General features: G+C 39.1%; 2 protein-coding genes and 1 long non-coding RNA gene across 12 annotated transcripts; 2 read left to right on the forward strand and 1 right to left on the reverse strand.

The window, feature by feature from the left end:
• The first annotated feature begins 1,939 nt into the window (after nucleotides 1-1,939).
• On the forward strand, nucleotides 1,940-30,895 carry AASS (aminoadipate-semialdehyde synthase). 3 transcript variants are annotated; one of them, XM_040061676.2, is made up of 24 exons: nucleotides 1,940-1,997; nucleotides 3,784-4,004; nucleotides 5,761-5,937; nucleotides 6,586-6,670; nucleotides 7,403-7,470; nucleotides 7,584-7,730; nucleotides 8,781-8,859; nucleotides 8,957-9,084; nucleotides 9,256-9,404; nucleotides 10,546-10,668; nucleotides 10,811-10,922; nucleotides 11,463-11,522; nucleotides 11,616-11,683; nucleotides 16,029-16,150; nucleotides 18,361-18,490; nucleotides 19,375-19,485; nucleotides 20,771-20,879; nucleotides 21,264-21,404; nucleotides 23,259-23,426; nucleotides 25,567-25,662; nucleotides 27,013-27,128; nucleotides 27,304-27,392; nucleotides 27,720-27,896; nucleotides 28,351-30,895. In XM_040061676.2, exons 2-24 carry the CDS (start codon nucleotides 3,792-3,794, stop codon nucleotides 28,467-28,469), a joined length of 2,787 nt encoding a protein of 928 aa, XP_039917610.1. In that variant the 5' UTR covers nucleotides 1,940-1,997; nucleotides 3,784-3,791; the 3' UTR covers nucleotides 28,470-30,895. The 3 variants fall into 3 exon arrangements, 2 of the variants coding, with proteins under 2 accessions (XP_039917610.1, XP_039917609.1); XM_040061675.2 differs by lacking the exon at nucleotides 1,940-1,997 and having other exon boundaries at nucleotides 3,693-4,004; XR_009207752.1 differs by lacking the exons at nucleotides 27,013-27,128; nucleotides 28,351-30,895 and having other exon boundaries at nucleotides 1,947-1,997; nucleotides 27,720-27,859.
• A 5,035-nt stretch (nucleotides 30,896-35,930) lies between these two features.
• Nucleotides 35,931-176,697, reverse strand: PTPRZ1 (protein tyrosine phosphatase receptor type Z1). Of its 8 annotated transcripts, none has more exons than XM_040061000.2 (31): nucleotides 176,533-176,684; nucleotides 128,560-128,625; nucleotides 94,534-94,713; nucleotides 92,585-92,736; nucleotides 91,073-91,168; nucleotides 90,723-90,789; nucleotides 87,174-87,331; nucleotides 86,470-86,620; nucleotides 81,088-81,272; nucleotides 80,272-80,398; nucleotides 73,895-73,938; nucleotides 67,774-71,245; nucleotides 63,958-64,102; nucleotides 56,808-56,899; nucleotides 53,463-53,548; nucleotides 51,105-51,125; nucleotides 50,846-50,942; nucleotides 49,342-49,424; nucleotides 48,477-48,611; nucleotides 47,065-47,199; nucleotides 45,879-46,042; nucleotides 45,072-45,155; nucleotides 43,456-43,591; nucleotides 42,219-42,365; nucleotides 41,525-41,618; nucleotides 41,203-41,276; nucleotides 40,075-40,203; nucleotides 38,744-38,890; nucleotides 38,215-38,357; nucleotides 37,530-37,665; nucleotides 35,931-36,954 (listed from the first exon to the last, which is right to left on the reverse strand). In XM_040061000.2, exons 1-31 carry the CDS (start codon nucleotides 176,588-176,590, stop codon nucleotides 36,814-36,816), a joined length of 6,945 nt encoding a protein of 2,314 aa, XP_039916934.1. In that variant the 5' UTR covers nucleotides 176,591-176,684; the 3' UTR covers nucleotides 35,931-36,813. The 8 variants fall into 8 exon arrangements, with proteins under 8 accessions (XP_039916934.1, XP_039916929.1, XP_039916930.1 ...); XM_040060995.2 differs by having other exon boundaries at nucleotides 67,684-71,245; XM_040060996.2 differs by having other exon boundaries at nucleotides 67,684-71,245; nucleotides 176,478-176,540.
• On the forward strand, nucleotides 147,284-148,013 carry LOC131378547 (uncharacterized). Its single transcript, XR_009207808.1, has 3 exons — nucleotides 147,284-147,381; nucleotides 147,495-147,707; nucleotides 147,814-148,013. It is a non-coding gene; the product is annotated as an uncharacterized LOC131378547 (long non-coding RNA).
• Nucleotides 176,698-288,358: the final 111,661 nt, after the last annotated feature.

A 288,358-nucleotide genomic window follows, 5' to 3' on the forward strand; every position in this document is an offset into this window, starting at 1 on the left:
GCTTCGTGGAACTTCTTGATCTCTGCAGCATAAAATCAGAATTAAAGGAGAAAAAAGAGTATGAGAGGTAGATTCTCAGTCTGCAATAATGTCTTCAGGACACCAATCCTCTGTTCACTCGAGACCTAGGGAGAAACCCTACCCCAGCAGAAGTTGGTGTGAGTTTTTCATCGACTGCAACAGATTCAAGATTTCTACTTGAAATCTATGAAGTCCACCTCTCTCTATGTGTTCTGGGAGTCTATTGTTACCATAATGGAAGTCAGCACTTCTCCCACAGTGCTGAGTAAAAAGCATTCCAGCTGAGTAAGAATTAGAACTAACAATTAGGGCTTTTCTGACAGATGAAATCACAATCCACACAGACCAGAAGGTATTTATTACAGAAAACAGCTCTAATTCCATATTAGCATGTTTTGTAAAGTCAGAATTCCAAATTTGTTTTATTCCTTTTCAGCCATTCAGTCTTCCCTATATGCAACACAGTACAGCGCAGGTGGGATTCACCTTACCTGGCTTTACATTGTCACAGCATGAGTTCATGCTGGTTGCTTAGGCTGCCTTTTTCTCTGAAGCGTCATGGGCACTTCTGGAGTGCCCATGATGCTTCAAACATAATACAGTTCTCCTGGTCTGTTTTAGATGTAGGAAGAGATTCAAATGGTGCTGATAAAATTCTCAATCTCCATTCAGAGGGATGGCAAATCTGTGGCAGAAATCAACTCTCCAATTGGCATTTTGGCAGTATCTCAGTCATGTCCTTATTTGTTCTGCGCTACCTGCTTGCATGTAGAGTTTTGCTGCTGGGTAAAGCCAGAGTCACCAAGTATATCTCTGTGACTAAAGAATGATGAGCTTTGGTTTGCTGACTGTTTTGACCCACCCTGGAACTTCATTTCCCTAGAAGAACATTCTAAAAGCATCAGTAAACTACAACGTACAAACCTCAAAAATTTCAAATTACACGAAATATACTTTGACCCCATGCAAAGCAGTGTATATAGAGCTTTAGCTAAAAGTGAAGTCTCTTTTATATATGCATGAAGGAATCTCTAAAAGTTATTGCAAATAGAAATATGTTGATAATGAAGTGCTTTGGCGGTAAAAAAATTGTTTTAGCCACTGTTCTGTAAAACCCAGTTCTGCGTTTGCAGAGCTGACCAGAGCTTCAATCCTGCATATATCCAAGAAACGCTCTATAATTAGGAATCAACCTACCCTTCTCATGTACAGGGGTTGATCCTATTGGTGTCTAGATCACATCAAGGGCCTCACGAAAGATGGCAGGAACTTAAAAAAAAATAAATTAACCACTATCACAGTAGTTAGGGAATTCATGGGTGGCCCAGATATGAGACCCTTCAGTTATAAGGAGTAATTCACAGATAGTATCTTCCAATGTAAAAAGTTGAAGGAGGCTTGCCTTGGAAACCCCAGTTTGCTCACGCTTATGCTTTCAACACGTTTTAAAGTCAGTGTTTCAAATTACACTGCAACTTTGAAAATAGCCCTCAACTTTTGAGTAGAGCGCTCTAAGCGTTTGGCTCGTGGCCAAAGCAGAACGCGCAACATAGAAGATGGCACAGGGACACCTATGTTATCTCTGTAACACGTCCACTGGAAAGGCTTGTGGCCTGGTAAAGTTCCAAACTCCCAAAGAATATTCACAGCTGACAGCTCTTGGAAAAGGAAGTCCTCTCCTCTGCGGTCAGAATTAAGTTCACACAAGTGCCCCCTCCTAGCAGGCTCCGCTGGGTTGCCGGGGTGTTTCCTGCTCTGTTCCCATAATCACGATCCCCGGCGCATTTCCTCGAAGCGCCGGCCCTGCGGCGGCGGGGGCGCCGGGCGGGCCCAGGCCGCGCCATTGGCGGGCAGGGAGGTGTATCTGACGGCCGCCTCGCGGTTGGCTGCGGCGCGGGGCGGCGGCGCCGCCGGACATCGGCCGGAGGAGGGGCCGGGGCCGCACGGCCGTGCCTCCCGCCGCCCCGCTGCCCGAGGTAGGTACGGCGCTGCCCGGCGCTCCGGCTGTCAGCGAGCGCTGCCCGGTGCCCGGTGCCCTCCCGCCGCGGCGCTGCCCTCTCACACCGCTTCTCCCCCCTGCTCGCCGCCGCCCCTCTGCCTTTCCCTGCCGCTCTCCAGGGATTTTTTTTTTTTCCCCTCCCGCGCCCTGCTGGCGGGAGGCCGCTCGCTGTGTTGCTTGGCACAGTCTCAGCCCCGGTGATGCTCGGGGTGCTGTCACCCGTTCCAAGTACGGGCGAGGAGGGAACCGGCGCGGTGCGGGCCCGCGGTCACTCGACGTGCTGGGAGGCCGGGGAGGGTTCCCAGCGCCGCGGGCTTGGAAAGCTGAAGTTAGTTTCACTTTTACAACGGGATGTGGATATCGCTGTGGCTGAGCCTGAGCACACACACAGAGGCATGCAGACGGACTGCTGGCCTGCCAGAGGTCACCCGACTGTTTGCTCCCTGCCCGGGCGCTCACGGTCCCAGTGCAGGGCAGTGCACTCCCGCTGGAAGGCGTCGCTTCTCTCCGTGTGCAAGTCCTCTGTGGGACGGAAATTTGCTTCGCTGCAGGCTTGGGTTTTAGTATGCAGCGTTTTAGTACAAACTGCTCTCATCGTTATGTTTTAGTGTGCAAAGATAGTGACATGGTGTGACAAGGCTTCCTGTTTTTTGAGAGGGATCGTTATGCTCTTTGAGAACCCTCTTGGCACACTGAAGAGCAGTGTCACAAAATGCCTTCAGCTTCAAGACAGTAACCTTTGATGTCAGGACGACCACACTCGGAGATGTAGGCTGTGTGCTTCTCTTCATGCCGTCCTCGGTGTGCTGATCCCTGTTTCAGCAAGCCCGGAGTTAAACAGGACCTCTGAAGTCTTTAAGTGTATAGGATTTTACAAGTTCGAGGCGTGAGGACAAACAGGATTTTCCAAATGATTCAGATACAGACATTCATGTGTTATCAGTTAAAATTGTGTTGGAAACAAAGTTCACATTTTTGAAGCCTATCTCTGAGATTCACATATTTTAATTGCATAAGTGTCTGAAGGCCTTAGGCTCCTGGATACTTGATGCTGGACCTGGCAGTGTCCCTGTGGAAATAAGCAGTGGCATGTAGGCTTCACTAGGAGTGAAGATAGAAAATAAAGGGGTTTTCCTCTGCAGTGTGAATGTTCTAGTGAAGCTTTTCCTTTTTGCAGAAAATTCATGTTAGGGCAAAAACCTGGTCACACATATGCTGACTACAACTCAGTAGTTAAGGTCTTGACCTTATCTTCCATTTTTTGCCTGTGTAAGAATTAGTTATGTAGAAATACTTACTGCTGGGCTTTCTCTTTTAATCAACTGCTTGCCATGCAGCCTGTGTCCTGCTTTCTTTCTGTGTATTTGTTACTTGTGACTATTCTTGATGCAGGTTTTGATGGTCTTTGCATGGTTTATGGTGGCAAATGAATATAATTGGAAAATTTAGGTTTTCAGAATTCTTGTTAAGCCTTGTAGTTACAAACTATCGGCATAAAACACATTAAAATCCTCCTTTTACGGTAATCAAAACAATTATTAAAATTGAAAATTTGTCTCTAAGGACACCTCATCAGACCAAGATACAACAAAATTCACTGAAATTGAATTAATATCTCACAAAAGTAGGGTGTAACTAGAGTCTGAAGTATCTGGTTTGTGTTTTACAGCAGATGCTAAAGGAGACCAGAACTTTTGCACAAACAGTGTCTGAATCACACATGTATTTGTATTGTTTTATTAATTTGTCTTTGCTGCCATCAGGCTTTACCATGCTCCGTGCCTTTAGTCACACAAACAGTAGGTGTGTGTTCCACCACTCCAAGTGTTGGCATCATCGTAAATCTGTGCTGGCAATCAGGAGGGAAGATGTCAGTGCGTGGGAAAGAAGAGCACCTCTGGCACCAAAGCATGTTAAGGAGTTGACAAAGATGGGATACAAGGTCTTGGTGCAGCCGTCAAACCGGAGAGCCATCCATGAAAAGGTAAGGTCCCATTTTGAGAGACACAAGCAAAAATCATAGTGTGGTTATTAACCATAGTACAGGAAAAATGATATTCAAAGGTCGTTCATGAGAAAACATAAACCTCCCAGAAGCATGTAAATTTTGTTGCTAAATGAGGACTCGTGTGCTAGTCGAAAGAAAAAAAAAACCCACAAACAAAACAGTAGTTTGTTTAGCCTTTTAAAATAATATTGGCATTGTGGTGGGTTTTTAGAGATGTTTTTATTAATTTGATGTCCTGTCATCACTCTCCCTGGAAGTTCTAAGTTCCTTTGAAGTAGAAGTTTGGGAATTCCTTTAACATTGGTGGTTTTGTCTTCTGTTTGTGAGAGGGCAAGAACTCTAAAAAAACCCTGTATTTTTTTAAAGAACAGGAAAGATGAATCTGGTGAATTCCACTCTTGCTTCAATCCTCATGTGAAATTAGGAGAGAGCTTTTTTTCGTTAATGCTGTGAGCTTCAGACCAGAGAGCTTTTACAGATTTTGTAGCAGCAATAATACTCTGCTATAAGATAACTGAGAAAACAGATGAAAATTGAAACAAAAGTAGGGAATTAGTGATTACTTGAACATACCACTTTTTAATTAAGGCACGTTGCTTTTTTCGTCTGTCTTGGTTTGAAAAGACAGGTATCTGCTAGGGAGAGGTGGGCCTCTCTAGGAATGGGGAATTCAAATCCTTCCCTCCGTGTTATTATAATTTGGAAGATTTAAAAAAAAAAACTTTTCAGTCAGAGCTATGGGGAAAGGAATAACAGTCCTTTACTAGTAAATATAACAGGACAGACAAACAACAACAGCAATTATAATAATAGTAAAACAGAACCAAGAACCCCGCGGGGCAAACGGTGGAAGCTCCGGCGCTGATGGCTGGAAGCGGTGGATTGTCCTCGGCAGGCAGGGGGTGCCCTGGCAGGCGAAGCGAGCAATGCCGGAGAACCCGCAGCGGCTGGACCTGGGCTCACCCAAAATCCAGCAGGGCAGGCGAAAAAAAAACCTCTGAATTCCTGGGCGCTCCAACAGATGATAGAATTCTCAGGACCGAACCCCTCCGTTAACCATGGAATCCAACGCAGCCACCAGTCGCTCCACCATCCTCCTCCCAGAAAACCGAGAGCCAAAAAAACCCCAAACCAACCCCCGCCCCCCCACCAGCTCCCGGGAGCCTTTCCTTCCCCCTAAACTAAGTGATCAACTCCCTTTTGTCTAGGTCACGCACCCTTTAACTATCAATATTTAGTCTCCTAGCAACTTATGGGAGGGAAAATTCCACAGGAAAACTTAACCCCCAACATCGTCAAAGCACAGATCATAATATGTAAACACATTTCCTTAGAAATCACTCTTCAGCTTGGACTTGAGCTTATACAACTTCATAAAATCGCATATCATCAGTCTTTGTATTTTTGAATATTTCATATTCTCTAAACTTATTTCCAAGTGTTTGAACACCTTACAAAGAACTGTTTATCCTTTTAGTAGTCTTTAAATTTAAGATGAAGTACTTTACTAACACATAATTATAATTTGGCCTTGTATAATAGGATAATAGCATGGTAATTCAATTTGATACTTGAAACCTCTTTATCAAAGAATTTTATGAATGTATCACATGCAGTAACTTGTTTCTGCTTGGTAGAATTATTTATTTTTCCTCTGTTCTAGTTGCTAATATGCTGAGCTCTGAATAAGAAAAAACACAGAAAAATTTTCTTTGATTTTTCTCTTTTATAGGAGTATGTCAAAGCAGGTGCCATTATTCAAGAAGATATTTCTGAGGCTTCTCTGATAATAGGTGTGAAGAGACCACCAGAGGACAAATTAATCCCTAAAAAGAACTATGCCTTCTTCTCTCACACTATTAAAGCCCAAGAGGCAAACATGCCCCTTTTGGATGAGATTTTAAGACAGGTAGGTTATGTTGTATTGAAGACCATTGTCAGTAAACACGGGGTGGACACTGAATTTAGTGCTTAAGTGTGATCAAAAGCTTGCTGCCTAGTATGGTTACTTCCAGCACATGTACTTGTAGATGGCTAACGAGGACAGTTTTCAGTATCCTTTCCTGAAACTGAGTATTTCTTGCTCATAGAATCTTATGTTTGCAGTGTTTCTCTCTTCATGTGCATTAGGCAGATAACTTGTGAGCATGGTGTGCTCAAGAGAGGCTCTTTCTCTCTGAGCACGAAGAGTTGTTGGAAAGTTATTAAGCTGGAGTGCATATTGGCCATTGCAGAGGAAGGCAACCAGTTCATGCAGAAATGAGCAGCCTCTTGGCAGACGATGTGAATGGGTCTGCAGCAGCTGGAGTGGCACGTTGGGGAGCTCTGTGCAAAGAGGGCATGGGCAGTGCAAAGACACTTTCCAACTAGAGTTCACCGCAACTGTGATGTTTTTATTTTTATACTTAAATCTTGTTACAATATATTTTTATGTTAACCACCAGACTCTATCACGAAGAATGACAAAGAGGTGTGAAAAGGTAGTTCCTGGGAGAGCAATCTGCCCCAGACTGCACACTCTGAAAATTTTAATACTCAGTTTGCTGTGTATTTTCAGGAAATTCGACTGTTTGACTATGAAAAAATGGTTGATCATAAAGGAATGCGAGTTGTGGCCTTTGGAAAGTGGGCTGGTGTAGCAGGTATAGTGTATAAAGTAAAGGCAGGCTTGCAACAAGTGACTTCCTATAATATTTCTGGTTGTCTGTGTTTCCTGAAAGTTGAGGCTTGCAATGTGTTTTTAACTGCATTTTAAATTCTTACTTTTAACAGCCTTTTTCCCTTCTGGTTTGTGCCTTCTACTTTCATGAGATATGTCAAATAGTCATGTGGATTCCTGACAAATCTAATATTTTATGTTGCTGTCTTGAAGTCCCGTTTGTCTACTGAACTATCTGGAGCAGACTCAAGAGATCAACTGATTAGGCTTTTGATAAAAAAAGGCTGCTGTTAGTCCTGAGAGCTTGAACATCTGTTTGTCACTGTTACGCATTTAATCTGATTTTTGTGTGGCATGGTTCTCCTTTCTTTCTACTGAACTTCAACACTGTTTCTTCAGGAGACTCTTATTTCCTTCTTTGGAATCCAGTGATGTGGATACACCTCATAAGTGGATATCTGTTTATTAAATGGTGCCTTAATGCATAATGGGCCAAGAACAATTTTAAGGTCACGGACTGCTATTAAATTTCTCCTTCTCTGGTTTTATGTAGACTTTCTTTAGAAGGAAAGTATTAATATAAAAACATGGGAAAAGGTATCTGGGATGATTTGAGGTTTCAGTCAGTCTCTGCAGTTTCTTACGGTGCATATTTGTAATTAAGACTGATGGTCCAATTTTCAATTTTTTTTTTTTTTTTTTTTTTTAATAACAGGAATGATCAACATCCTGCATGGATTGGGTTTACGATTTTTAGCTCTGGGTCATCACACTCCCTTCATGGTAAGAATATGCGTGTATGTATTTTTCTTTAGCCAAATTAGATTTTGGCATCCGCTAATTATCTGTATTTGAATATCAAAAATGTCTTGATGGTTCTGTGCCTTTGATTTCAGCACATTGGGATGGCACATAACTACAGGAATAGCAGTCAGGCTGTACAGGCAGTACGGGATGCCGGGTATGAAATTTCACTGGGACTGATGCCAAAGTCAGTGGGGCCCTTAACATTTGTGTTTACGGGCACTGGTAATGTTTCTAAGGTAAGAAGTGTCGTCAAGATGAAATGCTATATAATTGTTAATAGAAATTCTTGGCATTTGATCTCTATCAGGTTAAGTGGGTTGATGGGTTCATTTTGCTTGCTTGGACTTCACATTTTCCTTTGCCAGTAACCATTTTTAAGTACTGTAAACTAAAGTAAACTTAATATGAGATCATGCCTAACCAGGCTGACATGCTAAGTTCTTATCAATGAACATGGATTAAATCTTACTGCTACTCTCTCTTTTCCAACCCATATGATCTCTATCCTACTCTCTCCCCACTGCTGACTCTGTGCTCACAAGGTAAATGAATCACTCCTTTGAAGTATGGGGAAAAGAATTATTTTTTTCCAACAACTGCTGAGTTTTTATGTCTGGATATCCTTGACTTGGCTTACAAGTGCTTGTCTTCAGGGCTATTTTCTGTGATATAGGGAAAGGACTTACCCCTTACCCTTACTTTTGTGTTGGCAACAAAAATTAACAATTAAAAAAAAAAATTAACAATTGTTATAAAATTTAGAATTTAACAAGGCTCCATCTATATAGTGAAATCACTGCCTGCATAAATTTGTTCTTTCTAGCCAAAAAGATGGTGTGTCTGAAAATATTTTAGTTGTGATCACAGCTCATTGGGGAAGTCATCTTGTAGTTCCTGGCATTTAGAACAGCCTGGTTGAGGAGGAGTGGCTTCAGGGATCTTTCCTAAAGAGAAACTGCTTTTCAGAGTGGCAGCAAAACCCTCTTGTGGCTGCTGAGTTGAGGCCTCCCAGCTCAGCCATTAGAAATAAGATCCAGGCACTGGATAGTGGTTTAGGCACTCTGTAGTAGTGGGGAATGATGTAAATTCCTTTCACATAATGCCCAGGCAGCTTAGTTTTGGGGAAGTAGGGGTATGTGTGAAACAATGTGTACATCTCTGGAGATGTTCTCTGTCAGGGCTGTCAAATTGTATGTAGCATTTTATATTTGTTTTCAAGCATCAGATGAGCAGAGTTACATTACATTTATGGTTTAATTATTCTAAATCATATGTCATGATTTCAGGGTGCTCAAGAAATGTTCAGTGCTCTCCCATGTGAATTTGTGGAACCACATGAGTTAAAGGAAGTTTCCAGATCAGGAGGTATGCAGTGACAATAAGTAATTAAAAACACTGAAACCCTTTTTGTCTAAGTATAAGAGCTAATTTTTTTTTTTTTTTTTTTTTTTTTTAATTTCAGACCTCAGGAAAGTCTATGGAACAGTGTTAAGTCGTCACCACCATCTTGTAAGGAAACATGATGGACAATATGATCCAGCAGACTATGATAAACATCCAGAAAATTACATTTCTCGCTTTCACATTGATGTGAGCATCTCTTCTGTTCTTTTATGAAAGGTTTTTCACATAGTGTTTGTACTTCCTACACTTCTGCATATTCATCATTTGCAAGAGCATTAACTTAAAATCCTAGACAAGGTGTTTTCAGCTTCTTAAAGTACTAGGTGAAAACATCAGGCATCTGTGACTTTCTTGCAGGTTGCACCCTACACAACTTGTTTAATTAATGGCATATACTGGGAACAAAATACTCCTCGCTTGCTGAGTCGGCAGGACACTCAGAAGCTGCTGGTGCCAGTTAAATCTACTGCTGGTGCAATGGATGGCTGTCCTGAATTACCACACAGGTAAGACATTAATTTCACTTTTACAATTTTGCAACATGATGATTAACTTGTAATGTTAGACAGTTTCACCACAGTATCTAGTAAATTATTCTGTTTATTTTACATTGTTCCTTTTGCATGTTTTACAGTGCCCCATTGATTTTGCTCTTGTTCTTTTGTGCTTTGTTTTCACTGTTTGGAGTTTTTTAAAACATCACAGTAGAAATGATTAACTGTTTTTCTGCAGAGGTAGTCCTGCCACTGATCTTCATACAGAACCCAATCCAAACAAAAGTGTGATATCTGGGAATGTAACTGCTGCACCAATATTGGTAGAAGTTTCTATGGCAGAGCAGAGTTTTAGGGAAAGTTCTTCTTACCCTGTCATTTTGCCTGTACAATTCAATAACTGTTCCTTAGCACCTCTTATTTCTGCAGCGGGTAGTGGAAATGGTTCACAACCCTGAATAGTTTTAAGGACAGAATGTGGGGTGCATATCAAGGGTTAGTCTCCTTTCAGTGGGGCTAGGAGACACCCTTTCTCTAGTAGCCTTGCCACAGATCTGGGGAAGACATGAAAATGTATCTTGGTGAGGAATCAGGCCTTTGCCTATTCTATTACAGATCTTGACAACTTTCTTTCTCTCACATGACAAAGAGTTGAAGAGTTGACCTTCAGTGGAGCCAGAGGGTGTGCATTAGGCTAATGAATGCTGCACCTGCACCTGTTATCTATGAACTGGCAGGAGGCATCCACTTCTTTAGGCTTCCCTTTAGGATGGGAAGTTATTTTCATGCAGGACTGCACAGGCACAGCTTGAAGGAATTGGTAGATGGAAAATGAATGGGAGGTACTGGCAGCAAATGGCATAGAGAGAAAAGATCATGGGTGAATGGATTCTGCCAGTCCTTCCATGAAATTGGATTCTGTTGATGTGAATGCAAACCTGATAACTACAATAGGGCCAAATTTCCATTATATTTCTGGATACCATTGTTTTTGTTTTGTTGACTTTTAAATTGGTTGAGATGAAGAAGGCCACAAGTCACATAGATCTCACATTTCTTTTGTTTCCTGTTCACTTGTGACCTTTTACACCTGTGTTTCTTAGTAAATTGTATAATGCTCTATTCCACTGTCTTTTTATTTTAATTGTTTTAGACTTCTGGCCATATGTGACATTTCAGCAGATACTGGAGGATCTATAGAATTCATGACTGAGTGTACAACAATTGACAACCCATTTTGTATGTATGATGCTGACCAGCATATTACTCATGACAGGTGGGAGAGCCCTTATTGTTTTCCATTGTAACTTGCAGAATGAAAGATTATATTGAAAAAATCATGCATTTATAACACTTCTGAAAGGTAGTACCTTTCAGTACTAAGAAGTAGTTTATAAGAGCTGTTTTCTCTCTTTCAGTGTTGAAGGCTCAGGGATTCTGATGTGTTCCATTGACAATCTGCCAGCTCAGCTTCCTATAGAAGCAACAGAGTACTTTGGGGATATGCTTTTCCCTTATATTGAAGAGATGGTAAGATCTTATGTGTCCGACAAGAAGGTAAACGGCTCAGGGTTTGGTCTACTTGTTTGTTGCTTTTCTGGTCTCCTGTATACATTCAAAAGGAATCTGCTGTAGAACATAACTGACTTTGTACTTCAAAAAAAGAAAAAAGCTTTTGAATTCTTGAGGCAATCCTTTGAAAAGGAAACATGTGAATGAGACATGAGTGACCTGGGCGTCTTAGGGGTTTGTCAAGAACACTTTCTGTAGGCAGAAAACAGGTTCTGGCAGGTCGTTCATTGCTTCTGGACCCTGGAGTAGATGTAAACGTCTGTTTTTCTTGAGCACTCAACAATCTCTCAGAGTCAGGCTGCTGTTTGAAATTCTATATTTTCCAAAAGTCAAGCGACGCTGATTACAGCCAGGAGTATTTCAAATGTACAAGATATTGGTATTGTTTTATGCATTTAAATGTTGCTTAAAATCTTAATGTTTTACTTTGAGAAATATTTGGTAAAAGAATGACCTTTGAAATTAATAGATATGATTTGAAATTACTTATCTCCACAGCTGTTATCAGAAGGCTCAGAACCTCTTGAAAAACAAAATTACTCACCTGTCGTTCGAGATGTAAGTTTTGCAATTCGGCATTCTTCTTGTCTTCCCCTACTTTGAAACATACAGACACATAAAGCCCTCAAAATCTGTTTCATATGTTTCCAGGCAGTGATTGCATCCAATGGCTCACTGACACCTAAGTATCAATATATCCAGAAACTGAGAGAGAGCAGGTAATATAGGTTCTTAAAATTCATTTGATTCAGGATTTAAAAAGCCACCCTGTGGGCATTCTGTCTCCCCTTTTACATTCATTTATTCTTGTTTCTTGGTGGAATGCGTCTATATTGCACTGTGTCTAAATGTCTTCTAGGTTGATGATCTCATTATTTCTTTGTGCACATTGCCTGAATCATTAACATGTGTTGTTACTAACTTATATTGGAGTTGAGAAAGTGGTCACTTTTCTCTTTCTTGCGTTATGAAAACTGTTTTACCAGAGGCAGAAAACAGTCACATTAGTATTACTCTGTTACTTCTCGTCCTTTTGAAATGGATGTGACATACAGTCATTTGAAAGGAATGGCTGAAAGCAAAAGGCTCTCAAATATTTCTTGAATCTTGTTGCTTCTTGTGTGCCTCAAGTGCTGTGCTGTGTAGCATTGTTCTGTGACTGGATGTATTGAGGAGACTCTGAGACTCTCAGACTTTTTGTTATTTTCATGCACCTACAGCTTCAGCTACCACTTCATCCATACCCTCTCACAGCAGTTATGTGCCAGTTGTACCCTAGAGTGAATTAAGCAAACAAAAGTATAAATAACCTTCACAAGCCTTCCATTCCACCTGTCCCCTTACTATTAACAAATATCTATAGTTTACATATGAAAAATGCTAATTTCTTAGTAAGTGGATTCGTGTTCGTGGTCAGTGACAGTTACACTGTACATCTTATAGAAATTTTAATTGGTCTGACCATAAGCACTGCCTGTACTATGCACTAAAAGCATAGTGTGTTGACTTCTGCACCTCAAACCCCTGCAATTTCCTTTGGGAACTTTGGGACTTCTGGTTATGAACTTGTGCATGATGAACCATAGGTGAATTTTTCACACTAAGTAATGCGCTATATTTGCTACTCAGAGGCTTCATCTCATAGTGATTTTTGTTCTTTGCTCTTTGATATGCCCCTTCAAGAGGCTGTCTCAATAACAATTTTTCTATTCCTCACAAAGTGCAATGATCTGATATTTTTTAGCTTCCTCCATATCACTTACATGGTCTTGTGTGAACTACCATGAGAATCTGAAGACTTCATTTCCAAGGGTTTTTTTGGGTAAATTTTTGATATTTCTGCAGATCTGTGTGCTACATGTGAAGTTCATTTGTTCATTTGTGTTGTTCAGTAGCTGTCAGAAAAACAGGACCTGATAACAATACCCTCCTTTATTTTACAAACTTCAGAGGTGATGCAAATGAAAGAAGGGTTTTACTGCTTAGGGTGTGATGGTTTAGATAGAGATGTGTGCTTGTTCAGACCCTGTAGGAATTCTGTGGCTTGTTTCCACTCTAGAAAAGTATTATGCTATGTCCAGTTCAGTTTTTGAGGGTTCTATTTAGACTAATTGCTAATACTCCATCAAGTCTGTGAACATTTCAGACACAGACTGTATGAGCTGAACTGTCTTGTGTGCCATTAGATTTACCAAACAAACTCATCTACATCTCTGCACCTTTACTTGCTTCTTAACTCCTATTGATTTCTCACCCTCAGCTGCAAAGGAACATCACATTAACAGTGTAGATATTATTTGTAACTGAATTATTTAAACTCATTTATAGAGAATAAACATAATCTGGAGCTGTATAGTATATGTAGATATATATATGTGTATATATATAATGTAGATTCTGTTCTCATACCTGATGGGTCATTTGGCAGCTCATGTTTTTGCCTGTCCTAGAGTAGACATGCTGTGTTTGATTCAAGTGTGACTTCATTCTTGACACTAGAAAAGTTTTTAGTAAATATGACAAGTTGGATTGCAAAATCCAGCTTGCTTTCGTATATCCAGCTTGCCTTCACCAGCACTCCAAGCTACCTTCCACTTCTGTTCTCTAAAGCATGGAGAGGAATTATTCTCTTCCTCTGCCCATAAGAATACAGTTGTGGAAGATGTTCTGATAGAAGGAGGAGGCAAGTCCTTGGGTTTGCACAAAAGGATATGATGGGTTTAGGGGACTTTCTGTGAATAATAATAATCTATATAGTAATAGTAATCTATAGTAATAATTAAGATTTGAGAGTTGATACATTGGTACATGTATCAATTCAGATTAATTATCTGAAAAGAACATATTTTTAAAAAGGCTCTGAAATAGGAGGCTCTGAAAGGAGGATAGAACATCTGAAATTTTGGAGAGTAATTCAAGCTTTGCAGTACTAATACAGTAGGCTGGAATGTGCTTCAGACATGATATAGATGTATTTGGTATTGATTTAACTCTCTTCACTCAGAGTAGTCTTTCAATGGTATTGTTTGAGGCTTTGTGCCCCCAAATGTACTCAGATACTTCCTGCCATGCTTTAGGTTGGGCAATAGTGCTCTATTTGTCTTGCTATTAGGTGTTGCTCTGGCAGGCTTCTACATCTATCATTGTTATGGCTATTTTTGAAATGAAAAAACTCAACCAAAATATTGACTTTTGGCTGCCATGAGAAGCCTGTCCTGGTTTAGGGCAAATTTGGGAGAAAACCCTTGAATGAGGTCCCTCTGGGGAGCAAACCTAAATGGCCTTTCCTTCTAATTGGTCCGGGAAAGAACTTCTTCAGAGAAAAGTGGAAGAAACTATTTTACTTAACAAAAAAAGTGTCTATGAGTACAAAGAATGAACAAGATGAAACAATAAAACCTCTCGTTCTGGAGTGAGATGGCAAATTGAGAAAGTTCTTGCCGTGGGTGTAGCTCGGCTCTCTCTCAGTCTCTCCTCACTCCCAGTCCCTCCGGCGCTGCTGGAAAATGCCGAGGTCCAGGCCCTGGTTGGGCAGGTGCAGCCCCCAGTGCTCCCCTGGGTTTTTTCAGTCCAGAGCAGGTTTAAACAGTCCTAAGAAAAAGAACAAAACAGTCCAGGGAACTTCTCTGCCCTAGGTAGCTAAAACTAACTAAAAGCAAAAAGATCTCTGTCCTGCAGTCTCTCCACGCCTCCACCAAACACCCCGTCTGGAGAAGAATGTGGAGGAGTCTGGCAGTTTTCTCAAAACAAACTCCGCGCTTCTCCTTGCTCCCCCTTTGCTCTCAGAACCAGTCTTAAAGGCACAGAATTCAATATACAGCACAAACAGAGCAGACAGCTGGGGATACAAGCATCACGAGTCACTCTAGGACAAAGCCTCAAAAACATCTGAACCAAATATTATTTAGCAGTCATTTGGTTGGTCCTCTTCTATGGTCAGCAGGTTTCAGCAGAGTGGACATTTGCTTGTCAGCTAAAGGTCTGGATTCTTTCTGAGGCATAATCTGCAATGCTGGTATAAACTCTTAGTGGACAGAGAGGAAACTGAGGATCTTGCTTATATGGTTATGAAGATTCCCATGAGACTGTATCTTTGAAAGTCCTACCCTTTTATTAAAATTTATTTTCAGGGTATGGGATAAGAAGGGCCAAATCTCAATCTCCATTAATTAGATTAAACAGTAAGGCAGAAAAAAGCTTTCTTCAAAGATAAGAAGTGCTTTCAGAATTTTTTCTTTTGCTAAATAACATTTATCTATGTAGTTATATGTTAGACAGTTTCACAATCCTGATTTTACAACTTAATGCAAATCTAAATTAAAAGGAAAACTAATTATAAACAACCAAAATATGTATGCCTGCTATGATTTATGCATTTCTGAGTGGATTATTGTGGCTGACAGGAAGAAATGCAAAATCTGATGTGAATACATTTTATATTGGAAGTCAACAGGAGACCTACTTTCATTTATTTATGAGAGTAGTAGTAGTTAGGTTGAAACTGAAGGTTTGCAAATCTGAGTCCTTGTCTGCAATGATGATTTCTTGGTTGAGTGTTAACTTTTATTTGACTTTTATAGTCCGTCATGTTGCTATGATGGACTAATATGAACCTAGTACAATTTACCCAAGATATGCTTTCACCAGCAGGATTTTGTGTCCTTTAACAGTTTCCTGTGATGTAAAGGGAGCAAGGCAGAGCATAAAATCCCTTTCCGACAGCCCAACATGACATTGGTGGCCCTCAAGTTGTCAGGTTACAGTAATTTGACCATTGGGAAAAATACAACTGTGGAAAGTTTTGATGAACAGCTAGAAGAAATTGGAGAAGCAGTGGGAATATTGATGGATTTTAACATGTTTATGTTAGAAGAAAGACTCTAGAAGTTATAGAGCAGAAGAACGGAAGCAGTACTAGATAGTCCTGGATCAGATAGCCAGGAATGTGACTCTTGGTCTGAACAGAGGTTTTGGTTTGTAGACTTACTAAAACACTTCTGTTAACCTTGTCAGCTTACAGTTTCCTTCTGTGTAATTTTTAATTTTGCCTGTAACACCTTCTAGGGAACAGGCTCAGTCACTGAAGATGAGTAATGAGAAGAGGGTTTTATTGCTCGGATCTGGCTATGTTTCTGGCCCTGTGCTTGAATATCTCACTAGAGATTCCAACACTAACATCACAGTCGGTACGTAATAATTTGTTTTCATTTCAGTATTATGTCTTACTGAAGCATGTGGCAGAACCCTTCTCATAAATAATAAATGGATGTGGTTCTGAGAAGAGATAAAGAAAATCTTTGGTATTATGCACAACAGAAAAGGATTTTGTAGCTTTGTGAGCATTTTCAATTTATAAAATTGATTTGAAAAAGACATAACCGTGTTAAAAGCTAACTGTTTGCATGTGTAATCTAGGGAAATTAGAAGTATTTCTCCTTCTAACCTACTTTGGGCTCAGGATTGGTTTTGTAGATAGTCACTTTGTTGGAGTTTGGCTGTGTTTTCAGCCTAACACAACAAGAGTAAGAAAATGTTTTTATAGACACCTGTATGAGTGAAGTATCTGCTTTTCTTATAACCAGTGTCATGGTGGTAAAACTTCAGACTCTGACTTTCCCATGAGCACCAAATGTCTACTTGTTTATTCCTCTGTTTTGGTTTTATCTGTAGCATATTTCAGGCTGGGCATTTCAGTGATCTTTTTCTGTACCCTTAATGATGACTTTACCCTGATTGTGGGACTTCAGATTTAAAACTCAGGCTCTACTGCCTTATTGCCTGAAAGATACTTTGCTGGGAAGTGGTTTCCCTTAAAAATTTACCATTTTATTGCTGTTGATTCTTGTTGTTATTGCTTTGATTTTTTCTTCCTTTGTGCTATTTTCATACTTGCCTGCTTTTGCTACCTCTCATGGTGATAACCATAGTACTTTTAACCCCTGGGAGAAGATATACTAGGAAGGATAGGAGAAATCTAGGAAAGCTGCACCCTTTTTATGAGCAATGCCTGAGGTGGTGAAGAGGGAAGGATTACAACAACGTTCAGTGCCCATCCCCTTGTCACGACGGAGGTTGCATCCACTCCCTGAAGTGCAGTAGCAGGAAGGGAAACCAGGTGAACTGGAAGATCTGTTTTGCCAGGCACTGAACAAACATAGCCTCTTATCTGGGTAGCTTAAAAACATGCAGTTTCTACAGCACACATACACAAATAGCACAGAAGGAAAAACACATGAAGATATTACTTGTTTAATATTTGACGGCAGGCAAGTAGGTGCAGAAAACACAAAATGCACATCACAGCACCATGCTTGGTTTCCTACTGTTATGCTACAGCACTTTAAATCCAGATTATGAGAACTTTAATTGGGAAAACCTTCATGTAATCAACTTTTTTTGAATTTGTAGGTGATTTTGCCTAGCTCCTTTCCCTCAGCACAATTTGATTTGTAGGGTATAGAGAATCACCTTCTGGTAATGTTTATTTCCCACTGGCTGTGGAAAGGCTATAAGGAAAAAATGCCTTAACTTAGAGGCACAGGTGCTTTTAATTCTCCGTAGGCTTGTGCCCTGCCTACTGCTTTCTTTGACTGTTCCTTTTTCCTGGCTGTGTTCTCTGGTTTGTGCTGGCAGCATGGTGAACTGGGAAAGGAAATTAGTCAGATGTAGAATATACTGGTTGTGTTACTGTGGTTCTCTTTTTCAATTCTGCTTTCCTTATAATGGTAAGTGCTGACGCCTTTTAATTCCCCAGATGCTTGTGCTCCAAGTGCTGTCTTCTTTGGCCACTCCTTTTTTGTTCTCTCTGGCTTACGCTGGCAGCATGGTGAGCTGGGATAGGAAACCAGTCAGAGGTGGCAAATACTGGTGGTGTTATTGTGGATCTCTTTCAGTTCTGCTTTCTTTATAGTGGTAGTTAAGTGAAGGCAGGCAGAGACTGGGTTTATCCCATTTAGTTATAATATGGTATTTGGGATTGGGAGGACTAAGCCATACGTAAGTATTAAAAGTAGTCAGTTTGAATCTTTTACTCACACTTGACCCAACCTAAAGCTTAATGTTTCTATATTTGTCATGCTAAAAATGGTGATTGATGTGAATTTGTTTTTGCTTTAAGCTATTAAGCTGTTCTTGACTGTAAACAGGAATTCTTTTAAAGTGTATTATATTGAAAGAGAGTTTCAAAGTATTTCTTTTTAAACATGTGGAATGAGGGATCAAGTAAGTTTTTCTGAGCATGTTTGTTTACTAAAAGTCTGATTTTTCTTCAACTGTTAGTGAAGGAAAACATGCATGCATCTGTTTCTCTTCAGGAAATATGGCACAATTATACATGGGCATGCTTTGGACTTAGCTTCATCTATAGGTAATGGCTTATGTTTTACTTTTGAAACAGTATCTATCATGAAGGAGCAACTTGAACAGCTAACAAAGAAGTACAGAAATATTACTTCAGTTCATATGGATGTCCTTAAGCAAGAGGAAAAGCTGTCCTCTTTGGTGAAAACCCACGACCTTGTGATCAGGTCAGATTTCTGTGTAAAACATGATAGGCTCAACTCTAAGTCAGCTGCTTTTTTCTCCTATTTGACTGACCTAAATCAACACAGAAACTTTTTTTTTTTTTTTTTTTTTTTTTTTAATGGCCAAGATGTGGGGTCATATTTGTGTATGTAAGTAGTTGTAACTGACTGCTGCCTTCTCATGTAGCGGGGCACCAGAACTTTAAAAGGGGTTTTGACTTCTTCAGGAAGTGTTCACCTGTTAGGTGGACTCCCTTGTCAATGTGAAGGGCCAGTTGCATCCACAAGCTTATGTGTCCCTGGGATCAAATTTTCTTGTTCACAAGAGGAGGCAAAATTCTGACATCCTGGTAATTTCTTCTGAATGTCCCATTAAGAAAGAAGTCATTCCAGATGCTGATAGAGGGAAGGAACTTCATAGTCCTTGACATTTTGTTTCTTTTGCCACGGGTGTCATGAATGTTGTATCCGTTCCATGTAGAGTGTGCTTTTCACAATGTAGTTCACCAAGATCTTTGTAATGCAAGCTTTCTCAAGGATGGTTTTGCAGTTTTGCATCTTCTAAACCTCCAGCATGCTTGTAGAAGATGTCTTTGGAAAGAGGTCAGTGGTTTGTGGTTTACAGCCAAGTATACAAAAGATTCTGTCTCAAGAATGACTCCCCTGTTGTTCAGTGCCCTGTTTGGAGTGCATACAACATGCCGTCCTGATAGGGTAGTGTTTCACTTTCATAGGTATGGAACTGCTCAGGGCAAGGCAGGTATGACTGGTTTTTTTGAGCTGCTTGAGCTCTTTTGTAGGCATTCAAAAACATTTGAGTGTCTTTCAAGTGAAAGGATGAGTAACTGGTTGAATTTTGATGTTGCATGATTCTCCTTCATTTGTAGTTTGCTGCCTTATTCAGCACATCCTTTTGTTGCTAAGAAATGTATTGACAACAAAGTGAACTTGGTAACAGCCAGCTACTTAACACCAGCCATGAAAGAGCTTCAGGAGAGGTAGGTGTGAAAGTAGCATCTCCCTGGTGTTGCTCCCTTCTTTAGCGCGTTATCTGAATATTTTGCAGTCTGTTACACCTGCAACACCTATTGTGAATTACTCCTTTCTGAATTCTTTCTGCTTCTCTTTCTGTGATGGAGGACCAAGTAACTTTCCCAAAACTGCATGTTGCAGAGTGGAGCAATGAGTGCATACCCCAACATGGTTAGACTAATGCTCTAAGTAATGGAATGTATTTTTCTGCCTGCATCATCCTATTTCATGTTATTGTGCCTTTTCCTCTTCCCTCAGTTCTATTAAGATGTTTGAGCTGGGCTGATATTCAAGCTGAGTAGCTGTGCTGTCATGTTCTGTCAGCAAGCTTGTTTATCATCCTTTGCCTTCCCCCAATAAAACCTCATTCTTGGCTTATTCTATCTACAGTAATCTCCTCCTTCATGATCTTCTTTTGAATACTCCCACTGTATAATTTTCAAATAGGTGACAACTCTAACTACTCAAATGTTTCTGTTGTCCTACTTACTATATGCTTGGAAGTTGTTTTGAGCATGGAGCTTCATCTAGGTGCTCCTCTGAGTCACAGTACTGGAAAATCTGCTTTCAAGTGAAGAATTGTACATGCTGTGTCTTTACAAAAGATAAAACTAGAAAAAGCTAGACTGGTAGAGAATCAGTGTTGCAGAAAGTGAGGGATATTTAGGGGCCTCTCCTACCATTCTTATTGAGAATATAGCATGCTCTCAGGGAAAAAAAAATTAAAAAGGGCACTTCTCACTTGTTAAAAGGAAAACTGATTTTAAAAATAAAATAAATCCTCAGTTTGTGGTGATAAGTGAACTCCTCTGGGACTGTAGGCAGCTATTAGGAAAAAATAAAACCAACCAAATACTGCTAATTTTGGAAAGCAGACCTTTTAATCTCTCTTCCTTGTACAAACTCTTTAGGACTATTATGACTAGCTTTGTGCTGCCCTCTAGTCTCTACCTTCCTGCATTATAGCACTGTCCAGGAGATTGTGGGATATGGAGTAGCTGGTAGAAATTTCTTTTTCTACCAGTATCTGTGTGTAGAGAAGTAAGAGCAAGAAAGGTTAGAAGGCTCTTAGATGGTTCTCATTTTTCAGGGTTTAATATCTGCTTTTGTCTCCTTGTTCCCACAAACTGCAGCCAGAGCCCAGAATTTACTTTGTTGGGGAAGGTTCACTGGGCAGATTGGACAGATTTATGGAATAAAAGGCCAGTAATAGTGAATATTCTGATGGCCCTGTATTTCTGTTATTTTTAGTGTAGAAGCTGCTGGTATTACAGTTATCAGTGAAATGGGCTTGGATCCTGGTCTTGATCACATGTTGGCGATGGAATGTATTGACAAGGCGAAAGAAGTTGGTGCTACGGTAAGGTTAGCAAGTAGTGCGTAGTTCTGTCAAGATCACATTAGTAAAGTTATTCTTTTAACACCATGCAGGTTTTGAGCATGTCACTGATGTGTAACAGACTCTGGACATTTTACTTTATCTGATGCTTTGAATTTCGTAGCTACTAATTCACTTAGTGAGACCATCAGCCAAGATTGCCTTGCCCCACTGTATCTTTTGGTTTCCTCTCCTTTACAGGCAGTGCCTGCAGTTTTCCCCTCCTCACTGTAGATCCTTCTTATCTGGCCTATTTGGGGAATAACAGAAACAGAAATTTTAAGAATTGATGGGGATTCTGCAGGGTAGATCACTGTGCATCTTGATCTGTCTTCACTGTTTCTTTCCTGTGGATAAATCTGACAGGTTGTATCGTACACTTCTTTCTGCGGTGGCCTACCAGCTCCAGAGTACTCTGACAATCCTCTGAGATACAAGTTCAGCTGGAGTCCACTGGGAGTGTTGCTGAATACAGTTCAGTCTGCTACGTATTTAAAAGATGGAGAGGTGAAGTAATGGGAAAATTTTCATTTAAAACCAGACAAAACCCACAGTAGGAAGGAAGGAGTTGGGACTTGTAAGATGCTGTGTTTACTTTCAAGCCAATGGCCGTCAGTTGCCTAAGCCAGTTGCATAAATCACTTTGTCCTGTGTTTGGAGCATGATGATACCTAGCTGCTGCCAGCTAAATTCTTACTTACTATGTGGAAACTGATTGCCAGGAAGGAATTTATTCTGAAGACTAAAGCACTGGATTGAGTTGATTTTTCTGTGTTTAACTTCCATTCCTATTATATGTTGCTTTTGCTACTTAATTGCCCTGTCTTTAGCCCTGTGAGACAAAGGTGAGAGTGCTTTTCTATCTAGTTGCGTTCATAAATCAAACAGCTTCGCTTTGTACTTGCATAATGCATAGTAGAACGCTTGATTCCTTTTTCTTTTGGTGCAATGTGTAATACCAATAACCCACTGAGTGGGTTTTGTGAAATGTTTTTTGGTCTATAGAAGCTCTGTTTTGCTTTTTGTGCAGGAGTCATTAGACTTAACCTCACAAATGTGACTGCTTCTGTTTTAAGTAAACATTGTAACTGATTTGTGCAGAGCTATTGCAAGCCGTTATCACATTTCTGCTTCCCAGCACTATCTATTTCCACTGTCACTTGCTCTGAGTAGTTACTGCAATTGTCTAGGAGACTGCCTTGTATAAACACTGTAAAGTTTAGCTAATTACCTAAAACTCCGTAAAACTTAGAAATGTACTTTTGAAATGTAATAATTTATGTTTTATGATATTTTGGTGCTCTACTGTTCTTATGGAACAAAGAAAGGAGAAATTCAGGAGAAAATTGTATGTTGGATCATTATTTAAAAAGCAACGAAGTTTAAGTTTCAGATGAAAAGGTTTCATGGAAAATGTTAAAATATTTCTAATTTAATTCTGATCTGGTTCACCCATTGCTAGGAAAAATTAAATCATGCATATAAATGGGTCATTACGACAGTACTAGATGAGTTTGTCAGTAAAATCTGCAATTTTTCCTCCTTGCCACTAAATACTTATGTCTTTGACCATTGTGTAGAAGTCTTCCACACACCTGTCTTTCAGCATTGCTACAGGCTTTACTGCTTTGATATTTCTTCTATAAGTAAACCTTTGCTCAGAAGTCAGAATATGAGTTTGTATGATGCTGCATAGCAGATTTGGGCTTTAGCTGCTTGAAGGAAAGAGGGTTCAAGGCTGTGGTTGGGAATCATAAGAGAATTAGTAACCCATTTTTTTGTTTTGTTTTTCTTTCCATGGTGCTTTGTAGCTTCAAGTAAAGATATATTTGGGCAGTAATTTTATATCCATATGATATCGCTTCATTTATTTTAATATTAAAAAAAAAAAGGAATAAGCATCCATCATTCTGTTCATATCTGCCTTCTCCCCCATATAAAAAACACCGAACAAAACCTGAACAAGATAATAAATTATTTGATCAAAAAGCAGGGAGCTCATGGGTAGAATCTCCCATCACACTGGTGCAGTTAGGGACATGCTCCAAAATGACATTAATATAAGTGAAATGGGAACCTACCATTTTAACATAAGTGCACCAGGAGTTAACTGTGTGTGTGAGAAGAACATGGCTTGTTTTAGTCCTTTGATTAGTAAGGGCTGACACGTTGCATGCTCTTCCTGCACCAGGTATGATTAAATGGCTTGGGCAACTGCTTTATTTACATTGGGCTTTTGATTGCACTTGGAACTCCAAACATGTTTTTCTTGTTTTTGAGCATGCTTTGTCTTTTCTGTTCTAGAATAAGTTGAATATGACTGCACCAAAGTAATATTTGCTGTTCTTTTGCAAATTTTAGATTATCAATATTCCACCTGGAGGAGCGTTACTGGATTCTGTTACTCCAATGGATTTTTTCCCAGGATTAAACCTTGAAGGTTTTCCTAACAGAGACAGTACAAAATATGCTGAGCCATATGGTATTCAGACAGCTCACACTTTACTGAGAGGCACCTTAAGATACAAAGTAAGTTGTTGGTGTTATTATTAGTAATTATTATTTTCGTCATGAGATAAATGTTGTAATTTGAAGAAAACCGTGTATTTAAATCTCAGCCTTTTATAGGCCTGCACTTGCTATTTTACTTTATTCCCCATTTTCCCATCTGAGAGCCAGCTGAAAGCAGTTATCTAATTTTTTTAATGTAGCTTTACCTGCTGTATTTAACAGGTACTTGTTTCAAAATGGAAAAATAGGGTTTTTTTTGTTTTAGACAGTTGGTCAGTTGTCTTGCATAGTCTGTGTTTCCTCTTTTTATTCTGACTCTGCATCTGGTTTCCAATCAATAGAAGATTATAAATAAAAAGTATATAATTCTGTTTTCCCATGAAAAACATAATGTAAAAATATTACAGAAAATGATGATTTTCTATCAGTATGAGGAAGTTTTTCATTAAGTAACTAGAAGTCTTAAACTTGAGAAGCTTTATAATTTTGGTCAGCTAAGTAAAATGTTAAGAGATAAATGCGTTTCCTTCTAACTGATTAAGTCCTTTCCTTACATTATTAGATGTCCAAAGAGAATCAAAACAAAATAGTTTTTCTTTCAGAATTTATTGTTTTAATTTTTTTTTCAGTCAATATATATTAAGAAACAATAAACCTAAAACCATATTGAAGGTTTGAAAAATTTTTTATGAATGTTGTATCATGTCTGTTAAGGTTTATGCGAGAGTTTAACTTAATGTTATTTGTCCATAGCCTGAGGAAGGTGTATGTCCTTTTTGTCTTAATTCCTCTGCTGCAATACAACAGGATTATTTGAGGGAGGGAGGCTTGCTTAGATAAAGGCATGGAAGAAGATGGAAGGGCGATATGGGGGAAAAAAGGGTTAGAAATTGTAATAGCTCTCTTTTGGTCAGTCTAGATACAATCCCTTTTTCAGAAGGTAAAAATATGTGGGAGGCATCTATCTCATCATGAAATCCTAATATGACAGTATCTATTCTTCCATTCGGTGCCTGGTAAAACTTTTTTCTTTTATATGTGCTAGCATAAGGAACTGCAAAAATGTCAGGGTGACATGCCAAGTGTCAGTGTGCTACAAGAAAGCTGGTCCCGTGGTTAGTGCTATTTTCTTAACCCCCACGGCAGGGCCAGCGCTCTGGGCTGGGGTGATGTTGCTAGGGTTGTAGGGAAGGGTTTGCCATACCTCTGCCTGCGTGGTACTGACATGCCAGCACAGAGTGCTGAGCAGGACAGAAGTTAGTGTTGGCCCTTTGCACGTTCTGCTGTGCTGCAGAGCAGAAACCAATCTGTTCACTGAGAGAGCAAATCATCTCCTAAAAGTGCCTTTTAGACATTAAATTTAGATAGCTAATGGAGTTGGTTTAAAAAGAGGTGTCACACAGAAGGCTTTCACTGCAAGGCCATCTGAGCTGATAACCTAGTGCTTGTGGAAGTGATTGCTAATTTATTTAGTCTTTTTTCAGGGTGCTTTATTTCCTCCATTCTGCTTTTTTAGTGTTTCTAGTCACTTGCATGTAAGTGCTCTCAGGTATCCAGCAGCTGTGTGGGAATGTTCATGGGATACTAAAAAAAGTAAGCTGAAATCAGTTGAGACTTCTTTTATTGTGCAGCCCGATGCAACCTTTGCAGTTCCTTTTAAACCATTCTACTGTCTGTCTGTTCCTGAAGATGAGATATAAGCACACAGGATTCTTATCTTTAAAAGCAGCCTATGTGATGTCCACACAATCCCAGTGGTGTGAAACTGGGTGAGCAGAGTTCTACGTTGTGCTCTGTGTATTCAGTAGTTTGTTTTTGGGCCAGCTGGCTGATATAACCCTGTAGTGATGGGCTGGGATCTCAGCTAGCGCTGACCAGCTGAGCCCTTTGATCTTTGCAGCCAATAGTACTTGCCATGGAAGTACTGATGACAGAATAAGCTATTAAAAAAGGTATTGAAAAGTGGGCAAGGGGTGGAGAGGGACTGGGGAAGGCACTGCTTTGTGGCAGTAACTTCACTGGCATCAGGTTATTGTGGCTGACTTCCCAAAATAATACTTAACTGCCATGGTTATTTCTATGACTGCATTCAAACCCAGGAGAAATACCTCAGTTTCCAGCGATTAATATATTTAATGGTGTTATTCTTTTATTTCAGGGGTACTCCAGAACTATGGGGGGCTTTGTAAAACTAGGATTAATTAACCCTGATCCTAATCCTTTGCTAAGCTCAACTACGTCACCTCTAACCTGGGTGAGTTACTCTGCTTACTCTGCCTCCTTTCCTCTGTATTATTGATGCGTTTCTTGTTCCTAGACTTGGGTGTACTTAGCAATGAGAATCTTGTATTGCATCCTGATCTTTGATTTCTTTTTTTTTCCTGGAAATTAGGAAGACTTTCCTCAGCAGGAATGGAATAAGGTGCTGGAACAGGTTCCCTGATAGATTCTGGAGTGTCTGACATTGGAGGCTTTCAGGCCTCTCAGCTAAACAAAGGCATGGCCATATTTTTATGAATTGTCTTATGTTTTTGGCGAGTCACAGTCTAGTCCTCAGTACTCTGAGTCTGTTGTGTCCATATTGTTACTGGCTCATGATTTTCATTGTGAAAGTATTTTTTAGGGCATCAAAAAGTAAGAGAATGTGCATAAAGGAGTATTTTTTTTCCTGTTGAGATTCTGAATGATCTTTTTTTTTTTTTTTTTTTTTTGGTCTTCTGTTGTGCTGCTTTTCTGTCTTGATTTTGGGTGCCTTAGTTCATCTTTATCTCAGCCAAGACGTCACTGATGTGCTGCTGTTACATTTGACAATCAACATTTTCATTGTCTCTGTGGACAAACAGGGTATTTCGTATTTTCAGTATTGGGTGAAGAGAGCAAAGAAAGTCTTGAGTGTTCTCAGGACCAGGAAAGCCCAAGGTGAAGAGGCCAGTCTTGCTTGTCTCTGACTACCATATAGGATTGGGAAGATGAGTACACTCCAGGAGTTTTTGGGTGGCCATATGGGATTTTTTTTTTAAAATTATTATTTTTATAATTTTGAGATTATTTTTGTCTACTTTCAGTTTTAGGCTTGATATTTTCAAGTTTTCTTTGTAAAAATGGCTGGAATTTCCAGTTCTTCTAGCCTCAGTGAATAAGTATACAGTGTTATGTGATCTGTAAAATTAGCTGTAAACTCATTATTCTCACTGCAAACATTTTTTCACATGTTTTTACGTCTTGCTACCTTCCCTTTATCTACTCTGCCTGGGAAGTAGAAGAGATAGGCTAACCTGAACACGTAGACTCTGCAGTTCTTGCTTATTTCATATCTTGCTCCATTCTTTTTATTATCCACCTTGCTGTGAACGAAGCAAACAATAGTTAGCATCTAGGTGGCACAGAATGGCCTTCAGACATGCACAAGTATCATGAGAGGTCTCTTTGGTAGTACTAATAGGATTAAAGTTCTCAAACTTTCTCACTCTCCCAGTAAACATAAGCTGTCTTCTCAGAAGTCCTGGATTTTAACTGATCTTAGTGGAGTACTTGGTTCTCAAAATCTTGATTGAGATGGAGTAGGAACAGGTGTCAGGCGTTCATGAACCTTTTTTGTTTTCAGAGGCAGCTCATGTGCAAACTGGTTGGAATTAAGTCACCTGCTGAGCACCATGTTCTTAAAGAAGCTGTATTTAGCAAACTGGAGAAAGACAAAAGTCAGCTGGAAGCAGTGGAATGGTAAAATGTTCCAATGATTTTGAAAGTTTAAAAAAAAAAAAGAAATATTTGCAATTCTAGCCATTTTGGTTCATGGTGAGACTGTTAAACTGGTATGACAAACAACTGGAAATTAAAAACTGAGATGAAACTGCTGATAGGCAACAGTGTAAGAATTTCTCATTTCTTCTGCCAGGTTAGGTTTATTGGGAGATGAATTGGTCCCAGCAGCAGATTCCATTGTAGGAGCTCTTGCAAAGCACATGGAGATGAAGCTGCCCTTTGGTATGTGAGAAATTCTTTTTCATGGGATTGAAAACAGAACAAGGCAATATGTTTTATAAGCCTTAACTGGATTCATTTGCTCACCTTCATTAACAAACCTTCATGATCGGTTTTTTAATGTATTGTGATGATCCTTACTTCCCCAGTTTATCCTTTTCTTTCCCCGTTACACTTTTAGCTTGATCTTAGTATTCTGTCCTCCTTAAGAGAACTTCAGTCACTTCCCTGATGTACATGCTGTGTATGTGTAGTGCCTGGCTCTTCAGGAACCTCATCTCAATGTGACTGAAATACAAGTAATGAATAGTTTGTGTGCTTTTCTCTTAGGCACTGGAGAGAGAGATATGATTGTTATGAGAAGTGAAATAGGTCTCAGGCATCCTTCTGGCCATTTTGAAGACAAATTTATTGATCTGGTTGTCTATGGGGATAACAAAGGATATTCTGCAATGGCTAAAACAGTAGGATACCCTGCAGCTATTGCTGCTAAAATGGTTCTAGATGGTAAGTGGTTATTCCAACTTCAGTAACAGTATTTCAATCCTCTGTATCTTTCTGCCTGTAGAAAGTTAATATATTGTATATTTTAAGTATATTTGTGTGTAATTTTTTTTAATTTGTCGGACTCTTCCTGTCTTCTTTACAGGAATTTTTAATCTGCATGTTTGGATGTTCAGATATTCAGTGACAACTTTAATTTGGTGCTTAATCCACAAAGATTTTAAAGTAATTTAATATTAAGTGTTACACTAGTGTAGAGAAAACCTTTAGCATGATAAATTATAATTGATTATGCCACGAGGCTGAATGACTCAGCAGTTCCCTGCACCTCGATCTGCCTGTGTCCAGCACAGCAACCCCCACCTTGCCCACAAAAACCCCACTATGCAGCTACCAAAGCCTTTTCAAATAAACCTGGTAGAGCACTAAGACTGTTTTTTTAATGCCTTTATTTCAGGTGAAATAACCGCCAAAGGCATGGTCATGCCTTTGACAAAGAATGTTTACGGGCCAATACTTGAACGTGTTCGGGCAGAAGGCATTATGTACAGTACTCGCAGCGTTATCAAACAGTAACTGAAAGCAGTGGATTTAATCAAGTTTTGGCTTTTTTTGGTTCCCCCACCTCCCCTTTTAGAATCTCAGTTTGGACCAGTTAAGGGCAGCGCCTGTCCTTTCGTACGCAAAGGTTGCCTTCCATAAAACCTGCCACCAGGCTTGATGTGGAAACTAGAGATATTAATAGATTGTGTATTTTCCTCTTAAAATTGTTAAACTTTCATGTACATGTTTCAGCATCAATCAGATCTTTCCTTATATCTTTTCTAAGATATCTCAGAGGGGGCTTTTTTTTGTTATTAGAGTTTATCTTCCAAGTCTATAGGGTTATTACTGTGACAAATTTAAGCTGAAAGAAAAATGTGTTAGTGGATTATTTTATGGTGGGTAATGAAGTCCACTGATAAAGTTAGATTGTTCATGTGGTAAAAATAGTTTTTCAGAAAAATGGAGATGAACGTGATACTTAAATTTTAAGTCTAATTTTAGGGTTTTTTGTCCCTTTCACTTTAGCAGTATTCATTAATGTTTTCACAATTACAGTATACAAAAAATAGTTTAGAAATTCTGCACTACTAGCAAATAAGATCCTGTTAAATGTTGAAAATGTTCAATTCTTAAATATTTGAAACCTAGATCTTAATATTTTTAATCACTTTATAATGAATGTAAATTTAAATTAATTGGAGGAGGGAGGAAATTTCAAGTAAGCTTCCTCCCATCCCCTTTCTTGTTACGGAGTGGAAGCTGGTTGCAATGTATTGAAATACTTGCTGTTACAGGTTGCCTTGTGCTGTGGAGAGAGTGCATTAACATTTAGCTCTGCAGCTAGGAAGGGCAATCTGAAATGCAACACAGTTACTGTGCTTAGATGACGCTCAAGATTACGTGTTTACTCTTCCCACTTACACTGTGTGCCTCATCCAGGTTAAGTACTGTTACAAAGGGAATGTATTGTGTAGTATATGCAGCTTTGAAATGCACTAGGTTTGGAGGTTTAAATTGCTACTTTTTGAGTTAGCTTCTGTCCTTCTGCTCTCATGGTTTTGAGGCATTCACTTGGGAACCGATGCCTACTGCTCAGTACAGCGTCACTTTAGACTGACGCAGTTTGCCAGCACACCAACTCATTTGCTGCTGAGTGCTGTGCTGTCAGATGTGTCAGCCCTGCTCTAGCTGCAGTTTAGCCACATCAGTCCAGAACTGAACTTTAGCCCAAGAGCAGCTTCTCTGTAACATAGCACCAATTGCCTCCTTTCATTTCAGGGCTGCTTCTCTGGCTTTTGCTTAGGGATTTCTACGCCACCTTACAAGTCTAAGCATGGTTTAGACTTCACCAGTCAGGTCTGTGAAATGTAATGCTGTGGGCAGGTTGTATTTGCACTGGTACCTGTGCACCTGCCCAGAGCATCCCTTTTCTAAAGCTGAATACTGATGCAGGAAGCTGTCTGCTTTCAGCTTTGCTCACAAATGCACTTTGCTGATAACCGCACAGCCTTTTCCTCCCTGAGAACCAGTGTTGTAATCACACTTCCAAGAGGCTGGAATTCCAGGTGCTGTTCTGCAAGGTAGGAAAAGCAGCCATAACAATAATTCAAGTTCTGATCTCTAGGTTTTGCTACTCAGGATTTGGGTTTTCTTTGTGCAGATGCAATTAAATAGCAGCTGCTATAGATTTAGGTGAATGGAGCCAAAGGGAGAATGGAGAATGAAGGGCAGAGTGTTACTGTAAAAGAGAAGGACTTTTATACTGAACCAGTTTTTTGTAATGTAACATCAAATTTGGGTTCTGTTACAGTTCGATGCATATATCACACAAAATCCTGTCTCCACAAAGTTGTTTTGCTTCCCACTGACCTTACAGGCTGTTGCTCTCTTGTCTGGCTGGTAGACGCAGCTGGGGTAGGGAGGGAGCCTGCAATGAATGTTCTGCTCTCTGCTGCTTCTTCCTTCTCCAGGCAGATTAATGGCCTACAACTAAGGGTTAAAGTAATACTTGTATCTGCTGGTCCCTTCCAGTCCTGGAGACCAGGATTTTACTTGAGAATTCTCTGTTCCCTCTCTTAGCCCACAAATACACAACCATGAAGTTGTTCCTCTGTATATATGCATGTCCTGTACTTGCTTTTCTGCCTTGGAAATGCAGTATGGGATGAAAATCAGAATTTTTTACAAGTGTCTAATATTTTTTTGAGCACTAAAGAATGAGCACTGCAGTGTTGTCATCAAGATACACTGCTACTGTTTGTGAAACATTTTTTATTGGAATATATTTCTAATTCCCAGTGCAATGCTGCATTTTGTTTTCTATGTTTAGACTTAAATGAATTTATTGCTTATCTTTTTGTATGAAGATTATACTTCTCAGTTCTCTTTGCATATTACTGAAGAGATAATTGTACCTTATACATGAGATTGCTTGAAAAATAAATCTGAAATACTCTATTTTGTTGTCATGTCATCTTTACAGTCTTAATAATAAGATGTACCTGAATGGCATTTTGGTTTTCACATAGATGGTTATATTGAAAGGATGCCTACATAAGGACTTTTCTGTGTGCATGAAATACCTCTGCATACTTCTTGCTAGACTCACTGGAGAAGATTCTTCAAGGATTGTTTAAACATGCCCATCTATATATTTATATATATATACAGGTATATCAGCATCTATGTAATTTTCAGCTATAATCTCAAGAGATTTTTTTTTTTCCAGCACATTTTGTTCTTGGGCACAAGAACAACTACTGAAGTGGTAAACTACAGAGCAGTAGATGTATGATATGTCCCTGTGCCCCAGGAAGGCACGGAACCTTGGTGTCTCACAGGCTGTATCATGGTCTGTCTCAGCTTGAGGACCTTGCTCAGCTGAGTACATGGCTTATGCCATCACTACCTCTGCTGAAAGGCTCTTAAACTCTTTGTTCACATCAGGCTTCAAGGAACAGATTGTTTCACTGTGTGTCTCTCATCTTTTAATTTTGGAATTTATGCTATTGCCAGATCTTCATGACATGGAAGACCACAGTTCCTTTCTGAGATGAAGGTGCTTGAGCCCCATTACACTCAGACTGGCTTCTTTGCCTCTGTGTTCACCCTCTCTCAGCCCCAGATATTCCTTCAGGTGAGAATTATGTCCCCTGGAGAGACTGGAGTACAAAATTGCCGCTGCTAGAAAGCGGTGTAAGCTCATAGTAAAATAGCTGTTTATGGGAGGGAAAAAATGGGCTCTAGTGGTTGTGATTAGGCTGGAAAACAGAAGATGATGTGGAGAAAGAAGAAATTTAGCTGTGAGTGTCTAGCAGAATTTGTCAAGGCAAATCAGACCATCTCAAGTACATTCCTACTAAACTGCTATGTACAGGTTGTGGCTTTCTAGAAACAAAGAAATTGATTCCACAAGCCATTAAAATTCCATTCCATAAGGGTTGGGGTTTTTTACCCTCACTTGTTCTGGCTTTGAAAGGAAAGTATGCAATTTTAAATGGCAGGAAGTCAGACATGATGTGGCCGAATACTGTGAGAGACACTTCTCTTTCTTTGAACCCTAATCCACCAAAGCACAACCCTGTGAGAAGTGCATGGTCAGACATGGCCCTTGCTGCAGGGAAGTAGTGAAAACTAAGACTGCAGCCTATGATACCTCAGACCTAGGGTAGCAATGGGGCCTTCATTTCTGTTTTTAACCCTAAAAAGACAGTATTTCTCCTCTCCTGCCCAGCTGTGCTTTGTTTATGCTTCAGAATGAGAGAGAAAAGAGTTTTAAGTTGGCTATCTTGTAGTAAACATTTACCACAGAGAATTTCAACCTGTCTGAAATTACTCACATTGTCCTAGGACATGGCAAAGAGCTGTAAATCCAGGTAAAGCACTGTGATAAAACGTTGCTAACAACTTTTGTCAACTGATTTTTGAAGTCCAATGATTTTTTGAAGTATATAGCTGATTTGTTTTTGTACTGATAGTGGTGAGTTTTTGACTTCTGTTCACCACTTACTGCTGATTCTTGTAAAGTTTTTCCATAGGTATTAAATCTCCACATCACAACCACTAAAAAGTTGGTGATTAGTAAATGACTTGTTTTCTTTTTTCTTTTTAAACTCTCAACTCTTTCTGATTTCTTAGGAGGAAGATCACTAACCAAGTTTTCCCTATCACACGTGACTTACAGCTTTGTAAAGAAAGAAACTGTAACCTGATGTTGTTTATTAATATCTTACTTTTTCCAGAGATACATAACATCTTCTCCACACTTGACCCAGTTTGAGAAGACAGGCTATATGTCTTTTGAGTCTGTAGCTTGGATTATAAGAAAAAAAAAATTAATTAGAATATGGCCTTTGTCTGAGAGAGGAACTGACACGCATTTATTAAAATCTGTAATCCATCACAGTTGAAGATTATAGAAGATTTTTTTTATGATTCTTATTTTTTTTTCCTAGATCAGAACCAATATGTGTGAGTAAAGAGATTATCTTAAGCAGTTATGTTTTAAATAACTTGTCAGCATGCTAAGATGATGAATGTGATTACAAACATCTCTGGAAGAAACTTTGAATGACAGCTGATTCCTTGGATTACAATTTTAAAACGTCTGCAAAATATTTAGGTTGAAAGGAGCAGTTATATCAAGATGGGATTTTAGAAAGGAGGATTCTTTTTTTGCTTTTGGTCCATAGATGCTTGAAAAAACATAATAGAATTAATTGGCCTAAAAATTACTTTGTATATACAACTATATGAAACTGTAAATACATTAGGAGAAGATAACTTCATGCTTTTTATTTGATATGTGAAGAAACAATCCAGTTTTCCAGAAGAAAAGGCTGAAAAATTAGCACACAAGATGCTAATGTGGTGAAGTGCAGAATTATAGTATCTGCTAATAAGGTTGTGGAATATGGTTTGCAATTGGCCATAAAATCACAATTAACCTTTCTGTATATACACCCCTAGAGATTAGGATATCAAAAATTTATGAATAGAAAGGGGGAAGTACAAGGAAGCAATAATATTGCTGTCTTTGTTAGCCTAGATGTGCAAATGGAGTCTGTCAGCAAATCTGAGTGCTTTAGAGGAAGTAGTATGGAACCTTCAGGCTGCCTGAAAAATATAATAATCCCTTTTTCAAAGCACAACCATTACATCTTTGTATGCACCAAATTTGTGCCTGAAAAATGTGTACATGTAATTCTTAAAAAAACATGCATCATCTGGGGCAATGCACCCATTATGTACATTTTTAACTCCTGTCAACCCCCAAACTCTGCAATTTAAAATAGTTCTAGATCCTGTTCACCAAAAGCATTTAGCTCCATGAGGGCTACATTGCATGTTTGCTTGCACTTAGGAGTCCTCTCTCAGTCCTGTTCTTCCTGAACTTCAGAATTACAAAATAGGCAACCATGGCAAGAACCACAGGATTGGGAAAAAAAAAAAAAAAAAAAAAAAAAAAAGGTGTAAAACCTGAATAGAGATGTTTTAGCCTAGAAAAGGAGGTTCCCTCTGAATTATTTAATGAACTAATTATAGCTTTGAACTAAAGAGAGGAATACTTTTATCTGCAGGCACATGGCTGTCACTTCTGGCCCAAGGCTGTTACCTGCCACAGATCCTGAGAAACGTGCTGGACAGAGCAAGAATGAGGAGTTAGGAAGTGTGCCATAGAGTCTGGTGGTGCTACACAGGAAGTTCATGGGAAGTTATGTGAGGGAAGGCCAAGCTCTGGTGCAGACCTTTTGGAAAGAAAAGCTTGTGAGGTAAGAAAACCAGGGAACTTGATCACACCATTGTGGCTGAGATGATCCAAGCAGCATCTGAGGTTTCACATTTGGGTATGGGGTAGCAAAGCTAAGACCAATGAAAGTAATTAGAACTTTTTTTTTTACCTGCAAAGAGATAGACAAGGTTGGAGAAACAGAGGCACTAAGGAGAACAGGGACATAATAAGCACAGGAGCAAGGAGAGAAGAAGAGTGAAAAGTGCTTGCATGTGTATGTGCTGACTGCTGGCCAGTACCTTCACCCATTCATACGCTGTGTCTGACCATGGCCTTCTGTCCTGCCTCCTTAAATCCTAGTCCTATTCTCTGTGTCATAAATCCTATTTCTACCATCCTCTGTGTGTGTATCCACATGTGTCTCCCTGTGTGCAGTATGCACTGCACATTCCCTGGCTGGACCTGTACAGGGCATTGGGCTGATGGGAATCATCCTGCACTCAGCTCTGGTGGATGGGGAAAAGGAAACCTCCAGGGTCCTGAGTCAAATGGATTTAACCACTCCATAACCTTTGGGACTGCAATGCTGTGGCTATAAAGAGAAGTGGTCTAAGGTAAAAGAGAATTCAAGCACACTACTGTTTTATAAACCCCTCTAGATTATATGATCTAGATGACCTTCAGTGGTCCCTTCCAACCTTACACTATCCCTGTAATTTGGTGAGACGTTTTGTCTATATGATTATTTTTCTTGTAATAAAAGAGGGTAAGAGCATGAAAACAGCTGCCTCACTGCTAGCTATTTTGACATTCTGTGCAAGTCTTCTCCTTGTCTAGGACCTTCACACTCATTTCATGTATTAATAGTAAGAGGTTTCTTTAAAGTTTTTGCTTTAGATTCCTCTAAATCTAAATTTATTTTGGCTTTGTTGCAGCTCAATGTATCCTCAATTGCACAGTGTTGAGGGGGTCTAAATCTATCTGCTGACACAATGAGCTCCCTTGCACATGCCTACTCTAGGAATCAGTCAACTAAAATCTCCAAGCTCACATCAGGCCTGTCTTTTCCCATGCTTAGTTTTCATCTCAGATAGGGTCCGTTATTTGCTGTGCATTCTACTCCAGAACAATACTTCTGCTCTCAATATTTCTATGTAACAACTGTATATACTGTATAAAGGGAGAAAATAGTTGGTCTTGCTGCCCACACTAGTTTCAACCAAACATTTTACTCTGCTCCAGGCTCCTCCAGCCCCTCGGCAGTGCAACCTTCAGTACAATCAGTATCTTTTCTTGCCAGTTTTGAAGGTTACAGAAAATGATTGAGGCCAATTTGAAACATTTTGCTTTTGTTCTTGCAGAGGCTGCTTGCTTTACTGCTTCCCAAAGTTTGGCTGTAGCCTTGTCAAAGCAGGCAGCAAAGAGCTCAGCAGCTGAATGAATGATCTTAAGCCAAGCCAGTCTTGGAAGGGGGCCAGCTAAGGCAATTGGCACATCTGGGACAGCCCATTAACACATGGGCAACCAGACTGGCAGATGTGGGAGGAGATGCTAAAAAAGGAGCTAATGTGGACACTATAGGTATGGGTAGGAGCAGAGATCAAAAAACATTAAAGTTTTCTATAAATGTCTCCTGAACTCATAGATTCCATAGGAAAAACAGCTGTCTGCAGATCAGCCTTAAGTTCTTGTTCTTGTAAGTAAAAGCTCTCCTGCATGACAGCGCAGACTGTTTATGCGGAAGACGACTATGCACACACTGGAATATTTATATTTATTTTGCAGTACCAGGGTAAAAACAGTTTACAATGCCAAGTACAGTGTTAGTCTCATAAAAAGTTTTCATTTCAAAACAAATGATTTCTAGTTCCCACAAAAAGTTAAAATCACATGCAGCTATATGAAGGTAAATTGCTTAAGATGCACAATTATATATCAGAAGACTTTGTTAAAGTAAAATCATACTGACATCATTTTAACAAGGCAATTACACAGAACTAGAAAACTGACTCTGTAGTAAAATATAAAAATCTACAATTATAAATATAAATTTGGTCCATGGATCACTACAGAAGTAGCAGTATTTACAGTAAGTATCAGATTACTATTCTAAATGTCTAATTGAAGTCTTAAAATGTTGAATGTTATGTAGAACAGTATTTTATTTACATTCTACTATATTAAAAGTTGCATTTCTAGCAAATGTAAATTGTTATAAATACAGCAAATAACCCAAATACTAAACCCATGGCATGTTTGTAATTGAGGATTCCCTAACATCTATAAATATGGTTATTTTAAGTTAAAAGTAAAGCCAGATAAATCAAAAAAAACCCCAAACTAATACTGAAAAAACATACCACAATTCAATTATTAGAAACACTGTAAAAGTCAATCAAGTTAGTCCAGATGTAACAATGTATTACAAGAAATCTTTCAAGAAAAGGCACACATTTTTTATGATCAAAGTTCCACAGTAAAGTCGTATATAACAGATATGACTTGGTATGAGCAACGGTTGGGGTGTGATTATATATATATACTGACTGGACAGATTTTCCCCACCCAAAGTATAAAACTGAAAATACAATGGTAAACTCCAGGTGTGATGCAGTGATATGTATGTTTGATTTGATGTGCTAATTAAACTAAGGATTCTAAACTTTCAGCTGCATTTCCATCAGGTAAAGCTGAGCCATTACTGTCCATAGATGCTGACGGGTTTTCCTCTTGTCTTGTGCTGACAAGGCTGAGAATAGCTTTGTACAGAAACTGGTACTGTTCCTGGAGAAGAAAAGAGGATACACTCAGGATGTTGGCAGAAATAGTTATCCTGTGACACAGTTGCTCAAAATTAATTAATGACTGATGTGTCAGTCTGTTAATGTACTGTGCTCCAGAATTTATTGTGTTACTTAGCAGCTTAATTATTTTCTGACTAATGGCTCCCCCTATACACAATGTAAAGCACAACATTAGGGAACACAGTAAAGGTAGGGGAGAAAGCTGTACTTTAAAAGAAATGTTATATGCTGAATTTGATCCTTGTTAAAGTCAACTGTAATTTTGGGCACAGGATTAGAGTTACTGTTTGTCTGTTGGCTTTTCTCTCGCTCTGTTTTTTTTGTGGTTTTTTTTTTTTTTTTTTTTTTTTTTTTTTTTTTTTTTTTTTTTTTTTTTTTTTTGTCATCCAAATTCTCTCCAGGAAGATTACTTTATCTACATCACTTCTGGAAGACAGTTTTGATTAATTCATGCAGAAACTAAGATGCAAATAGTTCAGTAATGTTGCCCTAAGATCTAAGCACGGCAATAATGTCAAACATAGGGGAAAAAAAGCACATTTTTTTATTACTTACAATATCTGTAAAGATTCCAGGCCTCATCAGATTTATCATCTTTGCTACGTGGTAAACATCCACTGAATTTTCATTTTCCAGTTGATGCATCAGAGTTGTTAATGCACAGAAAGTGCCTGCTGTCACCCCTCCATGCCTTCATAAAGTAAAACAAAACAAAACTCTAGAAACTGGATTAGGTTTTATATCTGGAGAAAATACAATTTCTGGGGCAAACTGGTAAGATGAATTTTTCTCATGTGATATTTACAATATCTGAAACAGGTCTGCCTAGCACTGGCTTAAAAAAACTTTCAAAGCACCTGGCTACAACTTCTTAGAAATTTCTCTACAACCCTCTACTAACCAAATGCTGAAGACATACAACATTTTGTTATTTTTTGCCATTTTTGAACAGCTCTAGAAGGGTATGGTGCCTCATCTAAACAGCTAATTCTTTCAGTAAAAAGCAATGAGCTCTTAACTGACTTCCCCTCCAGTGACCTATCTGATAACCATCTAGAGTATCAAAATTATAAAACTGAAGTGACGTATGAAAAAATAAAAATGTTTCTCTTGTTGATGCAGCTCAGAAGCATCACCACTACTAAATGCAGATTTTGTGCCTTGTTTCAGCAGCTTTCACTCAGTGAAAGGATGGTTCTACAGAAAAACATCAAAACAAACAGAAAAGTGCAGTTCTTACTCATCATGTACAATCATGGGCCCATCACGGTTGGAAGCTTCCTCTTTGATGATGCTGATCAGTTCAAAAGTTTTACTAATGGGACTATCAGGATTTGGCCATTTTGGACACTGAAAATGCCTCACTTCAAGTACATAGTCATCCTAAATGATTAAAAAAAAAACAAAAACAAAAAAACAAACAAACAAACAAAAAAACAAAAAACAAAAACAAACAACAACAAAAAAAAAAAAAACCAAAACCAAAAAACACCATAAATCAATTTTGTAAAAGCTTGATTTTCTTTATTCTTTTCCTTCACCTTGTTCCAGCTCCAGCCTCCAGCTGCAGAACCCCACTGCTATGGAGGTTGGACCATCCTATTCCCCATGTCATCATATTACCTTATAGACATTACTCCCTCCATGGATGTTTCTAGGGCATGGATTTTTTTTTTTTTTAATCAGTCATTTACCTTCAAAAATGAACAAAATGTAGGCATTACCTTTAAAAAATCAAGTCCTGAGTTGTATGTTTATGACAGTGTTACCTGTGTAGCTTCTAGAATGAAGTCTTGGATTATGAGCTTCTCCTCGTTAGACAGACACTTGTGTTCTTCAGCAATCATAGTGACTTTGAAACTCTCACAGTTTATAGGCTCATCTTTGTTTGGCCAGTACACAAATTCATCTTCAGCCTTCAGGAAAAAAAAAAAGAACAAAAACAAAGTCATAAAAGTAATTAATGTTAAGCTCTTAAAATACAAAGTCCAACATAATAAATAATGTGTCACATATATAATAAATCCAGCCATCTAGATTTAAATTGACAACTCATATTTTGGGTGGGATAACAGTGCAAAGTGATGGTTTTCAAACACCAAACACCTCTGTAGTGATCCTGATCAGAAGATAAATGTACCCTTTGGACCTACATAACCTACAGCACCTGCAGTCCTGCATCATGCCACACATCCAGCCTGGCCTTCAGGCTGTGCTCTGCATGGCCCATGGTCATGTGATAAATTTAGCTGGTGTGTTCTAATGTATGTGTGGTCTTGAGATTATCTGAAAGTGCAGAAAAAAATTCTCATGGCAGTATCCTTTTTATCTGACAGCAGAAATTAAGAGGTTTGTTTTTTGTTTTTTTTTTTTAAAGAAAATCCTATAATGGTTTGAATAACCAAAATGGTCAGATGGATCGGGACTCGTCCTTGTCATGTGTCCTGCCTTTCTGTTGTGTGTATTTCAAGGGTGGTGAGGTGGATTACAGTTGTGGATGCAGAGCTCGGAGAGGCCATGGCTGTGTGCTGGGTGGGTACCACCACTGCCAGGTCAAGCTGGCAGGGCTTCAGTGCCCTTCCTGCACAGCCTCCTGCAGGAACTGCTGCCCCATGCCCTGTGTGCCCACCCTGCTGGCAGTGCTCCTGGCCACTTGTGCTCTCCACAGGCTTCTTTTATATGTGAGGAATGTTTGGCCACTGGTGCTCCTGGCACTGCCCAGGTCCCACCAACTGCTGTCATGAGAGAAACAACCTCACACATCTGCTCTTATCTAATAATGGCTAAGAAGCCATATTACATCTCAGAAGTCGTGGAGTAAGAAACCAACCCTGCAAAATGGTTGCTTCTTCTGTTTGTCTCCTTTCATAAATCAGTGCAGGACAAATCAACACATTTTCATTCCAATCACAATCTGCCTAGACAAAGATTTCTAGACTTCTGCTAGATGACTTGGGGATTTTACACTCAGCTTGGTATTATTAGTTTTTAACTGTTTTTTTGCAGAATCCAAGATATTTTCTCATATCCTGCATATTTCAAAATGGTAATACTAATAAAATTTTTACATAAACTAATTACAATCAGCCACACAACTCACCATATTCTGGCTATCAGGAAGCATGACTATTAATTGGGCATTATGGTCCCATATCATTCTCCAGAAATCCTTGATAGTGTGTAGTAAGGGATGCTGAGTAATAATGAATTCATTACTTTGATAATAACCCTGGAAAAAAAACCAAAAAACAAAACACAAAACAAAACAACAAAAAAACCAGATTCAGAAATGCTGCTCAAGTATTAATGCTTAAAGGAGGCTTCTAGTGGACAGAGTGAGAACCTAGAAAATAAATTGCACTCTTGTTCCTTTTTTGGCTTTCTGCAAATATTAGAAAAAATGTAGAATTTCCACTGAAATATTTTCCATGTGAAAAGAATAGATTCAATTATATTGAAACAACTTTTAAGACTTAAAAAAATATGTTATTAAAAAAAGGACAAAGGGATCAGAGGAGACTCAAACAGCCAACTCAGAATAAAAATATATTATCCATAATTCCAGAGGAGCTGACTACCTGAGCAAATAAAAGAATATTTGAAAGGTCTGCAAAAATCCCCATCAGTTTCTTAAATTGTATAGATATCTCAGATCAATCTCTTAACATGAAAGAAATTTCCAATGCAGTAGTGTACCTGAAAGATCATGTACACATGCAACTGCACAGAGCTTTCCCATCTCTATCCTAAATGTTCAGGAGGTATTTACTCCTCCCTCTCAGCTATTGAAGGGGAAAAGAGTTGAAGAAAACCCAGAGAGCAAAAAGAGAACAGAAAGCTGATGAACTATGTACTTTAGGCTATGCCAGTTGCAAAAGTACTGTAAGATGAGCAGGTAGGAAGACAAACCACAGTGCAACTATTAAAAACATACCTGTTAGTTAACATATTTAGATATTTAGTTCATCTCAAAGGATCTTTCCATAAAGCATTTAGCTTTACCAGTTTCTAAAACTAAAAAGTGATTTCTGTTACTACAGATTGTTAAAATGCAATGCACTTAACCAAACTTAAAACCAGTTACCTCCTTGGGGGAGGTAACTTTCAGGCAGAGTGAATAACAGAAGAAAGGAGCTTTCAGAATCAGGATTGTGCCACTCTAAATTAGCCAAATGGAACTCTGAAAACAGCTGTTCATTGTTTTTCACCAATATATTAACTGACTTACCATAATATAGGAAGCATTGATGTAGTCTGTGCCTTCACCAGTTAGTGATGAGATACCCACTCTGGATCTTTCCACTGTAAAAAAAGTTATTAATTCATAACTATGTTGCAATGACTTGTATAATATTATAGCAATTATCTCACATCTCACAGTAATGATAACACTGGCCTCCATCAATTTGGAAAAAGTTCTATCCAGCCATCTATTTCGGTTTTTTATGTGTAACTCTTAATTCACTTCTTCACTGTAAGTACTTTACAGAACATTGCTCCAAACCAATGCAGATGTCTTCAGTCCCTGTTGAGGATTTGAATAAGCTTACCAGGAATGATAGATGAGGTTCGGTTCTTTTCTCTGTTACACTGTTTGAGTGCAGTTGAATAATCACACTGCTGTGTGTTAGACTGGCTCAGTAACTGAAACAATGAAGTTAAAAAAAAGTCAGGTAACTGTAGAGAAGCCATTCCTTCATAAGCTGCATTAAACAGAAGGGTGCATATATTGCAGGTTTGCTGTCTCTTTTAACTTTAGTTATCTAGTTATCTGTCTAAACTACTTAACAAGTCATCAGAATATTTTTTCTTCACTGTTCTTAGCAGTTCAAATTATTCTTGAACCCTAGATCGATAACCATCTCTTTGAAGGTGAAGTCTGTCGTCTAGCCAGTGCTGTACACACACTGTTCTATCAATATAGCTCACGAAGTGTGTCTTTCTAGACGGCGGTTTTACCTTTGAGATCTTCCTGCAAAGGCATGTAGTTAAATTTTCCAAAATCTACTTACTGTCCTGTTTGTCATGATCTCTTCTTTGTGAATTTTTTGTTGGATTCCTTGTTAAAGAGTATGCAAATATTTTTGTCCCAAGTGACTGCCTTAATTTGGTAAGTTTAACCTTAATTTAGCAGTTAAATTTTAGGTAGAGAAAGCTGATGAAAGTTGTGTTGAGATACCTACTTTTAAGTCATTCAGGTTTACAAACCTAAAGATTTTCACATGACTATCTCAGAGAGCTCACCTTGAATTGTTTCTCCAGTCTGGTCTTTCCTGTTGGTCCAGGTATCAAGAGAGCATTAACATAGGCATGAATGTGAGTCTCAAGGACTTCTGTTTCTTTACTGAGTATCGCTTCGACCAATGCATCATGGATGAAAATATACTGTTCCTAGGAAAACACAACCAAACATCTGAACTCATGATTTTCAGATTCCCATGGATACCCCTGGCTAAGCTGCCACTTCTGATGTGGTCAGTATTTTTCACAAGAGGTTTTCTCAAATGTGATCCTCTATAGTGAAGCTGTCCCTCTGCAGTGACAGTACACACTTATGAGCACACTTTGCAATTACACTTGCAATACATATGTACACATATATATGTGGTATTCTCTTGGTTTAGGGCAAAATTGGGAGAAATTTGGGAGAAAACTTTTGAATGGGGTTTTTGGGGGGAGTGAATTTAATTTTTTTTTCTTTTTTTTTCCTTTCTTTTTCTTATGATACAAGCATCATAAAGTCACCCTAGGACAATGATATAATACCAAATCCTCACTGCCTGTGATACCTTACATTAACAGAATAGAGTGAAAAATGCAAGCATAGCCTTGAGTCAAATTTTCAAGCCAGTCTTACCCCTAGTTCCTACTGCTATTCTCTATTTTCTTTCACATCTTTTGGAACAAGCACCCTAGCTGTTGATTAACTTTTTTTCCTATTGAAAGGCACTAGGGAATCTAACCACCTGTTCCTGAAACCTGAAATAGACTTTCAAATGCCCTGCTGTTGCCCTTATTGTTTTCTCTTGGTCTTTCAATATTCTATATATAATCTTCAGTTTAAAGCATCTATATATAATTTTCTGTCTGAAATAGCTTTTTTCCCATATTTTATTGCCTAATATAAACTGTTTGATGAGGTTCAGGAAAGATCTGAATGCTTGACAATGGTGCTTCCTCAAAAAGCTCTGTGATAGAAATACAAGTCCTGCCAAGAAAGCACTACTGTGGGAAGCATGATAAATACAGCCTTCCTTCAGAGTCCTCCTTAATAAACAGACAAGGGCCCAGAGAAAGGTAATTTCTAGTGCACTGCTCTAAGAGTGCCTAGAAGGATGTCTCTATAAAACCCAGGGGAGCAAAAGAGAAAATCCAGTCTGGTGACTGGTTTCTGTCTGTATGGTGGTGTGAGAAAGGCAATTGCATTGTATATCCTCCTGAAAATAGAAATAGTCTCATGCTATTTATATTTTATTCTTACCTCAGTCTGTACCAAGTAGTTCCTTTGGGTACGTATGTGTTTTAAGAATCCAAATATGTTGACTGTTCCTTCATGCTGAATTTGCTGCAGCATGCTGTCTAACACTATGTATGTGCCTGTCCTTCCAACACCAGCACTATAAAACAAAAAGATAGTCTTGAGCCTGAAGTAAAACAAATGGAAAGAACTGTTGCATACACTTAGCTTCTTCAACAAACTGCTGCATAGGGAAGATTTTCCTCTACAAATGAATTTATTATGTGATATACTTTGCTAAAGGTTCAAGGCTGATAGTAATCTTTTTCTTTGTGCAAGAATAGACATAAAGATAATTTTCTTAAATGATTTTTAAACTATTGTCTGAAATAGAGCTAAGGGGTGTCCCACAGGTCTCCAATTTTCAGGCTTCTGATATTCCTTAGGATCGTCTGCCAAGTATATCTAGAAAAGCATTAATGTGTTCAAATTATTCTGTGTTGAAATCCCACTTTAAAATAAACATTGCATTATGCAACCCACTACGATATAGGTGATTTCAAAGATAAACCCCAGGAAATGGCAGAACTGTTGAGAGTATATCTGTAAAAGAAAAAACTCAGTGCTCTTTAAACAAAGTTAGGATGGCAAGCAATGGTAGAAAGTGGAGAAGAAAGGGTTAATAAACTCATTCCTGCTATTAACTCTGATTAATATTGTATAAAATAAGCTGTATCATAAAATTAAAGAAAAACATTTTCTTTTATAAAATATTTGGGTAGGAAGTACACAGTCAGGAGGTCAGATTTTGTTATCTGTAGGAAATCTGTCTATCTGTATTTTGTTATATGTTGGAAATAGTCAGTTGTAATTCCCCTCTAAGATATGAAGGAGCATTATGTATACTGTACATGGAACTTGAGAGCAGCACCATGCTGGGTCTGCATGCTCCCCTATGGGCAGATCCAGCTCAGTCCATACATGCTAATTCAGTCATCTCACTTCTGCCACAGAGGGGGCACAGAGCATAGGTAGAGTGAGCTCAGATTGCTGTAATAAACTGTTTAAATAAATATGTTATGAAACTCAAAAGTCCAGGTTGTTTATACCCTGTTAGACGCAAAGAAGTATAAAGATTACCAGACACCATCTGTACTTGTTATGAAAGACAAAACATGAAAAGTGCCAAATAAAAATAGCTAAAATAAGTTTCATGAATCTCATCATTTGTGTCTTCCTCATAGCCTGTAAATATAAATAAAAGTTACATTTCAAACATGAGAGGATTCCTTTGAAATTCCATAGTGCATTTGGTGAGGTTAGCTAAAAATCATACAAAACTGCCTACAGACAGGGGTGAGTTATACCAATGACTCAAAGGAGAGGTCTGACTGAAGCCACACAACTTCCCACTGTTCACTTTTTAAAAACTCAGTTTAATTGAATCCTAATATATTGTCGGTATCTCAGCAATCTCAAACTTGACATTTTGAATTTTACAAAAATAGGCAGGATGTAAATAGCAGCAGGACAACAAGATATGGAATTTTCATTTTCCAAGCTAAAAACAGATGTCAGTCAGATTAGCTCATCCCACAAATAAAATATCTTCATTTGCAGCATTTGTGAGGTGACTTTACCTGTTAGCTTTCTCAGAGTCAGCTCCAGAAGGACAGAATTCATGAGGAGGTTCTCTTTCCAAATGTTCCATCAAAGGTGAGGTACTACAGTGGAAAACCAGAACCTGCTTATATATTTTACAATAACCCGGTCCTTCATGGGCATTGTGAAGTCATTCCAGGCCCTACAAGCCCTTTTAAACCAATTTTTCCTGAGCTGTCAGTTTTAGTGAGCACTGACAGAACACCTGCCTGCACACTGCGGCACATGCAGACCTCAACCGTTCCCCAGAGCGCTCCTCCATTGCAAATGACTGCTAGAGCCCAGAGAATGTTAAAAACAGCAGAGCTGCAGTTCAGCCAGGAATAGAGTGAGTCTTCTCTTGTGCACAGAGCTCCTCTTAGGATTTGAGAGTATCCCTGCACCAAAGAAAGCATGAGGCAAAAGCATCCTAACAATATATTTGCAGAAATGGAACAAATATCCCCACACGTGTATCTGGTAAGCATTCAAGATAGCAGAACAGAAATATGAAAAAGAAATAGAAGTAAAAGCAGTTTAGCAAACAAACAAACAAACAAAAACATAGTGCAGAGCAGCAGCATCTTGTTTATGGAGATTTACAGATTTACAGAAGTGGCACAATTGATTAGTTGGCCTTATGAAGGAAGAGAAATATCAGATAAGAATATCAGCTAAGAAGTTAATTCTTACTCCATCAAGAATCGTTAAATGCAAGAGTAAAATTTTGCTTAACCCACCACTGAAAAATTCTTTTTTTCTGCAAAAGAAAAGTGGAGTGAACCTTACAGCATTAAAAACCACACCTGCAATGAACCACAACAGGCCCGACAGCGTGGCGCTTCGCATGCGATGCCTTCCGCACGAAGGTGAGAACGGGCAGGGTATATTCTGGAACACCCATGTCAGGCCACTGGGTGTAATGGTACTGAGTCACTATGCGTCCACTAGACCGCCCTTTCTGGGAACCCTGCAACAAAGAAATGATTCCACATGTAAGCAGCCCACATCTTCATTTTATTTCCATACCTGATAGTTGTTGAACTTCTAAAGAACCTCCACAAGTACAATCCCGATTTAATTCAAAGCATGCCACCTGGCTCTGAATATCCCAAAGAGAAGGGGAAGGACCAGTGCTTCTGTCTCACCAGCTTGCCCAATGAGTGGAAAAAAATGACCTGACACTGTCTCAGAAAGCCAGAAAGATAAAGAGCACTGGAGGGTAGCAAATTATAGCCGCTCTCAAGAGCCACCAGCTCTTCCTGCCACTCTGCTCCACTGTTGAGTGAACAGAAAGAGTAGGATTCATCTCACCCAGATTTAGTGATCTACAAGGTAAGTAGCCTTGTGTAGCCTGCTTTTCTAAGCTCCCTTCCTCCATCACAACTCAGAGGCAGGGATGCCTTCAGAAAGCAGGTCATGTCATTCAAATATTGGTTCCTAAAATAGGCAGAATAAATTAATTCATAGAACATGCTGAATGTCATGTATTAATTATGCAGGGAGGGTGAGAAGCTAGATGTCTCAGACGTTTATGTGGCTGGAATAAATTAAGTTTTCAGAATTCTCTTGAAGTGACTAACATCACCCTGCTGAGCTGAGATCATGCCGGTTCTGGTTACAATGAAACAAGAGTCTACTCACCTGTCTTTAAATAGGAAAATGGAGAGCTGATGTGGGTAATTTAACTCATACCACTTTTCTTCAAGTTGCTCTCTTTCTGAAAATGTATCGTCCTGCTACTACTCGGGCAGGAAAAGTCCACATCAGCTCTCCAATGTGATCACTGCTTTTCCCCTGATAATCCTACAGTTTTCTGAGTTTGTTCATCTGGTCAAATTATCTGAGGCTGACAAGAATCTTGGCTGGCTAAGATCTATAGGGTTCAGCTTTACATATACAGCAGAAAAGAGTGGTCAACTGCCTTAAAAATATTCTGAGCATCTCTTAACACTTCCTTTTTCTCACTTGTGTTTTTAGGATGCCACAAACCTTTTTGATCTTGGTGTTTCTAAGAGTAAAGTTCCTCACAGTGTAATAGGCAAGTACATGAACACTCTTCTGAGTAACCAAGAAGTTCCCATATTCTTCACTACCTTCAGCAGGCCAGTACTGGTCACATTTTCTCTGTTAGAAAGAAATTTTCTCTGTTAGAAAACTTCTCTATAAATAATAGAGAGAAAACCCCCAAACCTTAAAATGTCAAACTGAAAGCTGAAATGTTCAAATTTAAGAGCAGAGTAAAGCACAAAACTGTCAGGACTGTCAATATACCCAGCTTATAATAGACATGATCTTCTGTGCAGGAGAGCAAATAAGAATTATTTTGTGCTGTAGAGGGATAGCTGTACAAAGACGTTCTTTATTCAGAAAACTCAAAAAAATAGGTTTAAATCATGCAATCAGAGTGAAAACTGTCTAAAATTGTGGAATTTTCCATTCTATAGATGCTCTAAAAACTAAAGAAAATTATATGATCTATAGGAAAAATAGGAATACATCCAAATGAGTAGAATTGTATGTGGCTCCTATAGCATGGGCAGAGTGCATTTATATCTGGTAGCAAGGGTAAGAGTGAGCCTGTGTATGGCTAGAATATACAAGAGAGAGCTGTTATATGTCCAGCCTTTTGGCTGGATGGTCATATAGCCTTCTCTAAGAGTATTAGAAGAGTGCTTGTTTATAGCATAGTGTTGCAAATGAAGTGGTACTCCCAGTGCAGCCTTCATCTTCAACTGCTGTGACTGTATCATCTGAGAGATGCTTTACAGGTTATATGATAAAAATTGCATTCATTTTAGGCATTGCCGCCAGTGTGTGGCAAGTATGATGCAATGTTTCCTCATGTGAACCCAGGGTACAGGTATACTCCATCACATAATCAGAGAAACACACACCCTGTGATGGGAGTTGACCTCATTTTGTCTCACTGGACAAAATGTGTCTAGTCATGTAGCAAGTGAGTACCACAGGATGTTCACAGGGAGCAGACAGTGAATATCCAGAAAAATTCACTTGAACTATGTTCTTCTCCTTTCCAGGGTCCAAGGCAACCCTGACAAAGTGCATGACAGCAAGCAGATAAGCAGATTAGTAACAGAGCGTGACACAAGGCCCACAGTCTGTCCACTCATATTATATACAAGAAGTCTTTTTGTTTTCAGTATGAGATTTCTTTTGTGATTAGAACATGGTATTTCCAACATTTATTGAATATTTGCTTTAGTTTCATGCTGCAGTTCCTCAACTGTATACTTCTGTTGCCAATTACAAGCCAACTACTTCAAACTATTGCTTTTTGCTCAATAATTGACTAAACCAGTTTTAAAAAAGAAACATATGAGTTTTCTACAGGTAGAGCTACCAACATCAGAGAAATAAAAAATGGACAATGGTTCTCATACCCTTCCTTTCTCAATAAGATTAGTTATCATCACAATAACTTCCACGTTATGTTCCCATATCATTCTCCAGAAATCTTCTGCTGTTGATTTTAGTGGCCCTTGAGCTGCAATGTAGGCTTTTGGCTTGTTGTAGCCCTAAATTGAAATATAAGAAATGATACTTGTCAAATCACTGTCCATGAGCAAAAGAGGTTTGGGAAGTGTACATGGCATTTTATGCATTTATTTTTAAAGACTCTGAAAAGCTTTTAAGTGCTTTTTAATTTTAAACTACCTAAACTGCAGAAACCCTGTAGTATCAGATGACATATGAATACAACTGTTTTGCCAATGCTTATTTCCAACAAATAGGAGACGTATGTTCAGAAGCCTGTATTTAGGCAGAACATTGACATGATAGGGATTATGAGACACATAGAAATGTGTTGCAAAAGAGGTTTAAAAAATGAATGATGATCATTCACATGTAAATAATTATGTAATGATAACTATGGTAATGGTATCTTGGTGAGGCTCTGAGACAAATGGCATCTTTCTCTCATGAGATTACCTCAGATGGGAGAATTAACCACTCAAATGAGATATAATTCTAAAATGACTCAGAAGTGACAGGACATTTTTTCTTTAAAAATGTCCCTTTTTAAGCTGCAAATGCTACAATATCAAGATGGATTCAAGAAAGAATTGGCACTTTATCTTTGCTTTAACTTCGTAGGCTTAACTTAGACCATAAAAGTTTTTTTTTAACAGAATGTGTGATATTGTGATACTTTTTAAGAATTACATCTATTCATCTCCATAGATTTTTTTTTTTACAGAAAAGCCTGACAGATCGATAGGCCAATGGACAGAAAAAGGCACTTACATCGACATAGTTGGCATTAATGTAATCAGTCAGTTTTCCATCCTTTTCAGAAAGCTGTGCTAATTTAACCCTAGTATGATCATCTGCAATAAAACAGGAGAGAAAATAAGCAATTTTTGGTAAGAATTATATCCTTTCTTATAAAAATGTATTTTTACAACATGTAAGGCCAATACAGTAACAATCACATTTACAAACATCCTCTTCCTTAAGTATGAATCAGATTAAAATTTCTATTTTGCAGAAAAATAAAGGAATTAATCCAAAGTTTGATGGGATGCAGAATCTAGTGGCCTAAAGAGCAGCACCTGGGGTCATTTTAGCCCCTATGACAGACTTCCCCTATGGTCTCTAGCTGCTGCTTGTAATGGTGTATAGGTCTTCTGTCAGTCTGGCGTCATGGCTGCCAAATCTGCACAGTGGGATGTGTCAAAATGACAGCAGGCACCAGTGTTGAGGAACTTTAGTTCCAGGTTAAAAGAGTGGACTCTGGAGAGCAATGGGACTTGGAAAATGCTGGTCATCTGAAGAGTCAGCCATCAGGGTGAGCTGAAGTGCTCTGTAGCCTGCACTGACTGTAAGAACTACACTTAAATCACTTACAGAGGACAATTCTTGCTACTTCAGCTGCCCCTAGCTGCCTCTGCACTGCTCTTTAATAAAACAACCCCTGGGCTAGCACCTTTTGCATGATCAGGTACGAACACAGTGGCAGAGGAAAAGCCCTGAGATTTTGTCCCTTCAGAGACATCTTTAGCCAGGGCATTGGCATCTCTTGTTGCTGTTTTACTTTGTCTACTGCCAGACAGTTGACTGTCACTTTTTTTTACTAAGCTTTTATGATGCTGAATGCTGAAGATCTATTTAATTTAGAGTTTTATTCTAATCAGAACAAAGCTGACGTGCTACAGAGAGTTAAAGTATTGAGCCACCAAATGATCAAAAACCCAGAGGCAATAGCTTGAAAGAGAGATTAAGAAAACTGAATAGATGAGTTTTAGAGAAGAAAAATCTGGGAGAGTGAAGCAATGGGAAAACAAGTGTACTGGCTAATGAAGGTGTTGTATTATGTTGTTGCCAGGCATAATACAACATAAAACCAGAACATCTATGTTTATATATGACAGTAAATATATCCAGGTATTTTGAAGCTCATAGAAACAATAAATCACCATTATTCTAAATCAAAGATGGATTAATTTTGACAATCAAAGCTTCTTTGGCTTTCTAATGGCATTATAATGAAATCTCCCAACTCCCTTTCGGTCATCACAGAAGACACAAATATACCTTGCTAGCACATGCTCACCAAAACAGCAGAATGTCAGAGGACTGACTTGAAGAAATGTGAAATCTGATGCTAACTCCTCTCCAAGGAGCACTTTTTTGAACAGTAGCTGGAGGTTTCTGTGTAGAAGTATTTTTGTTCCCGCTAATAACATATAAGTCTGAACTTTTTTACAATTATTTCTCACACATAACAACAAGTGATGCCTTTACTTACAAGCAACAATGTTTATGTATCGATTCTTATTCTTGTTGTCAGGGTGATTAGAGCTGTCTGATGTAATACCAAGATCTACAGTACAGCTCTGGATTTCCTGAAAAAAAAGTATGTCACACTTTAGTAGCTATTAAGATACACAAAATGTCTTTAAATACAGTAAGCAAGCATGAAAAAAACCACAACCTTACACCCAGTTATCTATGATATTTTACAACTACTTCAGTGCTAAAAAAAATGCAGTGAAATAATTCCTTACCTGATAAAACTCTTTCAGTGTCTAATGAGGGAATGAATGCAAAAAAAGTAAAAAAAATCAAATTCCACAGCACAGAACAAATGGATAAGTGTTTATATAAATTACGATTACTATATGGAAAACAGTTATGGTCATGCAATATATCCATAATAACAACAAAACTGAATATTTTGACATAACTCCTAAAGGAAACGAGAGGTCATTTTCTCAATTAAAGTGCTGGCATCTCTTTTCCTATCTTTAATGTTAGACCTTAGGCCAGGGAAACCTTGTACATATGAGCAACATCACAGACTTAGCCAGATTATATATTTAACAGTTCACTGGAATTGTTATGTGTCCTTATAAATGCATTCGTTTCCCTGGAAAATCTTTTGCTCTCTTTGCAGTCAGCTGCAAAAATCTCCACTGAGGCAGGACTGTGCAGTTCAGTCTGGGGAAAGACAGCTACAGCCCTCACTCAGGCTGCCAGCAGTTTCACAGTGAAGCCCACAATTTTATAAAGAGAGACAGGCTTGATGAGATAGGAACAAAGTCTGTAGGACTCACAAAATTAATTAATTTTATTGATTACTTTTGCTGACAGGAAACTCAAGCATTTATAGGGTCCATACTTTTAAACAGCAGATACATTCCCATCACTAAAAGTACTAATGAAGTTTCCCAACACCCTTTATAATTAATTTTAATGTCAATCACCTTAATCTACATATATATATATATATATATATATATATATATATATATATATATATAAATATATATATATAAAAATACTTGTCAGTTTAAAAATTGGATTTTAAATTAGTTATTTTGTAGTAATATAAAAAAAACTTGCTACCCCCCCCCCCCCCCCCCCCCCCCCAAAAATCTGAACCACCCTTGGACTCTTCATATATATGCTAACTCTGTGAATACAATTACTATATTTCGGTTTTTCCCAATCTTCTAAGTTTTCTATCAGTAGGGAAAAGAACAGAGCACTACTGGACTAGTCCATAAAGCCAAAACAGATCTCCAAGAAATGAGGACATTGATTTTTTTTTTTTTTTTTTTTTGTAATATTTAAAACGAGCATGGAATATTTCAGATGGTGCAGCTGTACTTCACAGACATGCAGTATATTTGGTCTTTATATCACTGTCATAATTTAGGAAAAGCAAAATTGTAGGAAAAGATCAATTTAGAATGAACAATCTGATTTCTGTATTGCTGTACTCACTAATGGTGAAAGAACTTGGTAACCATTGTATGTACATACAGTCCTTCAATATCTGCTCTTATTAATAGCTAGTTAAGCTGGAGTCCAGTTCCATCGGTGCATATGAACATGTGTAATATATGACTATGTACTGGACATTCACAAGTATTTACAAATTTGGTCCCACAATCAAACGGATATTCTGAACGTTAAATGAATTGAAGAAGAAATGCTGATGAAGAAGGTTATATGAAGGACATGTAATTTTTGGTCCACTAAATCACAATATATTGGCTGGGGAAACAAAAGCAAAACCTAAAGATGCAAAACTCTGAATTTTTACTTTCATTATTGTTTTTGCAACAGGAATATTACAATCATATTTTAAATTAATATAGATCTGTTAAAATACTTGTTTCCATCCCAACTGACTGATATTATTAGAAATCTCTCGTAAAAATTGCTAATGGCACAGCTATCATTACAGTATTTGGGGTTTTAATGTTTATGTGAATTAAGTTAGAACAGATAAGTTCTAACTTAATTCACATAATTGCAATACACGAGTGTGAAAAACAATGAAGATCATTAGTTACAAATGGTGACAGTAACATTATATGATTAGAACATATGTTTCAACATTTTGAAATACCTCTTATGAACCATATACTTTAGGAAAGGAACTGTAAAACTTTCACTACCACTTATGAAGACTACATTAGCTCCCCTGTTAATCGGAAGTCTTGCCACGTGTACTCTTTATTACTTCCATTATATTTTCTCTGTAAATGGAACAAGCAAATGTAGGTAGCTTCTGCAAAATTCAATTGTCATTAGTAATGGAAAAGCTTTAGATCTATCACTGTATCTGCTAAACCGTATACATTGCACTACCTATGCATAATTTATTCACACAGTTATCCAGTATTTTATCACAATAATAAACATTCCCATTTGTATTCCAGTCCTGTTAGCTTTTAGGAATATCCCTAGGCTTCACGCATAAACTCCATACTGGGCTCAAAGCACTCACGTTTACGTGCCTTCATGAAATGGGTGCCCAAGTCAGAATGTAATGCCCCAGTTTTTGTTTGCAGGCATTCAAACTTAACATTATTTGTACGTGCTAATAAAAAGATGACATCATAGAGCCATACCTCAAATTCTTCTGAAAAACCATTACTTGCATGTAAATCTGCAACATGTTTGGGAAAATGCTTTATTGGAATTGCTCCAACATCATCTTAGGGGTGGGAAAAGACAAAAAATATATTTATGTAGAATAAAAAGCCAGTGACATATAATGAAGTTTATATGTAGGCAATGCATAAAACATCCTGAAATAAAATTCTTGGCATGAACTTTGGATAAACAACTCCCCCAAAGATACAACATTCTTTGATACCATTAATATTTCTAAAACATTTATGTAACACTTGTGCATTTGTAAATTATTATTTGGAAAGAAGATAAAGAAAATGCCTTTTTCTGTCTGTAAGTTTCCTAAATCAAGGTGCTGATTCTGCAAGATGCTGAGTTTGTCTGTCATAGAATGCACAAAATTCCCTGTGAAGTCACGGAGATATGGGAGAATTTTCTCTTTGCCACAAGATGTTCAAAGGGAGACAGCAGAGATCTGAATAATACTGATAAGGTAGGAATGATTAGGCAGAGTTGCAGAGTTGTCTGGGTGCTCCACACTGATTAGTGTTGCACTGGAACTTGGATCCAGTATACGGATAAGCCACATAGTCCCAAGCCTACTAAATCAAAGCAGCATTCTGCCAGTTTTTTCATATTAACTGACAGTTGCATGTTTGCATTGGCATCCAAAAGAAACAGGAATCAATTTTCATCTTTTGCTGCATTAGTGACTACCTGCCATACAGAATTTTCTCCCAGCTCTCCCTGTGATTCTATGATTACCTGTTGATAAAAATCTTATGTCTGATCACGGCAGTACTGACCACAGATTTTCACATCGGGCTTCATACTTCAAGTTTTAAATGAAATATTTATGTTTAAGACTTTTTGGCTACCCACAAGAAAAAATCTAAACTCTCAAGGAATAAATGTGATTAATGTAACATCTCCATTTTGCTTTCGACAAATACAAAAAAAAACCCCACTTGTGTAAAATATTCATGAGGAATCACATCAAAAACCTTTGGGACTTTTAATCTTCTCTTTACTGCAAATATGCTGTGTAAACAAAGTCATCTGCTTGCTAATTACCTGCTAAAGGATGACATTATTTCACTTAGTTTTGGTTCTGAAGAATAATTGTGTTTGGTGTCTTTTTTTGCCTTTCATGGTTTAAAAATACATTTATTTCACAATCTGTAACTTCATCACCATTTCATATGTGAGCAAAATGTCAGAAACATTGAACAAGGACCTAATAATTTTAGCTTTCAGTTACCAAGATTTTGTTGATTTGTACTAAGATCCATCTGGTCTTCCACTTATATGACTTGGATCTGAATACACAAAGTGAATTTATCCAGTTAAACCTAAGAGAAGCTGAACAAATGTTCACACCTTCTTCAACACAATCTTCACACCTTGGAGACGAAACCTGGCATGAAGTGTTTATCCTAATGATATGCAAACACAAAACCAAAGGGAAGGTAAATGACCCAAAGAGTGAGTACAATAATGGAGAAATAGATCTTAGATTTTATTTCCTTGCCCGTGCAAATCTCCCTATTCAATCACTTCTGTACCCAGGAATATATTTTATGTCTGCATGGCAGGTATCACTTCATACTACTTAGAGTTTAATAGTGAATCTGAATCCTATCCTGTAATTCATTACTACTTGAATGCATTTTTGAATTGTGCTGTGAAGAGCCATGGCATTTTGTGTGAATAACTGCAGATCTCCTATCTCTGCCAATGAAAGGAAGGAAGACTTAATATATAATTCTATGGAAGGAGAACTTAATATATAATGAGATCTGTGGAGTGTGCTTTTGGTCACAGCCGTAAGGATTAAACTTAGCAGTTGCAACAAGCAACACACTCTTCCTGCCTTACACTCCTTTCTAGTATTATATTGTAATTAGATGCAATTGTAAAATTACACTGTTGAAACACTTGTGCAATAGAAAACACAACTGTTCACTTGACATCTGTTGCATGCAAAATAAAACTAAACTATTTCCCCAGTGCTTGCAGCTTTTTCCATAAAATATTTTGTGTATCTTCAACAATTTAGAAAAAAAAATCTCTTTGATATTTGTCACCATTTCAGAAGAAAAACCTCCAGCTTTAAAACACGCATTTTAGGCACACAGAATAACTGTAAGTGCAATTATGACAATGGAAAACACTTCCCTCCTGAGGTGAGCTGGTCAGAAAAAATGGTAAGAAAATTATACAGTTGTAGTGCAATATAGTTAATGATGGAGAGTTAAAGCAGATATTTCATATAATGATTGCTTCTTGACATTCATATATAATCATGTTTTCTGAAATCAAGCCATAGCTCTGCTTTTTAACCATTTAGTAAAAGGTTATGCATCTCCTAACAGCAGCAATCCATACAAGATGCATTTGAAGATGTCTACAATTCAGTTACAATGGAAGCCCAGTGTTTGGGATTTATTTAATTAAATGTGTTTACTAGTTATTCACACAAGTGCTGATTTTCTCCCTTTAGTAATTCATGAAAAACTATCTCTTTGTATAATAGCACAGTTTGCAAAAACATTACTTGTGAAACAAGAGAACCTTGTCTCATATGTGAGAATGTGGCTTAGGATCTGCTTCAGAATTTATCTCTTTGGGGTTTAAATAGATGAATGAAATGAATCTATTTCATTCTACACAGACTGAAAAAGCTGGAAGGCTGCACACGCTCCTCTGATGCTCCTTGAGGAAACAAAGGAAACACTTTCTCCAAATAAATGTGCTGGATATAGAATCAGAAGATGCTAAAAATATTCTAAACTTCTGTATTATTTTTGTGAGAGGTTCACATAAATTTACCATAGTAATTATGCTAATAATATATGTAAGTATAAGAACATGCTGTAATAGCAAGTGAAATGCAGACAGATGAGGCACATCCTCATCCTGCTGGTAAAAAGAATAGGACATGTTCTATACACAGGTGACAAAATCAGTTAAAGGCACAAATACAACATAATATTTTTCTGGTGTAATCCTCTAGAGCTATTTAGTGTATCTCAGATGGCTACAGGAGCAGCCATTCTAGGGAGACTACACTTAAAATGGCTACAAAGCACAGAGTATCCTTGAGGAAACTCTGCAAGCTGAAGATATTTCTCTTCTGTGTTACCCACAGCAGAGACTATTTTATTAATAACACAAGTCTGCCAGTACCAAGCGTACCTGTTTACACAGATTTCTACAAGAGGTTACAAATCTTGGGTTTACAGATGTTACAGTATATGAAGAATTCATATTGACTGACACATATAAAGCAGCAGATTCCAACAGTTAACACTGATCCCCAGAACAGTTGCCAGAAATACCTGAGACTGGGAAGATGGGAGCTGGGGGAGCAGAAATCACTCGAGGTGATGTATTATCTTCTAAATAAAAATGAGCAGTCTGGAAACATTTCCTAGAGAGGGAAAAATATACAAAAATATTGAAGGAAAAACAAACAAACAAACAAACCCACTCCAACAAAACCCCACCAAAACATACTCTGAGATGATCTGGAATTCTGTCATTATTGAGTCAGAAAGAAAAATCACGGTTTTGAAAACCAATTTTCATGGAGTACCAAATACTACTGCTAGAATATAAATATTCCTCCAGCACATCACCAAATTATGTATACAACATGAAGATACTACATTACCTCAGCATAATACATAGTTCATGCATCTTTACCTATACCAGAGGCAGAAGATAGAGCACACATCAGACATAGTGACAGCTGAAAGAGAAACTCTGCATCAGGAGCTACTGTAGATGCTGCACAATGCCAAATACAAAAAATGCCACTGTCTTCCTTCACTTATCCAAATTCACTTAAATAATTACTGTTCCCTTTCATGTGATGATGCTAGCCTGAAGATGGAGCGGTGTACAAGATCAGTTCTGGTAGTTCATTGATAGATGCTACTGCAGACACAGAAATGCAATAAAAGACAACATGCCCCGTAACAGCCAAAACGGTGGCTCTAGAACTACTGTGACTGGGGCTAAACAACTTTTCATAATCTAATAGCAACACCTTAGGGGAACTGCTCAGAGTTGACAGACAGAAACAGGGGAATTTCTATTTGCAGGAGATGCCAGCTTTGTTGCAAAAAACATTGAAGCATGAATACAAATGGAACCAACCTTAACAATGACCCACAATGTTATTTGTATCTGCGCTGTAATCCAGATGTGAAGATAATAGGAATAGCATCTGTTAAGAATCCAAGCTATTCAAAGGAGCGAATAACCAACTGCTTCTGTAAGCATTGCAAAGCCTCTATAATTAAAAAATCTCCATACGATTAGACATACTAATAACAACCTTAACTTTGGGTCACTTAATCTCTCTGAAATATTATTCACTGATCATTAAATTTAAAAAGAAATATATGCATCATGAAAATACTAATCTCATTTTATATTTTCAAGATTCTGCTTCTTCAAAACTGTTGGCTACAACTATTATATGATTGTTTGTTACTTTGTGTAATCACTGTTATTTTAAATTCTGTACAGTTCCGGTATCACTGCAGTCATAAAATCCCTCATATAATTGTTATAAACCAAAATAAATTTTGAAGATATTTTGAGAAATAGCTAGGGAATATGTGGATGTTGTCATTATTTCCAGAACCAATAATATAGATACTAAAGACTTTTAATAATAAGTAATAGTTTTAAAATAAGTAAGCTTATTTGAATTAAGCCTCTGGGAAACATGCCCATATTCTTGGAATGTGTCGGGAATTTTCTGTCAGTGTACAATACAGATCTTCTTAAAACACAAGAAAAAGCAGACAGCTACCTAAAAGGGAAAACTGAGTTAGGCAAAATATTATGCAAATAATTCTGGTAATTCACATGACAATTAAATCTGAAGTCCAGCTAGAATTCTCTGAAAGTGTATTTGTGATGTTCGCAGAGAAGCTTTGGCTTTGCATGTGATATTTGGAGCAATACTATCTGTTATGTACTTGGTTTTACTTAGAAATGGCAATATTTGGATGCAGACCAAGAACATGTTCAAGAGGTACCTGGGAACACCCTTCTAAATTTTAGCATCTCTAGCATCAGAGTTAGTGGCTGCTTAGGTAAGAGAGGCTGTCTCCATGTTAGCATAAAACTCAAGAGTTAATATCAGAACTGTGTGTGTAATACCTGTGAGATGCAGGCAAGCCTCCAAGTCTTCAAATCATTGAACACGTTGGAAAGTCTGGCCCTGTCTGCTGGGCACAGCGAATGCTGTATTGTGTTTATTAAAAACTGCACCAACCAAACATGCCAAGCAGTCTGATGCTAAATCTTCAAGCCCAAAAAGTGTTCTTGCTCCAAACATCTACTGCTTGTGAACAACCATCATACGTAAGTTTTATGGACTAACGTTGTCACCTATTTGCTTGAGAAAAGATTGAGCTATGAAGAATTTAGTTAGCATAATGAGTTTCACATGTAAAGCTGTACTTAAAATGTCCTCATATTATGTCATACACTCATTATTCCTCACTGAACCAATGTATTTTTAATCTTTAAAAAGTTAATTGTGGCTGAAAATAACTTACACCCTTAGCACATTTGGGAGACAAATTCATAGCAGTGGACTTAACCTGTAAAAAGACTCATAAATAGACACTCCAACTGCTTCTGCATCAGCACTGAAAGCCTTCACGACTAAACCTAATGTTAATACTCACATCTCATTAATTATCACTTGTTGTTAATGAAGAAAGTGATTACTATTTCAAACTTCCAGACAAAGGTTCCATCACTCAATAACCTGATTATTTAATTTACACCTTTCATCACAGCACTTAGATCTATAACCTAAAACAGTAATTTGTAATTTAGACACTGCATTTGTTCAAACACACACTTCATATATGGGGGCAGTGAATTAATTACAGTGTCCAGCAGCAACAGCACTTCGGTGTGACAGGAGTGATCTGAATGAACACTTCAATGGGAACTGCTGGGGACTACAAGACTAAGCCTCAGACTGTGGGGGACAGAGATTTTCTAGCACTCAGGCCCCTGGACCTTGGCTGAGAATGTGCTCACTTCTGCCCTGGGGGGACTGCTCAGAGCTTGGCTGGGATTGTCGCTGAGGCTGGCAAGGAACACGGCACCCTATGCACACGGGACTGAGCGTGTGTGCAGAGCACTCCTGCCCCAGGGACTCAGGAAAGGAGATGAACTCTGCAAGCCAGAGGCATCTGGGAGAGGACGCGTTTGTGCTTCTGCTGCTCATGCAGAATGGTCTTAGAGGCGTGACTGCTTCTTCCTCTGAGAACTTCAGTGTCTTTTGAGCTCACAGGATTATCTGCCAGTAGGTATTCTCAAACACTTACTAGATTTTTAAAAATCTTCAGGTAATTTAAAAATCTGGTGAAACCAAAGTATCTAGAGGTGGATCCTCAATGGATCCACCAATTATTCAATTTTTAAATTGCTGCAATTCAATTTTATGTGTCCATCAACTGGAATTTTAATTGTCGGACTTTATGACATGGCACTTTGTTGAGAAGTTTTTTCTTTATGGATGGATGAATGTGGCTTCTGTATATTTAAATCTGGTTTAAGTGTCTCTGCATGTGCAAGTTTAACGATCCTCAGAGAGCGTTCTCAACTCTGTTCCCAAAAACTTATCACAGGACTCAAGGTATTAGTTCAAATCACAGCTAAGAAAATGAATGTTCTCTGAGAGGTTTTATAAATTAAATTATATAGGGTGGTAGAGGAAAATTAAAATTCAAATAACTGCTCAGGGCTTTGTCTGTCATCAGGTTGGTAATTTATGAAGTGTTGCTATCACAAAATGACTAACAGGCTGCATGACAGAGAGCTGATACTCAGTATGTCTACAGATGCAAATGGACCTGGAAATGTATTAGCAGTTTGTGGTTCATGTCATAGGAGGTGGTCTTTTACTACAATTCACATATGTTTTTTTAAAAAAAGAATTTTTAATAGTACAGCCCCCACTGATAACTGTTACCATGTTACTATTCTCCAAGCTCTTCTTACAATAAATGTTATAAAAGCTGATCTGCACAAACATGAATAATTAAGCAAAATGGTAAAAATGAATCCATCAGGAAAAGAAAAGAGCAAGTACATTCAGGTACTCCTGCCGCATCTCTGCTGCTAGAACTCAGAAAGTAGACAGATACTGAAAGAAATGGATAGACTCTGGATTTCTCTAAAGAGATTTAAAAAAGTCTATCTGGCTAGCAAGGCCACTAAACAAGGCAAAGAATCTCCTTGTTTATTCCACTGTAATCTTAATCATGCTGAAGAAATGAAAAGAAAATGACATGGCTTGAAAATTGCTTGAATTACAAAAGATACACAAAACCAGAGTAGCTGAAAATTTTGTGTTTTCCTGATGGTAATTATTCAATCTTTAGACAATATAGCCATTAGAAGTTTTAATCCCTGTCAGGGAAATAAATATCTATCAAAAAAAAGATTGAATTTGTGCCTAATGAGATGGTGAAGAGATTGAGGAATTTCCTCAAGTGCTGATTAACAATTTCATTTAAAAAAAACCCCAAAACCAAAACCCAAACAACAGATGGTACAGAATTATTTTTCTGATACAAGTCATTAAAGTGAAGAAATAAATAATTTTGCCTTTCTTTAACCTTGAGAGACTAGAACTTGTGGATCTTGGTAGTCATTTGGTTTTAAATAACACATCTTTTGCACATTCAAATAAGGAGCTAATAATAGAAACAACCCAAAGCACTATTCACTCAAGTGACCAGCTGAGACAGACCAATGTGCTTTTCTGGACTACTATTATAAAATAGATATAGAATAACTTCTTGCAAACCTAAATGTTTTTATGAACTTTAATAAGTGAAAATAAATTGGCCCAAATTAGGGGAGGGAGAAAAAAAAGAGCATTGTAAAAAGAAACTTAGCATCTAAGAGCAATTATTTTAAAAAACCCTAAATCTAACTATTAGAAAAATCTTACAGAGTTTCTGCTAATATTTTCCAGGCCTAATGAAATCTGCATAACAATGAAGTTAATATTCTGATTTTTTTCCCCAGTCTTTAAAAAGAGGTGAGTGTTTTGGCAGCTTTGAAAGAGGGCCATAAAGTCCTACCTACGATGCATAGTTTTATGTTGCATTCCCCTGAAATAAGAAATAGTTACTCGTGTTATCATAATGCCAAGAGAATTTTGAGGATTAACAATAAAAGAGCTCCATATTTTATTTTGTACTACACAAGAAATACAGAAAAGATTAGATTCAAGCAAGAAGATATTATTACTAACGGGATTTTTGCTTTATTTTGAAAGACCTGTTTTACAGAATTGTTCATTCCCAGAAAAAGAATACAAAATGAACACAATGTTATTCAACAAAAACAAGCTTGTAACATGTAGGATTACTAGAACTGCATTGTACAATCTAGGTCTTTAAATGTATGGCCTTCTTTGGCAAATAGAAGAGATTTCAAATACTGCTCAGCATCAGGGATGAAACTCTTTGGAAGCTGAATATGAACAATCATGTTGCATAACATGAATGACAGACATACTCAGTATGCAAATGGTTAACTGGAAATCCTGGATGGAGAATAGAATTATCCAACCAAGCATAAACTAAGAAATGAGTTTTGTAATTAATATGGCAATTAACTACTACTTTGAAAAGCAGAAGTAATCTTTCTCAAGCTTCATTGATCAAGTGTCTTTAATCATGGCAAAGGCTGTCTGACCCAGTAGCACACGTGCCTGGAACAAAGGATGCTTGAACTCAATTTCTCCAGCCTAGTCTGTTCAGGCATGGAATAAATTCTGTTCCCATGTGGGACAAACCCTGATAGGCTGACAGAAAACCAGTGTCAGGAGACTAGAGGAAAAGTTAGTAAGCACAATCCTGACATCCCTGCCTAGAGATTACAGTAGTCAGTATTTGGAAAGGGCCAAAGTTATTGCTTCTCCACCAGTTGTTTTAATTTTAGATTAAGCAGGATTATTTGAAATGAAGGAAGAAGAAACAAGCTCTGGAGGCATCTGAAAGATGTTTGGGCCTGTCTTCCCACTTCTTGTACAGTCCCTGTAAGAGCAAGGTTCTGTTTCTGGCTGCTAATTTATGTGTTAGCAGAGCAGTAGCAGGATCAGGTTCCTGGCAATCACTGAAGTATAAGTTTTTGCAATTTATTTCCCCTTTCCAGCCCACCACAGCATTTCCTCCCTGACAATCTGCACACTTCAGAAAGTGTCAGGGCTGTGCAAGGGTTTTGTGAGCTTAAGCAAGCAGACATGTCCATAGGAAGACTGACTTTAACTAGAACCAGTGGAAGAGCGCCAAAACCTTGAGCATTGCCACATACTGCCATGTGGTTGACAAAGTTCCTGGTACATTTTCGTTCAGGCCAACTTGCAGTATTTCACGCAATGCTTTACACAATCTGGGGTTAGCACAGGGCAGAGGCCATCCCCAGTAAGCAATGTGAATGCAGCACTCTTTTTATCCTCTCTGAGGGAAGTAATTTCAGCTGTATGGAAGAGATCTGTGCCAGGCTAGCTGGTCTGTTTTATTTCACAGTGTGGATACAGATTTTTGCTCTTACTGATATGTTATAATGACTTCTAATAACCATCAATTCTCTTTATCCTATTTTTTTATTTTTTTTTCACTGGGTTATCAATTTATCAAGTCACAGGGAAACATGTCCATGAGGAAACCCGAGCTCAGGTGCACATAAAACACATCTGTAGTTACCCACTAAAACTTTGAAAGACCAGGGGCTAATTTTAGTCTGTCAGAATCACAAAGTAGAATGACATTTAATCACACAACATCCTAAGAGCTACTCAGTAAGTGATCTTCAAACAGTTATACTATTACAGTATCATTAGTACAGACCCCTTTCTGTCTTCCACACAGTATCAGCTACAGCACACTCCTACAGTGCCATATGAATTGCTTATTTAAATAGTCCTGTTGAGGACCATAGAGTCTCATTCTAAACTGATAACTACATTTTTAAATTGTTAAAATATTGGAAAGACAGTAAATAGCCCCATGCCATGATATTTATTTTTCTTCTCTCTCTTGCTTTTCTCAGTGCTCTGGAAGTCACTTGGTTTCTAGGTATCAATCATAAGTTATTGTTTACTAAGGTCTATCAATATGGGAATAAACTATTTGCAGTGGTTAGACCCTCTGGAAAAAAAAAAAACAACAACAAACCAAACCAAAACAACCAACCAAACAAAACCCAAACCAAACAAAAACACACAAACAAACAAACAAACAAACAAAAACCCCCAAACCCCCCACCTTATTTTGTCATCATTTTGTCATCTTTATGATGCTGTGCAATATGAAGATTAGGTAAGAGACAAGATCCAGTCTGCCTCCTGTAAACCAGCTCAATAATGCAAATCAAATTTTTCAAATCATAGCTCTTCTTGAAAAAAAAAAGGTCAACCAAAAAACAACTTACCTCCAGTAAATGAGAATACCCACAAGAATCACTAGACAGATAAAAGTCAGGGCTGACACGACCACAAGTGGTATAACTGTCTTCTTCTCTGATTCCAGACTCTCAGCTAGACCAATACGAGACTCATGGCTAATATTACTTGCCTCTGCAGTCAGAGAAAATTGAAACAGTCCACGTTTGAATTCTGAGAATGCACAGCACAGGTGAACGTGTCTTATAATGAGTCTACTTAATATCACTTACCTCTATTTTTTACTATGTACCGTAGAAAGTTTATACATTTGCAAACCAGCTTTCAGAAGATAAGCAGATAGAGGGTAAAGCAAAGTGTTCAAGCTTATGTGACTCAGCCTTCCAGCAGTGGAGACTTCTCTTTGTAAGAATAGCAGACTGTGGTTAAAATTCAGAAGAGAGCCTATTTTTTAAATTTTTTTTAAAAAAATTTTAATCTATTTTATTAGCTGAAAGCCAAATGAGTTAAGAAATCTGAATACATAATATTGGAATGTGCATTGGAATTGATATTTAACTGTCAGTCATATAATGCAAATCACTTCTCTGGCTAATAGGTTAATATGAAATTGCAGTTTAGCTTTCCGTATCTTTATCCATTGCCCATCCTGCAATCTGCCTTACAGATACACCCTGCTTCCTTTGAATCCAATAGCCTCTCTCAACTATACTGGAGCCAGAATTAAATTTCCCACCTCTGTCTTTACTGGTGATCAAATTATTATTTAGATATTGCTTTGGTTTCATATTTCTGTGAGCCATATAATGTTGGATGACAGAAATATTTGGACATAGGGGTCTATACAAAGATTAAACCAATATATTTTATAATTTTATTAAAGGAGGAAACACAATGGTGGACAACACCAATACTTTATTTTTAGATTTAGTCATATCTCAAGAAGTAAGAATTTTAAAGTTGTGACTTTGATGTAAAATAACTGACTTACTTCAATCTGTGCCGTTTACTGTAACCACTATTTGAGTTAAAATGCAGAAATAATCACTTTTGCACTTTTTAGAATTAAAGTCTTAGAATATTTTCTGCTTTTGCAAACAGTCCTAATTCAATGAATTTTCTGTATAAGAGTGGAATTTTGCTGTACAGAAAACATCTGCACTCCACTGGGATTTCAAGAGACATTAATGAAAACCTTTTACACAAAGAGAGGAAGGAACGGATTTGAAACCGGGGGGGGGGGGGGGGGGGGGGAAAAAAAAAAGACAGCAAATTACATGCTCTAAATAGGATGTGAAAAAACAAATGGCTTCACACAGTACAGATTTCCAGGCAGCTCTATTTGCTTCCATTTTCTTGAGTTTAGAGGCTTTTGGGCCTTTATATGTAAAAAGGTCTAGGCTCTAATTTTGCAGATGTCTTCTTGGTTTTAATTCAAAATACTTTTTACCACCCATATCAATCTCTTCTCTTTAAATTCTGCAGCTCAATGGGCAAAGTAATTGAAGGCACAAAGTTGCTTCTGAAAAACCTCCATGTGTCTCTTGAGTAGGTTAAAATTGATACGTCCTATTGAATTCAGAGAAAAACTGTGTATGCATGAGAAAACACAATACGATCCCTTTGAAACAGTCAGACTTGCTTATCCAACTCTGGACTAATTCACAGCATAAAATCCAATCCTGTCTGTGCGATGACAGGGTTCCTTCAAACTTCATGACCATACTCTATTAGGACTCCTCCCATGGGGAATGAAGCGCAGGCTTCTCCTGTAACAGGGTTTCTTGCCTACTTGGCTATCACTCCAATGATGGCAGCTGAAAGACAGCCTCAGCTATAGGAGATTTCTTTGATTTCTATTAACTGATATGTTTGGACCCTTCACATGTTTCTTTCTAGTTATTTGTCTTAGCTTTTCAACAGAAGTTGAAAGGTTTAGGTAGTCATAGAGGTCTTATGGAGAAAATCCTAGATCAGAACTAGCATAATTATGCATCAACAACTACAAGAACGGGAAAAGTTTAAATGACAATTTTTTTTCTGTAATGGTCACAACAAGAAGATGTTTCACCAATTTCTGCAAAATCCACTGCAATGTATAAGTAAGTTCTCAGGTGAGAGATTAATTTTTGTGTTTGTTTCATTTGTTTATATTTAATTAAGCAAATATGTCTTTGATTAACAGAAGACTGTGTTAGACATGCTGAAACTGAATGTTCTGTTTATTAAAAGCCAGATTTTGGCATCATGTGTTGGAAAAAAAGTAATGCACATGAAATGATACTGTAGTGTCTTTCAATAATATTTAGAAGACAAACTAAGTCAGTTGTACTCTTCCTACCCTAGTAGAGTATAATCAGTTTTGAATTACTATTGGTAAAAATTCAAATGACACCCACTATGTAAACTCTACTATCTTATGGGAACACTCATTCACACAAATAACATAGGTTTTGAAATATTAATGTTATTTTTGCTTATTTTTGAAGTAATGTTATGCATTTTACACAAAGTAGTAACTACTTACCAGTGAACTAAATCACTTATTGATTCAGTTTTGTAACACCTACCTTGTTAGGCCTCTTAGTAATATCAATTTTTTAAATTCTCTTTTAATTTTCATTTTCTATTTTCACATTCTACTAGCCCCAACTATATCCAGTGTCAATTTACCACCTGTTCATGATAGTATTCTGGTGCTCATGAGGAATACAACTTTATGTAATTCAGCTGTGTATTTATTTGTAAGACAGGGCTGAAACCCTCCCATACTTTGTGAATGCCATTCCTTAATGGGTTTACTTGAATGATACTGCCCTCTACAGATGCTGCAAGTACATAACAGAAGTTCAATTTATTTTTTAAAATACCAATTCAACTTTGTTTATTGTTTGCGTTTTTTTCAAAGATCATAGATTATTTTTGACTTGATTCCTTGATTTTCAATTATCTAACACAAGAAAGAATGAAACTTAGGGGGCTGAATATTTCAAATTTTCCACAGTGCATTTTCAAATACAAAGGAAATATGTTATGAATTTTGACTTCTGACTTTATCCTTGGAATCATGGGTTGCAAACACTCTCATAGAATTAAAGAGGAATAAATAAGAAAATAGCATTAAATATAAATGGCTAGATGAGAATCTGGCTCTATTTTCAGTTTACGCAAATCTGGCACAAAAATTCTGCATCTGACTGAAATATGAAACAGACTAAAAATTAATGTTTTTATGAGTTCAGCTGAATAGAATCAAACCAGCATCTTCTTCTATGTTCCATCTCTTAGAAAACACAGAAAATGTGCTGCTGTAGGTTTTAAAGAGAGTATCAGAGGCATGGTTCCCTCTGGTGGTATTTCCATAAGGGCAGCACTTGTCTTTGTACAGAGAACTTAGCGCAGAACCTAAGTATCTCTCAAAGCTTTAAAACTAAAAGCCATAATTAGCACTGAAACAATTCTGGTTTTGGATTTTGCACGACAACTTCTGCTGACAGTATGCATCTATCCAAAAGCAGAGCATCAGTCATCTTACTGGAGAATATTTCAGGTACAGTTTTAAGTAGCCAGAAGTAGCATTCACAAGATAGCCAGCTCAGTATGAGCCCCTGTTCCCCAATGCTTCCTTAATCACACCCATTGGCACTATTATGTTCTCCCTTTATTATCTGTAGCTAAACTTTCTCATTCTCTAAGGCAAAAAAGTATCCCCTCACAGCTTCCCATGGCATTCATTAGACTTATCCATAACTAACCTGCCTCAGAGATGTTGAATACTGATGAGTGATCACTAGCAACAGATGAGGCTGATGATTGTGATGATCCAGGAGATAATTCTGAGTTACCTGCTTCAACTGCCCCTTCAGAGTCTCTCTCATTATGGTCAGGAAAACTGAAATCTGTTGAAGTTTCATTATCATTAAGGCTATCTGAGGTACCTTGGCCAGAACCACTTTCTTCATCACTTGTCAAAACAGCCCAAGACTTAGATTCGGATGTGTTTTGCAGTTGGGCTCTAGAAGTCTGAATGTGGTTCTCCAAAATTTTCAGGTTGTGGTGCTTCTCAGGTATCCCGTTCACTGTCAAAGTTGGTATGGATGTATAATTACGTCTGTCCACGGCGTGGTTTATCTGACTGTCAGATGCAGCAGTAGAAAACTTCTCTTCTTCAGGTTTCTCAGAATGTGAACTTATAATTAGGTTACTCTGATCCTTGTTATTATTTACCTTTGTATTTTCATCCTCTACTAACATGTCCTGATCTTCTCTATGGGAAGTGCATGAGATGCAGTTACTTACAGGGAAGCCATCATCATATTCATCGTAGTCATCCTCAACTACAGAAGACCACAAATCGGTACTGGACATGATACTGGGAGACAACCCAGAGGATTCTCTAGAAGGAACCAGCAACCTATTCAAAGTTACAGGGATCTCACTTTTGGAAGGAACAGCCGTAACTGAAATAAGTATATTTGGTAAAGGAAGAGTGTGATGAACATCAGAACCAGAAACAACTGCAGGCATATGAACAGGATCAAAACCAAGCATGGAACTTGAAGAGACACTGTCAGCCTCATTTCTTTCAAAAACACTTGAAGATAGATGGCTGGCTGTAGGAGTAGCTACATATGATGATGTGTCACCTGTTAGGAAGGGAGTTGTTACAGTGTTCGCTGCCTGGGATGGAAAGGCATTTGTATTTTCTAAACTGGTCAGCTGGAATGAAACATCGCTACTGTACAATGAAGGCATAACCTGAAAATCTTCACTGTTAAATAAACTGGATGAAACATATTTCTCACTTGCATAAGAAAAAGATAAACCTTGAAGTGATGTTGTGGGCTTACTAAAAGTGTTTGGCATCGTATCAGCAACAGAAGGTGCAGATGTAGAATGCAGCTTGTTTTCAGTTGCAGCAGAACCTTGTGCCATTTGATGCAATATTTGGTCAAATGTAGAACTACCTTTTTGAACCCTTGAGCTTTCAGCCAATATTGTTTCACTAGGCACAGCTGCAGCTGTGTTAAGCAGAGTGCCATCGCCAGAAGATTGGAAGGAGGACTGCAGTAATGCTTCATTATTTAATGTAGCCGAGGTCTCATAAAAATACAGCTGAGTCGAGGATAACATTTTGCTATAAGCAGGGACAGAGAGAGCTTGATCTGAGCTTGCACTAAGCATAGGTTTAAGCAAAATGTCATCAAAGGCTGGAGTTGTAACATGCAAAGGCTGAACAGAAAGGTGCTTTTCTGTAAGTTTACTAATATCATGATCAAATATCTTAGTAGTGGGAAAAGCAAGAGAGACTGGAAGGATTCCCTTTGTGCTAGAAACAGGAAGTGGAATTTCTTGCAGAGACATATTCTGCTCAATTACAACATTATTAGAAACAGATGTAGAAAGTTCATGTATCACTTTACTTTCAGCACTGGAAGCGATTTCACTTAAAGAGAAGGAAATTTTCAGTTCTCTCTCATCTCCGTATACATCATCACCTTTTGGAAACATCTTATTAACATCACTAAACCCAGAGGATTCATATGGAATCTCATCAACAAAATCAGAGGAAGAAACGTTAAGTACTGTCAAAGTATCTGTATCAGGCAAAAGGGACTCACTACCAGAGTATGCTTCGGACCAATCCGTGTCACTAGACAGAGAGTGCGTAGGCTGCAGCAAAGTATCAGCTTGTGATATTACAGAAGAAGGTTTATGCACCAGTACATTGCTATAGCTGCTAAATAAGGGTTCTTGATGAAATATGTCAACAGAATCATGCACAAATTCTGCAGAGTCATAGGAAACAGTAAAGCTTTGGAGGGAGCCCATATTACCAGACAAAGCATAAGGAAGTTCAGACTTTGTAGATAGTACATGCATATTTAAATCACTGCTGGATGGTTCAACTTGAGAAAATATGTGAGTTCTATTATGACCAAATATCAGTGTCTCCGAAGCAGCATGAGTGGTCTGATGTGACACCACATCAGCATATTGAGCAAGGCTTGGCTTTATTAATGGATCACCCTCTGCCAACGTCAAAGAAGCATGCAGGGACACCTTATTGCTTGCAACAGCTGGAGTAGCACTTTGTGGAAACATTTGAGAAACTGTATACAAACGGTGAAACATTTTACTACTGGAATAAGCAGAGGAAAATGTAAGCAAAGGTACATCATCAGAGGAAGACAGGGTGGGTTCAAATGACACATCAACACTGGGAAATACAGGTGTAGCATGCAACGTCACATCACTATCTGATGTAGCAGGGGTAGTGTCGAGCATCTGAGAGTCAAACAATAAAGGGGTGACTAGAGGAAACACTTCACTACTGTAGGAAGGTTGAAGAGGTATCTCACCATTATAGACTGGCTGAGTTGTCTGAGAGAGTACCTCACTGGCAGCAGAAGCAGAGCCATATTCTCCAGAGCTTGAAGAGACAGAGTGAGGTGATAATTCAGCAGAGGAGAAAGCAAAGGTAGAATAATGTGGCAATTCTAAATCCACATCTGAAGTATCTTGTGAAACCACTGGGCTGCTTGAATAGGGCACTGTAGTTGGCTTTAATCCCTCTACATAAGCATCCGTGTAACTGGTCTGAGATAATTGCCCGCTAGGTGATGTATCAACAGATGGAGTTGTTGGATCTGTAGCATTACGAAACCATAAATTTCCATCAGTGGAAGAAGTATGTTTTGGAGGTTCATCAGAGCTTGAGGGTGCTATGACTTCTGAAACATATTTAATGGAGCCTTGGGAAAGAACATCATGCACACTTATATCTGGACTTCCTGAAGGAAGGGCATCTTCCTGGGAGGTCTCCTCTGTAACCAGCTGTGATGAAGAAGTGGTAAGAACTGAACTCCAAAAGTCATCAGATTCCTGATGAGGTTTAAAAGGAGACAATAAGAAATCTTCGTCACTGTGGCCAGTGGTGGTTATTCTTGTTGGCTCGGTGCCTGAAGAAAGATATATAAACTCTTCTTCTCTGCCTTTGGTGGAGTCAATGAGTTGAGGAGGAATGCCAGTAATTGTTTGGGATTCCAAGAAAGGATCTTCCTCTTCAGAAATTTCACCAATAGGTGGAGAAGTAGCATAATAAACTGCTTTGAAAACATTATCCTTACCATGCAATTCTTCTCTTGTTAGGTATCTATTTGTTTTAACTTCACTGGGTTTTGTTCCCATTTTTTCTTGACTGTAGCTGGATGTAATAACCTGAAAATCTCTCCTCAATTGGTTCATTGTACTGTCAGTGCTAGGAACAATTGCAGTTTCTTTATCCACCTCTGTTTCCTTTTCATCAACTTCATCCTTTGAAAAAAATATCATAGCCAAAGACAATTAAAAATGTTTATAGACTCTGAACATGAATGAAAACTAGAACTGTAATAATACATTTTCCTGGTTCAATAAATCAAGAGGAGTAAAGCAAAACAACACTTGAGAAGATTGTCGGTCTTAAACAAAAGTATTAACTGCAAGAACAAGTATCCTCTTTTATCTTGAAAAATAATACTCATTTGCAAAGAAACCCAGAAAAATACTGTCCCAACAACTTCTTCAATATTGCATTACTTAAATTGTGTTTGGGAAGCAAAAATCACTCACAGTGTTTATTTACTTTATTTAAAAAGCTCTAACTCTTTCCTAATAAAATGCAATTGTATATGCAATATATAGCCTATATTGTATACAAAGCAATAAAAAAATATTTTTGCTATCAGAATGCCTTAGACATTTGCACTAATATCCTGATGGTAATTAAACTGTAATAATAAAACCAGAATTCATAAAATATATTTATGACCCAATTCTGCTGGATTGTCTGAATTTTCTGGAAAAGATTTCACAATCCTCAGCATGACTGTCAGAGTTTCACAAGTGTTGTGAGTCATATCCCCAAGTCCTTTTATGACCCATTATTTTCTGAATATGAATGATAATAAATACTTTGTGCAAAATCTGAGTTACAGTTTTGCCTTTTAAGAACATATCCAAAAGAAAAAACATTACGTGCCTGAATGCAATCAAGACTTAGGCAGTCGTAAGTCCTACTTCTGCTTGAGGATCTAAGGTCAATTCTTTTTGTCCCCTCCCCAGCTTTCCCTGCACCAAATCAAACCAAGTAAGATTGAAGAACTTGACTCACTCAGCAAGCATTTTTGTTCTGACTTAGACACAGCAGCCCCTGCAGTTCTGTGCTGTGCTGCCATCAGAGTTGCATCAGAACCAAACCTGTCCCAGACCAACTCTGCAATCTAGATTGAGGTACACTTTCAGTTTCTGAAGGGACTTGATTTGACAGGCACCCATAGCCCTAAAAGACAGAGCAGCACAGAGCCTCTAGCAAAATAATGTGGTGGGGTTTTGTTGTTGTTGTTGGCTTGTTGTGGTGTTTTTTTTTTTTTTTTCTTTGTTTTGTTTTGTTTTTCCAAAGATCTGGCTTGGTGATATGGTGGAAATGCCACTGGGTTTTATTCAAAAGCATAATGCTGAGAGAAGACACCCAGCAGACAGGAGATAGGCACAGTTACCAATCTACCAACTCCTCAGTTTCCACTATAGCTTAGGTTGAGTACATCTCCCATTTCTGCACTGAACAGGGCACAGCAGGGAGAATAATGTAAAAAATCAACAGCCTTTGGAAGAATGTGCCCAAGATAGAGAGCTGCTGAGTACATTTTTGACTGAGGCACTCAGCAAACAGCACTTGTGAACTTTTATCCAGTCTCACCTGAGCAAGGGCTTTATCCACTAGGCTAGAGCTGGGCCTCACACTGCAGTCCTTCTTTGAACCAGGAAGCCCTCATGCACTCACACAACATAAGATACCTCAGACATGGCTCTCAGGTTTGGATTTCATTCTGAGGACTAAATACCTAAAATGTAGGGACAGTAGCACCAAGGCTGATTGTCTTCAAACCTGGACTGGACAGGGCCTTGTTTCTAAAGATATACTTTCTGCAAGGCAATGTATGTACTTTAAACTTTCTTCGTTCACGTAAAAATCAGTTGATTTTCACTGGCACTTAACAGATGCAATATAATAATATAGATACACAGCTTACAACAACAGAGAAATCACTCTATTACTGGCTGCTCAGTGTCCAAAAATGCAAGGAAGAGTACATATTTAAGAATAGGCTGTCTGTCTAACTAAAAGGACTTGTCAAGCACTGAGAATATTGTGGTCATAGACTGAAACTATAAATTTAAAATTCTGAGGCATTACTTGATATTACTTGATAAATGTCTCACTGAAGTAACTGTATGTGTTGAAAATTGGTACTAGAGACTGCTAAAAACTTAATCATGGTATTTTTACATCCCTTGCTGCGACACCAGAAACCTGGTTACTGAATATGAAGCCTCCAAAGTTTATCATAAGATCATCAAAAATTTTGTAAAACAGAGCTATACTTTAAAGCCTAAGTTGAGTTCAAGAAGCAAATGACCCTCCAAGAATTTCTGAGTAATGGTTAAACAAACAGCACACTGATAGCAGATACTTGAATCTCCCTCTTCAGCTATCATCCTCCCTTACTTTAATTTACTACGTAAGACCATCACAAGCAAGGACAAATCAAACTTCTCTTCAGCTAAAAAGCCTAACACTGGATGGCAGCTTTGATTCTATGAAATGAACAATTCTGTCAGATGTCACAGAGGGGTGATTGTGAACTGATGTTCCATTTAAAAAATATTTAGTAATATTCTGTGATATCCTTTACTTCAACATGTATCTCCAGCCTCAGAGAAATACTGAGGTGTCTCCAGAGTTATGTAGTGAGAACTATAGCTCAAAGGCTGTATATGCACATACATATATATGTATACATAAATGCAGATTATACACTCAATTGGTGACATAGTTTTGTAAATTTTCACAGAACATAATTTCAATCTAGTTGAAATGTATTTATTTTAAATACTCTCTTAAAAAACAAATTAATGCTATACCTCATATTCTTCAGCTTCACTCAGTTCAGGAATGAGGTCAGCCTCTATAAAACAAAAATACACACCGTATCATCCACAATTTTAAATAGACAGAATTTTGAATTCTGCAAGGACTCAACTGATTAATTAATATGGTTATCGAGACCATGTCTAAGATTTTTTGTAGAATTGTATTTGGAGAAGTGGTTAACCCCCTGGAGTGAGGACCAACGGTAGCAATGTTCACTCATCTAAACAGGAAACATTCGTTCAGCCACAACAGTTTTTTCTGGCTCTATTTTGATGCCAATGGATTTGCACTTTTGGAGGAATCACAGGTTGGCTGGGGAAAGCCAGGTTTACAAGAATGTTTTCAATGAGAAATACAGTTTAATGCAGAAATACAAAAAAGAGAAAACCAGTAAGTCTAGAGATCAACTATTTCTCTAGATTAAATCTGAAAGCTCTGAAGATATTCTTGTAAAATAATCTGTTCTACAATTTTCATATAGAAAATTTCTTATTTGTGCACCCAGGCTTGAACTTAGGTACTAGAGCAACAGCAATGTGATCATAGTGAGTATGCAGCAGGCTGCATGCTTCCAGCAAGGCAGACCAAAGAGACCTACCCTTCCGAGTGCTTACAGCCTTTTTCAAACTCTCACCCTACTTGATTTAATGTAAAGATATGAAGCCAGTTGTATGACATCCCAGAAAAGTCCCTAATAAACAGGTACTGCATGTTTGGGAAGAACCCCTCTAGAGGCTTTTGAGCCATTCCCAATTTTCAAAAATAAAAACTAGTTGAAATAGGTTGAAAAAATTAATTTCCTACAACCCAGCTTAAAATCCACCTCTCTGAATTTAGAGGTAGTCTCTTGCCTTCTTTCTCTCTTTTCGGCCAAAGCCAACTTTATACTTCTGAGGGTGGTCAGCAAGAAACTCTTCAAAGCAGGTTGAAAGAAACATCCACCTCTCTGGTAGGAACTGGCACAGATCTTTTGTGAGGAAATCTAACACCCCTTCCAGAGCACTAATGCACCTTATTGCTCCTTTGGTCCACAAAAAGGCCCATATCCATTCTGAGTCTTTCTAAGGCTTTCTCCTTAGCCATGTTCTAGCACCCTGTCTACACACAAGTGCTAACACATATTCCAAGGGCTGATTTGTACCAGGTGAAAACACCAATCTCTCAGCCTGGAGAGCAATTCTAACAATGTCATCACACAGAGCTCCATTACTGCATTTCTTCCAGAAATCCCAAATGTAGTTTGTTCAATACACTAGGAAAAAGATGCTATCTCTATATTTCTCATTTTTGCAAAGTCAGATGGGGACCTATTATTTTTGGTCTATCCGTTTCTATCTTTCAAAACAAATTGAGATGTGCTATATGCAACGTACACTAGATGAAATTTATCAAACTAATAAGCTCATACATTATTTGTAGGTTATAGAATGCAAACAAATTTTGAGTAAGCAGTGCTGCACGAAATCTTCATAAATTGTCTTTTAGTAACAAACATCTATAAATTACTAAGTATGGAATTGACTTTTCTTTAGCTAGATAGATAAAAAATTATCTTACCTCTGGCTCCTGAGGCCTAGGAGGTTCTGGGGCAGGGTGGGGAGGGGAGCGGAGAGGAGGAAGGGGTGGACGAGATAATGACATTCCCTGGCTTCTCAATGATACAAATCAAATATTGACATTAGTCTGAATGCCTTTCCATAACAGACCCACACCATGTACTGGGTATTCAACAGACTTCTCTGAAACATGTTTTTGGTACAGAGGAATTCTATCCATTCTTTTTTGCGGTCAATATTCTTGAGCTGAGCTTTAACAAGATTCAGTCAGAAAAACAAACTGTACTGATTGTCCTAGAGTAGGACACATGCTCTCAAATTCCACCAGCAGGAAACTAAAGTTTCTTGCTGTTTTCTCAAGGGAGAGTCATTAACATACATATATACATATATACATATATATACATATATATATACATACATTTATACATATATATACACATATACATATATATATAAAAAACACCTGTTTATTAACAAAACCAGTAAATCTCCAAGAACTTTATAAAGAATATTTAAATTTAGATGGTCACAGAAAATTTATTTGTCAGAAGTATTAGAGACACACACTTACAGAGGTTCTGTTAATCCTGATGCTGAACTTTTGATTCGACAAGAGATTACAGAAATATAGTAACATCCCCCATCCAAGGTGAAGAGCCACACCCTCCAAAAAACAACCCTTTGATGTAGGTTGATTAACAAGCTTTTTTATTTTTTCTGGACTCATGTATTGATTATTCTATAGTATACATTTTAAAATAAAAGAGTAGGTGTATTTTCATTGTCCATTTTAATAACAGATGAAGAAACAATAGAACAAATACAGAAAAGGTAACTATTTCCCTACATTTTTTCAATGGAAATATTTAAAATATCTCTTTAAACAATGTGATTTATACTCATAGAATGATGCGTACAACATAAACTCTTTTAATTTCTGTACTGACATAAATAGCACGGCAAGGACAAAAGTAAAGCTTGGGTTTTTTGATTAAATTAGTTTTCAGATTTCTACTTTTATCAGTACAAAATTAGAAAAAAACATCCCCTAAATCAGACATTTAATATATGCTTAGTGCTTTTTAGGACAAGAATCACAAAGACGAGTTACAAAGAAGTTGCATAGTTAGACCCCTCACAAAGTGTTGCTGACAGCATGAGCTGCCAAGCAGGAGACAGCATTTGAGAGCTATGTCCCAGCATGCTGGGGTTTCTTTGACAAACACCAACTGAAGTCTACACAAAGGAATAGGAGTGGGGAACTATATTCTTATTTTTCCTTTCCTGTGTCACCAAAAGCATGTAAGTACCACCAGTATTAGCTACAGAGCAAACTACTACACAACTTTCAGTTCTATACAGATGTTATCTAGAGAGTCAAAGCACACATTTACATAGTTATTCAAAATCGAATTCTAATAACAAATGAAAAATTTGTAAATAAAGGTTGCATTTTCATCAAAGCTGATTAAAATACTCTGTTCAAGATTCCCTAAATTTTCAATGGAAATTCTGTAGCTACATCAAGTAGTGCATATTTTGGCTTTTACTAAGTGGAGACTAACTAAGTGGAAAAAATTTTAACCTGCACACACACTGTATTACAAGGTGAAGGGCTGCAATCTGAAGAGTTCAGGGAAAACCCGAAGAGCAGAGGTCTCCACTAAGATGGCTTGCCCAATGTCATGACATTACAGCTCCTGAGGCTTCCACAAACTGAAGCAGAGACTGGCCCCAAAGAGGTCCTTCATCATACAAAACATTGCTGAGAACAAGTCTTGGATCTGTGGATCACCAGAGCCTGCAGAGCCCTCACTAAACATATGGGAGGCACCAGACTGGGTGGGGAGAAGGCATGAGAAACACTCTCTTGCATGTATCTTAGAAAGGAAAGTCTAAAACAACAAATTTGAGCTTTTTGAATACCAGATGTCATTAGAAGTGGCCACTCCAAGGATAGAATTCCTCCTGGAAAAGGGCCCATCTAATGGGTCTGCACAACTCATGCCTTGCTTTAGCTCTTAACAGGAAGACTATTTGATCTGGAGGTGACTGTAGTGAATTTCATCTTAATTAAACTGGATTACTCAGAGTAATTCTTGAAAATGAAAGATTTAATTTATGCTTTATGTGTGTCAACTTTATTTCATGTCTTCATGGTGAAGATAACTTTTCTTTCATAAATTCCCAAGCAGGAGCTCCAAGAAATCCCCTTTTGCCTCAAGATCTATAAAGCAGATCACAAAACCAATTTGATATTATAGTTGTAATCAGTAAGCTGCTCTGAAGAAATCTTTCTTATTAGATATCTACATTCTCATATGTCTGTGGTCTAATATTAAGTATATTATAATTAAATATGAAAATATTTGAAGTATTTGCAACAGTTAATTCATGTGTAAATAATTAGTAAAAGTTATTATGCAAATAAACATTAATATCAGAAGTTAATGTAAGGTTTTTTTCATATTTTAAAATTGTATGCAGAGCAGACACAGCATGTAAGCAACGTATGTATAGAGCAAAATGTACACTCCTAAAAATCATACTAATTACATGAGAGGAATTTTTCCCTGGATTTTCTTTATTCAACACTTTCAGAGGTACCACTGTGGAAGTGCCAAAATAAAAGAACCAGATTAGATTTAATAACTTTGTGTTCATTTTAGATAGGAAGCATGTCAATGAACGTTTTGTTGGTTTGTTATTTTTTTTTTTTTTTAAACAGGCAAATTTTCATTTCTGTATTTAATTTTTATTTTTTATTTAAGAGCTTTGCTATCTTTTTACTTATATTGTTTAAAATTTAAAATATCAAAGTAGAAATTAATGATTTGTCTCTCAAAAAAGGCTTGAGAGTATCAAACCTTCGGTCTGATACATAACATTTATTATAACAAATATAACGCAGTCTGAAATATAACATTTACTGTACCAAATTCTCTTGTCTGAGCATACAAATATCAGAGAAATTTCTGCTGATAATGGAAGGTGAAGTGAATTTAGTATGTATTTCCCTCACTCCTCCTTCTACCGGAACGAACGCAAAGTCCCTGTCTTGTGTGACTTCAGCAGAAGTGCAGCGGGGGTGCCGCGCAGGGTGGCTGGAGCTGCACGGCCACAGGCTGCCCACTGCCGCACCGTCCTCCTGCTGAGCTGGTGCCACAGGCACACGGACAGTGCTCGCCCAGCCCCAGGGCTCCCGTCTCCCTCCTGCCTCTGCAGCCACGTCTCCTGCCAAAAGGAGTGCTGGAACACAGCAGGGTGGTGTGCAACTCATCCTTCCAGCAGGGATACAGCAGTAGCAGGAGGAGGGCGGTCTATCCTCTGGGTATCACCTGGATATCCTCTAGTACTGGACTTTGCTTTGCAATATATGTTTTCAGAAGTTTTGCAGCTGTGATGGCAGCGCTGTACCGACTTGATTTGTTGAACTGTTGTTAAATGATAACACTACACCGCTTATTTTCCATTCCATGTAAGGAATGGATGTGGGGTATAAAGAAGAACACTTATCTGAGAAAATCTTCAAACACAAACCCAGCAAATTCTGTAAAGTAAGTGGAAGAATATACTATCTAAGAGATGTATTAAAGGTAGACAGAAGAGTGAAATGTCAGGCAGAATGTCAGAACCTTGTTGTGGACTTTTTAGAAAACTGAAGAGAAATAGGGAAATTCTGGTAGATACGAACATAAGACCCTAAAATACATTATTCTTAATACATTGTGTTTGAAAGACGAGTTAAATCTTTATTAAAAATGTGTATGCACTATACCTGATGCTGTGTCCTCTGCCTACAGACAAACCCACATTATTACAAACCTATTTACCCTTATTAGTCCAGAATTCAGGTGGTAGAGACTGTTGAGAATCATATTCTCTCTCACTTGAAATGAAAAACTGGCCTGTTTTCCCAAGTTCACCACACAACACTAATGATCTTGCTGTAGCTAAACAGACATACATAAGCATAAAACTGAATTTACAGGATACATCAACAAAGAACAAAATCCAGGTCCTTAGATAAAAAACAAATAGCTCCTAACATGATCGAAAAGCACTTGATTTTTTTCTATGATTAATTACGGTGTTCTAAACTAAAAACACAGCTGTCACTCACTTCCATAAGAACTGAATCTGACTAAACTTACACCGAATTCAAGGCATTATTAAGGACAAGATGAAGTTTCATGCTATGGTTTCAAGTTATTTCATATTTACCAGCAGGCAGAGAAGCAAATCTGGCTGTGAAATCATTAAGATTTGTTTGTTAGGCATTTTGATTTTTTTGCGAGGCAGCATTAAGAAGCAAGGGAATTCCATCATCACAAGTCTTTTGAAATCAAACTCCAAGTATTCATAAGAAATCAAATTTCAAAACCATTAATATAGACTTACAAATCATATATTTGGGTTGTATTGCTTGATTCCTTAATACTTTGGCTGTGGGGATTAATTTTGAGAGGATGCTTGAACCATTGAGAAATAATACCAAATATGGTTTTATTTCCCTACGTAGCTAAAAGATACACTTGTGAGATTTGAAATCAAGTAGGTGCTTTTCAGAATATTCTTAGAATTAAAAAAAAATAACATGCAGTTTTTTTATAGGTAATGCTTACAAGGAATTATGTCATGTAAAATATCATTAGCAAGGGACATGCTGAAGGTTAACTGCAGCTATTTTGAAATTTCATTTTGGCATAATTTGGAAGTCACGCATTTTAACTGGTTTGCAAACGAACTACTTCTTCAAATACAGATTTTCAGCTAAAAGGGATCACTAAACTCAAAACACCACTTACCTGTGTCTTCTAAAGGCATATCAACAATGACTTGGTCACTGTATTTTCCATACAGACCATTAGAGCAAACAGCAACTATCTGAAGAACATAACTTGTATTGGGCAGCAGATTATTGAGAATAGCCCCCTAAAAGAAAAAGCACATTTAATCATTTAATTGCAAATAAGTATCAAGTATTTGAAAATGTTAATTTTTTTTAATAAACACTTTTCTTTTGAACCATAAAGTTCCTTTCTTCTAATATTATAATGTGTGCTTTTTATATTTTATTATCACAAATGGTTTTCAGTCAAATTTTAAAAAAACTTGAGACTTTTTACATGTAGGATATCAAACCAAATAACTGTTCAGCACTGAACACAAGTTTAGGTAACATTATTTTTGATGAGTCTTTAAAGAGGGTAGAGGAACAGATCTCTTTAGTAAAATATCATGAAGCTGTAATCAGTAACTTAGTATTATAGCAGTTGAATTGAATCTCATTAGTTGCTTGTGTAGGTCATCCTTTCACATCCATGAGCAACGAAGTACAGATTATTATTAATTGACAATGGGTTTTATGGCTAAGGAGCTTTGTGTTGACATGGTCATGGCAAGTATAGGCAAATCAAAGCAGCAATCTGTAGAGTTTTTCCCTGTTCTAGACAAGAGAAGCTTTTTCTTTTGTTTTAAATTGTCTTTGTGGCTTTAAAGCCAAAAGATGAGATAATTTATCTTAAATCAGCTCCCAGCTACAGTTTAATCTATTGCAATAATTAACAGTGAGTTGTTTCACCACCATCCCTTTTTATGAAACTTGAAGAGTTTACAGTTACCAAGTCCTGATACCCATCTGTCAGAAACTCGTGCTTAGTCTGGTCTTCTCCATCCAGCTGTTGATAAAGGACAGCAAATCTCTCAATTGTGGTGTCGTATACAACACGAGGTCTTTCCCATGTAACAAGAAGACTAGTATAATTCTTTGGATCAGATTGAACATTTTCAGGTTCTGAGCTGCAAACTGGAAGAAAGAAAAGAGGAAAGAATACGGTCTCTATTAAATAGTACAAGTAACTCTGCTAAAATCTTGATACACCTCCTGAGAATACTGATGAAAATCTGTTTGTGTGCCTCAGTTTTAGCTTTCTACTAAAATATTTGAAACATCATGCCATTATAAACAGAACCAGTATTTTAACACTAGATTTTCCAAAAGCAAGTAAAGTTGAGGACTCAGTCTCCTCTCCCTGCCTCTTATACCATATCTTGTAAAATATTAGTATCCAGTTCCTAAGAAAAAAAAATATAAATGATAAAACATAAAGAGTCTTATATCTGTCCTGGGAATAAAAAAAATCTCAACAAGTCTGTCTTTATGGCTCTCAAAGTAGCACTAGAAAAGCTGCATACTCTGACACTAGCTATAATTGACCAATCCACAGTAGATTGTTTTTAATAGTTAAAGGTAAACCTGTCACCTGAATTTCCCCTCAAGGCGGTTTGAATCTTTTTATAGTACTTAAGAGAGAAAAGACAAATAAGAAGAATCTAAGTATTACATTAGCAGTAGTCATTTCATGTTATTATATTTTAAAGCTTGTTATTTTTAGCTTGACTTTTGCAAAAGCAAATTACACAGTCATTCCCTGTTTGGAATAAATGAGGAAACATTTTTTACATCTCATAATGTGCTTAGAGCAATATATGAGCACCTGGAAAAAGCAAGCAAAAAACCTATTCAGGTAACTAAGAAAACAAGAACAAATCCTTTGGAGTTCTCTAAAAAGAGGCAAGCATCAAGCCGCCTCAGCGTTTTGGGGGACAATGCTGCATTTTGAAAGACAAGTCCTTCAGCTTTGCATTTTGCCACATGAACACAAGGGGACACTCAAGCCTCGTCAAAATATTTGTCAAAAGAATTTCTCCCGTTCCCCCGGGAAAGCGGGCAGCTCTGAGCAGCTTCTGTCTGAGCTAGTCAATGGAAAATAAGCAGCCAGGCTTTTTTTCAAATTTTTGTGTTTGCGTGTGTATGCTAATAGTAGAGGCAGTGTTAGTCTGTGTAATTTAGGCAAATTCCATTGCCAGGTTTTAAATCTACTGTGTTATATAACTGATACACCATTTTATTAATTACACTTAATTATTTTAATTGATGCAAAAGAAGAGCAAATTAAAAAAAAAATCTTATATTGTGTCTATTCCATTCCATTCCTAAAATTTGTCATTCCTCCCCATTTCCACCAGATGGCAAGGAGAAATTAGACCAGCAAAGACGATTCCCTTCTCAATTCTGAATGTTAAGACAGGTGATTTAAACAGATTGCATTCTTTTTCAATGAATCCAAAGACTCCTCAGCCATTTATTTTCAAAGGTGTTTAAAATTCTTGTCAAAATTATTTTTTATAAGGTACAAGGTTGGTGCTTCCAGTGCTATTTCTTTGTTTTCTTCTATTAGTTCTATAAATAGTTCTATTTTTTCCCAAGGAAGAAGTCTTCCTTTTTGTTCTCCTCCTTTTGGTATTCGTCTCAGCAATGACTATATTATCACATGACAATCATCTACATATTATTTCACCTCCATTTCTTCCTAAAATGTTTTCTCTTGCCCTTCTTCTGATGTCACTTCATAAATTACCCTGTTGATACCCTTTCTTTCCTATCAGTCAGAAACACAGAAGTACTTTATGCTGCCCTTTCCCATTTTCCTTCTCCAGAGACTAGAAAAAGAAAGGAGACCACATGATAACTTACCTAATTAAGTACTTCTGCTGTGATATCGACTTTTAGAAAATCTGAGCAAAGAGACTGCAAGAAAGGGAGTTCTTGAGTCTGTTACTAGTCTGAAGCCACAAATATTAAACTGGATTACAAGTCACAAGCAGCAAAATACAAAATAGCAAAAAATTCACAGGAAGTCAGAGGCATACTCAACCCTGTGCTAGACTTGAATCCAAGTCTCTGATTTCTCCCAGGTTCTGGTTTTGCATATCACATCATGTCATGGTAATGCGTCTATCTTTTCTTATTCTTCTGTGGAATAAAATGCTACCTATGTAACTTAGGAAATTTTCCTCTAAACTTAATTGCATCATGGGGAACCACTGGGGTACGTCAGCCAAACCATTACCAAAAACTGCCTGGGCTATGCTTTTGACCAGACAACCTTTAGAAGCTGCCCAAATTTGGTTTTATTTCCTGCACATTTGTTGCTTTCTTCTACTTTTAGTTAAATCTATGCTTGAGATTATCTTTTTAATTCAGCTTTTCAATTGTTGAAGCCATCAAATCAATTCATTTACATTCAGCTATTCAGGGGCTTTGTAGATCCCTGACAGTGTCTGGCAAAAGGCAAACTTTTTTTATATTCCAGATCTACACTCTCTCTGTAATGGAGGTGGAGCAGCACAGCAGATGTGTGCTGGGTCAACCTTGGCTGGCCACCAGGTGCCCCACCAAGCACTTCCCCACTCCCTCTCCTCAGCAGGGCAGGGGAAGAAAGTAAGATGAAAAAGGGTCAAGATGGGTCAAGACAAAGTCAGAGATAGCTCGCCAACCACCATCATGGGCAAAACAGACTTTGGGAAGTCTATCACAAATAAAAATAGATTAGGATAGTGAGAAACAAAAGCAAAACTACAAAATCTCCCCACCCTTTCCCTCTTCTCAGGCTCACCTTCATTCCTGATTCTTAAACCTCCCCACTCCCAGTGGCACAAGGGAATATGGAATGGGAATTGTGGTCAGCTTATAACACTTTGCCACTCCTTCCTCATGCTGTTCCTCTGCTCCAGTGTGGGGTCCCATCCTGTGGGACAGTCTCTCATGAATTTTTCCAGCCTCTGTACAGTCTTTTGGGAACAGACTGCTACACTGTGGGTCCTCACTAGGCTCAGAGACTTGACAGATAATCTGCTCCTGCATGGGTTCCTCTCCACAAGCCACAGCCAGGAGACCGCTCCGGCACAGCGTCTCCACAGTCTGCCACAGGAGACACTGCCTCACCATAATTTTCATCATGGGCTGCATGGAATCTCTGCTGCGCTACTGGAGCGACTCCTCCCCTTCTTCCTTCTCTCACCTGGGTGTGAGAGAGCTGTTTCTCACGTTTCCCTCACTCTCACTGCTGTGCAGCTTTGTTTTCCCAGAGGCGCTGCCGCAGCGGCTCCCAGTGCCCTGAGACGGGTGGGTTGGAGGCAGCTGGAACTGTCTGTGTCTGACTGGGGCCAGCCTCGGGCTCTCCTCACAGAGGCCCCCCTGTACCCACCGCTGCCAGCGCCTGGGCACCTGCACCCCACACAGCGTGTCAGTGAAAGCGTCCCACACAGGTCTGGCAATCTGGGAATTCGCAAGGAATCACGTAGACTGAGGAACGTGAAAGGGGAACGCACGAGTCCTGACTCCGTGTCTCACAAGAGAATGCAACCAAGACAGCTGCTGAACTTTGCGTGGTTGTATTTCTCGTGGGAAAACAGGCTGACTAATACTTTTTATCAATATATATTGTCAGTCTTGAATTTTAAGAACCCATTGTTTTTTATACCTAACTAAATCCAGGAAGATTTAAGAGTTAGGTTTCAGACCTTATTCCCAGGGCCTTACCAGAAGGGTGGAGTGGATGGAAAATCGCCCAATGTGCCCAGCAGCCGCTACAATGGTTCTCAGGTTTACAGGAATATATAATGATTTTTATTATAAATGGATTTGCATGCCAGCTGAGGTTGGTGGAGATTAAGCACTACAATTTCAAAACACTTTTTTTAGGTGAATCCTCAAGTATGACTGTAAGGATTAGCTATTTTAATCTTCTTAAATTGCTACATACGTATCACATAGGGAAATTACATATATTACTAGGCAGGTTTGGGGAATGAAGCATCTCCCACACCCTTAGTAGGACTGTGCTTGTACACCAAAAATGTTGGGGATGTCACTGTGAGAAAATTGCTGAATATATTTTGAAAATTCCTGAAATTACTTTATAATGAAATACAAAGATTCTTATAGCTTTTCTAAGAAAATTTAGTTCTACTTAAGAAATGTCATGTATTAATTACAGCAATAAATCAAGCATTTAATCCTACTGCCTAATGAGAATCTACACTGAACGCAACAGGAGAAAATTGGGATTTCACAACACAAAATAATTCTTCATTTATCTACCTGAGTAATAATCAGTCTTGGCATTTCTCACACATCCTCTAAAGGGATTAAAAAGATTAGGTTTTTTTGTGTTGACTAGTATGCAATATTAAACACAAATAAGCCTACTGACTCTTAGGGACTTTGGCATTCATGTTACAGCTCTTACATCTGAACATTTAAGTTTAATGACTCCTTGGGCTTTTAAATTTCATTTATCTTATAATGGAGGTGAAAATATAAACACTTCTCTAATGTTCTACTTTAAACAAATCCTATAGTTGCATTTGTGTGCGCCTATATATGTGTGATCACATAAATATGTACATGTATGAAACCACACTTCTTATCTATAGCCTCTGCTTAAGTCATCTGCTTATGTCTAATTAAACACAGTTCAGTGAAAATGAGTTAAAGAATCTACAGGTATTCCCATACAAGTAGCAACATAGTGCTTGCAGTTTAGATGTTTCCTATATATTCTTTTGTGCTTGTTAGTACAGCAGTCATTGATGACTTCATCATCTTCTTTAGTGAGAAATCTTGTTTCCTATTACATAATGTACTATTTTGGTCACATAACCCTCACAAACTTCCCTGGAGTTTTAGGTAAGACTTAGAACAGAATCTGGCTTCTGGAATTCTCTCCATCTATCACTTTCTAAGCAAACTACATGAAATTAATTTGGTGACATCACTTCAGTCTCTGTTGAAAAAGCATCCACATTACATGATAAAGAACCAAACAGGTTTGTAAAACAAAATACTTTCGCAGTCTCTAAAAAGGCAGCTTTGCTGAAGTCTGAAACACACTAAAAGGGCAGTGTAAGGAAGCTTGAGCTGATGTGATCTTCACTGAATGCTTGGTCAAGACAAGCATTTAATTTTCCACTCCATTTAATCTGACATGTTTTATGATTGCCTTTTTTATTTTTATCTGAAGAGATAGATTTATGACTAAGAACACAATATGCTACTTTCTACACAATTTAAAATGAGTAACTTCATACTTGGATGAATCTTTTACTGAAAAATGTCTTTTAATTTATGAATAGAGGAATGACTATTCAGTAAGTACCTGCTTCATGAATTTCTTCTTGTCCAGTGTAAGAGGAAAACACTTGCCCGAAGAACTTATATTGCTGTTCTCTGAAGTTGTTTTGCAGGTAGTCCATCAGCATAACATAGCCAGACTGCTGCATTGTAAGCACCTCACAGAATACAGCTAACTAGAAGACAAGGAAGAAAAAAGAAGTTGGAAGTCATAAAAATTGACCAAATTCTGCTAATAGGCAAAAACTGTGGGGAAAAGATGTTGGATAAAGTCTCACAGCTGAGTTATCCTGCACGGCACTGAACTTTTGTTTTTCTATACTATCAATATATCTAATGGCTTACTCCACAAGTATTTTTCAACCACACTGCTGTTGGAGCTATGCTCAGTGCAGCATCACCATGTGGCTGGGGGAATATCCAAAAAGTGTTTGGTACTCCTCTTTATCTGAACTCTAATTTCAGGCAGCCTGGAATATTTTCTTACCCTATTTTACGACAAGAAACTGCTCAGATTCTAGTACTAAACCATAAAAAAGCTAAAAGTTAACACAATTAATACATACGGTTTCAAATTTAACGGCTGCATGAAAAACTTCTAACTAGATAAAAGAAAAGCTTTGTTGTTGGGCTGGCAATGAATGCCATGGGATTCTACCATATACATGGCAGTTGCTTTTCTTTGGTATTAGGTATAATTGTTTGGTTTTACTACATTAAACAAATTACCTGGTTTTCAGAAATACTTATGGTATCTTTAAACACAATCCATTCAACTGTTTCAGAGCATGGAGGAGCCGATAGAGACCCATTATAAGTGTAGTATTTGTCTGTTGCATTTGGCAAGAGATTCATCAGAATAAATGGTTCTAAGGCGGCCTGTTTTCCTGAAAAAATAAAAAATAAAAAGAGTCAGATGCTAGAGAAGCAGTTTGTAAATACAAATCACACCCTCCCAAAGAACTACCATTACAGGAATCTGTAAATTTAGAGGCTTTTCAAAATTTAATCTCTAGAGAGACTAGCATATAACTAAATCATGAAGTCTTCTATTTAGTTTAAAAAAGTATAGATCAAACCCACCTTCATTTACTTGGGAAGGTGTAATAAATTACTCCAGTAACAAATAGAGTAATTTTAGTATATTGATTCTTATGAATTTTTTTCCCTGTAAGCTTATGTGCAAGGTGCCAAACCTTTGTCTCACTCTTGAATTTCAGAGAAAAAAAGTTTGTTAAATCTTTGTTCTAGGTCTTTAGGCTTTAAACTCTCTCCCAAATTTAATTAAGTTGTTGAGTTTTTTGCAGGATCCAAACTGCTTCAGAAAATCACTGCCTGGGGAACTGTTGCCATATTAGACCTGAGGGTTAATATTGCTCATGACTGCAGAAGCAGAATTTCTGTGGATCAGGATTCTTTTTTAAATGCTGATAATATAGTGAAAAACTGTAACAGCTTTACACAAATTATCAAACAATGCAAAGACCTCCTCCAGGAGTATACATTCTGTGAAAATAATCTTTCAGACCAGCAGTTTACTGGGTACCTTGCCAGCTGGGAGTAAGTGTGAGGGATTGCTGGAAGTCCATCCACAGAAAGCTAAGTGTGTTCTGGCATGGCAGTAGGGTCCAGCAATGGAAATTGGCATAAATGGTAACAACTTCAGCAAGGCAGAATTTTCAGTCTGTGCCATTTATCTGATTCACTGTCTGGTGCATCCAAAATAATGCTGCTTTTCACACCTTGCAATAGTGTAGATCCTTATCCAGCTTATTTCAATCTAAGGTTACTAATTTCAAGTTCCTCCCTAACTGATAAGTATTTTCTAATGAATGTCAAATTAATTTTCAGATTCTGCATGAACTTATACTTTTCTTATGTTGAAGCATAACATAATATATATAACATAAGCATGAACTTATGTTATTCTCCAGCCTTATACAGATTTCTGACCTGTCATTGTCTTCAAAATTCCTTACAAATTTGGTGAGAGCAGCAAATTGCATTAACAGTTGATTACAAGGGATTGATGCTTTTCTTCTCTGCAGTGACTTCTCTACTGAGAAGAAGTTTTAAGAGCTCAGTCTTCCCCTCTGTGTCATTCATGTATCATGGCAGATACATCAAGAGGGAACATTTAGCAGTGTTGAGCAAAGCACACGCTTCCATTTCTCCTGTCAAAATGCTAATCAGCTTTCAGACAGAAGCCATCACTGCTATCTGGTATGTGTCTAGCTAACACATTCATCCCTCAGCAAAAATTAAGTCCATTTTATATAGATTAGGACATGAAACTTCTCATTCATAACAAGAATCTTGCCACATATTTCACAGCTTTGGATTTTAGAATACCCTTCAATGAGACTGACAGCCTAGATTCTCAAAATCAAACACCTACAAAGAATGATGAAAAACAGAGTCTAGAAGGCACGGGAGTGCTCTTCTGCAGAACTTGAGAACTCAGCAGCTGTGATTTAAATAAGCACAGCACAGATATGACTGACAACGACAATTAACGGACAAGGAGAGATTGTGTGCTTTTCTTCAGAAGAAACCACTTGATTTAGTCATGACCTGAATTTCCTGAGCTTATCTGTGTTCTATTCAGGAAAATTGTATTCTAAGCATTGTTGAAGTGCCACATAGTGGCCGTATCTTGAATTTTGCTGCTGATAGTTTTACAGCTCCTTCCAAGGCTGTAGGATAGCATGTCTTGATGAGTGTACTAGTTCTCCTTTTTGTTTCACAGCAGATGATACACAAAAGTAATGAATCTTAACTACTTATGAAAGGTGTTCCCTTTTACATTTGTTGAATAGTGTTTGTTTTCCAGAGGAAAAATAAAATCTTGATTGCAGCGTCACACTTTTGAAGCTTTTAAAACTGCTTTTTACATTCAAGTACATAAAGGAAGACTGAGACAAGGCTCCCTAAAGTCATGGACAAGATGTAAGACTATATCCCTGTTCAAGACGGTGCTCATTCATATTTATTCTTCTGCAAAGACACCATGACACTGAGTTAGAAACATAGCCCAGATCTCTTCATGTACCACACTGAAGTTCATAGGTCCCTATTAGCAACTACTACCAATACATTTGGACTATTTTGGATTTACACAGGAGCTAATGAAAAAAATTCTCTCCTCTGAGTCTACTGAACACTGACAGTCTCACTCCAGCAAGACCCTTCTTTGATAGTTACAACAGTCTTCTTACCTGGCTTCCAACCAGATATAAAAAACTTGACATGTATGATTAAGAAGACTTACATAATAAATCAGATTTATCTGGATTTAGTATTTAAATAGTTACATTTTCTCATGATAGGTATATTTATTCATTTACACTTCTGTTGTTACAAATATTCTTGGGGTAAATTAATCAGAGAAACATGAAATATCTCAGGTTGGAAGAAATATATGAGGATTATTAAGTCCAACTCCTTGCTCCTCACAGTACTGCCTAATACTAAATAACATGACTAAGAGCAACATCCAGATGCTTGGTGCCATGACCACTCACTTCTCTGGGGAGCCTGTTCCAGTCATAGATCACCATCTCAGTGAAGGGCCTTTTCTAATGCCCAGTCTGAACTTCTGACACAGCTTCATCCCATTTCCTCATGTCCTATCACTGGTCACCACAGAGATCAGCAAATGCTTCTCTGTTGCCCCACTTAAAGAAGCTGTTGACTGTGATAAGGCACACTTCTCCAAGCTGAACAAAGTGAGCTCAGACACTCCTTGTCTTCAAGACCTTTCACAATCTTGGTTGCCCTTCTCTGGATGCCCATTTTACATTGTGGCATCCAGAACTGCCCCCAGCCCTGGAGGTGAGGCTGCCCCAGTGCAGAGCAGAGCAGAGCAGGACAATCCCCCCCCTTGCCTGGCTGGTGATGCTGTGCCTGATGCACCCCAGGACACCGGCGGCCCTCCTGGCTGCCAGGGCACTGCTGACACAGATTCAACTTCCCATTAAACCAAACCCAAAATCTTTTTTCAAAGTGGTGCCCTTCAGACTCTCACTCCCTGATTTGTATATATTACTTCAGGATTATTCTTCCCCAGAAGCAGAATATGGCACTTGATTATGTTAGATTTCATGTGGTTGGTGATTGTCCAGTTCTCGTCTATCCAGATGACTTCTGTAATTTCTAACAAAATAGACATGACTGAGCAATACAGAACTGTGCTCCTCAATGTCTTAAAGGTTTCATAATCACACTGAAGTGGAATTTATTTAATCAGTAATCAATGAAACACGGAGGCAAACTTACCAAAACGACTAACACTATCTACTCCATTAATGATTGGATTATAATCTGGATTATCTTCTAGTCCAATCTGTTAAAAAGAAATTGCATATTTTAACATTATAAGCTTCACAAAAAGAAACTATAGTTATATGTAAGAAAAGAAAGTATAGAAGTTATAGTTTACCACCAAAATTACAGATTATTTAAAGCCAAACAAACTTATTTTGCCCATTTGCTGTTCTGCAAGAATAAATTAGAAAGATACATGCAATTTTTTAACTCAGTGATCACACATTGGAACCAGTTAAATTCAGTTTGAACATCTGCTGTGTTTCAAGGCTTATTAAATGACACAAAGATATTTTGTTTACCTCAAACAAAATTGATAAAGCTCTTAACTTTCCACTTCCTTTAACTGCTTCTTCAAAATCTGTAAACCGATCTGCATCATAGCAATAGATTTGCATCTGCAATTAAAAATATATTCAAATGTTATGTATAAAAATTTTGTAAAAGTTAAGCAATACAATTATTTATATTCCCATTTGGGGGGAAAAAATCCAACCAAAAAAATTAAAACAAATATAGGGATATTTTACCTATCTCGTTTGTGTTACCTGAGGATGCAGGATATAATTCATCAACAATTAGCTACGTAAAAACAACCATTCCTGGAAAACTATTACAGATTCAGGAATTACCCTTTCAAGGAGCAGAGTGCTTTTCATGGATAATACAGTAAGCTGAGATAACTGGACACCTATCTAGAGTACCTGGTGAAATGAGTATTTGCATCAGTGATAAAACATGAATAATACGTCAAGATGTCCCTACTACATCTGCCTTGCAGTAAGTGTAGAAAAGCATCAGTAATATAAGATTACCAGGGACTTTGAGCCCACAACTGACTGCTGTCATACGCACTGGTCTTGTTCCACCTCTTTTTCTCCAGATGCAGCTGGGAAATCTTCTCTGGTGCTAGGTGACCAACATGTTTCAGGGAGTGACCTGCTCCTACCAGCTTTCTATGAGACGATGATGGAAGAGAATATCTCTGTGATGCCTTGTCAGGAGAGATGCAGTGTGATTGGGAATTTTTAAGTGGCTAGTGAGGTAAAAGAAATTACACTGTCCAAGGACTGCTCCCAGCTTATCATTTCTTCCACATATATAGGCCAGCCCTGTCACTGTTGCTTTGCTTTTCATAGAAGTTGAAAATGCTTGGAATGAGGAACAGCAGAGTTACCTGCCACAACTGCCTCTTTTTAACTGGGAAATGACACAATGCCATGTTGAGGGAAGAGAGTTTGGCCTTTGTGCATCCCAGGAAGAGCTGCTCCCCTCCTCCACCCCACTCCCATGCTGCTGCAACCCATTCTGCCAAACCATCCATGGGACACTGGCCTGGCTGCATATCAATGTGGCTGCACCGAGAAACTGCTCACATAGCTCTTGGCACACCACTGCCAGCTCTGGCCAGCCCAGCAACGTGGGCCACGCTTCGTATCTGTAAGGCCCAGCAGCTCCCATGGGCTCTCAGCAAAGCCCTGACTTTGAGAAGGCCACTTACACTTTAAACAATTACCTGATGTGGAATATGATAGGCCAAATTTGTAGGAGCTTAACATTTGGTGGGAGCTTTGTCCGATTAGGGGAACTGACATCTATTATCATTTTAGAAGATGGGAAAAATGAAGTTTCAACATTCTCAACATCCCACTAACACATTACACAGCCCCTCTAAAATGCATCATTTATTCATAATTTGGGTTTAAGTGGAAGATTATATTTGCAAATAGACTTAAGAGACAAACAAAGGAATTTTGTAGAACAGTAATGTCGCAGAATGTCATATTGTTGAAATCATCAAATCAATTCTATACCTCAAGAGGAAATTTTTGTCCTTCTAGACTATGTTCTGATCCATCTGATGATGCGTTGCATTTTCCCCAGTGAAAAGTGATCTTGCTTGCTTTGAATATGGTGTCTAACCCACCTCCACTCACATAATAATCACTTGTCAGGTTAATTTCCACTGAAAAAAATTGAGAAAGGGGAAAAAAAAGAATGTAAATATAAAAGCCAGCCAAGGCATCTACAACTCTCTTATTTCGGTATTAGGTGATAGAAGTTAAATATGATATGCTTATTTCTCTGTATTTCATATGCAATTCAACAGGAAATGGTTACTTAAACTAAGTAACAAGTGTGGTAATTCACTATTAGCATGGAGAATATGTTTCATTTCATGCTATAATTCATAAAATAGTAATTTAATGAAGTGCACTTGGTTTCCTGTTATCTGAAACTAACACAGAACTACACTCAAAAGCTCAGAAAGCTGGTCTCGCCACCAACTGGCAGTGTAAGAAAATAAATTCTTGAAGTACATACCTTTCTGAAAGGGTCTGTGTTTCTAACCTGCATTTCTAACAAAAAGGAAAATACACACCTACATTTTTACCACAATTATATATACAAAACATGAGGCAACCTGACAAAAGAATATTTATTCCTATGAGGACTGTCCTGACATAAGACTCCTTAGCTGTGGAGCTGTCTCCCATGGGAATAAGCAATGACAGGCCTTCAGCTGGACATAGCTGTACACAAACTGTAGATGGGACAGAGCATTTGTTTTCTGGAGAGAATGAGCAGGATGGAATAGACTGAAACCCCACATTTTGGCTTTCCCATCTCCAGCAACTGTGAACTTCTTGACCTCTTGATAAAACAGCACTAATGGAGCTCATTTTCAATACACTCGTTTCCTCAAAACCTAGGAGACCATTTAAACAAGCTTAGCAGTTCCCCATATAATATCTGGATTGCTGTAAATGAGAAAAAGCTCAGTTCACTTTTCAAACCAATATTTATCTCAGCTGGTAGGGCAGGAGGGTAGTAAGTGATTTTTGTAGTGGTACCTAGGGAGTACATGACAGAAAGAACACAAATTAGGAACAGTGATGCTAAACTGAACTGGACTGAACTGAACTGAACTGAACTAAACCAAAATAAACAAAACTAAACCAAAAAGGCTGATCTAGGGGTTCCACTGGAACTGGTTGAGGGCCAAAGACAGTTTTTAAGAGATGCATTCCTCCACACCTATGCCCAAAACAAGGAACAGTACTTCTAACAAGCAGCTTTTAGTTACTGCTTCCCTGGATTTATAAGAGGTTGTAAAAAGATTTGGCTGACAATTTAGATGACACTGTAAGCTTTTTTATGGCTGGGAACAAAATAAGCACTTGTAGGTATAAATCACTTCTTTCTGAAATGTATTTCTAAGACTGGTAAGACAAATCAGAACACAAAAGCACCTGTTTCTCTTCTTTGACTGTTAGGAGGCGTCTATGTGAGTAATTCAGATGAAAGTTTCTATATTATATGTGTCTATGTGTAGGTGAGATGAATCCCAACCTGAGTTTTTTGTAACTTTAACTCATCCATGAAGTGCTTGCAGATGAGTAGGTAATTTATTCACACTTCTAATAAATCATTTTTGCCTACCCATTACAGACTCTAGATAGATAGTAATAATTACCATAATTTCACAGCAAATGCCAACTTACTGTTTAGATTTAATGATGCGCCCATGATGGGATGATAGTTATGATGTGATTGCCAGGCACATAATTTTTGTGTGATTTGTTTCCTTTAGCTACTGTCATCACTGTTGTTTTGTTTATTTATTTAATAGATAAGTTCAGAATGCACCAGCTAAGTGAAATGAAAATGATCTATTAAAAGTCCTTTAAAAGGCTGGTTGCTTGTCTTATATCACTTTTCAGACCTCTTAACTCCAAACATGAAATCTGATTTTTTTTACCTGTTTTGCCAGTGTTGCGAATGAAAGTATCTTCCAAAGTTTCCTTTTCCCATCCATGGAATTTAAGTTTCTTCAGATTCACATTCACTTGGGTAAGGTCTTCATCTATATTGATTGGTGATTGTTTGGCACCGTTACAGGCAGAATATTTCTTGCCCCAGTTCTTTTGGTTCAAAGTTCCTAGAAATCAAAACATGTGGAGTAAACACATTTAAGTCCAAACCAGCATCCATACATTTTTTATAGTGGTAATGTTAAAACAGTTTGCAATCTGAGATCAGAGTACCTGCCCTTCTTTTACACTTTGTTGCAATATTTAGGACACCTACCACTGGTTCCTACCTTCAGTGTTAAGTCACACCCTGAGCACTCTAGCCATCAACACATACATTCTTAAGAATCTCTAAGGAAAGCATAAAACAACAGCAAAACCCTCATGAACAATGAACATAAAACAAACAAAAAAGCTTTCAGATGAATGGAATCAGCATGCAAAAAACCATGGGAATTGCTGGAAAATCATCCTATCCAAATAACTTTTAATCATGCCAATGTTAATGTTCCTTTTGCCTAATGAAGCCATCTATCCAGTAAAGTTTTTAAATACAAAGAAGCAGTAAGATGTTTTAACCATTTCTTACACAGAAGGGAAAAGGTAAACTGATTTTACCCATGAAAAGGAGAAGAGATGAGTGGAGCTCTGTCTGAGAGCCTGGCTGTATGGCCCAGCTGTGCCTGTGGAGGGCTGTGCACTCCCACTCCAGCCATCTGCTCCCTCTGCAGCTGCCCGGCAGAGAGGAGCTCCTGCGCTGCAGCAAGCGCTTCTCCAGGGCGCAGGGGCGGTGTGGCGTTTCACTGGGGCCAGTCCAGACACAAAAGAGGGACACAGACAGCACGTCCTTCACCAAAGCCGTCATTATTTTCAAGAAATGCCCAAGTATTCCGCAGTATTTGTGTGTATCAGTATTTGCAGCAGCTCTGACAGGCTTTTGTTTATATAACATACTAATATAAATGGAACTGTATTTTGTGTATGATAATGTGTTCAAAAACATAGATTTTTTTTTCATGACAGGGAATTCTGGAAACACTTCAAAATGCTAATTAGAAACAAGAGTTAATGACATAGATGTAAGAAAATCGCATTACTTCAGTTGACTTCCCACTTACTAGTATTAAGAACTAATTTTAGTGTATGCAGTGCAACATATTTGAATTCTACTAGATATGTTGAAATAAACCAAGGCTAATCCACAGGCCAGTATGTCACATTAAGTCTGTCAGTGAAGATTTGCTATCTTGTACTCCAGGCAAGGACAGTTCTCATATTGCACTCAGAAAACTCATAGAGGGAAGAAGATATGCAGGCAGTCCTGTAACCATGACAATAGGCAGTAATACAAGATGCTCACCTGGATAGCCAGCTAGAAACAAACCTGAACTAAATTATTGAACAAGTATAAGTCAATCGAGTTACCAGTATCGCCTTGCTGCATCAGATTTACTGCAAATGTTATACAAACACATCTACTGCCTGCAAAGAGCAAGAGAAGAAACTGGCAGGCACAAAATTCAAACAACCTGAAGGGAGTTCAAGCCACAGGCTTAAAAATGTCAGCAACCTACAGGTGGGGAGTTGAGCCCTGACCAAGCAAGCACTGATCTCATTGGAAATTCAGCTTACACTGGGTAAGCTGAATTTCAGCTCCTCCTCAAGTCAGAATTGTCCTGGACTTTCATTGTCAGTTATAATTTATAACCTGGAAAAATAATGCAATATCCTGATTCGTAACGTACTTTCACAAGAAAAGAGTGGCTAATATTTCATCTCTTTCAAAAATGTCTCTTAAGAAATTCTGAGCTCAAGTCAACCAACACTTGGATATTAATCTGCTCAGTTCTTATATAGTGAATTTTCTAAAAAATATTGAAGGCTTTTAACATCAAGGACATTTTTTTTAAAATATAAATTAGAATAGTTAACTTTTAGACAGAAAAGCCTCCAAATAGGGTCAGAAAGGACAGAAATAACAAGTTTCAGCTTCTTCTGTGCATCATTGCAAACAGGCTCCTATTTCCAGGTCTTATTTCAGACGGCTCAGTGACTTTCCAAGCTGCAGGAAACTCTTTAAAGCTCTCTCTGGCATATTTCTGCCAGTTTGGGTTGACATGGCTGCCCACGGTCATCCCTTGGAGTTAAGCTGCAGTCCCTACTCCATGCTCTATTTCTTTTGCTCCTTTTGCCAAGTCCTGCAGCTGCTCCAAGGCAGTAGAAATCTCTATTCTCTTTTCACTGACATATCCAATCCTGTGGCTCACCTGCAGTCGCTCCTTCAGAACACCATATGTTTTTTCATTTTTTCCGACATGTATTTCTGTTTTTCTGCTCTTCTAATCAATGACATTAGAACTGACTAAAACTACTACTCTTTCCTTTTCCCACTACAGTGCTTTTGGGAAATTTCTTCCATGATTCTTTTGATGAGAGACATTGCATTTTTCATCCTGTCTTTAAATTCTCTGCTGCGTATGGTTATACTCAATAAAAACAAGTAAATTAAAACTGGAGAAACTATAATCTCTTTTCAACTTCCATAGTTTTGTATTTTGTGGTTTTTTACATAGAATTCAAGTTCTTCAACTTGGTAGTCATTACTTGTGGCTCAGTGTGTAATAAAGTCCTAACATGCATCTTGTGATAAAATTTGCAATCTTTGCTCATCCCAGAAGACAGCGTGTAGCTGTAGTATTGATAAAAACCTATGGAATAAAATGTACAGGAAATCAATGCAGTGTCTCATCTGGGGCAGGAACAAGGGGAATCCCCTAAGGAATGGGGTCTGAGAAGGAATGGAGAACTGGAGTCTTGTCATGATGACCTAAATTGCATTTGAGCAGTATTATACATGTTTATGCATGAATTCCACAAACGCTGGAGCAGATATTGGGTGTGGATATTAGCAAATAGTGCTGAAGAATATGAGTAGCTTTATAGAGGGAAACAATTGAGGTTGAGGACCAGATGTCCATACCAGATGTTTTTCAGAAGGTTTTTACCTCAGTCTAGCTCTGTCTCATCCCAAGGGCTGACTGCCCATTGGCTGCCGAAGGGTATAAGGATCTCCCCTGCAACAAAATTCCTGTTTGGTACCAGCTAAGATGAACCCATGCCACACACTGTGAGACAACTCTACCTTGAAAACCAAAGCTCAGTAAGTGGGGTGCAGACAGGGGATTTGCTTCAAAAGTCCACTCCTGACCTGAACTAAAATGTTAATGTAAAATGCATCTGGTGTAGGCAGCAGGTGGTGGAACTGCTGCAGTTTACATAACTTGCTGAAAGCCAAAGTAAAAGTAAATGAACTGAATGTTTTTAAACAAGAGCAGATTGTTTTACTATAGGTGTTATGATGGAAATCATAAATCAAAGCTGTGCCAGCCATTTTGAAAAACATTGATGAAACTGAGCTTTGAAAATGAATTCTCCCAAACTGTGCTTTGGAAATCTGAGGAGAACAAAAATATGCACAACCTATCTTCAAGAGTGCACAGAGGAAGAATGTTTGTCAAAGGTGTCAGACCTGAAAAAGTAACTAGCAATTCACAAAGAATGGAAATAAAACTAATCAAAGTAGATTAAATGGAGGTCTGCCTATACCATAACCTTTACCTTGTCCAGGGCAGAATATCTGAAGAAAATTTTCCTAGCCTTTCTTGCTATGAAATGTTCATATCTAACTCTGCTCCTCAACCTTAGTCCCTATGACTCCACTTCTACAATGAGCATCCAGTTCTCCTTTTGGCTTCTACTTCAAGTCTCATTGAATAAAAGAAATAGATGTGCTGGAGTATGTCCAGAGAAGGGCAACAGAGCAGATGAAGGGTTTGGAGTCCAGATCTCATAAGGAGCAGATGAGAGAGCTGGGGCTGTTTAGCATGGAGAAAAGCAGGCTCAGGGAAGACATTTACTGAAATGGATGTGAATCTTAGGGTTTATTTTATGGATAAAAGACAGCAGAAAAGAGAGTTGGATTATTCACCTCTACTTAATTTCTTTCTCCATTTTTCATCAGCATTTGCTTATATGATGTTAAAATTACTTCTATAAATATAGATTGGACACACATAAGAGATTAAAGATAACCCCTCTGTGTGGACTGTTAATAATGGATTTTCCTTATCAAAAAATGTTATTGACTTATCACTTTGAACTGTTAAGTGATTTCAATTATATATTTTTAGCAAACCTGTATTATCTAAGACATGAAAAACCAGAAATACGGCCACAGAAAGATATTTGTACTCACATGAGGTCAAAGCTTAAATTTAGATGCCAAATCAATATTGCTCTGTACTTCAAAATATAGAGTTATTGTACCAAAAGTTGAACAATGCCCACTCTCTAATCCTACAAGGCAAAAGAAGAATTTTAGTTCTCAATCTAGATGAGTACACTACTGGCCCAAAGAGAGAAATTCTGCCAATAAGGGTCTTGGGAAACTTACTATAGCTCATATTCCAAAGGCTAAAACATAACACTTTGCATTCTAGGGAAACATTATCGTCATCAAAAAATGGCTACATATTCACATATTACTGAGTAGAAAGCAATGCTTTTGTGTTATCTTGATTTTCACTGTAAGGGTTTCAGGATTTTGTGGTTTTCCCCTCCAAAAGCCCCAACTACTCCCACAGCCTGATCACGATCAGTCTTGTAAGTTTATAAAAATTCTTAAGATTGGAAAATCCCTGAATTTAATGGATGAAATTACCAGAGAGAGTTCTAACTACAAAGAAGGAGTTTTGGCTTCCAGGTTTGGGCTTAGCCATTTATTATGCCTGTCTCAGTGATGAAGTTGCTTGGAGGTTTTCCAACACTGGATTTCTTGCCAACATCTTGGTCAAGTTTTCAAAAATAAAATTGTACTGGTTTGGTTAAAGAGAGTCAGCCCACAGAGTAAATCCAGAAAAAATTAACAGCACTTAAACCCTCACACTTCAACACTAATAGAGTAACTTGCTTTTAAACAAGCAGAAGTCAAATAATATTTATCCCATGGACTTTTTCTGTCACTTATACAGTGACAAAGAATTCAACACATTTTCTTACTGTAGGGTGTGATAGCTCAAATAAAGCAAACAGAATCAACAGAAATTTCTAGTTGTTTTGCAACCAGATGCATTCATGCAAGCCAAATAATCTAATTTCTTATTCCATTTCGCACCTCATTCATCATTTTTGTATCTAAATAGCAGCTCCCCTAGACTCAATCTTGTGCATCATGTCTACATGCACATAAACACGGATTAACTGTGAGAATACCCTGAAAGATGGCACAGCACTAACCTGCATTCAGCTGAACCCTATCATGTTAATCTTTCCTGCTCCTCATTTGAAATAACCTAGACTACTTACCTCTTATTAAAACCTGTCATCAAAATGTGTCAGAAAACTACTGATGAAACATTTTGCTATCTTAGACTATGGCTCTTTCTTCCATTTTTGTTTGCTTATTTTTTGAACATAAACTCTACACTTTCTTCATATCTACAGTCAATGACACATTGCTCAATAAAGTGGTCAAAAAACAGTCAAATAAGAAAAAATGTTTTGTTTTTTTTCACTTTATTCCCTGACAGAATAAATGACATTGAGTCATTGAGGTACAGTGGAAACTAATCAGTCCTATTAATACAGTGGCTATCTGGTATTTTTTCTTCCATGGACTCAGTCTGATGATTCATAGTCAGACTAAGTGAATTACAGAGCAAAATGCACAGGAGGATAAATGCCCATGGACAGTTTTCTTTCATAATAGCAACTGTTTGCTGTTCTTTCATTGCCTAAAAGATCTGGCCATTGCCAGCTAGTTAGAAAGTATACAATCAAATACTTCTGTGCTAGAGAAATACAGATTATCACAGATGTTCCATCTGCAGGGCACTCAATGGTCAGCTGTTCAGACATGGAGAAGGATTACGGGAGAATTCCGTCAACCTTCTAAGGTACCTCTTTTCTATTATTCTCATCTCATTGCTGCTGAATCTGCATATAACTGCAGATAGAGAATCATGTAGTTATAGTCAATGAAAACTTACTACATAGTTTTTTATAATTACTGTAGTGTTATGCTCCTAGCCATATTCTTCAACTAAGTATTAAAGAAGGAATTTTAGTAGAGTGCCAAATAAGTAACACATTCTTCTTCCTGCTTTATTTAATTCTTGACAATTTATGAAGCCCTAATTTGAATTCATAACTTTTAACTTTGTTTAAAGGAATTCAGATTGTAGCCGTTATTTTCTTTACCTTCACTAATACTTTAAAGCATGAAACTGAATACAACACTCTTGAGTGACAAGGATCATTTCAAGATCACAAATAACCAGAGCTGAAAACAGAACTGGAATGCATGGAACTTACCCACTTTTAGTCTAAGAAATACGCACCAAGAAACATGGAGTATGGCTTATTTTTATATAACATACACATATTTTAATTAGCTGTCAATGTGACATTTGGTCTCCCACATGAGATTGTTTGGTCTTCCACAAGAAGAGGACTCCCCACCTGTTTTTCATCTGTTTCATGTGCTGCGAGCAGGGGTGGTAGAATAAAATGGGACAATCACAGGCTTTGTTCTCTCAAGCTGCCCCTGATTTGCAACATAAGAGCAACATTTTTCAAACATGGTGTGGCCCCATGAGCAGTTCATCTACACTTCCTAGAAGCAGAGCTTACTCCCAAAACATATGGCTACTGTACATAGAACAAGTGGATGTTTATTGTCTTTCTGTTGGTGAACATGGACATAAATGAAGCTTGTGGTGGTATCTCCCTCTTCCACATATCATGCAAGTATCATTTTATGAGAAATAGATTGGTTGCATATGAAAGAAATTGTGTAAACCCAAATTTTGTACCAATTTTAAACAGGCCTAAAAATGCACTTTAAAGGACTCTCAGCTGGAGCAAAGAAATAGGAAGCTATAATCTACTTCAAGCACAGCATTTAGCACCTGTCTGATAAGTGATAGTTCATGTAGTCCCAGGAGATGAGCAGAATGAAACTCATCTTCAGCAGCAAGAAATCTCATTTTTGCTGGAGTACAGATCACCGTCTAAGTCTAATGACTTGCATTATGGCATTATGTTAGTCTTCACTTTTCTCTCCTCATTACTACAAAGTAGACTCTACTGTATTTCAGAAATTATCTTGCGTGACAGAGCCAGGCACTTCATAAAGAAAAAAAATGCAATGATGAATTTTAGAATGGAGTATATAATCTCCTTCTCAGCTCAGCAGATCTAACCATATTGGCTTTCACTGAGAAAATCAATATAGCCCCCTTTTCTATTGTGGTATGACCTCCCTCCTGTCCTCTTTCTTCTTTCTTTTCCATGCTTTCCCTCTCTTGTCCCTCCCTCTTGAACCATTAAATGTTAACAGGCAGTCTGTTTAGTTTCATACATCCTGTTGTGGTATAGCATAGGGGCACTTTTTCCTGTTATCAAACACATGCATTACTATGTTGCTAACACCTAGGAAAATAACTTGGGTCGGCACAAGCCTATCTAGAAGAATAATACATTTCATAAAGGCCACAGTCATGAGCTCTGATTCAAAGCCTGCTGAATTATAAAAAGAATCCACAAGTAGGTTCTCTGGGCTTTGAATCAGATCTGAGTATATAAAACATCACCATTGAACAGCAGTAGTGGAACTGTGAATGCAAAAGTCCCATAAACTGCCGTCAAAAAGGTCAGCATTGAACTCTGAATAGCAAAAAGCCATTTATTTCAGCTGTAAAGAATAACAAAAAGATCATAAAAAGCAAGGACTAGATGGATATAAACCAAAGCAAGACAAATATAAGTATAAAAGGCTATTGGATTACATCAATGGCCAGGGAGCCCCAGAGGCTTCCTGCAGATAAATTACCCTAATGTCCAAAAGCACATACAAGTAATTCTGGTTCTTTGCTCCCCAGGTTCTCATTTTCACAGTTTCAATTTTTATAAAAATGAAGCTCCTAAATATCTCCAGAAGAACAGAATACCATAGGAAATTTGGATTACTTTTAGCATATTTTAGCAGGATTTTGTATCACACCTCTATGGGAGTTTTAGTACACATTCTGTTAGCATAATGGTAAGGATAAAATGATGTGATGGGCAGAAATTTGTTACGAAGTTTTATATTGAGCTATATGGATTTCTTACACAGAGTCATAGCTTATGCGTGTTATCTACACAATTCCTTTCGTATTTTATTTTCTACTTTAGAAAGACAATTCTAGTTCATAAAATGGCCTTTTTGGCAAGGATTTTTGACTACAATAACTAAAATCTTTAATTCTCTTTCCCTTACCTCCCCAAAATAAAAGAAAATCCTTTGAAAAATGTAAAAAATCAACCCTGTCCTAACATAACAGAAACCTTCCTTTACTAATGGCAAAATTTTATTTGGGCTTAACACAATTTCAGCATTACCATTATGTTTATGTTTTGTTCAAAAACTTTGTACAGATAGTTTCAGCACTGCCATGGCAATGTCAGTGGATGTAGACAACCGTTCCTCGGATAATCCATGTCAAGTTTAAATATTACTATCAATTGATTAGATTTTTTTTTTACATTATCATATCCTCAAAAACACTCTTTATAAACTCTTCCACTGAGAAAAATTTTACCCAGTCCTGATGTGACAACAGCATCACGTAAATTACACAGTAGATATTTCTTTCAAGTACTTTTTGCATAAACAAGTTGTGCAGATCTCTGTTTTTCCTTTACAAATGTATAAAAAATCCTAACCAGTTTTTAAAACCTTGCAGTATTAAGAACTCTCAAAGTCACTTTCAATGCTGAGTAATTATTCTCAAGAGCGCAGAGCTAAAAGCTGTTCAGCAGTAGGTACAATTCACCTCAGGCTTGGAACTTGCTGCCATTGACAAGATTTTCCGTCACAACTTTTCCATTCTCTCCTAAAATGGAAAATGTTTGAAATGAGGATGGAAGCAGCATCAACTGGACAGAGGTACACAACTCATGCATCTTTGGGCAGTTGTGGTCTCACATCCATCTCAATCAGCTAGTAAGTTCTTGTACTTTCCTCAGCCTCACTGTGATAAAACTTGCTTAAAATATCTTACTGCTTTTGGGAGCAGAGCTTTTTACTTCATATTTCCTGAAATGAAGAATTCATTGCACTGCTTGTATGGAGAAACAAATAAAAACTGACACTTACCTTCTCCACCTAAGATAAAAGTTCAGAGTGGGGCAGTTTTCATATCAATGTTAAAATTAAATTCACTGAACTCTTAAACAGTTGAGTACTTTTTGTTTGTTTTTATTTGTTTGTTTGTTTGTTTTTTAATCCATGGCTAATACACAGAACTACACAATCTAATATACAGTCTTCTTCCATGAAGATTGGTATTATCATTTTCCTTTGTCATTTCTCCATGGACAAAGAAAACATTTTTTCATATACCCACATAGGAAAGTAGAAAAGGATCTGAAGATCGTGTTTCTTATTTTTGTCACATTATAACCTAGGGATCAAATATATAAGGTACACTTTTTACACCTGCAAATATTGCATTTTTACTTTTTACTATAGAAACAATTTAAGCAGGAAGATATCTTGCATATTTTATCACAGTGGAATAAATTAAAGGAATTACTCTTGGTCTGGTTATCTACTTTAATCAAGAAGTTATTCTGGCAGGATCAAGAGTAGCACATGATATTCCTGACCCACTAACTTCACCTAACCATAAAGTGTCTCCCTGGTGCAGAGCAGTAATTTTCTTTTGCACAGAATTATGTTATCACTCACATAAAAGATATTAGTGAGTCCTTAGGGGGGACCGAAAGCACAAAAGTAACTTCAGTACCAAGTCATCCCCAGTACTGAAGAATCCAAATACTTCTTGATTAGTAGGGACAGATTAAATTTTAATGAAATTTTATTTATTGCTGCTTCTCCTTTCATTTTCATTCTTGTTGGAAAGTATCAATTTTATACTCAGGAAAAAAAGCAAACTATACTATCTGAAACATCTTATCTTAAATTTAAATATTTTGAAAACACACTTACATATACTGAATTACTGCAGACTAAAAATTTTCAGACAAGAATATTGTCCATTAAGTCTGCAAAGCGTTGGACACCCATCATTGAAACAGATCTGTAAGCTGTTAGGACAAAATCTCCCCAGTACATGTCTATTGTGCACCTAACTGAATTGCAGTTAATGAAGGCAGAGAGACCAAGCTACATTAGAGTCCGCAGATACGCGAATTTTCACCAAAGCACCCCTAAATATTCTATCACTGTTTGTGCCCTATGATACTGTCAATTTGACTAAGCTGAGGAACCAAAATGAAAGCCCATTTTGGATACCCACACTTATCATCCCTTACCACAATCTCCCAAGGCACAGGCCCAGCTGGTATGGGCCTAGCGACCCACAGAGCACACAGCCACCAGCGCCAAGAGGAAAGCAAAGCCCTGCAGCTGGGCCTCCTGCCCTTCAGGGACACTCCTGCCCAGTTTAATACAACATCCCGACAGTTACAGCCGGGAAATACATTTGGAACAATGTGATTAGGCTTCTCAGCCAAAAGAAAATCATTCACCATCCATATTTTCCGTTTGGAAAGGCCTTAGAATAGTTAAAGGGGAAGGAGAACAAATCTTCTTCACTCATTCTGCCAGTGCTGTGACATGGTGAGGCTAAAAATTCAAGCATCATTGGGCCTTAAGAAGATAAAGGAGAGGGATGGCTGATTTTGTAGCCTAGCAGCTGGACCATTCAGCAGGGAAAGAGCAGGGATGACACAAATGGGCTGAGGAAGGCACCTTTCTGCTAAGCGGTGTATTCTGAAGAAAATAACTCCCCCTTGTACTATTTATGTGCCTAATCTAGGTCCCTAACTTTGAATTGTGAAGTTAAAGAAGATAAACCTTCCCTATCTGTTGTAATGCATTCACTGGGTTTATATCGTGTTTCATTGGATTTGTAATGTTTTCCCTTTCCCCTCAGAAACTGTATAACATTGTTTGTTCTGCTCGGCTGCGCCCATCCCCGACACTGGAATGTAACCCAACTCTGTTCCACTCCCACCTTATCCCTGATTGCGCAGTGGTTTGTCCCTGCCTCTGGGCCCGTCCCCGCCCCGGGGGGAAAGCCCCGGGACAGGCGGAACCTAGCTCTCTCGGGCACCAGCGAGCCACCAGGAAAGAGTGCTAGCCGGCAGGGCAGGACTCCAGGATAAAGCCAATATTCCCCCGGTGAGAGAGCAGGCTCTTTCCTTTTGCCATTGGCAGTCATCTGGTCTCATAAAGAAATGCCACCCCTGTCATCAGCACTATTACAATGGGATACACTAAACCTTTGTGCTCTGGAGAAGTCTACACAGAACTTACTGCAAAACTCCTCATGTAGCTTCCACTGGCACATGTAAACCTGAAATCAGAATCTATTTCTTCTGAAGTATTTCTCTGGTATTTTTGTTTTCATTTGAATTAGGTCTCAGTCTCACAAGCAGATCGATGTGCACAGTCACAGTACGTACTAATGGCCACAAAACACCTTGTGTATTATTAGTCTGTTCATATAAATTAGATCATATTTCTGTAGCAAATCAAACTCCAATTAGAGCAAGTAATTGTTTAAAAATATTAAATATAATCAATTTCTAGTTGTTTCCTAGTTACTATTCCAGCTCAATGGCTAGTGTATGCAATATGGCAACAAATAGCACTGCATGTATTTACAGGTTTCTGACTGTAATCAGTATTTACTGCATTTACTGTATTTACTGTTTTCTGACAGTTAGATAACTATTTAAGGATGCCAGGTTTGAAGGGACCTCAATGATCATCTGGTTCAACCTTTCCAAGCAAAATCAGTGTAGAAAAGATGGCCCAGCACCCTGTGCGGCTGAATCTCACAAGAGTCCAGGACAGGAAACCTGTCACTTCCCTGGGGAGATTATTTCAATGTCTGACTGTTCTTACTGTGAAAAATTTTCCTCTTGTGACCAAAGTCACAAAACCTCTACTGACCTAAATTTGCATCCAATTATGATGCCTAATTACTATATTCTCAAGCAAGAAGCTCAGATTGTATGTTAACATGATTTAACCCAAACCAACAACTAAATACCAGGCAGATGTTTGCCCACTCCCCATACCCCAGTGGGATGGGAAAGATAATCAGAAAAAGAGTAAAACTCATGGGTTGAGATATGAACAGTTTAATTGGAAATTACAGTAAATTACGATATTAATAATACCAATGATAATAGTAATGAAAAAGGAGAGAAAGAGAGAGAGGAATAAAAAGGCCAAGAGAAGAAAGCGATGCACAATAAACTTGTCATCACCCACTGACCCCATTTCCCAGTTGCTGGGAGAAATTGGCTCCCAGCCAACACCCTTGAGTTTATAGACTGAGTCTGATGGTCTTTAGGGAATACCATTTTGGACAGTGTAGGTCCACCTGTTCTAGCTGTGCTCCCTCACAGATGCACCTCCTCACTGGCAGAGCACGGGAAACTGACAAGCTCTTAAGATAAGCACTACTTTGCAACAACTAAAACATCAGTGTGCTATTAACATTATTCTCATACTAAATTCAAAACAGTGCGCTGAAGCAGCTAAGAGGCAGAAAGTTAACTGTATCCAAGCCGAAACCAGGACACATGAAAACTAATCAGGAAAATTACAGAAGAAACCTTACCTAGTTTATACAAAATATAAACCAACCACTAACTGGTTTGAAATATTATTTTTCTGTAAGAATTTATCTTTTGCTTACCATGTTTACCTTACACCACAATGTATCAGTCTCTCCTCTCTTTCTAATTCTTTGAGGACCTGTGTGTGTGTATGACTTCTCCCTAATTAGGGTAGGTGTGGATGACTGATGTAGGCATTAATTACAACTGGGATGGAAAAAGTGGCAAAAGGTTATGATCATTGAAGAGAAGATACAAGATCTGAGTTTCTAGCTAAAGTATATCACACAGGCAAGACACAGTGAAGCTGGGGTACTGAATCTTCATCTCTTGGTATAGTTTTGAAGATATGAAAAGGTTAATCTCATTCTTGAAGAACTTGCACAACATTTACACAGAGATTTCAGTCTGATGGACTGATTAAAAAAAACCCAAAACCCTACAGGTAAATTACATGATTCTTCTGCATCAATTCTAAAATAGTGAATAACATATTACATTAGAAGAATGTGGGAGCTTGTGGGTGGGAAAGCAAGGCAAAAGAACTATGTAAATGAAAGCTTCTGAGAAAATGCAGAGAAAGATTTTTGCATATGTAACTGTGAAGTCTTTGAAAATAATTTCTCTCTACTGCAGGCAACAACAACTTTTTCCTTCATGAGAACAATCTCTAACTTGGAATAATATGCAGAATCTTTTGTTTCCAGTACAGCCTACCTCCCCATGGGGTAACATCAAATCTAGAAGACTCACCGAGTGGAGTTTCCATGGAATTGTTTCTGCAAAGAAAAGATGTTTTTGACTTCACAGAAAATACTGCCAGTTTGTGACTGTGAGTCACAGGAGATCTGGTGAATATTTTTTTTTTTTTCTATATTGCCTGTACTTTTGCTAATATCCTGTCACACTGCAGCTCTGATAAATAATTCCTTGACTCATTGCTATCTTTGAAACTTATTCTGTAGAGATTTACCACTGCAAAATTGTATTGAGACTCACTCACCCTCATCATCTCTTAGTGTGCCATGTTCTTTTATTTCCTTCTTTCTCTTGTTTTGTAATGATCTGCCTTTTGTGTGAGATTCTTACTTGGAATCACATAATGACAGAATGGTTGAGGGTGGCATGGATATAATTTTACATCAACCCTGCTCAAATTAGGTCATCTAAAACCAGTTGCCTAGGATCACGTCCAGATGGCTTTTGAGTATCTCCAGGCATGCAGATTCCACAATTCTGGACAACCTGAGCCTGTGCTCTGTTCCTGTCACAGGAAAGAAAGTGTTTCCCAAAGTTTAAAGGGACCCTCCTGTGTTTCAGATTCTGCTTGTCTTCACTGGACTCTCTCTAATCACAGAATCATAGAATCACAGAATGGGTTAGGTTAGGAGGGTCCCCAGAATCACCAGGTTCCAGCATCTCTGCCATGGGCTGGGGCACCTTTCACTAGGGCCACATTGCTCAAAGAACCATCAATACATCCATGACTCCTGTACTGAGGAGTCCAGAACAGTACTCCAGGTGTGGCCTTACCAGGGATGAGTACAGGGGAAGTATCACCTCCCCCCTCCTGCTGGCATCACTCTACTTGAGCCCAGGTCAACATTAACTTTTTTTTTTTTTTTCCCTGCAAGGACACATTGTTTATGCATGACCACCAGGACCCCCAGGTCGTTTTCTACAAAGCCACTTTCCAGCTGGTTGTCCCCCAGCACGTGCTGTTGCCTGAGCATCTTCCGTCCCAGGCGCAGGAATTTGCACTTTCCTATGTTCATCTTCATGAGGTTCCCGTCAGCCCATTTCTCCAGTCTGATGAGGTCCCTCAGCACTCTTCAGAGTTGTATATCATCAACCATCTTGCTGAGGGTCCACTCTGCCCCATCATCCAAATCACTGAACAAGATAGACAATATTATTCTTTTCCAGTATCACTCTGTTCCCATTATGCTGAACCTTGTAAAGAAAAAACCATGAACTTTTTAAATCAAGTCAGAAAGAAAATGTCTTCACCAGAACTACCTAAACTGTATCAGAGCTAAGAGCTCCTGAGGTACTACAAGTACTCCGCATGGCCATCCTGGGCCCCTCTCATTTGTGAGATGAGTTAAGCACACTACTCCACAGCTTGGAAAATCATATTCCACAGGCACACTGGCAACATCAGTAGGCATAGCCTGAAGAGCACTGTTCTTTCTCCTTCAATGTCAACCTGTAATATTACTGCCATTCCACCAAACTGAAATACTCAGGAACACTCTGAGGGTCTCATGATGCTGGCATTCAGTCCCCCGTCAAGGAGGGATTTTTGTTGACAATTGTGTCCTTGTCCAAATTCTTAGCTGAGCAGAATTTAATTAAAACATGTCTTCTGAGAACACTTGATCACTGTTCAAATAATCCTCAGCTTGCCGACACATTGCACTAAGGGAGCTTTACTCCCTTACCCTTGCCCACTCTGCATTCCCATGTCCTTTGACTTGGCTGCAGCTGTATATCTGCATAAATTCACCCCTTCAGATTAGGTCTGACAGCTCCCTCTTTAAAAAGTAGAGCCCATTGAAAGACTGTAAACCTTGATCTTACCTTTAATTTGGTACATAATTTAATTTCATATTAGGACAAACTCTTAGTTGTATAAAATAAATATTGCCATTGCACATATCATAATGGTTCCCTTGTTAATGATGCTGTTGGTGATTGCTAAAAATTTGGCAGATGTCTTTCTCCAGATGTGCTACTTAAATAGCCATTTAGGATAGAGAATTTCCAATCCTCTGCATTATAATTTTTACAGTTCTCACCCCTGTAAACACTTGGCATTTTATGGAGCACAAATATCTAAGAACTTACTCCATTTCAGTTGTTTTTGAAAACAAAATGTTTTTTTACAAATACTGCAGGAAACAAAGTGTCATCAGCAGTATACTGTTGTCTCTTGTATTTGGCCAGGCCTGAAATGGTCGTAGCTGACATTGAAAACAAATTTGCCAATTTTCAGCCGCAGTGGTCTAATGAATGCTCAAGGGATAACTTATGAGGGAGCTAAAGAAAGGGAGAACTTGCATTCAAGAAGGGTGATTAGTGTTGTGAGATCCTGTGAAGCATTAACTTGACAGCCATGTCCAAGTCAACAATATTTTTGTTCTCTCTTCCCTACTGAGAGTATTGTTTCAAAAAGGGTCATCAGTTTGGAAATCTGGCATCTACTTACATTGTTTAAAAACCTTACAAGACTCCCATTAGAATAATGGGTCCTGACATATATTTCCTAATTTGCTGTATGATATAACTACTGTGGACAACTATAATCATACTCCAATCGCTGCTTTCAAAAGAGGTTTTTAGAAATTGCTCTATTGATCAGAGATGTAAACTGCATCTGTGATGGTATAAACAATTTGTCCTGTGGGACAGCAACATTAATATTTTATTACTAACTTCTTGCATAGCCTCCTACATGAGCTGTGGAGTGTAAAAACAACCTTCATTGAAATAGAGGAAGAAAAACAAAAAGTGGACATATAAATAACTTCTAAGAAATATTTAGTAATTTCAAGATTGCATAAGCTGCATTTCTGCTTAAGATGTTGGCTTTTAAACTGCAAGTTTGCTGTCCTGGATAGAATTTAAAGGGTGCCCATTGCCAAATCAAAACCTGGTCAGTCATTTTCAAGAAAATCAGATTACTTGGTTTGAAGCAGCACATTGGTTATTTGACATCACACTGGCTATTTTTAGAGGATGCTTTCTCATGAGGATCCATATGCCATTGTTTTACTCATACAAAAAGAGGAAACTGAGGGGGAACATGGTCAGAAGTTTCTGGCCATCTCTCTGCAGCAGTGCACAGGCTCAATGCAATACATCTAATGCATCTGGTAAAATATGCTACTCAGCCGAAGGCAAAAGGACTTGAAGGGGAGAGCCAGTGTTCATAAATTAATTGCCTTTTTCTCTTCACTGGCTATATTGAAGAGATAATATAATCTGAGAGGTGGGGAAGCTTCATTTGGAACCTCAATTCCAGTGAGCTGTGCTAATTTGCAGGAAAATTGCACTATACTGCAAGAAGAAGAAAGGAGATGTACAAGGTTAGATAAGACTCATTTCAGTTCATGTAAGAGACTGCAACTTTTTAGACTCTAAACTACAAATTTATGTAGAATGTGCAACATGGAGAACACAAATATGTAAAAAGAAAACTGAATGTATCCCTGAGGGGCATTTCTAACGGAAAAGTATTGCTTGATTGTGTATTTAATTTCACTTAAACTAATTAATAGCAATGGATGCTTCATTTGAAAATAAAGAAGAGGACAAGTGATACTTGAGCCTGATGAACATGCTGCCCTTATGCAGAGATAGACGGCCCTGCTCCTCATACACACCAGCACTTCTGTGCTCAGCTGCCAGAAAATACCCCAGTGATTCCTGACAACTAGAATAGTCACTCCATGGGTTATAGAAATACATCACAGGGAAGATGAAAGAGGTTTTGGAAGTGACAGAGACATTTTTCCCTGACTGCACTTCTGCCTTTGAATCAGCAAAGTGCATAGTGACTCAAAATTTCAGTGTCTTAAGTTCCCAGTAACCTTAAGGGACTGCATAGCTAGAATCAGGTCCTAAATGTGTATATAAATGTATCTTAGTCTAAATGAGCATCTGCATAAATGTATTCCTATAATGTACTGGTTTACAATAAAAAAACTTGTAAAAAATTTAGTCATGTCACTGTTCTGGGCTGCTCAGAAAACAGAAAGTAGTTTGTGTTTTTAAAGAACATATACAAAAAGTTTGTGAGGATATGTGGATGCAAGCCTCACATTTTAAAAAGTGACTAAAATTGTTTTTTTCTAGATCTGCTGTTGTTGGGTTGGTTTTGTTTGTCACTCTTCCATCTCTAGGCATAAGTTCTGGCTCCATTATGCAGTATCATTATGACAAAGAAGAAGGAACATAACATTACCCTCACAGGTACATGGATTCATCATATACCTCTGGGAATATTATAAGGAATGTTTCAGCTAGGCAGAAAGCAAAAGAGTGTGACATAAAAGAAAGTGATTCACCAACAACAAATGCATGAGCACCAGTGATGCACAGTGATACTGCTGAAGGGTGCTGTTAGAAGTGTTCTGAAACATCAGGCTGGAAAAGCTGATTTCTCATATTATCTCATTAAGATAAAATGTGAATGCTAGAGCAAATACACAGCAGCCACTAGAAAATACTAGCTGAGTGAATAGGTGACTCAACTATTTGTGGGCTCTGTGAAATAGGGCCCTGCTAGCCCGCAGAGCACACAAATGCAGAACAGGATAGAAGCAGTACAAATGCAGACTACTCAGCCCTCAGGCTCCTCTGACAGTGAAGTCAGTACATTCCAGCTGCTGACAGTCCAGATGATCCAAGCTGCTCAGTGGCACAAGAAAATAATGCCACCTTCAGTGTTCTTACTGCAGGCTTGCAGTAGTCCAAGATATAGAAAATTAAATCAAATTGAATTAATTCCATTTAATCTCAAATTGTCTGCAATATATGTCCAAAGAAAACCAAATTATTTTGGATTTCAAAAAGGCATCCAAAAGTTTTGGAAGAGTAAGTGATTGATAAAACCCACAAAAAGCAATGAACTTAGAGTTAAAAGAAATCGTCAGTGTTAAATTTGAATTGTAGGTGCAAATCAGGCAAGCCTCAGCAACACGTCTGAGTGACTTAAGAATTTACTTTTCTCAGACAGAGATTTCCACCATACTGGATTCTACTGCAGTTCCTTTAAAAATAATTACAATAATCTAAATCACCCAGATAGCATTAAATTATTTCAACAAATATTTTATCTCAGGGCACGATGTCAAGAGCTTACCCAAGAGGCACTTGCCTTATACAGAAACTGAGTCGATAAAATAAAATCTACCTCATCCTTCCAGAATCCAGATCCAAAATGAGAACATATCAGGATTTCAGAGAAAACTTTGTGCCTTTTTTTCCCGGAAGAGAGAACTTGAACATTTTTCTTTGCCTCCTTATTAAAACCCCCATAATATTGTCTGGAATACTCCCTTCAGCCCTACCTCCCACAGCCTCAAAACGTCAAAATTGAGGAACTCACCCAGCATAGAAAACAATTTTCAAAGACAAATGTTTAACGATTAACAAAGTAGGGAAGTTTTGAAAATCTGGGTAATTTCAGGAGTGGTTGGTAGCATTCTCTTTGTCTAAGCAATGATGTAGACACGAGGTGCTATTTGAAAGATGATTAAATTGGGTCTTACATCGCCCCAAAGCATCACAGATGTGTAAGACTGAAAGGTCATCTGAGTCCTTTCTTTCATTACAGGATCAAGTCTAATCAGATTCAATAATCTCTCACTAATGCTTGCCTTCCCTGTGGTGGTTCTTTAGAGAGACCCAGATGACTGTTGATGGCAAAAGGCACAGAGCCTGCTCTCTGTCCGGGGGGATATCACGGCTTTATTCTGAGGTCCTGCCCCCGCTGGCCGGAGCTCCTTTAGCTCCTTTCCCGTCCCGACCGGTGCCAGAGACAGCGAGGCCCCCGCCGTCCTGGGGCTTTTTCCCAGGGGGCAGGGGCTAGGAGACAGGGACAAGCCACTGCACAGTCAGGGATAAGGTGGGAGTGGAACAGAGTTGGGTTACTTTCCAGTGTGGGGGATGGGCACGGCCAAGCAGGGACAAACCACGTGACACAGTTTCCAAGGGGAACAGGGAAGAAAACATTACAAACCCCAATATAAAAATGAAACACAATATAAACCAAATTAACACACTGTAACACTTCCCCATTTTTGAAAGAACTTCAAAAAGAGAGATTCCACAGCCTTCCTAAGCAACCTTCTATTCTCACTTTTTTTTTTTCCTATTATTGCATCTCAGCAATATTGCACATCTGCAAATTAAACTGCTTCAACCTTGTCACTTCAGTGGAACTGAGAACTGACAATTTTTAAATATTTGAAAAATATTATCCTAACCCCATTTTCTACACTAATTTATTTCCTTCTGTTATCTTCCAAGGATTTTGTGCTTTCTTAGACACCAATCATTCCTTTTGGTTCTTCTCTGCACCTTTTCTCCATTTGTCACTGTCTTTTCTACAAGTGTGCAGCGCAAGGATAAATACAGAAGTACAGCTGAGATATTCCGAGTGACAAGTAGAGCAGAATAATTGCCTCCCATGCCTTATACATCATTCCTGTTAATTCAACTCAAAATGCAACTGCCTTTTCTGCAATGACAACATATTGTTACTTCAGATGCAATTATGGCTAAGTGCCACACAGCCACCTAACCAGCCAGTACCTATTTTGCATCTACATGTTTGATTTTCTTTTCTGGTGGGAGTACTTTGTGTTTGCTGTTATCACTTCATTGACAAATTCTATTTGATTAATTTCAGAGCAATTCTCAAGTGCATTTTAAATTCTTATTATGTCACCTAAAATTCTTACAACTTCCAGCATGGTGTCTTTCATGAATATGCAAATGCCCTCCCTTCTGAGATATTAGTGAAAATAGTGAAGAAGATCACATCTTGGGGGATTTCTTGCATACATCTTGAAAGTATTTATGAAACTATTTTCTATTCTCACATTACCATAAATTTTATAAAAATCTCCATCATTCCTGATTGTGTAGATAAAGCCGCATTTGCTTGCATTAATTTGAGTCTTGTACTACCATAGACTCAAACAAAAGCTCTGGAAATATAAACTTAGCTGTTCATCTTAGGTGCCAAATATGAAGTTTCATGACAATTTAACATTAACGTCAATTTTGACTGATGCTCAATGTTGCAGAATAATGCTAATATGCTTGTAATTTCTCTTGGAATGTGAAATACTGAGTGAACTGTATGGCAACAGCTAATTGCTATTGGGTGTTAAGAAGTGATTCCTCACCTAATTGCCAAATACTCCTAGTTTTGCTATGATAATTTTTAAAGTAATTTGATAATTTTTACACACTGAAAGCAGAATAAATATTTGTAGTAAATTTCTCAGTATTTTTCCTACCTGCTCCATCATTGCTAAATACAGACATAAAAGTTTTGTTGAGAAACATACTCCACTCTTAATGTGATATAAATTGATCACAACTATAAGGTAGGACTGAAATGTAGTTTAATTTTATGTTAAGGGATATCTTTTTCACTTCACTGCTTTCTGTTGGCTTTAGTTCAGGCAGTAACACTAAAGTTTGCAATCTGAGTAACGTAATTAGTAACAGGTGTAAAATTGTGTACCTACTTAGCAATAATTTAAATGTTATTTACATAGGAGTTTATCTAAGAGATTTACCTGTGAGTGATAGCATAATAAAGCTACTAACTGGATATTTCGTATTCATATAACCATTTATTTTTAGACTATAAATTGTTGCAATGTAGTGATGCTTGAACAGGAAATAAACTTACAACATAACTGCTATTTCACCTGGGATACAGAACTTTTTATAAGCAAACTTCCTTATATTGACTCATGATCATAAAGCAGTGGAGTTAGACTGAGGCTGAATGTGCCTGTAGAATTTGAATGAGAACACAGATGACTGTTTAGGTGATTTCAAAATTGAAATATCATGGAGAAAAGAAAGTAAATAAAGGAAAGGGGAAGGAAGGAAGGAAGGAAGGAAGGAAGGAAGGAAGGAAGGAAGGAAGGAAGGAAGGAAGGAAGGAAGGAAGGAAGGAAGGAAGGAAGGAAGGAAGGAAGGAAGGAAGGAAGGAAGGAAGGAAGGAAGGAAGGAAGGAAGGAAGGAAGGAAGGAAGGAAGGAAGGAAGGAAGGAAGGAAGGAAGGAAGGAAGGAAGGAAGGAAGGAAGGAAGGAAGGAAGGAAGGAAGGAAAAATAAAGTGTCTGGAAAACCAGAAAATCTGTAATTCTTTAATTGTGCTAAATAGAACAGTAAATACACCAAGTTGTTACCATAGTATCTTTGAAATTCTGCTAATTTCACCTACTGGTGACATGATGTGGAAACACACCATCACAAAGAGGTCCAATATAGCATGGGACAAACCATGAGAAAAACTATTAAATATGGCATGAAATTCAACAATGCAATTTGTAAAGTGATACATTTAGACAGTAGTGGGAGGTTTTGTTACTAATAAGAATCTCAACATACAAAAAACATGGGGGAGGAGGAGAATCAGATAATGTCTGTATTTTGGGTTGGCACAGTTTTATTTTTCTAGTTATAGAGAAATGTGAAATGTTTTTCTCTGCCCGGACTTTAGAGCTGCTTTGGCAGGAAGGACAGGGACTTATCAGAAAGCCAGCCAAGATATCGGCAGCCAATTTAACTAATGAAGATGCCAATGAGACTTTGGGAAGAACACATTTAAAATTATTATCTCCGAGAAGTCGCTTTCTTGCTCTTAAGATAGCCATGAGGTAATATCGTGGGTGGCAGGGGGGTCCGGGTCAGGCCCCGCTGCCTTCCACTGCCTATGCGGGAAGAGAAAAAAGGAACAGCTCAGCAACGCCACGTGTTTACAGCTTTGTGGCAGTCCTGGATGACACTGAGGGGTGGAAAAAACTACTTCTACCAGTTTCTTATACTGGCACTGGCACCAGCACCAGCACTGCTTTGCATTTCTACAGCCCTGCAGCCCGGGGCAGGGAGCACATGGCCACTGCAGGCCTGGGCAGATTTAACTCTTCCTTAGCAACATGGAACTTTCAAAGCACAATCCTTCCTTGAGAGAGAGAAGAAAGAAAACAGAAGGTACATAGAACAGACACCGTATGAAGTCAGTGGATTAGAGGTGAGAAAACTGATAATATTATTGGAATAGGATTGAAGAAGCGGACATTTTTAACTGGACCTTTCTAGGGTAAACTATGGAGAAATGGACTGTTCTTTGTAGCATCTTAGTGCTGTTGGGGAGAATGCTAATTTTAATCAAAATTGAAGACTGATGTGATGGAGCACTGAGCTGCTGGAGTGGGTCCAGAGAAGGGCAACGGAGCTGCTGAACCATCTGGACCACAAGTCTGGTGAGAAGCAGTTGAGGGAGCTGGGTATGTTTATTCTGGAGAAAAGGAGGCTGAAGGTAGAACTTATCACTCTTCAAGTCCCTGAAAGAAGTCCGCAGCCAGGCGGGGGTCAGTCTCTTCTACAAGGAAACAAGTGACAGGACAAGAAGGAAAGGAATGGCTTCAAGTTGCATAAGGGGAGGTTCAGATTGGCTGTTAGAAAAAGATTCTTCATCATAAGGATTATCCAGTACTGGAAAAGGCTCTCCAGGGAAGTGGCTGTGTTACCATCCCTGGATGCATTTTAAAAGATATATTGCTTAAGGGACATGGTTTAGTGGGGGACTTGGCAGTGTTAAGTCAACAGCAGGTTTCAATGATTTTAAGGGTCTTTTCCAAAGTAAATGATTCTATGATTCTATGAAAAGTCAAGAATGAGTTTCTGAGATAATCTTTCAGTGAAACTATGAAGCAAAATATTACACCTATTTTTAAAACAGATTTCAGTAAATTTTATGTAAGAGTTAGATGGCATGACTGCCGATAGCAGCAGTGTTGGAGTTGGGGAGTTCATATACCGTGCCAATAACAAAACCCTGCACATTCAATTATAGGAGCTAATCACACTGGAAAATACCACTTCATAACAACTAAAGCTGAGAAACTGGGAGAAGACTATTTTGTTTCTATAAAAAATTAATCTAGGAGACAGATCAAAGTATACTGTAGTTCAGAGCTCTTCTTTGTATGATCACTGAATCTCCTGAAATGTGCTTTGAGTCTACCTAACAGTTTAAGAGAATAAGACCAACTTAACCTGAAACAAGTGACTGACTGGAACAACACTTACTAGTAGCTTATTATTTGGAATAAAGGTATTTATTCATACCTATGTTTGAAATTTGTTATTGAAGTAAGTAATATATTTTAGAAAAAACAACATGACTCAGTCGCATGGAGTTTCAAAGAAAACTTTAAAATCTGTTGTCATTTTAAAAATGATTTTGTTATTTTAGCTACTAATCTATCTACAGTTTGCTAGTTATGAACCTGAGGTTTAAAAAGTCATGTTTTCCAATGGCTGGATGCAGGATGTACTTTATTTGTATTGACTTTCACATCAGGAAACCATACTGATGAAAAGTTTCTTTTGCTAAAAACGGTATTTCAGATTGAATAATAAATTATAAAGAAAAAGAAAACACCTTAAAATCTTTTCATAGAAGATAATGAATATAGCACAGTATAAATCTCATTGTTCTCCAGCAGCACTTAATATTTATGACCTGTTGAGCTGGCAACTCACCAGCAGGTTTATGTATGTAACTTGTACATCTATAGATGTACCACTACCTTCACAAACAGAGGGACAAAGAAAACATCCTTAATTGATTAATGGGTTTTATGCTACTAAATTGAGCCAACCTTACTCAGAATACACACCAAGAAGTACCTTTTGATATGTTCTGTTTAACTGTGACACAGCAGGTAAGAGCCTTCCCTCCTGGTATGCTCCTGTGAAACGTGCAGTGGTTGTGCTGGCTCTGTGAACCCTTGCAGCATGCCAGCTGAAGGCACCATGGTAACCACACTGGAGAGTGGCTCTGACATTTAGGAAAAGGCAGCTGGGAGACACTGCAAGAGAGTCACGGATACACTCAGCTAGCACTTTCTCCATCAGTTATTTGGGAGGAAAGTTTTTCCTGGAAACACAGGACATAAAGTGGCAAACTGACAGTTACTTCATGGTGCTATTAAGAATGTCAAGGAGAAGTAGGCAACAAAACCCTACATGATTATTTGATAGTGGGAACAAGGAGAATTTTGTAATGCAAAAGGGAAACAAGTTGTGGCTGCACTCTAAGAGAAGAAATAAAGCAATATGACAAAAATTGCAAAAGGGAAAGGACAGGCAGATTTCTTTTGAGAATGGGATAAAGTGAACAGACACAGGAAGTCATCCAGAAAAGCTCTTTTTAGCACATACACCACAGCTTCTCTAAGAAAAAAACAAATGATTTCAAAGGGAACTTCAGATGTGTGATCAAGCCACTGCAACAGATTATCATCAGTTGCTTTCACACAGAGGAGAACAAGTACTGCTCTCATTTTGATCAGATGCACATCACATTAGGACTGGCAGGTGTACAGATCGCATCTTGGTGGCTTAATGTGTTGGTAAAGATTAGCCATGATAATGTACTGAGTGTGTGTGAAGTGGGTACTTACAGCTGAAGAAAATGAATGCTTGCCTTTTTTAAAGTATGTTCCCACTCCATATGAATGTATATTACATATTCTCTATTGCCTGTTTGTGCTGGCCACTTTGCATCTGTTTTGGATACTTGGAAAACAAGTGAGATACAGATTAAACAGGTAATGTGCAGGTAACAGTGTTCCTCTGTTCACATGTACCACAGCCCTACTGTAAAGCTAGCTTTCAAGAAATTACATTTTAATAACAAGAATAAAAACCATTTAGCTTGTGATTTTCCACTGACTAGAACTCCAGTCATAAATATTTGCTTTCTTGAAAAACAACAGAAAAAAATATAACAGAGATTGATCATATTGTGCTGTGTATATGCAAAGTGGTCAAAACATCTACAAGCAGGCAGAAAATCCACTCTGTTCTGAAACAGGAGAAAATAATTTATTAAGCATTGACTCAGTATTTGTAAATACTTCAGCAACAGATTTTTTTTCCCAGTTTTTCCCTTTCAATTACTTGTGAAGAGTAATGAAAATTCGAGTATTCGTCGTTGTGGGTTTGTTTATGCCGCTAACACAGTAAAAATAATTGCAATCAGTCTATAGCCATGCACTCAAGCCCTGAATAGGCTCCTTACAGCTAGGAAAATTTCAGAAGTTGGGAAAAAAATTTCCAAGTCCTTACATGTAAATGATTCTTTCTTTTTTCTAGCATTCAACACATCATCCCTCTCTTTGCTTTTACATTTTTAATATCTTAATTTTCTTAACTACCCTTTTAAAACATCTCTTGTTAACACAGTTTTCATCAGATAATGTGCACTGACAGAGGGAAAACAGCTTAGGTTTCAAATGCAACATCTATGATTAAGGATGAAAGAAGACAAGTCAATTGTTTCTGTGGCTCCTAAAGCAGGATCAATGCCAGGTAATATCAGATCAAGCCACAGTTTACTTTCTTATAAAGAAAGCTCTTGGAAGAAAGCAGAAAGAGGCCACCACACCTTGTATATGGTTGTTGCAAGCACAACTGTTGATGCATAGCAGGAACCAGCTAAATATGTATGCAGAGAGACCTGGCTTCTCACAAAAAAGGAACTTGTGCACTTTTCACAGCTGGAGGAGGTACTTAGAACTGAAATTATGTGATTCTGGCATTCAAATGATTGAGGGAATAGTTCAAGTGATAAATCTAGTGGCAAATACTGATTATTCCAAGACAGAAATAAATGCTGATGGGTTTCCCTAGTTTCTCAAATTGAAAAATTGAAATGTTTTGGATTTTTTTTTTTTTTTTTTTGGGGGGGGGGGGGGGGGGGGAAGAAGTTATAACATTTGAATATGACATTCCATACTACAGCACAAAAATTTGAGCTATGTTAGTTTACAGTAATTTGCAATAATTTAGCATTCAAAATTTAGAAACTGAAATAGCATGTGCTGCCCCTCCTATGCCTTCCTCAGCTAAGTCAAGCACACTTGCAACTTGTGAAGCTGACATCCCTCCCTGAGCTTGTGGAGGCTGTGACTTCACAGAATACGCTGAGGTGGAAGGGACCCATCAGGATCACTGAGACCAACTCCTGGCACTGTGCAGGACACCTCAAGGATCACACCACGTTGCCTGAGAGTGTTGTCCAGGTGATTCTTGAATTCAGACAGGCTTGATGCTGTGACCACTTCCCTGAAGAGCCTGTTCCAGTCCTCAGGGGTACTTGAGCCTACAGGAAGGCTTTGTGCTGTCAAGAGAGAAGCCACACTCCACTGCCCCCTTCTGCTCAGGATCCTTTGTTGTACCCTTTATCTTCCTTCTCTCACAGACTTGCCCAACCCTGCCCTTTGAGGGACTGCTTTAATGTTTATGCCTTAAAGAACATTACAGGGAAAATCTACATAGAAGGCTTTGATATCTATTGAATTAATGGGATACAGCAAGATCAGAAAGGGCTTCAAATTTGTAAGTAAATTGCACAGAATCCTTAGGTATTATCAAATTGTGCATACTGAACTGAGTGGGGTTTGAATTCATCAGGAAAAAAATCAAAACCTATTATAAATACAGCAGAATAGCCTTTGAATAAAAATGTCAGTAAGAAAGTCCTAAACTAATTGGATGGAGAAGATAATTAAATACAGCCTTCTGAAAAAGTAGGCAATGTGAGAATTATTTGCTGGGCTCTAAACTTCACAAACCTACAGATCATTTTGATATGGAGGTGATGATCTCAAAGTAATCATCTGTGCATTTGGTAAGTGAGTGGTACCCATGAACATAAACTTCCTACTGCAGCATAGACTGAATGCACTCGTAAATGAGAAATCATTCAGTATGTGCATAAGGATACTTTTATGACCATTTTGAGGGGTAAAGAGGTTTAACCAGAGGCTGCAATCTGCTGTGAGATATTCAAGATTTGCTTTTTCCATTTGACTTTGGTATATTCCCAAAGAGAGCACTCCTAAAAAAGCTTTTCATTTCCAAATGCATATGGTAATTTCAAATGAGAAATTTCTACATCTTTCTGACCCCTGAACCTTGGCATAACAGCAGTGCCACACTATGCAAAGTGTACTTCAGAAACCAACCTTGCATTTGAAAACTCTGAAAAAGTTGCTGTGCACTTTATGAAAATGGTTTTCTTTGTTTATAGCATTGGAGGACTGAAATGGAGGAAGGAACAGTCTTATCTGAGTTTCTCACCAGGAACCTTTGCCAAATTGATCATTTAAATATTAATTGAAATAAAAATGCTATAATTTAGCAGTGATGAGACAAATATGAATACCAACATGCAGTTCTTCACACCTGACCTACAAATATCCAACCCTGAAAATTCCATGAATTTGGGGTCCAATTCTCTTACTTCCTCCCCCAAAATCCCTTGAAAAGTTTTCCACTCGGTTTATCCTGGAAATATTACTGAAAATAAACTAAATAAATTCAACTTTGCTGCTAATAGTTTTCTACTGCTCAAAGATCAGCTTTCTTCATTGAAAAGAAAGCCTATTGTAAACAGACTTCTGAACCATATCATTTTATATGAATTCAAAATCCAAAATATACTGAACAGACGTCTTCTTTGTGTTGAATAACATGCTTTGTGCTGTTGATTCAGTACACTGAGAAATCTTAGAAGGAATTTCTTGATGGCCAGAAATGCTAGCATGTGGCTTTTCACCTGAGGACACCTTGTCCCCTTGATGCAAAGGGATGCATAACTATGTAATTTCTGCTGTGGAATCATAAGCTTTCCAAAAACAGTAACAGTGTAATAGGCTTTTTAATTAGTGATCCTGTGAATTTAGTGATGAAAGACTGGAAGCAAGAGTGGCTGTGTGATCTGGGGGTTATAAAGACATGTAATGAGTTGTCATGCAAGAAAAGGTATGACAGCCTCTGAAGCATAGGTCTACTGAAAAAGAAAAGACCCTTTGCAAAGTATTTTTATGAGTTAATAAAAGAAAGTATGTTATTTTCATTTCTTACGCTACACCTTTTATTGAATGAACCCACACAGCCCAAGAACATAGGCTTTTCTTTACTACCCATAACTGATACAGCACATCAGTCATTATACCTGGTGAACAGAAGCCACAAAAATGTATTTGGCAGGAGGTCATAAAAAGACTAGATCTTCTCATGAAGTTATACTGATATTGCCATGGTAGTTACTTTGCAAGGAAAAAAAATTGAACTTAATTTGGTATGCATCATCTCCTCAGAACACAGTTTTACCAAACCACCGAAAACAGAAGGTTTCATCAACTCTTGGCCAGGGCTGTCTTGGAGATGTTTCAGTCTGGTCTGGCAGAACAATCCATTAAAGCAGTCGGTTCAGCAGGCAGCTCCTGGATCCCACTTCCAGCAGGCTCCTGCTGGTGCATCCCACTCTCCCACACAGGCTGACTGTCAGGATTTGGCTCACAAAATGGCTCATCTATCATGCTGCATCCTGGGAGGTGATGGCCCAGACCCAGACCCCCGCCCTTCCCTCCTGACTCCCTGTGCCCGGCTCCTGGAGCTGTCTCACAGGGAGCACGCACCATGCCCACGCTCACACAAACTCATCAGCACAGCCTCTCCTCCGCTGTAGCTGCAGGGCAGGGAGCAGCACCTGCATGCCCGACCTTGTCCATGCTCACAGCAGATGGGTGCTGAACAGACAGGGTGAAGACAAGGGGAAAGACTCAGATTTTCCACTTTACCTGGACTGAATGGGTGGGTAGCAGAAGCAGCAGACATTTTACAAAATAAGCAGAGTTAGCTACCAGTGTTAAAATCACTCTGTTGAGCCACAGCTGAGATAGTGTTGATCCTTGCTCACTTTTTAGGATGAGTGAAAAGCAAAATACACGCATGCATTGTTACGGACATAAGCAACAACATACACTTCCATAAACTTTGTGAGCAATGACTTTGAAATGGGATGTCCTCAGTATTGAAATATGAAAGAACATTTGAAATTAAAATATTAGCTCTTGTTTGGGCAAGAAAGAAAATTGCATTTGCTGAGTACCACTGAAAACAAAGGCCATTTTAATTTCTGAGCCAAAATACAGGCATGAGCATTTGATGTAATCACAGCACATTTATAAGACTTGGGGTGGCAAACCCAGCTTTTCAAATAACTGAAATTTTGTCTGTGTGGCAACAGTAATAGGAATAATAAACTAGGGTAATATCTCCAGGAGGCTGTTGAATCAGACACAAAAAGGTAACAATTCCAGGTTTAACAAGATTAGTTCAAATAGTTCAACAAAACAAAGAAATCGTGACATTTAGGCATTGTTACCGAAGAAAGTATGGATACAAGTGCCAGAAGAGCATCATCACTATGCATTACTACTGAGAAACAGATATTAAACAGATACTAAACAGAAACAGATACGAAAATCTGTCTGGAAATATCTTAATTAATAATCCTGACAGAATGAGCTCTGTGTGTGTCAGCAGTGTGCCTTTGCAGTCAGGAAGACAAACACTGTCCTGGGCTACCTTAGCAGGATTGGAGCCAGCAGGATGAGGGAAGTGACTTTACTGCACACTAGTGAGGTGACATTGAGAATTCAAGGTCCAGTTTTGATTTCCTCCTCAACCCAGTATGAGATGGATATTTACAAACTATGGGCTGATGAGATGATCTGGGGCTGGAGTACATCATGTGTGAGGAGAGGCTGGGGGACCTGAGTTTGCTGAAGCTTAAGGTGAGAGGGAACTTAGCTGAAGTCTACTGCACTGTCAAGGCAATCCAGAGAGCGGTGCACAAGGAAAGGGTGAGAATCAATGGCCACAAGTTGCAATAAGACATATTGAAGCAGAGTAAAAGAAAAAAATATTTTCAAGGTAAGAATGGAACACATTGACCAAACTGCAGCATCTCCTTCTTTGGAGATGTTCAATACTTTTCTTGTTTCAGCTTTGAAGTTTGTTCCGCTTTGAGCTGAGGCTGGAATCACATGATCTCCAAGGGCCCCTTCAAACCTAAATTACACCGTGACTCTATGATTCATGATGGTTGTCCCCAGAGAAAAATGAAATATTATTCAGATTTTGCTTGGAAATAATAAAAAATATTCTTTGAACACCTGGAGACCAGTTTAAATCAAAACTACCCTTACCTCAAGATCAGAGTTACCAATATTTGTAAGACAATTGTGTAACAATGTATCACATAATAAATGGCAGCACAGGCTGAACATAACACTCCTACATGGTGAGACAAACAACACTGCTCTGACTATGGTATCCATTTACACAGAACATCCAATTTTTAAAAAAAGTTTAAAACCCCTGGCTTTGCTAATTCCTGGAAGACTGTTTAGAATCTCTTGTTTTTAACAAATTCCAGCTGTGGTTTTTTTTTTTCCCCTAAAGCACATAACTTGTTTGTTGGGAACAAGAACAAAATCCCAAGAGCAAAACCCAAAAGACATTTCACTGGGGGAAAAAAAATCTTTTTTGTTGTATTACTTGCCAGTTTTACATGTGAACTTTTAGACTTAGATCTTTGATGGACTACCATTAACCAGCCATGCTAAAAACCACCAAACATTAGAACCAAACCCCAGCATTTATATCATTCCTTCTGTCAAAAACATTGCAGAGAAGCAAAGCATGGAAAAATTTGATCTTTCACCTCTATGACAGAAAGTAACTGAAGCTCATATTACTTGCTTTATGCTTTGAAGTAATATGTGAATGACTAAGCTTAGTCAGCTAAATATTGTCTAGATGACCTATGCTTATCAATTAGTATATAACCAATTTAAGGAAATCAAATTTTCACAGTACACCATGTTTTTCTACAATAAAACATGGTTGGATTCACTTTTTGCTGTTTGACACCATTTGAAAACATTAATGATATTTTAAAAACTTTCTATGACTGTTTTAATGAAAAATACAGTCAAAGGTTGTTAAAATAATTATTACATATAGGCTAACTTCAGGATCTCCTTATTCCAGAAAAGATTGGATTCATCTGTAACAAGAACTTGCACCTTCCAGTTCTTTAACATTGTATTTGTTTATGCAAATACATGCAAAGTCAGGACACAAAAGATTAAATTACAGCTTGCAAATGCAGGTTTTGTTCATGGCTTGAAACAGAGCTCTTAGAAGTATTACAAAATGTTTGCAGCAGCATTTATGACTTCATTATACATTTATCCAAGAGTCAAACCTGATGATGACTCACATTAATTTCCAGAGTGTGAAATTGCTTTATTGTGAAATTTCACCTTCAGAAATTGGATGATTTTAGCAAGTAAAACTCTCTAGTTCCATTTTGCTTTCACCTCACAGAACCATTCCAGTAAAGGAGGATATTGATCCACTGAGGCTAATGTATCTGAAATTTCTTATTTGATGCAGAGAATCACATTGCTGAAACTCGGGTTAATGTACCAAGCCAGTTGGATTTCTCTTAGCCATGGTGGATTAGACTCTGACTCTATGGTTTCAGGATCCTCAGACCCATTCAAATGTGCCACTTCATTGGCACATTGAGTCTAATTTTTCACTTTCAATGAAATTTTTCACTTTCAGTCTTTCAGTGAGAATAAGACAGCAGAATATAACTGATGTCTGAGATAAAAATACGCTGACAAAGCACAGCTCATGCGTTCAGAAGTGTGCATGTTGGTCTATGCTTCACAGCCTTAAGCCTCTGCTAGGTACAGTGCTTATCATATAGTACTTGATATTTCTTGCCTCAGGAATAAAATAATTTAAATTATTATATATAACTTAAGCGAGATCAAAGCCAATATGCTTCAGTCTCTAGATTTCTGTGCCTCCAAAGGACAATGTTAAAATCTATTTTTTTTTCACATTCAGGAAGTCTGTCTTTTTATTAGTGAAAGCTGGGTTTGTGTATTCCACCTTCTGCCATGAACCAATTACCTGGTATTTCAGCAAAGCATCCCATAATACTCAGCTTGCAAACAATTGCTAGCCCTAAGCTCAGAGTTACATGTCTGATTTACATGCAGCCTTCCCCAAAAGCTTTGAATATCCGTTTTTGGCCTCACATGCAGTCAGCTGTTTAGGAATGCTGGGGCACACAGACGATGCAGCAGAGGGCCCGGGGAGGCAGCAGGAGCAGGATAGATTGCACCTTGGGCAGGAGGCTGCAGGAGCAGCAGGATGCTAGGCAGGGCTCACAGTGCTCAACAGGGCTCCTGTACAGCTCTGAATGGGGAGAAAGGCTTTGCCAACTGGGGAGTCACTAGAGCAAAGCATTTGAATTGAGATGATCACACACAGGTATCTCACATGTTAAGGGAGAGAAACAACAGGTATGGATCATCTGACATGCCAAGTCTGTGCGATTTTTCCATACAAAATATCCACCAAGGGTGATGACCTGAAGATGCTGCAGCAGCTGCACAATGCCTGGGTGCTCTGTGCAGCCTAGCGAAGAGTTATATCCTCTGATATCCTAAACAAACCCATTTGCTATCCTTTAAAGATTGCCTCTGGTCACCAGGAATCCAGGAGGTTTATCCCTGCAGTCCTCTAACTACAATATTAAAAAATGGATCGACTATGAACATGAAATACTGTATTGATTGATCTTATGCTTGAATTTTGCACTACAATCTGTGTAAGTGGGAGTTTTTGTTATAAATCTCATTTTGAAGGGTTTATGACTAGCCTGTTTCAATTCTCTCTAGGCTTAAGTTATGTTTTACACTAGAAGACAAAAACTGTCTTGAAAATGAGAGAGTGAGAGAAATAAAAAGAATGGCTTAATTTTCCTTAACGACAGGAACATTTTGAATCAAATTTATGAAAGACTGAAATTTGACAGTCCTTATTTTTCATAGTTTGGTATTTTTGAGGCAATAACTTCAGCAATTTAAAATGTAAGAGACTACACACATCCATAAGAACTGATTTCCTACATGTTAGGCAAAAGACATCTAGGACAAAATTACCTTTTCAGTATTACTGAAAGCACTTGACTTATACACAAGAACATAAGAGGCTAATTGTGAATTTTCCATTGTTCTTCTTTAATGAGGCAATGGCCATGAAGGATTTCAGGGTATATCTTTCTCATTCAAGCAAACGAGAGAGACAAAATGACAGTTTTAGGAGAGTCAGGGTGGGACTTGGAAAGGATGCTCAAGTGCTCACAAGCACAGAAATTCATGGACAGGCTCTTTCCCACATAATGTGCTGTGCCTTGTTTCAGCCTTTCTGACTCCTTTTCAGATTTGCTAGAACTATAATGTTGAGATGATTAATGACCACCTAACAATTTACTGGCCCAGCCTTCATCAAATCAGTCAGGTCTCAGGTTGAGGTTTTAAGGATGAAGACTATCTCTTTCCAAAAGTAATAGATGCAATTACTATTACTAAGTAGATGTATTATTACCAAATAGATGAAAACGCTCTCCAATTTTAAAGATTCTGTATTTTTCAGATTCCATTTCCTACACTTCTGCAATTGTTTAGGCATATAGTAAGTGGTATAGAGACACATGAGACCCTTAAAAGTAACACAAAAATATCAAAGTGAAATAAGTTATTCAATAGACAGTTTTGCTTACCTGTATATGACCAATCAATCTCTTCAATCAATTTCCTCTGTTGTCTATAGTATCCGTACACCAAATCTGCAAAATAGTAATAATTTACAACATTAAAACCAGAAGCTTAACAGGACCTTGAAGTGTTGATGACACGCCCCTCTCCAACAAGATAATCACTGTTTTAATTAATGATGAATAATTTGCTTTGTCTTTATATTCAACTTCAAATGATAAGTACTGGTTAAACAGAATTTAAATATCATTAACATTGTAGCATATTAAGGACACAAACAAAGCAAACAGAAGATTTCCAGTCCGTCCTTCCTTCCTTCCTTCCTTCCTTCCTTCCTTCCTTCCTTCCTTCCTTCCTTCCTTCCTTCCTTCCTTCCTTCCTTCCTTCCTTCCTTCCTTCCTTCCTTCCTTCCTTCCTTCCTTCCTTCCTTCCTTCCTTCCTTCCACCTTTCCTCCTCTTTTAAAATTAATACAACTCTCCCACAAAGAAATCCTATTTTGTGATGTCCTTTGAAAGAAGCATTCTAGAAAGGCAGGATGTCAGTTAAACTTTTGCTTCAGTGTGGTCATAACATTACATATTTTCTGTAACTTTGTACTGCTGATACAAGATAAATGATAAAGATAATGAATAAAAGATTCTAAAATATAATTTCATTGTGTTCTATCATTAGGATAATTATAGATAAAGTATTACTTATATGCCCATAAATTTGATGGGGAGAGATTAGATACTAGCAATTTCTAAATTATGTTATATTTTTCTAGAGAGAAGTATCTAACTGTATAAATGCTCATTGACTTACTCTGGCAGCTGAATAATCTTCACTGTTATTCTTTCTATGCCAGTCCTAGGGAAATTCTAGCAACACGGTGATATGGGCAAATAGATGATTACGCCCTTTAATAATTACTAAAGCATGTAGATTGCAGATACATGTTTTTTTGAGGTCATCATTTCAAGAGTCATAATGTTAACTGACCTTATTACTGTTCTAGAGAAGTACAAGTTGTCTAAGATATGTTTGCCCTTGATCATGTTGAACATATATATGAATTGCTTCCTTGAGAAAATGCCATAGAATTTTGCTCATACTCAGCAATAAATAATTAAACGAAACAGTTTTATAACATCCATTTCTTTTTCTTTCATGCAGAATTGTAGTACTGATTACAGGATGTTAAATCATAATTGCCATTTGCAAGTTTACACATTTGTGTGTCTTACAGTGACTTGCTGCTACCTATCTGAAGTCCATGTTTTATTAATTTCACCAGACTTCTGCTTCCTCCATGTGATGCGATTGTCCTTTAATATTTTTCTCTTCTCCTTCTCCCTCCCTGCCAAAAAATATCAAACTATCCCTCCTAACAATTCACAACATTCACTCCTGACTAAGATCAAACCTCAGAGGTAAGTCAGGGCAGTGGAAAAGGATTTGCATGCACCAAAGCTGTCTTTGGACCAAATTTCCAAGTCAATGTGCATTGTGCCTGCTCCTCCAATTAATTATGGAAGAGAAAGCTGTGTAAGTTGTGATTCACAGGTGTAAGTTGATGTCTCCAATTTCCTCCTTTATCCATTGTCCTCCTAATTGTTACTTCCCGCAATCTGCAATCATTTGAACAGCCACATGGAAACTAAGCAGGGTCTGGGCATGAGAGCTTCCCACTACTTTTTAAATTTCACAGGGAGTTCTGATGAACAAAGAGTGATAGCTTCAATGAATAAGAAAAAAGAAGGGCAAGGTTCACTTTGTTTGGTGTATTACACACTTATAGACGCAGTAAATCCTACAGAAAGTCTTTAAAGATTCCAGGAGGTGTAAGGAGTTGATACACCTTCCTTCCTTTGTTATTCGCCAGCTGTGTATCCACAGCCCCTCCTCAGCACACTCACAGCCATGAACCTTCTGTGAGGAAGAAAAGCAAATTTCATCTGGGAAATGATTGAAGATCCATAGGAGTGGTGGAGAAAGTGTTGTGTGAGGTCGAGCCACACAGCAATTGTGCCTTTGAGCTGCTGGTGTAAATCACCCTGGGAAACACAGCAAGCCATGCATTCTACTGCTGTGTAAACTGTCGGCGTTAAACAGCTAACAGTGTAGAGACCCGGTGGAAGGAAATTATTTTATTTTTGTAGTTTTATTTTATTTAAAGCTAACAAACCAACATCCTTTTTGCTGATGGTATATGACAGCAGGTTTAAATACCTGTATTTAAATTCCTTGCATTTAATTTAAATCAAGATGGGAAGAACATCTTCCCAAAAAAGAAAAAAGAAGGCAAAACTGATGTCAGGTTTGTGGTTTTATACATAAATCTATGATACTGATTGAGCTTGATCAGCTTGACAGTCTGCATGACTCTTGGGACAATGACTGACATCTCCAGCCAGTGCCTGAAATAGTTTGAATTTTATTGGATGAGGTGCTGCTTTATAAAGCAAAAAATACTAAATAGTCTTTTTTGTTTCCAAGAAGCGATTTATGTTTCCATAAATTTTTGATTTATTCACAGAGCAGGTTTTGGGATCATGTTTTAAACAGTTTGATGGTTATCTTCCTGTGCCTATTAAGGAGATATGCAAGATATCATTGCATGCTTTTTCCCCTCCTTTTACTACCCTCCTTCAAAGTCAAATGTTTCTCTCTGAGGCTATGAGACTTGCTTCTTTTTATATTCTGTTGAAACAGTATGTGCCCCAGTGCCCAAGGCCCATGAAATCAGAAATAATGGCGGCAAACACTCCCCTGCTATTCAGGGGTAGCAGGACTGACTTATTTGTGACTGACCCTGTCTCATGTTCAGTCACAAGGGCAAAGAGAGAACATGATCTCTGGTCAAAGCATAGTGCTAGGAGTAATAAGATCTTGGAGATACTTTTTCCTGTTTAAAAAGTATAAATAACCAGGTCTTCTTCTTTCTGACATGAGTCTGATATTCATTTTGTATTTACTGGCTTCAATTGAGTTTCTTTTGATTTAGTGCTGTGAATGAAAGATTCTAATCTTCCATACGTTTATGAATATCTGAAGGTGAGAAATTATTACCTTTAATGATTAACAGAAAGAATTGTCTGTGAGGGAGATCCTGTTGATTTGACAGTGTGCCAGAAAAAAAAAGACCCAGAGAAGAGGAAATGGGACTTTAAACCTCTGAATTCTGTTGGGGAAATTCCTCTCAAAGATGCTGAGGCAACAAGCTCCAAGTATCCACCAGAGATTCCTCTCCTAAGCCTTTGTATAAAAGGGGTTTCTAAGAACAGTGCTTGAGAATCTGGGGATGCTGCACTCAAGATGCTGCTTTGCTATGAAGGATACAAACTCAGGCATAATCTGGGACTAACACTTATACAAAGATTCTGACACCAAAATTACTTATTTATGGGAACTGGGCCACATTGAGTAATGTCAGCATTAGTGAGATCTGCAAATAGGACACTGCATGTACAGTATGGGTAGACATTATAGTATTGCAATCATGATTTGGTCTTGGAATATACAGTCCATTCAATATTTTCCTCCTAAAATCTAATTGGAGAGCAAAGAGGATAGATTCTAAAGTCGTAAGTGTTCATCCAGTATAAGTGGATAATGGCAATGCAGTAGAGTCATGGAGATAAAGGCTTTGCTGGTATTAAAATTCCAGTTTACATGGGGAAGATTCAGTGCACGGTTCTTAGGCCAAGGAAGTGCATAGGAACTCTCAGAATACCAGCAAGGATGAGCAATCACTGAAAACACTGATAATCTTCTCTTTGAGGAACACAGAAGCTCTGGTTTCAAGAAAATTGTGTCTCATGAGAGCTCAGCTATGTACACTGGTATTGCTGACTGCAGAAGTGGGAAGCTGTGAATATCAGAGGTTTGGAAATGATCTAAAAATCTGTGAAAGAGAAATCCACATACACTTCTTAAACACAGTGACACCACTTTTGCCTCAGTAAGTCTATTGATGAAATTGGGAGGATTATACTGGGAAATTCTCATTGCATATTTGCCCTCTTTTAATCCACTTGCCTTATCAGTTTGCATTGGTTATTAGCAGAGATGGGTGATCAGGCAAGTGGATTGTTTGTAGATTAAGATACACATATCTTCAGTGGAGAAGAATTAGGAATCACAGACAAACTGAAACAGAATAGTAATAGCAATGCTTACATATGGTAGCTGAAAGAGAATCTGTGCATGGCTAGTGGCTAAGAAGTCGGACACCAGACAAAATTGCTGCAAAGAAGTCAAAGAGAGGAAGAAAAACTGCAAAAGTGGTATAATAATATTTTTTAAAAATAAGCTACATGTAATTAACAAGAGATTCTTGGTGCTTGTCAAATATGAAAAGAATACAATTAAATAGATTGGATAGAGTTTCATTTTACAAGTTCTGATTCTGAGAACCTTAAACAGAGGTAAAACTGTGCAAAATCACGTCTGATGATAAACAGATTGTTTCTTCCACAATTTTAACTTACTTATTTTAGCCTCTTTCATTGTCACTTCTATATCTTTCATTGATCTTATGATGGTGTAGCTTCATTGCCTCAACTGAAAGAACTCTACACTGACATCAGAAATGAAAAGATTCAGAGCACAATCTGGTAAAAATCCTGAAGTTTTAAAGACAGTAACTAACTTTAAATCCTTTTAAAAGAATGATCTACATTTGCCTGAGTAAGGTCTCCCTCTTCTTCTGAATGTATTTCATTCTGTAATGCCATCTGTAAAATTCTTAACAACACAAAAATACTTTAATAATCCATCTCTACGATTTCATAAATTCTTTTTCCCTGAACATCAAAGTGTCTGGCTTCTGTCAAGACTGGTCTGAGAACTCTCACAACCTTAGTGAAATTTAAAAATCCTTTTTTACCCACATTTTCTTCTGGTAAGCTTATTTCAGGCTTTGGTACATGACTGGGTATATATAAAGAGAGTCAGTCCCCTCCACCACACTTCAGTGTAGGCTGCTCATTCCATTAAACATTGACAAGTGAGACTTTTCCTGCACTAAATATGAAGACAAAATAAAACTCTTCTTATAATTTGGCCATTGTTGTGTTTATTTACTAACACAAAATGTGTTTAAAAAAAAAAAAAAAAAAAGTAGAAGAAAAAGATAGACAATTGTAATTTTGTAATTTAAAAGTAGCTGTTATTAAGCACCAGAATATTAATAGTCACACTGCTTACTTCACCTGTCAAAACTTTACAGTGAATAGTGCCATGAATTAAAAATATAATACCTACACCTAAAGTTTATAAATCACATTTAATCCCAATTTTCCAATGCATCTTTACATGCAAAAGTAACATGGACTCCAGTTTGACCAATTTAGGTTCTACTCCTCTGGGATTTTAAATGCCGAGGTTTAGAGTGGCTCCGAAGTTCCTTAGCAGTCAGTAGAAATGGGAGGGATACTCTAGAGTACGATTCAACATGTTTAAATTACAGGCTGCCACCTTCACTCTGACTACAAGCAAAGTAGTAGGAAATGTTAGATGTTTCCTTCCACTTGGGATCTTGTACATCCAAATGGTCTGATGGGGTTCCTACAGCCATTTCCCACACAGGGAGCTCCCAACGGTCGAAGCATTATCTATAGCAAACGTTAAGGCTTCTCTGGTTACTGATGTAGCCTTCAAATGTCTGCTCACCAAAACCAAGGTAAGAGGACAGCTTTCAGATGGGAGAGTGGTACTTACCAGTGTTTATGTTGAACAGGCAAAGGTGAGTAAAATTAAGTGCCTGTGAAGCCCTTGGGCTAAACACAAAGATTTATCAATAATTTAAGGACCTGCAGAATGAGATAGCCTTGTAAAACTACAGGACTAGATTGCTGCTGAAGCACATAAAAATGTTTCCAAAGCAAAAACCAGGGGGGACTTAGGAAGACTGTAATCCCCCAAAAATGTTACACCATTGTCCCGGGTATGAACTGAAGCAAGGTGTTCATGATAGAAATTGGAACTGATATTGAAAAAAAGCAGGTACCAAGGAGTGATTACTAACACATTCTCTTTTATAACTCTGTTGCTACCCAGATTCTTTTCCCCATGGCCAGAGACTAACACAGCATATGTAAATTCACGGAATTGTAGAAACAAAAAGTAAATCCAGACCAGACATAAAAACCCAAGAAATTAATCAAGTCAGGGAAGTTATAGACATTTGATCTCAAAAATAATTTATATCTCTTACAGCAGTACCAGAGAAGCAAGAAAGAGATAAAAGCTACTGAACTTTGTTTAAACATAAATAGTAAAGGTAACACAATTTTATTTGCATAATCCTCTTCAATATTCTTGGTATTCCAATAACTTAAATGATCCCAATTTCTAGCAAAATCATGTGTCAAGTACTGTAATAAATATAATTAGGAATGAAGAATATGTGCTTTGCTTCTTATATTTCACACCTAAGTGTAAAAACATTCACAATTCCCTTTCCAGCAAACAAGAAATATTGCAATAAAGGTGTAATGAAAAATAAAACAAATTTAAATCCTATATCCAAAATTCCAGAGCTCACCTTTAACTAGCTTTTGGAAAGTTGTGGGTTTTTTAAAATTACTTTGTTGCTTCAGCACCTCTCTGCTCATATTAGCAGCTACCAACCAGTAAAACTCTAAATTTTTGCCAATATTTATCTAAAACTCTTGAGAGTAAGCCTTATGCAAGCCACCTGAAAGGAGCATTTACTGAAATAAATGTTTTTTTAGCACTGTAGGGATTGTGAAGTCAAACTGTTAGAAACTTTGTCTTTTTGCAGAATATTTAAATGGCTAAAACCATCTTGGGGACCTGAATGAACAGCCTTAGACTGGATCCTTTGAAGATGTTGGTGGAGGGGGTATTGAGAGAAAGATATTCCTTACAGGAGGAAGTCTTTAATTATTATATATTTTCCTTTCCCATTTATCTGATGCTGGAATTGCAAGTTCTACTCAACCATTATCCCTTCAGTCATATTACAGTCTCAATGAAATTATTTTTCAATAACCATGGGGAAGAGAGAGGTTGCTCTGGATGATTCTCTTATAAGTATTCAAATAAGTCTAGGGATTATGCCACATACCTTTTATAAAACAATACCAACATCATTCTACTCCCTTGAGGAAACTACACACCACAACATCAAGACTAAAAAATTCCAAAGTCCATCATGAAAACCCAATAGCAACTACATATCTCTAAAAATATCTTCCTATTTCGTAACAAATATACTAACATAATGAAAACAAATAAAAACATGTAAACCATATACAACCTGCCAAATCCTAACAATTATGTTGTATATGTGCATCAGTATGTCTACATAAATATTTATCTATAAGGATTTATCAAAAAGGAGTATATAAATACATATACATTCACATGCATATTGTTCTTCCTTATATTAATATAATGTTTTAAATCTCAGGTTTATGCTTTTGCTTTAGCCATTTCCTTATTGCAACTCATCACAGAAACACATCATTTATAAAAGAAATCAGTGTCTCATCATTGTTAGAGATAACAGAGAAAAATTGACAAACACTGGCACATTAGAAACACAAACCAAAGTCAAAACAAAGACACGTAATTAAAGGTTTGTGTTATGATTTTTTAATTACTTTAATTTTTTACTAGAACGCAGAATTATCAATATAGTGGCATAAGGGAGATCACAGAGTATCACAGATTTAATTACCTTAAAATTCATTCATGATACTGTATTTAACAATATACTGAGTTGATATAAAATCTGCGCTTCCTTTTACCCAACAAGACCTCAGTTCCCCTCCCCATGGGCACAGGGCAGTACCTTCCCTCTGCCTCTGCAGATGCCTTGTACCTGCCTTTTGGGTGCTCTTAAGGAGCAACTTCCCCATGGACTCACCGCTCCCCAGTCAGAGGAAGAAGAACCTGTCTCCTGATATTCATGGAGTTTTCAAGCCAGTAGGATGCAGAGATTTACTTCTCTTCAGTTACTTGTTATCTACTCTGTAGTGACCATTTGACATAGTTTTACAGTCTGTCTCATAGTTTTATGTATGCCCAAGACAGTACAATGAAGGAAATAGGGATCTCATCGTAGTCCTACACCAATCACCTACAAAACTGGAAATTCAAAGGCAATTTTGGAATTCAGATACTAATAATACTTGGAAGTAGAGAGCGAGATGTTTTGATCAGATATTTTGCACCATCTATATAGTCATGTATCTTGCTCCTTTGCATTTAATCAATATGCTCTTCATCTTGGAGTGGGACGGTAAACCTTACTAGGAAGCCATATACGGCACACAGAGCACAAAACCATGATACATAGCATACAACCATCACCTACCCATCCTCCTAATGTCTACTATATGCACATTTTACATAACAGTAATAGCAGACAATGCAGATTTGTGATTTCAGAAAAACAAACCCACAACATTATTTTGTTAGCTCATATTCTTTCAGTTCTAATGCCAGTTGAACTCTGTCAGGAGGCATAAACTGAGTTAAGCAAGATTTGACCCAAAGTGTGGAAATAATAGCCCATAAGATGATAGAAACACGGTTTGAAAAATCACTGTAAACATGAAATTTCACCTTCCTGCAATAACCATTTCCCCATATAATCCAATATTTCGCTAAAGCAGTAAAAAGCATTTTCACAGGTCTCAGGTGGTGGTGGCACTCCATGAAAAGCCTTAATTTGTGCACTGAACCACAAAATGGAGGTTGTGACCTCTTATTACTTGCAATCCTACACTGAGTGTGTAACACAGTTTGAAGTGAGAATCCTATTGCAGAACTCCTCCAAGGCTCTCATCAGTTCAATACCACTGAAAGTTCATACTTGTGGCAGTCAGCTGTCAACACTCAATAACCAACTGCAAATTGGCTGTGACTTTCTAATAGTGAGAAATTAAATCCATGAAATAACAATCTGGAAGCCTGGGAATGTTACTGTTTGTATTACAAACTAAACATTGAAACGTGAAGAAGTGAAATCAATGTACCTAACTAGAAAAAGATGCAATTACTCATGTACCATGATTGAATTATTTTTCTAGACAATTAATTAATTAATTAAGCGCTCCATTAATTAGCAGCAACCAGCATTAGGAAAACATTATCTAAAAATGTATGGTAAGTTAGAAGCATGAGCATGCTTGGATCTCGTACGCAGGTTTCAATGCACAAAAGAAGCTTGTGAATTTACACCAGGATTGATAAAGTCATTCTCTCATCAGGAATTCACCTGCTGGTTCAGATCTCAGCTTCCAACAGAACTAAGAGGTTTTGGCTCTTTAGTGATGAAGAATTAGTACCAGAAGAGGATTTTAACACTGAACTCCCACTGCAGGTTTCCCAAATCCTCAGAGCCTCTGATAAACACAGCCTGTCCTTGGTTTAGGTGCAGAGCAATAAAACCATGGGTAAAGGCATTAATTAGCAGCTTGTGAAGCACGTCTGCCTGTCCCCCCTCTCTCTTATGAATATTTATATAAAGGTTTTATGGTACGGGGAAGAACTTCAATAGGCTGGATTCAGACTGTCTGCTGTGAGTACTCATTGGGCACATAATTAGGGTGCTTTGTCCTAGGGCCATTAGACACTTCTGCCATTGTGCTAGGGAGGAAGCCTGACTTACATATCACGCCTAGAAATGCAGAGTTATGAATAGGGAACAGCCTGGAAGTTTATGTATAGCCTTAGAAGAAGCTCGCTCTCTGCCTGTTTTCTTATAAATGCTTCAACTTAAGGGTGCAGGCCCAAACAGACAAAATTAACAGAGTGCTAAAACTCACTTCTTTGAGTGAGCAAGGAAGGCTTAAACTTCTAGGCACTGGAAACCACCTTGGGAAAAATAAAACTGCTGAGAGGAGGGGAACATGCAGCTGACTCTAAAAGAACAAGTCTGAGCCCTAATAACAGATATACTGTGTACATATATATAATATGTAAAAGTATAAATATATATTTTATAGCTATAATATGTGGCTATGTCACAAAGGCTAGCAAAGAAAAGCAAATTGAATTCCTAGTGGGGAGTAGGATGAAATAATCAGCACAATGTAACAAACCAGTATGACTTCAATGGCCACAAGTAAAATGGGTAAATGGTCCGGCAGGACAAAGCTTAGAGTAACGCTGCTGGTGCAAATCTGAAAAGTACCTCTTGAACACAAACAAGCCAAAGCCTTTCTTCTAATATGCACAGCAGACAGGTTACCCAGTGAACAGCAGATGAGTCATTAAAGAGTGATGATGGCACCATAATCCACATTGACATTCAAGGGACAGCATGGGTCCAAAATAGTACACTGACACCTACCTTCAGTAATTAAATGCACAGGTTTTTTAAAGAGTTCCCCAAAGTAAAATATTTCCAGTTTACATAGCAATGCAACATTTCTTTAAAATGTCTACTAATTTTCCAGAAAGGGAAACAGTTATAAGAGGATACGGCAAAACTTTGTGATGCACTGAGGTTTCATTTAATCAGACTGGATAAGACTATGGTTTCAAGAAATTCAAAGAGCTGTAACAGGCAAGGAAAATGTGTAACAATGCCAAATGATGATTAGCTTTGACAGCAGTAGCAGCAAAAAGTAATTGAAAAAAAGAACTGAAAAACCCTCTGCTTTTACTTTGTTGGGTTTCTAATTAACTTTATCAGCTGATTGCATAGACCAGGGCATCCCTGGACAGCTAAATCCAGTTCTTCATTCAATGTATAGCTGCAGTCCAAGCATAAATTTGGAAATATTTGAGAAATGGTGAAGAAAAAATATTATTGCCCCTTAAAAGAAATCATCAGTGTGGTTTCATCTGGAAAACTGCATTCTGTACTGAACTTGCCTTCTTGCAAACAATTAAGCACAGTACCATGGGTGAGAGGGAACACTGACGAAAGTGGCCATGGAAAAGTTCTAGATAAGAAGATGGAAAAAATTAAGAATGCTTGTTTTGGAAAGAAAACAAATATAAAGAATAATGAATGTTGCTAAGATGAAGACTGTGAACTTTTGTTCCCATGTCTTTGGAAGAACAAGAACACCCGGGGGCATTAATGAGGAGGCTGAAAGTAAGAAAAGCAGTGAAAGGCTTCACTTTATTCACATCGGTCTAGGCAATTATGACTGCAAGAAACTGCTCAGGATAACAGCTAAATGAAGACTGAAATAACTATGAAGATCATCAGGAATATTTGGTCTTTTCACAATACAATTCAAAAGGCACCTAGCATAGATGAGAAATATGAGAAAAGACTGGGGACTATTTTTCTACCTATTGTATGATTTCATGCCCATTCTTACTATTTGCACACCAGATGAGTGATCCATGGTGGTTGAAACAGTAGCAGTTTTTGGCCTAGATGAAATACAACTACTATTTAAACTTAAAATAAATAACACTTACTGTTCTGTGACAGACAATTTACTTTTATATTCAGATAAACAACAAAGGTAAGAAGATGGCTGGAGAAAGTGATATGACTGACTGCTCTTTAGCAATGTGCCCCTTAGGTCTCTGAAATTCCACCAGGGAAGCAAAACATGACTGCAAAGTGATACACCGAATAAAAGGAAAAATCTCAGATCCATCAGTTGCAGCTACCTTATAGAACTGAGATCACATGATGCTTACTTTTCTGTTGCAATCTTTGTTCAAAGAACAAATGCTGGTTTTAGACAATACTATCTTTGTAACCCTTGTAAAAGAATAGGGTAAGAGCAGATTTTGGCCTAACCAACACTGCAGAGTACACCCTTTATGCTATGGGCAATAGAATTTTCAAATGCTCCAATTCTGTGATTCCTCACTGTACAGTTCAACCCAATTACTCTACAAAGTTTTATTTAAGTGACTATTACTGTTAATATTGCTTTTCCCCCTGAACACTTTCTAGAAATTCTGCTTTATCCAATTGTGTTTGACATGGAGAACCAAGAGAACAGCCTGACCTGGCCATTGATCCCTACTTCCTCAGTGAAAACATCTGAGATACTCCCTAACAGTAACTCTGCCTATGCTCTCATCTTTTGTTGCAACTTTTAAGGAAATCCTTGCTGCTATTGTCTGCTCCCATGGAGAAAGAAAACTTAATTTTCCAGCAAAAATGCCAATACAGTACAGTACTTAAGTGTTTTTCCTCTGCCTGGATGAGATTAAGTTGTTCCTTACACTGTGATTGTCCATCAATGGTCTTCTCTCTTTCACCTTGAGCAGCTACCATGTTTCCCATTACAGTTTTAATGTCCAAACATCTTCCCTGGGGGACACACACAGGGCACGCACACACAAGGTTCTTATGAAGAATAATTCTGTGAATTCAAAGCCCTTAAATTGGATTTGGGTTAAGTACCAGGTGTCCTTGCTGTCTTAATTCAGATCTCTGCATTGAAAGATCTGCCTCTTCCCACTGTAAAGCTGTTGGGTAATGCCATTTTCAAAGAAGGCCAAGAAATATAGTTGCAGTGCTCTCTAAATGCAGCTTCATGCAACAATAAGGCAAATTTATTTAGCTAACATTGGTAATGTGGAAAATGTTCAAGCAGCACTTGATAGATACTGCAAAAAAACTTCCATGAATAATAGACACTGGACTATTTCTTTTCCTACATTATTGTATTTACTATTTTTAACCTTGTCATCCTTATCATCAAAAGCAAGTCATCCCCAACACAAATCTACCATTAATCTTTGAAAATATTCTGCAGCCAATTAATTAAGATATGGAGCAGAAGGATCTCTTACTTTCACTAGCTGAAACAGATGAAGCTGAGACAAGTATTTTTTCAAATTATTCAGTCTTTCAAATTAAATCTCTGCTGAATAGCCAAATAAACATAGGTTGCCTAATGATGCTTTTCCTAATATTTGTAGTGTAATTTCATTTAAACGCAGGAAAAAAAAAAAAAACCAAAAAAACACAAAAAACCAAATTTTACATGATTTATTTTAGTAAAGACAAAAGAGAAATATAGTTTCAATCACTTTATTCTTACCAAGGCTGTAAGCTGTACCACACAAAACCATTTCGTCTGAGGTGGCAGACTAGACTTGAACTCTTGTTATGTCCTCTGATGGCTGATATATGACTCTGAATTCCCAAATTTGCTCAAACCCCTCTGTCTTGCCTACCAGGTGTGCTGGCCAGTCCTGCCCAGGCAGGACTCCCACCACAGCCAGGAAGTCAGCAAAGACAAGCACTGCTTAATTCCCATTCCTAAATGGGCACAGTATGAATTGACTCAGCTGCCCATGGCTGAAGGCAGGTAATGAGCCCAGAAAGCTGTGGCATTTTCATGCTTCTACATGTCCAAGCAGAGATTCTAAATTACTGCAGGACTTTCTTTCCTTTGTTTCAGGGATGTATCCATTCTTCAGCTAACTGTTAAATTTTTATGCCCCTTTACAGATGAATGATGTATTTTGATTGTAGCAGGTGACCAGCATTCAGCTCTTTCAAAGAGAAACCCTTACAAAACAAAGTCCAGCTCTGATTAAGTTGACTATCTGAATTCAAAGCATGTCTTGACTGCTTTCCATGAAAACAACTGATCCTTTTCACGGGCTAAGGCCATTGTAACTTCCTCTACACATTGAACAGATTACCATGGACACGAATTCAGACTCCTTCCATTCACACAAAGTCCCTGAAAATTTACATAAGTCTGCAGAGAAAACAGGCAGCCAAGCTTTCAGTGACATGAATATTTTGTTGAGAGTTTCAAACAATACATACTTTTTTCTCCTAGAATATAGTTTACAGTAAAACCCCTGCAAATTAGTTAAACAGTAAAGAAAAAAAAAATTGGGTAACTGTTTAAAATAATCTTTTAAAATAAGCAATCACTATCTAACTACCTTAGACTAAGTAGTTGCAAAATTTAAACAGTTTGGAAATATCCTGTATATAATAAAAATGCTACCCTGTTATGCCATAATAGTGAATTTTTATGTCAAAAAATTACTCTGCAAGTCACAGCCATACATCTGTCAGACATAAACCAAAATGAAAATGTCATACCTTCATCTGACCCATAAGACCTCCTCAACGCAGTCTGGTTTGGTTGACCTTGCCATAACTAGACTTACAAACATGCTGTTCTCCTCAGACCCATTTTCTCTTTTGCTCAAAACACACCACTGAAACCAGTTTTGGTCTATAAGACATCACTGCAATTTTGCATTCAAGGACTGAAAGAGGAAGGGCCAGAAAAAGGTGTCCCAGATAATGGATTTACTGTAACTATGTTAATATATCATTATTAGGAATTTTTAAAAAAATACGTTGGGAGATTCAAGACTTCCAAATTAAAATGCTCCTATTGTATGATATTGTGCACTTAAATGACAAGAATTGTTTTCAAAATGTTTCCCTGAAAAGCAGCAATACACCTGCTGGTCGCACATACCTCTTGAGGAGAAAACCAGATCTTTGTGAGGAATCTGGATTTGTCCTGTCAGGCTAACCTGCTGGTCAAGGATATGTTATAGCATGAACATCAGTGTCTTACCAGAACTATCTCTCACTCCAAAGGCACTGAGAAATGTACAGTGTGTCAAAAATATTTCTGAGTTTACTGTCATCTAATCTTCAGTCTCCCACCCCTCTGAGTCCATCTAGGGCTAATTGGTATCATGTCTTCCCTCCACAAAACCTTCTCTCTGCTGGTTTCCAAACCCTTTTCATCGCCTTCTGCTCCTGAAAAACTCCCTATGACTCTGCTATGCACAAGCGGAGGAATTTTCAATAATGAAATACATATTTGTTGGGAAATACATATTTTCCTCACAGAATCACACCGAAGTTTTAAGCTGAACAATCGTTTCATAGTAAAGACCTTTCCATCTAACAGTACTCATGGGGCTTAATGAAAGGAAATGCTTTTCTTTATCTGGAGCCTATGTTTTTAGAGCCCATAAAGATAATTACAAACTGAAAAGATCTCTCTTTTATATTTAAAGATAGAAATTTTACAGAGTTCAGAGTTAATTGCTAGATTCTTTGACAAGTCGTGAATAGTTTTAAGTCAGACTACCATGTAACAGTTTTAATTGTAAAGCTCCTTCTCGTCTCCCTGACACACCTAAGCCTCTCCACAAGAAGCTGTAGCTTCATTAAAGAAACAGGAAGTGTTGTCACCAATTTTGATGAGAAAAAGTTCTGGTATGATCTGAGAATACAGAAAATTCATTATTTAAAATGTATTAAATTCAAATACCTTGAACACAATTTCCACAAATGAGTTGAAAGAAATTTTTCTTACTCTATTCTCCTTTAAAGCAAAGCGCCTCTTATGCTCTAAATTATCTGCCTATCCTGATACAGGGTATGATAACGATTTCCAAACAATAAAATACATTTATTAGTAAAAGAAAATAGGGAAATTAGTAAGAGGCATTGGTTATTCTGAGTGAATTGTTCAACCATTTATTCTGTGTGTGAGAGAATTCTAGAATTCTTAAACTGACATCAATAATCATGCATCCATATATATGTCTGTCTGGGGCTTCAAGGGAAATCTTGAAGTTGTACCTTAAGTTCTACTCTGAAAATGAATCTGAAAAGAAATCAAGTATCTTGACACTCTGAAAAAGATAATCTTTCGTCCATAAATACCATATCACAAATAACAAATACATCTAATACGTCCACACAGCTTTCTGCAATTCAGCATTCAGTACTTCACACAATATTCTCTGGTACTATGTGCCATTAACTTGTAACTTCAGTTTTACCATCAGCTTCAAGGAACTTATATCAGAGTAACTCTTCCCATAAAAAGAAAGTAGCTTTCCTGTGAAAAAAGCATTATATAAATTATATGTGATTTCATTTATAGGAAATGCAAATTTTCCAAGCTCCAAACGTCGATTATCTGAAGTTGCATATAATTTGTGATAAAGAGTACTGTCCCTTTTCAAAGCACAGATTTCTGCATAAGTATACCAAAGCAAAATAAGAAAAGAAAATGAGAAATTAACTTCCTCCACCCACCACCCGCTCTAAGAGACTGGCATATGAAAGAAGCAGGAAGTAAATCCTCTCTTTAGAAAAGTAATGTACATCTCTTGGGGGTGTGCTGGCTACATACAACTTGGGCAAGCAGTGCCCTTTTAAAATTCGCAGGAGACACATATTATAGGTAACTGAATTCAACAAGAAATAGATAACTGCATTAGAAAAGAAGTTCTAATCTTCATCCCAAAGGAGCATCTTTGGTCCTTGAATGGTTAAGATATATAGATCAGCATAAACGCTACCTTTTCTTGTACTTTGAGGCACAACAGGGGAAAGGGTCCATTGCAGCATCAATCAAATACAACTTACAGCTGAGATTAGAAAGAAAAAAACTAAGAATGGTCTAGCCTCTTACTGTAAATTCCAAATTTCATGTAAATGTATCTTGGCTTTCATAGGAGAGTGTAGCATTACAAAAGGATTGTGGGTTTTTATAAATACCTGAACCAATTTACTTTTAAGGCCAATATGCAGAAGACCAGAAAGTATGTATCTGCCTATTTTTATTTCTTCATTGGTAAAACTTACTTCTGGGATGAAGATCAAAACAAAATCATCATACCTTTCCAAAACAGGACACAAGTGTTTCATCACTCTTTCCAGGAAAAACTGAATCAAAACTATAGCACGTATGTGAAGATTAAAGTACAAAAAACCCCAGAGCTCTTGGAAAAAAAAAAAAACAAAACAGAAGTCCTCTAACAGAAGTTCTTTGTTAATTCAGAATAGGACCCAAAGTCCACTCTGCTGTCTTCTAGTTTATTTTCTTTCTTCTTTCCTTCCTTTCATTCCTAATTTTTCCTGTTAGTTTTGCTTTATTTTGCAGCTTGAAAGTTTAAGCTCTCCACTTAACTTTCCTGCCAACATTTACTTCATATGCACCTATTTCCACTTTAGCTGCTCTTTAGAAGCTGTTCCCATACACCCACCAGGCGAAGGCAGCCTGGCGCGGGGGCCCACGTGCTGCTAGGGCAGGCTCCTGTGTCTGATGAACCAATGCTGGCAGCGGCTGAGGGAGGGCTCAGCAGTCAGATCTCCTTCCTGGGGAGATCTTGGAAGCAGACCAGGTGCTTCCTTTTAATGGCCACGTTGATTTCTCTCTCCACTCTTGGTGGCTCTCTCTGTCCCAGTGTGGCAGACACCTACTTGTGTGCATGCTGGGTGTCAGGTGAGCACAAAAAGCCTGATAGTAGGAATAAGCTCCTCAGCTCCTATAAAAATGACAGCTAAGGGCAGGAGGTTGCCATCAAATTAACTCCCCAGGGAAAGCAAGCTGACAGCAGTTAACTGAATGATGGATGAATTGTTCTCTGAGGCCATGTATAACTTACAGATAATTTCTCAAACATTTCCTTTTTCTTGTATCAAATCGAAGCTTTGCTTTTCACTTATATATCTGTGCCTCAGCCCACATCTCAGATTTGATTTACATCATTATCTTCCTAATCCCCAGGGTCTCATATAGATTTTGTAATTTACCTTTATCTTTACGGCTGTCTTCTCTCAGCATACTCCTCTTATACCGGTGATTTATAGGCTGAGCCCTGTCATCATCAACAACGTAAACCCCCTTATATCAAACCTACTTTTTTATTAATTGTCACACACTTATTTTGTCAAGGCTTGTAATTATTAATTTTGTCGTATTAGATTAAGGGTGAAGGAATATCTTATCCATGCTGAATGCAACTGCAAAATAACACTTGAACATGACTAGGGATTTTTTTTTTAGTAAATAGAGGAAATCCTATCAGTATTATTTCTGCCCACTGCATAGATATGCAATAAAAGAGTTTAGAACATTAATATGGAGAAATCACATTCTGTACTCTGCCTAGTGCATGTTTCCCAGTTTGATGTCAACTAATTGCTAAATCAAGCAGTGATGAAAGGGTTGCATTTTAATTTATCCAGCAGTGCCGGGTTTATTGCCAGACAAATGGGCTCACTGCTCTTATACAGGCAATATACTAGTAGTACATTTATATTAGGATCAAATTTTCTTAGCTCATAAAATGTGTCTGGTTTCTTATGAACTCCATATCTGCACTCAAATGAAAGACAATGACAATATAACTGTAGCAAAAAAAGGGGGTTTTGATTTTATTGGTATGTTAATATCTGCTTTTATGTTTATGATTCTTGAGAAGCTACACTGGTATATGCTGAATAGGACATTCTCATGCAAACACCAACTACTCCATATTTTTGGCCATTTGGCTTGTTTTGGCTATTTTTCTACATCAAAGAAAGCAGATGATCATCTGTAATTGGAATCAATCCTCCTCTTTAAATTTAGCTTGCTATATGGTCATGTGCAGCAGTGTTAACCTTTTTCTAAATACTTTCTGAGCATACAAGTCACTTACATGCAGGAGTAGCTCTAGGATACTAGTTCTTACCCTGTGTCCTGGTTTTAGCTGGGTAGAGTCAATTTTCTTCACAGCGGCTGGTATGGGGCTGTGTTTTGGATTTGTGCTGAACACAGAGCTGATAACACAGAGGTGTTTTTGTTGCTGCTGGACAGAGTTTACACAGAGCCAAGGCCTCCACTGCTACTTGTACTCCCAGGCTTGTAAGGAAGTTGGGGGTGCATGGGAGGCTGGGAGGAGACACAGCCAGAGCAGGTGATCCCAGCTAACCAAAGGGATGTTCCAGACCCTGTGACATCATGCTCAGTATACACAGTGGAGGGAAGAGGAAGGAAGGGAGGAATGTTTGGAGTGATGGCATCTGATTTCCCAAGTTACCATCATGCGTGCTGGAGCCCTGCTCTTGTGGGGATGGCTGAACATTTGCCTGCCCATGGGAAAGGTGGGAAAAATTCCTTGTTTAGCCTTGCTTGTGAGTGGGGCTTTTGTTTTCCTTATAATCTGTCTTTATCTCAACCCATTGGTTTTCTCACTTTTATCCTGATTCTCTCCAAGATCCTGCTGATTGGGGAGTGAACAAGTGACTGCGTGGGGCTCAGTGCTGGCTGGGATTAAACCACAACATCCCGATACTGCCCTGCTCTTAGAAACTTATTTGTTGTACAATGTACATCAGAAAATAGTAGTGCCTAGTAGATGTACATCAGAAATATTATGGACACGCTTTAGAACTGAGCTGAAGAAATTTTTTGATCAAGATTTGCACTAGTATGTCTTTTCTCCTGCCTATTTCTTTCTTTACTTAATTTTGTTTTTCCATAGGTAATTACAGCTTGTTTCTCTTTTGATTTTTTTTTTTCCCATGGAAAACTAGGATACTCTTCACAGCCATCATGGAGTTCTGGCATGGAGGAAAAAGAATGGAGATTTTCTCTTTCGAGCTGCAAGTAGAACATAAGTTTTATTTTATAGAGTGAATGCAACCCAGTCAAGCAGATGTTCTTTCATGACTAGAGCCTTGGGTGGATTCTTAAAATAGTACTCATTATAGTTATTCCATCAAAAATAATTTAGAGCTGTTTTCTCCAATTAAAATAATTGTGAAATTTGGCTGAAACTTATTTCTAAATTGTTTCCCTGAAAAAATCTTAAACCTACAGAACTTACTGCCATGCCAACCTGTCTGTTCTGTCGCACAATAAAACTCTTCTCAATGTAGTCCTTACAAGTCCAAGGCTTTTAACTCTCCTTCAAATGTTTCTTCACAAAGAGTTACTACCAAAGATCTGTACATTTTGGTGAAAACCAGCAGTCCTTGTTTAATCTGTAACACACATCTATGTCCTGTCCATAGAGGCAGCAGTGTGCCATGCTTAGGAGCAGTGGGTTTTACCCTCAAATCCTGGGTATGCATAATGTTCAAGGAGGCAGCATTAGCTAGGGATGTAATCATTTTAAATGAAATATATTATTCCAACCAAAATACCTTTCAGCCTAAGAACACACTAGGTTACAGTGGACATTACAGCCTGAATAGCACTGTCAACACTCAATTTTTAACAAGTATTAAAATAATTTACATGTAATGTTGCCAACAAATCCACAGAAACTGAGCTGCATTGAGACTGTATGTTGTACAAATAGAATTTATATGTTAATCTCAGATATGGATGCATACCACATGCAGTGAGTGACAATTACCTAGAATTTGCTTTGCAGTACTCCCTCCTGCCCTCAGATAAGAACTGTTCATGCTTCTAGAAGAGTAGGATTTTCTGAAGGGACTCTAGTTCACATCCAGATGTGGGGCTGAGAAAGAGAAGGAGGGAAAGGGGAGTGCACGCAGTTCCCTATGAGAAGGGAGAAGAGAGGAGGGGCTGAAGTCTACCCTCAAAGGCCAAGGCACTGTGCAAGTGTGGGTAAATGGGCAGGGGGTGGTGTGTCTTCCTCCCCCAAACCCATCACTGCTCCTCCTTTTCTCCCTCCCTTCTTCCTTTTTTTTTTTTTTTTTTTTTTTTTTTTTTTGTTTTTGTTTTTGTTTGTTTGTTTGTTTGTTTGGGGTTGTGTGTGTGTGTGTGCGTGTTCTTTTCTTTCATCTACTCTTACAGCCTCTCTGGGATTTCTACAAACTCTAGAGTAAAGACTCTGGAAACTATCATTAAGTCTTTTCCTCTTGTTAGTAGGACCCACCACTTTTCTCTTACTCTTTTTTCCCTCATACGTTATCATTTGCCAGAAGACATCAGAAATCTGGAATGGTCCTTCAATTCATTTTTTAACATATGCTATTTTTTGATGGAGAGAATACAGTGAAATGTAGGTTTTTATCCACTGCGCCTGTGCAATTTAAAACTTTTATCCATGTCAGTACTTGGCCTTATGGTCACAACTTCGAAGTCAACATTTATTTCTGAAGTACAAGTAACAAATGGATACAGAGCATCGCCTCCCTGAAGTCAGAAATGCAGACAGGAAGGTGTCATGACACCGCAGTGGGGAAACTGGCAGCAAACACGGAAGCATGCAGGGTGACCCATGAAGAGGCACTGTGGAGGGCATACGAGTGAAAAGCTGTGTCCATTCATTCAGCACCAGGGACCACCTGGAAAACGTGTGACCTTGTGGAACTGAAATAGCAGCTAATGGAAAATAGCTGCCAACAGCCCCCACCCCTATACCTGTGCTCACAGGCTACCTTTTAGCATGAAGAAAGATACATGAAGAAAAATGACACAGGAAAAATAGTGTAATTATTTTATTATCCTCAAACATGACACATGGATCCAAGCTTTACTGACTGCTATACATGAGGAAAACCCAACCTTTCAGTATGTTATGACTGTGCTACCACGCTTCATATGAACATTAAATTACAGCAATTAGATAAAATAACATCAGTGGTATCCCCATTTAGTATAATTGTTCCTTTTGTGAGATGTTAGAACTTTGTTTACACAGTAAATGTCTGCCTGATATTCCCACATTTCTCCATGCTGACATTCAGGGACCATGAGGTACGAGATCTTGCTGCAGCCCATAATTTCTGGGTAGCTGTGGGTCACACAGGGTGAGAACCCCCATTTAGGATTATGATCAGAGACAATCCCCACAAGACAAATGTTCAGATCAGCTGTTTTGACTCATGTTTTCAGGTGCAAATGTTGATGCAGTCTCCCCTAAGTGAAGTCGTACACCATTAGGAAGGCTGTGCTCAGGCTGAAGGGGCTCCCTTTTTCACCCAAAGCAGCACACCCCGGCTGCTCACATGCCTGTGTGCGCACTCTACTGTCTGCACCTCTTGTGTGCAGTACTTTTGTTCCTGAACCAATGTCAGAAAGTATGGGTGTATCATCTCAGCTTTGCAGAAAGCAAACAAGCAAAGAAAGCAAAATGACGTGCCCAAGATGATACTGCCGGGTTCAGTTCCAAGGTCCCATGATTTTCAGCTTCCTGTTGAACAGGATACACTCAGGTCTCCAGCTGAGTGCTTCTCCTCACCTCAAAGTATTACCTGTGGCTGACAAAGCCTGCAAGGGGCTGCACCAGGGACTCCAGGAAACTGCAAAGAGAGCTGCCTTCACACGTGCCTTGCGTCCTCAGAGGCTGCAAAGGCTTCCTGCGCAACCTCCTCAGAGTGGGACACTGCCCTATAACCTATGACTTCAAGCCAATCCTTTTACTCTTGAAAGGGCTTCAGAAATGTGAACAGGCTCTTGTTCACACAAAATACCTTGGATTGAAGTATTACTACCTCTACTTTACAGATGTAGAACTGAGACAGACCCCTTCAATACCTCTTTGAAAACTGGTACTCAAAGGAACAACTAGAAAAGATGATAAATTGCTGCTTCACCAACTCAACGGCTTTTTATACTAATATATGACTTTTTCTTAGCAGTAACACCCATTTTTTTTCTGTCCTTTCAGCTTCTCTTTCTGTATGTTATTTCTAAATTCCCTAGAGCAGGTGTCATATTCCTGCTCTGTGTTCACATGGTACCTCATGCAATGAAACTCTGGTCACTGACAGATGCACGTAAATGTTGTCAATACATAAATAATAAATGGTAGCATTTCCCTGATTATACAGCATCTCCACATGTCAGTTTAATCTGGGATTTCATTTTTGTATAAATATCCAACACATGTAAAAGCCCAGTTAAAGGATTAATCTGTGCATGCAATGAAATAAATACATTGTGTATTTTAAATGGCTGTATTTCCAATAACTGGTTATAAATTTCCCAAATGTTTGTAAAATTTCTGAAGTGTTCTAGTACTGCATCAATAGGCACAGTGCTAACATTTAATCCCTCAGTAGAAAGTTTATGGACAATAAGAGAGAGATACCTTTCCCCCCCTCATTTTACTTGGATGTAACTTTATTTTGATATAAAACCATTACAGTAATATTTGCTCCTTCAAGAAGCAACTTTTACTAATTTTCACTTAATCAAACAGCCAGTAGGGAGAATTTATTATGCAATTAATCAAAGTAATTTTTTTTCTGAAGATGCCTCCAACAGGTGTGTATTATATGCAGGTGACAGCACTACAGCAGCTTAAAAAGACCCCAAACATCCTTAAAAACAGTCTTTTTAGAATGCATTTTTATTTTCTTAAAATGTTCTTATTTTCTCTCTTCTACACATTAATACCTGAAAGTTGAGGAAGAGTAAAAAGTTTACAAGCAAATACCAGATTTCTTTATACCTAAGAACCTTCTTAATTTTAATGATTTCATTAAAAATTAAATAAATTAGGGAAACAGTTTAGTGGATGGCATTGCTAACCCACAACAAACATTAGTCAAACACAGAAGATAGCCACACATGTTTTGCTCTCAGAAAACACCACAGCAAATATAAGGCTTGTATACTGCAGCTAGTTAATTTTTCTGCAAAGTATTTATACTGTGAAGAGAAAACAATAGGCTTTCAGATATATTTAACATTTTTTTAAAATCATATTTAAGTACCTGTGACAGAACAAGTCAGATTTTCATTAGGTTCACTCCCAGAGCTGTGTCAGAATGTAGCCTTGTAATTACATAGGAATTAAAAAAACAATGAACAAGACATGAAAGCAAAAGTTCTTCAATTAAGTCTTATCTTCAAATGGAACTGCAGACCTCCTAGGACTTTCACAGTCATTTATGCAACATAGAAATACTGAAATTACTTCAATTTGAGTTTTGGAAGAAGCAACAGCAAATCGTCCTCTGGCTCTCTGCCATGGTGCTGTATTTCACAGTATGCTGCTATTCTGTCACTTTATCTCTCCAGTTTAAGTCATGCATTTATTTCCTGCTCTGGAGTGATCAAAGCTTTCCCATGTAAGACAGAATATTATAATTGCCAATTTCAAAGGGTTTTAGGAAGTTTCTTCATAGATTTAAAATCATTAGCAACAGACTTGGTGCTCATCTAGTGAGATATCTTTTAAGTCTAACACAAACATTAATTAATTATAGGTTTGACTAAGCCTTTAAGGTTTTGACTGTACCGGGAGCAGCGTAATATGCTTCATCTCAGCTGAAAGCCTTGGAGATGTGGGGCTTTAGGGAAGCTCAGTGACTCACTAGGGAAATGCATCTGTTGTTTCTGTACCATCTAAAGCATCTGATTTGCTACAAAAAGGAGCACATGCTGTATTTTCTTCCAGGGCATTGCAGAAGTCGCTCATTGAGTTGCCATACCTGCCTGTGGCAGAAAACCTTCTGCTATTCCAACAAGGGTGGTGCAAATGCATACATTTCTTACACAGACTAATGGTACAGCTACACACTTTTCTGGGAGACGTACAATGCACTTTTGTATCTAACTGGTTCACCTCCTGCAACACAACAAAATCAGCAACTGGTCCAAGACAGAAAGATGCACAGACTTCATGGGTGCAGGGTAAACAAGTGTCTATTCAGAGATGCCCAGAAGACCTAGATAAGCACCAGACTGAGGACCTGACAAGGAGATACAGCAGCATTCTTCATCATGTTTCAAAACTACAGAAGACAATAGAAATCCTGCTGGTTTTTACATTGGATAGCAGCTAGATAAAAGACAAAAATATGGCAGGGACCAGAATCCCAGGTATCACCTTTTATAACCCAGCATGGGCCAGCTGCTGACCCAAGGCTTTAAAGCAGCCTGTAGAATGTATTTTCTTGCCCCCTGCCCATCACAGACAGAGCAGCCCCTCCAGCAGTACAGGCTGCCAAATGCACATTTGTGTCCATCCCGGTAGAGAGATCCCTACTGCAGCCACAGAGTGACAGTCTTGTGGGGGTGTAGCCGGGGGAGATGGTAGGGAGCCACAGCAGAAGGAGGAGAGCAGGGATTTGCTTCTCAGGATTTGCTGCTCACACACAGCAGCAGCTGCTGCTCTGGAGCAGGGCAGCAGGGGTGCAGTGAAGAAGAAAGGGCAAAAATCTAGTCTAGCACCTGGAAATGCTACACAGAACCACCTTATACCACCCTTTGGACTGGAAAGTTAGGTTTTCCCTTTCAAACTTTTCTCCAATTCCCATCTTCAGCCTGATACAGATCAGCAGTGGTGCCCATCCCCAGCTGCTGTGCTCTGTCATACTGTAGATTATATTACCCTCCACAGCTGTGGTTCAAATCCCAGTACATGGGAAGTGTTTAGGATTGCCATCTCCTGTTTCTTTGGCAAATGTTGTATTATTAGATGATGGTAGAAAGTGTCCAGTATCAGCATTGTATAGCTGGTTTAGGGGTAGTAAGATCAATAACTGTAAATTTCACTGTCTAGCCATCTACACAAGATGTGTCAGCATAGGTATTTCTAATATGTGGCCCTGAGAGGCATGTCCCAATCAGCTATTTTTTCACATTTTATTATCTACACTGATCTTTATTCTACCAGCCAAGCTTGCATGTCCCAGTACAGGGTATGCTGGCTGCGGTGAGTCCCAGTCTATGCACACCCAGCATCTTGAGTTCCACTGCAAGATGATGAAACCTCTTTGATTTAATCACACTCTGAGTAGGTTGAATTTCCTGTTGAAATTCAAGTGAACGGCAGATTTCATGGTTACCTGTGTTTCAAAATGCTCTTGCACATCATTTAACTAATGAACCAAACCATGAAAACCTGTATTACAGTTTTGTTCAAATGCACTCTTTACAATTGTGATAGAATATGTGGATCATGTTAGAAAAAGCTGATTAACTCATATTACCTCAGCAAAAACAGGACTTGATTTTCTGGTTGCTACATATGCATTTTCCTGTATTTCACTTGACTGCATGTAACCTAAAACTATTTGTTTTGCATCATTGACTTATTAGCTTCACCAGATTTAGCTGAAGCTATCTTCTTCCATTTAGCAGGGCAATAAGAATTTTTTTAATCTGCTCCAAATTGCACTTGCAATATGTTTTACTATAATGAATCTCTTTTGCTACAGTGAACACCTACGTAGTTTCAAAAGCTAATGGATCATATAAGAGTCACACATATTCCTAACAATAGGGCATATCTGTTCCTGTTGTCATTTTTCACAAAATCACAGAATCTTAAAGGTTGGAAAAGATCTCTAAGCTGATTGAGCCCAACCACGAGGTCCACTACTTTATCTTATCCCCTAGTGCCACCTCCACTTTTTTTTTTTTTTTTGCAATGCTTTCAGGAACAGTGACTCCACCACTACCCTGGGTAGCCTGTTTAAATGCCTGATCACCCTTTCAGTAAAGATATTTTTTCTAATATCTAATCTAAACCCCTGTTTTCATGAGTGCAGCCACTGCTCAGACAAATCTTTAGAAGATTTTGTGTCACAGTCTCATCACTCACACAAAAAGTTCGGAACTTTCCATACAGACAGAGATGACTACTGCCACATGGAAACATACTTTGTCTGCTGATTCATGCATTACAAATCCCACAGTGGATAGCAAAAAACCAGAAAATACTGAAAAAAAGACTCAGATTAAAGGATATCTTTGCATAACCCTCAGGGATTTTTCATGGATGTATTTTTCACTAATGGATTAAAAGAATAATTTCTAGTCTAAGTATTCCTGAAGGAATTCTGTTGGGTGTAATACCATCTTGACCCCTGATCAAATACATATATAATTTCTAAACACAGAAATCTTTTCTGTCTCTCGTCAAGACATAACAAAATATAAATCTTTGAAACTGATTAGGCAACAGTGCAGAAAATAAAACTCAGAGAGAAACAAAATAAAGAAACTTGCATTTTTTACCCAGTGTTTTGTTAGTTCTAATACATATTGATTGTTTTGATTTTTGGTTTGTTTGATTTTTTACTGTACAGAAAAAGCAGTAAGCAAAACACAAATTCCTTTTTCTTCATCCCAAATAAAGGAGGATGAACAAACAGGGGAAAAAATTGCATCAGGTATATAAGAATTACACTTTAAAAGGGGTGCAGAAACCAGTCAAAACCCTTACAAAGTTGCTACAGCAATTTTACATGAAACTGCCTGTGTCTTTGGAGAAATGTGCACATAGTAAGAAATGTGGCTGACAGAGAGGCCAAACCATTTACATGAGAATATGAGAGGTAGCTATGGAGAGGATTAAAGAGGAATGGGCAGATGAGCCTGAGAATACACTCAGAATTCAGCCAGTGCAAAATTTGAAATAAAATGAATTGAAATCTCCTATGGTTGTATCAGGTGTGAGAGAAAGAACACTGCCAGTTCTCTAAGATTTTCAATTGGCTAGTATTTTAACTCTACTACTAGCCTTCTAGCCCCCTGAAGTCATATAAGCACATGAGTAATTTCAAATACTTTCCTTTAAAGGAGGTTTCTTACCTAATACAAGTGATCTTATTTAAAATAGCAAACGGTCAACATCCTCAAAACACAGTAATCAAACTCAAAGTGCAAATCTTTAAGAGTAATGATTTTATATTGTATTTATGATATATAGTCTCCAATTTACTTTTTTTTCCTTTTACTGTATGCATTTTGAAATGCTGAGAGATACTTCAGATGCTTGTGATGCATACTTGAGATGCTAAGTGAGCACTCTGTCCTTAGTACCTCAGCTTACAAATGTACCAATCCATCATGAGGAATGATGATGGTTTGTGTTGTTTTGGTGTGCAGCTGGCTGGCACAGCCAGATGCACACTGCTCAGTTTTCTTATTTAGCACAGTTTGAAGCTGTGCCACACTACTCACTGACAGGAACTCCTAGATCATTGACAGGAGTTCAATGTTCTCTCCTGTTTCAAGGTGCCACAGGCCCTTATAAAAAATATAGTACTCTACAATTACAAACAAACAAAAAACACAAACCAAAAAAATCCACCAAACAGGTTGGATTTTTGCTCACACATTGGAAGCACCTTTCAGAATTCCACTGTTTTAATCACAGAATCACAAGGCTGGAAGAGACCTTCAAGATCATTGAGTTCAACCCATTCCCTAACACCTCAACTAAACCATGGCATTTGAGTGCCACATCCAATCTTTTTTTTTAACAGATGGTGACTCCACCACCTCCCCAGGAAGACCACTCCAGTACTTTATATCCAATACCTTAATATCCAGTACCTAATATCAAACCTATATTTCCCTTGATGCAGCCTGGGACTGTGTCCTCTCGGTCTGTCAGTTGTTGCTGGAGAAAGAGACCAACCCCCAGCTGACTACAGCCACCCTTCAGGCAGTTGTAGAGAGTGATTAGGTCACCTCTGAGTCTCCTTTTCTCCAGGCTAAACACCCCCAGCTCCCTCAGTTGTTCCTCACAGGGTTTGTGTTCCAAGCCCCTCACCAGCCTCGTTGCCCTCCTCTGGACACGCTCAAGCATCTCAACGTCCTTCCTAAACTGAGGGGCCCAGAACTGGACACAGCACTCGAGGTGTGGCCTCACCAGTGCAGAGTACAGGGGAAGAATGACCTCCCTGCTCCTGCTGGCCACACCATTCCTGATACAGACCAGGTGCCATTGGCCCTCTTGGCCACCTGGGCACACTGCTGGCTCATGTTCAGCTGCTGTCACCAGCACCCCCAGGTCCCTTTCCCCCTGGGCACTGTCCAGCCACACCGTCCCCAGCCTATGACACTGCAGGGGGTTATTGTGGCCAAAGTGCAGGACTGGGCACTTGGACTTATTAAACTTCAACCATGCATCCAACTGTTCCAGGTCCCTCTGCAGAGCCTTCCATCCTTCCAACAGTTCAACACATGCTCCCAGCTTAGTGTCATCTACAAATTTACTAATCAAAGATTCAATACCCTCATCCATGTCATCAATAAAAATATTGAACAGAACTGGCCCCAGCACAGACTCCTGAGGGACACCACTGGTGACTGGCCCCAGCTGGATGCAGCACCATTCACCACCACTCTCCAACCAGTTCTGTGGTGGTGCAGAACTGTTTTATTAGATTTTTGTAAGAAGTTTATGTTATGGTTCGTTTCACTGTATCCCCAATTCTGTATCCCTTTTGTGTTGTCTGTATAATAAGGTATTTTGTGTCAATCATCCCATACCTCACATGACATGTAACATCCCCTCTGCCCCAACCCCCCTCTCTGGGGCAGCTTGCCTATCACTCCCGGGGTCCCTCCCAGATTGTGAAATCTCCGTGAGAGAGCTTCAGGTGATAGGCAGCCTGGGGGGAATTCCTTTGGCTCTGGATTTTAGTGGTCTGAAGCTTGGGGGTGGGCACACCTTGTTACCCCCTGAAACCCCTGATTTGTGGTCTTTTTTGTATCCTCCCTGGGACCCTCCCCCGCTTATAGGGGGTGGGAGGGAGGAGCAAGCTCTCTCAGCCGCCAGGTTCTCAGCCTGGAAACTCTCTCAGCCGCTGGGTTCTCCACCTAGAAGCTCTCAGCCGCGGGGTTTTCAGCCTGGAAGCTCCGAGCCGCTCGCCTCGGAGCTTGGAGATCTCTGCTAATAAACATCCTTTAACCTGCTAAGCTGAGAGCCAGCCTTTTCTCTTCTGCTGCTGTTGACTGTCACCTTTGGGTCCAGCTGCTGAGCCGAGAAGCCAAAACGAACTGGAAACTTTGTGTCTGTGTTGACCCGAGCTAGCTGGAGGTCAGCTCCCACCCGGAGCGGGGACACAACCGGACATAAGTGGCGCGCCAACGTGGAGCACACCACGCCGGCAGAAGCAGCTTGGACCACGTGGAGCACGGCTCCACGGTGACAGAGCGTCCAGCGCCCACGCAGGGCCCCCCGGAGACGAGGCGGACCCTGCGAACGGACTGGGGCTGATTTAGCCCGAAGAACAGTCTCTGGGCGTCACGCACCCCTGTGAAATTGACTTTGAAACAAGGCAAGTTCCAGGGGAAAGAAGGGGAGCTTCGAGCCCCGACCGGAGTCCTTCTTGCAGCAGAACATCCAGACCACGCACCCCCCAGGCACAGGAACAGGTAAGTATACCCGCAAAGGGACATACTTACTGGTTTTAGGGTTCCCCCGAGGGAGGGGGATCTATTGGGGAGGAAAAAATCCTCCAAAAATAGCTGCGCAGCTAAAGGGTTAAACCTCCTGTGGTTTTGAGCGAACGGGGTCCGCGGGGGGAGTGCTTTTCATCTGGGTTTGGGTTCAAAAGCAACTTAGTATCGAAAACATGGGCGGAAAGCTCACGACTGCTCAGAAAAGGTTGTATTATAATTATGCGTCAGTAATTAACGAGGCCAAATTGAAAATCTCAAAAGGCGAGTTAAGAAGTTTTGTTCGCTGGGTTCATGTGCATTTTCCCCAAGTCTCTCCGGACAGTCTCTGCAGCCCACATTTCTGTGGCACTGTAGAAAAGGAATTAATTAGGTTGATTCAAACTGGGGACAAAAAGGCTACAAAGTATTTTACTGTAGCAATGAAGTTAAATTCGGCAATTCAATTTCAAAAGGGAATGCCGAAAGAGCCCAACGGAGAAACGTGTTCTCCCCCTCCTCCCCCCACCTCTTTTCCCCGGTCCCCATGTCCCCGGGAAAGCGTTCTCAATGGAGCGGCAGGGGTTCCGCCCGCCCGCTCTGCCTCCGGGGCACCCCAGCCTCCACGCCGGTGCTGGCCCGGTGGAGCCAGGAGGGAGATCTCGGGCAGCACTGGCCATGCTGCACGGGATAACCCTCCCTCCCCGCTTTTAATCGGGTCCAGGTCCGCGTGGTCCTCTCGGGGTTCCCAAGATGGCGGAGACCGCATGGCGGGGGACTCCCCCGCCCCCTCAGCGCCGCCCACCCCTCCCTACCCCGGTGACGTGGTGCCCGACCCGCGCAGCCCCGCCCCCACCCCACGTGGCGCCGGCCCCGACCCGCGCAGCCCCGCCCCCACCCCACGTGGTGCCGGCCCCGAGCCGCGCGGCCCCGCCCCCGCCCCGCGTGCCGCGGCCGCGCTGCCCCCCCCAACCCCCTGTGGCTGCGCGTGCGCACTGCGGCACCCCTTCCCCCCCGCAGCCGCCGCGCCGCCGCCCGCCCCGGAGCAGCCCGGTCCCGGTCCCGGGCCGCCGGGGCTCGACCCCGCTCCCACGGGATCCCCCCCGCCCCCCCACTCCTCGATGGTGTCACCCCCCGGGCAAGCCGCGGCCCTTGCAGGGACTCGGTTGCCAGGCAACCAAGTGCCTCAGGGCACAGGCGTCCCAGCTCCCTCAAACCCGGAAGTGCCCGGGCAGGGAGCAGAGACAGCTGCCAGCTCCTGCTCCCTTCCCACCCTTGCCCCTGTTACCTTCCGTAATGCCCACGGTGGTAACAACAGAGCAGGGTATCACCCATTTCCCCGAGCCACCATCAAAGAGATCTGCAAAGCTCACAGGATATATGGCCGTGATGGACCATATTTCAGAGGGCTTCTCAGAGCAGATCTCTCTGCAGAGGAGGTGGTGCCTGCTGATTTAAAGTACCTGTTTTCTTGCTTGCTGAACTCAACAGAGTACATCCTATGGGTCACAGCTTGGAAAAGGCTGCTCCAGGAGGCCTTACCAGGGCTCCTCAACCATGTTAACACCAGGGTTGATGCTCAGGGAAACCCTCTCACTCTCGACCACCTGGCTGGGGAGGGGCAGTGGGCAGAAGCCACTGACCAAGTGGTCATTCCTGTCCAGTGCCTCCACGTAGTGAGAGAGACAGCCCTGACTGCATTCTTCAGCATGCAAACACAAGGTCCTGCGATTTCTTATTCGAAAATCAGGCAGGACCAAAGTGAGTCTTTCACAGATTTTGTGGAAAGGCTGTCCCGAGCTATTGAAGCTCAGGTCAAAAATGAAATGGCTCGAGAACACATTTTATCGGAAATTGCGTTTTCAAATGCAAATGATTTATGTCGTGCTGCAATTTTAAGTTTACCCCTACACCCCAAACCAACCTTACCAGACATGCTTCAGGTATGTCACGTAAAGGTGCCTTGTATGAGCTTCTTTACAGGTCCATGGCCCAAACCTCATCAAGTTGCAGCCATGGAAACTGAAGATTCCCGAAAAACACCGAACACCGGGAAGAAGCATTCTGCGCAAAGCTCCCAGAAGTGTTTTTTGTGCGGGAATTTGGGGCATTGGGTTTCCAAATGCCCCCTCAAGAAAGAAGTAGAGGACCTCAAAAACAAAAAAGGGGGAGGGGAAGGGGAAAAAGGGAGAGGGTTTAAACCCTCACAAAAAAACTGGTGAAAGAGCGCAGGTCCGCCCTGCGTGAGGAAAAAAATGGGGTGGACCGGGCAGGAGGGGAGGGGAAAGGGAGCCAAGGGAAAAAGAAGGAGAAGCTGCAATGCCCCATTCAGGGTGGCAGCAAACATAACACACTGGAAATGACTTACACGGACCATGACATGGCACAACCAATTTTGACAACCAATTCTAAATATACCCCCTACAGGTTGCAGCTCACGGAGGGTTTGCACCTGAAAGACGACAACTGGAATTTTGTGTCAGTTGACAACAGTGAGCAGGGTACCTGGCCAAGGGTCAAAGGTAAGCTCATCGTTGTGGGAGACTGCAAACACACCCCAAAAGAGATCGAAATTCTTCCAGGAACACTTGATAACAATCCTGGAAAATTCGTTCTCTGGCTACGCTGCACTCACCCACCAACATTCCTACCTAAAGGGCAGACAGTTGCCCAGATCATACCCACCTGGGAACACCCGGAAGAAGACAACATACCAACAGCTTGTCCCGGGCACAACATCACAGAAGTGAAACCCCAGGTGGGATGTGAGTTACAGGTGGGTGATGAGGCCATTAACATCACAGGCCTGCTCCACACGGACATGGACGTGACTGTAATCCCAGCTAAGCACTGGCCGTCACGTTGGGCCTTGGAAAACGTGGCAGGACACGTGCAAGGAATAGGGGGAATGCAATTGGCCAAACAATCAAAGAGTGTGGTGCAAATTAAGGGGCCAAAAGGGCAGTTGGCCAGTTTACGCCCTTTTGTTTTGGATTATAGGGAACCCTTGTTGGGGAGAGACCTGATGGCCCAGTGGGGAGTCACGATTGACATCCCAGACCCCCCACAGGATTTTTGGGCGGCGGTCGCTGAGGAGCGCCCTACCCACAAGCTGAATTGGAAAACAGATGCACCAGTGTGGGTTGAACAGTGGCCGCTTTCAAAACAGAAATTGAAGGCACTCAAAGAGCTCGTGGAGGAGCAGTTAGCTAAGGGTCACATTGTAGAGACCACCAGCCCTTGGAATTCGCCGGTTTTTGTTATCCGGAAGCCGGGGAAGGACAAGTGGAGACTCCTCCAAGATCTCAGACAAATTAATAACGTGATAGAAGACATGGGCTCTCTTCAACCTGGGATGCCTACCCCGACCATGCTCCCACAAAATTGGAAATTGGCTGTTATAGATATAAAAGATTGTTTCTTCCATATTCCCCTACACCCTGACGATGCACCACGTTTTGCATTCTCGGTTCCCACTGTTAACCGAGAGGCCCCGAGGAAACGCTACCATTGGAGGGTTCTTCCCCAAGGGATGAAGGTGTCACCTATCATCTGCCAGTGGTATGTTGCTTCCTTGCTATCCCCGGTCCGCGTAGCCGCAGAGAAAGCAATCATCCATCATTATATGGATGATGTGCTTGTGTGTGCTCCCACCGATGATGTCTTGTCCCACGCACTTGACCTGACAATTAATGCATTGGTTGTTGCAGGGTTCGAGCTGCAGGAAGACAAGGTTCAAAGGATGCCACCTTGGAGGTACCTGGGGCTGGAAATTGGCAAGCGGACCATTGTGCCGCAAAAATTGGAAATCAAGGCCAAAATTCAGACCCTTGCAGATGTCCATCAGCTGTGTGGGGCATTGAATTGGGTGAGACCCTGGCTGGGCCTCACAACTGAGGACCTAGCCCCTCTTTTCAATTTATTGAAAGGGGGAGAGGAGCTGAGTTCTCCCAGGGAACTAACCCCGGAAGCAAAGGAGGCGCTGGAAAAGGTACAGCATCTCATGTCCACTCGGCAGGCTCACAGGTGTGATCCAGACCTGCCTTTCAAATTTATAATAATGGGGGAAATTGCCACACCTCCATGGAGTCATTTTCCAATGGAGAAATAACATCAAAAAGGACCAGGGCAGAGAGGACCCACTTCTAATCATAGAATGGGTCTTTCTCAGCCATCAAAGGTCCAAGAGAATGACACGTCCACAGGAACTGGTGGCTGAACTGATCCGAAAAGCCAGAGTTCGGATCAGGGAATTGGCAGGGTGTGATTTTGAATGCATTCACATTCCAATTGGATTAAGATCGGGCCAGATTACAAAGGCAATGTTAGAACACCTGCTTCAGGAAAATGAAGCACTGCAGTTTGCTCTAGATTCCTTCACTGGGCAAATCTCAATTCATCGGCCAGCCCACAAAATTTTTAATCAGGATGCCAAATTCACACTGAATTTGAAAGATGTTCGGAGCAGGAAGCCTTTAGAGGCCCTGACAGTTTTCACGGACGCGTCCGGAAAGTCCCACAAGTCAGTTATGACTTGGAAGGACCCTCAGACTCAGCAGTGGGAGGCAGATGTTGCCGAGGTGGAGGGATCACCTCAGGTTGCTGAGTTGGCCGCTGTCGTCAGGGCTTTCGAAAGGTTCCCCGAACCCTTCAATTTAGTAACGGACTCCGCTTATGTAGCGGGGGTGGTATCGAGGGCAGATCAGGCAATACTGCAGGAAGTGTCTAACACCGCACTGTTTGAGCTGCTTTCTAAGCTTGTCAAGCTTGTCTCCCACAGGGAGCAGCCATTTTTTGTGATGCATACAAGATCACACACCGATTTGCCAGGGTTTGTAGCTGAGGGGAACAGAAGGGCTGATGCTCTTGCTGCTCCTGCAGCGATGGCCCCATTGCCAAGCATTTTTGAGCAGGCAAAGCTCAGCCATCAGCTTCATCATCAGAACGCGCCTGGCCTTGTTCGCCGGTTTCACATCACCCGGGAACAGGCCAAGGCAATTGTGGCTACGTGTCCCTCATGTAATCAGCATGCACTCCCCACCTTGAGTGCAGGAGTAAACCCCAGAGGTCTGAACAGCTGTGAGCTGTGGCAGACTGACGTGACACATATCCCCCAATTCGGCCGATCTAAATATGTGCACGTGTCTGTGGACACTTTTTCCGGTGCAGTTTTTGCTTCTGCCCACGCAGGGGAGAAGACCTTGGATGCGATTAAACACCTCATCCAGGCTTTCTCCTTTATGGGCATCCCAAAAGAATTAAAAACTGATAATGGCCCAGCGTACCGTTCCAAGGAATTCTGCAGCTTCCTGCAACAATGGGGAGTGGGTCATAAAACCGGCATCCCTCATTCCCCAACAGGCCAAGCTGTAGTGGAGAGGACCCACAGAGAAATCAAAAGGGTCCTTAACCAACAACAACCGGTGTTGAAAACAGAAACACCGCAGACCCGATTGGCCAGGGCTCTATTCACTTTGAATTTTTTAAACAGCACATTTGAGTTTTTAAACCCTCCCATTGTTCGTCATTTCGGGGCAAACCCTCAGCTAAACATCAAAGAGAGGCCGCCAGTCATGGTCCGGGACCCTGAGACTGGAAGGACAGAGGGACCTCATGATTTAGTCACGTGGGGCCGTGGGTACGCTTGCGTGTCCACCCCCACGGGGCCGCGATGGTTACCATCAAAATGGGTGAGGCCCTATGTCCCGAAGGTCTCGGGGGAGAAAAAGAAACTGCCACAGGTTACTCAGGCAGCTTTTAGGAGGAAAAGGAGGGAAGATTTTTCCCCGGATGGTTTCGCTTTCCTGAATGACCCCTGCTCGAATGCTGATTGTTTGTTTTAGTTCTTCTGGTCCTGATGGAACCTGTCCAGCGCCAATCCCCTGTGCTGAGGAAGTTTCACCTGCTCCTTGGTTGGGGACTGGGGAATTTCGGGCTGGGTGGGTTCAATTTTGAAATCAGTTTTGTTATTTTTGTTTGTTATTCTGTTAATTTTAATTGGATTTGGTATCATCAAAAAAAATGTTAAGTAGATTAATTTCTAGCACCACACATGCCCCCTCTGTGAACCATGTTGCTGTATCATCCGTGCCTGGATGGGAGGAAGACGTGGAACTGGAGGAAGACCTGGAAGACAGAAGACACCCAGAGGATGAACCTCAGATGGAGTGGCCCACTCAGCCAGAGTGGCTCACCGAGAGTTACCCGGACTTCGAATATCATCCTCCTCCGTTCCAGCCGTCCTCCTGTCATTAAAACAAAAAAGGGGGAGATGTGGTGGTGCAGAACTGTTTTATTAGATTTTTGTAAGAAGTTTATGTTATGGTTCGTTTCACTGTATCCCCAATTCTGTATCCCTTTTGTGTTGTCTGTATAATAAGGTATTTTGTGTCAATCATCCCATACCTCACATGACATGTAACATCCCCTCTGCCCCAACCCCCCTCTCTGGGGCAGCTTGCCTATCACTCCCGGGGTCCCTCCCAGATTGTGAAATCTCCGTGAGAGAGCTTCAGGTGATAGGCAGCCTGGGGGGAATTCCTTTGGCTCTGGATTTTAGTGGTCTGAAGCTTGGGGGTGGGCACACCTTGTTACCCCCTGAAACCCCTGATTTGTGGTCTTTTTTGTATCCTCCCTGGGACCCTCCCCCGCTTATAGGGGGTGGGAGGGAGGAGCAAGCTCTCTCAGCCGCCAGGTTCTCAGCCTGGAAACTCTCTCAGCCGCTGGGTTCTCCACCTAGAAGCTCTCAGCCGCGGGGTTTTCAGCCTGGAAGCTCCGAGCCGCTCGCCTCGGAGCTTGGAGATCTCTGCTAATAAACATCCTTTAACCTGCTAAGCTGAGAGCCAGCCTTTTCTCTTCTGCTGCTGTTGACTGTCACCTTTGGGTCCAGCTGCTGAGCCGAGAAGCCAAAACGAACTGGAAACTTTGTGTCTGTGTTGACCCGAGCTAGCTGGAGGTCAGCTCCCACCCGGAGCGGGGACACAACCGGACATACAGTTCCTAACCCAGTGAGGAGTGCTCCTGCCCAAGCTACGGGCTGCCAGCTTAATCCAGGAGTGTGCTGTGGGAAACAGTGCCAAAAGCCTTGCTGAAGTCCAAATAGACAACATCCACAGCCCTTCCTGCATCCACCAGGCGGGTCACCTGGTCATAAAAGGAGACCAGGTTGGTCAAACATGACCTACCTCTCCTAAACCCGTGCTGGCTGGGCCTGAGACCCTGGCCATCCTGTAAATTCTGTGTGATGATGCTCAATATAAACTGCTCCATTACCCTACCAGGTACTGAGGTTAGGCTAACTGGCCTATAACCAGTGTCCCCCTTACCACCCTTTTTGTGAATGGGAGTCACATTGGCCAGTTTCCAGTCACCTGGAACCTCACCAGTGAGCCAGGACTGTTGGTAAATGATGGAGAGCAGCTTCACAAGCTCATCTGCCAGCTCCTTCATCACCCTGGGATGGATCCCAGCTGGTCCTGTAGATTTACAAACATTCACACAGCTCAGCAGTTCTCTGACTGCCTCCTCCTGGATAACAGGGGCACCATTCTGCCCCCTGATACCATCCACCAACCCAGGAGGACAGTTGTCCTGGGGACAAAGCCATCTTCCCACTAAGGACTGAGGCAAAGAAGGCATTCAGCACTTCTATCTTCTCGTCATCTACAGTTCCTAAGCTCTGTCCCACATACAGTAGAGAACAAAGGTTGGTCTTACCCTTCCTTTTATCATTAATTTTTTTTTTATGCTTCCTTTTAACATTAATTTTTATTATCCTTTTACAAAGTTGCCAAGTTAAGTTCCAACTGAGCTCTGACCTCCCCAATTTTTTTTCCTACATGTCCTAGCATGTAGGAAAAACTTCCTGAGAAACCTGACCCTCCTTCTAAAGATGATATATCTTCTTTTAACTCCTAAGTTCCTTCAAAACCTCATTGCCCATCCAGGCTGGACATTTCTCTCATTGACTCATCTTTCAGCACACAGGGACAGTCTGTTCCTGTGCCCTCAAGATCTCTGTTTTGAAGCATGCCCACCTTTCCTGAACTCCTTTGTTTTTAAGAGCTGCTTCCCAAGGAACTCTCTGAATAAGCCTCCTAAATAGGCCAAAGTCTGCCCTCTGGAAATCCAGTGTCTTATTGGTGTTCCTCCTGATTTCACCAAATATGGAGAACTCAATAATTTCATGATCACTCTGCCCCAGTCAGCCTCCAACCACCACATCTCCCACCAGCCCATCTCTATTTGCAGACTACAGATCTAATATAGTCCTTCCCCTGGTGGGCTCACCCACCAGCTGCAACAAAAAGTTGTCCTCCACACACTCTAAGAACTTCCTGAACTGCCCCTTTTCTGCTGTATTAAGTTCCCAGCAGGTGTCTGGTGGGTTAAAGTCACCTACAAAACAAAGGCTGGTGATCCTGAAACATTTTCCAGCTGCTTATAGAATAAGTTGTCCACCTCTTCCTCCTGGCTGGGTGGATGATAACAGACTCCCAGCGGGATGTCAGCCTTGTTGGCCTTCCCCTTAATTCTTACCCATAGGTATTCATCATTGTCATTAGTTTCAATACCCACAGCATCAAAAGCCGCACTAATATAAAGGGCCACCCCTCCACCTCTTCTCCCTTTCCTATCTTTTCTGAAGAGCTTGTAGCCACCAAGTGCACTGCTCCAGCTCCGTGTTTCCGTGATGGCAACTACATCACAGCTTTGCTGTTGCACCATGGCCTCCAGCTCTTCCTGTTTGTTACTCATGCTGTGTACACTGGTATGTGGGCACCTCAGCTGGGCTACTGATTCCACCCCTGACTCAGGCTTACCACCCCTGGGCCTGCTTCCAGGTGCCCAGCTGCATCCCCTTCCCCTTCATACTTAGTTTAAAGCCCTCTCAATGAGTACCACCAGTTCATGAGCTAAGAACTTTCTACCCTTAACAGAGAGATGGAGCCCATCCAGTTCCAGCAGGTCAGGTGTTGAAAAAGTTGCCCCATGATAAAAGAAGCCAAAATTCTGCTGATGACTCCAACCCTTGAGCCACTTGTCGATAATGTGGGCTCTCCTACTCCTCTCATCATTTTTTTCTGCCACCAAAGAACACTGCCTGTGCTCCTGCCCTATCAACACTTGACCCAGTGCCCTGAAGTGCCTTTTAATTGCTCTGACGCTCCTCTTTTCAGTCTCATCACTGCCAGCCTGGAGTATCAGCAGTGCGGGGTGGAGGACTGAATCAGCCTAGGGAGCCTCTCAGTGATATCCCATACCCGGACCCCAGGGAGGCAGCTGACCTCCCAGTGGGTTGGGTCTGGTCAGCATATGGGACCCTCTGTTCCCCTCAGAAGGGAGTCACCCACCACAGCTACCCTTCTTTTTGATGTCAGAGGTGGCTATCCATCTGACAGATAAAAGGAGATTGTTCACCTGTTCACACCACAGGCAGGCTTCTTCTGTAATGCCCCCTGGCACCGCTGTTAGGCTCAAACACTCCGCACAGGAAGGGGTCTGGACAATGCACCCTTTGTGGAGGGTTCCACCTGGTTATATACACTTTTACGACCTGCAGTTTTTGATCTTGTAAAACCATTACCAACAAAAAAAAAAACCCTCAAACCAACCAACAAACTAAAGACCCTACTAGCAGGAGGAAACCTGCAACCCTGTCTGCGTGAACTACCGCACAAACTGCCATGTCACGCCCTCAGAGGCAAGCCACACCCCTGTTTGCCCGCTCCCATGCTTAGAAACCTTCTTCAAATTTTCAGTATAAATTTGCAGATTGCCAGTTTATAGTCATTTGTGTTAGTGTAGGCTCTTAAACTTATATAGATCTTCTGGAACTTTTCATCCTTGTATTTTTTTTTTTTTTTTACACAAACCTAAAGTGTGTTATAAAAAACAAACAAACAAAACCACCAACAAAGTCAGTTTTTCTGTAACATTGCAAGATACATGAAATGCAAAGGTAGTGACCAAAACTCAAAGATATAAAGAGAGAGGTAGGCACAGATCACACAAGACTCTCCCGAAACCCTGTGTAAATGACAGGTGGATGCGTTGTGTGGCATCTGAACCATTTGGCATGACATATCACAGACACCTAACTGGAGTGCACCAAGAAGCTGGAAGAAGGGTCCTGGGCCTCTCAGGAAGCCCCAGCCTGATAAATTTGTTAGTTATCATACTTAGACATGCCTATCAGAATAAGACTTACAAAAGGTACTGACAGAAATAACTGGCGTACACTTGAAACTAAATGACTTTTCTAAATTAAAGTGATATAGAAATAGATCAAACACAGTTGGTCAATTAGGGGATGGAGCCAGAAGAAAAATTGTATAGAGTAATATTAGGTCCCTTTTATAAAGCCAGCTGTTACTCTGATCATTAGCTATTTAGTCTCAGCAAGCAGATGTTTTACTTTTTGGGAACTTCTGCTGAAATCATGGAGTTCGGCATATAAAGCAACTGAAGAATCAAGTCTTTTTTTAAATGCTGATTTTAAAATTTTAATTTTTCCTCAAAATATTTGCTTTAGCTTTCAAAAAGATTTCAGTTTCTTTGGTATATGCTGCTCCCACAGAACATTACAAATTTATCTTAAGGATTTGACAGCTTTGAAAAAGGGTATTATTTTTGGAAAAATGTATTCTGAAGAATTATGATACAAACCAGTCTAAATCTCAACAAATTCAAAAAATCCTTCCATTTTCTTTGTGAAATTATTTCATTTGGTCTGGATAGCTTATTAAAAAAAAAAAAAAAAAAAAAAAAAAAAAAAAAATCTGTTCTGATTAAAGAACTTACCATGACTTTTTCCATGACTAAGAAAATTTTAAATCAGTCAGGAATTCTTTGTCACATTCTATTACTGAATTTACAAAACCATATCTTTCACTAAGATACATTTGATGTGATTTATTTTTATGCAACATCCTTCATTTATAGGAATTTGAAGACCAATTTTTTGTATCATCATTTTAACAGAATAGAAGCACTCTGGACATCTCTGATTTTGCCCTTTCAATGTCACTGTTTAACCACCTATTCACTGCTTTACTCTCATCCTACCTCAGTGAACAGATAAATGAGGCAGTAAAGATGGATAACTTTTTAAAAGTTACCTAGTGTATATTTCAGCCTTCAAATAATCCAATACTTAGCAGGAGTTTTTTGCCAATGAGGATGACAATTCCCAGCCAAATTGCTAACAGATATAGTGTTCCCAAAAACTCCTACTGAAATCTCTCACTGGTCCAGTGAGAAGTCCTAGTAACTTTATATAGACATGTAAGTTGCTGAATGCTACCTGCACATTATGATCTTTAATTTTCAATATCACAGAAAATTTAAAAGTAACTACATTCTTTATGTTTAGTGAAACAGAAAGGATAGTAAAAAAAACCCTCAAATATGTCACCTTGTACATCTAACTGGATGCTGTCAAAATCTAGACATGGAAATAGTGCTTTTTATATGGCAAGTAGCCAAGCCACAACTAGCCTACTTTTGAGCTGCTGAATCTGAAACTGTGGTGCAAAAGATGCATTCAATAGCCTTGACTTGGAAAAAAATACAAGTGCAAGACAGCTTTAGGAGAATTACCCACCTGCCAGGCAATAGCGGTAGACTCCAGAACCTTGCAGTTCAGGCTGCTCCACTGTCTTTAGGTGATCTAAGCAGCTGAGTGCAGTAACAAGAAACTGGCCTGCCCAAATGGTACTCAGCTGATCAGGACAGCTGATGTAAAATGCTGAGTTGGTGGGAAAACATTTGAGCTTTGCCCAGCTTTGAGAGGTTAGTCTTTCAGAAGTGCACCCTAGAGTCCCCTTCTTTAAATAAGTATCTGGAACTATTAAAGAAACAAGCAAAATCTGATCTTTTTAGAGCACAACTAGAGAAAAGGTGGGGGTAGTGATTAATGCATTGCATCCAGCAAGCAGATAATGAAATACTGAGTAGGAGCAGGCGTAAGAACTCATATTTCCTATCTTGCTGTAGCGTGGTACTAATTCGGAATCCTTGCTTCGGAAGCCTGAAGTGGATGCTTAAGGAACAGTGAGAAAAAGGCAGACTTATATGCTGGAAAATTTTCTCACAAACTCTCCCAGGTTCCGTTTCTAGCTCCCAAAACTCCTGAAACAGATGTGGTTTCCTACTGCTTAGCAACCCTCTTTCAAGATTTTGCTCTGAATCCTCTCTTTTTTGTTTTGATTTTTTTTTTTAAATTTAAAAAATAAGCTAAATTGCTTCATATTACACAACTAGTATGAAAAGTCTTCTCATTTGACAAAACCTAATGTTTGGAGACAGAAGATGTAGGTTCAAATCCACTTATCAGTCCTCCTCTTTAGACTGTCTGGGTAAAAGGCTTCGGTGACGGGGCTAAAATATGAGAAGGTGGCACAGCCATCACCTTGTCCTTTGTCCTGAAGAGATGTAGCAGCAGCCAGATCAAGACGCCTAATTCTGTCAGCATATATTTAGGGAAGACTTACTGACTTAAGGTTCAGGAAAGTCATCTGAAAGGACATTTGCATTTGGATCCAACAAAACTTTGGATTAAAAGAGGCACTGAGATGCACACAACATGGTAAAATAAGGCACATGCAGGAGAAGAACTATAGCTGCCTGAAAACTTCCCTGGAAGCCATCAAGGAATGAGCTGAGTCAGGGAACCTTTTGATTAAAATTTTGGGTTCAGACACCTAAGTTACACAGGCATGCTACTTCCATTGCCAAGTGTTCCTCATCAGATGTAGGATATTACTTTCATCATCCTTGCGACTTTCACCACAATAATGATTTCTGAAATTAACCAACTCAAACGATAGTTTCTGGTGTCTTCAAATAGTAATGAAAAACACTGATTTGTGGGTGAAATATAGGTGAAATATTCCAGTGGATGAAAGAAAACCAAAGTCAAGTATGGGCAAGATGTAGAAGGCAGTAGGAGCTTTCAAGAGGCATGCCTCATCTAGAATAATCTGACTCTTTTACACAGTGTCTGCTTTACTTAAAAAGTCCATTATTTCACCTTTATCAGGTAGTGCCATAATTACCAGCCAGTGATGCAAATAAACCCTCACCTTGTTTCTAAAATTTCCAGTTATTTCCAATTTAGCCTCAAGACTGAATGGACCAACATCAGTAATTTGTATTCAAGAAGCAACCTGCACCGTACCTTCCTACAAAAGTCTTCTGCCACCAACAGTTCCTCAATAACCTGCAGGAGCCAAGTTTCATTTATAGTCCCAGCCTCTTTGGAATATTTGCTATCTTTCATTTAGTGGATCTTGTTTATTTAATACTGTAAGTCCTTTTCTTCCTGTAGATTCATCTTTCTAATACAGAAGGCTTGACATGTATTCAGAAAGGTAACTTTTGTCTTTATGGGAAAAGCAGCTTATTGAATAGCCAAAGGATGTCTTGTACAGGAAAGCCACATAAATGGTGCAAGAAGCTGTGAGAACTGAGCTATTAAATGGGAGCTGGGGGCTCCGGAACTGCCACAGACTTCCAGGCCCTACAGGGAATACTGAGAAGCACAGCACATTTGAAGAGGAATTGAAATTGTCAGGGAAAGAACAGAATCTGTTCACCCTTAAATTCCTAATTAGAGATCTCATAGAGAGGAGTGGGCAATTAAATGATGAGCCTCTAAAATCTATGAAATAGCCTTCCTTAAGAAATGGGCAAGTGCCTATTTTCATAAATTAACATCCTAATTTACAATACAGATTATAATAATAATATTTTCAAATTACCATCTTATTTATATATATATATTATTTAGTTTCTCTCCAGGAATCCAAATAGAAGGGTAAACTCAGAGATGAAATAAGGCCAAATGCAATTGAGAAAACTCTCCTTAGAAATTGTATTGATTCAATGTTGAAAACTACATAAACTATTTTAGATGTGTCCTACGGATGACTAGTGTGCTGAGTAAATTTGGCTACACTGACATCGATTTAAAAATGCCATTCCTTTTGTTACTTTTCATACCTGACACTATTTGAACCTAAAATAAATCCATATAGTATATTTAGATTCTGGTATATATAATTATCTGTGGTACAAAAATGCATAACATATATATAGCCATAATATAGATGGCTAAAGTAGAAAATAAATCAGTTCTAAAATTCTTATTTTTTTTGTTTTAGATATGGCAGGACTAAATTTCTCCACAGAAGCTATATATCATCATCCACAGGAACATATAATAATAAGCATAAAATGTGCTACAGCATTAGAAGTAGTATACATTAATATTACTGTGCTTTAATTCAGTTTGAAGTGTGCCAGATATCTGGCCTACAAAAATATTGTCAAAATAAGAGGTCAGTGCAAAAAAGAAGGATCTGATCCCACAGTCCTGTAGCAGTTTAAGGGCTTACTGAGTCTAAACACGTGGACTTGAGAATGAACATGAAGTGTGATTGGATTTAGGAAGCCAAAGGAGTGTTCTGCTTTAGAGTCTCTTAATTTTAGTTGTGATCATTCAGTAAAGAGCATAGAGAAGTTGCTTTCATATTGATAGTGAGGTGCATGCTGCCTGACAGCATGGAAATACTGTCCTGATGTCAGCTGAGTAAGAAAAATAAGAACATTTAGGGAATTATTACCATCTTTGTGCAAATAAAGTCATGGCACAGGAATGCCTGAATCAAGCTAAAAATGAGAGACCTTTTCTGGATAGTGAGAAATTAAACTGAGATGCAACTAATTAAGCAATTCATATATTAATGAGTTGCATTTTGAAAGGCAAACCCCTGGTTGAGGCCAGACAGTGACAGCAGTAGGATGTAGATTAGTTAATTCTAGAGACACATTGTACTTTATTTGGGGAAATTACCCATATATTTTGCTAGTGAGAACATGGAATATTTATATTTTTAACTCTTGCCTAAATATTTACAGTTCTTTGACTCAAATTTAATCACAATTATGGTGTAATTTGTTAAAATACCTTCCTTTTCCTATGAACATTTTCTTGCCTACACAGATTCATAAATAGTGTACTTATTGAAAAGGCTTCAGATATTACTTCCATAGGAACAATGCAACAAAAGGCATAAAAAAGGCATCCATCATTGACTTTCAGGTTAAATGGAACACATCAGTAAGCCATGGCAGATTTTCAAAGAATATCTTCATTCTGAGATATATGCAGGCTGAAGATTATAGATTCATAAATTTATCATTCAAAATAAAAATGTAAAAAACCAAGTGAATTGTCCATGTAGGCTGTCCATGAATTGAGGGGTTTTTTTTCCCCTTTAATCTCAGTAAAAGAAAGAACTTAATAGGAAATCTCTAACCACACAGTAGTGTTCAAAATCAATTGCACAGGATTTCTCATGAGCTCTTACTTGTGACTGAATAGCATCTCACTCCACAGGTTTCATTGAGCTTCACTGAATGGCACTCACTGAGAGTACTCAGATAATACCCTGCTCCATAAATAATTACACCAGTTCTTGATGTAATCAAGTTCCTTGGCTTCAGTAACACTGTGAAGGAAGGTGCTGTTCATAACTCAGCAGGGATATTACAATTAAGCTCCTAAGAATTTCTTCAGTAAGGCACAGAATGAACTGTCCCTGTCTTGTCATTCCCAGAAGAACTTTTTGCCTTCATCTCCTCTAACAGTTTATTCCTCACTGAGCCTGACTTGGCTGCCTTGTCTTTTTTGGACACATATGAGACAGATTCCCTGATGAATCTCCCAAAGTCAACAGCAAATCTCCCAATCAGATTCCCTAGGAAGGACCACTTATAAAGCTCTGTACCAGACCAGCTAAGGGCTCAATAATATTTTTTGAAGCCACAAGCAAATGAGGTTGGGAGCTACACATTGCCTAGCCTCACACTAATAAGCATAGGCTCCACTACGCAAAGGCAGATTGCCATGCTCTCCAGCAACAATCCACTCACAGAGCCCTGCGTCTGGTTTCTTCTGCACCAGAAATATTTCAAGGTAAGAGCCGACAGTCCAATCCAGCTCTTCTCTATTTACAAACCCTTGGAAAGATACATTGGTGGTATACAATAATTTATATTCTATTTTATGAAAAACAAACAAACAAACAAAATCAACAGAAGAAAATATCAGGAGTCTAAGTATTTGTTTCTATGAACTAATGCTATCACATTATGGCATATTTGTTATGGAGATGTGATCAAACAGGAACATATTCAAATGAAATCTGGTTACATCCATCTACAGGGTACAGGATGTACATTTTTTGGAACAATCATACTTCTCACACTGAGAAGTCAAGCTTATGAGTCTTCAGAATGATGCACCACTGAGACCAAATCAATCCATTACATCTAGAAAGGGGGTCCTCTCCAGGTCAGGTTTGAAAACAATTGTGTATCAGTCTAGAGAAATAAAAAATAGCTGCACTTACATCTTATGTACAGTAGAAAAGCTTTTCCCATCCTGTCAGATCTTGTAAATTCATGAATATAACATACATATGCACAAGTACCTAAATATTACATTACAAATACCCAGTTTATTTCTAATAAGATGCTAGATGAAATTACTTAAAACAAACAAACAAAAAAGCTTACAAAAGTTATGTTTATGTCTTGCATTGCTTCTAGTGTGATAGGATCACCTGAATAGGGAAGTTCTTTTCAAAATTTAATTGAGTTGTATTACATTATGATCGTATTATCATATACTTGATCTGTTCTCAAACATTTTCATATACTTCCACACACATGTAAAAGAACCTGCTATTTTTTTCCCTTTAAACAGACTTGGGAATACATCTGACTTTAGGAAACTGGTTGGCAATGTAAAAAAGACATTAATAAAACTTTCCAAAAGTTTTTTAACAGGCCATTTTTTGCCATAGTATAAGAGGATTATTGGAAGTAAGAGAATTGGAGTAAGCACCCAATTTTTAGGAATAGGCTAGTTTAAAAGTGACAATAAAGTGACATTTGTGGCTTTCAGTATCAATGAAATGTTAAAAATGTTATTAATGCCCCTAGGAAGATGATACATTTTAACTGAAGGTCAGTTACATTCATCACGCTTATAGTTGAATCATTCCACAGTATTTTCCGAAAAGAGGCAAAAATATTTTCCCCGTAAAATGAAAATGCACTTTTCTCTATCTAGCAGAATGTGGTACAAAATTGCTTTCATCGGGAGTGAAACCTAACCCCGATCTTTGTTTATAGAGCTGCATGATTTCAGAAGCAGCACCATCTATTGGGTGACAAATGTAGGTTAGCGACTACTTTGTCACGGCAGACCTATTGTAAGACTGGTTTGTACACAAGGAGATGAAGCTCCCAAGGTCCTCACACTGAAATATAAGCAGCCAACCGGTATTTTTTAGTGATCTATTTGATAAGAGCTTATATATTCAAAACGATCATCCAACAGGATACAAACCCTACCACATAAGCTGCTAGTGTTTACTTGATGAAGTACTGAAGAGGGCACTTCTAACAGCATTAAGTGACTCACACTGGTTATAAAAACCATCTTATCATGTAACTGCATGTTTTTTAGGATGTACTCCAGTTGCACGGGTCTGCACGAGCAGAAAATGAATTTAGTTATGTAAGCAGTCCTACTAACATCTATATATGAATCCATATTCTGTATGCGGGGTCCCACGTGAACGAACGACTCGTATTTTTGCATGGTTTAGGGCAACCACTGACGTTATCTGTGCAGGGAGAACGAGTCCTTTTCGGAAATGAAATTTTACACCATCCTCTTCTCTTCAGAACTGTTCATGCGAGACCTTAACGTAGCATCTCACGTCCCACGTCCCCAGAAAAGCTCGATAACAGCATTGCTGGGCACGGCTTTTCCCTCTCCCCCTGCCACCGGCGCACGCCCGCGGGTGCAGGCAGCCCAGCGGGGCCGGACACGGCGGGGCACGCTGGAGAGCAGAAGCAAGGTGGGCTGGCGAGCCCCGCTCGGAGCAGCCCGCCAGCGCCGGCGGTGGCCTGGGGTACCGCGCATCCTCGGAGCTCGGCGGCTGAGGTAAAAAAAGGGGTAAGGAGACACGCTCCCACCCGTGGTGTTGACAGCGTGATTTCGCGGTGTGGAACAGGCACGGACTGCGCCTGCATATCTAAATAAAAGGGATCGGAAAGACCCAAAACCCACCAGGGAGAAAAGTCGTTCCGAAGCCCGAAGATGAATTCATGCAGAGATCACTCACCCACTCTGAGGATACAGATGAGCTGGATGCAGGCAACCAAGCGCCCGAGAATGAGCATGTCCAAATCGTCCCTCGCCTCCCTCCGACTGCCTGCCTGCCTGCCTGTCCGGCTGTCTCAGCCTCCTGCCTGCCCGCCGGCCTCCGCGGGCTGCTGCGCCTCTCCCCCGCGGGGATCCGGCTCCGCGCCGCTACCGCGCCCGGCGGCCGCCCCCACGCCGCGGGCGGGCGGGCGGGATCAGCGGCGCTGGGAGCTGGCGGGGCCGGGCTCCGCTCAGCGCATGGCGGGGGCCGCGAGTGCCTGCGGGGGAGCGCGGGGTGTGCGGTGCGCCCCGGCGGGTGCGTGTGCGCGGGTGTCCGCTCGATGTGTCTGTCGCGAGTGTTCGTGTGTCGTGTGTGTGCGCGCCTGTATGATTGTGTGCGCGGGGGGGCGGAGACCACGCTCCACTGGGCGGGCGCGCACGTGTGCGCGCGTGTGAGAGTGCGTGTGCGTGTGTGTGCGCGCCTATGTACGTGTGTGTGCGAGTGTGTATGTATGTGCGTGTGCGTATGAGCGTGTCTGTGTGTGTGCGCTGTACGTGGCTGCGTGTGTGTGCGGGTGGGGGGTGCGTGTGCGGGGGTGTTGTACGCGGCGAGTGCGGTGGGGTGCACCCGCGGGCGGGAGGAACAGAACCCCCCCGCCCGTCCTAAAAGGCAGGAGGGAGGGAACGGGGGCCTGGGGACCGAGAGGGGCTCACGGCTCGGGCAGAGCGTGGCCCCGGGGACGCGGCTCCGGCGCTGGCGGGGGGAGAGCGGCCCCGCGCGGGAGCGGCCCCCCAGACACCGTCAGCCTGCCCTTGCCGCGGGAAGAAAAGTTTAGTTAGATGCGGAGACGGAGAGGTGGCTCTGGGGTTCTAGAGGTCTCCGAGGTCAGCGAGATGCGCGGCTGGTCGGTGCAGCCCGGACCACGGGGAGCCCAGCGGCCGGGGCAGGACCGTGTTTGAAAGCGATCACCCCGGCCGGACCCCGCCGCGGGCCGGGGCGCGGTTGCGGACGCGCACCGCGATGCGCAGCCGTGGGAACGGGCGCGGGGCACCGGCGGCGCTGGGAGCGGAGCCGCCTCTAAGGAGATGTCGTTTGCCGGCTGCTGCGTGCCCCGGGAACTGGAGGGGTTGCGTGTTCCCTGGGAACTGGAGTGGCAGCGGGGGAAGGGGCCGGAGCCGCGGAATATCATTATCCGACGGAGAAGTGGGTCAGGGCGCAGGCACTGGCACCGTTTTGGCGGGAAGTCAAACAAGACCAGAAAAAAAGAAAACAAAACCCACTTAAACCAGAAGTGAAAAATGAAGGCAAACTATACAGATCCCGCTTATTGGGAAGTGCGGGCGGGCCGGACGCCGGGCCGGGGGGATGGCAGAGCAGCTCGTGTGCGCCTGGTGTGGGGCCCCGGCTAAGCCCCCCCTTGCTCTGCACGCACCACGACCCTGCGGGGGTGGGCACCCTGCCCTCTGGGTTGCGCCTGCCTTCCCACGGCCTTCCCGCGCCGAGCTGAGCCCTCATGGGAAAAGATAAGTGGGGGCTGGAAACACCCCTGACAAACACAAGAGATTTGGGGAGAGTTAGATGGTACACACGGTCCTCGGCTTCATCCCAGGCTCGCCGAAGTGCAGCCCAGGAGCCGTGTGAATGGTCCCTGTGTTTGTGATACTGTTTACATCCGAGTGAAACGGTCTACTCTGGAAGGATGTGATGCGACTTTTAATGGTGGGCAACTTAAGTGTAAAAACACTTGGTGCTTTATAGGTACCCTACTCTTCCGAGCCTCTCAGTCCTCAGGCACAGGAGCTGCATCTGCCAGTTTGTCCTTCAAAGAAAACAAATAAACCATCCTGTGTGTTTCTCATTTCAATTTCCACCTGCTTTACCTGGCTTTTTGGGATGTCATGAGCTATCTTGACATTAAGCAAAGAAGAAATTTCAGAGTGAACAAAAGTTAGAGGAGAAAGTGCCAAGATGCTCAAGCAGTCAATTGTATTTGGAAAGCAGACTGCAGATGTGTTTTCTCATGCAAGGTCAGCATCTTTCAGGGTACTGCAGTGTAAATACAATAGAGTTTGGTTCATTAGGACAAAACTTAACTTGAGTGACAGTTCTTGTTAAATGGACTCTTGGTATCATGGGAAGAAACAAGCTTCGTGTGCTGAGCTCCACAAATAAAAAACTAATTTAGGAATGTCCTGAGGGAAAATGTTAAAGATTTTAATCAGCTGATTTTCATGTTATTGAATGAGCCTAAATGGTAGGAAAAAGCTATAGCGATTTCCAAACCCATACACATACAAGCATGCTCAAACACTGATACACATATGGAAGACAAGATACTAATACAAACAGTTAATATATTTGAGATAAACTCCAGCTCCAACGTGATTTTGTGATTGGCTTAATTTCTCAGTAGGAGTAAGAATAATACAATATTGCATAGCAGTATGTATGGGTATAATTGTAATATACAGAGGTATCATTGTAATGTACTGTATAAAGCCAGAGCCCGCAGTAACACCTGACTCTCAGGCTATACCTCTGCGTGGCTTTTCTCTCAAGATGATAGGTACATATAATTCAGATGTGTTGCTTCTAAGTTTGCATGAGCTTGCAGCAACTTCCACGTTCCTCCTCCATCCGTGTTGGAACCCACTTTTGAGTAGTTTGCTGACTTTTTAATCTCCAGGTGCTCAGCTGTGGCCAGCTGCTCTCTGGTTTGTGACCGTCTGACAAGACTAGTTCAACAATTAGTTGAACCTCAAGCCAGGGCTCCGTCATCTCTGTGTGTACCTTACACTTGGCTGCTTAGCTTTCACTTAATTGGTCCCTAACCCTTACTTTAACAATAAAACTTACTTAAGCGCTTAGCTTTCTCCTGAAATTTAGTGCTATGGACATGTTTGCATTTTTTCCAGATGCATTTTAAAATAAGTAAATGACATTTGATGAATGCATAACCTAATGGCACACCCTTTTATTGCAGACAGAATATTTTGATGGTCTGATGGTAACCACTGCTACCTTTTTCATCCTAGTGTATTTAAATACACCATAGTTTCTGTCATCAGCCAGGACCATACCTGTCATCAACAAGACCTTTAAAGGTGTCAGCTGTCTGTGAAGAATGAACCTGTAACAATGTAATCCTAAAGAGCCATTTGGCTCAGAGAGAGCAGCCACTCTTTCTCGAGTGGTTAGTAGATCCCACAAAAGAAAAAAGAGGACTGGTACACATTACTTCCCCCAGGTGACCTGCAACCACTGACTCAACCTGAGTTCAGATTTCCAACAAATGATGGTACAAGTGCATTTAGTAACCTTCTAAATTCTTGTTGGCAAATCCCTGAACTCTCATAAATACACTGAATCCAGAACACCATTGCAAAGTATTTTCACAGGCCTGAATATAATTACTGAAAGGACTTTGGAGCTGGAGTATTTTCAATCTTGGCTCATGCTGGACTCATTTGTTGCCAGCGGTTCTTCCTGTTGGACAAGTGAGCAGTCCCCATCTATATTCTCCATGGTCTGATTCTAGGTCTACAGACCATGGTCATGGGATGTCTCTCTTCCAGACTGAGGAATCTCAGGCTTTTTTTTTTTTTTTTTTTTTTTTTTTTTTTTTTTTTTTTCCCCCCCTCAAATGTATTCCTTCTTGTTCCCTAAACGTAGAAGCCATGTCACCTCATCTTTGAGGTATTCTTTGGAGGAGGTTGTCCTTTGGAGAAGAAAATTTTGGTATTTTAGGAAGTGTGTGGTGACGGGGGAAAAAACCCCCGAATAACAGAACCTAAGGAGTAATTTTCCTTCAGTCATAATTAGTAGCATCAAGCAACAAGAGGATTTTTAGAGTGACTTAAGTAATTATGTTCTCTGTTTTGTTCTCTATTAAAAATGTTTTTGCAATTTTTTTGACATCTACAAAATACAGAGCAAGACTTTTCATATAACTGTCTATCATAACCCCAAATACCAAATAGTGAGTGACAAGAATAATCTCAGATCTCATAATTTTCCTTTAAGATATAGAATTCTTTTCTATACGTGTCATACATTTATTTGTATTTATTAACTTTTATATACTTCAGTCACCACAGTTGATAGGCCGCTCTGAAATTTTAGTAGCAAACTAAGATAAGTCTATGTTTTCTGATTATGTTTTGTTCAATTTTCAGAAGTTTCTTTTTCTAACAACAGAGGATCTGAGATCTTAAAAGCCTTTACAATGGAATGACTGCCAGAAATGCTTTTAGAATTAAGATGGAATATTGTTTAATTATTCCTTTCCCTACATGGGAAACCTGGGCATCTTGTTTCTCTGTACTAGAATCCAACCTGCCTGCCTCTGCTTATTTTTTCCTAACAATGAACTAGCAACATGCAGTATTGTCAAAAGGAGGAGTTGTGAATCCATTTTGTGGATACCTTTAATACTGACAAATAGCTGTTATTTTTGATATGGACTATGGATATCAGCATACTTTTGTTTTTGTTTTGTTACTGTGTATCTTTATCCCCAGATTTCAAACATACTTATATTTTAAAACTATGAGAATAATATCAGTCATAATATGCAAATTCATTTCCATAATCTAACTAGCTTCTTGCTCCAGCTAAAGTTGAAAAATATATTGTAAATGTGCCACCATTTGCTATAAACAAAACAAAACAAAACAAAACAAAACAAAACAAAAAACCCCCCACCAAAACAACAACAACAACAACAAAACCCAAACCAAACAAAACCAAAATTCCAGGAATAGAATTATAATTATGCATTTAAGAAAAAAACCCTCCCGTGCTTCATTTTCCAGACATTCAATATGCATTATTTGAAAACTCCTCTGTGCAGCATCATCAACAATGTTTACCGAAGCATGATGATTATGATAAATTGTTCCAGGGAGTTCATATCTATTGTGCTCATAGGTCAGCACTTGCTGTAAGAAGAATGCCACCAAACTCACAAATAAAAGAGAAAAAAAAAGGCAAATGTGACGTCAGCATAGGAAAAACTGTTTGATAAGATCTTTGAATGTGCCAACTTGCTTTTGGCTGGAATTGACCTAGTAGATCTCAGCTTAATGTCTTGTTCCAGGGAGATTTATTTATTTATTTAATTTATTTATTATTTACTGTTAAATGGGCTATTGTTAAAGCCTACTGCATATCTAGGAATGGGGTTTACTCTGCATTACCAATGGTTTGAGTCTATGCATGCCTTTAATACATATCTTAAGCATGCACTGGAGTTTTCCATTTTGGATTGATGTTTTTGAAAGTATACATTTTGGTTTTATTTGTCCAAATTTCCTGTCAGGATGTACGCTATCTTTAAAAGAAGACAGCAGAGAAAGACCCTTTTAATCATTGACACCACTGAAAACAGTGCCTTATTCTGCAGTTACTGACTGAAAGAATTTTCTTCACTGGCACAGAAAATGCCTCTTTACACTTTTAATGAGAGCTTTACCAGCAGTAAGAGCAGGAGGGGAAGGGGATACGTGAAATTGCAGGCACAGCTCACTGCATGGGTGACATGAAAGACAAGGGGTGCCTTATGTGTCTCAAAGGGAAGGGCCAAATTCACTGCCCGGGTAGGCTGCAGAGGAGCTGGGAGAGGCTCTGCACGCCATCACTGGTCCCAGCAGTAAGGCAGACCTGCTTCTACCTGGCCTTCTATAAAAAGTCGACCAAAAGTTAAACCCCCCAGGAGGTCACATTACCTCTTGTTTGGAGACTGGAAGGCAATTATGGATGTTAAATAATTCACTCCTGCCCACTCTTTGTTTATCATTTCAGGAGTTAGCCTTATCTGTCTCTGCGGGAAACTACTGTGTTGCTTACAGGTAACCAGGCAGTGGGATGATATGATAGTGTGGTCAAAGCTGTGCTTTCTGTTTCCAGTTTTACATTTAATAATCCAAGCAGAAATTGACAGGAATGTTAAACAGGAGCATGAAGTGTTATTTTCATTTCCTCCTTCCATTTCTTTGCTCCATAGCAGGGTGAGAGATAACCAAATGCCTCTAGAGGTATATTTGTCTAGAACATAGGAAGGGATTTGCAACTGGAGTAAGACCACTTTACAATATGGCCATGGCTCTCACAGAGATGAAAATATAGTCAGAAACTCAGCCAGTGGTACATCTTTCTTCACAGAGAGGTTTTGTTTAGAAAAGATACAACCAACTTTCAATAAATATGTTGGAAATACTTGTTCATAACAGGTGTTGAGTTGTAGCAGTGGGTGTTGCGTAGTAGTGTTCAGTTCGACATAGCAGGGCAAGTATGAAGGAAATGCAGACAAATTTGACTCAGTGCTCATGCATGTGTGTGTATATATATATGTATATATGTATATATATATGTGTGTGTGTATATATATGTGTGTGTGTGTGTGTGTGTGTGTGTGTGTGTGTATATATATATGTTTCAAAATTTCCCTTTCAGTCCATCATTGCTTACTTCTCACATTCTAGAGTCACTCTGCTCCAATACAAAGTGAAGTTAGAAGGTCATTCTTCAGCAGACTAACAAGGAGCAGCTGTTTTGCTGGAGAGGAGAGGAGAGGAGAGGAGAGGAGAGGAGAGGAGAGGAGAGGAGAGGAGAGGAGAGGAGAGGAGAGGAGAGGAGAGGAGAGGAGAGGAGAGGAGAGGAGAGGAGAGGAGAGGAGAGGAGAGGAGAGGAGAGGAGAGGAGAGGAGAGGAGAGGAGAGGAGAGGAGAGGAGAGGAGAGGAGAGGAGAGGAGAGGAGAGGAGAGGAGAGGAGAGGAGAGGAGAGGAGAGGAGAGGAGAGGAGAGGAGAGGAGAGGAGAGGAGAGGAGAGGAGAGGAGAGTAAAAGCTGCATGTAAACCCAAGAATGGATTTGACAAATATCAAAGACTCAAAATGAAAACAAGAAAAGAAGATAAATACTACAAGAAATTGACATAATTGTAAAAAAAACCCCAAACAAAACAAACAAAAAACCAAAACACCCCCCAACAAACAAACAAAAAACCAAACACCCCCCCTCAAAAACAAACAAACAAACAAACAAAAAACCCCCCAAACCAAAAAACCAACACCAAACCAACACCCATAAAGCAGTCAAAGCTAGAAAAAAAATTTAAAAGCTGAAGGAACCATGGAATGACTCATTCTGGAAATTAAAAAGGTTGTCACAATACAAAGGAAAATACAGTATCAACACTGAGAAAAAGTTCATTTAGCCTGATAAAAAAGTGTTGCAAATGATAAAAAGAGCAGATTTGAAGAAAATATTTAACATCAGCTAGGAAAGTTGAACATTAAAGAAATTTGAAAACAAAAGGAAAGACCTTTCAAAAGGAGAAAAGTTTTAAACAGTAAACTGGGAACAGTTTCTCATCAAGATTTGCTAATGTTTCATAAAAATACAAGTAGAAATATTGTGTACTAAAGAAAAGCTTTCTAAAAATCCACAACATATCTACTGTATAGTATAGTGAGGAAAATAAGTCATATTTTTATTGCTAAGTCATCAATAAGAATAGTGAGTTTTAAAGAAACAGAAATCTGTAATGTTAGCTACAAGTCCATTTTATATCTCATTGCTCTTGTGACATGTTCTGGCTTATTTATACTTCACACAGGAGAGAAAAGAAACAGTAATATAAATCAGGTTTTGAGCTAGTTTATTATTTTCTTTACACGTTTGTTTATTTCCAAATTAATTTTTGTGAATTTGGCTTGTCACAGTACAAGCAAGAAATCATGAGCTGACATCTGACGGCAGAGATGAAGTGTCACCCTGTCACAGCCAAGTGCTTCCTATACCATAGAGAGCTTTCTCCCCAGCCATTCCTCAGTTCAAGAACCAGGAGGGAATTGTAGTACTTGGCCTCTCTCCTTTGTTTTTACTAAAACACTGACACCTACTCAAAGCAGGTGCAAAAAATTATCATAACAAATTATCATTTAATTCTTATTCTGACCAGCTATGCATGCACACTGAAAGGCCAGAGATGTACCTTCTAATCCATCCCAATTATCTCTGTATTATAGGCTATGAAACTACAGATCAGTTGCTCAGTGTCGGCATCTGTGATCATGTTTTAAGGAGAATATATTCTAAGGTAAAGGTTTGAAATTATGGAGTCTAACACTTTCACTGGTGATCTCTCTCAAATGTTTATCATTCACCTTCTTGAATATTGTAGTGTATTACCTACTCAAAGTGAAAGTTAATTATCAGCATAACGATCATGTCAGTTCAGATTCTCCCTGTGTAGTAATTTACTGTGGAAAGCTAGGAAAGAGTAGTGCCCTCTGTGAATGCTGCACTTACCCTTCACTGTGGATGTGTTCATGATGGGTAACTTAATCACAAATAAAAGGGAATCCTTAAAGAATCCCTGTACGAAAGGAATACACTGACCTATCTAAAGCTTTTCCAGCATGTACCTGGGCAGCTAATCATGTTGGCAGCTGTTAAGAGGAGGTGATTGGCACAAGGCATTTTCTTGTGGGACATAATGAATAGCAGAGTGAGAAGCTGTCAAAAGTTAGGAATAGTATTGTGGAGGTTGGCTGTGTTTCACAGTTGATTAAGGGTAAGTTACACGAGTTGAGGGCTGAACAAAATTCACAGTAATTGGAGGGCAATAGTGGCATCTTTCAGGGAGAGGAAATCTTAACGTCAGCAGTGCCTAGGTAACAGTATCAATAAACTTTTGTAAGGTCAAGACTCCCTAGGTCTAACTATCAAAAATACCAAATTTGAATACATATATATAGTAAAACTTGGAAAAATGGGGAAAAATAACTGAGGGTTGGTTGATTATCTAGAGGAAGAACAAAGAAAGACAGGGATCAAGGAGGATGGGGGAATATACTTAGGAAAATATTGACGAGGAGCATATACATGCTTGCATATGTGAGCAGGTAGTTGGTAATAAGTATTTTTTTTTTTTTTTGATCAAGCTGACTGAAACATTCTCAGTTGGCAGTATGAATCAGCAGTAGTCTGTGAAGACCCATGTGATTTCCTGGATTGTCACTTCTATTGTGATCTTTCACTGTTTTGAAATATTGAATAATATAATTTGGGCAAATAATTGGAATCAATACTTAGTGTCAGATTACATTATTTCATCCTACCAGAATCAGTAAGCTTCCTTGTTTTGTGGTTATCCTTGTAAAGCCCATGCTGAATTCCTGGCTCTGTTCTGTTTTATATTGTCCTAATAGGGAGGTTATAGTTTGTAAGTGAAGACACGTAAATGTAAGGGCCTCCAATATGGCTGTGCTCCCATTATAGAACAAGGAAAACCAGCCAGTGTGTTCTGATCAAATATCAGTGTCTGCTTCGCAGGACATGTTGAATATCTCTCTGAATGCCATTGCATGGCTCAACTGGGATTTGACTGTGAGAACTTTGAAAAGTCACATATGTGGAGACGTCTGAGGGCTCAATCTGAGTTCCTAAATGTAGGCATTTAGTGCTATTCAAGAATCTGACAACCTCAATGACTTACACACTGTATCGTTCAACTGGCCTCAGGGCTTGGATGAGACTTACAGCTGTAGGCATAAAATTCATTCATAAAACATCTTGAGTGTCATCAGGTGCCTTTACAGGGGTACAGGTGCTCAGTTAGCATCTTCAAGCTGAATCTTCTCCCTGGTTTGTCACCTGGGAACTGCTAGGAGCTGAATTCCCAAAGCAATGTTAGTGCACGGGTGCTGAGTTTCATCCCATATTGCCTTCCGATGTCTGGCTGTTGGGGAAAGATTCATGGGCTGAGATATGTTCTACACCTTTCAGAGGTTAGGGATGGGCAGATATTCCCTCTTTCTCCAGATAAGCACCTATCCTCCCCACAGGACTGACTGTTGTCCATGCACAGACAAGGACTCAATCCTTCCACATGCTTAGGAATATGTGTGCTTCTATCTTGCCTTCTCCTTCCCTGGTGGAGATGAGGAGATACCTTTCATCCTGCTGTGGTGCTTGGCAGAACAGACTTGGGCACTTGTAAGATATCTGGGAGAGGAAGCAGGTAGTCTGATTTAGCCAGAAACAGGAGGATGGAGAGAAAGGCAGGCTTTTTGTACTGTGCAGTTTGGGGGCTGACTGTGTAAATGCTATGTGTGGGGAAGGTGGGATACCCTGTATGAGAGTGGAAACTGAGATGTCATCAATGAGATGACAGAAATATGCTGGGGAAAAAGGAAAGATGTGATATTTTAATGGAAAAGAAGGAAGAAATGGACTGCTCTTGGACTAGGAGCAGAGAAGCATAAAGTTGTCTGCTTGTGTGATGAAAGAAATTGACTACTTATAACAGAGGTGAACAAAGCTGTAGCAGGTCCTACAAACAGATCTGGCACCATGGCTGCCAAGGCTTAACTGTCTTGTCTAAATCATCTCTCAAGAGACAGACAATTAGCTCACTTCTGGAAACAGCTGAAGAAGGAAATGGCCACCTTTTTTGTACTTGCTGAAGCTCTCACATAGGGAATAACAGAACACTCAGGTGCACTCCATTGCTTTTGCGACATTTGCTGCTTCTTTTCATGGCCAGAGTTTGCCTGAGGGTCCTGAGACCCATTAAGTTGCAGGAGTGTTTTTGTGGGTTCTACTCCGGTGTTTTTCTGCTGTACAGGTTTCTCTCTGCCCAGGAAAGATACCGCTGCTAATCTGCTCACATGGGGATTTTAGGAGATGAGCACTCTACAGAGAGCTCAGTAACAGTATTTCAAACATAGCCTGTGCAGCGCTTAGTGTCATTTGTGGTAGCTCCAAGCTCTATTTAGATTAAAGGCTTTGTAAAAAGGAAGATTATTATCAAGACACTATACCCATATCTAGTATAATTATATATGAAAGTAGGAATACCCTTGTTGAAACATCTCCCATTTAGCTAAATTATTATTAATAGGAGACAGGGAGGTTTAATAAGTGGGATTAACACATATGAGTGGCTGCACTAATGAACTGTTAGCATAAATGAAATACTTTGAACTTTCATCATTTGGAACAAATAAGTTTGTTCATCTCCTGAGTGATTTTTGAATATACCAAAAATACCTTTCACCCTTTGATGTGCAAGATAGCTACTTTAACAGGGGAGGGTGGAGGTTTGTATGTGTACATATGTGTGTTTATCTGTCTGTAATACAGCAAGCTCCCACACTATTTACTTGGTTTTGAATTTTGTAATCTCAAACTAGATTTCAGACTCCAGAAACAATAACAGTATGGGAAAAAAAAAAAAAAAATTTGGACAAAACTGCGCGTTTCTTCCCCTGTGGCCAATGCCACAAGAGTGGTGGGAGCTACCTTTGCACTCCAGTTCACCGTGAGAGAGTCTGAGCTGGGCAGTCAGTCATGAGAAGGTCTCCCCTATCTTCTAACTGTCTTGAAGTTGGAAGTAGCCTTAAAGGACTTGCTATATGTAACAGTGTGAAAAATTCCATAACTAGAATAGGTATGACTGTAAAAACCAGGTCCCTTTTCCTACACTATTAGAAAGCTTCCAATTAAACCAAAGACTGGAATAACATCTGTGGTTTACTCTGTTATCTGAAAAGGCACAATTTACATTGTGCAGATATCAGAACTCGGAATATCAGAAAACAGGGTCACACTTCCAATACTTTTTATTAAAGTGTAGGTAAGTCTCACTGTCAACTTATGATACCGTCAAGCATATTTGTCATAAAATTAATGATTTTTTTGTAATGCAGATCTTGAGGGGCTGGATTAAGTCTAATTGACACAGGCAACAAATGTGCAGTAGCTATAAAACATCTTGGCTTTTTACTGAAAAATAAGTTTTGAATTTTCTTGGTATACACTGTAAGTAAATGACTGAATTTGAAATATTTTGCATTCATTTTCTTTATACTCAAGGGCATTAAATAACTGTGGGTTGTCATCTCATACCTGTTTTGTCCTCCCCACTTTTCTAGGGCATACATGACTGCTGTACTAGTCAGCTGGCTGTGAACCACTACAGTAACATAAATGGTGATGCCTTAACATGCAACACTTTATAATACCTTTATAATATCAGTGGGTTCAAATGTAAAACATAATTTTGTTCATACTTTTAGTATTGGGCGGTGCCTGCCCTACCTTAGGACCTGCTATAAACTATTCTGGGAGGCACAAAAAATAGTCTTACTCAGTACAGATGGATTTTTCTGAACTGTACTGTGCAAAATTAAAAAGCCTGGGCTTAAACGCCATTGCCCATATGCATCTCTTCAAAAGATGTTAGATGACTATTGTAAAACCCAGCAATCCTGCTGGCATGGGCTTTGTAGTGCTTCCTCTAGTCAAGCCTGGACTAAGAAGGCCCTCTGAAAATACAGATGACCTTTCTCTTCCTAACATTTCCTACATAACCTACATTATCTACATAACCCCCATATAACCAGTTCCTTGTGAGGAACGTTCTCACAAGGTTCAGGTAAGACAATGACAAGGGTGGGAGCCATGTGGATAAGACAGCCTTTGTCCAGTCCGAGGGTATATCTGTAAAAATGCACCACATGTTTTAGTTATGGGATTGACAGTGCTGTTGCACTATGTCTCCCCACTCCAAAATTGTCTTCATTTCCATTCAAATAAAAATTTTGAGTTTTTAAAGAGGGAAAATTCAGGCTCAGATTCTATTTATAGGTCTTTTGTGATATACAATGAGGATGAAAGCCTGGCCTCTAGCAGAGTCAGTGGTACAATTCCCTTGTTTCCAAGAGTACATGCTTTAATCTAATCCCTTGTACTTTGTAAAATATATTTGTGTGCTACAGGTTAAATTTCTTTAGTACTTGGAGACTCCTGTTGAGCTTTGAAATTGTTTGCAGACTAGGTGCTGCCCTTATGATTTTGAATGCTGTCACTTCCTTCTGCCTTTTGAGTCCAAGTAGGAAGCAAATGTTTTTGAAAGGCAAACAGTAGATGCAGAGAAATAATACAAAGTGAGATATGTTGTTCTCTTTTAACAGTGACAAGCAAGAAAGATTAGAATAAACACTGGTGGAGTGATTAAAATGTATCATAAAACAAAACCTTAGCCATGCCCGCCGCCCCCCCCCCCCCCAAATGTTCCTGTTTTTTTCCTCCACTATCTCTTAAATGCCATAGACAAAAAATTCTATCAAGTTGGTTTTGTTTTTCGTTTGGGGGGGAGGGGTGTGTTGGTTTTTGGGTTTTGGTGTTTTGGTTGGTTTTTGGGGGGTTTTTGTTTTGTTTTAATCTAGAGCCATGCCTCTATTATTGTGTCTTTAGCTATGATTGGATTCTGTCTACAAATGACTGGAACTCTATGCTGACTTTCCAAAATATTCCTGGAAGAAAAAAGGAACCTCAAAGGAAAAAGTAGTCTTGAATTGAGTTCAGGTATTAAATCACGGGATTACTGAAAGAGATTAGGTCCCTGAAAGTTTACCCTGAAATGTTTGACTACCCAGTACACATTCAGGCATTGGTGCGTAATTTGTCTGGCATACATAATAGCTTCAAGTATATTAAGAAGAAGAAGGATATTCTCTCAAAAAAGGAGCTCTTGAATCAGCATGATCCCTTTACTGCCTGAGTAGCTTTAAAAGATATGTCTACATCATGTAATTCTAAAATACTCAGAAGTCTCAGAAAGAACAAATTCTTAGTGAGTAAAGGAAAGCCCTCTGTAATTTATTTTTACGTCAAGGAGCAGATTTTTTTCCTACTGCAAACTTATTAAAGGCAGTTTTCACCCAAGAATATTCAGTTGTTGGTAATACTTGTGCTGTTTCTCTATACATGAAAGAAATATTTCAGGATACCTGTGAAATCTGTGCACATTTCAGAAACTGATTCCGAACTGTAATGAGTTTTAGAAAGATTGGCTCAGCCTTTGAGCAATAAAATACAGCAATCTTTTTTGAAAATCTAAGAGAAGAAGTTGTATTCTGTAAACTGAAAAGAATTTCACTCCTGTGTGCACAAATGCATATAAAAAACCCTCCCATGCAGGTACTTTATTCGATTTTCTTTTTGCTGGGTAGTCTGAATGGAATTAGTATTAGTGAGATGCTTCAGCTGAAAGTTGACAAATGTGCATTTTTTAAGCCTACTGTATCACTAAAGGCCAAACTATGCAACTCTTTCTCATGCTAATGAGAAGTTGAAGTCAATGAGATTTGACATGTAAATGCTCAACAACTTAATAATCTTGCCCTAAGTGCTCTATCTTTGATAGATTTCTGTCTCATTGTCTTGCTGTCTTTCTGTCTTTTGAACACAGGTTATCTATAAAACTTTTTCTGGTGATATATTGTGATAAGAGAGTTCCTGCCACTTTTTGAAAGCCTGTTAACAGTACATAGTAATTGCCATTTGCTCCCAACTTCATTATAAATATATTTTTATGCTGATATTCAGCTCCATATGACAATACTAAGCACCATAATATCAAGATATCTACAGTGTCCATCCACATGACTGACACAGATTAGACAATTCTGCTTTTTATCAATAAGGTTTCTGTCTCTGAATACACTCTCAGTGCAGTGTAAAGCCAAATAAAATGGAAACAACACAGTGTAGTTTACTAAACCCCTGAAAAACATAGAGCTTCAACATCTCTTTTGTGTGTTTTTTCAGAAAAGAGACTAGCTCTTAGATCTCCTTAAGGAGAATAAAGGTTTTAGTGGCCAAGGAGAGTCCTTAAATATGAGAGGATAATTCTGGCCCTGGACCTAATGTTTCTCCTGCAGTGATATCTTATCTATGGGTACCTGAGGTAATAACAACTTAAAAATGAAACTAAGTAAAATTCACACAATTAGATAGCATGACACTTATTTACTAGATGAGACACTTTTCTCTGGGCACAAGGAACCAAGCCTGACTGTTTCCTGAAGAGCATCTCAGTCTAGCACACACAAGACTATGACTGTGAAAAATGAAAGTAATTTCACTGATACAGCCTGATGCTAATACATATGCCTCCCTTCTTACCACGCTGCTCGTGGGCTCATGTTCAGTTAGCAGAGCTGCACCTGTGCACCAAGAGCCTACAAAGGATGTGTTTTATGAACCAAACTATCAGTGAAAAGGCAATCTTTAATTTTACAGGCTACAAATAAAATGTATCTGTAGTGTATGTTCTGCACAGAATGCTTAATGTAGGGACTGAATGGCATTTGTGATATCAGGGGAAGGTTTCTCACCTCAATGAGATTCAATCTAATCTGCAAATGAACTCTGGATTTTTGGCCTCTCTGTTTCTTCCCTTCCTTTGTGCACATAAGAACCAGAAAACCAGCCATGGCTGACCTTGGACCAGGGTCATTGCAGTGCTGTCACTGTCAGTCTGCTACAACTCTCTTCATAGTACAGAGCAGCCAGAGGGACTCCCACCGCAGAACAGAGCAGAGCATCTCCAGATACGGTAATTTGTATTTGCTTCAGCGGTGGTCTGTTCTTCACTGAAAAGCAGGGGTCAACACCCCTATCTGCAGCTATAGTAATCTCTCTGTCCTGCTGAAGGATGTATGGTCAAGCCCAGGGGACACAGAGCCCATAGAGCAAATATTTGAGCATATTGTATCTGCCAGAGGATGAAGTGAGAGGTGAGCAGGGCTGCAGCTGATGCTCAGCAGAGTTTCCAGGCTGACATCATTCCCATGTTACACATCTGCTGTGGGCTGTAGTGCTGGGGACAGAGGCATCACAAAGAAATGAGATTTACATATTGGTAAAGTAACTGTCTGGGCTCTGTCTCACCAGTGGCTAAGCACAGCTTCCGAACCAATTTACTGTCCAGCCTTCTCCCAATCATTCATGTGTTGAGCTGCATTTGTACAGACATAGATACATCAGCTATAAAAGAAACATGCATTTAATAGATTGAGATGAAAATATGGGTGAAAAGCCATTACAGAAAGGAGAAAAATAACTGTGAACCATGATGATTTCTCCTTTTAAAACAGACACATCATTCTGCCAGTTCACAAACAAAACACTAAATCATGCTATTTTTTTTTCTCATAATAAATATATTACCTCTATTAACTCTGCAGCAGGTGCGCTTTTTTTGTGCATTTTTTGCTTCAGTATTAAAGCCCCCTCACGTCGCTAAATTTATTGAAGTTTAGCCTTAGTGGCTCACTAGAGAGGGCAAGACACATCTGCAGGTGAAACCACCTGCCCAGCAGAACATACTTTCATTCTGTGTTCCGCCCGATACCCCAAGAAGTGCAGTTGTCCTTATCCTTTTCCTTTGGTGAACATCGGAAGACTTCTGTTGGTCTTCAAGGCAATGTATCTGTATTCTATATTTGTATTTCAAATAAAAAGCTCAATAATTAATTTAATAATATATTAATTTGTGCTGAAGTAACTTCAGGATGCTACTATTGAAATAAGTGGATTTATTCTACATAAATGCTACTTGAGCTGGCTACATAGTTTTATTTAAAGATGGTCGCATCTGGAAAAGCCAAGATAATTTCCAAACACTTGTAAGAGTCCGATGCCATTCTCAGACACCATATAATCTCTGCAAACAGTTGATATGAAAATAATGAATTTAAGGAAAAAAGAGTTATTTTTGTTTAGAAACAGCATAAATCTAAGGGTCTTAAAATCTGTAATATTTCAGCAGTTAAAGAATAAAATAAATATCTAGCTCCTATTTGTCCTTTGAGGATGCAGAGAGTGCAAGATAGCTCTCTCTAAAGGATTTTATTGAAGCTGTGGGGCACAGTCAGCAGCAAGGCACTGGCCTTAGTTGTGGGATAGCGGATCCACACAGTCTGCCCTGCACCCTAGTCCTACATCTTCTACTTCTGTTAGAAAGAGCCACCCACCAGGCTACTCTCCTGGACAGAATTGAGATAGCACTTCTCAGCTGCAGAGGCAAAACTTCTTTTCCAAGGATGAAGTGCTGGACTGCTCCTCCTCAGGAGGAAACTCAGGAAAGAGCGCAGTTAATAGGTTTGCTGCTCCTGCAGGGAAGGACCAGTGAGGACAGGAGATGCCAGCTGCTACCTCTTCTTCCCCCAGCCACTGCTCTGGCACAGGATAACCGGGGTGCTTCCTGAGAAGCAGAAGCAAACTTAGTTTCTTAGAGACAGAAAAGGCAGAGTTCTGTTCATGTGCTACCCTTTGTAATTATCTGTTGCAGAAAGCTGTTTACATGTCTCTTTCCTGAGTTCATGCCAAGATGAAACATTTTCTCTTTTGATCAGAAACTCTGTTTTGAACTTGGAAATCTTTCCACAGTGTATCCATAACAAGACAAGGTGTTGTTAGACTGAAAACCTTTAGTTTTTCTTTGGAAAAGAAATGTAGAAGAAACTCCTATACAGCACTGAGATTTATCTTTATTAGAAAACAAAACCAAACAAAAATAATGCCCTTTTACTCTATGGGTTTTTCTGAAATTTCGATTGATATATGTCAAGAGATTTGTTGAATATTTGACTCCTCCTGAAGTTAGGATCAATGGGACTTTCTTGATAGCTCAATAGAAAATATCAGAGTCAAAAAAGTGCCAAATCATGAATATTTTTATTAGACTACAAAAATAAAACTTGCCTCATCAGTTCACCAGCTACAGATCATCAGTTATATTTCATTAGTCATATTATTTTTGAATGACCTTTAACAAAATGCTACAGACTTTTGACTTGTGTTTGTTGAACTGAGAATAACTGGAAAAAAAAGTATGTAAGTCTATACAGAAATAGTAGCAGTCCAAGGGATTGTCCCCAGAAAGTGAACTTTGGTGGCATACCATATTTATTTATTAATTTAGCAACTTAACATTTCCGTAAAACTCAGAACTATTCCAATGAATTATGTTGCACAATAACTTCAGACATCTCTACTAATCCTACAGAACATCAAAAGCAATGCTGGCTGCTATTCAACACTGGGTTCAGTGCCATGACAACAGATGGAATTCATGGCTGAGGAGTAAAAAAACAGACTTCCATCCCCCTGTCACTTTTTTGTAAGAATCCCTAAAGAGAAAATTATGCAAACTAGTTGAAACTGAATGTAGAACAGGAATGCTTATGACTGTGTGCTATCTGCGTTTACACAAAACCACTTATTTGTGAAACAGAATGTAAATCGTAAAAGTAGATATGGAAGTCTTATTTAAATTCTTGCAAAGGGCAAAGAGGAGGAGGAGGGAGAATGGGCTGAATTTTTCTTCCTCTGAGTTCGTGGAGAGCAGACTGAAATTCATAATATTATGGTCACAGGCAGATGACATGAGAATGACTTTTTTATGTTGTTGAATGAATGTTTCTATGTTTTATGAAGAGATCATTCTGAGACATTTTCTAAATCTGTATTTTACAGTACAATTTAATTTGGCAATATTGCGATATCTGTAGATCAAGTGTTTTTGACATTACTGTCCTGTAGTTAAGAAAACCATAAATTAAAACCTAAAAGTTAAAAATACTTGTTGGTTTACATTATCCGTTAACAAGAAAACTGTTGAAATGTATGGGAATTTTAAATGTAAAGGAAAAGATATCTTTCACTTATTTTTGTTGCTGAATTGTTTTTAATCTGGTCAACATCCCACAGATATGGTGATGAGTCAGATGTGTCTACTATGCAACCACTAAGGATCAATATTGCTTCAAAAGACCACGCAGTCAAGCTTACCAGGTTAAGAAAAGAATAACCATACTGATGGTCAAAAAGGTAAAGTAAAAATAGGTTCAGTGTTGCAGGTAAAAATAAGAATTCTGGGAAGTGAGATGAAAGTAATAGAAGAAAATGTAGTCTTAAGAGTGGATGCAGCATCGTTCAAAGATTACCTAAAGTGTTTGCATGATCAGATAATACATGTGCAACAGAATATAAAACAGAAATGGCAACTCTTTAAAGGTACCCTCTGGCTACATGTCCCTGTGTCTAATAGAAGGACAATGTTCCATAAATAGATTTTCAGAATTGTCTTCACATTTTTCTAGGCAGTAAAAATGTGCTGTCCATCAGAACCATCTGCAGTACAGAGCAGAAGCATGAGTGATTTTTTTTTTTTTTTCTGCAAAACTCACCATATGGTTCCTCATTCATTTTATTTTAGAATGCTTGTTTAGTACCCTGGCGATTGGGTGCTGCAGGAAAAAAAGGAATGTTTTAACATTTCCTCACCTAGATACAAGGTCTGTAGCAAACTTGCGGTGGTTTGCCATTGAAAGAATACATAAGGATCAAAAAGCTTGACTGAATATGTTATGCCTATACAGCTGACGTTTGAAGATGTTTGACTCCAGGTCTTCTTTTTTTGTGGCCTTTGCTATGTCACTGAGGAGTTTCTTTCATTTCTTTTTTTATACATACAGTGGAAGAGAAAAGCTGCAGGCTTTGATGATAGCTGCAAAATTGTTTATTTTATTTTTTGACTTGTTCTTTAATTTATTGCAGAAGTTATGACTCTGAAGTACCACAGCAATTTTTTTTTGGAATACCTGATGTTTGTAGCTGGTTCTTTGGTCTGACCTATGACAAAGAACAAGTTATGAAAGACTTCTCTGCTCAGGCAGTGTGATTAGATGCTCATCTGTACATAGTTGCACTCAAGGGCATATAGCTGCAGATTTTAGATTTGAGGAGCATTTTAAAAATATGGTCAAGAGTATAAACTATGTGTGAGCCTTTTTTTGGATTCCCAGTTCCTATACTACAAAAGCATTTATTTGGCCTTTACTAAGACTACTCCTTCACCTGATGTTTTACATAAAATTTAATGTATGACTAATTCAGCCTTGTTAAAGCTCACCCTCAGCTGACTGGAGACAGAAATTAATAATGATAGACTAGTAGACAGAATTATGTCTTTATAAGGCTAAGGAGGATTTTTATCTGCTCATTAAAAAAGAAATTCACTAACAAAGTTAACATTGTCACACAACAGAAGAAATCCTAATTTTGTGATACACAATGGGGCATCCAATTTAGGAAGGGTCAGTGAGTTTCAGGGGTCCCTTTCCTCCTTTCTGGAGTGAATACGTTCTTTGGAAACCTACCTTTTGAGGAGAGGGTGGAAGGCAGCAAGACCTTTTGAGATGACAATGAGATCAAAAAAGAAGGAGTGATTATTCAAATCCCTCAGAGAAATAAAAGCCTGAAGTAAGAAGAACTGAACCCAGAAAGGACCAGGCAGGGCGGGTAGCGGGCAAAGGGGAATGAGAAGCAGAAACTGAATGCAGAGGACAAAGCCTGCATGGGAAGCAGTGAAAGAATTAGGAGTTGAAAAGGGAAGGAGGAGGGGAAATTAGGGCTGAAGAAGAGAAGAAAGCAGTGAGAGGCACATCACGGTGAATGAAGCAGAGATGGAAAGTTTATTCTTCTCAGCCTGTGGCAGTTCTTTTGAATACTTTATATGACGGGTCTATTTTGCTAAAGCATAGCTTAATTGTGTTGTTTGTCCTGAAGTCAAGTTTATTAAATTTTCCATTTCTGCATCTGTTGTCAGAGTGCGCCACACTAGTGAGTGGCAGGTACTGTAAAGTTTCAGAAGGCCATGAGACAGCACATCCAGTCCTCCACTTGGTTGCTTAGATACACCAATGAATTTTATTAGGAATTTTTTACCTCACATTTGCACTCCCCTATGCTTTAATTATTGCATTTCAGAGCCAACTCCAGGCATGCAAAAATAAATTCTTCTTTTTATGAAGAAAGCTGCTTACAACACAGCTGCAATAACTGCAAGCATTAGATCAAGGTTTTTTTTCACAATTTTTCTAAAATTATTCTTTTGCAACTTCTGTACTTAACATCCCAATTAATTTAACTTTAAATGAACTTACAGCTCTTAAAAAAAATCATTGCTCTCATAAGCCAAAGAAAAACCTAGATTTGTCCTATAGTAATTTTCTTTTGATTTTGAGAATAATAGTCCAGCTGTAAGTGCAGTTTCCCTTTCAGTAGTGGCATGTAATAAGATGGAAATCAATATCATCTCCAGGCATGGCCCGTAGCTTTGGAAGAGTCAGCACATAGAAGCCTTATGCAGTTTTCTCCTTTTGTGTCATTTAGCCTATTTTATAATTTGATTCACACTGAATCTCTTTTTGGCTGCCTAAAGATCTGGGAGAACTTCATGGGCCCTAGACATAAATTGAGGCTAACCTGCTTTGAGAAAGAAAATACAGCAAAGCAGACATCAAAGAGGGAGAAGAAGAGGATGATGAGGACAAGAACAAGGAAGATGATGAGGATAATAATGCAAACAAGGAAGAGAAAAAGAAAGAGAGAGAAAGAGAGGGAAAGAGAAAGAGAGGAAGAGAGACTGAGCTGGTTATTTGATTCAATGAAGTTTAGCTAAGTAAAGTTACAGGAAAGATGATGGATTGCTTATCAGTGAAAAAACCTGTTTTTAGAAATACTTAAATATATTTTAAAGGTTAAGTGTTTTACTTCATCCCATGAATTTAAGAAAGTTAAATTCAGAAAAAAAAGAAAATGCATAAATCTGGTAGTGTTCTATTTTTTTTATTTGTGAAGAACCACTAATGCATGACACTACACTTGAACAAATTAGACATAAATTCTAAATAAATCGAGTAATATAACTGTGGAAATAATGAGATATAGCGAACTGTCTGATTAAGTGCAGTCTCTGGAATAATAAAATAATTTGAGCATCCTGTTTCGATGTCTGGTAGGAAAGAAGTTAACAAACAATGGCTATTAAAAAAGAAAAACTGATTTATTGTAGGAAGAGCTAGAGAAATAAAATCTCCCACTGAGAAAGCGAGTCACAAATTTTATTTTAAATCAGAATAAAATATATTTTGCCATAGGCAAGAATATATTCTTGTGTGTCCTGTTAGTTTTGCTTTGGTTTGGTTTTTTCTCCAAATTTAGTTAAACTGCTAGAAGTTCTGTTGTACATTCAAATTCCACAAAGAAATGTTGGGAAGCTTGTGCAAGGTCTCTGTCTGTCTCTTAGAGTCCTGAAAAGAACAGAAGAGGACTACAGCTACAATTCTTCTGATTTCAGTTGTAGCAAAGTGCAGCTATCAGTGTTTCACAAGGGAAAGTGTGATTCAAAACAAAGATTAGCATCTGCAGACTTTTGCCTCCCTTCTAAAGGAGGTGACCTATTTATTAATAGCATTTCCAAAGAAATTAATGAGTTTCTATTCGCTCCCTTTCTCTCTACATATGAATGCTGTGCTCAGTGCTCCTAAGTCTCTGTGTGCCCATGAACCCGGAAATGGAGAAATCTGACAGGGAGTCTAAACTGAGTGTTATCCACTTTCTCTTAACGGCTTACTTTGATATTTGCTTAGATGAAGCCATTGCTCTAAGCTGAAAGAAAAAAAGAGCATTGTCCAGATATTTCAGTAAGAGTTTTCCCCCCTTTTTTTCAGAAGGGTTTCTTTATTGTTTGTTTCCAACTGGTAGTAGACATTAATAAATTAGTAACTAATACTTTCCTCCAAAGAAACATTCTCCTAAGTAGAATTCCTCATGACAAAATCACTGCATTCCAAAGAATTCTGTGTGTGCCAGGTATGACTGTTGAGCAGTCACTCTGCAGTGGCATCAACCATCCTTGAGAGCATGTATTAATTGAATTTCACCAATCCCTGAAGGTTTGATAGGTCCTACACTATGAGGTCCCTTCTGTTTCTTCTGGCTAAAAGATGTACGCAAAACACTTTGATGCTCTACTCAGCTGACTTAAACTTTGGGGTCTTTCCTGACCTAGGGAACAGTTTAAAGTGCCCAGCTTAGAGCCATTCAGTAAAGGTATTATGATTCAGAGATTCCACACCCCATCATGTCATTGTATTTAACATTTGTCCAAGCACTGACTTGTCAGTAGTTGCCTATTTTACATCCTGAAATAACAGGGAAAAGAAACTTAAGTTTGATTAGGCCACAAAGAAAAATACACCATCTCAGTTGAAACATCTAATGTTTACCCCAGGATCAGAGCACACATCCTCACTAATGCAACTGCTTCACTGACAAGTGAAGACCTGAGCAGCTGACACAACATCTGTGTAAATCTGAACTCTCAGAGTGATTATTGTCCTCCAGTCCCTTCTTGGTTCTTAGAAGGAGCCTTCTGTAACTTCAAAGGATGCAAGGCTGATATCCCACTCTGGCCCGTGACAAGTAGGTGAAGGACATTGAAGATATGTCCTTGTTCAACCTGTTCATCCTTCCTGCTCCCATAAAGAAGAAGATCATGGTCTACAGCAGATCTGGACTTAAAGCAACATACACAAAACAGGATTCTGGCTCACCAGCTGAGGTAGAAGTTGCATTTAACTTGCAGAAACTTTCTAATATTGTGTAACATTTTCTATCATTTGATTGCATAAACCTGCTTACTAAAACTTGATTGTAAAGTCTTTGGTAAATCCAGTTTTACTACTTGAGAGGGCACACATAAGTGTCAGCATTTGGAGTTGTTAAAGAGACTTCACTCAAAACATATGGTTAAGAACTCAAGAGTAGGAACATACTTAAACAGTGGAAATTTGCAAACTCATAGGGATACATATGATGACTATCAAGATTTGGGAGAGAAAAAGTGAAGAAAAATTTAAACAGTCATTATAGATGGAAAATGAGTATGAGAAAGGAAAGCTCCAGCAAAATGAAGAGCTATTTTCATCCCCATTATATAAGATAGAAAACTACATGTGACAAAATATAAGTGAGGGTTTTTTTAAAATAATGTACTCATGGTAGGGTTACCATGTGAATAAGGTACATAGCAAATAATACAGTCTGTCTTTCCTGAGTGACTTTCATAAAATCCATATTCAGCAACTCTTGCTTTCTAGCAAACAATGGAACATTCAGTTTATATGTGAGGGAAAAGGACATTCCAGTGAAAAAAGTCAGCACAGAATGGGAGAGAAGCAACATTGGCACAAAAGAGTCAAAGAATGCCAATTCAGAAGGCGAGTGTGAAAGTAAAATCTGCTTCCATGCCTGCTGCAGCATATATTACACAACTGGCACTTACTTGGCAAATCATCTGCTCAGGCACTGAACTTGGCAGCACCACAGGGATAACCTCTATGTGAGGAAGGACTGTTCCTCAACAATATCTCTAAAATGTTTGGCACCAAGGTACATTTTTTTTCTTTTTTTTTTCCCTTTTTTCCTCTTTTTTTTTTTTTTTTTTTTTTTTTTTTTTTTTTTTTTTTTTTTTAAGAACGCAAGTATTTCTTTCATTTCTTATTTCAATTGAAAATGAGCATTTTCTTTTGGCTGCAAAGGAGACATGCTGTCAGTGACTTCTGCTGTATTCTTCATATGATGTTTCAGATTATTTATTATCATGTACAAATGCCATTGCACAACCATCCCATTTTGTAGATGTTAGAGAGCAAAGGGTGTACTCAGAGACTTGCTCAGTTTAAATAATTTCCTTGTTAATTATTTGGGGAATTATGACCAAGTGCCTGGGGCTGCAGTGCCCTGGTAGAAAGTCTACAGATGGAAAGACGAAAAGCACTCGAAATAGTGGTCAAACTGAAATGTATTTTTTTCTTCTTATATACTATCTTCTGCACAGTAGTGAAGTAAAGATTTGGGGCATTAATAAGAGGAATAGTATTTTTTTACCTTTACCATAGTAAATCTATTCACATTAATAGTTTGCTGCAGGTTATATTCTTAAATTACAGTCATGTGGAAAATCAGTACCAAATTCTACAAACATGAGAGTGAATGCTACTAATTTGTGCAAGAAAAGATAGGAACATTTTCAAAGCATCACAGGATATAGCTTTTGGATAGTTCCTTTAAAGAGGAATGGGATCACATGACTCCTAGAATGAGACAGTATGTTTCCAAGCACATTCCAAATATGAAAAATCAGTCTTCTGGATAAGAACCTAAGACTCTCAAAGAAAACAAGGGTTAATTTTTAATGTGGTTGAAATTATTATTGCTAGAAAGAAACAAATCTGTTAGTCTTCCAATTTGCAAAGAAACATGAAAGTGAACAGAGGCAAAAATATTTATCATGATGCAGATGAAATTGATTCCTACAGACTTGATTTTGATTTACATTTAATCTCTAAGCAATAATAGAAATTTTTCAGTGAAGTTAAATAATAGGATGTCTTCTTGCTGTGCACAACAAATTCAAAGTCTTTGAATCAGGAGAATGAAAGTACAAATACGTAGGCATTGTAAGCGATTTACACTCTATTCGGTACCTCCCACAGAAAGCCTGTTCAGGTGGAACATGGACTTTACTTTTAAATAATGTAGGTGTAAATGCTATCATGAGCTTTAGAGGATATAATCATTCTGAGAATTATTCTTGCTAGGAAAGATTGCATCAGTCAACTAATAGATCTTTGTAGGTGAACATTTGAAGAAGCCTTGTAAATAGTGTTTTCCCATATGCATCCCCATACTTAGTAGCAGATGGCATAAAATGGCATCACATGTTGATCTCTCTCTTTTTCTCTTTCAATTCCACTGTCACTCATTTTGATGAATAGAGGGTCACAGCCAAAATGACACACACATGACAAACGCCTGAGGCCCAGATGACGAAACAAGACACATTTCAGGTCTGAACTTGACCATTTTAATGATAGTGGGAAGAGACAGGAACTATACCTGATCAGATGGGATAAGCAGCTGACTTTCACTCCCTTCCTGACCTGTAATGGACAGGCATTTGGTCTTGACAGAACCTTTGCCTTGTGTCTTCCTGTGTCTCCATGCTCTAAGGCTGCAATATGTTCTGTGTTGAGTGCTGGCACTTCCAGACTGCTCATGCTAGCCTTGAATGTTCATCACAGCTATACTGGGTACAGATTTCCTGAAGGACTTCACAAAATATTAATTTGATTCCATTATCTTCAAGAACATTTAGCTTCAGAAGACCATGAATCATGTAGTTGAAAGTATCTTTTAGAGGATGAGCAACTTCTTAGAGAAGATGGGCCAAAATACCAAAATGAAGGAAATCTTAAGCTCCTGAGTGAAGATTTTCTTTTTAGTTGTTGGAGAGTTTTTTAGCATCTCTTCCTCAATTTGTCTGCCTTGGAACTGAGATCACACTGAGATACAGGATCTTCTCATTCAGATGATCTGTTCTTCCACTGCCGTAAAATGCCACAGATTCAACAGCAGTGAATTGCAAATTCTTCTTTCCTGGCCAGCATATAGCAAGCCCTGCTTGTATCTTAGATCTAGGGGTGTCTGCTCCTGTGTGCTAGCAGAAACCCTCCTTGCTGGGTAAATCAAAGAGCTTTCTCTCTCATAGATATATTGATGTGGCTTATATCTTGTACAAAGGTCTTAAAGTAGAAGATTTCTCTCCTTTACCCAAAATAATCACATTCAGCTTTTGGATTACAACTATGATAGCAGCTTCACAGCTTAACAGTCAAGGCAAACAAAACAGGATCACATGAAATTCAGCAAAGATTTTTGATTAAGAGACAGCAAGCAACTGTAGATCTGTGAACATCAGGGCTATTTGAAGTTCTTGGACTCCTTCATTTATAGTCATTTCTGTGTCTTGCCACTGTGCTGAGTGGCTCAGAAAACTCCCATGAGCAAAGCAAAGAATGATCCCAGTTGTGGGAGGAAGAATAAGAGAAGGCTGAGAGAAGTGGCAGTCACGCAGAGCACTTGCAGAACAGCCAAGATCACAATCCATGCTTCCTCCCCTTTATGAGCTTCCCATCCTTCCTTCCTTTTACTAGACTGTTGGCCAAATAAATATGTGCCTTCTATCCAAAGGTCTTTCTCCTGGTTTTATCATCACGATCAAGCTAATTGGGAGCAGGAGGGTAAATGAGGCATAGCTGATGTACATGGCATGATGCCCAGCTGACGCTACTATTAAGCTGATGCCGGAAAAGTTAGGAAACCATAGCCTGGCATTGAATAATAGGCCTATTGCAACTCAAGTGTGGGGCAGAAGGAGATTTTCCTGCAGCTGGCACCATGTCTACAAGTGATGTACAAGAGAAAGTAATGAATTACTTGGCTCTTTATGTTTCCTAGGTTCAAATCATCACAGTTCATCAGGCAGCCATGAGTCTGACTTATGACTCCATATAGAAAGCAACAATCATTTTCCTTAAGAGTGACAGATGAAGAATAAGCTGCAGTTACAATCTCCCATTTCATGGGTCATGTTGGCAATTTAATGGACTGTACTTATTAACTGATTTAAGGTCCTGTTCTTTGCTTTTGTATCTGATGTGAATACCTATAAATTAAACATTGTTTGTGATGAAGGATAACAGTTAACAGCTGACATCATAAATAAAGTACACTGGAGACAAACTAGACTTTCATTTTAGAATGATTTTGCTTCATCAAGACAAGGTACTGGCATCTTGCTCAGCACTTTTTCCACTAAAAGCCCATTTGCCCAAAGGGGAGCATCTGTTAAGATCCTTGCTGCCACATGGAAGCCTTTTCCCATATGTACTACATGCAAAATGAAATGAGGACATAAATTTTTTCAACACAAATGAAATGTGTTTTTTAAGTGAAAGAGAGAAACAGCTATGTAAAAGTAAAAATCTGATGGTAAATTTGGGTGAAACCTGCGTTTATCCCCATCTCTATTCTGGTTATCCAAATATGCTAATCTGCTTTGAGTACCTGACTTCAGAAGGACAAGGCTGAGTTTCTTGGATTAGATACACAAATCACCAAAGATTTTAATGAAGCTTTAGAGCTATTACTGAGTATGTTACTGCTTGGTTGGAGATGTTGATGATTTACAGGAAGGTTGTGGGTAATTAAAGGCTTTATGGAGTGGTAACCATTAAAAAACAACTTACTATTGATTAGAATATTATGGCGGGGCTAATTAAGTAGAGGAACAACTTATTCAGTGTTTCAATGGATTTGCCTTTGATGGGAATTTTGTTGAAGATAAGCTGCTTTTCTAAAAGATTTGGGAGCATTCAGACAGAAAATCATAGCTAAAATGGTCCTTTTGTAAGGGGTTGTGTTTTAATCATAGTGCTTCCTTCTAGTTTGTTCCTTTTATGGTGCTAGAAATGTAATAGCTTTTTATGTACTTAAAAAAGAAGCTATTGCAATGTTAGTTTGGGTCAAGCCACTATCTGGTAAAATGCTGTTCTTTAACATTTAATCTGCAATCTCCCTTTCCTCCTCACCACAAGTAGGTGCAGCCAGGAGGGGCTGAAGAGTGGAGGTTGAGATCTGACTCAAGTCTCCTTTGCTCTACTGCTGGTTGTGGGCTACACCTAAACCACCTCCTAATCGCAAAGCTATATATAGGGAACTTTCATATAAGTACAGAACTGGTTCTACAAGGTTATTTTCCTGTCATAAGGGCACAGAAGACATCTTAAGAAGGATGGTGGAACAGAGGACATGGTCAAGAGAGATGAGAGGTTCTTGTGAGTCAAAAGAGTCATAAGCCGGAACTACTCCTATGACCCTTCAGCACTCCACTGCAGCGTCTAGCAGGAATGATTAATCCATGTTCAGAACTCTAGGAAGAATTATAGCTGCATGGGCCTTCTCAACATCATAATATTTTTCTTTCCCAGGGATTTTATAAGGGTTTGTTATTCCTCAGTCCCTTCTAGCAGCTGCTGCTGCTGTTTTGGATTTGCAGCTGCTGTTTCTCTGTGAGCTTTGCTGCCATATAGCACCATAATTCTCACTTGCTTACCACAGCTCTGCCCACTCTTCTAATATCCACAGTGCTGTTGAATGGTACATCACTTTGTTCTTTGAAGAGAATGTTATGTGTTTTGGCTGTTAATCATGAATCCAATGGTTTTATTCCACAGATCTGAAGGCTTAATTAAAGTGATGCAAGTTTTTTTTTTCTTTTTAATCAATCGTCGCTCATTTTCTGCAGTAGGTGGGAAATATTCCTCTTTACACCCATTCTTACCTGGACTGCAAAGCTCTTATCACTGGGCAAAAAGATGTCACCAAATGTACAATCTTTGAAAAGTGCAGTTTTCAATAAAGCATATCCTAGAGAAATATCAGAGATGGTTTGTTTAACTGGGCTGGGAATGTTCATTCAATGTGATGTGCCATGAAATCAAACAGGCTGGAGGTCGTCTGGGCTTGTCTTTCAGTCTATCTGTTTAAAACCTGTGATGTCAGGGTGCTGTGGGCAGGTGGATGGGTTGAGCTGTCTCTCAGTTTTCAAGCTTTTCTCTAGTACCACACTAGCCAGAGTAGAAGTCACCCAGAAATGAGAATGAAAGAAAGGGGAATTTGATTTTTTTTCCTCCCATTCTTTTACTTTTTTGTTATTGTTCCTTTCTATGTTTGCTGCATGTACAAAAATAGCAATCTGCTATAATAATCTCTCATTTCTTCTGCCAATACCCTCCATTAACAACACCACTGGATCAGGCAAACGGGTACAAGCTGTTGGCTGTCAATGGAAAGTAATATAAACTTTTCTCAACCTCATGTACTTATGCTCTTTTCTAGAAAAAGAGGGAATTTACTGTGTAGATATAATAATATCCATTAGAAAAATGTAGCCTATTATTAGACTAGAGAATTTCTTGTGCTCATTTAATCCTGTACTGTAAACTATTCCTGTACTGTTCACTATTCAGGCAGCAAAAACACCACTGAGCGGAGAGCAACCTTTCTGAAGGGCATGGGATTGAACAGTTAAACTTTTATATCTAGAGTTGCAAGTTGTTAGCTGATAACATATTTGCTTTCTGCTTTGCTGCAATGTGAAGTGCCCATACAGAAAATGGGGATGGCATATGCATAATAAATATTGCAGAGTAGCAGCTGGAGTTTCTCAGGGTGCCAGTGTTCCTCTTTGTAAAATGCTTCCCTGTATAATTTACTAGGTGTCTCTGATTAAAGTGGAGACAGTATATACAATTACACCTAACAAAGCAATACCTCCGACCAAAAAGGGTCACTGTGTTGCCTGGAAACGACTAGTCTGTCTAAAAGTGAGCACCTGCACTTGCAGACCAGTGTTAGTTTGTCCTGCTTTTGGGCACCAGCAGACATTGAATTCAACCCAAGAGCAAGACTCTTGTTTGTCGTCTGGAGGAACCCTGCCATGGCAGAGAGGACGTCCTCACTCCACAGGGAACATTGACAGAGTTTCATGTTCTGTCAGTACTGGACAGAGTAAATGGCATTTTACTGTGCACAAAGAGGCTGCAGTGTAGGGGTAAATCCCAAAATCTTTACATGTAGGAGCTAAGGAACAGCCATACTTGCTCCTGATCCTTTCTGGATAAAACACGACTGTTGTGATGCGCCTCTGGATTCTGTTCCTTTCAATGGGGGCATAGCAGCAAATTCAAGCACTGAGCAGGACGCAAGGGTTTAGCTTAAGGATAAATTTTGTGTATATATTAATATGTTTGTTTCTTTTGATTCACTGCTGGAGGAGCATTATGGACTTTTTCCTATGATATAATGTCACAATTAGTTGTGGGAGCATTTGAGCCTTTTATAAAGGACATTTTATGCCATCATATTTGCTGAAAAATTTTTCATTTTTCCAAGAACAAGAATATACACCCAATTATTCTTAAAGTGGCAATTATCTCCATGTGGATTTAATTCAAAAATTACTAAAGAGAAAGTACAAGTACAAAAGCAAGTTCAGGAAAAAAAAAGCGTAAATCTTGCTGTCTTGGTAGCCTTTGAAATGATAATAACAACAATAAAATCTTGTTCTAAAAGGCCAGGAAAGCTTTTGATGTAAATAGATTCAGCTCCATGGAAGCACATGGATTTTTGCCAATTGATACCAATTTAGAATCTGTCCCGACCTTTCATGCAGGGATTTAAAGTAGCCTTATGACAACTACAGATTTTGAAAATGACAGAGCTCTTTTAAGACACATTTTACAGACTAACTGATCCTTAAAAAGAAGAAGATTTGATAACAGAAAATCTACAATAAGTGGAGGGGTTTGTTTTAGTTTTGTTTTTTGTTTTTATTTGGGAGGGGTTAACAAAGTCAATCATATTTTCTTGAAGACCATGACTGCTACTCTGGGTTATACTGAATTCAGCCTCAGTATGTGAGAAAATTCGATTGATTTTGATGTACTTGTTCACAATTCAAGGGGATTATTCAATGACTCTTAGGTTGTTAGTTCTTGTCATAAATAGAAATAAAACTTTATTTGTGAAGGATAGATGAAACAGGGTAACATCTTTTCAGCTTAGCTAGCTACCTAGTGCCTTAGAACACTAATCTTCCCAGACATGTCATTGAAGGAAAGCTTGTAAAAATCTTCTTGACACTCACCTACCCTCTTGCTGAGGTGACAGGTAACTGTTTCCCACCGTGAACTTCAAACCAACAGTCATGTCCTCTGCATCATACACTGCCATTTATTCTTGGAAAGAGGAAATTCTGAATCCAAGTCTTCTTTATCTGAGGAAGATTTGATTTCATTCAGACCCTATTACAGGATGGCCAGCCCTCCAGTACTACGGCGTCCTGGACACCAGTGCACTGGGATCCCTTGAAGCTGCATGGTGCAAAAGGCTGTGTGTGCAGAAGGCAAGTGGAAATTATGTTCTCTGGTTAAAACGACAGAACCCTTCCCCTTTCTGTTGTAATGCATTAATTGGGTTCATATTTCATTTGATTTGTAATGTTTTTTTCTATCTGTCCTTCCCCAGCAGTGCCCATCCCCCACACTGAAATGTAATCCAGCCCTGTTCCCTCCCACTTATCCCTGATGGGGTGGTGCCTCTGGGCCCTGCCCCCTGGGCCCTGCCCCCTGGTGAAAAAAGCCCTGACTGGGGAGAGGCCAGCTCTCCATCAGCGAGTCATTGGGAAAGGTCTCCAGCAAGTAGAGCAGGACTTGAGAATAAAAGCTGTAATATCCCATCCGCTGCCAGACAGCAGACTCTTTTGCCATCGGCGGTCATCTAATCTCATGGGGAAAGCTACAACTGGCACCGTAACGTGTGGCTCAAAACCACAAAAAGTTCCCAAGAAGCTGGAACCACTCAGGGAGCACGTGGCCGAGGAATCTCATGCAGGTATGTGAGTCACAAAACATAGCCCACCCACGCAGAGACAGACCCGTCAGGCTTGGCGTTCCCTGTGGAGCCTCGGAAACACAGGACTCTACAGGCCAGGGCTGCAGTTTTCTCCTTTGGACTCAAAAATCCCATTGGAGTGCTGTGAAGAAGCCCCCCCGAATGGCAAGCTGCCCTAGGGAAGGTGACCACATGTTCGTGGAAATATGACCCTGGGAACCAAGACTGGAAGCTCTTTTTGCACCAAAAAGGGTCAGTCTCAGGCAAAAGGAGTGATTGGGAAAGAAAGGAAATGAACGCTGGAATTTTGGTGAGTACCACTTTCGGTTTTCTAAGGGAAAATCTTTTTCAAGGGCGATGTTCCTCAGAGAAAAGTTTTTTTCTTCTTCTTTTTTTGAGGAAGATTTTGCTTTCAGAGTAAACCTTCAAAGTGCTTTAAGAGCACGCTTCCTTTGGTAGCCATGGGGGGGGCGTGGAAAAGGAAACTGTTTCCCCTTTTTTTTTCTCTCCAGCAAGGTTTTTTTTTCCTTTCAGTTTCTCAGTCACAATAAAGAGGACACAGAAACTCAAAATCTGAGCCAAAAATGGGTGCAAAGCTGTCTGTGTCTCACAAAAGAGTCTATTACCAAATTTTATATGCCTTGGATGATGGCGAGACCCATTATTCAAAGAAACAGCTGAAAAAATTAACTCTGTGGTTGTTTTCTCAGTTTCCACATTTATAATTAGAGCAAATAAGCTCCCCAGAATTTTGGGAGGTTATAACAAAAAAAAAATAGTTGAATCTGGCTCCTCTAATAATAAAGAAGATGCAAATTTTGCTTTTTCAGCTTAAAAATTAAGTTTGCATTGCAAAAGCAAATTAAAAAGGAAAAAAAAAGCCAGTTCTTTGTGAGTTTTCCCCAGTTTGTACCTTTGCAGGCAGTCCGACTGCTCAAACCTCCCACCTTAGTGGTCCCCAGGTGGGGGAGCCACAAGATGGAGGGGATTCCTTTGTCCAAAATGGCCGAAGCCATGTGCTCCCGAGCCACGAGGAGTCTCTCCCTTTGTCTGTCCCTCCTTCCCGCAATCCCTTCTTCTCCCCAGACCCCTCCTTCCCTTCAGTGCTGCCCCCGGCACCACCCTCTCCTCTGACTCTGCCCCCTACCCTCAAACCTCCACCCTCCGACTCCTCCCCGTGTGACTCAAGCCTCCAGCCCCTCCCTGCCCCTGGTTCCCACGGTTTCCCCGCCCACAGTCCTGGTTCCCACGCCCCAGAGGGAGGGGGTGGGGGGAGCCGGGAACCCGGAAGCAGGAAGCAATCCCAGTTTTTCTGCCACCCCTTTCACATATCAATAGTCAAAAAGAGGGAGTGCTGACTACAGTAATTGGGACCCCTTCCCCCAACAAACGATTCAGGGTTTTTGCAAAGCTCAGGCCAAATTTAAATATGAAAGAGAATACTTTTGCAACCATTTAAAAGCAAATTTAGCAAGAAATACTACAGTTCCCTTAGACCTCCAAAAAGATTTGCTTCCGGAGCTTTGGCAAAATCCTGAAACGGCTGTTGGTAGTAAGAATTTGCCAATTCAATTAGCAACCCATCCCGATAAGTCTTTCCAACCTTGCAGTAAAATAAAGCAGCTTCCATCGGAACCTTTAGTAACGTTTGTGGAGCGATTAACCTGAGCTATCGAGTTACAGGTTAAGAATGAGGGAGCCCAGGAACAGGTCCTGGAGGAGATGGCTCTGGCCAATGCAGACGAAGAGTGCAAGGCAGCTATCCTCAGCCTGTCCATAGAACCGGCTTCAACTTTAGATGACATGCTCCAGGTGTGTGCCAGGAAGATTCCCTTCTTAAAAGCTCATCAAAACCTCAGTTCCAGTGTCAAGCTGCCACAAAAAGCTGCTGCTGCAGACACCGTGCCTCCTGTACCTGTGCCACAGCCACCGCCCAAGAGAAGAACAACGTGTCTCCTGTGCAATCAGGCTGGACATTGGGCATCTCAATGCCCTTTAAAGAAGCAATTTCTGGACTTTCAGGATAATGGGGTCGGGAGGTCTCAAAGGTCTAAAGGTGATTTTTCAAAGAAACTAGAAAATGTAAATGTTAAACTAAATAATCCTGCTTTAGCCAGTTCTGCCTTTCAGCAAAAGTCACCGGATATGATAGTCAAGGATCCAGCAACCAGAGAAACAAAAAGTCCTCATGCTCAGGTCACCTAGGGTCGTGGGTATGCCCATGTGTCCACTCCCCCAGATCTCAAGTGGGTGCCAGCTGAGTGGGTGAAACCTTTCATCCCTAAAACTGTAAAACCTCCTGCAGAGGGCCCACAAGTGGCCAGTGCTGCCTGGAGGAGGAGAAAGCACCGAAACTTTTCCTTCTAATTATCTTTATTCCTTAACAGTGTTTTTCTAAACAGTTTGCACTAAAAGTCATTTTTCTTTTGCAACTTTAAAGATACTCAAGGTCCGAACTCTGAGCATCTCCAATGAACCGAGCCTTCCTCCTTCTTAATTTAATAAGAAAAGGGGAAATGTTGTAATGCGTTAATTGGGTTTGTATTTCATCGGATTTGTAATGTTTTTCCTATCTGTCCTTGCCCAGCAGTGCCCATCCCCCACACTAAAATGTAACCTAACTCTGTTCCCCTCCCCTTCTCCCTGCTTGGGTGGTGCCTCTGGGCCCTGCCCCCTGGGGAAAAAGCCCCGATGGGTGAGGGAGCAGCTCTCTCTGGCATTGGCGAGTCATCGGGAAAGGTCTCCAGCAAAGCAGGGCAGGACTTGAGAATAAAAACTGTAAAATCCCACCCGGTGTCAGAGAGCAGACTCTTACTTTTGCCGTTGGCGGCCGTCTAATCTTGTGGGGAAAACTACACCTTTCAGGTGTTTCTCTTCTGCTATCTTCTACTGTTGGCAGGTCCCCAAAGTGAAAGTGCACATCTATGTCTGAATTACATGCCTCAGTTGGGTTTCTTGTCCATTTAAACGGGCAATGAGATACACTCTGTAACCAAACAGTATATTAGCCCTCCTATGGCAGTATTTGAGAGGAGCTGTGCATGGCAAAGAGCTTCACACTGTTCCTGTGTGTCTTGTCATCACATAGCAAGTGGATTTCTGATCTTCCACCTGCTTTGTTTTTCCTTCTCGTGGTAAAACACCTTCACTCTCTCATTTACTACTTACTGGGAATTTCTGCTCATATCTTCTCTCCTTCTTGGTAGCACACTTCTTGTTTGTCCCACTCTACCTAAGCAGCTGAGGACAGCAGCCTTCAAGAGCTGCTTTTGTAGCTCTGCCTCAGATACCTTGGTGTTCATGGGGTAACATTTGACTGTGCTTTGCAAAGTGATTTGAAAGTCAGAGCCACGGTGAAGTTTTTTGCACGGATGCACATTACCATGTATGTTTGATGTCTCTTCACTTCCCGGTGGCCACGCTGACAAGCGTGATGCAGAGGGAAAGGGGTAGTCTTAGTTTGCTAACCATTCTCATGTCACACAGAGTGAAGAGGCAAGAATACCTCTGGTACAGGTCTAATGATCAACTTTTTCTGATTCCTGGCAAGACACACATATTATCAAAGATAGTGTCAGAATCAAATAATGTAACACACAAATTACCTGCTTCTTAGCTCTTAGGCCATGAACACCAAACCTGCAAAACTGTATTTGATGGGAGAAGCAAAAAATAAACAATAGGATATATTACAGAAGAAGTCTATTTTAGCAGGTGTCGGGGGCTTACCCCAACATTGAGGTGGTTTCAGGGTCCTTGCTCCCCTGCACAGCTCCGAGCCGAGCCGAAGGAAGAGACGGAGTTCTCAGGTTTAGATTTCTCAAGGTTGCATACTTCGTTTATTGTTTCTTATCTTACAATTTTCTCGGAGTCCGACAAGATGTTCGCAGCTGCATGGATTCCTCACGTCTCCCCCCGAGCTGGGCTGTCCTTATCTTTTATACTAATTACTACGTGTTTCTTATTTACTATTTCTTACCAATGTCTATCCCTATTACTAAAAAGGTCATCTTTACTTTGACCCAATCCTCACTAACTACTTTGTGCCACGTCAATGCAGCAATGGAGTGAGGGAAGAAGAAGGAGAAGGAGAAGGAGACAACGCCCCAGATTCTCCATCTTGTCCCCATTCACTTCAATGCTAGAAACCTAAAACTATTATTTTCTCATTCTGTGATAAGCTAAACTACTATTTCTCACATTCTTGTGGCATGTAAACCTTCTCTCAGTGCAGGAAGTTTTTCCCATGGACAGAAATCAAAGCCAGTGTCTCTCTGGGGTCTGGGCTGGGGTCCCAGACCCCCCTGCCCAGGTCCCTGACCCTCCAGGGCAACCAAAGGAATGCCCTGGACTCCAACAAGCAGGTATAGCGTGAATTGAAGAACGAGTAATTCCAGAATTAATTAGAATATTCTGTCTTTTAGATAAATGATAGAACTATAACTGTATGGGGTTTGGACTTAAGGATGAATTGGAATCTCTGGAATTGGTTTCATAGACATGTGCTGGCAGTAAGACTGGGATGAGGCTGAATATATAGAGACCAAATAGGGCAAGTTTTTGAGGGATGTTTAAAGAAGAAGAAATCTTTTTTAGTACTTGGACTACAACAAGTGAGCAACATTATTTGGAGAAACACACATGGGAACATAAAGGGACCGCATTACTCTATCACTAGATACTGCATTATCAGTAGAAAGGTACTTCATTACCTGATCTTACCATTTGTAAATATAGCGAATAATGCTGTAAATTAAAAAAAAAAAAAAAAAAAAAAAATCATGATAGCAAAGTTAAGGTATTGGAGTAGAGCAGTCGGTTTATTACAAACCAAGGAAGATATAATTACAAAAGTAAAAAGTACAAGGAACAAAGAATTAGTGTAGTGCTTCATAAGTAAGCACTGATTTAACTGGCTCCACCCTAACTCTGCTACAGAATTAAAAAAAATAAAAAAGGAAAATAATCAGATCTTTGCATATGTAGAGATGAATGTAATTTAACAAAACAGCTGATTCATGAATTTAATTACACAGCAAGTGCAAGTAAAGTGTTTGTAATGCTGTTACAGAAATGTGACTATGATAACTCATTCACATTACATTTTGTTTCTAATTCACATTACATTTTGTTTCTAATTCAATTTCCATGCACAAGCCCAAATTGCTGTGTTTTATTCTGTCACTAGAGATACAACAAAACCAGTATAAAGGAAGAGATGTTTTGTCGGACTTTCAGTAGGTGGATATTATAAAGCTATGTCTTTCTTCCTAATAAATGCTATACTTACATTTAAACAAAATCACAGTTTTATAGCCAATCTATCATTATGTTCATGAATAATATATACTGCATTAAAAAAAAACTTTGGAAGCATCCATCAAAAAATTGTACACAAAAATTCATAATGAAAATGAAAGAGGAATAAACTAGAACAGAATCTTCAACATATAACAAATGGAAAAAGAAAATTCATCCCCTGCCTGAAATTTCTGCTTCTTATCATTATCACAGTTTTAGTACACCATCACTTCACAGCTATAATTTTGTCACTAATAATCTTATTAATGTCTTAAAATGAGTCTACGTATTTGTTCTTTGCCTCTGTGCACTATATGAACTGCAGTCCCTGTCTCTGCCTATCTTGGATTTTTGTTACACAGTGGTGAAATGTCTATGCTGTAGTGATCTGATTAGTTTTAGAATGAACAGTTTTGTGATCAGTTGTCAAGAGGACATGAAATTTTCTTAGAATACCCATCTTCTTTTTGCCAAAAGGTAACACTTTCAAGGTAACTCCTGCCTTGTTTTTTGTTTTTTTTTTCCCCCTGTATATCAAAGCTGGATGTATGGGTCAACAGTTGAATATACAACCAAGCAATTTCCTGCTGGGAAGGGAAAAAGCAGTGCACCCCTGGTAAATAGCCATGTGCTTAGTTTTACCCACTGTTTTTATGTAAAATAAGTGTGGAAATGAAGGACTGTGCACTCTTGTCCTGTGTTGGCACGCATGGGAAACAGCTGATATTGGTAAGCCCTTTCCTGGAGATAAGTTAATGGTATGCTGGTCATACCATCACAGGACCCCATCCAGCATCTTGATGTTGGAGAGTTCGGTAAAAGAAAGTAATATCTTTGTTTTTATTTGTGTTCTACAAGATTCACCGTTGGCTAAATAAAAGTCCTGATTCCTTGGCAATGATGTGTGCACTGTTGAGGTATAGGTCTGTGGTTCCGTACATAATTTTGATGCCAATATAAAGCTTCTGACACTACATCAGCAGTGGGAGTGTTATGCCAAGTATAATCTATACTGTGATTTGCAAGAAGAAAAAACACATTTTAAATGTTTCCTTAGGGCTTGAACTTGTCAGGATGATAGCCTAAACAATGTAGTAACTTACCCAGTGGGAGAGCAATGCATGGCCAAGTTCTGCACCAGAAGAAGCATTTTTTAACAAAAGGAAACATTTGAGCTTTGATTTTTGTTTGACATTTGGCAGTAGAAACTGTTCTGGGCAAGTAAACATGATGAAAATGCTGTATCGAAAGTAATTTTAATCACTTATCCAAGCAGTAAGTAACAAGATCATGACTTGATCACAAAAGATCACAAAAGCTTACATCAAGGTTAGCCTTTGTTAAGGCAAGAATAGATGTAGGCCAGAGTTAGTATCCCCTGGAAAGAAAGGAAAATGTGAACTGAAGCCCTCAGTGCCTGTTCTGTCCCAGGAGTTACCCAAAAAGACAAGAAATAAGCACTATATCCTGAAAAATGCATCATTGCCCCTCTTTTTTGAGCACATATTTGCTTTAGTAAATATGTGCTGTTCATAAGTGGAATAAAATATATGAAAAAACCCTAAGTCTTTATTTTGATTCCTTCAGACATTTAGTTTCTCTTTGGATAGGTTAGGCTTCTGTACATTCACTGCCTTAGAATGCCCACCACTGAGCCAGTTATGTGTTTCCAATGCAATCTCTTTGGAATTTTTTTTCTTTTTCTAAACACAGAAGAAATTCAAAATGTACCTAAGCAAGCACTAGATAAAAAGAGCTTTTACTATACACCTTATCTACCAACTGGTGCAAAGGAAGTTAAATAAATAGAAGTGAAGTGGAGATGTGGTTTTCCTTCAAACTGGAGTTTAAAAACCACCATTTAAAAATCAGATATGTAAGGAATTTATTTATCAGACCTAATTTGTGGGTATAAAATTCATCAGTTGCATTCGTACTTGATGATTTCACTTTGCTCAAAGCTGAACTTAAGCCAAAGATCTAAGAAATAGGTGAATTGACAGACTTATAATACACATTAAAAACAAATTCAAGATTCCTTCTTTAAGTTACTTCAGCCTTTTAAAAAGGATGAGCATTCATCATGACTGCTTCAGGAGTCACTTTAATACATATTTGATGAGATTTGAAAGAACTCAGACTTAGAAATTCTCTTTTATTTAGTCTTTTCTAAATACTGAAGTGGAATCAACCTTGGATCTAAAGGAATATTAGCTCTCTCCTCACATATTCTGTCTAGTCTTGTGAGAGCTGCCCATTGTACCCAAATACAACAGTTTCTTTAGCAGTGCTGAATTTTAGACACTAAAGACAACCTCTCCTCAATAGGGGATACTACAAGGGAAAAAGAAATTTTCAGTGCGTCAGGGAAGGGACAATCTAATCCTCTTTGCTGGTACATCTGCTCTGGCAGTTTTGCTCTACAAATCAAAAGGCATCTCATTAATTAAAGTTCCTTTTCCTTTCATTTTTATTCAGCTCAAGAAATGTGATCACTAGACAAAAAAAAAAAAAACAAAAACAAAAACAAAAACACCCCCAAACCAAAAACAAAAAAATAAACCACAAAAAAAAAAAAAAAGACAAAAAAACCCCCCACAACCAACCACCACCAGGTTTCAGCCCACTTTACTTACAAATATTCACCACAGAATTGCACAGACTTTGTCTGCTTTCTCTTTCTTTCTTTCTTTCTTTGCGTTAGTGTCTGGTATTGAGGGAGGGAGGGTAGGGGGGAGGGAGTGAGGGAGTTGGATTGTATTGGATTTCTTCGGGATTATTTTCTCTCTCTCTCTCTCTCTCTTTCTCTCTTTCTCTCTTTCTCTCTTTCTCTCTTTCTTTCTTTTCTCTTTCTTCTCTCTTTCTTTCCTTCTTTCTCTCTTTCTCTCTCCCTTTTCCTTCATTTTAATAGAGAACCTTTTCCTTTGGCAAAGTGCAATACATTCAAAGAGTCTTATAAAACAAAGCTTTCAGTTCTTGGTCAGCAACAAACTCATCTTTGTTCATGCAGTTCTATTAAGGAAAGAAGGCCAATTTTATGCAGGTTTCTATGGTCTGTAGCACAAAGGCATCTATCTGCATGCAAGCTATCTGGCAGCCACACAGCAGACTGTGAGATCATCTATTTTAGCAATTGCCAGCTGCAATGAAGAACTGTAAAAAATTATGAACTGGTTTATCTTTCTTTTTTTCTTTCTTTCTTTCTTTCTTTCTTTCTTTCTTTCTTTCTTTCATTCATTCTTTCTTTCTTTAGTTCTTACATTCTTTCTTTCTTTCTTTCTTTCTTTCTTTCTTTCTTTCTTTCTTTCTTTCTTTCTTTCTTTCTTTCTTTCTTTCTTTCTTTCTTTCTTTCTTTCTTTCTTTCTTTCTTTCTATTTTTTTCCCCCCCAAACAGGTGGCACTACAGATTTATGTATTGCTTTGAGGACAGATAACAAGTGCAGGTCATGGGGTGCCTTCACATCTAGATCTCAGGATCTGGTCCGAATTTTCCCTGTGTGTCTATGTCTGCTTTCATTGGACACTAATGTCATCTATCTTAAGCAGGAAGTGATGCTCGACTGCTTTATCCCTGGGGTTTTAACTGTTGTGTAAGGAATTCTGGCCCTTTATTTGATGGACTTTTACTGTGCTTTTGCTACCATCCACTATTATTCCACAGTGGGTGGCCAGCTATTTAACACTTGCCAGTTGCATCATACACTGCCCATAAAGACCACATACTGTAATTTCACAGCAGGAGGAAAATGAGAATATTTCAGAATATCTTCTCATAGAAGAGAAAGATGTTTTTAGAAGAAAACTTGAAAGTAACTGGAAGGACTTTTATACAGAAAGATGAGCTGCCCAAGGCAGGATGCATACCCTGATCTAAAACACAGTGGAAAGACTCCCTTTCAATCCAGCTGGATTTGTGCTGCAGATGGACTTATAAAAATGAAGGGTCTGGGCTGCATTTAGATACATAGTTATGTGCATTTCCTTGTTTATTAGCATAGGTAGAGGAGAACTGAGTATCTGAGTAAGGAAAGAGTCAACCAGAAAGTGATTTCCTGAGAGACAGTTTTGCTGTTGTGCACAGCGGCCACCTCATGAACAGATGAACAAGATACCATAATAAGGTATAGTGGGGAATTATATTATGTCAACCCTTTGTGCAAAAAAATCACTGAGCTTGTTTTTGCCATGCAGTGACTTCCAGGAAGACTGGCACTCTCACTGAAGGAGAACACCTCAGGGCTGCTTCTCCATGTAGTTAAATCAGCACTTCCCTAAATTTGAAGGCTAAGCATACTGTGTCAGAAGTATTCTCCTGAATTTATCAATGCAAAATTCTAAAATGGTAAAGCCATGAGGCTTAGAATTTGTTTTCACATATTTTCTGAATATCATGGCTTTTAAAAAAAAAAAAAAACTAAAAACCCTTAAAAAACATAAAAGAGGGTAGAAAAAAGCAGGATGATGGTCATGCTTCCTATTGTATGTGATATATATTTATCTGAAAAGCAAAACCAATATAAGATGCTCCTTTTCAAGGGTGTTTGAGTAACAACTTTATTACATAGGAATAGAAAAGATTTACAGCTTTTGTTTTCTAGCAGCAGCATTTTGGAAACAATAGTATTTTGTAGATAGGGAATAGTGTGTATTTTTTGTTAAAGCAGGATATTCAGTTGCAACTAGTTTGACAGAAAAGCTCACCATATTAATGAAAACGAAGTCTTTACATCCAGCATATTCTGACTTAAATAGTGTGGTTCTGCAATCAGTCCAGTGATTCTTCACAAAAGACGTGTCTTTTGGATCACAGCATCTATTCTCAGTTACAGAGTAATAGGTGTAGAACAAATGAATACATCATATTTACAGAACCACATTGAAGCAGAAATTCTACAAAGCATGACATTTATTGCTGTAAAAAGGTGACTGTCTCTTGCTCCCTCTCCATACGATAAACAGGCTTTGCCTTTGGTTATACTCCTAATGACACCCTAAGCAGTAGAATTGCAGAATCACTACGTTGGAAGAGACCTTCAAGATCATTGAGTCCAACCCATGCCTTAACACCTCAACTAGATCATGGCATCGAGTGCCACATCCAGTCTTTCTTTAAACACACCCAGGGATGGTGACTCCACCACCTCCCCAGGCAGACCTTTCCGTGAAAAACTTTTTCCTGATATCCCACCTATATTTCTCTTGGAGCCGCCTGAGACGGTGTCCTCTCGTTCTGTCAGTTGCTGCCTGAAGTAAGAGACCAACCCCCACCTGGCTACAACCACCCTCCCGGAAGTTGTAGAGACTGATATGGTCACCTCTGAGACTCCTGAAACACATTATTACTTTGTAGCAATACTATATCTTTAGTTTTTATTAACATTGATGTTTACTAGCCTCAGCCCAGAGCAGCAGATGTTGCATAAATGCTTGTCGGAACTCTGTGTGCATTTGAGAAGATGGGTTCTCCCATTGGTTTTAGCATTTCTTATAAAAGCCAAAAAATAAGCCTTGTTTTGTTCCCAAATATGAAAGCGAATTCATGCCTTCAGTAACACCTTTGTGAGTGGGTGAGAAGTGAGCTATATTTAAAATTAATTATTTAGCCACCTACACACAGATTTAGATGGATGATTAACCCGTTAGTGTGTCTTTTCTTAGTGCATTCTTCATGATTTGTAGTTGTAACACACACACGTGTGTGTGCGCGTGTGTGTGTGTGCATGCACACCAAGAGACACAGCTACTCGAAAACTTGGGTAACCTGACATAGGTAGAAGAAATTAAGGAATACAAAGAATCACAGGCTCTCAGTAAACATTCTGTTTGGAACTATATTAAAATATACACCTGTGTGTAGGAACATTTGGAATAATATTTCAGAGAATTGAAAAATCCGTAGCTATTTCTAAGGATAAAGCAAATTTTCAAGAAAATGCATTCACATGTCTATTCAGGGAGCTGCTGTGGAATTGTTGGAGGACCTTCTGGGTGAAGTTCTCTTTAGGCTATGAGTCAAAAAAACCTCTCATGAGTTGAATTTACATATTCATAAGCTCTGAGGTCCCATTATTTCATTTCCTAATTGTGAATTACTATAAATTAATCTTCTGTCACATGTCAAGTAGGCCTTCATAGCAGGCTACCTGCCTGCTACATGGAAAGTAAGAAAAATTTGACTGTACTTAACCTGCAAAGGAAGAGACACCTAAGCCTCATATGCAGAGCTTAGCAGGATAAGTAGAGCAGTTATCGCTGCTCACCTGTAATGAAGTAACTATTAGGCTACAATAACCATGTATGTCATTTTTGACACACACACTTAGAAACATAAATCCAATAGGAGCCATATGATTATTGTAGCCTGATAGTTACTTCATTGACTTTTTTTTTTTTTTTTTTTTTTTTTTTTTTTTTTTTTTTACATTTTTCAACAGCTTAAGTAATTGAGGCACTTCTGAATATTTTACTTTAAGCAATGATAATTCCTTCCAGCTTTACAGGAATCAATCCATCCTGGGCTTTTACGTTGTGCTGAAGGGTGCATTTTACTCTTGGATCTAGACACTGTGAAGACCTCATGATAATAATCTCTAATGCTTCTTTGCAATGTAGTATCTTAGGAAGGAGAAAAAAATTCTTCAGATAGAAGGAAGATTTAATTTCCTTTGGAGTTTTTAAGTGATAAGTTAAATTCCATGGGAATAGCAGTAAGGAAAACAGATACATAAATCAGGATGTAGTATATTTCAAATCCAGTATATGGAGTCCAGAGGTCAGTCGAGTTTGCCGATCTCAGATGCGGTTTTTCTGATCTCAGATGCTTTTCAATTTGCAATGAAAGAGTTACATACCCTGTAGCCATTGGTTCTCTTACTCTGCTAGAGAGAAAGATACTATTTGAATATCTACATATTGGTATGTACCTCATAAATTATGTTCAAATAAATGCAAACTTTGGTTAGGACCAGTAGTTTCAAAGTTCTATACAACTGCCCTAAGAATGTAGAAATCCATGATCTATTTACCCATAAAGGAAAGGAATGTCCAGGCTGATTGTGTGATTAAACTTCCGCTGAGGTTTGAAACAATGTTATGTTAGTCTTTAACAATCTGTTTTTCATTAAGTGATAGGAATTATGTATCAAGTTGATGATTGGAAAGAAAAAGGAATGAAGGTAATGTCTCCAAATGAAGTTTTAATTTATGCAAGCAATTAGTTATCCTTTGTTTTAGTAGATGAAACAATCTGTTCATATCTGTGGGTAGTGTAGTACAGCATAATTTGCCATTGTTTATTTAACACCAGATATCCTGTGCTATTTGGAAAACATATGTCAAGCACAGAATTATTTATTACCCTTCATGCACAGGAAGTTCAAACTGCCTGACCAGGGCAATGTGTACTCTATTTGGTGTTCTTTTAGAATAGCATCTCACTCAAATTTTGCATAAATCTTATGGATTTAAGGAAGTCAGTATATCTCAGGTCCAAAAGAGACCACATCTAAAGATCAAACAGCATGGAATTAATACTTCCTTCTGCACAGAAGAACCAGGAAAAATTCTTCCTCTCAAATCTGAACTTCATTGTAAGCCCAGCCTTTCAGGGGATGTAGGTAGGTTCAAAAAGAGGCTCTCACAGGATCTCCATAGACAAAAAGAGCAGTGAGTGCTTTGCTACTTGACAGATACGACTGTTTCCAACAGTTAAGGACAGAAATATCATCCAATTCTTTTAGGTGATATTGTGAGAGGCTTTTAAGGCTGTGGGAGAAGTTTTCATGCCAGAATTCCATGAGTCAAAAGATGTGTTTGGACACCTAGCTTCTTAAAACCAGGATGGTGATTCTTCAGATGATTTGCCTCAGCTGAGTTTCATGATGTCTTCACAGTAAAAATTCTGCTTTCCACTACCCACAGCACTTCGCATTTCCTCAGCATTTTGCAATGGTCACATTGCAGCTCAACTGTTATTTGGTCAAAAATTCCTTGTTCCTTACTGTCAGATGACAGAGCACATATTTATAGAGCAGCTTAACAGCACTATACAGGGAGTTGGAGGCTTTGATGTGCATTTGAGGGAATAAAATGAAAAAGACCTTTTTGATTCTATTAAGGACTGTTTTCTAGAGTTTTAATTGCTATCAGTTGAGCTAGATGTAAACATTAAAACTTTCATTGCAACTAATAGGGTATGATACTTCTATATTTATTTTCTCACAGTGAAGACATTACATTATAGCAGATTACACTTGCCACCTCTAATGAAAAAAGTAAAAGTTTATGAAGTGTTCATATGTAGAGTGAGGTAATTGTTAATAAATTATTTTCATGATCAAAATAAAATCAAGATACAACTTAAATATTTATAGAAATATAAACATACATATTAAAAAAAACCCCAAAAACATAAGAGATCAGTAGATGCAATCAGTCTTTAATTTAGCAGGCAAAGGCAATATCCAGAAGTCAAACCAGATAATTAGGTAGAGGGTATTTTTAGCTTTTTTATGTGCTAGCTGGAATAAATCTACTAGGGAAATAGTGCCTGGCTCAAACTTCAAGCCTTGCTGGTATGCTTGAGACAGATTTATTCACTATAGTGGTGTTAGTGATCCGTTGTCTCTCTTGGTTCTAGAGTAAGGGATTCTCTGTCATCCATGATATTCTATATTACTTTGCCAAACTTTCTCACCTCATTCAACAGGTGGAATATCAGTTATCTATTAGTTCTCTGTCTCTTAGGGGAAAGGATCACTGGATAATGTTCTGTAGTCTGTGCTGGGCAATGGGTCATGCTGCCTTTTATGTCTCAGGTCTCGAGACATCTGAATGTCAAAAGTTGTAATCCATCCTGTCTAACTTCAGACATCTGTGGTGCTGTGTCTATGCTGAAGCTAACTGTCCATGGCTCCACTTATGCCAAGTAGCCATTTTCAGGATGTGAGTCATCATTCTATAATGTGAATATAAGCAAAAATGAATAAAAAACCATAAACGCAAAACATAATGTAAATTTTGGGGAAGTAAATGTGGTTACTGGAAAACTCTGACATTTGATGTTTTTCTATTTGTTCAATTCATTTCAATTTATGGCAAAACTACTAATGGAAGGTCAGAATTTCCTTGATCTTGAGGAATTTGGCACTCAGAAATGCACAATTTTAAAATTAATTGCCATAGGACTTGGCAGCTGTTCCACTGAAAAGAGGAACCTCTCATTGTCTTCATTTGATTTAGGAATGCATTGTGGCATCTGATTTTTGAAACACACTTCGCACATACAGTTGCCAACAACTTAAGTCAAATCTGATATGCACCTCTGAAATATGGTTTATGTGTTGGGGTGCAGTCTTCTCACAGACACAGGGTCTGATAAATGTATCAGTAGGGTGTATTGTTCCTTCACTTACACCTCACACCACTTAATATGCAATACCTGCTACACATTTAGATCATCAATAAAAGAGCAAGCAGTTTCTGATTCAATCTTCCTAGCCTGATGAGACTTCAAAAATTAGTTGTGGTCAGTATTATTCACCAAATACTACAACTGGCATGCAATGTGCAGCTCAAAGCCACAAAAGGTTCCCAAAAAGCTGGAAGAACCACTTGGGGAGCACGTGGCCTGTTGCAGTGCCTTTCTATGAATGAGCACTGACCAGCGCTACTGCAGGCTAGCTCAGTCCCTGTGACACTGCAGCAACGTCGAAGGTCAGGGCGGCAAGCCACGCAAGCCACCTCCTCCCAGTGGGGTCTTTTCCTCCACACAGCGACAGGCGGTAGATGTTGAACGTGACCATGGCAGCGAAAGGAAGGGCCGACTCTTCTGTACAGGGTATAAGCTGGTTTATTGTAGGGGGAGCATGGAGCTCTTCACCTCTGCACTTGCTGCCCAGAAGAGCGCAGAGAGCAGCTGTGCAAGAGCTTATAAGGGAGGGTGTAAACAGGGGTGGCGACAACCGGTCAGCCAATTACATAAAAGATGGGCTCAACTGGGGGTGTAAACTTCACAACAGGGAACAAACCACAAAATGGAGGGAGGGGACTTCCAGGGCCCCAGCCTATCACTCGACGCCTTTCCTGGAGCTTTCCAGAAGCCAGGGAAGGGTCTGGGAGTGATAGACAGGGCGCCCAAGGGGAGAGAGAGGGGATTGACAACTCAGGACAAGGGGGAAGGGATGATTGACATAAAAAGAACTGTGGGCACTTTGTGATAAACAAGTTGAAACCATTAAAGAAATAGGGGGGTACAAGGAACGAACCATTACATAAAAAGCATATAAACTCATATAAACCAAATAGAACAAATTGCACACCACCACAGTGGCCGAGGAATCTCATGTAGGTACGTGAGTCACAAAACGTAGCCCACCCACGCAGAGACAGACCCGTCAGGCTTGGCGTTCCCTGTGGAGCCTCAGAAACACAGGACTCTACAGGCCAGGGCTGCAGTTTTCTCCTTTGGACTCAAAAAACCCATCAGAGGGCTGCGAAGAAGCCCTCTGAATGGCAAGTTGCTCCCAGGGAAGGTGACCATATGTTCGTGGAAATATGACCCTGGGAACCGAGACTGGAAGCTCTTTTTGCACCAAAAAGGGTCAGTCTCAGGCAAAAGGAGTGATTGGGAAAGAAAGGAAATGAACGCTGGAATTTTGGTGAGTACCACTTTTAGTTTTCTAAGGGAAAATCTTTTTCAAGGGCAATGTTCCTCAGAGAAAAGTTTTTTTCTTTTTTGAGGAAGGTTTTTGCTTTCAGAGTAAACCTTCAAAGTGCTTTAAGAGCATGCTTCCTTTGGCAGCCTGGGGGGGGGGTGGAAAAGGAAACTGTTTCCCTTTTCGGCTTTTTTTCCTCTCCAGCAAGTTTTTTTTTCCTTTCAGTTTCTCAGTCACAATAAAGAGGACACAGAAACTCAAAATCTGAGCCAAAAATGGGTGCAAAGCTGTCTGTGTCTCACAAAAGAGTCTATTACCAAATTTTATATGCCTTGGATGATGGCGAGACCCATTATTCAAAGAAACAGCTGAAAAAATTAACTCTGTGGTTGTTTTCTCAGTTTCCACATTTATAATTAGAGCAAATAAGCTCCCCAGAATTTTGGGAGGCTATAACAAAAAAAATCGTTGAATCTGGCTCCTCTAATAATAAAGAAGATGCAAATTTTGCTTTTTCAGCTTAAAAATTAAGTTTGCATTGCAAAAGCAAATTAAAAAGGAAAAAAAAGCCAGTTCTTTGTGAATTTTCCCCAGTTTGTACCTTTGCAGGCAGTCCGACTGCTCAAACCTCCCACCTTAGTGGTCCCCAGGTGTGGGGGTCACAAGATGGAGGGGATTCCTTTGTCCAAAATGGCTGAAGCCATGTGCTCCCGAGCCACGAGGAGTCTCTCCCTTTGTCTGTCCCTCCTTCCCACAATTCCTTCTTCTCCCCAGACCCCTCCTTCCCTTCAGTCCTGCCCTCGGCACCGCCCTCTCCTCTGACTCTGCCCCCTACCCTCAAACCTCTACCCTCCGACTCCTCCCTGTGTGACTCAAGCCTCCAGCCCCTCCCTGCCCCTGGTTCCCACGGTCTCCCCGCCCACAGTCCTGGTTCCCATGCCCCAGAGGGAGGGTGTGGGGGGAGCCGGGAACCCGGAAGCAGGAAGCAATCCCAGTTTTTCTGCCACCCCTTTCACATATCAACAGTCAAAAAGAGGGAAAGAGGGAGTGCTGACCACAGTAATTGGGACCCCTTCCCCCAACAAACAATTCAGGGTTTTTGCAAAGCTCAGGCCAAATTTAAATATGGAAGAGAATACTTTTGCAACCATTTAAAAGCAATTTTAGCAAGAAATACTACAGTTCCCTTAGACCTCCAAAAAGATTTGCTTCCGGAGCTTTGGCAAAATCCTGAAACGGCTGTTGGTAGTAAGAATTTGCCAATTCAATTAGCAACCCATCCCGATAAGTCTTTCCAACCTTGCAGTAAAATAAAGCAGCTTCCATCAGAACCTTTAGTAACGTTTGTGGAGCGATTAACCTGAGCTATCGAGTTACAGGTTAAGAATGAGGGAGCCCAGGAACAGGTCCTGGAGGAGATGGCTCTGGCCGATGCAGACGAACAGTGCAAGGCAGCTATCCTCAGCCTGTCCATAGAACCGGCTTCAACTTTAGATGACATGCTCCAGGTGTGTGCCAGGAAGATTCCCTTCTTAAAAGCTCATCAAAACCACAGTTCCAGTGTCAAGCTGCCACAAAAAGCTGCTGCTGCAGACACCGTGCCTCCTGTACCTGTGCCACAGCCACCGCCCAAGAGAAGAACAACGTGTCTCCTGTGCAATCAGGCTGGACATTGGGCATCTCAATGCCCTTTAAAGAAGCAATTTCTGGACTTTCAGGATAATGGGGTTGGGAGGTCTCAAAGGTCTAAAGGTAATTTTTCAAAGAAACTAGAAAATGTAAATGTTAAACTAAATAATCCTGCTTTAGCCAGTTCTGCCTTTCAGCAAAAGTCACCGGATATGATAGTAAAGGATCCAGTGACCAGAGAAACAAAAAGTCCTCATGATCAGGTCACCTAGGGTCGTGGGTATGCCCATGTGTCCACTCCCCCAGATCTCAAGTGGGTGCCAGCTGAGTGGGTGAAACCTTTCATCCCTAAAACTGTAAAACCTCCTGCAGAGGGCCCACAAGTGGCCAGTGCTGCCTGGAGGAGGAGAAAGCACCGAAACTTTTCCTTCTAATTATCTTTATTCCTTAACAGTGTTTTTCTAAACAGTTTGCACTAAAAGTCATTTTTCTTTTGCAACTTTAAAGATACTCAAGGTCCGAACTCTGAGCATCTCCAACGAACCGAGCCTTCCTCCTTCTTAATTTAATAAGAAAAGGGGAAATGTTGTAATGCGTTAATTGGGTTTGTATTTCATCGGATTTGTAATGTTTTTCCTATCTGTCATTGCCCAGCAGTGCCCATCCCCCACACTGAAATGTAACCTAACTCTGTTCCCCTCCCGCTTCTCCCTGCTTGGGTGGTGCCTCTGGGCCCTGCCCCCTGGGGAAAAAGCCCCGATGGGTGAGGGAGCAGCTCTCTCTGGCATTGGCGAGTCATCGGGAAAGGTCTCCAGCAAAGCAGGGCAGGACTTGAGAATGAAAGCTGTAAAATCCCACCTGGTGCCAGGGAGCAGACTCTGTTACTTTTGCCATCGGCAGCCATCTAGTCTCGCGGTGAGTACTACATATGATAGAAAAGCCTTCTGTGTTTTACATCAAATAGCGTGTAAACCAGATTTGAAAAGATGAATCGATGACAAACTTTTTATATTTTTGTGTATTTGTTCATACCGATTGAAATGGAGATGAGTCATAAATTCAACACACTGTAACATCCATAGATACACAGTCACATGGGAACATCAGTATGATTGTAGCAGCAGGGTAAGACTCAAGGTGGTCTTGAATAAAATACTGAAGAAGAGTTAGTTTACTTTAGTAATTCATAGAATTCACCACTATATTCTATTAGCTTTCTGTGAATGTTTACATTCCTAGTGAAGTCTTCTCATGCTTGGAACATAAACAAGTGGTTGTTTTTTGCATTCCTCTCTGACGAGGGACAACTAATTGACTTCTGGCCTGGCCAGTGGGATGGAGAGGTGGTAACCCTGTTCTCCAATCCCTGGTCACTGTCCAGAATCTATATAAGCGAGGCAATTTAAATTAAGTCAACCTTCTTTTGCCTTGGGGTTGGAGTATCATTTCTCTTCATGTCCTCTAGCGGCACCTATCTGGTTGCAAATCTTGTGGAAACATAGCTTCTGAATTTAGTTAGTGAATATGTAGTTCCTTAAGCTGAAGAATTATTAGATCTTTTAGAGCAGAATACTTGCCATTCCAGTGGAATGGTAAAAACCCAGACAGAAAGCAGAGCACCTGGATGTGGATTCTGCCCCACTGAAAGTTAGGGCCTAAGGGTGACCTAAATGCGATCTTCCAGCAGGGAGCCTACAAGAGAGATGCAAAGGGAATTCTTACAAGAGCACAGTGACAGGACTACATGTCGGGGGGGGGGGGCACGTCTTCAGACTGAAAGAGTGTAGGTTTAGATTATATATTAGAAAAAAAAATCCTTTTATTGTGAGAATGCTGAGACAATGAAACAGGTCACGCAGAGAAGTTATGGATGCCTTATGCCTGGAAGTATTCAAGGCCAAGGTGGATGGAACTCTTGCTGCCAGACGAAGAATTGTTTGCACCTGGTGGATTAATACACTTATTCTTCATAAAGCACTAGCCTATGGATCTGCACAGTGCTTATTCTGTAGGATGATGTTAAGCATTGATCAAGAATAGGAACTGTAGAGTATCCAGCTTAGTTATGCCTACTTTTTAGCAGTTGACCAGGCAGTCAAGTATAACTTCAGGGTCACTGATCACCCAGGACTAACAAAGAGATCTCCACAACAGAAAAATTCATGAGCATAGGGGAGGGAACATATATTAATGGTCTTTGAGAAAATGATTATCATATTGATGCTTATTCTAGGAAAATCAATTAACATATATATAAAATACAGTATATAAACAGAAGCTCTTTCTGTACTCAGGATGAATGACATTTTGGAGGAGATATCCCTTTGTGCATCTGGTAGAATAAAGAATGCCTGCTTCTTAATGCTACATTGGTGCTAAGGAATTTTATTTTTATCTATTTTTGATAACACTCTGAGCGACTTGATCAAGGGAAGCATGTCCTTGTATAAGGCAGGCGAGTTGGAACCAGATGATCTTTAAGGTCCCTTTCAATTCAGGTCATTCTATGATTCTATGATGCCAAGATGCAGGAGTTGAGTACAGGGAGGAAGATCATTTTCTGAAGATCACTGCCAAGTAGCGGTGATCATGAAGCTATGTCTCACTTCATTCACTGGTTGTGTAGCCTGAAATCCAAATTTACTGGATTTTTGCACTGAAAAGGAAGTGAGAATTATTTGTTCCAGGGAACTGAAATGGGGAAACTGACTGAGCCATGTATACTGAGATCAAGGGCTACAATGCCTGTCAGAAGAATGATGATCCAGCTAGTGAAAGCTGGATGGTTGAGAGCCTTGCTGCTGATTGGGAAAGAGGGAGGTTTATTTCAATGTCTCATAATGAGTCTTATAACATGCCCTTATTATGAGCTCTGTAAATGTTAACCACACCACTTTCAGCTTCCATTTACTGTAACTGGAAGTTATTGTCCAGGACATGAAATAATCTACCTTGTATGCTTCTTCCAAAGGCTAAAACAGTACAGTCATCAGAACAGAACTGCCCAAACCCCAAAACTGTCAGGTCTGGTGCTAAGCAGAATCCACAAACCCACAAACTACTTGAATTGAAGAACATATAAGATGTCATGTTTCAGCTCTCAAATTACTACTACTCTCTACTGTGTTATCATAAACATGACATTTCTTTTCCCCCATCCTAAGTGGCTAGAAGTTCCTGAGAAGAAACTGCCTGGTGCTCCATCTACAGCTAACAAAGGGACAGAAGTACAGCTCAGTAAAGCGGTGCACTCCACATACATTCATGCAGTTGCAGTTTGGAATTTCAAGATCTTAGAAACAAAGCACAGAAGTATTCTTGGAAGTTTTAAATAAACTCTATAGAAGATAGAAGAGCATGAAATGTGACTTTGTCCAGTTGTGAAACTAAAACAGTGTTGAAATTAGTTTTCCATCCAGCAGTTTCGGGTAAATGCCTCTTCTGGTTTTCTTTAAAGTCTTGTATGGTACCATGTATTTAGTAAGACAACTGTCCTTATTTTGCTACTTTTGGGCAGAAAACAGGTTCCTAAATTTTTAAACTGCACAGACTAATTTTGATTTTGAAGTCATGCAAGACAAAGCTTTTTGATGAAGTGTAATAGATTAGCAAACATAAGCTGAACTGCAATTCAAGTGACAAAGAGATAAAGTGATTTCACTCCATATTCCAGCCATGGATTACCCAGCAGCGTCAATGGTAAACTGATCTTTGTTTCACTGTATTTTTTCTTGGAAAGATTTTGTACATTATTCTGTAATTCATCTTTTCCTGTCTTTTCCCTAATTCTTAAATACAGTCAAGTTTTTTGCACACATTTTATAGTCTATTCCAAGAATAGACTTGGTTTTTTCACTCTATTTCTTTCTCTTTCTCTTTTGCTGTTTCACAGCTGGAGAACTCTCTTTTCCTCTGCACTCCCTAGGCACCACAGGTTGAATTGTGTAAGAAGAGAGTGACTATACAATTGTTCATATAGAAGCAGTTAAAGGCAATTAAATAAGGCTGCTGAATACAAATCAAGTATTTCACAGCCCACAGTATCAGAATGTCTTTAAGTGAAGTTCTAAGTCTTGAACCTCAGGTGTTCTCAAAATTTACACCTGTCAGACAGGAGTTTCTGCACCCTACATGCGGTGAAGGCTTTGCCTTGTCTCAGTGTCTGGACCCAAGTAGGAGAAATCAAATACGTATGGCTGTGACTGTATCATTTTGTAGGAGGTGGAATATAGGGGTTTGGCCAGAAAAGATGGTAGAAGGCGTTTTGCAGCTTTTATTGTTGGTTAATACAGCTGAGAAAGTGTTTTCTCAGTAAAGTCCTAACCGTTGACTCATCTATTTCCATTAGCTGCAACTTTTATTTGAGACATCTGCAGAGATCAAGGATTGGCCAAGCTGTTTGAGCAGGAACAGAGATGTTCAGATTAAAAGAGTGTGCTGGTTTACCATGGATAGCAAAAACCAACTAGCAACTGGCTTTTGAAATTGACAACAGAATGAACCAATTAAATATATGGATATGCTTTCTTGGCTACACACCTTAAAAATCAGGGAACCCACAGAAAAATCTATATTTCTTTCGGAATTCAAGAGAGGTAACAGGAGTGGCGGGCTGGCCCCGCTCTGCTGTGGGCCTGGCGCAGCCCGGCCGGGCTCTGCCGCCGCTGCTGTAGCCCTGGCGGGGCCAGGCCGGGGCCGCGGCTGCCGGTGGGGAAGGGGAAGGGGAAGGTGTAGAAATTGCTTCCTCCTGCTGCTGAGGACTCCAGGACAGTGTAGATGAATGCAGAAGAGAGATCTCTGAAGTTGGGTTTTAGAAGGTGAGGTTTATTGTAAAGGATATGAGGCCTTGCTCTGAGCTGCCAGGCTGCAGCTCGTGGCAAGGCCTAGGAAAGTGGGGGAAGGGAGAGGTAGGGAGAGGAAATTCCAAGAGAGGAAAGTCTTCGGGAAAGGGTGCAAGCCAAGAGAGCGTCCAGCTCCCTTGGGACCCCTTATCAGGGGTCTTCAAGGTGGGCTGGAACAAGGCTTGGCCCAATGGGGTTACAGATACCTGATACTTCAGGGGAGGGTTACAGGTGTGGGATGAACCATTGGGGGTGAGACAGAACATTCCATTTGACCTCTGGGTCTGGCTGCAGGTAAATTTCATCTGGTCACATAACTTTTTTCCCAGACATCCAGTATCTAATACATCTCAAACATCAAAACTTACTTTCAATTCTATCTCAGCTACAGGTTTCTCATTCTCAGAATATAGGCAATCATATTTATAGGGTTTTTTAGCTTCCTCCTCCCCAACAGGAAGGGGAAGGGGAAGAGGAAGGGGAAGGGGAAGGGGCAGGGGAAGGGCAAGGGGAAGGGGAAGGGGAAGCCAGGGCTGTTAACACCCAGCCGACCCTAAGGCCTGCCCCATGCCACCGGCCGGGCCAAGGGACATGTCCCCCAGACCCCCACTTTTTGGGTTCTCAGTCTCTCTTTGGGTTTTTCAGTCCAGGGCAGGTTTAAACCCTCCCCCGCCCCACCCCACCCCACCCCCACCCCCCCCCAAAAAAAAAAAAGGGGCGGGCGGGGGCGGGGAGGGGACGGACACAGTCCAGGGAGCTTCTCTGCCTCAGCTAGCTAAAACTAACTAAAAACACAGGAGATCTCTGTCCCACTGTCGGTCCATGCCTCAGACAAACACAGTTCAGGAGCGGAATGTGGAATGTGTAGGAGTGAATGCTGTTTTCAAAACAAACTGCTCGCTTCTTCTTCCCCCTCCCCACTTCACTCTCAGAATCAGTCTTAAAGGTACAGGACATAATATCCAACATAAACAGAACAGATGATTGGGGATGCAAGCATCACAAAGTCACCCTAGGACAAAGAGCTAGAGCGATGAAGAGCTTTTAAAGTCAAAATGGATCAGTTCTGAGTTCCTTGCATACAGCTTGCTTTTTAGAAAGGTAAAAGCTCAGGTAACTCCTCAAGGATTAAAGCCATTACATTTTCAAATAAATAAAGCCATTCTTTTGGACATAAAAAAGATATTTTTCCACATAAAGACTTTGTTTCTGTAACATTCCCTAGATCTGTAAGCTGCTTGGTATCACTTCAGTCTTAAAAGCAATTATTTATTTTGTTACTCACAGTGAAAAAAAACCACAAAGTCCTAAATTGTCATTGGAAAAAAATATTTTTTCCCCCAGTAAGAGTGAGTTCTGCTTGTTTAAATGCATCAGACTTTCATGAGAACTACGTGGCTTCACTGTAGTTTATAATCTTGGTAACTTTTTTCTCCACAGTGAGTACTGCTTTACGGGCTAAGTCTTTCCTACGGCTGTGGGAATGTGAGAGGGAAAACAAAATGCATAACGAGTTCTGGCTTGATTTAGAAGAAACTCTGTATCTGTCTGCCCTTCTTTTCCCTGAGAATAGATGTGTTACTCTGCAGGGAGAGATTCGTGACTAATATTGATACTAGAAAAAGACAAAAATCCATGGGGGAAATAAAATGAGACTCTGAGGAGCTTCAGAATAGTAATAAGAGTAGTTATGAAGGAAATAGAGTCTTTAAATTTCTTTTAATCTTCCTTTTAATTGCTCGATTTGCACACCAGTGCCTCAACATTTATACTTCAGGGAAATTTTAGACAGAACAAGATGATTTTCATCAGAAGGGATTTAGGTGTACATCTATGTTTTAAATGAGCTTAGTAAAAAGATCTCCTATGGTGCTAATGATAGCTGGAAGGTTTTGTTCTTTGGTCTTCATAACTGGAGTCTGAGATAACATCTAAGTACTTTGTTCTGAATGCTTCCATTTAACTGATTTTCCACTCCCATTTTCTAAAATTACAAATAATGGGTTGATCTTTCTGAGACTTAAATTGATATTATCTTTCCAAGTCACATTGAGACACTCAGAGAGAAGACCTGAATGAAACATCAACTCTTCCTTTATTTCTGTACAAGTAACGCAAGATTGTTATGCCTTCTCAGTAAAAGTAATTATTGAAGGAGTTTATTTTGTGTCATATGGATTTTTAGCGGAGTTCCACAGTCACTTAACTTAAAAAAAATCCAGTCTTTAGGAAGAATAATTCTTCATGATTCATCCAAATGATTGCAACTGAATTTCAGTAGACTTCAGGGAACATTAATATTATTTTCCTTCATAAAACTTCACCAGGCTTGATCTGAATTTCCATTTCTCAAGGAATTCTGAGATAAAATTGGATAAGGAGCCAAACATTTTAGAATTCTTGAAAAATGAAAAATTCAGATTGATCTCCTTGTGATGCTTCATATTCATACATGGAAAGTGGTCTGTGTGGATAAGATTAAACTGCTAATTCCTATGCTATGTCTACTAATAAAACCAAATAATTGTTTTTAAATTTATTATAGAATACATATTAATATTTAGTATAGGATAACTATTGAAATGATGGTTTGAAAATGCCTTTTTTTTTTTTTTTTTTTTTTTTTTTTCCTTTGATCAAGATGAAACATATTTCAGATCTATTGAAGTGAGTATTAGATAATTTTGGAATTGCATTGACAGTAGAAGAAAAAAATTAAACCTTTCTACTACACTGATTAGCTTTGATCAGAGTTACGCTGTTGTTCTTATTAAGGTTACTTGGATGTATCTTTTACTTGCAAGAAGAGAAGAGAGTGATTATTCCAGAAAGACATTCATGTTTGTGCGAAGCATTTTACATAAGCCAAAATCAGCATTTTTTGGAAAGAATATTGTTCCCTGTACACTCAACTTTGAGCCCTCAGAAGCCACATCAAAACCATTGCTAACTGAAGTGGGGTGATAATTATGACCATTATGTCAATAAATAAAAGCATGAGGCAAAATTTTAAAACTGCTCCCTGAACAGGTGTGTTCAAGTGAACTCAACAGATCTCCAAAATTTAAAACAACAAAGTTAAACCAGATTAATTGCAACTGCAATTAGGCTTTAAAATTACACATAGCGTGCATCTGATGAATCAGGCTGATCCTACATCTGGCAATGGAAAGATATCTTGCCTCCAGGTAAAATTACTGGGGATGGCTACCTCAAACATAGGCATTTACAGTACAGACATCTGAAGTGAGGTGCAGAGGATCCTATCTGTGCAAGACTTTGTATTTCTTACTCTTCTTCCTGTCTCTTTTAGAGGAGCTGGAAAAGACTTGGTGCCGTTCCCAGTCATCAAGGTGTTTGCCCAGGACCCAGCTGGTTTTCACTGCCATCATTTTACTGCCTCTTGAGGGTTTTTTATACCTTTCCTTAGGTGACTTTAGTAAACATGAAGAGAATAACTTTGAATGTATGTGATAATTTTATATCATGAGTCAGTTTCTCCCAAAATTTCTATCACAGTTTCAGTGGCTGTTATAGAAACTAATTTCTTTGCAGATTTTCAGCATCAACTAAAATTATTTATTCATTTGAGAAATTGAACAGAAGCACACTTCTCAGGTTCCAAGTGCTTACAAACTCATTTTCACAGTGCTGTGAGAATTGAATGTAGCAAATAGTAGGGAGAATATTGGATAAGAAAGTCCTACAGCAGCAAGTTCCCTTAATTTTCCTTTTCTCAGGTATCTTATTCAAAAGTAAGTAGCTGTGTAAATGCATACATGTGTGCATACATGTCATACATTATTTGTACACGCACACACATATATACATACTTATATATAAAAATTGTGTCACATGTCTTGTAGAAGCAGAAGACCTGGAGAGCTGTATACTGCTTTCAGCTCTGGGGTGTCCAGCACAGAAAGAGCATATACCTGATGGAGCAAGTCCAGAGGACGCCATGAAGACGATTAGAGAGATGGAGCGCCTCTCCAGTGAGTAAAAGCTCAGGGCTGGATTGTTCACCCAGGAGAAAAAAGGTTTTAGAATGACCTTATTGCAGCCTTCCACTACCTGAAGGGAGCTTACAAGAAAGACGTTGTGATAGGACAAGGGGGAATGGTTTCAAAGTGAAAGACCGTAAGTTTAGATGAGATATTAGGAATACATTCTTCACTGTGAAGGTGGTGAGGTGCTGGAATAGTTGTCCAGAGAAGGTGTGGCTGCCCCATCCCTGAAGTGTTCAAGGGTTGGATGAGGCTCTGAGCAACATGGTGGAAGGAGTCACTGTGCATGGTAAGGGGGTTGGAACTGGATTATCTTGAATGTGTCTTCCAACCCAAATGGTTCTATGGTTCTATGAATTATAATGAAGAAGGAATCTAAATGCAGGGGGAAAAATGTTTATAGTGAAAAAACTTAGATTGGAAGGAAACCGATAGCTAAGGCAATATTTAGAGGAGGATGAAAGAAAAAAGCATTAGGTACCTGCTCTTACATGAATACTCAGCCTGTCAGACTGTGGTTTTCATGTTGCTTTTACTCTTATGTGATACACCTGCAAGAAAGCTCTGAGCATGTTCTGTCTGATCTATGCTTTATATTAGGAAAAAATATTTTAACGCTCTTCACCTCTGTGTTAATCTTGGATTAGTCAGCCAGAGAACAACACAGTGTTTCTTCTTATTGTTTATGGGCTGTATTTTCAGAATAGAATACCAGTAGAAGTCCCCAGTTATTCCTTGAGAAGATTTCCTAAGTTCAAACCAGCCCACCACCGGTTAACTTAAGCTCAGTTGCAAGAGAAACAAAAAGGTGAATCAGCCCTAGACTGGGCAAGGAGAAAAAGAATGAATCCATAAGAAAGCCAAACCCAGCAGAAAATCATCCCTGGCTGGGTTTGAGGTGAGGGAGGCCATAGCCCACAGAGGCCAGGTTTGCACAGTCTTCCCCCTCACACCCCAGGAAGCAGGGAGGAGGAGAGTTTTGGGTGTGTGGTGTAACCTGACCAGAGGTATCACCACACACCCAAAACACTCCTCCTCCCTTACACAAACTGGCCCAGCTATGGAACCCCTAGCTGCAGGAGGGCCCCATCCATGGGACATTCACAGGAGATGAAGCTGAGGAGGTGTCATAATTCATCAAAGAGCTCCCGAAATGCTCTCCAGACTCATTCCTGAGGCCTTTCACCAGAGGACTGAATATGACGCAAAGTGATGCCACAGATCCAGAGTATGTTGCAAGAAACTGTGTCAAACCCACCCCACTTCCACCTGCCAGGCGTGGTACCTGGGTGTTCCCACCTGTCCTGAATGTGTATTAATCCCTTGGATTCTATGTTTTCCAGGTGATCCTCACCACTAAGAAGACCAGTTGGAGAGGATCATTGGGATGCCAGTGGGATACATGGAGTGTTGATATTTTCTTTAATCTGTCTCTGCCACTATCTTTCTGTCCCCTCACCTCTTTTCAATTTATTTCTCTTCCTTTCTCTCTCTCTCTCTCACCCATATTTATTATACAATAAAATCCATACTATTGACTTTTGCGTATAGTCTTGTTGGCACCTGAATTTGGTCAGAGGCATTTCTAATAATTTTAGAACCAGCTCATAACACCTATAAACCAGGATTACAGTGTGGGAGTGAATGTTCTGTAAAGCCTTCCTGGTGCTGAAACAGTGCATGGTTCCCACAACAGTGGTAATGAGAGCAGATAATGCAGCAATCCCTTCAGTTGCTGCATTTGCATGTTTCACTCATTCTCCAGCACTCCTAATTCATGACAAAGGAAAACTCTAGAACCGCTGCAAAAAATGAATCAACAGACATAAGCTAGCAATGGCTGATATCAAATTATAGAATCACTTAGATTAGAAAAGATCATGAAGATCATTGAGTCTAAAAACAGCTTCAAGAGAGTAGCTAAAGTCTGATGTTGCTTTAGTTTCATGTGACCTCCACTTTGATATTGAAGGTGCTGGGCAGAGAGTTCACACTACCACCTCCCTACTCTACCACTCTTCAGCAAGACACTCATGTGAATTTGTTCCAGTTTGGAAAGACACATATCTGTTAGGGAAAGCTGGAGCCTCCCTTGGAATGGAGAATGTAAGCCCCCTTCCTCTGATTTATTAAAATTTTGAAATTAAGGCACTTTCAGGCAAAGATATGGGAATAGGAATAATAGTTCTTTACTATTAAAAATAAAAATGCAGTAGTACAAAAAAGCAAACAAGAAAACACTGAGAGTCAGAATACATCCTGATACCCTGTTGGTCATGGTGTTGGTAGCAGTCCAATTAAGTCCTCCTGAAGCGTCAGGTGGGGTTCTGTTGGAGCAGAGATAATTCTGCAGAAGTCTGTCATTTTCTCTGAAGATCCAGTGGTGGTGAGATGGGTCTGGTCTTCCTCTGGGAATCCAGTGGAAACAGGCTGCTCTGATGTTCAGAATCTCAGGTTTTATCCAGGTAGGAATGCTTGGCTTCTCCCACTGAGTGGAGCATTTCACAGTGGAATGATGTAATTTTCTCAGTCATGCAGTGAGCCTTAATGGCCCATTAACAGAAGATAGCCCCCTGGAGGAAGGATGAGTCATGGAAGAGATAAGGAAAAACACCTCCCCAACCCATTTCAACAGATGGCAATAGAAGACATATTTTTGGCTACATCTCGCACTGCAACCCAAGACAAAATTTAAACTAAGTTACAAGCTTCTGTCCTAATATGAACTGAATTTTGTCACACACTTGAATTCAGGTGTGTGTTTAAGCAGTCTGTTGCTTAGCAATGAACCTGGGCTTCTGCTTGTATATTTTGGTGATCAAAGGATGCTGTGAGACAGCAGAGAGCACAGCAGCAGCTATTTTGTACATTTAACAACTTTTTCCTACTGTTATGCTGTTAAAAGGACTTAGGGGCAAGAACAAGGTTTCAAAACCAGAATCATTCTTTTTTCCTGTCTCATGCAGCACTGACCTATGACTTGCAGGAATGTTCTTGTCCCCTAAATGTTTGGGTTTTTTTTTTTCTCTAAAGTTGATACTTGTCTTTTAGTATTGTGCAGTTAAGTTGTCTTTGCTTTATAAGTCATTATCCAGTTCTTCTCCCAGCTCCTTTCTCCTTTGCAATTTGCCTGGCTCACAGATGTCTTTTCACTAAAAAAATTTTAATTGTTTTATCACCCATACCTTGTTCCCCTGGAGCTCATAATTTCTGCCTGCTTCAGTGCGGAGGATCTGCTGGTCTGCTAGACCAGTGGGATACTTACTCAGGATGGGGGTTTCTGGCAGCAATTAGCCTGGGCCGTCACTGGAATCTTGGAGTCCAAACTTATATGGAGATGCTTCCCCTTCTCTCAGCAGGTCTTGAACGTCACCATTTACCTCCCTAGTCTGGTGGGCAGCATGAGGCTAAGCCTGGCAGTTAACTCCCCAAATCCTGTACAGCTGTCTGGGTAAACTTAGGACACTGGATTTCATTGATGATTTGCATGGTTTCATTTACTCTTGTAATCATTCCAGCCTTTATCCTACCACAGTTTTTGCGTGTTAGTTTCAGTTCTATATTTTTCAGATTTAAACTCTTTTAGGAGGTAGTGGGAGTTGAATTTACTGATAGTCGAATGTAAAGGTAACATGATGAACCACTTGGTTTATGTAAATTTTACTTGTAGAATAAGGTCTTTCTGTTTTGGGAAAGCATCTTGCAACTTAATTATACTTTTCTCCTATAAAAATGTCAGTCTGCAACAAGCCACAGATTTTCATGCTAAAGATCTTTACCTTTCTTACTTGCGTCTTTGCCTGCAAAAAATGTTTGCTATTATATTAGAGGAATTCAAGGTGATGCTGAATTCAAGGTGAAGCAAGGCAATTAGCTATGTAAAGCTGATTTTTTGCCAAGATTATTATGTTAGGGAAAATTTTCTCACTAGAATTGTAGTCAGAACAGATAACAGATAGAAAAGACCTCATTTTCCCTGCCCCTCTGATGTCTTTTGAAATGTCATTTCAGAACTCACACAGATTTTTGTCAGCTATAATCTACTATTTTTTTCAAAGTCTTTTCATTCTGCTTCTTTTAATGCTGCTGCCATTTGTGTACGTATTCATTTTATGCGCATTGATTTTCCAGTGAAGGCTATCAGACTCATAATCTAGAAGTTGGAGGAAGGTATTAAACTCCTTGGGAAGATACGATTTTTACCCTCACACAATCTCTAGTGAATGTGGCCTTACTTGCAAGGGTGAGTAAAAGCATCAGTGACAGGTGTCTCTTTGGCCTCCTTTCAAAAACTATGTGTGAGAAAGCTGAATGGACCCTTTGCCTTTGATAGAACCTCCGTGTGCAGCAGCTAGACTGGGGTCATTATACGTGGACACTACAGAATGGCCGTAACAGTGTGTGATAGTTTTGAATGAGTGGCTTTGATATAAATACAAGTTTTTTATCTTTGTAAGGCACTTCAGTTGAATTTTGGCACCCAGACTTTTGCTCAGTCAGAAGCCTCACAGATATCTCTTTCTGTTTGCTCTAAACTCATCCTACTTACTATAACTCTAATACACAATTTTAGATTTTGTAGCACGGAGAAATAATGGCTAGATTCTGCCAGCCTAAACTAGCTAGTCTTCAGATCTAAGCCTATATGTCTCTAAATCCAAGGTTCAAAGTATTCTCAGTCACAGGGTCTAAATGCTTGGGCTGTCCTACCTGTCAGAGCTGTGAAATAAAAGGCCATACATTTATAAGGTCAAGCTAGAACTCTCAGATTTAGACATTTAAACCTATGTGTTCACAGATAAAACTTTGCTAGCTGTTCAATCTCCCAAAAGTGTCAATCAGTGTAGTTTCAGTTAACAGCTTTAGAGACTAGAGTGGTTTTAAACTGACCTGTACTTAGGCAGGGACGATTTCTTCTTAGGAGAAGGGTCTTCTATACCTGAACTTGAATAGACAGAGAGGGGAAGTAGGAACTACCCACAGAGCTGGCAGAGCAGATAGCAAGGACTGCCTCATCCCTTTCCCAGGAACAAGGATTTCCCAGACTGAATATGATAAGTATCTCTCTGAAGGGGAGAGGAGGCCCAGTTTGCCAAGAGCAGCAGCACAGAAAAGAGGCAACAGCACATAAAAGAGTCAGCAGCAGGGGATAGGATTCTTCAAAAACAGGTTTTAACAAAGGACTCTGGATCTGGCTGTGATTTCAGTGTCCTGAACCGAGGTTCCTCCAGCACACCCTAAATAAAGGGAAATCTTTTTACTCTTGTATTTAGCTACAATTCATGAGTAACTGAAATAAGAAAATGTGTAAAGAAACTGAAAGAATATAAACTCATTTGGACAACTGTTGAATCTGCATGGCAGTCAAGATCCCTCTTAAAAAGTCCTGGGAACTCTTGATACCAGATGCAGCCAAGATTGTTAAAGAATTATTTATTTTATATATTGTTTTTCTTCCTGTTCTTCAGCTTATTCATTTTGCCTAAGTGACACAGTCAATTTTCCTCAATTGCTCATACTATTAACTACTATCTTATTGTATATCTCCTGTTGTTTCTTTTTGGTAAGGAGTTAACTGCTGGGGTGATGGTGGGATGTGCATGGTCCACAGCTCCTCAAAGCTGCAGGTTTGCACTGTGGGAATGCTCAGAAATCCTGGTTCATCCAGCTAAAGGAGCTGCAAGCTTCACCTGGGTCTTCCTTGGGTCTCGTCTAGCCCATATGGCTGTATCTCATCCATACAATAACTAGTGTGGAAGGAGCTTTAGACAGGCAGGGATAAGCCTAAGATAAAAACAGCTTGTGGCAAAAGCATTGATCTAGACCTGAGAGATCAGAAGCACCCTGAGGACTTCTCAATTTCACAGGTAGCAGTGCAGATTGGGAGCTTGCAAACTGCCCTCAATCACTTCTCTCACTTCTCCTTCAGAGTGAGGTAATGGGAACCTCAACAGGACAGAGAGGATTTTGGAAAAATAGGGCATTCACTGCACAGTTATAAGATGGAAAAGAATGCAGGAGTAAGCTCCCAAAATGATGTTTAGCTAATCAAAAATTTTTTTTTTTAGTTGACCTAGTTTTCAAGTAGAAATACAAATGTCTTCTCAGGTTTCCTTATCATTAAAGTCTACCAAAATAATTTGTGAATTTTGGGATTAAATTTCAATTTTTTAAAATAAAAATTTATTGATCAGTCCTTGCGGTAGACAAATTCTCCTTTATTTATTGAGAGAAGAAACAACCAAACTAAATACCAACAAGAAACCGACTACAAAATAATTTTTTTAAATGTAGAAGTGCTTGAACACCAAATATTGTTAATGCTGCTTTTTGTGTTAGCAAAAGAAGTTAGCAAAAGAAATCAGTTCAGGTTGATCTGAAACAAAGTATTTTTTAGGTTCAGCTCATATCTAATTAGGATTGTAAGAAAAAGCCTTAAAGAAGAAGCGTATGAACCATTTTCCACTGCTTAGTGTTCTCTTTTTTATTTTTTTCTGCTGTATTCCTCAAAGGCATTGCTATCGCCCTTTCTGTTACAGTTAGTTATGCAGGCTCCAATACACCTTTTTCAGTTATTAGCAAAACACAGTATCCAAGCTGTCTCTCCTTTGAGACCCATTACTAGACACAGAAGGGATCTAAGTAGCGACTTTGCACTCACAGGCAGGTGGTAATTTTGCATGCATGGCTGCCTACTTTCAGCAGGTGTGTGCCTGCTCCATGGAGGATAACCTCTGTGAGTATATATTTCATGAGTAAAACTTAGCTTCTGATGTCTCACTAACACATGCTTAATTCACAAGTTCATGATTTAACCTGGGCTGCTGCTGGATTAAAAAGATCAGTTTAATATTTTATCAATTACATTGCCAGGGTACTCAGGTTACTGGAGCTGTTTCCTGATGCTAATATTCTTGGGCAATCTCTTTTGCTTAGTTAGGACATTATAGAAGACCTGTACCAGGAGCACTCTTATTTTCAGCTAGGCCTTTTCACTTGTGATACTTACCATTTCAAGATGGAATTACCATCACTTTGGCCCTATGTTCCGTGCTTGAATCTCTCCTGTGTAGCATGGGTTTTCTTTCCACACAGTTGCTTTCCATTTCTTCTAATTAAAGTTGGGTTGCTTGTTTTGGCAGTTCTTAGAATCTCTGAAAGGCTTTACTTAAAAGGACTTTCAATGCACTTTGCAGTTTCCTGCAGCCTGGTTTCCACTTTTGTCCCCATGATTTAGAATGGCAATAGTGTTTATTTTACTGCACAATGTGCACTTTTTCATAGTACCACACAGAATATCAGACAAGGTCTTAAAGAGACCTGTTGATAGCATTGGTGATATCTGATTTGTGACAATACCAAAACATTTCACATCATTGCATTTAGAAAATATAGAGTTCATATTTCTATTTTAACACTTACTTAACATGGGACTGAGTACCCTGACAGTTCCTTTGAGCTACCTGTAATGAAATGCAGTCCCTTAAAATCTAGTTTCACATTAGAGTTGAATACAAATATTTTTAAGGACATGGGAACATGAGATGTGCACTCCTGCATAAGTCTCTTCCAATATGTTCTTACTTTTTTGCATTGGTTATTTTGTTTTCAACCTAAAAAAAGAACCCAGCAATTGCTATAAAATAGCATCAGTGCAGCTGTCACCTATTTTGGAGGGTGGAATAGAAACTCTTCCCACATCCTGTTTAGCTTTTAACTCTGAAAAGAATATCAGGTTTTAGACCACAGTCTCCATGAAATCTCAACGAAATCATTTTACTCTGGTAGCAAGCTCCTAAGCATTAAAGAGCTCCTCCAAAACCGCAGTCTGGGCTATAAGCAGAGTTTCAAGTAGTTTTTGCCAGTAACTTTCCTGAGGCATTGGCCTGAAAGCACAGAGAGAAGCCTTATGTACTGAAGTGATAAAAACAACAGCATAGTGGCAACATCTACTGGAGTAAGCAAACCACAAGATAACTTCCAGTACCTTTCAAAATAGATAGAATAAACCAGAATTTTACAGCATCTCAGGTCAGAGAATTGAATAAAGAACTGATTTCCTAGAATTTATTAGATTGAAAGAGCTGCCTCTTTTCTTAATTCTCATAAAAACACCATCTATTGCATATTTTACAGTAGTAGCAACTTTGCAGAGAGTGTTTGTAAATATTTTTTTCAAACAGTCTCACAAATCAGTACTGTCCAACATTTTCTCTTGGTTAATTTAATTTCAGCCCTCTCTCTTGTCCTGGAAGCTGCTACATTTCCCCTTGAAGCCATGGACTGATTTGAAAGGTTCCCCAGGAGTCTGCTGTGAGGGGTCTTTCTTTGTTACCTGATGCTGGAAGAAGGGATGTTCTCTGTGTCTGCCAGGAACAACTTTTTCAATAGAGGGCTTGGCACTCCCAGGCCCTGGCTGACCCTTCCAGCCTGGCTGAGAGCACTTAACACCATTTCAGAGTGCACCTCATGGGGGGTGTACTAGACCGATGCTTGCATACTTTACCTCCAGAGACTGAACATGAGCCAAATTTGTCAGCTTCCCTTGGCCTCAACAGTAGCACTGGAAAGATGAAGGGCAAAATTAATGAAAGCTTATTTTAGCAAAAGAAAATATTAAATTATTAATATCAGTCTGGAAACAAAATGTCAAAGGTAAAAAATGAAACAGCAAAACGTGATTCTAACTCACCTCCAACCAAGCTGTCATGTCTCACATCTCTCCCCACTGACTTCTGGAGAAGAATTTCAAGGTTTGAAAATCATGCATAGCAGCAGGGTCTTCCTCTCCCCTTACCTTCATCCCTTTCCATGCAAATGAGGAATTCATTGCTTCCTTGAGGACATCCTAACATTCTTCAATTTTTTTCAATATTGCTACAACATGTCAAGCCTCTGATATGTCATATCATAAAGAGAATTAAATGTATTTGCATTCCTATACACCAAACTCACCTATATCTTTCAATGCCACATTTTGTATTGGAGCTCTGTCATAATGACTGTAATTTTATTGTTAATTTGGGTTTGGAGGTAAGCTCCAGGTAAGGTTCTTAAGTGTGTACTAAATTTTAAGCCCAAGAAGAGTAGTGCTTTCTTGCAGTATTTTATTTTCATAGGACTAATGTCAAGAAGGTTTCAAACTAGTCTGTCACATTTATGTAGTCGAAACCTGCACAGAAATAGATGTCCTAGCTTGAAAAATCTTACATAAAGTGTCACAGATCATGCTGAGATCATGCAGAGACAGAAGACAGTGGACAGAGGACAGAAGACAAGGATATGCACTTGGACCTCATGTATCGAATGTCAATACCTTCACAACTTCTGGTGCCTGCCTGCACCTTGCCACCTACAACTTTTTATCATTATAAAAATATCTATAACAATGCTTTGAAATAGAGTTGTTGTCCTGGGATCAGTTATTAAGGGTAATTGTACAGCAGTCAGCATAATACTTAAATATAAATACATGCTCCAGTATCACATAGAATTAGACCAAATCCATAAGAACAGATAAGTGGAATCATGCTCAACATGGGCGGATGCCAGAGTACAAAAATGCCCAGTCTCAAAAGAGACTCAAAATGCCCAGCCTCTGTTCTCCTGGAGACAGTATGCCATGAGGGTCACGACTTTCTGGGGTAACTATTTCTTTCACTGATCAAACTACACTGTGGGAATATTGAAGAAAGATGGTGATCCCACTAAGGCCATTCAGTGTTATTTAACCTAACAGGACACATGGGCTGAGCAGGTTATTTAGCATAAGCAAACCTGAAGTTCTTAGTCTCTCTAGAGAGCACAATATCTTGTAAAGAAACAACTTTTATTCCCCTCTTACCTCCCACAGAAGCAGTCTCACAACGTTGTCAAAAGACATACATTTAAAATTTTGAGTCTTTAAAATGACAGAATAAAGTCAAGGCCCTGTTTTACAGTCAGTCATATCCCAGAGTTTTGGCTGGCCATCTGCTGCCGTGTACTGCAGGAAGCACAAGTCTGGAAAAATGGTATTTCCAGCAGTCCTTGGGGGAGGCTTTGCTATATTGGGGTCAAAGAGTTTTTTTCTGGCTTCATGCAGATTATGTGTACTGGGGCATACCATGGTTCTAGTAATTCCCAAGTAGTTTTTGTTTAAATGACAAACATCTATGTGCATGCATATATTGTATTGTCAATGTGAGAATCCAGAAGCAGATGGCTTCTACCTCAATTTCTACCTTTAGGGAGTTACATTCCTCCCCCTACATGTAAAGAAGGTATTTTTTTCAGGAAAGTGAATTCACTCTGCACTCTGAGGCCTTGTGCTGGTATTGCACTGCTAAAATACACATCTTTCCATAATGCCATCTCCTGGAAAGTACTCAGTGTCTTCTCTTAGCTGGAGAAATATCACTAACATATTTTTCTTGGTAGCAAAGTCCCCTCAGATTTTATCATGGCTCCTCATCTGCCAGGATTTTTCTCTCCTTTGCTAGGCTTGAGATAAACTTCTTCCAGTAGTGTTTTGGAGTGGCTTCTATGAAAGCCCTACTCAGGAAGGGGGGGAACTGGATTACCCCAGACATCTATACAACCCTTTTCCTCAAAGATCTCAGTGTAACCAATGAACAAAAACACAAAACCAAGGCAGAATGCTTGATTTTTCTTTCTCTCCACACATTTGTATTCCGCAGAATTTAAAGAAAACACCTCCTAAATCCCTTCTGAATAATTTAGCTTGAAATGTTTACCCTTTGACAAAAAGGCACAAAATAACTAGGAAATACAACGTCCTGAAACCATTCCCAGAGGCCACCATTGCATACACTGTCTACTTATTTCAGTTCCTTTATGCCAGACAAGACCTTACGCTTTCTGTTCAGGGCCCAGGAGAATACAAAAGACACTCAGCTTTCCTTCCTCATGGGAATGGGAATCTCAAGAGAAGAGAAAGAGGACCAGTTCACTGTGCAGGAAGTTAGCTTACAATGAAAGTAATTCTCCAGTGTGCCAATAGATGTTCAACATAGCTGGTCTTTTCATATAAGGAGAAAGTTGCAAAGCGGTACACATTTTTGATTTTCATTTTTAGTATGCTTATGATTTTTATGATGAATAATCACAGTAATCTATGACACCACCTTCTCATGACAAAAGTTTCTCATTTCCTCCTGACCTCCTTCATGTAAGTATCTGAGTAACAGGCTAAGTAGTACTCAGAAAACACATAGTATATAAAAATGCGATAGATCAAAAATTAATAGGCTTCCAAGAAACCAAAGGCCAATCTGCTGAAAGCCTCTGGGGATGGACAAAAGTAGAAGTAATCCGTAATGATGCAATTGAGCCAAGAGGTTGAGCTAGTTGAGACACTTCATTACTGTTAAAAATTGTTATTATAAAACCAACTGATTCAGAGCATACAATGGAATGCTAAAATTTAGGTGACTAGAAAGAGAAAACAGACAAGAAGAAAACCTTCTAATTATATCTTAGAAGTAAATGAATGGGAAATGAAAGAATGAGCTGAGTACTTACCAGGGAAGGGAAGGAAGAAAAAATCAAAGAGCAGTTCAAAGTAATTTTTTTATTTCAAGTAGAGCAAAAAGTTAATTCTTTATGGTTAAAATAGTTAAAATGAGAAACAGATGTAAAAACCTAGGCTCAAAACCATTTGAGAATATTTTAGTCATTCTCAAATTTGGGAGTTCCTGATGAAGTGTATTATAGCTACTCGAAAAACTTGCAGTGATTTTCTTCCAGAAATCACAACATCCAAGAAAACCTGATGGCAAAGATATTTCCAGTATTGAAAAGTGTAGAATGGAATTGTTAAAACATGCCATTTTGATAGCCTGGAATAATCAGGATCAAATGATTAAAAGCAGTTTGTAAGTATTTAAAGGATAACAACTAAATGAGAAAAAAAGACAATTGATTTTTTAAATAATTAAATATTAATACAGTGCAATTTCTTTCTTCTCCAGAGAAAATCATGCTACATGCACATAAAAGGGCAACAGCAGGAAATGTTTTGACTTTTGGCTTTTGAGATCTTTCCATATGGTACTTTCTCTCAAGGAAGTCATGTATACATGATGTTTTTGGCAGGTTCACAGCTAAAAGCATGCATCTTCTCTAGAGCTATTTGTCAACCATTTCTTATTATGTCACACTCCCTTGGGGTCTGTCGTGTCCTCAGTATTCAATATTTTTTAATAGTTTGAATGAATAATTTTTAGGCAGTTTGGAAAGAACTTTAATGAAAAACTGAATGAGTGCAAATGGTAGGCAAGGTTCACTGAATAAGATCTTGACCAGTTGAAGAATCGTCTGATATAAAAAAGAGAATTTCAATAAAGGTGAAATTCAATGTCTTGCTTGTGTTGTTTTCATGCAGAAAATAACATTAACTGATTGGCAGCAATAACAGAAAGGGCCTAGAAGTTAAAAGGCTTAATAGCCCAATTCTGAATCAACTATATCATGCTGTTGTGAAAAACATGTCATTTTGTGCTGTCAGGAAGGTCACAGTTCTGCTGTATCTGCCACCGCTGAGGACTTACATGAAGTACTATATTTAGCTGTGTCATCATATTTTAAGAAAGATGGAATTGAACAAAATCTAGAGGAAGCCAGGAAAAAATGAGTTTAGTGAACATGACCCATAAAAACTTTGGGAAGATATGGTCATGTTTAACATACATATGAGCAAATTAACAAGGGAGGAAGGACATGAAAAGCCTTCCAATTGTTTAACTGTTCTTTGTGTTGATTTGGGGTTTTTTAGCAGAATAATTCTGTTTTGCACTCCAAGTCCACAGAGGGTAGGGAAAAAAATAGATTAACTTATGTGGGTTTTTGTTGTTGTTTTTTGTTTGTTTGTTTTAATACTTTAGAATTTTAAAGGTGAGTAAAGGATTAGAAAAGATAGCATATGGTCACAATTTTAATACCTAGAGGATTACAGGTGTGTTTAAATAAACACTTCTGGTGAATTCTCTATGTTCACTTGCTCATGTTGCAATGAAGGTACCCTTTCTCAGCTTTGTTTCTGAGGAAAATTCTTTCCATGTTCTCTGTATGCAAATGGTTAGCATCCAATGTAAGATCATCATGCTTCATTCAGCCTTAAAGATATTCCAATGCCTGCTGGGTATAGATGTGGAGATTGTCCAGGCAGTTCCCTGTAGGTCATTGCCTTGCTACAAGCATACACAGGCTGGCAAATTTAACAGCCAGGAACTGTCTTCTGCCAGCCTCCTTCAGACCCAGCTGTAACCCTCCCTTTTTTGTGGGCCACCCACAAGGCTCTTTCATGACTGTTATAGACCCACTTTGCCAGAAACATATAGTTTCTCCTGCCAGCTCTGAGCCTTTCATCCCAATATCCAAGAACCAATCTCTCTTTCTACAGCCAGCTTTCAGTCTATTTAACTTCTCCCTGCTTCTCCAAAAGCCACATAGCCTCTGGCTTTCTGCAAACATTGGTGATATTTCCTTTTCTGTGCTCGAAAAGCTGTTAAATTGTCTCATGGATATGCACCAAAACTGAATTAAGTGAGTCTGGTGGCTCACTGGTCATTTTGGTGAGTGATTTCAGGGAAAACTGCAACCCCCTACCACAGATTAGAATTTGCCTGGTTTGATAAACTGTCTTGGTGAGCTAAAACTCTCCTTTGTCAAAATTGGCACCCTAAATTTGTTTATAGATAACAAATCTGATTTCTTAAAGAGCCTGGGACTTCAGCATTGTAGCAGGTAACTTTAATGTTAAAAATAGGTCATTTTTAGGTACTGGTACAAAAAGCTGATTGTTTGGAAACAGATCTTTAGAAAATTATTCAGATGTCCTATTTCAGATGCTCTGTACAGGTAAAACTTTCTTGAAGGCACTAGAATTTCCCAAAGCATGTTTCACGGCTTAAAGTTAAATGGAGGCTTAGGTAAGAGGTCAGTAAGTAGAAGCATTAAGCAGTGACATGAAAATCTGTCTTTTGTTTGAAAATTCAGGTCCTCACCACTCTAAAATGCTTTGAGTATAAAGATGCTGATAGGATGAATGCTTGCATTAAGTTTAGCAAATTTTAGTGCTAGTCAAGAAATGCAACTGTGAAAACTAACTAACTAACTAACTAACTAACATACATCCTAGAGATGCCTTTTTTACAAAAGCAATATTTTGCTGTTATTTTATAATAAACTAAACAACAGGCCAGGGAGACTGAGGGGAAGAAAAAGGATTTTTAGTTAAAAGAATACCTGGGAATCAGGAAAATCCTTTATCAATATGTGTAAGAAAAATATGTTAATGTATTATTCTAAACCCAGTAAATTATGATAAAACCAGTAAATAAATACATTTTGATTTCAATCTCTATGCTGAGGACTGTAACTCAAGTTTGTAGGATGAAATAGCTGGGCCAGGTCTTATATCAGAGCTCCATTTCTACCCACCCCAGAGCTTTCAGCCTTGCAACAGGTGTACCTGAACAAGATGTTCATCAGCTTTGCTGTCAGTATAATCAATTGGAGGGCAAAAGTTCCAGAAAGCTATCAGCCATTAATGCATTGCCCTCTTCTCTCATGTATGGATTTTTGTTCAAATATCCTGCATACAAAGGCTTGATTTCTATTCACTGGCCTGAAGCAAGGATGACTCCACCAAAATTGCTGGCATGAGATTCATCCAGCTGAGATGCGAAGTAAGATGAGCATATTAGGGTGTCTACATATTTTGCAGGCTGTACATGCTGGGAAGGGAAAAGAAGAACTCACCAGCCTGAGATGGTTGTTGAAAAGCTTTGAAAGTGAATTGGGGAAAATTGTTTGTTTTACTCTGGTAATCAGAGAATTCCTCTAACCTACTTGCTGTAGCATGTATGTTTTAAAATGTTTAAATCTTTACTTTTACCCAGAATGGAAAGGGAAGAAGGAAGTAATTCCACCAAATCACATGAAGTGTATCCTATATGAAAACTAACAAATATAGTCTCCAGCATTGTTACCTCTTTTTGCTCTGCACTGCATGTGAGAATACTTACATATGCACTGACATAGATAGGCTTTAATTGCATATGCACTGAAATAGAGAAGCTTTTTTTTCTTTATTCATCCTGATGATAACTTCTGGTTCTGCTAATGTGGCTAGATTTTGTTGTTGTTCTTTTTCAGAGCTAAAAGTGTAGGCTGTGAGGTGAGATGTGTGAGACAGAGATGGGAGAAAATAATGACAATTAACAGGAGTGGTAATTATGAGGACCTGTGACCAGAGATTTTATTGTTCTAACCAGCCAGGGTTTATTCCTGAAAAAGCAAGAAGACCAGTGCAATCCTCAGATATACTTTTCTTTTTTTTTGAGACAACGCAGCAGCTCTTCTCTTGTGTGTTGCATTTCAAAGTGAAGATGCACTTGTATGCTCACAGATGTGCCTTCCAGTCTTCTTCTTTGTATACGTCAGTACATATACTTTGTGACTGCAACAAAAGCTGGCTTCAAGCAGGCCCTGGAAGTCCACATCAGTTTCTATTTCTCTCTGTTCCTCCTAACACTCAAATTTGAGACATCTGAAAATTGAAAAGGGAGCCAATCTTACTTAATTTAAAAAAAAAAAAAAAAAAACCAACAAACCCCCAAAATGAAAACAAAAACAAACAAATGCACCCCCTCCCCGTTCAAAAAAAAAAAAAAAAAGAGAGAGAGAGAGGAAGAAAAAAAAGTCAAAAATCTTTTCCTTGTGGTAGAAGAATTAAGATATAGGGGCTGCATACTAAAGTTATCCAACAGAAATTTTAGTGGTTTTAATGGCAAACAACACCAGGAGTTGTTCACCATTAAAGAAGCGTCTTTAAATAATATAGAAGTGCCCTGCCTATCTCCTAGCTGCAGCTCCAGGAAGTTTCCTGCCGATCCTGTGCCGCATCTGCCAAGTTATGTACATATACTCTCATGCATACCAAAGAGGCTGAAACGACCCTAGGTGTGTAAGTTTGAGCAAATTATTTGACCTCTAAGATCCTAACAATCAGAGCTAACAGAAGTTTGTTTAGATTATGTTTCAAATAATGGAGACAGATCTTCATTTTCAGAAGCAATTTATCACATTTTTAAAGAGTAATGGAGTGAAATAGGCACCATTAAGACACGTAGCATGTTTCTGTATTGACAGCAAACTGTCCTAAGATATCAGTTGCACAATGAGTCCTGTTTAGACTGATTCAGTGGTCTCTATAGAGAAACTTGGATTACATGTCTACATGTGTTTATAGAACATATTTAAAATATAATTTTAAATATTTGTTTTTGTGATTTTTGTGATATTTAGTATTTAAATATTACAGATGGGATTAATTCGGTCATTCATAAACTTATGATGTCTACATGTGTGCTATATATGTGCTATACACACTGCACATGTTATATTTAAATATCTGAAATTAGGAGAGATAACTCTCAATTTCTTCTTGGAAGTTTTCAAATAATCAAGGCAAATAATTGTACACAAACGCTGAGAGACACTGTGAAAAAATAACAAGATCTCAGCTAAGAGAACATATTGAATGCTTGGGCCAGAGAGGTGTCACTCCTTTCCTGACAGTGGAAATGTTTACATGCATGGAGTAAAATGTATTACTGAATTTTTTTCTGAATGCTGAAAATGAAAGTACATTTCTGTATGAGTGCTCATTTGAGTTAATGCCTTTTTTCATTCTCCGAAAAATTTGAAAAAGCAGTTAGCACTTCTTAAATGCTTTCTTAATATTGCCTGTATTCAGTGTCAGACCTGGCTGTAACTGTACAGCAAGACCATATTATTGGGTGAAAGGAGGGCAATACACAGGACAGGAACTGCACTGAAATATGATCAGTTTCAGGAAAGATTTGAGAGACATTTCTACAAAGGAAGAGATAAATTGTCACTGATTGGAATAATTATACATAAATTCCACAGAAGTGAGAAAAGTGAGGGGTTTGTCATGGTTTTACCCCAGTTGGTGAGTGAATACCAGTTTGTTCACAATCCTTTCCTCCCCCAGTGATAAGAAGGATAAGCAAAAAAAGGGGAAAAAAAAGTGTGTCCCGGGCCACTCCCCCAAATTTATATATTGGATATGGTGTTGCATGGTGTGGAATATCTCTTTGGCTTTTTCAGGTCAACTGTCCTGGCCGTGCTCCCTCCCAGCATCTTGAGCAGCTCCTCACTGGCACAGCACAGGAACTTGTACTTAGGGTAAACACTTAGCAACAACCAAAACATCAGTGTGTTATTAACATAATTCTCATACTAAATCCAGAACATAGCACTGCAGGAGCTACTAAGAAGAAAATGAACTCCATCCCAGGTGAAAGTGGTACAGTTTTCAAAGAAATATATATTCTTTCATAGTGGTTAGGTGTTTCAAATAATTTGTAAAAATAACACAGCTGTAATGTGTCAGGCTATACAAGTTGTGACATGAAACACTAATTTTGATCAGCTGGTTTATCGCGTGGTATTGCAAGATTTGCATGTTGGAGAAAAAGAATCAATCAAGCACGTTATATAAGACTTATACAAGACACGCTGAAACACAGCCAACCCAACCCAGGAGAACCTGTTGATCATCCTAGAGAAGCAAAACAAGTAAACTGCTTGGGCAAGTTATGGGTGTGCTGTTTATCAGTATAGCCTGCCTGGGCTTATGGAAGCAAGGCAATGGTCTTGTAGGAAAAGGATCTTCTGTGAATTGACATACAGAGGGCAACCATCAAACCACAGCGAAAATACAGAGCAGAATTTTCATCACCTTGCTAAAAAGGAAGGTATTTCATTACCTTCTTCAGGTGGCTGAACCACACGGGGGGGACACAGGCTTTATTCCCCTCAGTTCCTCCTAGCAGGCAGTGTGGGGGACTCACTGCTGCCTCACCACCGCAAAACGCTTCACACATGTTCTGTGAGAGTCTGTTAGCTCCCCACAGAAATTTTTCTCCTCCAAACAGAAGGCATAAGAAATGCAGTTTTCCCACACCAACACCTTTAGCATTCTCAGCTGCAATGTCACTTTGAGCAAAGCTATTCCTTCCTCCTTACCAAATCTACCAATTTTAACCCTGTCATGCCAACAGACCTTATAAGTAATAATGCACATTTTAATACAAATATTAACTTCTTTAAAAATTATTAACCTCATAGAAAAGTTGTAAGTAGATAAAACAGCTCAACAATACTTCAATTTTATTTACACACTTGTACTTCGTTAGAAAACCAGTCAATGCCATCATTTGACTATCTGACACTACTGACTTCTTCCAGTGACTCACTGCGATATCTACAAAAAGTGAACTGCACTCCTACTGAGAATTACTTATAAAAATATCTCAGATAAATCCAAGTAGATACTTCTCAGCTAATAATTTGGTTATTTTAGCTTTTTCTCATAGTCAAATAACCCTAAAATTATTTTGAGCCTTTTTTTCTACTTTAAATTTAATAATGAAAGCTTTTTACAATTCAAATTTATTCATCAGGTACTTTTTGTAAATAATTTTTATATGTAGACTGCTGGCAGGAATATGCTACATCAGAACAGTGCTAGAACATGTTTATCACATGATGTTCCTTTCTTGCCCAAGCTGAGTGAGTAAAACATAGCTTTCTTCACAAGGAGAAAAACATACATGTATTTGCTAATACTTCATTAGAAATCCATAGTTAAACTGATCATTCTTGTTTGAAACTGTATCCAATGTGAAATAATAAATAAATAAAAGAAAAGAAAAGAATTAAAAGAAAAAATAAGCAAAGCATTTTCAATCTGACATTTTTAGTGAATATGCATAAGAGTGCATGTGCACCTTTGTTCAGTTCTAGCACCTGGATTCAGCCAAAACCAGTGAAACACAACAGTGGAAGAAGCTGCCATTACATTAAATTCATGTAGACTTTAGTCACCCAGATTAATTGCTGCTGTTTCTGGGGTACGTTTACTATTAAAATGTTGAATTGAGAAAATATGTGTATACAGTTTGGCTCATAAAATCACTCTCATGTTACATTCTAAGACCAATAAAAGACCCACATTTGCAAAAACCTGCTCTCCACAGCATCACAGTAATCCACTACTGACCTATTTTTGTATTGTGTTTCTAATAGCTGGACTGCTTTTCATCATACAGAATAGGCATGCTGACTAAAAAAAAAAAAAAAAAAAAAAATTAAAATTAAATTACAGTTTTCAATCTGTCTCTAATTACCTTTTAGTAAACTACTACATATGATGTTGTAAATCCTTCCTGCCAATTAAATAGTATTTCCTTAGTATAGGCATATCATCTGTTTTTAAGCAGTTTTGAAGTAGAATATAACAATGTGAAAGATTGAGTTAGAACATTAAAAACCCCTTAAAAATCTCCCACTACATTTTTTTTTAGTTACTTCAATAGAGGTCAATAAGAAGTCAACATACATTTTCTGAAAGGGAAGCTGTTGATTTTTGATATATAAATGGAAATACATGGAACCCCGTTATTTTTATGATTTTTCTCATTCCTCACGGATTATTCCCTGAGCAATTCAACTACAATGCTATAATACCTGAGAAGAATTTGCTGTCTAATAAGTGAAGTAGTTATTCAGCATTTTGATACAAAATGGTGGCAAAGGTGACAATTGCAATTCTTATTTTCTGATAGCAGATTTTTTTTTAACTGTGGTAAATTGAAATGAAGAAATAGAAAAATATTTCCATACTTGGCAAATGAAACTACGAGTTAGAAACACACAGCCATGTCTATGTACCTGCCTGTGACCTAATCTGGACACATGGGCAGTGGAGTCTCAGTTCCCTCAGAAATAAACACAGGCACCAGCACATGCTGGAGGCCCTGGCTGGAAAGCAACTTTGCAAAAAAGGACCTGGGAGTCCAGTGGTCCATGACTGAGCACTGGGCACAGGTTGCCCAGAGCAGTTGTAGAATCTTTGTCCTTGGAGATATTCAAAAGCCATCTGGACATAGTCCTGGGCAATCTGCTCTAGATGACCCTGCTTAAGCAAGGAAGTTGGACCAAATGACCTCCAGACATCCTTTCCAGCCTTAAATGATCTCTTACTGCATGAAAATATTAAAGGAAATAGAAAAAAAAAAAAAAATTACTCCATTGACTTAAAGAGGACAAAGGTACACATTTTGGGAATGTGAAACATGTTTAAGTATTCACCAGTCCTGGGTGAAAGAAATAAATGACTGCTATTGTCTGCAAAAGCAAATTATTTTTAACAGATATTCTAAAACCAGTGAAGAATTTCACATTAATAATTTCTTGAAAGGGTTATCTATCACAGAAACAAACAGAAAAGCTTTATGTATATGAAAAAGCATATAGTGATGGTCGACAGCAAAGGTATTAGTAGAATTTTGGTGTATTGTGAAAAGTTTTGGAAAAGCATGTAGTAGGGCTACACTTCCTTACTGTTTCTAAAAGCAATAAATGGAATGTGGTTCTCAAGAGGTCTTGTGGTAAGTATTTCAATAAATAAGAAAACAATCACTGTCTATGTTTATTGTAATTAAAACACTTTATTATTAAATTATTCAGAAGAAACTACTTTGTTAAGATATCTAAAAACTGTAATCATATGTGAATCCACATAAAAGAACCTGTGGATTATGCCTAAATGCAGATTATAGCACTGATGTGAATTTGGAACTATCCATATGTGCCATGTCCAGACTGAATCTTGGCTTGAATACGGGGATTTTTCCTGCTTATGTATCAGAATGGTATCCAAAGGCTTGGTGATATAGGTAAAAGAAAACTCTTTGGCCTGAGATAGATGAATTAAAGACAAAAATATTTTTCTCCATCTGTTCTACAACAAACCAGTGTGATTCATAAGATGCTTTTATAAAATCCCTCATAGTGCAGCCAGATATGCTTCAGGTGGGTTTGCTGTTAGCAAATTTTCCATACCCAAAGTTTATATCACGTCACTAAACTGTACTCACGTAGTTAGTCACATAAAGTGAGAGAATCCAGGGAAGAAATACAATTCCTTGCTTGAGAGTAAGAAAGAGACCATGAGTGTAGTGGGAGCTTGCACATTAATCATGAAAGATTCTGGATTTCTCAAAGGACACTGAAGCATATCAAATGAGTGTTGAAAAGAGGGCAACCCAGGTGGGGGAATTCTGATAAATGTGTTATTATTTATTCTAGATCTGTGTATGTTTAAAATACATGGAATATATTTATTTTTTTGGGTACGCTGTAAAATCTTGTATCTGCTTACTTTCAGTTATTGTGGTGTGGTCAAGAATAAACCCAGAGTCTTGGATAAGGAATAGAAAAATGCTTCATTCTCTTTGTACTGAGGAAGCTTAAGAGCACTTGTGACTTACGTTTAACACTGATATGTTCCCAGGCTGCAATTTTGTGTGATGGCAACATTCCACACTGAGCCATGAAAATCTGTTGGTAGACTTTGATACTTAACACTCCCAAGTTATCTAGGCAGAAAAGTATAAATTCTGGTTTATGAGTTCAACACCAAATCAATCTCACTTGTCCAGAACTGCAATCAGGAAAGAATAAAACCAGAAAATATGCTGTGTAAGGTGACTGATGTTGATGTAAAAATTTCAGAATCAGACCTCCATTAGAGAATATAGGATAGGTTTTGTTTTTCCTCCTCTGCCTACAGGTAACTCTGTGTAGATTTAGAAATTAGTTCTAGTGGAAGAAAATATTATACTTTATAGAAAATGCTTTTTATTTCCCATTATAAAAATCACATTACATGAGAACAAAACTATAACATGGTAACAATCTTCATGGCCCTTCAGCGTCACATTTAAATGTCACTGTATACTGATGATTAGTTATTTTTAACATCATTGATAATTAACAGTTGGCAAAAACTGAGAAAGTTAAACAAAATTTTTCAAATGTCCTTCAGTGCTGTACTTTTGGTATAACAAATGATTTACATAGGTCTGAGAGTGGGGGGGTAAAAGATGATTCAGGACCTTAATCCTTGCTCCAGACAATATGCAGGCTAAGTCAAACAGGAAGGTGGAGCTGGTGTGAACTATTACACAAACGTTTTAGCTCGTATGCAAGATACGGAGAGAAGTGTCACATCCATTTCTGAAGGTCTAAGCTCTCTTTCAAAGCACTAGTTAACTCTGAACACAGACATATCAAAACAAACCTGCTTTCTGGAAAGACATATTAGAAGACAAAGACACAGAGGTGAGTAATTGAAATATAATTTAACAGCCCAGATATGATCTGTATGGTGCAATTTGCCCTCATGGCCCAAGAATGTGACCAAGAAGATGCAGCTTCAGACACCAGATTGGGAGATAGAGTAACAACCCTGAAATATAGAAAGTAGTCCCTTCTATATATATAAAACATTGTTTTTCAGCTTAACAATTGTAATATTCAGAGTCAGAGGCTTTGCCTTTGCAGAGGAGTACACCCATCACTGCACATAGCTATTCATAAAAGCTGCTCTTCACTTGCAGCTTACAGAACATTGCAGGTTTGTTTAAAATTCATTGTGTACGAACTTTAAAGGTCAGTGCACATATTTACAATTTTGCTACACAAAGATTTGTTGTTGAATATAATTTTAGGTGATTGTACTAACACCCACTCCAGCTCAGGTCAAAAAAGAGAAAGAATGAACCTGGAGATGTAAGTATTATAATAAAAACAGGTGGAGAAAGAAGGCAAATTTTATATTATTTATTTGAGGCAAAACATAGAGGCATCAAGTCTGAAAACAGAATCTTTCAGAATATTATAAACAGGAACGAGGTTAATGTAGAAATAATTTTTGAAACTTAAGTATAGCTAAAGTAACAGTGGCATTTTAAAGAACGTTTATAGGTGGAATATTCACTGTAAGATGTCTTTTTTCTTTGTAGGTCTTCTTCTATGATAAAGACAGTGTGGTTTAATTTTATTCCATGTTGCATCATAGAGTGCTATTCAATATAAAGTTACAGTGTCTACTTAAACACTGCATGCCAAACAAGGCTCTTAAGGGGGCTACATGATTCTAATAGGATCATAACTGGAACTGAATAAGTATTTTCCTTTATATAAGCGAAAGAATCTAAATGTCCTTCTTAAATATGGTTAATATGTAAGTTTCTTGGCATTGTATCATTAATATTCTCAGCCTGTGGTTGGACTTTTCCTCATTGTGTTCCATGTAAGCACAAGACAGTGCCATATTTTAAATTTTTGGTGCTTGGGTTAAAGGTGACTGGAAATAAGAAAATGGATGCAGTTCATAGATGTAGCAGAAGCACAATGACTTTTCCACTTAAAAAAGAAAAGTTCATTTTTAAACCACAGACAAAACCAAAAATATCCAAAAGTCAAAGAACAGAAGGATAATATTTTTTATGTGTTAACTGACCCACAGCATTAAATTTCTCTCTGTCCCTCTTAGAAATATCTATACTGACTAAAACTCCCACTTTTTTTATGTTAAAGCTGTAAAGCTGTAGAAAAGAAAAGAAAGAAAAGAAAAGAAAAAAACCAAAAAACAAACCACAAAGGAAATCAAAGCTAAAAAAAAAAATCAGATCAAGTTACATAACATAGGAATGTGTTGCGTTCATGTCAGAGTAAATGTGTAAATGTTTATCATTAGTTTGTGGATCAGATTCTTCAATACTGTTATTCACACTGGTATAAATGAGAACGGAATTATATTTAACAATTTTTGAAAATTTTCAAAAACTGAATATAGACTCCTGGTCATCATTTAGGAAAAAATATGTTTAAACCGCATGATTTGCCTGATGAAGAATAAAGCTATGTGGCCAATTCAGTTCCAGGTCAGTGAGTTTTGTGGTAGCCCTGCTCAGGAGGAAAAAGCGTATCTTTACCACAACAGTGTTTTGGTTATCTGGGCCAAATAAATTGGTGGTCTCCACCTCTGGAAAAACACATACAGAAGAGTAGCTTGACTCTGGCATTGAGACTGTACTGCATTTAGGCTGGCATAGACAACTCCTAGCTCATGAGTATAGCACTGAGCATAATGCTTTTGCTGTAGAGATGGTGCGTCTATATAAATGAGCCGAAGGAAGTGATGTAGCCATGTAGTCATTGATCCCTTTCTGTGTGTAGTTACGCATTGTAAATGTAGAGGATTTTTGAGGTTCAGCTGACTGTGGGTTCCCACGCCAGAAATCAGCTGGTTCAGCTCTTTTCAGTGGGTTTCACTTGTCAGTCAAGTCCGGGCATGTTTTAATTGATCCTCCAGAATCTACCTCTTGAGAGAGACACACAAATCTCCTCTGTGCATCTGCAACCACAACGGGATCTGCAGCAACATTCACCACACATCCATGGGTTACAGGAATCTCAGGGTCAATTTAAAGGCTCCTTTATGGATTTAGTTCGTGAGTGACTTCTCCAACTATGTAAAAAGCTTCTGGAAAAGCAAAAACTTAAGCGACGACCTGAATCTGCATTCAAAGTTCATAATTTTGCTCCACTTCATGAGGATTATATTTCAGTTGAAAAATACATATAATCTAAAACCTTCTTTTTTTTACAACTTTGGTAGTTCAGCCCTTTATACATGAAGTTTGTATCTCTGTTCACCTTCATGTTAATTTCATTGCAAATTACCATTTCAGAGGGCGTTAAAACAGATGGTATTTTCTTTTCCCACCCTTTCAAGTTTTTCTGCACTTATTGTGAAATACGTTCAAGCTGAGAGAAGAGACAGGTTCTGCTGCTTAAATATGCTTAAATAAAGCATACTTTACTTCTTGGGCATTCTTATGTTCTTTGTGCCTATTCAGTGATACCCCAGGGTTCTCTCAGTGACAACAAAATCTGTGGTCTGGCAGGCTTCTGTTTGAAAAGGGTTAGGTTACTTCAAGTAAGAAAAGGTTGGGAAAGAAAAGAATTTAACAAGAAAGAGCTTGCTTCATGTAACTAAGTGCAAATTGCTTAGGCTTTGCATTCATCTTAAATGTACCCTGGTTTGAGATGGGATGCACATACACATCTATATCACTATATCTATTTATACAAAAAAATAGAATAAAATATATATATCTTTTCAGGACAACTGAATTCAGTTTAAGTCTAAGCGCAGATCATATTCTGAATGACAGCACATTTTCCTGACATTATCTACTTTAAAAACACTATCCTCTTGGGATAAGTGTGTTAATTTGGGGGTTTTTTTGTTGTGGGGTATTTTTTTGGTTGGTTGGTTGGGGTTTTTTTGTTTTTTTTTTTTTTTTTTAAGGTAAGCGATCACAAAAAAAGTCTACAAAGTCAGACATTATAGATTCCTGTTTGTGAAAATAATTATTTCCTGATTAGAAACAGTTGAATATTATGCACTACAGCTCAAGAAGCACCAGAGTGAACAGTACATATAAAAGTTGGAGCAAATGTGTCTTAAGAAAGATGTTATGGGATAGTTCAAGGATCAAAACCTACAAAAGTTTGTATTTAACTGCAAGAGAAGTCTAAAGATATTAATCCAGATGCTGAATTGTATCCAGGCATTAAACCCATTTATTGACAATCACTGGTGCTGGGATTTAGTCACCTAAATACAAGCATCTGATGCATATATTTGTAGCTATATCTACTTGCCTGTGTAATATTAATACTACACAGAACTATGGGAGTCCTGTCTGGAGCAGCAGCTGGTAGCCAGTGCATCTCAAATGACAGTAGCTACCTCTGCTTAAGTGTTGTAATCTCTTTCTACATAAAGGAAGCTATGTTGCCATATTCTGATTAGGAAATTAAAACATGTGATCAATGTAGTCTAGTTTCTTTGGAAATTAAATACAAGTCACATTGATGTAATTTGGCGCAGTCTTCGATTTCAGCAGAATGGCTGATTCCATCAGTCTCTGAGTGGCCTTTGACTGCTACCCAAAAGCTTTGCTTTTAAGGTTCTCGTATCTAACAGCTTCTCACACAACATGTCTCTTTTCATTGACTCTAATATAAAGTTACAGTTAATATACTCTGGGGAGCACAATCCAGCCGTGTCTACAAATTATTTTGTGTATCTACTTTTAAAGCCAGTCTTTACTATCTCTATGAATTCAAATGTCGAAGCTGATTTATATTCAGACTTTAGTTATTTGTGTGCTGATACTTTTATTGATATTTTGATAAATTTTTAATTTATGTATTAAAAAATCTAGATGTTCAAGAGGTATAATGAAAATCAGTTATGTTGCAGTATTTGAATAGTTTGAAGCTATATTCCTGACAGTGTAACTTAAAAAATTGATATTTTGTTGTAAATGTTAATTATAAAATAGAATAAAATTAATCCAGTTGTGGCTCCAGTTATAGAGAATAACTCTATCCATTCTGCTGTCCTGAGCAGAATGGATAGAGTTATTCTCTATAAATGGAATTTTCATTGCCGGTAAATTAACCTTAAGAAGGAGGCACATATCTAAACAGGTCAGAGCATTCAGTGGAAGCTGTGCTAGGACATGAAAAAATTATACAGATGGGATGAGGGCTGAGCGGGCAGGGTCAGCACCAGTCCCACACTGCGGACAAAACAGTGTGGATAGAGAGAAGGAAGAACAAACAGAAGTAATACGTGCAGACACAAAATAATGACAGGGCCTTAACACATTACCAGACCACAGAGCCCAGCAACTGGGAAGAAACATGGAAATGGAAGAGCCTTAATGAGACTGTGATGACTGGTTGTTTACTCAACTACAGCACAAAACTCATTAGTATCAGCTGGCTACCCCTGTGGTGTACTGTGACAGACCTCACCTAATTGCTTGAGTTCCTGGAGATGAAAGATCTCTTCTCTTGAATAAGCAATGATCTAATTAGTGCATCTCTGTGCAGTATTTCTGGTTCTATATCTTTCTCATATTTTGGCAACCATATAATGTGATATCCAATGGCAACAGCATTGAACTCTCTGGACACATAATATATTGTATTAGCCTTTAAAAATATGGTTTTTTCTGAGCTGGACTGCCATGAAAATTTTAATGAATTCAGGTACAGATTTTGTATTCTGCTTTGCCACAAAGGTGTTCAGGAAGCTGCAAATGAAATAGATTCCTAAACCAGCATTTCTTTGAAAACAGTTGGACTGGTAGATTGTTTAGGGAGAATCCCACACCAAATATGAAAGAACCAGAAATCTAGATAAAAATGGTTTTCTCAGTGTTTTCTCTTTCTTGCAATAGAAGAATAGGAGAATTTATGAGATGCCCTCTGTAAGACTATCGACAATGAGATTCAGATATGAATTCCTCTAGGATTCCTCAGGTGCAAAATAGTATGTGTGACAAAACTGGCAAATGTCTGGATTTAACAATTAGAACAGAGAAAGTATAGGATGAATGACAACAATGAAAAGGGGCAAAAGGAGAAACGTTCAGGGAAAATGACTGGCAGGATATACCTTATATGTATATATGGAGGTCTTTTTTGGGCTTGCTTTGTAACTCATCTCACTTACTTTAGGGATGTTTTATGCACCTAGGTACACTGGTGAGGCATTGGGCCAGTCTGAGCTTCAGCATCTTCAAATATCATAGTAGAGAACAGTACTTCCCTGTCTTGCTAGAATGTTATGACTCAGAATTCCTTGTACATTGTAAACTCCAAGGTGGTATAAAGTACATGGGAATGCAGAGGATGGTCGTTACTTTAATTCTCTGTGCTGTGGGTGTTTTGCCCAGAGACCTATCTACCACAGGTATTTCTTTGATAAGCTTGTTTGAAGTGGTATGCCAGAACAATTCCAAACTTCCAGTTTGCAGGAGACTGTTTGTATGCATTTTGGAGCATGCCAGAACACATCTGAAAAGCAAAATGCATTTTCCAGGTCATTTCAGATCACAGAGCATCTACACAACACATAGTTGCAGTATGTACACTACCTTTATACTTTCATCTCAACAGAATTCTTTATTAACCGTTAGCAGGGGAACACAGTGAATCCTGTCCAGTTTCCATGGAGGAATAGACACGTTGACTGGTTAGGTCCAATGGATAGGTCATGTGGCTGACTGCAGCTTAAGTCCCTCTACAGTCCCTATGCATTTTGCTCATCAGTTGGTAATTCTCCATAGCTAATGAGAGGGAAGGAATCTGCAGGAGCTGAAGGTACTTGATATGCTTTTCAAATTTGTGTATTTTCTCAAGCAGTCTGCTCCTGCCCATAGAATTGCTGTACGCAGATGCAAACCATTAAACCCCACCCATGTCTGGATCAGAAAATCCCTTATCTTACCTCAAATTTCTTTACTTCCCAATTTAGCCTCACTCTACCAAGCCCTGCTCTTGCTGAATTTGTCGCAGGAACATCTTTACCAACCATATCATCTTTAACAGATCTTTACGCCTGCATGAGACTGAGGAGAAGTTCCCATGTCCTGATTAAACACTGGACTTCACATACCTTTAGGAACCTTCTCTTGACCTTGATTTAGGTGTGTAGGACATGGTTTACACTTGTGAATGTGGTCCCTCCCGACCTTTATCATTCTGTGATCCTGTGTGACTGTTGTCCTCAATCTCAGATAAAAAAAATCTTCAAAAGAGATTAAGTAGCACAGTGATGGTCTTGTCAGACAAGTTGTAGGCTTGAGCAGAACTTGGACAGCCTTGGGCACTAAAAAGCACTAAATACACTGCCTGTAGTAAGCAACAAAATTTGCTGATTCATTAGGAGGTGCAACTCCATACCATTTGTCTTGTGAACAGTCTTCGGGTTCTGAAGAGAAGGAAAAAAATGTATAAAAGTGCCAGAGACTCTTAAGCATTGCTGGAGTAAGATTACCCAGACTTGAAAGCCTCAAAAAAAACCTGATAATATTCTCATGCTTGGGGCAGAAACAGTGTAAACCCTGTTCAGCCACATATGGAGGCACGATATCTTAGTAATTCAGTAATTTACCATGGTATCAAAGTTATCAAAAGGGAGAACTGTCATGTGAAAAGGGGAAATTTCCTCAACCCTTAACAACTGATTTGTCTGTCAGTAGCTCAGGAAAGCCAAGAGCCTTGTGCTTGACCAGTTTGTTAGCATCCCATTATGGGGACCCTTCACTGACCTGTCCTGCTGTATCACAGGGCGGCTCAACTGACTTGTTCAGCGAAATGCACCAACAGCGTAAGAAATACCCTTCAGAGGGTCTTCCCACTTTACGACCCCTCAGCAGGTCTTCCTCTTTACTTATGTTCACTGCTGCCAGCAATTGCCAGCACCTGTGAGGGACTCATACCAATGGTTTATGGAATAATGCTCTATAAATATAATTGGTGCTGATAGTAACTGACTGCAAAAGCAGTATTCAAAACAGTATACAGAGAAGTTCTAATCCCCAGTAAGAGTACTCAGCATGCACAGAATATTGTTATTATCCAACAGGTGTCCCTATGGAGGAAGGTTCAGCCCACCAACTGATCCCAGCAGTTATGATGGAGTCTTCCCTAAATTTGCCCTCATTCTTGACTTTCATGCTATTTCTTTATGTTTCCATGGAGGCTGAGTGACTCTAGCCATGCGTACCTTTTTTACTCATTGGAGTAAAATTCTCTCCCTTCGCTTTTAAAGATACAATCAAAAAGAATATAGAGCACATGCCCAGTGGGGAGTCGTTGTACCTTGGAGTCAAGTAATGTTGGGATGGAGGTGTGTGTTAATATTACCATTAAGCTTTAATGAAACAAATTCATTTGAGGAGAGCAATTTCACCACAGTTGTTGGCTCAGCAGCAGGACATTTTCCCTTCTCTCTCCTGGCTGACCAGTGCTATGCAGTTTACCGGCTGCAAACTACCCTCCATACAAAGATTTCAACAGAGCCTGCCACAGTGTCTCAGCTCCCTTCAATCTCCCTTAGCAGGTGCCTACAGCTGTGTGGGGAATCATTGTGGTGCATGTCAACCACATTCCGTCAAGGGAGCAGCAATTGTATTTTACCCTATAATTTCCATACCCTTATAACTTCTGTTTGAATGTGAATATAACATCTCAATTTCCTCTTCTTTTACTCCCAGCCATCTTTCCATGAGGTCCCCAGCCATTTTTTCACACATTAGTTTTACCTGCTCTTCATGTATTAAATCCAAGCCATTGGTTCCATAGCATATGCAAAAAAATGCTTATAACTAGAGAAGATCTGAATCCTCCTAGCCTTGTTGCATGTGCTTCTTTCTATTGAGATATAAACTAACAGTGGCTGATTAGTAGTGACTTGAGTTCATATCTCTCTTGATCATAGGTGTAACAGCTAAGAAGGACCCTCAAACACAGGCTGGTCTTTCTTTTTTGGCATGTTTGTCCAATCTCACTACACAGTTTTATCCCTCCATCTAGCACTGTGATATAAGGCTTATGTGATGATGCTGCCAAACGCCACTGTTTCTTTACCAGAGAGGTATCTGTAGAAAATTATTTATAGCATGGTTTCTCAAACATTGTAAAAAATTGAAAAATGTTTAGGTCTCCTAAATTAGAAGTAGCCATTTAACCAGTATCCTTCAGCCATAGACAGGCTTGGATCCAAGTGGATCATTCATGGTGTATTCTCAAAGAATAAATCTGCTCCAGGATGAACAATGGCTAAAGCACACTGAATTTTTCACAATGAATGGTGGATGTTGGTAAACCACATAGGACTGTGAGCAGCAACTGAAAGGCCCTGGCTGAGTGATGAGAATTAAAGAACAAGCAAAACTTCAGTCACTGTGGTATTTATTTCAGCAAACTACAACTTTAAAATTGCTTTTTTATCTTGGGAATGGCTGTGGCTTAGTCAGGCTGTCAGTTTTATAAGGTAGGGGCACCAAATTCATGCTTGTTTTCAGTGATGTGAGAAAAATAGAAGGCAGTCATCAAAAGTGTCTCCAAAAGGAAATGAACTGGTTATCACATTGAAAATGGCTGTTTCTGAATTCTGGTCTAAGAAACAAGCTTTTATACTGATTTCACGTTTAAATGCACAGATGATTTATGCCTGTGAAGATTAGCTTAATTGCCTGATGTGTTCATATATCTCAGTAACAGACTACCACTTTACGGCAATTGAGAACTATGTCTTTGAACCTTTGTTATAAAACTGAGGCAATGAAAAAACAGATATGACTTACAGGAGGAGAAAATACCGCCTGGTCCCAACCCTGAAATTTTTCCTTAGTGAAAATTAATTGAAAAAGTATTTTGACCACTTCAGTGACATTGAAGAACAATTGTCTACATTTGGTTGGAAGTTTAATGAATTTCATTTTGACAATATAACTAATGGGGTTTTGATTGTGTAGAATTTAGAGCAGATGACATTCTCCAAAATGACTTTTCAGGAAAGGAAAAGGAAGCAGTGATTAAATAATGTTGTGACAGTACACTCAGTGTCCCCATGTCCCCAGAGTCTTTTGCTGAGAAAAAGAAGGTTGCTGAGCTTGATACTAGACTTCAATCATCTTGATACCTTGTATGTATTATAGAAATGTGGGGTTTTTTTCCTTTCTTGTTTGGGTGGCAACCTGGAATCATTGCTGACTTGAATTTGGCAACAGCTGTTTTATCCTTTACTGTAAAGTTTACCTTCTTGTGTTCTTGCCTGAGAAGGAAGAAATCTGACTCTGAGTGGAAGAGTAGCTTGAACTCATAAAATCATATTTCAGGAGGCTGAGAATGTGCACCTGTAGGCCAGTGATCAGAGAGCCAAAAGAAGATGAGGCATGAAGAAATGCAATGATAGCCTAATCCTCAGAGTACTCCTTTGGAACAGAGCTCTTATGTGCTTCTCCCACAAAAGCAATCCTTATCCTGAAACCAGACTCCCTTTAGCTCTGTTAGGTGTCTGGGTAGCTGAAGTGGACAATGTATCTACCTTCTACTCATTTCAAAATTGCAGTCTAATTCTGATAGGACCCTTATTTTGGGCTTAGATAGACACAGCAGGTTACAAAATGTTGTTTGTTCTGGGTTTTTTTGCTTATAGTGCACCATCACCTGGTGTCACATCTGTCAAACCTCTGTGCTAAAATCCAGTCCTTGTGCCTAGGTTTTTTGTTTCTTTGTTTTGTTTTGTTTGTTTTTAATTTGCCAACATGTGAAGGCTCCTTTGTCTCTATTTAAGAAAGCCAAAGCAGTGATAAGTGCAACAATACAGCTTGAGTCTAGTTGAATATTTGTGGTGGAGTTTGGAGCCAAAGTGAGTTTTCAATTTAGCATTAGCTAGGAATTGTTCATGACTGAAGAGGAAATAGCGAAGGAAAGAAGCTACAGTACCCTCACTTCGTCACATAACTAGCTATTTAACTTCATTGAAGCAGAATGCTCCTGGTCTGCCACTGTTCAGCTCTGCAAGGGACAACAAATCACAGTGAACTCATCCAGCTCAGAAATGCCACTTCTGACAAGTGATGTCCTCAACTAGGCTTTCTTCCCCAGGAGGCCAGAAATTCAGATCTGTTACACTCTCAGGACACGGCTCTTATTTTTAATAGTTTTCAGACAGGCACAACAGTAATACGTTTGCACTAAGGGCAGTTCCACTCTGTGCATTTCACCTGTGTAGATGAGAAAACACTATTTTGATTTTCATATTATTTGTCCTTTCTGTATATTCTTAAAAGCTGCCTATTTCACTGCTTAAGCATTTTCAGTGCCTTGCAAATGAAAACTGAATAAATTAAAGCACAAAAAAAAGCCTTCTCTCTAATAACTTAGTGGAAAACAAAAAAAGTCTGATGTAACTCTATGAATGGGATCCAGGATTAACTGACCAGAGGGTCAGATGGTGTTGTACTGATTTTGTAATGTGAATATTCTCTCAGCTTTCCACCTAAGTATTTATACAAAGAAATTTTGGGATATATCTTAAAAAAAAAAACCCCAAACCAAACCAAACCAAACCAAACCAAACCAAACCAAAAAAAAGTGTATGTTTTCTACCAAACACAAGCAGAGCAAATGCCAATGTTTGAGTGAATGACACTGCATTTCAGCTTGGACCCAATTATAAACTTCAAAGACCCTTCAAAGATCTTGAAATCTGTGTTAAGACAAAACCCCTATTTGAAGTTGGTACCTATAGGGAATTGGAGGATATTTATATTTCAAAAACCACACTTAAATTATAAAAGGAATGGCCTATTTTATGCTTGAACACAGCTCATTAGAGAAATCTCTTAATGAATATTTTTCAATCATCTAACAGAGCAAATCAAAGCACATAGGGCATACTATAAGATATGCATGGATTGCTAAATACTCCAGTGGACATATCCACTGCAAATTATGTGCCATTAATAGTTTTGTGCTCATTCATCAGCATATGATTTAATAGTAATTTTTGTAGTGAATTTCTGTAGTATGCACAATGTGAAAGAGAAAAAATACATTAAAGTAATCACCATCTCTGCTGCTCTAAAACAGCATCTAAGACATAGTTAATGGTAGTATGTTTTTTACAAATACTAATGAATTTTCAACATCAAGATTCCTTAGTCTTGTTTGTTTCTCTGAGCTACTGAATTTCATTATATGAAGAAAAATCCAGCATCTCTGATACAATTAAGTAATTAATGGTAGTATCATTTTTACATGTAATAATGAATTTTTAACATCAAAATTCCTTAAATAATATTTTTCTCTGATTTCATTTATTTCTTTATATGAAGCAAACTCTACAGAATTTGACTGCCTATCTTCTCTCATTCTGAAATTTGCATATTTTTTCTTTAATATTCTAGCTTCAAATAAAAAAAGATGAAAGTTGATAGTAGTCTCATGGCCCTTTTCTTGGAAGTGGGCTCTGTAGGTTTGAAAGTTCTCAAGGCAAGAGAAATATAAAACATCTATGGATGAGTCCCTGACGAACAAGATATATTTATATAGGGCAGCCCAAGGCATATTACATGATATTAATTATGCATTTGTTTGAATAATATCTACTTTAGGTGTGCTTGTTGTGGAGAGGATCCTGAAGGACACCTATATGAGAGGTCATTTATCAAAACCTTCTGAAACCCAAGAAAATAAAGACCAAGAACATTTTAAAAACTCCTTAGAGATTTAAGTTATGTCAGTTTTAGGCTGAATTTCAACTTCCAGAAAAAGCTGAGCTCCTGAGGTTCCAGATTAGATACTTTGAGTGGCTGCAGAATCTCAGAATGAATACAGAATTTCTCTTTGCCATAATACCCTGTCATGTGTAGAAAGTTGGTATGCCCTCATAGGGGCTGTAACATGGGACATTGTTGTTTGTATTGACTATGACTTCCTGTAAACAAATTAAATTTTTATGAGCATATGGCAAGATATGTATCAGCATATAAACATGTGCAGACTGAACCATTATTGTTGATCCAGTTTCCCTTTACACAGCTCCTGAAAGAACAGTGGGAATTTTGAGTTTGTTAAACATCTGTATAAAACAGGATAGCTGCTTAATTTCTGTGCAATATGTAGCAGGGAATGTATAGCTGTATGTGTGGGTGTACTGGATTATGTAGCTTAAAAATATGTATTCTATTCCATCTGTTGAAAGCTGTTTTTTGGGAGATGTTTTACCCTTCTCTCACCCTTCCAGGGGGGAGGGGGGCAGATGTCTTCTGATAATGGCCCAGCCACTAAATCCAGGTGAGGCACTGTTTTTTATCTCTTTCACCACCCCTCCATCCTCCAGGGGGACATCTTCTGATAATGGGCCATTAGGGCCCACCAATGACACGACACATTCCATCATCCCATTGTGAGATGCTCCACACAGTGGGGGAGGACCCAGCTATTCCTAGCTAGATAAACACTGGGACTGAAGGACACAAGGGATCCTGGTTTTCCACTGGATTCCCGGAGGAAGACTGGACTCATCTCGTCACCACTGGACTTTCTACAGGACAATCTCTACTCCACAGAACCACATCTGTTACTCCAGGAGGATCTATTTGGACTGCTTCCACCACCCTGACCCACAGGGTGCCAGGTCATATCCCTGACTCTGTCAGGGTTTTCCCAGGATTTTTGTTTGCTTCCTTGCTTGATTTTTTTTTTTTTTTTTTTTGTACTACTACAGTTGTATTTTCCTTTTTAAAAATATTCCTAGTAAAGAACTGTTACTCCTATTCCCACATCTTTGCCTGAAAGCCCCTAATTGCAAAATTCTAATAATTTGGAGGGAAGGGTGTAGTATTTCCCCACGAGACTAGACGACCGCCAATGGCAAAAGTAAAGGAGTCTGCTCTCTGGCTTCAGGTGGGATTTTACAGCTTTTATTCTCAAGTCCTGCCCTGCTTTGATGGAGACCTTTCCCGATGACTCGCCGATGCCAGAGAGAGCTCCCCGCTCCCGTGTTGTGGCTTTTTCCCCAGGGGGCAGGGCCCAGAGGCAGGGCCCGGAGGCACCACCCAAGCAGGGAGAAGTAGGAGGGAATAGAGTTAGGTTACATTTCAGTGTGGGGGATGGGCACTGCAGGGCAAGGACAGATATATAGAAAAAACATTACAAATCTGATGAAATATAAACCCAATTAATGCATTACAACAGAAGGGGGTTTACATTCTCCGCTCTAAGGGAGGCTCTAGCTTTCCTTGGCAGACAACTGTCTTTCAAAACCAAGACAGTTGGACTAGTTTGATAAGACAAAATTATGTATCTTCCCGTGCCCTTCCTTGCTGTAGGATGATCAACCTGGTTCTCCTCCAGATGGTACACAGCAGTTAAAACACTAGTAACAGTGTAACTTCAAATCTTCCCTTCAAATTGATTGACTGATGCCTTCTCCTTCTTGGCTAGGAGAGGAGGCCGATGGCTTGCTCCACAAAGTTGAGGTAGCAAGGACAAGAACGTTGCTGCTGTTGTTCCCCATTGTATGGCTGGGAATGTGATCTGTGCCAGCAAGGATGGGAGGAGTGTGGAAGAACCCCGTTTTTCCTCTTTAGTCCTCTATTTATCCAATTAGAAGAATGGAAACAAACATACTAAATATGCAGAACAAGACTATTTCTTCTATCTCCATGATTTTTTTTTTCCCCAAAAAGCTATTAAAAATTATTTAACATTCTATCTTTTAGGGAAAAGTAATATACACAAAACTATTTTGAATTATTTTCTGCTATCTACCTTCCGAACAAACAAATCCAGGGAATGTGTGACCAAATGATCTCTGGCAGAGCAGACAAGTTGCAGCGTTTTCATCAGGGGCAGATCTCCTCTCTCCCTCCTTAAAAGATCTAAATTCCTACATTGACTAATTTGAGCCTTTCTGCTCACATTCAAACCTGTTCTGAATACTCAGCAGACTCCTCATTCTGAGTGCAAATCCTTTATCGCTGCCTACCCTTCCACTGTTTGATGCCAATTCTATGTGACACATGATCCCCCAGTCTGTCTTCCCATATTGTCTAAGGTTACCTATAGCCACTGCCTAATGACCACCCACATGCATTACATCTTCCTCTTATTTTCAGTTTTATAAATGCCTGCTTGGAGTAGCCTGTTGCGAGAATTATGCTCACTACATGGTTTTTAATCATAAAATGACATCTTAACCATTCTGAGTTGGGTACACCATCTGCTTATTCAGTATATTTGTTGTCTGGACTGCTCTAGCAAAATTAGAACCTGCCTGGGGTGGGTAATTACTCAGGTACTGAGGCTGTGAGGGCAGTGAGATCACAAAGGATAATTCCACATCAGGCTGTGCAGCATATCCAAACTGTCTGAAAATGAACTGACTCAAAAACTGCCAGGGTTATAGGCATGTCAGAATGATGCATCATCCCAACTTGCCCCAGTGGAAAACTATTAATTTATGCTTCTGGGAGCCAAGCTAATATCTCTGAAAGACAGTGCATGGGACTATTTAAATATATTTGTTTATCTAGCCCAGGTGTGGAGGTGTCTACACAGCACTGCATAAATTGTACAGGTATATTGGTATACCATATATATGGCCCATTTCTGGGACATCTTAGGAAAATACAAGTTTTATTGTTCAGAAGGTGGGCAGCCAGAGACAGGCCACCACTGCTGCTGGAATGATTTGGAAAAAGGTGTTGCACTAGAGCTGCTTCACATTGCAGCAACTATACTTCACCCATCTTGACCCCATTCTGAGCAACAGTACCAGCAGCACCAAACCTAGACTGCCCTATACACAGTAGACAAAATCTTGACCATTTTGCAAGATTAGCAATCTGCTGCTCTCAACAACTGGCCACAAAACCTGTGCCTCAGGTGGCTTTGCTTCTCACTCAAAGATCTGCTGCATCCCATTTTTTTACAGTTTTCCTGGGGATGGTACTGCATCAAGGAAAGAGCAAAAGGTGTTTTAGCATACCAGATATTCAAACTTTATCTTTGCAAGAAGAGTAGTAGCTGGCATGTCCCCACTCCAGAACATGGTGCAGTTCTTCACTACTCTAGACTCAGGCTGGTCTTAAACTGAACAGCATAACACACAGGTTGTAAATTCTACAGGAAAGAGAAGGTTTCTGGCTTTTTCTGGTTTGTACAGTGCCAAGAATACCAAAGGTTTCCATAAATAAAAAATGACAAATAAAGATCTCCCAGAGATTTTCTATGGCTGCCAGGTTCTGTGCTTGAATGTGATTTTACAGGATAACTAGTTGTGAATGGTCTTATTTTCTCATGGAATAAAACAGATCTTGCAATAAAATAGAAGATAGCATATGCCTAATGCTACCTCCACTCTGCAAGAAGAAAATTGAATTTGCCATTAAAAATCAGCTTGAAAGGAACTATCACGCTGTACACAATTTCAAATAACCAAGAGATTTTGTTCACTTTGTGACCAAAACTTTCTCCTCACACCATTTACTAGTTCCATTTCTTGTGACACATGTGAAAAAACAGTTGTAATAGGGTCAACAGAAATTTTTCATTCTTTTATATAGCCATCAATCTTTTTATCTCAGAAAACTAAAATCACAACTTTCAGTCTGGCAGGATCTTGCCACTTGTGCTTTTACCCAGAAATAAAAGAGAGCTGGAAAGAATTCTGCAGTTGGTAACCCACAGTCAGACTTAGTGGGAAGAAGGAAAACCTCCATGCCCTCCAAGCCTCTCTTTTGTCTGTTTCTAGTGGGTATGGGAAGGAGTTTAAATATCATGACTCCAAAAGGAGCCAGCAGCACAACTTCTGTTGGTGAGGGAAAAGAAGGGAAAGTCAGATTTCTTGGCTTTTCAATTCCACCTTATATGTAGAAGATGAGATGTAGTTTTAAGAGCTGTGTGGTGGGGTTTTGTTTTTCTTTTTTTGAAATCATAAAAAATATTGGGGAGGGAGATTGTCATTCTCTTCTAATGAATTTAAAGATTTTTTTTTTTTAATCTCTGTGTAAATCAGGATTTGCTTTGCATTTTCCTGTTAAATATAACAGGCTCTGCTCTGCAAAGAAGAGATCTTATCTTTTACTGTCTATCTTACTGACAATAAACCCACTATATATGTATATTTAACTTTTATACATTACTTTCCTTTATTATATTGGTGTTCTTGACTGTCTAAATAAATTGTTTGTAGTGATAGAGATAGACAGGTCTGTCCAGATCATATGGCCTTGTAGACATTTTAGTATTTATTCTTTTTCTGTGGGAGGGAGAGATTAGGAGAAAAACAAAGCAGGCTTAAACTTAAAAATTAACAATTGTTTTCTTAACACACACTAAAAGAATGAAGAAAAAGTTGAGAAAAAAGAAAACTTAAACAGAATGAAACTTGAAAACACTCTTCCCTCCCCATACAAACTACTAACTTTCTTATTAAACAATGTAGAAAGACACTACTTGTGATTTTCAGTCAGTTTCACTATTTAAACATAATCACGCATTACTTTGGTACAAGAGTCTCTCTAGGGTTTTTATGGAGACGTTTGCTACAAGACAAAAGAGTCCAGTGGCTCTTAAATGGTACACATCTGCAACCGCCCAGAGTTTTTGCAGACTGTGATGTTCTATCAGCAAAGCTTCTCAGTGTATCTGGGGTACTATTTATGGATATTTCTTCTAGTCTAAAATCATCTTTGTCTCAAAGGCTGAGACTTCCTTTTGACCCAGGAGCAAGGGCTTTAAAGTTCTCAGTTAAATCTCAATCACATCAGTCCTTAATTTTGATTAGAATTAACAATCTCCCCAACAACACCAAGATGCTACAAAGAACAGTCCATTTCTCCATAGTTTACCCTAGAAAATCCAGTTAAAAATGTCCACTTCTTCAATCCTATTCCAATAATATTATCAGTTCTTTCACTTCTAATCCACTGACTTCATGGGGTGTCTGTTCTACGTACCCTCTGTTTTCTTTCTTCTCTCTTTCAAGGAAGAGTTGTGCTTTAGAAACTCTGTGTTGCTAGGAAAGGGTTAAATCCGCCCAGGCCTGCAGGGCTGAAGAAAATGCAGAGCTGTGCCGATGGGGGAGGCTGGTGGATGCCCCTTTTTTCTACCCCTCAGTCTCATCCAGGGCGGCCCAGCTCAGAGTTGTTATGGAGGTGCAGGCTTTCTTTCTCTGCTGCCAGTGGCGATTAAGCTGGGCCATGGCTTGGCCTCCTCTGCCAGGCACGTGGCCAGCACTGCTGAACTGCAGCCTCCCCTCTCCCCTGGTGGCAGCTGGGGGGAGAAGGAGGCTCAGCCAGGGAGAAGGGGGTTCAGGTGGGGGAAAGGGGGCTCAGCCAGGGAGAAGGGGGTTCAGGTGGGGGAAAGGGGGCTCAGCCAGGGAGAAGGGGGTTCAGGTGGGGGAAAGGGGGCTCAGCCAGGGAGAAGGGGGTTCAGGTGGGAGAAAGGGGGCTCAGCCAGGGAGAAGGGGGTTCAGGTGGGGGAAAGGGGGCTCAGCCAGGGAGAAGGGGGCTCAGCCAGCCCGGGCCTCTTCCCGTGCGGGCAGCGGCTCCCGGAGGCCTGGCCGGGCCCATCCCTGCTGCCCACCGTGTTACCTCATGGCTGACCCAGAAGTGAGAGAGCAATCTGCTGGAGATGAGAGTTTTAAATGTCCTTTCCAAAGTCACATTGGCGTCTTATTGGTCAAACTAGCTGCCAGTGTCTTGATTAGCTTTCTGATAGGTCTCTGCCTTCCCACCCCCTAAAGCAACACTAAGTCTTGGCAGGGAAACACATTCTATTTTTCTCTGTAGCTAAAAAGTAAAACTGTGCCAACCCATCATAGGCCTAAAACCACGTAACCTGAAAACCACATCCTCTTTCCATTTAATATTTAATAATAAATATCACATTTTCCATCATTTTTCTTCTGTGATATCAAGTGCAGCTGAAACTTCAAAGTTTTTGGTTGTGATTAGCTTTGAAATCTCACTTCATCTCAATTTGGAGTTAAATGCAGACTTTGTTTTTGCATTGATTGAACAAGTGATCTTCCCCTCACATCTTCTATATTTTGAAGTTTCTTTTCAGGAAAAAGTCCTCAAGAATTCTCTAAATTAAACTTTAATTTCAGATCATATTGCTTCAAGTTTATGTTTGTGTTATTCCTACATTAATCCACCACATTATCAGAAATGCAATATCGGGTGTATTTGAAATTGTGCATCCCACCATATCATGCCATGGTAGCATTTTCATTAGTAGCATTTTAATATTTTGTACTACGAAAGACTTTAACAGTAGTTCCTAATTATGGCAGATTAATGACAAAAACTTTCAGTGACTCCTGGTCTTAAAGAATTGAATGGTTTCAGCACTTCATTTTGTTTTCTGTTGAATGCATCATTTCATCAGAGCATAAATGGAGAACATTCATGTGGAAAATAATATGAGCTGTGATTCACAGTCTCTGATGGATTTAACTACAATGGCAAAAGAGGTTACTGCCTCCAGCTGTCCACCCTTTTCCTGCAGGAAAGATTAACAACCCACTGCAGAGTGGGTACAGCATGCAGCATGTCTGCTTCTGGCAGAGCTGTACCACGTAAATCATCATCAGCTGGGGTTAACCCTCATTTCTAAAGAGGTGCCGAATTTGAGAAGGATTGTGAACCACAGCTCTCAGACAGGATTTTCGAGTAGTACTAGCTGACAGCTGCCCTTAATATTTACTAGTATTTTCTGGGCATCAGTATTAAATGTTTTAGCTCAGCCTCTTGATACACCTGAGACTGTGAGAAGTGGGTCCATGTGAATTCCACAAGGTTTAACAAGGCCAAGTGCAAGGTACTGCACCTTGGTTGGGGGAACCCAGGTGACACAGGCTGGAGAATGAAAGGGTTGAGAGTAATCCTGCCAAGAAGAATTGGGGGTTACTGGTGGATAAAGGTCTGGATGTATGACAGCAATGTACACCTTCAGCCTGGGCTGAAGGTGTACCCATAAAATGCAGTGTGATCAGCAGCTTGAGTGAGGTGATTTTGGCCTTCTCTTCTTTTGCGAGACTTCCAGCACTGCTTCAGCTCTGGGGTCTGCAATGTAAGAAGGATGTGGACCTGTTAGAGTGAGTCCAGAGGAGGACACAAAGTTGATCAGAAGGCTGGAGTGCCTCTCTTATGAAGACAGGAGGGAACAACTGGCATTGTTCAGCCTGAAGAAGAGAGGGCTCCAGGAAGACCTTAGCACAGCATAGCAGTACTTTATGGCAGCCTATAAAAAAGGTGGGGACACCTTTTTTTTTCAGGGTGAATTTTGCTGTTACCTAGATGGTTCCTAGAGGGTTGTTTTATTTTAGACAGTGTTTCCTGCGCTCTTGTACTGCCAGCAGCTGGATAATGGAGAACTGAGAAAGAGGAGTTATAGTGAAGAATTTTACTGTTTAACAGACATAATAAGATAAAACATTTGGGTTTTGTTTTTCTTGCAAGACGGGAATAAGCTTCATAGTAATAACACTAGCCCGAGGACTGGAAAGGCTGAGCTTTCTGTGTGTCCAAAAAGCACACATCCAAGGCCATGCAGAGTCTGCTATGATTTTCCCTTCTGCTCAACTAAAGGTCAGGCAGAGTACAGGCTTGTTACATAAAATGAGCTGTTGACAAAGATGGTTAAGCCCAAATGTCCATATGAAATGTTTTCACTTGAAGAATGCTTAAATATGTTAGACAGGGTGCAGTAACATTTGCATGTTGATGGTGATAGCAAATCCTTTCTCCTCTCCCGAGTAAATAGAAGAGGACTGTCTCTGTCTGCCTGAAAAAACCCATCTGGCTGATTTCAAAAGACATACGTGTTTGCTGTTGCCCTGGATCTCCCTCAGCATTGTTCTAAACCATTTTGGTTGCAGGGTTTTGCCAGTACTTACTGTGTGTGGCAGAACTTCCCAAGGCATCAGCATGTTGGGAGACCTGAAATGCTCACTTGACCTCCCCATTATGGTTTCAAGAGGATTTGTTAGGGCATTTCAATTATGCAGAAACCACATCAAAAGGAAGTGAACAGTGAGACATCTCTTAGACCTCATGCCAGTTTATACCATCCAAAGGCAGTCTGTGAATAAATCACATAAATCTGCAGTCCTATGGCTTGTTTTGACTGTTACTAAGCCAAGCAAATAGATTGTCTCCCTTCCTTTTCACTCAGCTGGTAGAATGGCACGTATAATCACTCCCTGACCCAGTTCAGTCAAAATGATCCAGGTTAGCTCACACACTTTAAATAGTAGGTTTTTTCCCTAACCTGTTTCATTTTGATCGAATTGGGTTAGAGAACAATTATGTACACATATCGGGGGGGGGAGCATGGGAAGCAGGGGGGTTAACCTTTAGAGAATACAGTGAGAAGCTGCTGGGACTAGGAACCTTTCTGATCCAGATCAGCTGAACCCAGACATGCAACAGAAACCAAACTCTGGCACAACAGGAAATTCCGATGGGATTGGGTTTTCATTTGGTGTAAAACATCTTGGTTCCTTTGAAGTTGAGAGTGATACATTAGTCTACAATACTAGAGATACTGTCTCCTGTATATTTCTGAATGGTTGAAAAGTGTTTTTCAGCCATTCAGACTGGCTCTCAGTACCAAATTCCTTTAACTGTTGCAAATATCTGCAAACAGAAAAGATTAATCCTAGAAAAGAATCCCATGAGTTTGTCTCTGTGGGCTCACTTCTTTCAATCATCGAGAAATTCTACTGACAAAATTTCTTCATTGAAAAGAAAGATAAGCTCAGCTTTCCAGTCTGCACTATTCTTCATTAATTAAAAAAGAAAAAGTTATACAGTAGAAGAAGAGCAAACGAAACCAAAGCGTGCTTCTGAAGACTAGAGAATTCAACCCTTTAAACTTGCGTCTTCCTTGCATTTTTTTTCCACAAACTGCCCAATATAAATTAATTAAAATGGGCCTGCTAAGGGTTAAAGAGGTTGACTGCAAATTTGTGCACTGCTGTACATGTGCTGACTACAAATACAAGAACCTGAAATCTTTTGTTTTTATATGAATAAATAAGCTGGCACATTCTTGCATTTCTTGCCTGTGAAAAGAGATGCCTAAGCTCTGTATATTTGTCCACAAGGCAAGGAGATCCTTACTTCACTCAGTTCACTGGATGCTCTGGACTCTCTCACCTTTGAAGGCTAAATGAAAAGGAACAGAATTGTAAATAATGGTGCAACTCTGATTTGTGTGGTCAATCACTTTGCTAGAAAAATAAGTAAGGCAAGCACTCTGCTCTATAGCACCAACAGTCCAGTTTACGTTGTTTGATATATGTAAAAACCAAGCATCTAAATCATTGAAAGATCATGTATGGGTGGAGGAGGATGGGCTGAGGTTCAGGCAACACAGAATAGGGTGAAGTTTTTTCAAAACACCAAGTCTTCACCTGGTTTCAGTCATCTGAGCTGCTCAATTATGCTAATATCCTTGCTGTGTATTTAGCATTTAGTGAGTAGGGAAATAGTACTGAGATGGAAGTTTTGTTGGAATGCAGAGTTTGGGTGTAATGAATGAGACTGAAAGGAGAAACGAAGAGATTTTTTAACTGTTCTGTAGAAAAGTGGGTGTAGAAAAGAGAGGGGAAACATGAATGCACAGATGTGATTTGAGATAGAGGGCATAGAAAAAGTTAAAAATTTTGGTTAGTGAAGTTTGAGAGAGATGAGGTAGAACTGTGTTGCTGTACAAAAGGGCTGTGAAGAATGTACCGCTCCTACAAAAAATTTATGTGATGAAGTGAATAGGGACTAGAGATAAGAGATGAGAATAGTGCTAAGAGAATAAGATGAACCCCCTCATTATGAGCAACAGTCAAAGCCACATTTCATAAAGACATCAACAAAGAGGTTGGGGTTTTTTTCTGTGGGGCAGACAGGGAAGAGTGAGCTTCAAAGAAAGACTGCACTTTCAAGAGAGATTCCACATGATGAAAATGACAGCATAAAAGGAGCAGGGATGGGAAAATGGAGTCTTATAGGTGAATTATGAGCACTAGAGATGGCATCCACACCCACATTATGCTTTCAGGATAGGAAATAACTAGGTACAGCCCCGCATGTTCTGCATTATTAACTGATCTGATCAATCTATACCGCTGACAGTCGAAGCTTTTATTTTGTCAACAAATCCCACTCACTCATTGGGCAAAGTTGCTGAGATATCTCAAAATAATTCTGTGCATGTTCTTTATACTGCAGGGAGTGGTAGAAACATTTCTGAAATGATTTGTGGAGCTGTTTGGATCAGGAATGCTGCACTCAGGGATAATATTATCCAGAAGGTCTTTCTCTGGCTTTTTCCAAAGGTCACCACAACCTCATGTTTGAAACGCTGACAAAAGCATGTTGACTTGCATGGCCTCAGGCTCCTCCTCTAAATGTATTCTAGATATAATTAGGTGTGCTTGGCCTATAATTATGACTCTGATACTGACTTTCTATTATTGATTGCCTTTGGGTGAGTCACTTAGCTTCCCTACCCTTTCTGTCTTTTGGTCTTTCATATTTAGAAATAGATATGGTAATATTTACCTGCTTTACTTGAGGCATCTTTAGGAGATGAATGCATGGCTGCTCATTAAACTCTTGGAGGATGAAAATATTATGTACATGCTAAATAATAGCTCTCTGGGTGTGATGGAACAGCCCAGCCTCACTGCTGACTATTCATATTCATTTCCAAAGCATTACAATTTGGACTACTAACACACTATAGAAAAGGTTGCATACTGTCTTGGTTTTGAAAGACAGTTTTCTGCCAGGGAAAACTAGAACCTCCCTTGGAATGGAGAATGTAAACCCCCTTCCCTCCAAATTATTATAATTTTGCAATTAGGGGCTTTCAGGCAAAGATATGGGAATAGAAGTAACAGCTCTTTACTAGGAATATTAAAAAAAAAAAAAAAAAAAAAAAAAAAAGAGGCAAGCAAGGAAGCAAACAAAAATCCTGGAAAAAAACTTGACACAGTCAGGGATACAACCTGGCACCCTGGTGATTAGGGTGTTGGTAGCAGTCCAAATAAATCCTCCTGGAGTAACAGATGTGGTTCTGGGGAGTAGAGATGGTCCTGTAGAAAGTCCAGTGGTGACGAGATGGGTCCAGTCCTCCTCTGGGAATCCAGTGGAAAAATAGGATACCTTGTGTCCTTCAATCCCAGTTTTTATCGAGCTAGGAACAGCTGGCTCCCCCCCACTGGGTGCAGTAACTCACAGCAGGATGATGGAATGTGTCGTGTCATTGGTGGGCCCTGATGGCCCATTATCAGAAGATGTCCCCCTGGAGGATGGAGGGGTGGTAAAAGAGATAGGAAACACTGCCCCACCTGGATTTAGTGGCTGGACCATTATCAGAAGACACCCTCCTCCTTTTCCCCTGGAGTAAGGAGGATAACACATGTTAAAGAACGTTTCCTTTTCACTGAATTAACATTGTCCCATCAGCAGTCCAGCCACAGTTGCACCAATTTTCCCCATTACCTCTGCATGAGTAAAGTGTATTAAAAAGAGGAAAAAGAAAAAAAGAAAAAAAGAAAAAAAGAAGACAAACAAAGAAAAAAAAAAAGAAAAAGAAAAAAAAAAAAAAGGACAAAGAACAAGAAACAAGAGAAAAAAATAAAAAAAAAAGGAAAGAAACAGAAAAGAAACAGAAAAAATAAAGAAAAGAAAGGAAAGAACAGAAAGAAAGAAAAACGAAAAGAAAAGAAAGCAAAAGATAAAGAAAAGAAAGAATTGGGGGGGGGATGGGGAAGGAAGAAAAGAACAAGAAAAACGGAAAGAAAAGAAACGGAAAGAAAAGAAAACACTGAAAAAGAAAGAAAGAAAAAACATGAGAAGGATCCACCAGTAAGTAAACTTCTCTTGCATTTTTCCATAATTTTTCTGTTAAAGTAAAGGGGCCACTGAAAGTGAGAGCATGCAACTGTAAGCCCTGTGGCTGTTTGAGAAATCCTTCTTCTAGGTAACTTCTTTCCTTCTTTCTTTCCTGCTCCCTACATTTTAAGAGAAAAGGAAATTATTTTATTTGTCATGACATTCATCACTAGTCATACATTCTATGGCATTCTAGCTTCTATGCAAAAATGTAACTTTGCAAATAACATGAATCAGATTCCATTTTGTTCTCTGATCCTTCACTGAGTGATGGATCCTTCACTGAGTGATCCTTCACTGAAGGAAGATGCATAGCTTTGCAGAATTCAAAAACACATTAATGCACTTTCATAATGAATTAGAAAAAAGAAAGTTTTGAATTTATTTGCAGTTTTACTCTTGCACATCAGTTTCAGTAACTGAGGCATCAACTCCTGTGCTCTGTCACACCAGAGTGGAAACATACAAGTACCCTGATAACAGCTTTCATCCAATTTCCTATATGATTTACTTTCTGCTAATGCACTGAGTTATTAGTGCAGTACTAATGAAATGCAGTTATAGACGTTGTGGTCCAAATAGTTGCATGAGCTTCTCACATTCTATTCAGTTTCACTTCTATGAGATTAGTGGCATGTTAATCAGAGAGGTACCCATGATTTGCAGAGAACTTCTAAATTACAAATAGCCATGGAGTTAAAACTCCATAGCCATGGAGCCAAAACACAATAGTTGTGATGCTTGCTTCTCTGTCTTAATTGAAAGGAAGGCAGGAAATTGTGGAAAATCAAGATAAAATGATGCCCAAAGAACAAGAGGTATCAAAAAAGGATTATTCACTCTGTCTTTTTTTTTTTTTTTTTTTTTTTTTTTTTTTTTAATGCATCTTACACATAATATAATGTAGAAAAGTACCACCTCAGCAAAATGTGACTATCTTTTGATTGGGATAAGTCACTTCTCATAATCGCAGAATAGTTTGATCATTATATGTATTGCAAAATAGGCATTTCAGTTCTTTCTTAGTCAATTCTGTTATTCCATGGCCAAATGGGAAGTTGCCTCCTGCAGGTTCTCAAACAATGCCATTTAAAGTTACACAAATTCCATACTGTTTGAATGCTATATGCTTAACTAGAATGATTCCCTCTTAATCTGTAGGCAACTTTAAGGGAGGATTCAGATTGCCAGTATTATCTGTCAGTCATGTTGCAGTCTACCCCTGCTCTTTTGGAGCTGGTAATTTTAATAGGGCTTTGTGATAACACTCATCGTTACCTTTAGTGTAATACCCCAGTGATTAACAAAACTGCTCAGAAGACAGGATGAGCTAGGTGATGGGTCTGTGCTCCCCCAGTCTAAAGAGTATGGATCCTCTAAGGATGTCTGAATTCACAGCATTCCATGATCTGAAAATTAGGGTATCCCATCTCCCTTGGTGAAAGCTGAGTACTATGCTTCTGGGAGCAAAAGAAAGTCTGGATCTGACCTCATGATTATGGCCTGTGCCTAGAGGAATGTGCCTAACCTAATTTTCAACCTTGGTTTTGTATCCACCCATCAACAGTCCTCTTAAAGTTGAGACAAATGGCCTTAAATTGGACTAGGCAAGTTTCAGATTAGATATTATAAAATAACTTTTCACTTAAAGAGTAGTTAGATGTTGGAATAAATTGCCCAGAGAGGTGGTGGAGTCACCATCTTGGTAAGTGTTCAAGAGGTGTCTGGATGTGGCTCTTGGAAGTAATGGTTTGCGGGTGATTATGGTAGTGCCATGTTGATGGTTAGACTAGATGATCTTGAAGGTCTCTTCCAGCCTTGATGTCTCTGTGTTTCTGTGACCTTGATTAAGATAGGCAGCAAAGGGAAAAGAGCAGCAGTGGGTCAGAAGAAGACAGCTCTTATCTTTGAGCACAACTAACTTTCAAGGCTGCTGTCAGGACTTAAATGCTGCCCATTTGAATGAACAAACTACCAGGCAGTAAAGCCTCAGGCTGGAAATAAACATTCCCTCCCAGGCACAGATACTAGAGTGTCTAAGAGATTTCATGCTAAATAATGATGCATACAATGAAGTTAGGCTCCTCTATGTAGGTAAGTGATGGTGTCAAGTAGCTGGATATTGTCAGGCAGAACCCTTTATTTCAGGAATTTTGTTAGATTCCCTAACATTTATTGCTTTTATTTAGGTCTGGGAACAGAACCAGTTTATCACAGTGTCTTTGCAAACTACTGAATTTTTCATAGCTAGAAATCTAGAATATTTTGATTAATTTTCCTCTTTGTGATACTTCAATGTATTGGATTTCAAAAAGTGTCCCTAGAGGAAGACATGCAACTTTTGCAGGTATTAATTATCCATAAGAGACAGAATTAAATAATATAATAAAAGAAATAATATAGAATTGATTGTGGTCAGATACATTTTCTTGCAAAAATCTATAGCCTTACTATCAAATCAGATAGTCATGGAGATTCGTCAAAAATATTTTAATGAACTGCTATTTCAGATCACTCTAAAGAAGCTAGAAATCCATTGCAAATTACAAAGCAGATACTGCAGGAGGGAACAGAGCACATCAGATAATCATGGGAAGTACATTTTAAAAGCTGCAGATTAAGGAAAATTGCTGTTTTCATTTGGCAGGGACAACCAGTTAAGCAGTTGAATTAGCAGAGAACTGAGCAACATGAAAAGAGAAAAAAAATTTGAAGATGTCAAGCATTAAAAGAAGAATTTGAGACTTTCAGCCTCTTTTACTAAGAATAGATATATGGTAGCTCCCGACAATTTAGCAGCATGTTTTTCCAACATTGATGCGCACAAAAGGTTCTGTTGCTTTCAACATGACTAATCAAACTAAGCAAAGAAAATATCTGAAGAATAAGGGTCTTTTAAGAGTTTTTTAACTGATTGGCAGCATTCAGTGTTCATTACTGATTTCCTTAAATCCTATTCTGTCTTCACATATGCACTAAGTATTTGATTTATTTTAAAAGTGGTCCTTTTTATGTCAAGTTTAACATAATCACTGGGTTCTGTCAAACTAACATTAGAAATCATGAACTAAGTCCACTTCTAGATATGAAAATAAAGGGCTCCAAGGAAATAAATTGAACATTGACTTAAAAACATGTTTTAATTCTGTAATCTTTCATCAGGGTATTAATGCTTAGGCTTGCAAGCTTTTCCATAGCATTAAGGCTCATCATTTCAAGTTTTCTTTTTCTATTTTAAAATAAACCTACCACTTTTCCTTTATGTAAGACTTTCCAGGTTCAACAATTTTCTGTAGATACGAAAAGGTGCAGGTGAAAACTTGAATTTTCCCAAAGAAGACCAAAGGGACTTCCAAATATTAAAGGCAGTATTTATAATACAAGTAAACCTAATTTTCTACGCAGAGAAAATACAAAATGAATGGGTCAAGAATAGAATAAAAAAAAGGCTGTTACATCCATTTTTTGTTCTACCCTGGAGGTGTCCCTGCAGGCAAGTCCTTGCTTCCAGGTTTAGTTTTAGCTGAGTCATAGATTTTCTGAGATGAAACCTTCTGAACAGCTTTTCCCAGGAAGTTCTTCCCAAGCCAGCTGAGCTGGGCTGGCTGTTCTAACTCCTGAATCAATCTCTCTAGATAATGATGGTTTCTCTAAATAATGATGATATCTCTCTATGATGTTTCTCTTCTGTCACATGATGCTCTGTGTATGTATTCATGTATGTAAAAATTTAGCAACGAGGTTAACTAATAAATTTAATATTGAAGGAGGGGGTCTGTATTCCCTAAACATCCTTTGGTTCCTTTTTTTTTCTTTTTCCAGTTTGCCTAAATATCTATTCAGAGAATGATATGAGGGAAAGGCAGTAACCTCTGAGAAAGAAAGGCCCAGATGGTAAGAGAGAATGAACAGATTTTTCCCTTTTCCCACAACAGAGAGATTCTCACAGAAATCCCATCTAAGCAGGAAGATGTAGGGAACACTTGTTTTCATTAGAAGTGAAATATTCATATCAAAGGTATTGTCAACATGTTTAATGAAGAGTAAGTGAGGAAATCAGATTAAATCAGGAGAAAAAAAAAATGCATTGAGGTTAAACTCATGAATTTTAGGGGAATTAGACTTCTCATTTTTGCTCACTTCATGTTATCCACTTATTTGATACCAGAAACTGTTTTTATTTTTGAAATGCAGTGTTCTCCTTTTTGATCACACATATTTGAGCTTATGCTATTTTAGTACTTTAAATTGGAGGGGACTTCACCTCAACTTTCTTTCTGTCTTGTTCATCACAGTTCCCTCCACTAGCAGACAGCATGGTCCCACTAAGCCTTCAAGGCTGTCCTCACTCCAGGCTGAGTCCAGAAGCACTTTGAGTCAGAGTCTCTAAGCTGTGGACAAAGGAATGCAAATTAATTATAGAAAATATTCCAGGATAATTTAATATGCTTTCAGATAGAGACTACAGGTTAAGAGAAGATGCATCTTGAGCTGGACCTCAAAGAGAGGTCTTTGTAGGACTGAAGGGGAACTAATGGCCTCTTCTGTTCAAAAAGTAAAATATTATTGCTGTTGCTTTTACTAATAACATAGTAATTATAAAAACCATGTTCTAGTACACAAAGAGATTTCCATTCAAAAGAAAGTATTTTTGCTGTAAGAAAGGAGGTTTTTACTCCCAGTGTGTTTGAGCAATACCTACATCCTGCACTTCCCTTCTCCCTGGTGTTTGTTGGCATGTTTGTGAGTGGTGTTCAGATTTAGGTTAAGTGCGTTTATGGTCAAGATTCAGCTTGAGAGTAATGCAGGTGGATTTTTTAAATGTCTACATTCATATTCAATTGGCTAATCAAAAATATCCAGGGTTGTGCATGTCCCTACACCAACTCACCTGCTGCCCAGCTACCCATCTGGAAGGGCATAGGTCTCTCTTGGATCTTGAAGAGACATACCAGCTCTGTAGAAGTACCTTGGATAACCTAGGGCCTCTGAGAAGGGTTCACCTTTAACTTTTAGCACTGGAGATAAGTGCAAGCCTAAAGTGAAACCTCACCTACGTTGCTACATGATCGGGAGGCTGAACTGGATTAAACCTAACCAGGATTTTGTGTACACTGTTTACTTGGGGTGGGAGGGGTTATGTGGTAGGATGGAGGGGGAGGGAGATGAGCGGGACACATAACACAAAGATGGGGTTCTGTTTGATTATTTGGATTGTTTTTTCCACTTTGTTTCTAATCAGCTGGGTTCCCTGACCCTGTATATTCAGTCCACTACAACACAGTGAGAGAGGCGCTCTATGACAGGTACTTGGCATGATGACCTGTGCTGTCCTGAAGTGCTCTTGGAGCATCAACCTAATTGAAAAGTTTCATTACCTAATTTTGGATCCAAAGCCCTCAAATCTGAGGAGGGGATGATTATTTTTCCTACCTTTTCTGTGTCGTCTAGCACCAGAAAACATTACAGAGCTGTAAGTTCATTCATGTTTCTGTTGTATTTAAAAAATTGTGAAAGGGAGTTTAACCACATTCCCTTCAGTGCTTGCTAAAACTTGATCCTGTCTGCAGTGTGAAATGTAAGGCTAAAGTAAAACAAAATTATAACCTGAAGGTCTATGCTCATCACAACAGATGAATAAAATGCAAAAATATTGCCAGGAGCAAGAGTGCAATTCTGGGTTTTTTTCCAGACTGATTCATTTTTAATAAGGTAGCATTATTCAAAATGCTATAAAGGTTATGCATTAAAGCCACTTTTTCACTGAGCATCCTTAAAACATACACATTAAAATTATGAAACAAAATAAAAAGATTGGGTTTGTGTCTTTCAACACCTCAATGGTTTTAATAAAAAAATAATTGAAATAAGCCATTAGGAGCTGACAACTAGTCAAAGTCATCCCTCTACATTTTCTAATGCACTGTCTAATTGTTCCAGGTACAAAGTTATAGGTCTGCTTCAAGGCTTCTGATTTTGCCATGCTAACACTTAGGTACCTGGTTCTTTTGGCAGTGTTTAGTCCTGACTGCTATGAATAGAGGATTTATGCGCAATGAATGGAGGACTAGCAATCTATAAATCAGGACTTAGGTGGTGTAAAGTAGGTGGAAACCCAGAGGGAAATTTATGTTTTACCTTCTGCCTCTCTTTTGTATATATTAGAAACTGCACTTTTATGAACTCTGTTTTTCCTAGCAGCACAATTCAGTGCTTCATGTCTCTGTAACACTGTTCATGCCTTGAAAATATGCTAGTGGTCACAGCACCCTTGCAAGCATGGCAAAGAACCTGTCTTTCAGGCCTGCCATAGGCTCAGACCCCTATAACAAACATCCTGGACAAGTTTGCTAACCACTAAGTTGTGGACAAGGCAGATGTCTCCCATGCTGAGCATGTGATATGGTAAAAGGGAGTAGAAACCCTGTGGATGTAAGGGGATTGTCTGGGAAGGGTTCTGGTGACAGGGACACTGCTGTAACTAATCACTGGGCATGCATAACAGCAAAATCTTATCTTAAAACAGGAAAATTCAAAGCACTGAACCACGTTATAAAATGTAATTTGAGCAGTATTTTTACCTTACTTTTGTTTTTCTTCCTCTCTAAATTAAGTGTATAACCTTAAGTGTGGGAGTGTTGTTTTCCTGGAGAGAAGTTGTAGAGTCACAGTAAAGGTGCCTTGATTTTTTTTCATGTAAACAAGATATAAATGGACTAAGTGCAGTCCCTTGACTGATACAAGTTGACTAATTCCTTATGTTGCTATGGTTGTTCTTATTTCAGAGCCAATTGCCTAAGGAAAGAAAGATAATCAAATATGAATGCTAAGTAGCTGTATCACTGAGTTCTTAAGGCAAATATTTTAACCACATATTGCAGCTTTTATATAACATCCAAAAGTGTTATAGGTACTGATAAAAGATATAGTTCCTACTACACAGTTAGGTACTGATAAAAGATACAGTTCCTACTACAAAGTATTTATATAGCCTGATTATTCATGAGAGATCAAACCAAAAAATCAAAAGAATGGGATGAACAAAAGGAAGCAAGACCAAAACATAATGTGTCAATGTATTTCTTTTTCTTCAGAAGTCTTTGCTTCTTTGCTTCAGAAGTCTTAC

The sequence above is a fragment of the Hirundo rustica genome, chromosome 4, assembly GCF_015227805.2.
Source record: "Hirundo rustica isolate bHirRus1 chromosome 4, bHirRus1.pri.v3, whole genome shotgun sequence".
Classification (NCBI taxonomy): domain Eukaryota; kingdom Metazoa; phylum Chordata; class Aves; order Passeriformes; family Hirundinidae; genus Hirundo; species Hirundo rustica.

Excerpts from the sequence above, each read along its gene's own strand:
- AASS (XM_040061675.2), top strand. The coding sequence starts at position 3,693 with ATGCTAAAGGAGACCAGAACTTTTGCACAAACAGTGTCTGAATCACAC. Across the intron at positions 5,938-6,585 it reads TGGATGAGATTTTAAGACAG|GAAATTCGACTGTTTGACTA; the intron begins GTAGGTTATGTT and ends GTGTATTTTCAG. Across the intron at positions 7,471-7,583 it reads GTCATCACACTCCCTTCATG|CACATTGGGATGGCACATAA; the intron begins GTAAGAATATGC and ends CTTTGATTTCAG.
- PTPRZ1 (XM_040060995.2), bottom strand. The coding sequence starts at position 176,590 with ATGCTCATTCTCGGGCGCTTGGTTGCCTGCATCCAGCTCATCTGTATC. Across the intron at positions 90,790-91,072 it reads CTTTATCAATTTTGTTTGAG|ATTGGACTAGAAGATAATCC; the intron begins GTAAACAAAATA and ends TCTTTTTAACAG. Across the intron at positions 42,366-43,455 it reads ACTACTTGGTACAGACTGAG|GAACAGTATATTTTCATCCA; the intron begins GTAAGAATAAAA and ends GTGTTTTCCTAG.